The sequence below is a fragment of the Oncorhynchus keta genome, chromosome 10, assembly GCF_023373465.1.
Source record: "Oncorhynchus keta strain PuntledgeMale-10-30-2019 chromosome 10, Oket_V2, whole genome shotgun sequence".
NCBI classification, from domain to species: domain Eukaryota; kingdom Metazoa; phylum Chordata; class Actinopteri; order Salmoniformes; family Salmonidae; genus Oncorhynchus; species Oncorhynchus keta.
In genome coordinates this window covers 27,673,440-27,947,576 of record NC_068430.1, presented here as the reverse complement: position 1 = coordinate 27,947,576, position 274,137 = coordinate 27,673,440, and the positions used below count along the sequence as shown (strand labels likewise).

The 274,137-nt window shown below is 42.8% G+C and overlaps 3 protein-coding genes, 1 long non-coding RNA gene and 1 pseudogene across 14 annotated transcripts; 2 read left to right on the top strand and 3 right to left on the bottom strand.

Moving 5' to 3' along the window:
- Positions 1–1,555: 1,555 nt before the first annotated feature.
- LOC118388461 (uncharacterized) lies at positions 1,556–11,134 on the top strand. The gene is made up of 3 exons (XR_004826566.2): positions 1,556–1,710; positions 6,121–6,378; positions 7,091–11,134. It is a non-coding gene; the product is annotated as an uncharacterized LOC118388461 (long non-coding RNA).
- Positions 11,135–22,888: 11,754 nt separating this feature from the next.
- Positions 22,889–34,566, bottom strand: LOC118388460 (complement decay-accelerating factor). Of its 8 annotated transcripts, XR_008144455.1 has the most exons (15): positions 34,357–34,563; positions 33,999–34,190; positions 33,789–33,891; positions 33,603–33,673; positions 32,044–32,229; positions 30,558–30,635; positions 30,387–30,437; positions 30,256–30,303; positions 28,619–28,664; positions 27,848–27,929; positions 26,508–27,657; positions 24,897–25,602; positions 24,101–24,187; positions 23,573–23,820; positions 22,889–23,477 (listed from the first exon to the last, which is right to left on the bottom strand). XR_008144455.1 is itself a non-coding variant. In XM_052526777.1 (9 exons), exons 1-9 carry the CDS (start codon positions 34,418–34,420, stop codon positions 29,965–29,967), a joined length of 819 nt encoding a protein of 272 aa, XP_052382737.1. In that variant the 5' UTR covers positions 34,421–34,566; the 3' UTR covers positions 28,743–29,964. The 8 variants fall into 8 exon arrangements, 1 of the variants encoding a protein (XP_052382737.1); XR_008144453.1 differs by having other exon boundaries at positions 24,101–25,602; XR_008144452.1 differs by having other exon boundaries at positions 23,573–24,187.
- Positions 34,567–48,118: 13,552 nt separating this feature from the next.
- LOC118388459 (membrane-associated guanylate kinase, WW and PDZ domain-containing protein 3-like) lies at positions 48,119–208,178 on the bottom strand. Of its 3 annotated transcripts, XM_052526773.1 has the most exons (22): positions 207,164–208,178; positions 100,757–100,873; positions 86,038–86,157; positions 78,668–78,874; positions 75,917–76,085; positions 74,399–74,478; positions 66,319–66,376; positions 64,744–64,850; positions 62,832–63,023; positions 57,343–57,960; positions 55,321–55,352; positions 54,573–54,735; positions 54,211–54,317; positions 53,901–54,093; positions 53,578–53,763; positions 53,146–53,331; positions 52,903–52,999; positions 52,594–52,702; positions 52,185–52,322; positions 51,890–52,028; positions 51,435–51,527; positions 51,130–51,279 (listed from the first exon to the last, which is right to left on the bottom strand). In XM_052526773.1, the coding sequence occupies exons 1-21, from the start codon at positions 207,468–207,470 to the stop codon at positions 51,475–51,477; spliced, it is 3,378 nt and encodes a 1,125-aa protein (XP_052382733.1). In that variant the 5' UTR covers positions 207,471–208,178; the 3' UTR covers positions 51,130–51,279; positions 51,435–51,474. The 3 variants fall into 3 exon arrangements, with proteins under 3 accessions (XP_052382732.1, XP_035633455.1, XP_052382733.1); XM_052526772.1 differs by lacking the exon at positions 51,435–51,527 and having other exon boundaries at positions 48,119–51,279; XM_035777562.2 differs by lacking the exon at positions 51,435–51,527 and having other exon boundaries at positions 48,119–51,279; positions 54,223–54,317.
- Positions 208,179–208,920: 742 nt separating this feature from the next.
- Positions 208,921–238,207, bottom strand: LOC118388457 (leucine-rich repeats and immunoglobulin-like domains protein 2; annotated as a pseudogene). Its single transcript, XR_004826557.2, has 18 exons — positions 237,558–238,207; positions 235,880–235,954; positions 234,006–234,138; positions 233,620–233,763; positions 231,664–231,807; positions 227,894–228,037; positions 227,517–227,635; positions 221,847–221,850; positions 221,686–221,706; positions 216,910–216,989; positions 216,743–216,815; positions 216,473–216,541; positions 216,170–216,333; positions 215,742–216,047; positions 215,285–215,566; positions 214,590–215,148; positions 213,645–213,785; positions 208,921–213,473 (listed from the first exon to the last, which is right to left on the bottom strand). The product of XR_004826557.2 is annotated as a leucine-rich repeats and immunoglobulin-like domains protein 2 (transcript).
- Positions 238,208–244,836: 6,629 nt separating this feature from the next.
- LOC118388154 (protein-arginine deiminase type-2-like) lies at positions 244,837–257,545 on the top strand. The gene is made up of 16 exons (XM_052526771.1): positions 244,837–245,070; positions 246,483–246,651; positions 247,322–247,391; positions 247,561–247,622; positions 248,025–248,142; positions 248,493–248,645; positions 248,801–248,991; positions 249,099–249,202; positions 249,407–249,518; positions 249,758–249,865; positions 249,972–250,123; positions 250,582–250,729; positions 250,981–251,074; positions 256,010–256,089; positions 256,199–256,327; positions 256,557–257,545. Exons 1-16 carry the CDS (start codon positions 244,976–244,978, stop codon positions 256,788–256,790), a joined length of 2,019 nt encoding a protein of 672 aa, XP_052382731.1. The 5' UTR covers positions 244,837–244,975; the 3' UTR covers positions 256,791–257,545.
- The last annotated feature ends 16,592 nt before the right edge of the window (positions 257,546–274,137 follow it).

Here is a 274,137-nt window from a genome sequence, read left to right as displayed (position 1 = left end):
GCATGGTCCTAGGGCTCAGGTCCTCCGAGAGAGAGAAAGAGAGAATTAGAGAGAGCACACTTAAATTCACACAGGACACCGAATAGGACAGGAGAAGTACTCCAGATATAACAAACTGACCCTAGCCCCCCGACACATAAACTACTGCAGCATAAATACTGGAGGCTGAGACAGGAGGGGTCAGGAGACACTGTGGCCCCATCTATTGTGCTTTACTGTTCTGTACTGTGCTGTTCTCTACTGTGCTCTACTGTACTGTAATGTATTGTACTGTACAAACCTTCTCATTCCACAAATGTGCATTTAAATATGAATGCATAAATTAGTTTAGATGTAATAAAAATGCACATACAAAACCTCTTCTATCAGGAACATTATAGTTGATAAGGAGCGTATAAGGTCTTACTGTTCAAATCAAACTACGCAGCAGTAATGGCAACTGGTAATAGGCCTGTAATTCGCTGTATCATATTGCCCTCTGCTGTATTGAAGAAGGCATTACAATAACAGTTTAGGTCCACTGAGGGATTTCGATTAGACTGAACTGGGGTGAACCAATATATGGCCCGTCAGCGAGCAAAAGCGACGAGGGAGGATTGCCCAGCTCAAATCGAGAATCACCAGGCCATCATTTAAAAAAAAACGTGAGAAACAATTGTTGAGAAACATGAAAAAGGGATTTTCCGTAAAATAATTTCAAAGTCGTTTTCCTTGGGAAGGCAGGTAATGCGTTTTTATTATGAGCAGTGAGGGAGGATCACCCTACTCAAATCGAGAATCACCAGGCCATGTCAACAAAACTGCATCATGAATCATTGAGTAACATAGAACATGCATTTTCCATCAAATGTATGTTAACATTTTCAAAGTAATTTTCCTTGGGGATACTGAATCCAAACGCATTACTCCACGTGCTTCCGACATCGCTGTCGGCTTTCAATATGGCACTTGGCGCACCCCCAGGGGGCAGCCCAGTTTCAAAACTAATGCAATCAGTTTTAAAACGTCTCAAACCCCTCTCTGGGTGAAGCTGCGAGGTAAATCGAACTCCCTCACTGGCACGTCAACTTTCCTTCCGGCTGCTTGCATACCAAAGTATAACTTTCTCCAATAAGCAATTTTTCCATACAGATGATTTGTATACTAACACAATTAGACATTGTGTAATATCCCCCCAAATAAAAAAGTAATTATGTAAGACACTATACCCTATAGCCTCCTACTTACTATAAGCGACTAAAATCCTATAGGCCTATTTTACTATCAAACATTATGGAGGGTATTTTGCAAACATGCACAAGGCAATGGTATATCCATGTGAAGATGTTTATTTTTAAGCCTGAAGGGATTATGTAAACCCCCTGCAGGCCTACTTGCATTGGTTCCAATCGATGCGTTAACGTCGAGTGGTTTGCGGTAAACTGGGTCCCATCGCCATGTGATGTCTCCCAATGTTTGTAAACATGCGTCTACCACATGTGATTCCAACGTAGGCAAAATAATACCAGAATCTGGCCAACGAGCGAACAGAGGCGTGTAATGGGCGGGGTTCGCTTTGGAAAAGTCGATGGGGATACTGTAACAATGTGAGCAGTGCTTCAAAATAGAAAATAATGACAACACATTCATAGAAACAGGTGACAACCCAGTTTTTGAAAACATAATCTATCTGAATGGGTCCCCAAGGGAGGAGAGAAAACATACTTTGAGGTAAGCTATTTCAGGCTGTCCAAGTAGGCAAAGCCATATTTTTATTCTAGGAAATACAGAAATGCATAACCTATTTCAGTAGCTTAATGCAAACTATGTAGCCTAGTAACGACTGTCAAATTACTAAAATGTAAATGTTATCTCAAACAATTTCTTAAAGTGTATAGGGTATAGCATATAATAAATGCATTATGAATATGATGGTCCTCTCAAAATGTTCTTAATCTTCAAATCAATCTGAAAATGGCAATTTAGTAAGCGATACATAGTGGGGGTAGACATTAATCAAATAAAATTACTATTCTCAATTAGTTATGATCGATAGGTAACTAAGTAAATTTGACTGCGTCAGAGGGAGCGAGTGCTATTGCGACAAACGCAATGGAATCCGGTGGGAATTGAATTCAAACCACATATCCTGGAAACCGCTTAGAAACATACCTTGGGGCGATTAAACCTTTACTGAATATAGGATATTTGTTTTGGATAAAGGAATGTCAGGTAGGCTAAAATGTTGGCGACGAGATGGCGTGTGAAACCGGGATTGGGAATAGGATGCTGCGCAAGAGATGGATGTGTGTAAACAATCGTGTCGTAGGAGCGAGGAGGATGTTACGCACTTCATAATGGCAGGTCAATGATGTCCTCGTGGCCATAAACATTATTATCAAACACAACACATCTCAATAATAAAAATAAGAGATATAGAAAAATAACATATTGTTATAACAAACAATCTATTGATCAATTAATTAAGATGGTGCTTTTATCATCAGTAAATTCGTGTTTGTAAAGGACTACCGGTGCTACTAGCGTTGTTAAATATTAATGTTATGCCTGTATGTGAATGAAGGCCATAATGCCACTTATTTTGTTGGGATTGAATGACAGTGCGCACTTGATCAGCATCTGCTAAATGACAAACATGTTAAATGCAAATATAGATGTAAAGAAACCAAAACACCCTGTTCCAATAAGGATGGGGGCGCTGTTCAGCAATATTCCCATGACGGTGTTGCCTTTTCTCCATTCATGGCATCATATTATCATCTCTAGGTAGTTACTTTTCATATTAAAGAGATTTTAGCACCATATTACAATCATTTACAGACATAATAAACAGCTGAGGGGGCCTAAATGAGCTCCGTTTTATAAATGTGAAAAAGAATAGATGCTAAACCCCTAGATTTCTCCCCTTCTGTATTGGAGGCATGACGGGGCATCCAAACAGGTTCAGTCCTTTAGCAGGCTTGGCTCGTTTCTACTGGGAGCAGAATAAAACTTACACATGCCAGAAAAAGCCCACATCACAATAGGAGCTTGACACACCTGTTGTGATGCCACTATTGTTGACAGTCAAGCCACAAGCTTCCCAGTCCTGGCCAATGACCCAAACGGTTGATGTCTAGCACCATCCCACTGCTTCCCCCTGGGGGGGGAAGTCATGAAACTACACAGGTGAAAATGTCTCGGAGTCACAGTACAGGACCATCGCTGACGACACCTGGCAAGTAGATCTGCCCAGTCAACAACAATGTATGCTTTATTCTACCTCAGGCTAGAAATCTTGTATGTGAAAAATAATGGTGTTTTAAAAGAACTTCCCCAGTTATATTCTGAATAGAAATATGCATTCAGCATCTGTGCATTGAAAGCTTGCAAGATGTCGTAGACTCTGGACTCAATGTTTCTTCAGATTTGGATATAAAAACCAACACAAAATAGTTGTTTCATAACAAATGATGCAAATATTTACCATATCCTCCCTCTACTGACCAGTTTATGAACTGACCCACTTTCAGAGACAGCAGTTTTTCTATTATTCTGTGAGGCTGCTGTTCCAGCCAAACAAAAAAGCAGACACACATGCATATCTTTTATCTTATGTTTGTAATGTAGTAAGTATTTCAGCTTTTATTTTCATTGTTTTTTATTTGTTTTTATTCCTGTAAAGCACGTTGCGTTTCATTCCGTGTCTGAAATGTGCTGTATAAATAAAGCTTTATTTTGACATCTTAACATCAATGCTTTTGTTGAGGACTATGAAAGAAAGACATGTACAACTAAATTGAGTTTAGAAATAGCAAATGCTATTTTTGTCTGCCAATACTCAGTATCTCTCAATCTGTAGCAATGGCAAGAAAACATCCAAACTAAATGTTGTTGTTCACTGCAGGAACTGAATCACCTGTAAATTCAATTTAGAGAAAACAGCAACCATGGCACGTGTCTTTACAACGGATCCCTTCTACATGGAGATGAGAGTTTGGGAGGTGGAATACTGCTAAGAGATGAAAGTGTTAAAATGATACCCCACTGCCTGCTGGATGATGATGTATAAATAGACAAGTGGGAAGAAGCGGTGTTCGTTCACAGGCATCATTATCAGCTCTGCACTTAAAGTGCTGCTGAGGGGAAAGACCTATTGTGCCCATATTATTCAAATGTGCATCGCTTTGTTATTTTCCCTGTTAAAAATACTATTCTTTCCAATATGTCAGTGAGCTGCACAACTCCATTCCAGTAATTCCCTGCATATACAGTAGTAAGTACTTTCATGTTAAGCCTCGTGAGTTTATAGACGACAAAGTATTTGTACGAAACAGACAGACCTCATAGGCAAAAAACTGCAGATAATTTGTCTTCCACTCTGTGATGCACACAAACCACCTCTTTGATCATGTGACGTGCAGCTTACATTTCACTTCAGACAGAGCAAGAGGTGGAACAGAGTGTACAGGGTGTTAGCCAACTCTTCCGTCAATAGCCTTGCTGCTAACCCCACCCTCCTGCCAGCAAAACACAATGTCACGCGTATCAGGAGCCTGAGCAGGTTGCCCACTATCTCATCTCTCACAGAATTTCTCAATTCGTTGCTTTTCCTTACAGAGTCCCTGGGGTATCACTGCACCTCAGCAACGTAGACAACAAAGCTTTGCTACACCTTCTCTCCTTCATTGCAGAGTGGCTGATGTCTAGAGAGGGTAGCTATTTCTGTAATTTACCATATAAATCAATGTGCCCCCTCCCTCTTACATTATACAACATACAAGACATGGGAATATATTCATCATATTTTTTCATAGGATTAACTTTTGAATGTACATGTTTGAATGTTATTATAGTCTCTGTCATCTCATTGCATGGCAGATAAATTAGGACCTCTAATCTATAAGAGGATAATCTGTCTATGCTTTTTGTCACCTGCCCCCCTCCATCCAGCCCTCCATGTTACGTCTGGAACCCATGCAAATGCTCTAGCCTTGAATGACCTGTACCAGTGCCTTTCCCCTTCTCAACAACAGCCACTCCTGCCTCATCATAGACAATGGGATGTCCTAAAATGAGTAAAGCATGCCTTAAAGTATAAATGGCTCTACAAACATTGTACGTACCCTATATCAAATTGTATTGGTCGTGAACACATTTTCAGATACAATCGCAGGTGCAGTGAAATGCTTATGTTTCTAGCTCCAACAGTGCAATAGTTAAAACTATAGATTTTGCAATAACAACTGGCACCCTGTTGACTGCCTAAAAAGGGCCACAAAATGGCCTCACAAAACCAAAACAGGCCTTTGTTTTGGTTTAAAAGGGTACGATGTGCCTTTAAAAGCAGTAGACAGTCAGGTGACTTGGTAAGCAGAAGCAAACTCAGCTCTGAAACAGAAAACAGAGCAACTGCGAACAGTAGAGAGGGGGTGCGCGAAGGACCCAGTTCACGATGACAATGTTAAAGCTGTGAGGAAAGAGAAGAGCAAAAACAGGGAGAGGGAAGAGAGAGGAGGAGTTCGCGGTGGCTCTTAAACTAGATGACGACGTAGTGGTGAGTCTGCCAGCCTGAGTAGTTCAAATAGCTGTATTTGTTTTTAGGTATACAGTGGGAATGCTTGGAGAAAGAACAACTGCATCACCCCATTGGAGAGACTGTGCTTCTGTTTGTGAGTGAGGCTAACTGTCAGACTAAACTCGTATTGTTGACGTGAGAAAATAAAAGAACCGTAGCTGTCAGTGTAGTGAGAATATGGCCAGAGGGGTGAGAGACAGGGAATTGTGACAGGGAGACAGAGGAGGAGATTTTGGAATTAGTTGCTACGTCAGTTTTTCCACATCCGCAGGGCAACAGCATGTTGAGGCCAGGGTCATTTTATTTTCGATCAGGCAGAACTTTAAAGCCTTGGTTTACCTTGAGGGTTTACCTTTGCCGTGCATTTTGTTATGTTTGTAATTATTAACTGTGCTCTACAGTATTGTCATTTGAGATTCTGTATTCATCCAAGGAAGAGTGTGGATAAGCTGCAGGATGCTGATTGTGTGGCGCACATTACCCAGGTTGCAGCCAGATTTTCAGATGTACTTCTTTGGAATGAATATCCTTGCAGTGAGAGATATGTTTTCTTCTCATTCCAGATAATTTCTCCTCTGAACGACTCACAGCTGCAGTGAAAATCTCGATGGGTCAAAAAAGTGCATGCATGTCAGGTGGACAGAGGGAGGCTCAGGGGAGGATACATGTACAAGGCACATGTTGATTTTCAGGAAATCCGCAGGAGACCATGAAGAGATGGGTAGAGGACTTCTTTTTTTTTACCCTGGCCTGGGTTCGTCCACGGTGCCATCCAGTTGCACCCGCCCACCCTACCCACTTTTCCTGCAGTGAGCTCTGGGGTGAGTGGCGTACTTCTCCTGCCAGGAAATTAGTTGCTGTGTGGCTCTTGAAGGCCCATGCCTTGATGCAGTGATCTCTACTTCTCTCCTCCTCAGTGTGCCAGCAGAGGGACAAGCTGGATCTGTGTCTTTTTCTTCCCTCATCTCTCTCACTTTCTCCCTGCCTCTCTTGCTCTCTCCAATCCCATGTCAGTCAGTCAGGGGAGGGATCCGAGTTGTGCTTCCTGGAAGAGCTTCTCTTAAAGCGGCACAACAGAGTCCTGTATATCATGGTTCCATATGAGAGGAGTCGTTAAACTTGCTCGCTTGGTGACTCAACATAAGCAGCAGTCGTAATCGGATGGGATACTTTCTCATGCAGCAACTGGACCACAGGCTAAGTGGATGCATTTCCCCCCTATTAGTCTATGAGGAGGACCCCGTGTCCTCTTATTGGATGACAACAAGGAAGTGGAAGATGGCCACTAATTGGCTTTAGAGGCATTGTTTTTTTTGTTTTTATGGTAGAGATCTTTTAAAATGTAGCGTGATTGAGGAAGACAGTTACTATTTTAACCCAGATATTGTGTTCCTAGTTCTGAGTACAGTTAGATACTTTTATCCTCTTTCTCTCTCCAATTCTGCATAACCAACACAGTAACTCATTCCTTGAAACACACACTCACTTAAACAGTGAAGATGACACTCATCTCTCTTATGTTGTCTCTGGCAGAGCTGAGACCCCATGGTGGCCAGAAAGATGGGATGCATCCCAGAATGCTATTAAGCAGAGAGATGGGCCTGCAGTTCTCTACTTGACAACATGCATCTGTACAAGGTAATCAAATGTTCTCTCATACAACTTGGAGCTGAAATCAAATTCAACCTTACCAACAGACTTAGTGAAACTCTACACATGATTCCAAGCCATGAACCTCTGTGATTTAGTTAACTCCATAAGTCCTTACAGTTTGATTGGCTAAATAGTCTCTTGAGTTTCTCGTCATCATATCTGGGAGATTCTATGCCAGCGTAGCCGGAAATTATTTTTGGTATCACAAATTGTTCTGGCAATTTTAACATAGAAACTTAATTGGGAGGAAGGACATTTGATATGCTTTTTACATTTGTATCACACAACATTTTTCTTCATCATGATGAAAGGGGCCATTTTAGGCCATTTTTGACCTATACATGCCTCCTGTAACAGCCTATGATCTGTACATGATACAGAACAATTATAATTTATTTAAAAATATATATATATTACTATCTCCAAAGTACAATTTTTGGTTGTGTTTATTTTAAGACATATTGTTTGGAACAAGTACATAAAGATTTCAGAGTGGGCTCGCTGCAAATTCTGAAGGTATGATCAATTTTATGTGCACTACAAACACAGTGAATGGGGAAATGGATTCAAAGGGAACTCCCTCTGCTGGTGATTTGCTGAATGTGCAATCCTAAAAGAAGGCTGTTGGTCATTAACCAATCATGTCAATTTCATCATTAAAAGTAACAGAGAGCCCACCGTTGAAATTGTACGCGTTGTTATGAATTTGACGTATTGTATTTTTTTTACAAACAATGTGTCCTAAAAGAAGCTAACTCAAAAGGGTCATTTTGAGATATTAATATTAATATGTTTAAATTTGACTAAATTCATTTGAAAATGTTTATTTCAGAATTTAGACATACTCAATATTTGAGACAACCCTATAAGGAGTATAATGACACCAATATGTTATTTTTTTACCAGGTAAATTGACTGAGAACACATTTTCATTTACAGCAACAACCTGGAGAATAGTTACAGGGGAGAGGAATGAACCAATTGTAAACTGGGGATAATTAGGTGACCGTGATGGTATGAGGGTCAGATTAGGAATTTAGCCAGGACACCAGGGTTAATTTATCGCAACACCCCTACAATAAGTGCCATGGGATCTTTAGTGACCACAGAGAGTCAGGACACCCATTTAACGTCCCTTCTGAAAGACGGCTCCCTACACAGGGCAATGTCCTTAATCACTGCCCTGGGGCATTGGGATATTTTTTTTTACCAGAGGATAGGGTGCCCCCTACTGGCCCTCCAACACCACTTCCAGCAGCATCTGGTCTCCCATCCAGGACCAATGCTGCTTAGCTTCAGAAGCAAGCCAGCAGTGGGATGGAGGGTGGTATGCTGCTGGCGGTGTCTGTATCATGTATGGTTCACAGAACATAGGGTGTTACAGGAGGCATTTATACGTCTAAAATTGGCCTAAATGGCTCTTTGACAAGATCAAATCAAATTGTATTTGTCACATGCTCTGAATACATCTTACTGTGAAATGATTACTTCCAAGCCCTTAACCAACAACGCAGTTCAAAAAATAGAGTTAAGATAAAGAAAATTATATATTTACAGCTCAATCGTGATCTTAAATTGGTCATGCTATAATAATGGACCTTTTTTTAAATTTCCACCTAAAATGACACCCAAATCTAACTGCCTCTAGCTCAGGGCCTGAAGCAAGGAAATGCATATTCTTCATACCATTTGAAAGGAAATACTTTGAAGTTTGTGGAAATGTGAAATTATTGTAGGAGAATACAGAGATAGCAGGGGTTCAAACTGTAGAACCCAGTTCCTACATTTCAATATAAAAATGTATTTTATCAAACAACACTATGCTACATTTTATCTCTGGAACCCTCAAGATGACAAATCAGAGCACGATTACTGAAGTACATTATTTACCTTCAGAGGTGAATGTATCAATCTAGTTGCCGTGATAAAAGTGTTTTGTTGTTGTGCACTCAAACAATAGCATGGTATTTTTTCCCTGTAGCTACTATAAATTGGACAGTGCAGTTAGATTAACAATAATTTAAGCTTGCTGCCCATATAAGACATGTCTATGTCCTGGAAAGTTTGCTGTTACCTATGTCATATTCTAGTCACATCAGGGCATGTTAGCGACAGCCCTCCCAGCATAGGGACATAGGGACACTGATCCCGTAGATCCTCAAGAGGTTTTAATGGGGTGGTGGTGTTGTACCTAACCAGCTGTGGAGGCAGGATGATGGACAACTGCTCAATTGGTGACATTGGGCATCTTCCTCCTTGTAAGGTATCAATGATGATGGTACATGTGCACCTTGGCTTTGGTACCCATCCTGCAAAGATGTCTTAAATCAAAATCTGTTGATACCGTGCATTCGGAAAGTATTCAGGTCTTTATGGTAGAGTGGCCAGATGGAAGCAACTCCTCAGTAGAATGCTCAGCCTACTTGGAGTGTGTGGGCTGTCATGTGCCTTTTTAGAGACTGTCAGACCATGAGAAACAATGTTCTCTGGTCTGATGAAACCAAGATTGAACTCTTTGGCCTGAATGCCAAGCGTCATGTCTGGAGAAAACCTGGCACCATCCCTACGGTGAAGCATGGTGGTGGTGGCAGCATCATGCTGTGGGGATGTTTTTCAATGGCAGGGACTGGGAGACTAAGCAGGATCGACAGAAAGATGACCGGAGCAACGTACAGAGAGATCCTTGATGAAAACCTGCTCCAGAGCACTCAGGACCTCAGACTGGGGTGAAGGTTCACCTTCCAACTGGACAACGACCCTAAGCACACAGCCAAGACAATGCAGGAGTGGCTCCGGGGCGAGTCTCTGAATTTCCTTGAGTGGCTCAGCCAGAGTCCGTACTTGAATCCGATCTAACATCTCTGGAGAGACCTGAAAATAGCTGTGCAGCGATGCTCCCCATCCAACTTGACAGAGCTTGAGCTGATCTGCAGAGAAGAATGGGAGAAACTCCCCAAATAAGAGAGGCTGTAATCGCTGTCGAAGGTGCTTCAACAAATTACTGAGTAAAGGGTGTAAATGTGATATCTGTTTATCTGTAATACATTTGAAAACATTTCTAAAAACCTGTTTTTGCTTTGTCATTATGGGGTATTGTGTGTAGATTGATAATGGAAAAATAATAATTTAATCCATTTTAGAATAAGGCTGTAACATAACAAAATGTGGAAAAAGTCAACGGGTCTGAATACTTTCCGAATGCACTTTACATGATAGTACGAGTAATAATTTTGACAAATCCAAAAGAAGAGATGAGAAATGCAAAGATATGTCATTCGTATTTCTGCATGATGCCAAAAGTGATACATTGATGACCTGATGATGGTTGAATAACCGAAACGTTTGTCTATGCACTTTTTAGCCTTATGATTGACATCATGCTATGATAAATTGCACTTGCCTTTTAAGCCTATTTTCATGCAAATGTGGCTGATACTGTTCAATAAGGACTGAAAGCAATGCACAGACAGCACCCACTGTTTATTCAACAGTTGATAATAACCATTTTTATTCTGAAACTTCTAAAGGGCTGGATGACTTGGGAGGCCAATGCAGACTCATACACAGCCCTGTTTATAACTTCCCCTGGAAACTGGTTTCAGACAGTGTTTTAGAGTATCAATAACTTATCTAGCACCATTTGAAATCAGTGTTCTTGGTGTAAGAAAGACACAATTTAAAGCAGGATGGATGAAGGCATACAGTAGACCTACATCCGTCCGTCTCGTAATTTCTCACACATTTGGCATGGCGGATATTGTTAACGTAATTTGCTGACTGGAACACATCACAATAAAAACATTGCCTTCCGTGTCCAATGATGTAAATGTCATATGTATCACTAGAATATGTTCTGGGAATTGTAGCGCCCCCCGCGACAGCAATCTCATGATCACACCTTGCCGCCCTCCTTCATGACCCCTCTTGCCAAGGTTGACCATTTTCTTTTGGTGTTTAGAGTCTCCTCTATTTCTAGCACCATTTGAAATCGGTTACAATGTCGGGGGAATATCATCTGAACAGAAGATGAAAAACACCCTTGGATTCACCCACACATTTAGGAGTTGTCCTTGACCAACTCACATTCTTTTTGCTCAAAAGTTCAAGTAGACTTTACCAAAGGGGAGCCAAAGGGCCGCAGTTGTGAAATGTTCATTGACTTCAGCTTGCAAAGCTTTTTAATTTGAATAGTTTTTCATGTTGCACATTATGAGACATAATGAAGGACATGTTGATGCAGGTGAGTGGTTTTCAGGCGAGTTCGGCTGTTACCATAGACTTCCAGTCATTAGCATTGACTTTAACTTAAAAATGGAAGAAGATAAAGGGCTTCCATGCCAATATCCCAAAGGATCCCTTTAAGCTGTTTATCAGGTTTTGACCACAGGTTTATACAAAGGGAGGTAGAAAGTTTATTGTGTATTTGAAACATGAAAGCAAACCATCTATGACAGGCATGCACCCCTTTTTTGAAGGCCCTCAGATCAACCCCCCCCCCCCGCATCAGCAGTTTTTCTCTTAAGTCCTGCACTGATTGTCACTCAATAAGCCCGTGTCAGCTAAACATTTTTAAATTGGTAAATTAGTCTAGCGGCCAGCTTTCTAAACCTGTAGTAGGCCTAATCATGGTTGAATTACTGACCGGGGTCCCCCATTGATTTTGTTAGTCACTCTCACTCAGATCTCATATTAAAAACTGCAAACATTTATCTCCACCCAATGACAAACATTTGTAGAATTGCAGGAAATTAGCTGTAAAACTGCTAATTTTCCTCTGCCCAATGGCAAAATGAGTAGAATTTCATGAAATGTGTTATGAAATTGCAAACTCTTCTCTCAGCCCTATGGCAAAATGTGTATAATTTCAGCATGTCACTGCAGCCCCTTATGATCAGTTCAGATTTTTGTGTGGCCCCCACCACCATCAAAGTTGCCCAACCCTGATCTATGGTGTTCCAGTTTGCGTTCGCACAGGAATTTTCTGGAAAGTTGCACACATGGATATAAGCCTTGCTGAACCAGAAGTGTATTCATTACGTAGTGTATTCATTACGTAGATTCTGTTGCAAAATGTTTCACAACAGAAACTGTTTATTCCAAACGTAAAATGTTTTGCACCGAAAACAAGAGTTTCTATTGGTCAAATTCAGGTAGTTCCATCCCTGTTTCGCTACATTTGGTGTTTGATTCTTTAACGGTTTTTGTTGCAACACTTACGCTGAATCCCAAACCATCCCCTCATTCACATTACCAATAAGCATTCCGTTATGTTGCGCCGGATGTCATGCATTTCAATGGGGACGTCCAGAAAGGAGTGGAAACGCAAAACCCCTTGCAGTTGAGGCTTCCATTGCAAGACGAAATCCACCTATTTTGAAAATGTTGAAACTACTCAGTCTTCAGCACAGCCAGAGTCCTATGGAATCAAATTCACACCACATGTATTGAATTCAAAATTAAATCAATCCTGAACATGAAAAATAAAGTTTAGAATGTAATCATTATACTTTCAAGGACGGGTGAAATAATGGATGTTGAAATCAAAAACCAAACAATTTGAAGCAACATTTATATAATTGTAAACAAAAAGACATCAAAACCCCAAAACTTGCAAGCAAATAATTTTAAAGCGAGGGCAAAACTCCCATCAGCCACTCTTTGGGCTACAATACCTATTTTACACGGAGCCCCGCCGACCCATCATTACTGGCCTACCTACGTAATTCGCCCAAGGTTTTTTTTCAACTGGCTCCTCTGTCGAGATGTACCCTGAAGGCCCATCTGCTAGCCTGCTAGTCACGGCCCACTAGCTGTCTAGAGTATATCGGACTTTTAGCTGAAGGGGCGCATCGGACAAATTCTTTGGCCACTATACCTATTTTGCCAATTGGCCTGGACCCTTTTACCACACGGAGCCCTGCTGATCCATCAAGACTGGTCTGCCGACGTAACAGCACGAGGGGGCTACAACAGACTTCTTCCATCGCAAGTACCTCTAAGGCCCTTCTAATAGCTTGCTATCCCCGGCCCGCTAGCTGTCTGAATCGCCGTGTCCCCTGCCCGCCGAGCTACTCACTGGACCCCTATAATCACTCTGCTACGCATGCCTCTCCCTAATGTCAATATACCTTGTCCATTGCGGTTTTGGTTAGTAATTATTGCCTTATTTCACTGTAGAGCCTCTAGCCCTGCTCAATATGTTAATAGTTAACCCTTTAGTTCCACCTCCCATGCGGTGACCTCATCTGGTTTAAATGATGTTTCTAGAGACAATTTCTCCCTCATCGTCACTTAATGCACAGGTTTACCTCCACTGTATTCACATCCTACCATACCCTTTGTCTGTACATTATACCTCGAATCTATTCTACCTTCTTATAGCCTTTAGCCGTACCCTTATTGAAAGATTAGTGGAATCTGTGTGGGTAGGATGACTGACATTGAAGGTGAACAGGTGGTCACGTGTCAGGTGACAGAGGAATGGATGAGACTGAGGCAGGAATTCCTATAACCATAAAGTGGTATATTTACTGAGTAGTCTGTGCTGCATCACAAGGGAAACAAATAACATGTATCCGATCAAATTCCTCATCCCAAAGGTCATATCATAACAATCATTCATGATTAACATAATTAGGGAAGTCAACAATCCAGTTCATTAAGAAGTCAATAGTAATCATCCGTGAGTCATTTAGGCTCGTAACTATTTATCATAAATCATGAAAGAATACAAACAGTGAATGGTTATTCAATCTATAATCCCCATTAATTTGGTATCAAAGTCGATCAGTTAGCAAATAATGACGTTTCTCATTTCACCCTTTCAATTGTCTTAATGTGTACATATAATTAATTTCATTACATATTAACCATATCGATTGCATAATTGGCCTATGAGGATCCGTAGGGCCATGATCATTGGCAATTCACATTACACAATATGTTTGAAGCGTGCGCTCCAAGCTGCACTCCGCGATACTAACTATAAGCAATAACTGATGGCCCACTCCCCCCATCGCCACAGATAGTTCAGATGAAAGGTAACAGAGTCGGTGGACTTACATGGATTCATGGACGCACAGAACTTCTGTATTAGACGGAGTTAAGGAACAGAAAGCAGCGAGATCAGGCGATGGCAATTTCCTCCTTTTATGGAGTTGAGATCTGTCGGACATTTCCACCTGACCCAATTAAAGCGCCCCTGGCCCAGCTGAGTAAGTGGCAATGAATTAAAGGATTATTCCACCAACTCCATGGGCCTTTTCTACACTTATCCTACTCCTCCTCTGTTCCTCTGGTGATGGAGAGTTAATCCAGGCCCTGCAGTGCCTAGCTCCACTCCCATTCCCCAGGCACTCTCATTTGTTGACTTATGTAACCGTAAAAGCCTTGGTTTCATGCATGTTAACATTAGAAGCCTCCTCCCTAAGTTTGTTTTATTCACTGCTTTAGCACACTCTGCCAACCCAGATGTCCTAGCCGTGTCTGAAAACCCTGACATTTCCATCCCTAACTATAACATTTTCCGACAAGATAGAACTGCCAAAGAGGGCAGAGTTAGCCTGCAGAGTTCTGTCTTACTATCCAGATTTGTGCCCAAACTATTTGAGCTTCTACTTTTAAAAATCTACCTTTCCAGAAACAAGTCTCACCTTTGCCGCTTGCTACAGACCACCTTCTGCCCCCAGCTGTACCATATGTGTATTGATTGCCCCCCATCTATCTTCAGAGCTCCTACTGTTAGGTGACCTAAACTGGGACATGCTTAACACCCCAGCCATCCTACAATCTAAACTTGATGCCCTCAATCTTACACAAATTATCAATGAACCTACCAGGCACAACCCCAGATCTGTAAACATGGGGACCCTCATAGATATCATCCTAACCAACCTGCCCTCCAAATACACCTCTGCTGTCTTCAACCAGGATCTCAACGATCACTGCCTCATTGCCTTCGTCCGTAATGGGTCTGCGGTCAAACCCCCACCCCTCATCCCTGTCAAACGCTCCTTAAAACACTTCAGCGAGTAGGCCTTTCTAATTGACATGGCCCGGGTATCCTGGAAGGATATTGACCTCATTCCGTCTGTAGAGGATGCCTGGTTATTCTTTAAAAGTGCTTTCCTCACCATCTTAAATAAGCATGCCCAATTCAAAAAATGTAGAACCTGTAACAGATATAGCCCTTCGTTCACTCCAGACCTGACTGCCCTTGACCAGCACAAAAACATCCTGTGGCATACTGCATTAGTATCAAATAGCCCCCGCGATATGCAACTTTATTTAGGAACCAATAAATACACAGGCAGTTAGGAAAGCAAAGGCTAGCTTTGTCAAACTGAGATTTGCATCGAAAAAGTTCTGGGACACTGTAAAGTCCATGGAGAATAAGAGCACCTCCTGTAACGATCTGAGTGTAATGGGTGAGGAGTCAAGCGCAGGAAGCAGAGAGTTCAGGTGAGTGCTATTTTAATGCACCGACAAACGGCGAACATAAGCCACCCTCACGAACACACAGGGCGTAATGAACACACAAATGCCCCCAAAGAGGGGGACTTAAACGGTCTAGGGAAAACCCACAAAATGGGAAAAACACAAAACCCATAGACGTGCACAAAAGTACACTAAAACATGGTCACAATAATTAATCCCGCACAAGGAACTCTGCGGGCCGGCTGACTAATAAAGCCTACTACCTAATTCAATACAGGTGCACTCAATCAACACATAAGGAGGGGGAGGAAATAATCAGTAGCAGCTAGTAGGCCGGCGACGACGAACGCCGAGCGCCACCCGAACGGGAAGGGGAGTGTCCTTCGGTCGGAGTCGTGACACCTCCTCCCAGCTGCCCACTGTACTGAGGCTAGGAAACACTGTTACCACTGATAAATCTGATTGAGAATTTCAATAAACATTTTTCTACGGCTGGCCATGCTTTCCACCTGGCGACCCCTACCCCGGTCAACAGCCCTGCAACCCACACAGCAACTTGCCCAAGCCTCCCCATTTCTCCTTTACCCAAATCCAGATAGCTGATGTTCTGAAAGAGCTGCAAAATCTGGACCCCTACAAATCAGCCGGGCTAGACAATCTGGACCCTCTCTTTCTACAATTATCTACCAAAATTGTTGCAACCCCTATTACTAGCCTGTTCAACCTCTCTTTCGTATCATCTGAGATCCCCAAAGATTGGAAAGCTGCCGCGGTCATCCCCCTCTTCAAAGGGGGACACACTCTACACCCAAACTGCCACTGACCTATATCTATAAAGCCCTGCCTTTCTAAGGTCTTCGAAAGCCAAGTTAACAAACAGATCACCGACCATTTTGAATCCCACCATACCTTCTCCGCTATGCAATCTGGCTTCCAAGCTGGCCATAGGTGCACCTCAGCCACGCTCAAGGTCCTAAACGATATCATAACCACCATCGATAAGAGACAATACTGTGCAGCTGTATTCATCGACCTGGCCAAGGCTTTTGACTCTGTCAATCTTCAAATTCTTATTGGCAGACTCATCAGCCTTGGTTTCACAAATGACTGCCTCGCCTGGTTCACCAACTACTTCTCAGACAACTTTATGCAAGTCACCAGCGGCGACCACTGGGTGATGACCAATCATATCAAGTGGTTTCCATGATGAATTTGACGCTATGCGACCCAAAGCTGGAGACTTGGCTGATAAAAATACTAGGATGGAAGCAAATGTAAGTGATTATAACGTCATAACAAATCATGCGAAAAAATACAGTACAGAACAGTTGAGAGGAATATGTTAGTTTATGTAGAGATTTATGCATATTATTTTGTCATAAAATGTATTTGCGAAAATCGCGAATTAGCAAGCTAGCTGACTAGCTAACATTGGCCAGTTAGCTGGCTGGCTTTATGGGTGTTTTGTAATTTTTTCTGTAATTAATTGTAATTCTGGTTGTTTGATGTTTTAGGGACTCTTGAAACATCCAGCAAACCAGGCTGTCATCTTGTGAAACAGTGGATGTAAAGAATCTAGCTAGCTAAAGCATTTACTGCAAATTGAATGTACAATTTTGTAAGTGTGTCTTGCTGATATTTGCCATGCAATGCAGATAGATAAAGTAAAGTAACTAGCTAACTATTTTCTTGCTTATTGTGCAGTGGAGGATAAAAATACCTGTATGCCTATAGATGTGTAGCTAGCTATCTAGCTGATCTGTATATGGACCCTAAAACGTTTGGAATACATATTAATTCAGAATCTGGCTTTGAAACTCAGCTATCTTCATAGCCACTTGTATCAACAGTCTGAATGACATTAATGACGCCTATGGATTGAGTAGAATATAATCTAACTTTGTGCCAAGGATACAAGTCGTATATACATGTAGTTATTACCATGCATGAGATCCCCACATTGTAGCCTGTAAATGTAATATATTCACTGTTGATGTACTCTACCTTGGCAAATAACGGTGCAGTTCAGGTATAAATGTATTTGATGTTATTTTTTCAGTCATATCCAATACCAGGAGTATCAAATTCCAGTCTTTGAATGATGCTGTGTCTGCATGTATGTATTACAAATTTACACTTCAACAGTGTTTACCAATCTTGGTCCTGGGACAGCAATGGTTACAATTTGTAACTATGCAATAGACTAGAAACATGATTTAACTAGTTAAAGGCTGATTTGTAATTCATATATACAGAAATATCATTTAAAAAACAGTACACTACACTTCCTATGCGTCATGTAAGTACTTTAAACTGGCTCATCTCAATATCTTCATTGATCTGATAAACACAGGATAGGTGTAGTATTTCATCAAATGAGAGACTTAATTTCAACCAGTAGAGAATGTGAAACACTTTATTGAAAGAAGTTCATTGTCCAAGTGTTATTAATACATGCATTATAAATATTATCATTGTAAAATTATATTGTAAATACAAGTTCAATCTGTACTTCAATGCACATCTGGTCTGTATTATAAAAACAGAGGAAGAAAGGTGGCGAGGGAGGTGAAAAGACAGAAAGGGAAAGAGGTCAAACAGAGGAGCAGGGAAAACAGCATATGATTAATGAATCACATTGCTACCCTAATATTCTCTCAGTTCATCACAATTACATAATAGTGTCTCTAGTGGTGTCTCCTAACCAGCCATGGGCTCCCAGTCAGCCCGAAGGTTATCTTAAGAGCGGGTGAGATGGCGATGACTGGACTTGGGGTTGACATACTCTCTGACATCAAAACATGCCTGCAGACGAGAGACAGATGGGGAGAGAGAGAGCATATTTAAGCCTTGTGTTTTCTTTTTATTCTAACACTGTCAGTCATCATAATCATTAGGATGTGAAATGCAAAACTGACCTTGGATCATTAACTCTGGGACTACTGCATCTTTCTGTATTTCAATGTAAAGTATCTGTTTAATAACACTTCCTGTTGACCTGACCAAGTGACCTCACCTCTGATCATGCTGTGCACTATGTAGCAAGTTCAGATGCGGGAGGGGTTCACCGACACCGGATTATATAACCTAGAGGATTTAGGGAGAAGGGGAGAGAGGGATGAAGTGAAGGAGAGAGACTGTTATTGAGAAAATAAGGTAGTTAAAGTGCCTGCCTTCAACAGGAATCTGTGTGTGTGGCCTCACCTGGTGTCCACACTAAGTGGCCAAAGAGTATTTTATGCTGAAAAACATGCATACACACGAGGACAAACAATATAGCGTAGTTATAGAAATAATGAAGTGTCTTACTATTCTCTATGGTTGGCCCTCTTGCCTATACTTTGAAAGTGGAAGGAGCCACTTTAATGTGTGTAGGTGTGGGGTATAAGGTGCCTAATTGTTCAAAATGTTTTTATTATGGGTGACTTTGTTTTTGAACAGACATCACACCCTTACCTAAACAGCACCCTCACCCGAGAAGTAGAAATCAAAGGGAGAGAAACTGGGAATTTAATAACTGCAGTTTACATAGCTAAGTAAAAGGAAGAATACTCTTATTTAAAAGTGGATGGCTCTCAAAAGAGCCTTAGGTTGTGCATAGTGTAGTCTATGGTGTTGCAAGGGTACAGCACCCTCTTCAAAGAAGGAGGCCGGTGAAGATCTCTCGCACACAGATTGCCTCTTTTGCTGCATTGTTGGACCCCATCATTAAAACATCCTGCAGAGCAGCAGGCTTCTCCTCTGGCACAAGGTGGTTTGGGGCTGCTTTGCTGCCTAAGGGCCTGGACAGCTTGGTATCATCGACTGAATTCCCACGTTTATCAAGATATTTTGCAGGAGAATGCTAGGCTATCAGTCTGCCAATTGAAGCTCAACAGTAGTTGGGTGATGCAACAGGAAAACATCCCAAAACACAGAAGTAAATCAACAACAGAATAGCTTCAACAGAAAAATATACACCTTCTAGAGTGGCCCAGACAGAGTCCTGACCTCAACCCAATTGGAATGCTGTGGCATGACCTCAAGAGAGCAGTTCACACCAGACATCCCAAGAATATTGCTGAACTGAAACAGATTTGTAAAGAGGAATGGTCCAAAATTCCTCCTGACCGTTGTGCAGGTCTGATCCGCAACTACAGAAAATGTTTGGTAAAGGTTATTGCTGCCAAAGGAGGGTCAACCAGTTATTAAATCCAAGGGTTCACATACTTTTTCCACCCTGCACTGTGAATGTTTACACGGTGTGTTCAATAAAGACATGAAAACATATAATTGTTTGTGTGTTATTAGTTTAAGCAGGCTGTGTTTGTCTATTGTTGTGACCTAGATGGAGATCAGATCAAATTCTTGCCACTGTATGTTAGCAGCACATTTGAGTTAGCCTGCACTGTAGCTAGTTAGCTAGTAATGCATCATGTTTTTTACATTTTCAAAATGTATTTACTTACTTGAATAGGTTCTCCCAACCATGTGGACGATTGGAAACAGGGAAGCAAAGCTAGCTAATTTGTCCTGGTACCTAAACATTGGGCTATTATTTTACCTGAAATGCTCAAGGTCCTCTACTCCGACAATCAAACACCTCTTAAGGATCGAACCCCTTTTTTCAATTTTCGCCTAAAATGACATACCCAAATCTAACTGCCTGTAGCTCAGGACCTGAAGGAAGGATATGCATATTATTGATAGTGCCCCACCTCGACAACATCCGGTGAAATTGCAGAGCGCGAAATTCAAAATACAAAAATCGTAATATTAAACATTCATGAAAATACAAGTGTCTTCTTACATTGTTTAAAAGCTTAACTCCTTTTTAATCCAGCCGCTTTGTCAGATGTCAAAAAGGCTTTACAGCAAAAGCATACCATGCGATTATCTGAGGACAGCGCCCCGCATACACCAGCATTAAAAATATTGTCCAAATCAGCAGATGCGTCACAAAAATCAGAAATAGAGATAAAATAAATCACTTATCTTTGAAGATCTTCCTCTGTTTGCAATCCCAATGGTCCCAGCTACACAACAAATGGTTGTTTGTTCGATAAAGTTCTTTTATATCCCAAAAAAGTCAGTTTAGTTGGCGCCTTTGATTCAGTAATCTCACCCGTTCCACTCGTTCAACATGCAGACAAAGCAATCCCAAAGGTTACAGGTAAACTTTGTCCAAACAAGTCAAACAACGTTTCTAATCAATCCTCAGGTACCCTAATATGTAAATAAACGATACAATTTCAGATGGAATGTAGTATGTTCAATACCGGAGATAAATAACGAAGTGTTCGCCCTCTTCCAAGCGCGCCACAAGACTACAGACAAATTTTTCAAAAAACCAGCCTGAAACCCTTTAAAGACTGTTGACATCTAGTGGAAGCCATAGGAACTGCAATCTGGGAGGAATTCCTTTGAATATTCCATAGACAAGCATTTGAATGGCCTGTGACCTCAAAAAAAATTCAGGGTGGATTCTCCACAGGTTTTCAACTGCCATATCAGTTATGTTATACTCATACATTATTTTAACAGTTTTGGAAACTTGGGAGTGTTGTCTATCCAATGCTACCAATTGGTCCTTCTGTAGCTCAGTTGGTAGAGCATGGCGCTTGTAACGCCAGGGTAGTGGGTTCGATTCTCGGGACCACCCATACGTAGAATGTATGCACACATGACTGTAAGTCGCTTTGGATAAAAGTGTCTGCTAAATGACATATATTATATTATTAATTATATGCATATCCTTTGGGCACGTCAGTCATCCGAACTCTCGAATACTGCCCCCTGGCCTTAAGAAGTTATGTGACTTAGTGGTCCTTCTGTAGCTCAGTTGGTAGAGCATGGCGCTTGTAACGCCAGGGTAGTGGGTTCGATCCCCGGGACCACCCATACGTAGAATGTATGCACACATGACTGTAAGTCGCTTTGGATAAAAGCGTCTGCTAAATGGCATATATAGATCTATATATATAGACTTAGGACCCTAGGCGCAATTTAGATTTTGGCCACTAGATGGCAGCAGTGTATGTGCAAAGTTTTAGACTGATGCAATGATCCATTGCAGTACTGTTCAAAATGTTATCAAGTCTGCCCAAATGTGCCTAATTGGTTTATTGATATATTTTCAAATTCATAACTGTTCACTCTCCTCAAACAATAGCATGTATTCTTTCACTTTAATAGATACTGTAAATTGGACAGTGCAGTTAGATTAACAAGACGTTTTTCTTTCTGTTCATATCATGTATGTCTATGTCCTGGGAAATGTTCTTGCTAATCACATTAGCATACTTTAGCTCAACCATCACGCAGCCGACACACCGATCCTGTAGAGGTTTTAATCCACAGATTAACCAAATTCATTTTTCATCATCTCTCCTTCCTTCAGGCTTCTTTTTCTCCTTTGGACTTTATATGGAGGTTGGCAACAAACTTTACAGCATTACTACAACTGACCAGATTGTGGAACTAAATTCATCTTTCAATCACCCATGTGGGTATATGCTCCTAAAAACCAATGAGGAGATAGGAGAGGCCGGAATTGCAGCGCATTGAGCGCCACAAATAGAACCAATTTCTATTTTAGCGCCTAGCGATGCAGACGCTCACGAGCAGTAGGGGTGCAATGAATGAATAACATATACAGTATGTGTAAATGTATTTTGCAACACTCGCGCACGCGACGTTAGCGGTGTGGTCAGCATGTAAAGCCGAAACCACACGAGAGATGTCACCAGGGTCAGAATTTGCATGCGAGAGTAAAGAGTGTCAATTCCCATATACTGCATAGCGTATGCCAACTTAATTCTCATGAAAGTCCATAATAAACAGTTGTATTTATGTTCGCTATGTACCAAATGTGACCGATCACCTTGATTTGGTCTTATGTTTAAAAAAAAAGTGCAATTGTTTTTTACATTTCATTGGATAAAAGCAGAGACACAGAGCTACAACATTCTATATCATACACTATATTTTGAGGAACAATGGGAAAGTAATTCTGCTTTGAAAGTTGATAAACTTGTAACCTCACTTTTGAGAAAATGGCCTTTGAATGTTTTGGTACCTACTGGAGAGCTCTCCTTTGTCTACATCCATTCAGCATTGTTTACACCCTCTTAAGCCAGCCCCACCCATCTCTTTAAGCATTCACGTGTGAGGTTATGAGCTAAACAGTGAGTAGTGTAGTAAAGACTAAAAGTGGTAAAAGTAGTAGCCTACAATAAGGAAAAATTCCAGGTAAACAAAGGGTCCAGATAAAAAAAATATTTTATAAATATTAGATGACGCTTACCCAGACACACTTGTCTAACTTGATGGGTCATGTGAAAGAAATGCTATAACCCCCAGCCACATCTTGCTAAGTGGATGGGTCTCTACAGGAGGTGTAAACGATACAGCCAAATGGTTACTTGCATAGTAGCAACATCAGATATATATATATAGTGTCAATATATATAAAATAATATACAGAACAATATCAATGACGATATCAGTGATAGATGAGGTAGTTATATGCATACCATCAGGGGTCAAGTGGCTGAGCAGCAGGATAAAAAAAAAATAGTAGCAGCAACGTATGTTAGGAGAGTCATATGAATAGAGGCACTGCAGATAGTGCTGATGACAGATCCATCCGAACCACACATGGAACAAGGGAATCTATATTCGGAGAGCCTGTTTCTGTCCTGCCCTTGACTTTGGTGCAGGGCATGTGATGACCCCTGTCACAGTGCCGTTTCACAACATCACTCTGGTCTTTCTGAAGCGCTGCTTGATGAGGCTGAAGCCAGGTGTGGCCTGTGATCAGGAAGTGAAGGTCCAGACTGTGGTGGAGCCTCTGGAAAATACAAAAATAATGTGAGGTCAATAAAAGTAGTGCCAATCATGTTGGAGGTCAATTAAATAATCAAAACGTATTTATGCTTTACATACCAAGTGATGTCATCGATTCTTTGTAGAGATGCCACATCGCTGCTATTGTCACATGGGATGGCAGCAGCTTTCCACCGAAGTGTTTGTGTCCTGGTAATATTATTGCATTATCCTCTGTGTAGTTGTTGATTAAGTTCACAACTTGCTGCAAGTCCTCATGCTTGCTTGGGCCAGCTCTCTTTTCGATGGGAGGCATTAGACCATTCTCCATGTATGACTGGTGGAGAGTCGGGTGTGTTCTACTGATGCTGAAAGACAAATTCCAGATACAAATATTTGAGCATTATTATACGATAGCCGTAATCACCGTCAGACACACCTGGCTAACTTGATGGGTCATGTACGCCCCCTGCTGGAGAAGACCGATTTTGGGTTGTTTTACCTCTCGCTTCTTCTGTTCCTTGATCGGTTACACTGCAAAATGACTGCAGTAAAAAAATATTTGCAGCATACTGCACTCTGACTGTAATCTTTTTTCATAAGGGTGGGATCGGTTGCTTGTCTCCCGAGTGGATCTATTTTACTTACCCTTTGGAAACATCACTCGGTATGCAGAGCAGTAGTTTGCAGATTTATCACTAACCCGTACTAATACCACAAGGCGGCAGCCTTTCACTGTGAAGACAGGCAACACAGCCCATCACCATCATACACTAAGTATGGTAATAGAAAATGTCTAATCAGTCTGTCTAATTGACAGACATTGATTAATCTAAAATGGCAAGAATATAATTTGATTAATTTGTTAAATCCAAATATTTATTATGTGTATTAACCTTAACTGCTATGCATTAGCCTACATGTTGTCCTCCCTCCATCCAGCCAACCAGATGACAAAGGGGGTTATCTACTTCAAAACACTGTTCTACCGCTCCATCAGTTTTGAGGTCATTGTTTGTACCAACACAACCCCAGCTGCCTGTGAAGTGCATATACCCCATATTTGAAATGCAATGTTTTTATAACACAGATAATTTGACTCTGTACGCTGGTGCGATCTTGCATATAGGGCTGTGTTCTTGTACATCTGTGCACACAGTGTTAGACCCGAGCTGTACTGTATGTAACAAAATAATGTACCCAGTAAAGAGATGGCAAAATGTGCCTTCATAAGCACAGCTGTTAGTGTCTAAAAATACTGATTAAGTTTGTTAGAGCACTCTTAAAATGATGATTGTTAAGGAATTGTGAAGAGATGGTTAAGACAGTGCTTAAATTAATCAATCATGGATGAAGGCCATCAAATAAAAAAATGTCCATCAAGAGAACCTAAATTTAACAGGTAACTGTTAAACTGCCAACTGCAAACAATCCCATTCAATACCTTCATTTCTGGCCACGGGTAAAGTCATAGGAAGCACCCACGTACATATTTTCCATCAATCTCAATTTCTTCCTCTTTCCTTGCCATGATTGAATTTATTTTTCTTTGTGATGTGGACTGGTTTCTCTCCAGTTGCTTTGTAGATGGCAAAATGCATGTCTCTCTGTCTGACTTCAGCTTCGCTAGAGAGGACAGCAGAACTCTGAAAATTATTCTGGATGCCTTCCGCTTTCAAACATGGACATATCAAAAGTGAGATTATAAAATCATTTATGAAAAAAGTCACACATTCCTAACATCATATACTGTATCTGTGGTGGCCTATCAGTAAAGACCCATGGCCATAGTTATCACTGCTACTTGTTGCCTTATTGTTGTGTTGCAGATTTATATTAACTGTACCTTGAGAGCAGCTTTTGCATCTAGCCCTATAACTGCTGTCAACAAAGACTACACATATAACCCGTCTATATCCAGGTGAGGGGGAAGGTACAGTATGGAGGTATTTTTTTAGCATACTGTAGCCTACATGTGTACATTTATTTATTTTGATCATCTATGAAATACGTGTAACCAGAACAGAAATAAATATTTGCATCATTTAGGAATTTTCACCAAGTACAGTCCCCTGTTGTGAAGCGTTACTTATTGACGTTTTGCCTCAATGTCTCCATTGCATCAGATACCAGAAGCCTCATGCTGGGACCTGCAATCATAAGAGCTACATTTCAAGGCTCTGAGACCATAGACAGACGCACAATGGAGCAGTGTAAGTACAGTGCACCGAGGGGCTTTTCTGGCCATGTGTTCAAAGTCAGGTTTATATAATGGCTTGGTTCTTCCCAGTAAGCATGGTTGTGAACGTATCTATTGAGTTTCTCCATTTGCCAGTGATTTGTCTATTTTATTAGACTGGTTTAACATGCTTTAGTCTTTCATAAACACCTGTCATAACGGACATATTAATTGACTCATCATGCATTCCTTCATTGCAATGGTTTATAACCGCAACATGTTTGTCATTTCTGCAAGAATACGTGAAAGTGGTGTTTAATAAATCGAAGGCAGCAGTCTGGCATGGTTGATCTCATCTCTCATGGCTATTGTTGTGGCCACACCATTACTGTGCAGCTTGCTTCTTTTGAGCAACAGAAAGAGCCTTCTAAACAGCACAGAAGTAAAAAAATATTATTTTAACAAGTCCCTGCACCCAACACTTTCGGAATGTATTTATCTTGAGAAAACAAACCTAATCATTATTAGAAAATGTACATACTATTTTAATATTTACACAAATGTGTCTCAAAAGGAGAAAAGGCAGTTTATCATAGAATTACTTGAGATTTAGATATTTTAAAAGTAATATTTGTTTCAATCCACCAATAACCACTAATTCACGGTGTTAAATAACACTTTGAGAACAATATTGTTTTGTGAACAAAGGGTTAATTTTGGCGTAGTAGTGGTAGCAACAAAGTCGACTACAAAATCCACAATGTGACGCGCTATGGGCTAGCTAGCAAACGTAGCTACACACAATAAAACTAAAGACAATATCAGCATGTAACGTAGCTAGTTAACTGTAAAATGGCCTAAAAACTAGACTCTCACCACGTTCAACCTGCAGATCGATGTGCCTCAAAGAATGGAGTATAACATTCGCAACGGCAGATGAGATGGGGAACGCTGACCAAGCTACACCAAGGAGCCGCGCGGTGCATTCTGGGCAATTCTGCGATAAGACGCGCTCTCCTTGAAGGAGTGAATGGGAGTCTATTGGGCTCTAGCTAAAAAAACTACATTAGCACGAATTTCTATAAGATCTTTGGCAACAGCACCATGCAATGCACCCTGGACTAGAGACAAATATGAACAATATGCTAGACCATTAGTCAAATTAAACATTTCTCGAGGTAGAAATATCGCAAAAATATGATCCATCACTCATTCGAACGAAGACATCCTCCCGAGTTGTGACGTCGACCAGTATTACATGTATGATAGACATTTTCGCGATCTAAGAGTTGTATTCCTATTAACTTCCAGTGTAATGAGAGGGACTTTATCACAGTGCTACGTAATACCGGCCACATGTCTGCCTGCTTGAACACCAAAACCTCGGATACACATGAAAAGATCCAGGGAATCGATAGAACTCAGATGCACCAAAAAAAATATAACATTCAAAATGGGCGAACCTTTCATTTAAATCACACATTTGGGGCCTGTAAATGAATATGAGCTGGTTTCCCAGACCCACATTGAGCCTACTTGAAAATAAATACAGTAACGTTAGATTTAACAGGAATGTCCGCGTTACCAGACCCAGATTATTTTCCTTTGAGCCGCAATCATTCCGCACACATTTTGGAATGGTCAAAGATGATCAGCCTTTGAGCCTCAATCATACATTTTGTTTAGTGCATTAATCTTATTACAGGGCCTTCTGCCCACTCAACACAGCTGACTAGCAATTTGTAGACATATGGTATTTGACAAGGCAAAAAGCTTTTTATTACACATGTTCCAGTTTTCAATATAAATACATTAAACATTGGGTTAAAACATTTACATTGACTTTCAAAAAATATTTACATCATAAAAAAAGTACAATTATAACTTCCATTCAGTAATGTCACATATGTAAAGGGCACTGTAAATTAAGTGGCTTTGTTCAACCAGGGAATGGTCTGAGACAATTACTGGGCACTTCTTTTCAAGGACACAGATGCCAGACTAGCAGATAGGAGCAGTCCTAGCCCTAAAAAGAAATTAGATATTTTAGACAAAGCATTGAGTCAATAGAGCAGTTAACTATAGTTTCACTATTTAGATTACTCACATTCAAAGACAACCACAAACTGTATAGTCATATGAGTAAGACTTTGATTAAAAGATGGGACATTTTTTTCTTAATGGGTTTAAGAGAATCACGTATGAATTGTAGATACCTTGGGTAGGCATTCAACTTAGTCATTTTGAAATTGTAATAACTCCTCTTTTCTTCTTGAGTCTTCTCCTGTCTGGTAGGAGCTATGCAACATTTTCAAATAATGAAATTGTGTCAGGATTATCATGTTTACAAATAACAGTGCAGTAAGGAAATACAGTAGATTGGCATACATAATCACAGTATTTTAGTGCTTAGTTTGGTAGCTGTGTTCCAGTGTGGTAGTCAGCTGGTCAGTTTAGCACGGTGTATGGTAGGTCTAGCTTCCTAGCCACCTCCCTTTTGAACAACATACTCCATTCTATTTTTCAATTCCAATATCTCTGTCCGAGAGTGCATTAGGAAAGGATTTCCCAACTTCCTTGATTTTTCAACACCCAGCACGAAAGACAAAGCTTTAGCGGAATGGACAAAAACAGGCAAAGGCAACTATGGCATGTACAGTAGCAAGTTGAAGTATCCAGCAAAAAGTTTGATCATGCAAATCACAGGTATCATAGGGAATACATGAATATGAAACGCCAGACTGAATGTTAGTTCATGGGTTATGTAATTCCGTAAACAGCATTGTTTAGTTCAATTAATTGGCCAGCTGTATGGCTAGTTTATCCAAATAATTCATTTGTGGATTGAATGAACAGTGTAAAGTCCATTAGCAGAAGTTGTGGTTAATGCATATATAGTTAGGAGGAAAATAATATCTGTGATTCAGTTGTAGGTGAAATTGTGCACTATTTTCTAGTAAGAGAAATTGTGAAATGTAGGTTCTCACCCTTTCCTCTTCTGAAAACAATAATACACGAACAGCACAAGTGTAACTGCAAAAGATAAGGAATCAATCATGAGTCCCCTGTATAATCTTCAAATGGTCAAGAGAAAGTGTAATACAAATCTGATTTTTTTTTTTAAATGTTACCTTTATTTAACCAGGCAATTCAGTTAAGAACAAATTCTTATTTTCAATGACGGCCTAGGAACAGTGGGTTAACTGCCTGTTCAGGGGCAGAACGACAGAACGACGGGGGTTTGAACTTGCAACCTTCCGGTCACTAGTCCAACGCTCTAACCACTAGGCTACCCTGCCGCCCCGCCCCTGGTAACATTGGAAAGTCAGCAGTTTGACTAGGCCTACTAGTGTAACAGATCAAATCATGTGAAGGAAACTCTTGATGGGTCACAGAAGGGAATGTTTACCCCAGTACAGTATACAGCAAAGAATCCAGTTTAGTTAGAACACATCCTTACTACATCGGGCACGTGAGTGCATCCGCATGTTGATTTTGTCCATCCACACAGGACGCCAGGTTGAAATATCAAAACAATATCTGAACTATATTAATTTTGGGACAGGTCGAAACACATGAAACATTCATGGACAGTTAGCTAGCTAACTTGCTTTTGCTAGCTAATTTGTCCTGGGATATAAACATTGGGTTGTTATTTTACCTGAAATGTACAAGCTACTTTTTTTTTGCTGGATCTTTGTAGAATTGAGTCACATTGTGTGTTCTCTACTCCGAAAATTAATCCACAGATGTAAAAGGGGAAACCTTGTTTGTTTCTAGTGTTAGATTCTGGGTGAAACTTGGAACATTGTTATATGCAGAAGCACATTATATAAAGGACTGAAAGGGACTGGTTTTACATCAGAAGTTAATGGTTATCTGTAGGAGACAGATGGCTTTGGAATGTGTTGGGTGGACGGGAGGAAGTCACATGATTGTGATAGGGAAAGCGGATTGACATCTGTGGATTAGGTGAAGGAGGGGTTCAGGTCAGGTCAGATCCCCTGAAGTGAGAAATTATGGTTTATTACCCTCTTCCTGTCAAACCATTAGATGTAAGGATCGGAGAGAAGGAGGAGTACCTAAAATGAAGTATATATACAATTTGGTGGTAGAAACATGTTTGTCTGAATCCAGCTTTATCGACCCTTTGGGAAGAATTAAACTTGGTTAAGCTTCTCTAGTGTCAGGGAGTAATTTACTCTGAAAATTAGAACCTAATACTAGTAATATGTCCTTGTTCAGTCTTCTTCTGTGTATTTTATATTGTGGTTGGCAACCAACTTTAAGGCGCATTACCACAACAGACTGGAGTGTGGACCTCATTCCTCTTTCAGTCACCCCCGTGCGTATATGCTCCTAAAAACCAATGAAGAAATGGGAGTGGCGGGACTTGCAAGAACCAAGTTCTATTTTAGTGCCTGGCTACACAGATGCTTGTTCACACATGCAAGTAGTTTGGATGAAATTATAGAAGTTATTCAATGTCTAAATGTATTTATCAATGCTCGCACATGCAACCTGGGCGGTGTGGTCAGCATGTTAAACTCAAAAGCATATTGGACAAATTTTTACCAGACATCTCACTCTAATTTGTGATGGTTTCAAATGATATATTTCTTACCTATGACTATGACTATGCCGATCACACTTCCCACGGCTGCTGCATTCCCTGAAAGAGAGTCAGTATTGTTTGGCCAAATGGGAGCTGGAAAAATCTATCTAACGACAAAATAATCACTTGAATAATCTTACTTGTAGCTGCGTTGATGTCATGTTCACCAATACCATGATCTCTCCCTGAAACTGCAAATACAAAATTATTCTAGACCATGGTCTAGACTCTAGAGAAGTCTAACATGGATGATTCAATTGATCATCAAGCCCTTGATTACACTGGGCTAGATTTACTTGGATTTGCTCTACCTTGTATTGTGGGTGCAACAGTCGATGTTGTCATTGATGCTGATATGGTTGTTGGTTTCAAAGGAAGGTCATTGACATCTATGAAATAGAAATGCACAATGGTTATTTATTGCACATTCATGCATACACCACTGTTACATGTTACACAGCGGGATTTAAAGAAGAACGATCAATGACAATGTTCCTTATCATAGTCTGATGGTGCAACCCACTGGGCACGCAGTGGAATCAACGTTGTTTCAAAGTCATTTTTCAACCTATTGTGACATGGAATCTCTTGAAAACACGTTTACCAAAAGGAGTCACTGTTCAAGCAGCAATCGTTGAACTGTGGCTTCACATTTTACTTCAATATACCTCTTTAGTTAAGTTAGTGGCATGACATTGAATCAATGAGGTTGATTCAAACATACCATTTTACTATCAACATTGAAAGGCCAAATAAAATATGTCTAATCAAATATTAAATTAATAATAATTTCAAACACCCAATATTGACTATAGACCCTTTTCCAGTACACGACACACTGACGTCATGCACAGATGCTCGCGACACTTGGCGGCAGTAAGAAAGCCATTGCCATCTGCACCCATTCAACAGCCTAAATGTAGGTTTTTATTACTTCTAAACCCCAGCTGTTGGGGTTCTGATCCGCTTACAATTACGTCTTGATTCTCGTTTGAACAGTCTAATATTATTTTTTGGTTGTGATCTTTGCAAAATAATTATTTTGGATGCAGCAGTTGTTAGCTGGAATGGTAACGCTCATTGACATTGGCTAGCTTTTGCTACAGCCTAAGAGTCATTTTACTGGTTGAAGTGTTTTTTTAAGTATAATGCAATTGATTTGCAATGATGACAAACATATTAAGCAGGACATTCATATGAGCCTTAAAATCCAATTATAATCCAAAAGTAGTGTGAAATGCACTCATAAGCAACATGTAAAGAGGCTTTTTTTGCTGCCGTTCTATAAGAACTGCATCTTCTGCCGCCAACTTCCATGCATTGCCCTCGTGCAGCAATGTTTGCAAACATAGAAAGGGGTCTATAGGACAGAAAAGAGTTTACATTTCTACGTGGAATTTTCTATGAAAATTTCAACAAACATTGTTCTGATGATTATGTTGAAATTGGATTGATTTAATTTTTTTACATTTTTTTATTTTACCTTTATTTAACCAGGCAAGTCAGTTAAGAACATATTCTTATTTTCAATGACGATTGATGTAACAACCTGTTAGTTAAGTAATTAATTAATTATTTAAGTTGACGTTTTAGATCAATTGCAATGCTTACAACACTGGTTGGAATAACAAACAGTACTGGTTGATTACTTTTTGCAAATCCAAATGCGTTTTCCATGTCACTCACAATAGGGTGACAAATTACATTGAAACAACGTTGATTCAACCAGTGGATGCCTGCAGTGTCTAGATGTAGGGTGTTGGCAGATCATTTATCAAACATAAATGGAATCCATACCTTTGCATTCAGGAAGGAATGAGTTGTATTCACCATCTTCTTCACACTCAATGGATTTGTTTCCAATGAGGGTGTAACCTTCATCACAGGAATACTGTATGACATCCCCATACTCTGGAAACTGTTTGTCAGGCTTCTCTGAGATCATGCCATTCATTATATCAATAGGTTCTTCACAAGTTACCACTGAGGGAGACATACATGGGTGCATTATATTTGTTAGTGCTGAGCGACCAACCAAATTATAATTTTTGGGCTATTAAACTACAAATTGACCGAAGTCTTTTTTGTGAGCCAGATTCGCCGTTTCTCTAGACCGAAACCAAATCATTCACAATAGAAATCAAGTCGAGGGGCAAATCGCAATTGCATGCATACTCCTTGCGTCCCATCTCCTCGCCTTCTCAACCCCCCCTTTTTTTTAATTCAATATTTTTGAGAAGGAGAGGACACGAGGACTATGCAATTGAGATTCTCCCAAGAACTATGTAGGATGCTGGGCTAAAGGAAATAGTTTATTAACACTACATTCATGTGAATTGCAGGGCCCTAATTTTCTGCCCGATTCCATTGAATTTCCCCCAAAATGCTATTCTGTTTTTCCAGGTTTGTTTTCCCGTTTCTTCAGGTTTTCCACAAAAAAACTAATGAAATCACACTTTAATAGAAAAAAATATTCTGAACAAAATGCAAAAATTTAAGATTTAACTGAGTTATAGTTCATATGAGGAAATCAGTCAATTGAAATAAATTCCTTAGGCCCTAATTGATGGATTTCACATGAATGGGAATACAGATATGCATCTGTTGGTCACAGAAAAAAAAGAAGCCTCAATGGGGCTCAGGATCTCATCACGGTATTTTTGTGCATCCAATTGCTAATCAATAAATGCAATTGTGTTCGTTGTCCGTAGTTTATGGCTGACCATACCATATTTTACTTTTCACATTTAAATCAAAAAATTCAATTGCACGCTCGCTTAACTTCTGTGGCATTGTGTTGTGACAACACTGGACATTCTAGAGTGGCATTTTATTGTCAGAAGGTGCACCTGTGTAATGATCATGTGGGTTAATCAGCTTCTTGATATGACATATCTGTCTGGTGGATGATCTTTGCAAAAAAGAAATGCTCACTAACAGGGATGTAAACCAATTTGTGGGCAAAATTTAAGAGAAATACGCTTGTATGTAACATTTCTGAGATCTTTTATTTCAGCTCATGAAACGTGAGACATGCGTTTATATTTTTGTAGTGTAATTTGGATTTTTTAAGTCCGCAAACAGTGCTTCAACCAATACAGGAGACCACTTTTGAGGTCTGGGATTATTATTATTATTATTAAGTTGTTAAATTGTAAATTGTACTTGTTACCCAATAGGTAGTTACAGTCAATCTTTTGGTAATTGAACGTTCACCATTTGTCTCTAAAATAATAATAGAAAGCAAACCACTCTAAAAAGCACTACTCGTTCAGCAGTAATTGGTGTTCTTCATTCAAACAAGTTCAATGCCTAAGATGTCCATGGTGTGTCAATGGGAAATATGTAAGATTTACCTTCACATCTTGATCTTCCACTCCAACCTGTGGCATAACACTGCCTGTAACTTGATCCCTGAATTTGATAGCTAGAGGTGGAGAGAGCTTGTGTGAGAGGGGGAGAGGGGTGGTCTTGCATTGAATCCTTGTGCAAAATAATTCCCCCATACTATGATGATACATCAGATATTGAAGCATACTCACCCTTTATCACAAATTGCTCTTGCTGATGCACCAAAAAGCGTCCCTTCCTTATCAAACTCGTATGTCAAATGTGGCATCTCCTTGGGTGCACCGCAGTCCTTCTCTGAAATTAATAATCAGCGAGGTAATGGAAGCATTAAAACAGTCAACCAACAGTAAACACTCAACAATCGCACTTGACACAAGAGGGGCTAGTATTTTGCCGCCTACTTTTGCAGATTAATTCCAGGGTGCTCCACTCTCCACTCGTGCAGGTGATGCTTTCAGATCCTTGCGCTTTCATGTAGCCGTTGGTACATTGAAACAATACTTCCGAGCCCTCCGGAAAATCGTTCTTTAAGAGCGCATCATTCGTTAGAACGACATTTTGATTTCTCTCCACTTGTGGTTTGGGACATTCAGCTGCGAGGATATGATACAGTAAAATAGGTCAACTCCACACACAGACAGAATTACGTTAGCCAGTTCAAGTTAGCAACGTATGTAGCTAGCTAAGCAAAACATGTTCAGGTAAAACTTATATCAACCTTATCTAGGAAAGGGTTACCATGGCTAGAAACACACTCACAATTTCCACTTGTTATAAAGATAAGGTATATCAAGCACTTGGTCCATGAATTTGAATAAAACATTTTAAAGTCGAATTTATGTGAAGACAAGTCAGTGTATCGACCTAACAATTCCTCTCTATTCTTGTTGAGTATCTATCTATAGCTGACTAATCAGTCCCAGACCATCGACGACTTAAACAGTCTGTTGATGATCATTTCACTTTATAACAACTGTGCTGGTCTTGACGTAACACCACGCGCAGCGTGCCCCTCCCGGGCCAGTGACGTACGGTGGTGAGTTAATCTTTGTTACTCATTTCTTTGGACACGCCACACCTCTAGATTTCAATGCCAAAGTCTAGCCCAGTTGCTGACTAATTCACTACGCAAACACCACATCTGAATAATTCATTGGAGACAGAAAAAAAGAAGTGAAACGCACTCTGAAACCATCAAGACCCATTCTCACCCCATTGGCCCTTGGTATAAAGTCTCATAATAATAATAATAATAATAATACATTGAAAGTAATAACCTAATAATACATTATAGCAATACATAATTATAATAAATAACTTGTCATTAAATATAATATCCCGACGTGGAAATGTGGGTAATATTTGATTGATATGTTGATCAATGACATTTCGACCAACCTATTCACCCATTTTAAATTCCCAATGTGTTATCACTATATGCTTTCGGCCATCTAAAAGCAAAACAAAATTCCAATGAAAAAAACGATCAGATTTTTGGTTTAGTTGTCATCTAAATGTGTTATCACAACAAAGTTCAAATGGGAATACAATGTCAGATATGTTATATTTATTTTTACTGTGCTTCATCTAATAGCACATACTGTAGTGCAAGTGATCAGTGCTGTTTGAGATTCTGTGCCAATTATTATAACAATTGTGAAGATCTCCACAGACCTGCCACCTTGCATGCTATCCAACCTGGTCTCAGCGCAAAAAAATATTATATTTTGTTAAGTACATGCTAAGTAGGTATAAAAGTAGTAAGTAGTAGCAAATCTGCTAAATTGCTAAAGTTGTCCATGATGAGATACGAACACGCAACCTTACGGGTTGCTAGACGTTTGAGTGTTCAAATCTCACCACGGACAACTTTAGAATTTTAACTAATTAGCAACTTTGCAACTACTTAGTGAGTTAGCTAACCCTTCCCCTAACCCTAACCTTAACCCTAACCTAATGTCGAATATCATACTAAAGTAGTCGAACATAGCATATCATACTGTATTAAACAGTGGTGGCCATTGCTGTTTAACATGTGGGAGGATGATTTTTTATTAGCATGATTTTTTTCTATTACATTATATTGGATGACTGTCTTTCATATTCCATTCACCCAGCTCAATGTAACATTGATAGATTTAGGCTACTACATGATACTTGAATTTTGCCTATACCCATCATGAGGTTGCTACAACCTAGCCTATGTATGATATTTTACAACGTAGGTGCACAGCTTGAGAGAAATTTGAATAATCAAGGTGACAGACATTGACACATTCAATACCGCCTTGCATATTCTTGCCTGCATGTAGCTGATCTAGGGTGTAGTCATTCGTCCAACAGTTGCAAACTAGAGTTTCTATTGGACAAATTCAGGCATGTTTATCCCCGTTTCATTCCGTTTAAGAAACGGTTTTCAACAGAATCGGCGGAATGAATACACTCATGATCACAAACAAAAACAGTTCACATTCATAACAGCCACATACAAACAGCATGATCCCTTTCATCATTAGATCATTTCTTCTCGCATCAATGCACTCTTCTCCTCTCACCTTTTCACTTTGCTTGTGGACTCCAGTGCAAAACACATCAGCTGTCTATGACCAGGCAAAAAAAAAATCCAAGCCAAACCATTATATCACAACCGCCAAACGCCACACACAGCCAACATCGTTGTCACCATATTAGCTAAAGTCTAGTCAACATAGCTACTAGAACTAAAGCATTAGTAAACCCGCTACAATCATGCAGTACAGTGTACAGTTAGCAAGCAGTTTAGCAGTTACACTGGCGAGACTCGGTGGCAATAAATTAATAAAACCAAAAGTATCATGGCGCCGGGGGGGATTGCTGCTGTCTTATTTGGTTAAAATATAAAATATCCACAGCACCCATCTTCCCATGGCTACAGGAACAAGTATACAAACTTCCATTCTGAGTGACAACAATTCATTTAAAATAATTCATCAAATAACAGTGATGTTATATTTTCCATTTCATGCATTGGAATAGTTGAGCTTTTTCATCCCAACAGTTTGAGAAATATAAGTGGATCCTCTCCTAAACTGGTGGAGATGTCTCCAAAACATCACCATTGCCATGGTAAGTAAATAGTCTTTAGAAGAAGACTCCATGATGGGGAACTCTGTGTGTTTAAAAACAGAAACAGATTTATTACGTAAGAGCCACTTAAGGGTGTTGCCTGTATTACTCTAAAAGAAAAAAGAGGGGGAATTCTATAGCTGAATCATTTAGTTTTTTCTGTGTCCATGTTTAATTTCCTTTCCATCCACTTAGTCTCACTGTTCTGCCACTGTACATTCTCCACTCTGAATTCAGAAAACTGAAAGAGAAGTAGTTGGCTAACACAAAACTGCTGCATTAAGTTCATATTTATCCATCTCTAACTAGATGACAATGGCGAGAACTTATACAGGTCAGGCACGTTCTGCATATTGATATTGTGGTCGAAAGGAATGTAAAAATGTAAATGACACCTTGTAGTTATGTAGGCAAAGTTGTTTGAATACATCAAAACATGTGGGAGGCTTGTTGATGAGAAACCGGTCTACACGGGTGACTCTTATGAGACATACTAGCCTCAGAATACAAACACATACACTGAGGTCTTGTAAAATCATTAAACAGGAATAGTGTCCATACTATCTTAACCACCGTCAATTATTTTGGCTATGAGTCACTCTCTGAGGTTGTGGCTTCCATTGTCATGGAAACATTCCATCATTTACAGTAACATGAGGATCGGCCCTCCCTACCTCAAAGACTCTTGGGTAAATTTAAGGGTGTTAACTCCAAATTCATTAAAACCTCAGTAGCTTGGTGACAACTGTCCTCTGTCCTACATTTAGATTCATTTTATAAACCTATCTCAAAAATAGTTGATAAACTACATGCTGTGTATCATGTGAGGTATTTGTGATGGCTCGAAAACAGCTGAATCTGAGCGATGTGTATACAGTATGTTGATAGCTCTCACATGAGGGAAGCTCTGGAATGAAAAGAGTTCACTATTTTAAGTGAAGTTAGTCACTCCCTTAGAATTTAACATGATAAACTTTCCCCAAAGGCATGCTGCCACATGATAAATTTAAAGTTGAAATATGATGGAACTGCTACAAAATTTCTGCAGTTAACAATATGTTTTAGCATATGAAATATTTCACCACATGCTAACATGTTATTGGACAGAACTTGTTCATCGTACCAGTCTCTCTACTGTCTCATAAAGTCTCTTCCCTTCCCAGATACTTTAACCTAGCTGACAGTCCCTTGTTCACCCTTTCATGACCCATATATCCCAATCTATTTATAAGGCTTCCTCATTGTGTTAATGTCAGTTTTTAAATAGTCACATTCTGTGCCCATATAGAGCGCTGACACACTGCTCCACCACTGTTATCTGGCCCTGGATGTGAGGACAGGCCTGTTGCTACTCATTGATACTGTGATGGTGAAATTATTAACTCCCATCCGCCCAAAACTGTTTGAGTAATCTAGGCAAAGCTGGATTACCCACACTCAGGCATGCTGAGGATTACAACTGTTAGTAACTGCAATGCCATTATGAGGAAGTTCAATTTTGGAACCATCAGTTATGTTTCAACTCTCTTGCTGACATTGTTGCTTATTGACCTCCTATTTACATAAATGGACTGGAATAGGATATGACCGTGAGTAGCACAGCGTTTGAATGCAATTCAATAGTTCACTTGTTAAGATGCAGTGACATCTGGTGGAAGGAAATGAAAGTGATACATGTGAAACACTAGGTTACCTGTGTCAGTACTTTAAAATAAATGATCACTTATGACAAAGTTGTTCCTAATATGCATGTCAGTAATACATTAGTTCAATAGCTGTTTGGAATAAAAATGTATATTGAATATTCCCTTCAAGATTAATTCTAAGCTGTCTCTCAACAATTATTTTTGAAATGTTTTTTAGGTCTTGTAATAAATCAATAAAAATTATGTGGTTGTACTTTTTTCTGGTAGCTTCCGTAATCAACCCACTTATCTATAGAAAATGACACATGTGTTTGGTACATAACAAAAAAGGCTTATGCTTTCAGGCATATTTTAGGATGTGTAACGAGTCAGCGAGTATGTCGTCAATGTATACTATCCTTCCACTGTGACATTAAGTTCCCTCTGCTAGAGAACTGATAACCAAACGACTTTGCATTGAAGTCACTCCCCGTTTCCACAATGTGCAAACTCAGCTCTCTCATCACAAGACTGAAGTTGAACTAATTAATTATTGAGATGATCTGCCTCTGAGTTCATCTGTTGTGAGACTGTGCACTTGGGCAGAGCCTTATTTTTCTCATTCCCGGAGGCAGTGGATCTTAATTGTCTAAACATTGAGACAGTGCAGACAGAAATATATAAACTCAGCAAAAAAAGAAACGTCCCTTTGTCAGGACCCTGTCTTTCAAAGATCATTTGTAAAAATCCAAATAAATTCACAGATCTTCATTGTAAAGGGTTTAAACACTGTTTGCCATGCTTGTTCAATGAACCATAAACAATTAATGAACATGCACCTGTGGAACGGTGATTAAGACACTAACAGCTTACAGACGGTAGACAATTTAGGTCACAGTTATGATAACTTAGGACACTAAGAGGCCTTTCTTCTGACTCTGAAAAACACCAAGAGAAAGATGCCCAGAGTGCCTGTTCATCTGCATTAACATGCCTTAGGCATGCTGCAAGGAGGCATGACGACTGCAGATGTGGCTAGGGCAATACATTGCAATGTCCGTACTGTGAGACGCCCAAGACAGGGCTACAGGAAGACAGGATGGACAGCTCATTATCCTCGCAGTGGCAGACCATGTGTAACATCACCTGCATAGGATCGGTACATCCCAACATCACTCCTGCGGGACAGGTACAGGATGGCAACAACAACTGCCCGAGTTACACCAGGAAGGCACAATCCCTCCATCAGCGATCAGACTGTCCGCAATAGGCTGAGAGAGGCTGGACTGAGGGCTTGTAGGCCTCCTGTAAGGCAGGTCCTCACCAGACATCACTGGCAACAACGTTGCCTATGAGCACAAACCCACCGTCGCTGGACCACACAGGACTGGCAAAAAGTGATTTTCACTGACGAGACGCGGTTTTGTCTCACCAGGGGTGATGGTCGGATTCACGTTTATCGTCGAAGGAATGAGTGATACACCGAGGCCTGTACTCTAGAGCGGGATCGATTTGGAGGTGGAGGGTCCGTCATGGTCTGGGGTGGTGTGTCACAACATCATCAGACTGAGCTTGTTGTCATTGCAGGCAATCGCAATGCTGTGCGTTACAGGGAAGACATCCTCCTCCCTCATGTGGTACCCAGCCGGGATCCGGGCTATTGCCCCCAGAAATGTCCGGGAACTTGCAGGTGCCTTGGTGGAAGAGTGGGGTAACATCTCACAGCAAGAACGTGATCTTCCTGTCTGGGTTGGTGCCCCCCCTTGGGTTGTGCCGTGATGGAGATCTTTGTGGGCTATACTCAGCCCTGTCTCAGGATGGTAAGCTGGTGGTTGAAGATATCCCTCTAGTGGTGTGGGGGCTGTGCTTTGGCAAAGTGGGTGGGGGAATATCCTGCCTTTTTGGCCCTGTCCGGGGGTATCGTCGGATGGGGCCACAGTGTCTCCCGACCCCTCCTATCTCAGCCTCCAGTATTTATACTGCAGTAGTTTATGTGTCGGGGGGCTAGGGTCAGTCTGTTATATCTGGAGTATTTCACCTGTCTTATCCAGTGTCCTGTGTGAATTTAATTATGCTCTCTCTAATTCTCTCTTTCTTTCTTTCTTTCTTTTTTCTTTCTTTCTCTCTCGGAGGACCTGAGCCCTAGGACCATGCCTCAGGACTACCTGGCCTGATGACTCCTTGCTGTCCCCAGTCCACCTGGCTGTGCTGCTACTCGAGGGAGATTATCATTGGTCTTGTATGTCTTCCATTTCCTAAGAATTGCTCCCACAGTTGATTTCTTAAAACCAAGCTGCTTACCTATTGCAGATTGCATCTTCCCAGCATGGTGCAGGTCTACAATTTTGTTTCTGGTGTCCTTTGACAGCTCTTTGGTCTTGGCCATAGTGGAGTTTGGAGTGTGACTGTTTGAGGTTGTGGACAGGTGTCTTTTATACTGATAACAAGTTCAAACAGGTGCCATTAATACAGGTAACGAGTGGAGGACAGAGGAGCCTCTTAGAGGTCTGTGAGAGCCAGAAATCTTGCTTGTTTGTAGGTGACCAAATACTTATTTTCCACCATAATTTGCAAATAAATTCATAAAAAATCCTACAATGTGATTTTCTGGATTTTTTTTCTCATTTTGTCTGTCATAGTTGAAGTGTACCAATGAAAATTACAGGCCTCTCTCATCTTTTTAAGTGGGAGAACTTGCACTATTGGTGGCTGACTAAATACTTTTTTGCCCCACTGTTAGGAAGTCAGTCAATTTTAATGAATTGATTAGGCCATTATCTAGGGATTCCACATGACTGGGCAGGAGTGCAGCCAATCAGAATGAGTTTTTCCTCACAAAAGGGCTTTATTAGAGACAGAAATACTCCTCAGTTTCATCAGCTTTCTGGGTGGCTGGCCTCAGATGATCCCGCAGGTGAAGAAGCCTGATGTGGAGGTCGTGGGCTGGTGTGGTTACACGTTGTCTGCAGTTGTGAGGCCAGTTGGACGAACTGCCAAATTCTCTAAAATGACTTATGGTAGAGAAATGAACATTAAATTCTCTGGCAACAGCTCTGGTGGACATTCCTGCAGTCAGCATGCCAATTGCACGCTTTGTGTTGTGTGACAAAACTGCACATTTTGGACTTTTATTGTCCCCAGCACAAGGTGTAATGATCATTCTGTTTAATCAGCTTTTTGATATGCCACACCTGTCAGGTTGGATTTTCTTGTCAAAGTTGAAATGTTCACTAACAGGGATGTAAACAAATTTGTGAACAATATTTGAGGAAAATAAGCTTTATGTGCATATGGACATTTTCTGAGATCTTTTATTTCAGCTCATGAAACATGGGACCAACACTTTACATTTATATTTCTGTTCAGTTTAAATCAGCCCAAAAAATATCCTGGACCCACTGTCAAAAAATCATTCCGGCATCTCTGGCCAGTAGCCTATAGAGCATTTTCTATAATTGCGGGTTTGATTATATATAGTCCTGCGGTTGCGGATGGGTTATTAGCAATTGCGGTGAGTGCGGATGAACAAACAGCTGACCGCAAATATGGGTAGTGCAGTTTTTAGGGAATAGTGTGGCTTTTGGGACATATCTATAAAGTAGGTCATCATGGAGGATAGTCCTCTCATCATACCCTTCACACAGACTATCAGTCATCCTTCATTCCAGCCATAATCAGACTGTTAATTAGAAAGGTAGTATGGAGAGGGGGGGAGGAGAGAGAATAAAAGGAGGAGAGAGGAGAAGGAGAGCGAGGGAAAGAGTGGTTCAGTACCAGCCCAGCGTCCCCTGGTGTGGGAGTTTTAGAGAGACCGGGGGTGGATACAGTTTGTGGTACTTTTGGGAACCTGTTTGTGGTTGTTTTGAGTAGTATTGGGTATCTGTTTGAGGTGGTTTTGAGTACTTTTAGGTTGTTTTGGGTATCTGTTTGTGGTTGTTTTGAGTTGTTTGGGGTGATTAGTATGAACAGATACACAATCACCAGACACCATTTCCATAGACTTACAGTACACGTCATGATTGTAGAGCCAATAAGCAAAGAGCTTTGGAATATTTACTATGGATGGACCAGTCCATATACAATACATGTTTTCAGTAAAACTTTATTTTTTTCAGTGCATGAACAGAACACCATGTCAAACTCATTTCCTTTTAATCTACTTTAAATAAAAAAATAATGGAGCTTTCTATATATCTCTATTTTCTTCCCGAAAGAGCACTCAGTGAGTTTTTATAAAGGTGCTGTACAATATACAAACATTTACAACTACTGTACCCACATAATGTAGAGACCACAAGGATATGTTTTTTCTAATGAAGCAATGAAAGGCCACATTATGATACAGAGACTAGATATGAGACTGGTTATAAATTAATTTGCGGGGCCATACAACGGTGCAGAATACGTAAGTACTGTAATACGTTCATTATTTATTTCCAGTCTGTAACATGTAATTGCTTGCTACTAGCAGCTTCTAGAACCACTGGAGGTTGAGTGTGCTCATTCATGCGATCAACAATCTATTGCGCAGAAAATGCCACTGGATGGCTCTTAATGAATACAGTATGTCCACTCAGAGGCCTAGACCATTCTATCATCACACACTGGACCAAATTCAGAGCAATGTTGATATCGGGTCAAATCTGGCTTTAAATTGTAACTTCATCACCAGTCAACATTTGCTACTTTATTGCATTCCCTGAGCTCAGTTATAAACATGTCTTGATCCTAACTTAATTTCAACTTTTGACACATCTTATGTCCACTCCATTGTCCGTCAAGGTATGACCCCATACAAAAACAATACACACAATCAGTTTTCGATATATAACATTTCTGTCTGAATGTAGCCTTACTTAGCCTACTCTGGTGTTTAACACAATCACATACCAAAACTCATTGCAGAAAAACTACATTTTGAAATTATGATATTGGCCATCAACAGTAAAACTACTTCAAGGGACATGGTTCCATAGTCGCAGGAAGTAAATAAATCACAATGAAAAAAAAGAGGAAAAAAAAAGAATGTGTGCACTCAGGCTTTATTACTCCTGTATGAGTGGAGAAAAATACTCCTCAGCTGAGCGGGGACAAAAAGACCCCCCCCAAACAGCTTCCCGCTGCCATGCATGGTTCTGGTAATTTTATCAATAAGCAATCATTTTGGCATTTAATAACAGAGAAGTTGCTTATCAAAATCATTGCTAATAGTACTGTAATGCATTGGCAATAATGTTAGGCATCACAAATGGTTATTTTCAAAGGAATCAAGCTTATCAAAAAAAATATATATATTGTAATGCTACAAGTAGTTTATGTATAATATTACAACATTCACATATTTTTCCACAATATAACATTTAGAGCAATGGCAACTTCTGAAACATATGGCAGTCTGCATGTAGTACTGCACTGTATAAACAGTGCATTCGGAAAGTATTCAGACCCCTTTACCTTTTCCACATTTTGTTACGTTACAGCCTTATTCTGAAATACATAATTATTTTTTCCCCTCATCAATCTGCACATAATACCCCATAATGACAAAGCAAAAACAGGTTTATAGAAATTGTAGCAAATGTATAAAATCTAAAATACAGAAGAATTACATCTACATAAGTATTCATACCCTTTGCTCAGTACTTGGTTGAAGCACCTTTGGCAGCGATTACAGCCTTGAGTCTTCTTAGGTAGGACCCTACAAGCTTGGCACACCTGTATTTTGGGAGCTCCTCCCATTCTTCATTGCAGATCCTCTCAAGCTCTGTCAGGTTGGATGAGGAGAGTCACTGCACAGCTATTTTCAGGTCCCTCAAGAGATGTTCGATCGGGTTCATGTCCGGGCTCTGGCTGGGCTATTCAAGGACATTCAGAGACTTCTCCCGAAGCCACTCCTGCATTGTCTTGGCTATCTGCTTCGGGTCGTTGTCGTGTTGGAAGGTGAACCTTCGCCTCAGTCTGAGGTCCTGAGCTCTCTGGAACTGGTTTTCATCAAGATTCTCTCTGTACTTTGCTCTGTTCATCTTTCCCTCGATCCTGATTAGTTTCCCAGACCCTGCCACTGAACAACATCCCCACAGCATGATGCTGTCACCACCATGCTTCACCGTAGGGATGGTGCCAGGTTTACACCAGATGTGAAGCTTGGCATTCAGGCCAAAGATATCAATCTTGGTTTCATCAGGCGAGAGTATCTTGTTTCTCATGGTCTGAGAGTCTTTAGGTGCCTGAGGAGTGCCTTCCATCTGGCCACTCTACCATAAAGGCCTGATTGGTAGAGTACTGCAAAGATGGTTGTCCTTCTGGAAGGTTCTCCCATCTCCGCAGAAGAACTCTGGAGCTCTGTCAGAGTGACAGTCGGATTCTTGGTCACCTCCCTGACCAAGGCCCTTCTCCCCAGATTGCTCAGTTTGGCCAGAGTGGCCAGCTCTAGGAAGAGTTTTGTTGGTTCCAAAATTCTTCCATTTAAGAATGATGGAGGACACTGTGTTCTTGGGGTCCTTCAATGCTGCAGAAATGTTTTGGTACTCTTCCCCAGATCTGTGCCTTGACACAATGCTATCTGGGAGCTCTTGAGGACAATTCCTTCGACCTCATGGCTTGGTTTTTGCTCTGACATGCACTGTCAACTGTGGGACCTTATATAGACAGGTGTGTGCCTTTCCAAATCCAGTCCAATCAATTGTATTCACCACAGCTCGACTCCAATCAAGTTGTAGAAACATCTCAAGGATGATCAATGGAAACAGGATGCACCTGAGCTCAATTTCGAGGCTCACAGCAAAGGGTCTGAATACCCATGTAAATAAGGTATTTCTGTTTATTTTTTATGAATATGCAAAAATAAAAACTGTTTTTGCTTTGTCATTATGGGGTATTGTGTGTAGATTGATGAGAAAAATAAATAATTTAATACATTTTAGAATAAGGCTGTAATGTAACAAAATGTGGAAAAAGTCAAGAGGTTTAAATATCTTCCGAATGCACTGTATGTCATGAACGATGAAGACCCATGGCAGTTGCTACCACTAAAATGCATTAGAATGATGGCTCAAGATGATTCTGGGAACCTTTGAACTCTTATCAAAACATGGAATGGCTCAGTATGACTACATACAGTATACATACAATATATATACAGTAATACATATATATATATATATATATACACACTACCGTTCAAAAGTTTGGGGTCACTTAGAAATGTCCTTGTTTTTGAAAGAAAAACTAATTTTTTGACCATTAAAATAACATCAAATAGATCAGAAATACAGTGTAGACATTGTTAATGTTGTAAATGACTATTGCAGCTGAAAATGGCTGGTTTTCTTTATGGAATATCTACATAGGTGTACAGAGGCCCATTATCAGCAACCATCACTCCTGTGTTCCAATGGCATGTTGCGTTAGCTAATCCAAGTTTATCATTTTAAAAGGCTAATTGATCATTAGAAAAACATTTAGCAATTATGTTAGCACAGCTGATTGTTTTAATTAAAGAAGCAATAAAACTGGCCTTCTTTAGACTAGTTGAGTATCTGGAGCATCAGCATTTGTGTGTTCGATTACAGGCTCAAAATGGCCAGAAATAGCCTTCATTTCTGAGAAATGAAGGCTATTCTATGCGAGAAATTGCTAAGAAACTGAAGATCTCGTACAACGCTGGGTACTACTCAAATCAAATCAAAGTTTATTTGTCACGTACGCCGAATACAACAGGTAGACTTTACAGTGAAATTCTTACTTACAGGCTCTAACCAATAGTGCAAAAAAGGTATTAGGTGAACAATATGTAAGTAAAGAAATAAAAACAACAGTAAAAATGACAGTGAAAAACAGTAGGGAGGCTATAAACAGTAGTGAGGCTATAAAAGTATCAAGGCTACATACAGACACCGGTTAGTCAGGCTGATTGAGGTAGTATGTACATGTAGATATGGTTAAAGTGACTATGCATATATGATGAACAGAGAGTAGCAGTAGCGTAAAGAGAGGTTGGCGGGTGGTGGGACACAATGCAGATAGCCCGGTTAGCCAATGGTTGGTTTGGCCAATTGAGGTAGTATGTACACATATTCATGAATGTATAGTGGCTGTGCATATATGATAAACAGAGAGTAGCAGCAGCGTAAAAGAGGGGTTGGGGCGGGGGCACACAATGCAAATAGTCCGGGTAGCCATTGGTTACCTGCTCAGGAGTCTTATGACTTGGGGGTAAAACTGTTGAGAAGCCTTTTTGTCCTAGACTTGGTACTCCAGTACCGCTTGCCATGCGGTAGTGGAGAGAACAGTCTATGACTGGGGTCGCTGGGGACTTTGACAACTTTTAGGGCCTTCCTCTGACATCGCCTGGTGTAGAGGTCCTGGATGGCAGGCAGCTTAGCCCCAGTGATGTACTGAGCCGTACGCACTACCCTCTGTAGTGCCTTGCGGTCGGAGGCTGAGCAATTGCCGTACGAGGCAGTGATGCAACCAGTCAGGATGCTCTCGATGTTGCAGCTGTAGAACCTTTTGAGAATCTCAGGACCCATGCCAAATCTTTTTAGTTTCCTGAGGGGGAATAGGCTTTGTCGTGCCAGCTTCACGACTGTCTTGGTGTGTTTGTACCATTCTAGTTTGTTGGTGATGTGGACACCAAGGAACTTGAAGCTCTCAACCTGCTCCACTCAGTTGATGAGAATGGGGGCGTACTCGGTCCTCCTTTTCCTGTAGTCCATAATCATCTCCTGAGTCTTGGGTACGTTGAGGGAGAGGTTGTTATTATGGCACCACCCGGCCAGGTCACTGACCTCCTCCCTAGAGGCTGTCTCGTCGTTGTCGGTGATCAGGCGGTTGTCGTTGTCGGTGTCCCTTCATAGAACAGCGCAAACTGGCCCTAACCAGAATAGAAAGGAGTGGGAGGCCCCAGTGCACAACTGAGCAAGAAGACAAGTACATTAGAGTGTCTAGTTTGAGAAACCAATGCCTCACAAGTCCTCAACTGGCAGCTTCATTAAATAGTACCCGCAAAACACCAGTTTCAATGTCAACAGTGAAGAGGTGACTCCGGGATGCTGGCCTTCTAGGCAGAGTTGCAAAGAAAAAGCCATATCTCAGACTGGGCAAATAAAATTAAAATAAAAGATTAAGAGGGGCAAAAGAACACAGACACTGGACAGAGGAACTCTCGAGTTTCAGAAGCAAGTTCTTTGTCTCTGGCCATTATGAGCCTGTAATCGAACCCACAAATTCTGATGCTCCAGATACTCAACTAGTCTGAAGAAGGCCAGTTTTATTGCTTCTTTAGTCAGAACAACAGTTTTCAGCTGTGCTAACATAATTGCAAAATGGTTTTCTAATGATCAATTAGCCTTTTAAAATGATGAACTTGGATTAGCTAACACAACGGGCCATTGGAACACTGGAGTGATGGTTGCTGATAATGGGTCTCTGTATGCCTATGTAGATATTCCTTAAAAAATCTGCCGTTTCCAGGTACAAAAGTAATTTACAACATTAACCATGTCTACACTGTATTTCTGATCAATTTGATGTTATTTTATTGGACAAAAACATTCTAAGTGACCTCAAACTTTTGAACGGTAGTGTATATATATATATATATATATATATATATATATATAGTACCAGTCAAAAGTTGACACACCTAGTAATTCAAGGGTTTGTCTTTATTTTGTACTGTTTTCTACATTGTAGAATATTAGTGAAGACATCAAAACTATTAAATTACACATATGATAAACAAATGAAAATATATTTTATATTCTTCAAAGTAGCCACCCTTTGCCTTGATGACAGCTTTGCACACTCTTTGCATTCTCTCAACCAGCTTCACCTGGAATGCTTTTCCAACAGTCTTGAAGGAGTTCCAACATCTTCTGAGCAATAGTTGGTTGCTTTTCCTTCACTCTGCGGTCCAAATCATCCCAAACCATCTCAATTGGGTTGAGGTCAGGTGATTGTGGAGGCCAGGTCATCTGATGCAGCACTCCATCACTCTCCTTCTTGGTCAAATAGCCCTTACACAGGCCGGAGGTGTGTTTGGTCATTGTTCTCTTGAAAAACAAATCATAGTCCCACTAAGTGCATACCAGATGGGATGGTGCATTGCTTCAGAATGCTGTCATAGCCGTGCTGGTTAAGTGTACCTTGAATTCTAAATCATTCACAGACAGTGTCACCAGCAAAGCACCCCCACACCATCACACCTCCTCCTCCTCCATGCTTCATGGTGGGAACCACACATGCGCAGATCATCTGTTCAACTACTCTGCGTCTCACAAAGACACGTGGTTGGAACCAAAAATCTCTAATTTGGACTCATCAGACCAAAATAAAGATTTCCACCGGTCTAATGTCCATTACTTGTGTTTCTTTGCCCAAGCAAGTCTTTTCTTCTTATTGGTGTCCTTTAGTAGTGGTTTCTTTTCAGAAATTCAACCATGAAGGCCTGATTCACGCAGTCTCCTCTGAACAGCTGATGTTGAGATGTGTCTGTTACTTGAACTCTGTGAAGCATTTATTTGGGCTGCAATCTGAGGTGCAGTCAACTCCAATGAACTTATCCTCTGCAGCAGAGGTAACTCTGGGTCTTGCTTTCCTGTGGCTGTCCTCACGAGAGCCAGTTTCATCATAGCACTTAATGATTTTTGTGACTGCACTTTAAGAAACTTTCAAAGTTCTTGAAATGTTCCAGATTGACTGATCTTCATGTCTTCAAGCAATGATGGACTGTCGTTTCTCTTTGCTTATTTGAGCTGTTCTTGCCATAATATAGACTAGGTCTTTTCCCAAATAGTGCTATCTTCTGTATACTACCCCTACCGTGTCACAACAAAACTGATAGGCTCAAACGCATTAAGAAAGAAAGAAATTCCACAAATTATATTTTTTTAAGGCACACCTGTTAATTGAAATGCATTCCAGGTGACTACCTCATGAAGCTGGTTGAGAGAATGTCAAGAGTGTGCAAAGCTGTTATCAAGGCAAAGGGTGGCTACTTTGAAGAATCTCAAATATAAAATATATTTTCAATTAACACTTTTTTGGTTACTACATGATTCCATATGTGTTATTTCATAGTTTTGATATCTTAACTATTATTCTACAATGTATAAAATAGCAAAAATAGAGAAATACCCTTGAATGAGTAAGTGTGTCCAAACTTTTGACTGGTACTGTATATCTATATTAATCTATAATTTCAATAAATTACACATAGGTTATCATACACATGGTAAACAATATCTCAAACCACAAGTTTCTGGTCTTTTGTAATGATATATTTTGTATTCACGAATCATATCTATTGTCTTAGAACAGTCTAGAATCCTTCGTAAAGCTAATGCTTTCTGAATAAAGTCTGAAATCTCTACATGGTTATAAGGTCAGAACTTCGGCATCAGTATTTTCACATCAGGTGAAAGGATCATACTCAGTGGAGTGGTAAAGGCGTGCAATAAAATAAACGCATGGACTGCATGCAGTTGAGCAAATCCCTTGGGAAAAGAGTGCCATGTGAAAAGGCCAATCCCAAGGTGCTTGCTGTAGATACCCAACATGAAAATAAAACCTTTACTGACAGCTTAACTTTGTGTGTGTTAAAGACCTTTCTGCTTGGTCGCATATGGGATAATAATTGCATTATAATGGGTGAAGTATGGTTAGTTTTCATTGCACAAGAATAGGCCCTAAACATTCCAAACATGCGTATGGCCCAGATCAGAGATGTCTGAAGCAGCACACGAGGCAGGAAGAGAGTCCTCTTCACGGACACAGATGGACATGACACATGGCCGATAAGGTTGCCTGCCATTCCTCGTCCATCCCTCTCGTTGGAGAAAGAAACAGACCAACAATATACAGCATGTTGTGGTACAGCTCAAGTCTGTGTATTATGTGTCCACACAGTGTTGTCCATACTGTATCAGTAAGGGGGATTACGCAGCACCACAGCCTGGGAGAGGATTCTGGCTGAGCTGGGGACTTTCCAGGGGCCCGGGCTAATCTGACCCTTTTGGTTCAGAGTATCCTGCTGAATGGCATTTGGAGAGGCCTGTGTCTTTTATACTATTTTCCTCTGTTGTAGAGGCCTCATAATATTTTCTAGTCTTTCCCTCTTTTAAGGAAGCCCCTATGTATTTTTTGCTTGTCTGCTCTTTGCGTTTTTCCTTTTCTCCATCTTGAGGTTTACTCTTCTCTAGAGTAACTTTTAGAATATCTCTCCATGCCCCTGTCTCCATAGGGGTTGGCATGTGATGTCCTGCCTCTGTCCCCACTTTCTTTTCAATACTGACCTGGCCATGGGCAGCCTTGGTCTTTCCCGTTATCCCTTCTCTCTCCTGTGTGCTTTTCCTGCCCTTTGAATCTCCCCTTTTGCTGTTTTTGTTTTCATCAAAGGGCTCCTTGCTGGAAAGCTCCTTTGATGTGCTCTGCTGTACCTGCAGCTGGCTCGAGGCTTCCTTTCTTTTTCGAGAAGACTTCTTGGGGCTGGGTGACCAACTTCCTTTCTGGCAGTGGGACTTCCTGTTTTTGCTTGGCTCTGCTGCCTGTCCCTTCCTTTCAGACTTTTTGGGACTCTGTGAGTGCTCTTTGGCTTTAGGGAATGTTTCACCTGTTTTCTTTGGGCTGCTGGGCTCCTTGGAGTCTTTAGACCTGGTATGACCTGGTTTGACCTTATAGAGGTTGATCTGCTCAGGGGTGATGGGAGAGAGCCTGTCAGCCTGCCTGTCTGCCCACTCTCCATTCCACTCCACTGTGCCAGTGCCCCTGCTGCACTGGGGGTGGAGCGTTCGGTGGGACAGGGAGTTCCAGTCAGGGGTCTCACTGGTGAAAGAGGAGGAACCTGAGGTGAAGGTGCAGGTGGAGAATGGAGAAGCGAGAGGGGATGTCTCTGAGACAAGCGCCTCTCTAGGAAAGCTTGTGGATGAAGTGACAGTTGGATCCAATTTACCTAGAAGTAAAATAAGTGATTACACAGATGTAAAATATTTATAGAGTGGCTCACAGATCCTTATGAAAATAACAAGTAACGTACAAGAGCAAAATTCAGATGAACTAGTTTAGACAGATGAAAGGAGGAATCAAGAAAGAAATTATAGGAATTACCAAGGTAAAAGAGGACAGGCCAGTAAAAACAGTGAAGTGGTTAGTGGTGGTGATCGTTTGAGTAATAGCACACAGTAGAGGGGACGCAATCACCTGCAACAGGGGGAGGAGAGGAAGTGCCAAGAGTAAGCAGTTGTATATAGACAGCAGAGGACTCCATTCATGAAACATCCCCGACACAGTTAGGCACTCAGTTTGGGTGACATTTCACATTAAGGGTACAGTACTTTAATTAACATAAATGAATGAAATAGCCAACAGAGATAGCTAAATCATTAATTAATGTGTTTACAAGACATTGCTGCGTCAGTTCATGTTAATTAGCGCACCCTTGTTAAATGCTAGTAACATGTTATAACTCGCAACAACAAACAGGGATATTCAAACACCCTGCATCTCATACCACAAAAGAGGTAAATATTATCTTCTAGATCTAGACTTCTGTGTGTACTTACTGTTGTCTTGTACCAGACCCTGCCCTGGCCTTAACAGGAGCAGCACTTTGCTGCCTCCAGCCTGGATCAGCTCAATGGCGCGGGTATGGGTGATCCCCTGGGTCGGTTCTCCATTGATCTCCACTACCTGATCCCCCACCTGCTCATACAGGCACAATCTAGATGATCAACTCCTCAATGGCAACAAAATATGTAATTAGTCTTTTATAAGACATGACAGAATCTTGATATCATGAATAGTCTAGTAACAGTCATTTGTGTGGATGTTTCCTAAGGCACCGGGGGTCAGACTTACATGGATCCTGCTGTCCAGCAGGGCAGGCCCCTCCTCAGCCAGTCTCAGGATGTACAGGCCCATGTTGTACTCTGTCCCTCCCCTCAGACTGAAGCCAAAACCCCGGGACCCCCGGTCCAGCTCCACCGTGATATAGCCCTGCGTGGCGCATGCGTACACACACACATATGTACACACACACACATATGCAAACACACACACTCACATGCACGTAAGCACATGCACTCACACACACGCACGTATATGAACACACACACAAGCACACACACAAGCACGTACACACACGTTATAACTTAAGTTATAACTTAATGCAGTTTTTAAGAGTTAAGAGTCATATATTATTTGATTGATGTAAAATCTCTAAAACACCAGATAAAAACAATGACAGTAATAATGGTCTGAGCCTTGCCTGTCTGGGGCCTGTAACACACATTGTTCCCTGTTCGCTCAGAGGCAGAGTTTTGTAGTCGGCCCAGGTGACTCCCTCCCTCTTCTCCTCCTCCAGATCTAGGTTATAACTAGAACAGACAACAGCATTCAGTAACACTATGTTATATCTTCAATAATGTACAGCAGTGTCTCCGCTGGGGGCACAGAGAACAAAGACATTTGAATCATTAAGATGTTGTGTCAGACATAAGTCTCTGGGTTGTTCTGCTAAATGCTGAAGCAGGGGTTTAATCCGTGTCTTGGTGTAGTAGTGAGATCAGGACCTTACCGCTCGTCATGCATAGCTGACCTCTGACCCATAGCTCTGTGATGAGGGGCGGGGCTCTGCTTGGCTGAGCTGGCACCAGAGGGAGGGCCCTTGTATTCTGGAACAGACAAATACAAGTCACAACATTATGATAACACAAACACAAAACAACCATCCCACACAGAGATCATTGGTATATGACTGGGAATACTAGGGAAACCAACATAGTCCCATCCCATGGATGACACTTCTGGTGAAGCTTACCGTCCTCGGGAACCACAGTAAGGGTGACAGCATTGCCAGCATCCTTGATGAGCTGAACGATGTCATTGTGAGACAGCCCCACGATGGACCGCCCGTTGACCGCTGAGATGCGGTCGCCTATATTCAACAGGCCACAGCGGTCAGTGGGGCTGCCTTCGATGATGCGTCCGATCTTATGAGGGATCACTGCAAACAGAGAGATATCTAATAATAACACACCCATCCCACCTGATGGATTCAGTCAGAAATATACAATAGGTATTTAAGGGACTATATTACTCAATAGTAAAGAAGTAATAATCTTTTCACAAGAAGAACCTTCAAACTCTGTTCCCGGATAATTTGGGTGATGATGCTATAGAGGAGAGTGGTGTGTGTGTGGTTGTGTCTGAGATAAGCAGTGCTAATGTTGGACATCGGGTCCATTCTCACCCCCTAGCGGGGGCTTGCTCTTGGAGGTGAGGATGACGAAGCCGAAGCCCTCGCTGTCCTTGCGGTGGAGGGTGATGTCGAAGGACTCGTGGTCCAGCACACTGGGCATCTGGATACGAGGGAGTCTGGGGGAGCCGTTCACCAACACTGGAGCCATGTGGAGCCCTGCCTCCTCCTCAGTCATATCTGATTGAAAAATGCACGGAGAGTATAGACTGAAATGCAGTATCAAATACATAGATGGCGTGTGTGTACTGTATGCAAGTGTGTGTGTGTGTTAGAGATCAAGGTGTAGAGGTTCCAGGCAGTCAGTGAGTGCTCACCTCTGTAGATGACTTTCCGACGCACGGTCAGCATGACCTGACCATTGCGGGCAGCGTTAGTCATCAGGTCCAGAACCTGCTTGTGGGAACGGCCCTTGACCATGATTCCATCGATGCCTATGAGCTCATCACCAGCCCTCAGGCGTCCATCCTTCTCAGCTGCACCAAGGTGCACGATGGCACCAATATACACCTGTCAGAGAGTTACACTTTGAGTCAGAAACACTGTCCATAGAAGACACAGTAGGCAATAGGCTTTCCTAGGTGTTGAAAATTAACAAAGATAATCTAACAGGGAGGAAGTTCATACTTCGGTACTCACTGGCTGCTCTGGACCTTCTCCTCCCAGAACACGGAAGCCAAAGCCAGTCTCCTGGTCCCTCTTGATGAACACATCCAGGTCTTTGGTGTGAGGCTCTGTGGACAGGGGTTACTGTGGTTAGATAGGGTATCATAGAGGTGAGCACCACTCAATCATCTGGTCAGCAGGGTGAACTCACAGGCTTATCTTGCAGCTCACATTGATACTGTATTCACAAATGTAGGATGACCCTTAACAGATGGTCACAAATGGAACACTGGCATCCATTACAGAGCTATGGATGGAAAAACTGAGCATAGGAGTACTAGGCCTGCTCAGTCTGTATGTGTTGCTATAGTATGTGCACTCACGCTTGCTCTCCAGCAGGGCCTTGGACTTGAGGTACATCTCTGTGGCGTCTCGTTTGGGGGAGTTGTTGTGCAGGGTTGAAGTGTTGGAGTGGAAAGGGAGGGCCTGGGGGGCAGAGTCTGTGACACAGTCCAGAGTCTCTGTGCTAGATGTAATTTCCTGCCTCTGATGGGGCCACAGGGCCACAGACAGCGCAATTAGAGCACATTAAAGACCACACAGTCTATGTACATCTCATTACCCAGACACATAGCACAGGATGTAATGGTGATTGAATACTAAAGGAACGAAAGGTCATTCCACCGCAGGCTCCCGCATTGCTTTCACATTACCACCTCAAGCTCAATAGTAAACCAAAGGCCGATGGAATTTTGAATGTAATTTACCATTCACAGGCTAAAAAAGAGTTCCCTATGGCGCTGACAGGTCTATTCTGTTGAAAAGGCCAGCTTCATCTAAAGCTGTCATACTAATATACAATATTATCTAAATAGGCTATGTGCTTCATTACCATTGAAATCCCCAGACAAAAAAAGGAATGCTGAATAGAAGTAATTAAGACCATTTTCAAAACAAACATAATCAATATTCAAATGTATAGTTATCATTTAATGTGATGCATTGGGGCTTGCTGGTTATTAACTGCTTTCCACTCAAGGACAAAATACTTTAATAAGAAAATGGGGGATAAGCGTCTGGGCACACAATAGTAAAACACAGAGTATTATAAAAGTGTTTTCTTTTACTCACAGGTTTCAGGCTCTTCACAGGAGATGTCTGACCTGTGAAAAACACAAGGGGAAGGTTTCCAAAAAAAAGTACTAATGAGACATCAACCAGTAGATGGCACTGTCTACCTAACGGAGAACGAGAGCAGTGAAGGAATAACAGTTTCAATAGTCTAGACTCAGGAGGTTTAAAACAGTGTTGTAGCCTAATCCATCAAGAAGTATGACATCACTGTGTTATTAAAGATAAATAGGAGATATGTACATTTGAGAGAGGGGACCTACATGAGAGAGGACTAGCATAGTGAGCGAGACAGAGAGAGACAGAGAGAGTCATGCATAAAATCCAATGAACAATAATGTTAACTGTACAGTACACACACACATGTTCCATCTCTCACGCTCAGATTGTTCCCACTGTTAATATAGCTCCAGCATTAAATTGATTCACGAGCAGGCACCTCTCTGGAAGCCTAAAGGGGATGCCGGTTCAGTCTGAAAAGTGTGATAGGGTTTATGGACCCTGATGTAACCAGGAGAGCTAGCTCAATTCTTTTGTTCCGATGTGAAGAATCTAACCCAAGGACTGTCATCAAGAACATATAAGATGATAAGATGAATTCAGTATCTTCACTCGCTCTTTCAATTCAATTCAAAGGGCTTTATTGGCATGGGAAACATATTTTTACATTGCCAAAGCAAGTGAAATAGATAATAAACAAAAGTCAAATAAATAATACAAATTAACAGTAAACTTTACACACAAAAGTTCCAAAAGAATAAAGACATTTCAAATGTCTTATGTCTATATAGAGTGTTGTAATGATGTGAAAATAGTTAAAAGTACAAAAGGGAAAATAAGTAAACATAAATATAGGTTGCATTTACAATGGTGTTTGTTCTTCAATGGTTGCCCTTTTCTTGTGGCAACAAGTCACACATGTTGCTGCTGTGATTGCACACTGTGGTATTTGACCCAATAGATATGTGAGTTTATTAAAAGTATGTGTCTCTAATATGGTCATACATTGGCAGGAGTTTAGGATGTGCAGCTCAGTTTCCACCTTGTTTTGTGGGCAAGCCTGTCTTCTCTTGAGAGCCAGGTCTGCCTTTGGAGGCCTTTCTCAATAGCAAGGCTATGCTAACTGAGTCTGTACATAGTCAAAGATTTCCTTAATTTTTGGTCAGTCACTGTGGTCAGGTATTGCTAGTTAGCAATTGCGCTAACTCTAGTTAGCAACTTCCTTCAAACTGCACGCAGAGACATAAATGTATCCACAAGTTCATCTGACTATGGGGAAGCAGAAAAAATACTTTATTGTCAAAATCCCGAAGTGTCCATTTAAAGGGCCATGGATATAGAAGCATGCAGAAATTCTCCGTGCCTCCGATGATGATCAAAGCAAATCCGAGCTCATCGACTTGTGTACCATTTCCCCAGGGCGACTGGAGATGGATGTGTGAGACGTTTGAAGGGTGCTTTCCCCTCCCTCTCTCCCCAGGAGCAGAGCAGACAGAGACCCGTGCTTATGCAACTTCCCTTCCCAGGCCTGCAACAGACTGCAGTATGATTGCCTGACAGAGAGCCTTAGTAGAAGCTGTGAAGCAGCCTGAAGAGATACAGTATATATCCTGTACAGGGATATGTGGTAGAGATCTGTGCATACAGAGGTGTTTATGGGAATATGTGAAAGGTATATTTGACAGGAGAGTTGGGTTGCATATGGTGACTCTACAATTGTCATTACTACGTGATAGTTTATGCCAAAAAAGCAACAGTCCCTCATGTGTTCACCTATTGCAGACATAGTGACATCACCAAGATACCATGCCATAGTGTGTGTACATGAGTGGTAGTTGATCTGATCTCTCACCTCCTAGTATCAGCACATTGACCTGACTCACCAAGGACACTGAAGGTCACATTGAGAAATCACTGTATCACACTAATGCTGCGGCAACAGTGATGTCGCAGCAGTAGGAACAGGCATAGTGTTGGTGTTATGTAACCACAAGGCAGTGTTAATAAGACACTGTGACTCACCTCCTCTGAGCACCAGCACATTGACCTCGCTCCCCACCTGTAGGTCTTTGAGGATGTCCACCACCTGGGCGTGGCTCAGAGTCTGAACATTCTGACGGTTGATCTCCTTGATCACGTCCCCTTTAAGCAGACCGCGGCACCACTGGGCGTCTAGGATCATCTTCACCTTCTGGCCAAGGGGACAGTCTGCGATGGCAAAGCCAAACCCTCCCGGGCCCTTCACCAGGGGCACGCTCACCAGCTCGGGCTGCAGCAGGCCTGTTCCCCCCTGCTCAGAGAGCCTCCCGTTGGGCAGCGCGGCCACCATGGGCCGTCCGCTGGCGTCGGTGGTGACATAGTGGAGCTCCTGGGAGGAGCCGTGCAGCACGTCGCCCTTCACCAGCAGGGGCTGGCCATTGATGAGGGGCACGGCAGTCACCACCTCGCCCCCCTGCAGGGACGGAGGAGGTGGGGGAGGGGGGTTCTCGGTGTCCTCAGCCACGTCTGGGGGCAGCGGGTAGCCGCGGCACAGCACCATATCAACATACTGACTTACTGGGATGGACTGGAACATCTGCACCACCTCAGGGTGGGTCTTCCCCAGCACACATTTCCCGTTGATCTCCACGATCACATCGCCTGGCGGGGAAAACCACAGAGGGAGAGAAAGGAGAGGAGAGAAAGGAAGAAGAGAGAAGGGTTGGAGAGAGAAGAAACAAGCCAAAGCAAACAGTGAGAATATACAGACATATCCATGGGCAATGTAATGATTGTTATGGCAATATAATAGCTTGATAGCTGGATGAGTGTCCTGTTTGTAACGGACTGAATTGACCATTCGCTAAGTCCAGCCCAGAATTGTGGGCAACCAATCGCAGAGCTCCAATGGATATCAACTGTCGCCGAGTCCGAAACCTCCCACAGGCTCACGTTTAAATTGCATGATAGCCAGTGAGGGCTACAGCAAAAACTGAGTTTTATTCAAACTATAAATGTCTAAATGGCTAAATAATTTAACAGTGCACCAGGAGTACTTGCTATTGTGATTCCTGAAATGCAGAGCCTGTTGGAGTATTTTTCTAATCCAAAATTATACCTTTGTTACATTGTTTGTTAGCTCAGCAGTTTAGCTAGCTTTCAGTCTCCTTAAATAAAATAGTCCTTTAGCAGACCCTCTTATCCAGAGTGATTTACAGGAGCAATTAGGGTTAAGTTCTTTGCTCAAGGGTATATCAACCAATGTTTCTCGGAGTCGAACCAGGGACCTTTCGGTTACTGGCCCAACGCGCTTAACTACTAGAATACCTGCCGCCCATTGACCAACAAACGTTGCCAACACTAGCTAGCTAGCCACATAATATAGCTTGTATTCTCAAAATGTATGTTAGCTAGCTAAGTTAGCAATGATGTGAATACTCCCATCTGCTGTCAACATCAGGATACAATTTGAGAGTACTACAGTCAACTCCATCAGTGATTATAGCTTTGACTGCAAGCTGAGAGTGAATTCAGAGCCATTTGGTGGTAGCTACACTAGCTACAAACATACTTTTACCAGGTTTCTGTGTAGCAATTGTAATGACAGTCCACCACAACATACCCAAGAGTTTCCTGATTAGCAAGTGGAAGTCTGTGTTTCATTTCCTTGTGTATTAGAAACACAGTTTGAGATCATTGTGATAGTTGCCACCCCATCTTTTCTTCACGTTCATTCATCCTCCCATCTCTCCCAATCAGGGGTTTGGCTCAATTCAGAATTGAATTGAGAATGCCTCAAATTTCTATTAAATTATTGAATTTGAATTGAAGTAGTTAATAGGATACAGAAATCACATTTTAATTTGAATGAAAGGAAATGTAATATATAAACATATGATATATAGAATTCAGTGAAACTCAAATGCCTCTTCTATTCTATATTAGGTGTAGTCTATACAAATATGAAATCAAATTGTATTAGTCACATACATATATCGCGGGTTAGCGAAATGCTTATGTCCCTATCTCCAACATTACAGTAATGCCTAACAATACCTAACAATACACACAAATACCAAAAATCTAAAGAAAGGAATCAAGAAATATAGAAATATTAGAACGAGCAATGTCAGAGTCTGTGATATAAATATATATGTATATGATGGTGTGTATAGACATAATGGACAGTATATAACTAGAAAATGTGTGTTCAGCATTAGTTATAGAGGATGAGCCTTGACAAGAATACAGTGAAGAGGTGAAGAGGCTGGTATTTGGGTGGCTGAGGTCCTTGATGGTCTTCTTGGCCTTCCTGTGACACCGGGTGCTGTAGATGTCCTGGAGAGCAGGCAGTGTGCTCCCGGTGATGCATTGGGCTGACCACACCACCCTCTGGGCCCTGTGTTTTCCATACCAGACGGTGATACAGCCCGACAGGAAGCTCTCAATAGTATATCTGTAGAAGTTTGTGAGGGTCTCAAGGGCCAAGACAAATTTCTTCAGCCTCCTGAGGTTGAAGAGGCGCTATTGCTATTGTGCCTTCTTCACCACACTCTCTGTGTGGATGGACCATTTCAGGTTGTCAGTGATGTGCACGCAGAGGAACTTGAAGCTTTTCAGCCTTTTCACTGCGGCCTGTTGGATGTGGATCAAGCCATGCTCCCTCTGCTATATCCTGAAGGCCACGATCAGCTCCTTCATTATGTTGACGTTGAGGGAGAGGTTATTTTCCTGGCACCACTCCACCAGGGCCCTCACCTCCTCCCTTGTACATTAAGCATATTGTACTGTAAAGATCTTGTACATAAAACATCAAACATGTTGTTATATCAAATATTGTTTACATTTTTTTATTAAATTAATGATCAAGGGAAACAACCTGTATGCTATTATATCTCATTTATCACTTACATTTTGTTTGAAATGGGGGAAGTACTACATTTAACCCTCAAGTTGACCCTGAGGCCTTCAAAACGAAGCCAAACAAATTAAATGATTGATGGGACTGGAGCAGAAGGTGGATTTCTGAGGAGGAATGAAGGTGGAAAAAGAGTAAGACGAGGTTGAAGAGAATGATTAAAGCAGAGGTTGAAGTTAAGTTTGAGGAAGATGGCGATAAAAATGGAGATGGGCTGTCGAAAGAAGATTGGTGTCAAGTGCAAACAAAGTGAGCCGAGCACCAGACCGAGTTCTGGAGGTGAATTGGAAGTGAATGAGGGCTAGCTAAGTGAGGTGGAAGGCGTGCTGAAGAGCTCGGAACCTGAGCCTGGCATTGATGGACGTGATAAAGAAGAATATGGTCCAGTAGGAGTGACATTTTTGGAGAAAGTGGATTCTTGCCTTTTGGCAGATCCGTTTGTGGTTTCAGGGTGGGTGGGAAAGGAGTTGGCTGCAGTTGAATCAGTCAAAGTAACCTGTAGTGGACTTCTGATATTTGTTTGTGCTCCATGTCACACCACTTGGATTGAGATCTGTTTCTTGTTTTGTGCTTAGGAATATGGCACCATTGAAAAGAGTGATTGAAGTTGAAAATTACATTTACATTTAAGTCATTTAGCAGACGCTCTTATCCAGAGCGACTTACAAATTGGTGCATTCACCTTATGACATCCAGTAGAATAGTCACTTTACAATAGTGCATCTAAATCTTAAAGGGGGGTGAGAAGGATTACTTATCCTATCCTAGGTATTCCTGGTGTTTGTGACGCCCCCGCCATTTGGTGCGACGCAGCAAGTAGTGAGCGTGGTGAAGCAGACTCACTGTCAGTCCTTCTGAATTTTTACCTTTTAGTCTGAGTTTTTACCTGACAAAGTCATGTTTGGATATATCAGTTATCCTATTAGAGATTTTGTACTGAATCCACTTTGCTGTTTCAGTTGCAATGTTTATGGTCATGTTGCAGCAGTGTATAGGAGGGAGATTCCAAGATGTGGGAAGTGTGCAGGAGGGCATGGGACAGAGGACTGTGTAGTTTCGATGGATACAATTATGTGTGTCAACTGTAGGTGTGCCCATGTTGCTAGGAATTGGAGGTGTCCGGTACAAGAGCGGCAGTTTGAGGTGGCCAGAGTAAGAATAGTGCAGAAGGTGTCGTATGCTGAGGCAGTGAAGAAAGTAGAGATGGATGGATGAAGGGTGAGGGGATCTGGAGAGGATCCCTGTGAGTAGTAGATCTGTGCTAGCATAGAGGGATAGGCCAATGACTGATATATGCTTCAGTAAGGTTGGATTCTTAGCATTCATAGCAATGGTTATCAACTGAGAACGTAAATCACAGTTGTGGTGGCAGCTGCAAAGTAGTATTTGGGTACACAAGATTTAACTTCAGAAGAGTTACAGGGTGTGTTGAGTGGTGATGTCCCGTCCTCTTAGGTCGCTGGCAGGAGCAGATAGGGTCAAAGTAGTGGAATGGGGTAGTGGGTTTTTAATTATTATTTAGTGGTATATATTTTGGTATCACAAATGTAACGTGATTGACTAAACACTACCGCACAATAGGTTGCGGCATGCACAAACAAAATGTACGAATGCCATGGTACCAAAGAAGAAGAAGAACTGATTGGTGGAAATGAAAATGGCTATTCTAAGCACTAAGGTTAAGATAGTATATTAACATTGTTTCCAGAGAAAAGTGATATATTCTTTGGTATCTGGAAGTGTGACCTGTCAGATTCAATGAAATTCTCATATTTTATGACTGAGTGGAATTTATTTGAATTGCACTGAATTACATTCTACTTCCTGCCACTCAAACTAAAATTCTACATCATGTGGAGTGTGGTCAATTCAAATTTTAACTCATGAGTTGAATGGGAGTCAATTCCATAATTATGAATTGATCGCAACCTTGCTCCCCATCCCTTTCATATTCTGTCCTCCTTACCTTCTTCCTCCCTGCCTATTCCCTCTCTCCTCTGCTCCCTCTCTCCATTGTTCTAACAGACTTCAAGTTGTGGTGCTTCTAGCCAGGCAAATCATTATTGCATGTAGGTGAGAGCTGTATCCTTTTACATCTCACCCTGACAGCTGGCTCAGAGAACAGCAACTGCCAGCCCCTCTCAGCTCACACAAGAAAAGCTGCTGAGGATGCAGAGCCCCAGACAGCATCAAAGCTAAAGGAAGATCAGAGTGTGCAACAAAGATACTGGGCTACACACAAAATGCACCATAACCTGTCTCTCTGACATAGCCGCGGAAAGTCGTTAGGGGTTGTGGGGGGAATGTTTGCACAGTGCACTACTTTTGGGAAAAAATGTCAATTAAAAAGATGTATTAATAATAAAAACAAATATATATTTCAGGGGGTGCTACAGCACCCTCAGCAGCAATATTTCCAGCATCAATGCTCTCTGCCTAAAATGATCACCTTGAACAGAATTTCTGCTCTCCCTTTCACTGTATCTCTTGGGGAAGTGTTAGTGTAAGTACAGCCCCTCTATAGGGACCAACCAGGTTTTTATTAAGTAGCTGCCTTTTGAGCTGGTAAAAGTGTGTGGCTCCGCACAGGGCAGTGCAGCAGTGTACTTCTCACCGGAGGAAATCTTGTTGTCATGGGCAGCAGGGCTGTCGCTGAGGACGTTCTTCACCTGCAGGAACTCGTCATGGCGGTCGCCTCCTATGATGGTAAAGCCAAAGCCCTGGGAGCTTTTCCTCAGAGCAGTGTGGAACATCTCCCCCTGCAGCTGGGACGGGTCTGGGGTGAAGCCTGACGCACCCCCCTCACCTGCAACGTAAGTATGTCACAGTGGGAAAGTTAGAGGAAGTTGCATAACTAAATAAGGCGTTAAAACATCAACATAGTAACAAAGTAACAACCTTAAGACCAATGTAGTCGCAATAGTCACATTTGCTTTGACTAAAACACTGCCCTGTATGATAACTAAAACAGTAACAGACAAAAGATTATAGCGTTAGTAGCTACATTATTTGTCTGATGTTCATTGTGGGATTCATTAACATGCTGTGGATTCAAACAGTGACATAACACCTCTGGAATTGTTCAGTAGGCATGAGGTCCTTTCTCATTTTCTCCCTATAGAGCCAGTGAGTCAGAAAAATAAGTTTGGAACAACATGAGGTCATTGGCAGCATACATACGACAGTGGACACACAGTCCAGTAAATAACAGGCTGTCAGAGGTATACTGCATTAAATGGGCCAGCTGAGCGTTTCCCTCGCTGGCTTTACTGTCCTATCAGCACTTTATAATAGAAGCATACCATCTTTTCTCTCTGCTTGACTGTCTCTACCTCTGTCCAGGCTAAGGTGGATTTGAGACACATTCCAGTCCTATATGATGTAGCAAAGCAGCCCTGTGCTGACTGTATGGTACTGTATGGCCCATAGAGACATTGAGTGAAATAAAATACAGTGTGGATGGACTCTAGCTGTTGTGTTCAATGGATCAAGAGAATCTAATTTACATATTCACAGTCAAATTGCTTCTCGGGAAGGGTGTTTAGAGTGTTTATCCGACTGGATAAAAAAATATATAATTACGTCCGCCCCACTTCTAAAACCAAAGTTGCACCCCTGGGTCAATCCAAGATGAGGTATGATGAAATGGTCTCCACTCAGCTCCCTTGGATGGTAGACACTGCAGATGAGCCTCTGTGTTGCATTAGATGCTCTGGGAATCTGTGGGCTTGGAGTATTGTAACGGGGGAACTCTAGCCTGAGGTGCAACTGCTGTTGTTTTGGGTACATCATAGCAACCGTCTGACAATAGTCTGGTGCAATCACAGGGTAGATTACTATCTCAGTCCCTCCCCACCTGGCTAGCAAGTAAGCTAGTTGAGAGATGGCCCTAAAGATGTGCTGTTCCAACAGCTGTCACGATTTCTAAGAGCCGCTCCCCTTCCCTCCCTCCTCTCAACCAACCCATATGTGTAAGCCTCGGCAGCAAAACATGACTGTCAATCTGTACTCCCCGCACTGTAATGTATTATACATCCACTGCAATGAAAGCATATTTAATTCATATGGTTTATTATGGCAGAAGAGTGGCTTGTCAGGGTGGAGCAGTGGTTAAGGGCGCTGTACTGCAGCGCCAGCTGTGCCACCAGAGACTCTGGGTTCGCGCCCAGGCTCTGTCGTAACCGCGATGGGGAGGTCCATGGGGCGACGCACAATTTGCCTAGCGTCGTCCGCGTTAGGGAGGGTTTGGCCGGCAGGGAAATCCTTGTCTCATCGCGCACCAGCGACTCCTGTGGCGGGTCGGGTGCAGTGTGTTAACCAAGGTTGCCAGGTGCACAGTGTTTCCTCTGACACATTGGTGTGGCTGGCTTCCGCTCTAACCACTAGGCTACCCTGCTGACCCATTAATGAGGTGTAGGAGGTTGAGGTCAACACACAATCATGGCATTGTTGAGTGTGTTTTCAATCTGTCTGTATAACAGCCTTCTGAAAGGAGGTAAAGAAAAAGTTAGGTGAGCAGTGTCTACCTGGAGGTGGTGGTGCCCCCTGCTGGATAGAGACAGTAGTCTCCTGGCTCAGCTTCCTTTTAGCCTCCAGGACTGGGTTCTCAAACTGGGTTCTCTGGTTGATGTGACTGAAACAGAAACAATCCATTGAATGATTTACATTTTTGACACCAATTTACTTACACAGACACATACAAGTTACCATGAACCATCTGTGTGTAATTCTGTGAACCATCTTTGTGTGATTAATTCTGAATGAATTATTCTGAATGGTTAAAGCATGTCTTATAGAAGGGACTATACGTTCATTCTCAATCAATTAACAATAGGGATTATCTTTAGTGAGATAATAACTGTCCCTCTAACATAACAAAGCTACATTGTTTTACACATAGTTAATTTTGAACTGGAACACTGGCAGCAATAAGTCCCCATCCATTTGTCTTTGACTCTCCTTGTAAAAACAAACATTTTGAGTTCTTCTCTCTCCCCCACGGCCTCTACTAAGGAGGGACTTTTCTACAATACCAGTAATAAAAGAAAGAGTTTCCTTTTCATCAAAACAGACTCCTTTACCTCTCCTAGCACCTCCTCCCCCTGCCTCCTTGATAACTCTCACAACCCTCCTCCTCTCCCTACTGCTGCTATAATGGCTTGGTTTCAGAGATGTCCTGCTGGAGCAGCCAGTACTCACACACACACACACACACACACACACACACACACACACACACACACACACACACACACACACACACACACACACACACACACACACACACACACACACACACACACACACACACACACACACACACACACTGCTGTGTTTTCACCTGGGTAAATGTCATGTTACCAACAGAGCTTTAGTTTAGCACCCACTGAAAAACCAATACAAGCCTTGATCATGGAATAGTATTGTTCTCAAAATGTCTAGTAACACTTTGTATCACTGCTGTCTATATACACTGAGTGTACAAAACATTAAGAACACCTTCCTAATATCGAGTTGCACCACCCCCTTTTGCTCTCCGAACAGCCTCAATTCGTCTGGGCATGGACTCTACGAGGTGTCGAAAGCATTCCACAGGGATGCTGACCCGTGTTGACTCCAATGCTTCCCATAGTTGTATCAAGTTGGCTGGATGTTCTTTGGATGGTGGACCTTTCTTGATACAAACAGGAAACTGTTGAGCATGAAAAACCCAGCAGCGTTGTAGTTTCGTGACACAAACCAGTATGCCTTGCATCTACTACCATACCCCATTCAAAGGCACTTAAATATTTTTTCTTGCCCATTCACCTTCTGAATGGCACACACGCAATCCATGTATCAGATGTCTCAAGGCTTAAAGTCTCCTTCCCTTCATCTACACCGATTAAAGTGGATTTAACAAGTGACATCAATAAGGGACCATAGCGTTCAGCTGGATTCACATGCTCAGTCTATGTCATGGAAAGAGCACGTGTTCTTAATTTTTTGTACACTTAGTGTGTAGTGTACCTATGGTTCGTTTTTGATCTATGGTATTGCTGGGGAATACGGGTTTGTGGTATAGTATCTCTCAGATGTACAGGCAGGCTGAACAGACTTACTCTACATAATATGTTCCATACTGTGGGTCCTCTATCTCCTCCCAGCCATACGGGAGCTCTGTGGATACAGGAAGAGACGCATTGTGTTCAAGTACTATCACACAAAACATGCAAATGTACAGCACTGGATAACAGGATAACAGGGCATAGTGATGAGAAGAGCCCAGCAGACACCAGACACAATGATTTGGTTAACATTTTGCAGTTTTTGCAGACAGGCAGCCTGGCTCTTCACGCAAGAGAGAGCTTTGGAGCTGCTTTTCAGAGGCAGCACACTAACTAGCATTCTGCCTGCCTTTAAAAATCCATTAGAAACAGCGGACCAGAGCCCTGTGTATCCCCCATATCCCCCACTCTCTCCCTGCACTTAGCCCATGTCACAGCCACACACCTTGGGAATGGACCGGCAAACGAGTGGGCACTCCTGGTACTCCTGGCACCCCTGGCATTCAAGTTAATCAGTCAAGCTGATTAACTCATTGTTGAATAAAAACTCAACATATACAGTGCCTTCAGAAAGTATTCATACCCCTTGACTTATTCCACATTTTGTTGCTTTACATCCTGAATTCAAAATCGATCAAATATTTTTTTTTCTCACCCATCTACACACAATACCCCACAATGACAAAGTGAAAGCATGGTTTTAGAAATATTTGCACATTTATTGATAATGAAATACAGAAATATCATATTTACATAAGTATTCACACTATTGAGTCAATACTTTGTAGAAGCACCACTGGCAGCGATTACAGCTGTGAGTCTTAATGCATAAATCTCTTAAGAGCTTTCCACACCTGGATTGTGCAACATTTGCCCATTATTCTTTTAAAAATTCTTCAAGCTCTGTCAAATTGGTTGTTCATCATTGCTAGACAACCATTTTTTTCAGGTATTGGCATAGATTCTCAAATAGATTTGAGTCAAAACTTTAACTCGGCCACTGAGGAACATTCACTGTCTTCTTGGTAAGCAACCCAAGTGTAGATTTGGCTTTGTGTTTTAGGTTATTGTCCTGCTGAACAGTTAATTAATCTTTCACTGTCTGGTGGAAAGCAGACTGAACCAGGTATTCTCTAAGATTTTGCCTGTACTTAGCTCCATTCCGTTTCTTTTTTTGTCCTGAAAAACTCCCCACTCCTTAACGATTACAAGCATACCCATAACATGATGCATCCACCACTATGCTTGAAAATGTGGAGAGTGGTATTCAGTAATGTGTTGTATTGGATTTGCCCAACACATAACATTTTGTATTCAGGACAAAAAGTGAATTGAACTGAGTTAGGAAGGACGCCTGTATCTTTGTAGTGATTGGGTGTATTGATACACCATCCAAAGTGTAATTAATAACTTCACCATGCTCAAAGGGATATTCAATGTCTGCTTCTTTTTATTCATACCCATCTACCAATATGTGCCCTTCTTTGCGAGGCATTGAATGTACTCCTGTGCTTCTACACCTGCATTGCTTGCTGTTTGGGTTTTTAGGCTGGGTTTCTGTATAGCACTTTGAGATATCAGCTGATGTACAAAGGGCTATATAAATACATTTGATTTGATTGGAAAACCTCCCTGGTCTTTGTGGTTGAATCTGTGTTTGAAGTTCACTGCCGGACTGAGGGACCTTACAGATAATTGTCTGTGTGGGGTACAGAGATGAGGTAGTCATTCAAAAATCATGTTAACCACTATTATTGCACACAGAATGAGTCCATGCAACTTATTATGTGACTTGTTAAGAAAATGTTTACTCCTAAACCTATTTAGGCTTGCCATAACAAAGGGGTGGAATATTTATTGACTCAATACATTTCAGCTTTTCATTTATGAATTAATTTGTTAACATTTCTAAAAACATAATTCCACTTCCACAGTATGGGTTATTGTGACACAAAATATAAATGTAATCAATTTATATCTACCACAACATAATGTGGAAAAAGTCAAGGGGTGTGAATACTTTCTGAAGGCACTGTACATGTAGGCAGCCCACATGATCCTGAGCTGGGGGCATTTATTAAGGAAAGTATCATCATGTCAGAAGATGTTATACAATCCTGTCTGTATGGGAACGTAAAACTCATAGGCGTCTATCTCCTGTTTCTGTAGTGAGGCAGCTTGATGTATAAGTACACCCCCTGGACAGGAAGCATGCCCTACCCCCAATCTATCTCCTTAATGCCGAGTGCCAGGTCTTTGGTATGACTCAGCCAGGTATCAAACTCCCACCCTTCCAATCTCGGGGGCTGATGAGCATAGCCATGTTTAAAGCTCCATGTGTGTTCTGCAAGAACTTGATGTATGTATGGTCCATTTATACCCTACAGAGACAGAAGTTGCAGAGCGTAGCGCGGTGTCGCAATGTTATTTTTTGTCACAAAAGGGGTGGCTTCTTGTAGTGCGCTCCGACATTCAATGTGCTCCCGTGCCACATGCTAATTGTAAAGCCTTGTTCACATTACCCATAAGCACTCCGTTACGGTGTGCCAGATGTCATGAATTTCAATGGTGACATCCACAACGGAGTGAAAACGCAAGCGTTAAATGCTCCGTTGTGAGACGGACACCACATACTTTTGACTTTTTTCAAACTTTGAGGTCGACTTCAGTCCAGCCAGTCTGTTGAAGAACAGGAAGTTTCCAAAACAGTGAAGTAGATGAGAATATGTGGTTTTCGGTGAAGGCTTTATGTGATAGTTAGCTACTTTTACCCATTCATGTAAGTGAGTAGTATACAGTATATTTTAATAGTAATGTTAAATCATACACAATGTCTTTTAGGTGGAGGTTGCCAGCTACGATGGTATCTTAAACCTAGCCTAGCTTTTAGGTCTCTAGCTATCTGCTCTACACTGCAAGCTAGCTTTACCCGCAATAAAGTTAGAGAATGAAGTTGAGGTTACTCAACAAAACATTTTATATATGCCTATATATACAATATATGTATCCTGTCTTGAATGAAAATGTCATATTTTGCAATTTCCCCAAATATATGAGATCTCTGGCGAGAGACAGGCTCTCCAGCTTGCGTTACAAACATTGGACTGGTCCATTCAGGACCAGTGCAAGACTGTGAAGATGACGTACAGCGTAATGAAATATGACGTGAACAAGGCATAACGCGCCATATCATTCCTAAGAAGCTCGCTTGGTAATGAAGCGTGCTTGGTTCCTTGATCTGATCTATAGGCTCTACATCAAAATAGACTATTTTGCATTCATATGTAAATATGATTTCAGCAACTGTTCAAACAATAAACCAAACAACATTGTAGCTTTACTAGAATCCCCCCAAAGGGATTTTGTTTTGAAAAAAATAACAATTTATTCCAGGCTATTGGTGAAAACAACAGCGAAAGATGTGCGACCAAAACATGATGAGGTTCTATTTTTAGCTGAATGGAGTGAATACAGTCAAGCAGCATATCAAACTGGGATAACATTGTAGGTTAGGTTAACTCATATTTATCAGGGCATATTATTTCATTATAAATCTGATTATTTCACATGGAGAAGTGGGAAGCTGAAAGGCTAGCTAGCTTTTAGCTAAACAATAAACCAAACAACATTGTAGCCTTATTAGAAGAAAGAAAAACATGAGCTGGCGCACACCCAGAACATAGTTAGTGTGGGGGTGCTGACTAATGGCGAATAAACTATAAACGATCAAAATAAAGAAAGTAGCACTCTCCATGTATAATCTGCCAGCAATCTAATGGGTATTTACCAATGACTGTGCCTTCCTCAGGGTAATGTCATAAACACTTGAACCAGGTTCTGTAGACATTAATGCAATTAGTGTAACCAATGACAGTGGTGAGGGGTGTGTCATAATGATTATGTTAATAAAAATGAATTAGTGAAACTGTTAACAAAATAGTATATGGCATATTAAATATATTATGCTATTGTTATCATATAAAACATAATGGAATATTGTACATCATAGGCTACCCATCACTAGTACCCTGGAGCGGCAGGGTAGCCTAGTGGTTAGAGCTTTGGACTAGTAACCTGATAAGGTACAAATCTGTCGTTCTGCCCGTGAACAGGCAGTTAACCCACTGTTCCTAGGCCGTCATTGAAAATAAGAATTTGTTCTTAACTGACTTGCCTGGTTAAATAAAGGTTTAAAAATATATATATGTACAGTGGGGCAAAAAAGTATTTAGTCAGCCACCAATTGTGCAAGTTCTCCCACTGAAAAAGATGAGAGAGGACTGTAACTTTCATCATAGGTACACTTCAACTATGACAGACAAAATGAGAAAAAAAATCCAGAAAATCACATTGTAGGATTTTTAATGAATTTATTTGCAAATTATGGTGGAAAATAAGTATTTGGTCACCTACAAACAAGCAAGATTTCTGGCTCTCACAGACCTGTAACTTCTTCTTTAAGAGGCTCCTCTGTCCTCCACTCGTTACCTGTATTAATGGCACCTGTTTGAACTTGGTATCAGTATAAAAGACACCTGTCCACAACCTCAAACAGTCACACTCCAAACTCCACTATGGCCAAGACCAAAGAGCTGTCAAAGGGCACCAGAAACAAAATTGTGGACCTGCACCAGGCTGGGAAGACTGAATCTGCAATAGGTAAGCAGCTTGGTTTGAAGAAATCAACTGTGGGAGCATTTATTAGGAAATGGAAGACATACAAGACCACTGATAATCTTCCTCGATCTGGGGCTCCACGCAAGATCTCACCCTGTGGGGTCAAGATGATCACAAGCAAAAATCCCAGAACCACACGGGGGGACCTAGTGAATGACCTGCAGAGAGCTGGGACCAAAGTAACAAAGCCTACCATCAGTAACACACTACGCCGCCAGGGACTCAAATCCTGCAGTGCCAGACGTGTCCCCCTGCTTAAGCCAGTACATGTCCAGGCCCGTCTGAAGTTTGCTAGAGAGCATTTGGATGATCCAGAAGAATATTGGGAGAATGTCATATGGTCAGATGAAACCAAAATATAACTTTTTGGTAAAAACTCAACTCGTCGTGTTTGGAGGACAAAGAATGCTGAGCTGCATCCAAAGAACACCATACCTACTGTGAAGCATGGGGGTGGAAACATCATGCTTTGGGGCTGTTTTTCTGCAAAGGTACCAGGACGACTGATCCGTGTAAAGGACAGAATGAATGGGGCCATGTATCGTGAGATTTTGAGTGAAAACCTCCTTCCATCAGCAAGGGCATTGAAGATGAAACGTGGCTGTGTCTTTCAGCATGACAATGATCCCAAACACACCGCCCTGGCCTAGCCAGTCTCCAGATCTCAACCCCATAGAAAATCTTTGAAGGGAGTTGAAAGTCCGTGTTGCCCAGCAACAGCCCCAAAACATCACTGCTCTAGAGGAGATCTGCATGGAGGAATGGGCCAAAATACCAGCAACAGTGTGTGAAAACCTTGTGAAGACTTACAGAAAACGTTTGACCTCTGTCATTGCCAACAAAGGGTATATAACAAAGTATTGAGATAAACTTTTGTTATTGACCAAATACTTATTTTCCACCATAATTGGCAAATAAATTCATTAAGAATCCTACAATGTGATTTTCTGGATTTTTTTTCTCATTTTGTCTGTCATAGTTGAAGTGTACCTATGATGAAAATGACAGGCCTACCTCATTTTTTTAAGTAGGAGAACTTGCACAATTGGTGGCTGACTAAATACTTTTTTGCCCCACTGTATATTAACGTCAACATACATTATTGTTTCATTCAATTTCACAATTTCGTATTTCATTTTTGTTACATGTAATATTGGTTCAACCTTAATATATAATGAACATCCTCAACAGGGGGAATATATTAGGTGTACGCTAACAAGCTGTAAAAATAATTTGTACAATTTATGACTTGTTCATAAAGGAAAATGTGTTCATAAGAAGGGCCTGAGATCAAAGTCAATATTCAGACCATTAGGGGTCAATGTTTTTAGATAGGATATCCAGTAAGCCTTTCTTTGTAGTAGTGGGATCTCAATGTTACCTCCTCTCCTTGGTAGAGCAACATGCTCAATGCCTGTGTATTTTAGAGAGGAGATGGGATGGTTTGCTTCAACAAAGTGAGCTGCTACTGGATAGTCAATGTTCTAATAAATCAAATCAAATTTGATTTGTCACATACACATGGTTAGCAGATGTTAATGCGAGTGTAGCGAAATGCTTGTGCTTCTAGTTCCGACAATGCAGTAATAACCAACGAGTAATCTAACCTAACAATTCCACAACTACTACCTTATACACACAAAGGGATAAAGAATATGTACATAAAGATATATGAATGAGTGATGGTACAGAACGGCATAGGCAAGATGCAGTAGATGGTATTGACTACAGTATATACATATGAGATGAGTAATGTAAGATATGTAAACATATAAAAGTGGCATAGTTTAAAGTGGCTAGTGAAACATGTGTTACATAAAGATGGCAAGATGCAGTAGACGGTATAGAGTACAGTATATACATATGAGATGAGTAATGTAGGGTATGTAAACATTATATTAAGTGGCATTGTTTAAAGTGGCTAGTGATACATTTTTTACATCAATTTCCATTATTAAAGTGGCTGGAGTTGAGTCAGTATGTTGGCAGCAGCCACTCAATGTTAGTGGTGGTTGTTTAACAGTCTGATGGCCTTGAGATAGAAGCTGTTTTTCAATCTCTCGGTGCCAGCTTTGATGCACCTGTACTGACCTCGCCTTCTGGTTGAAAGCAGGGTGAACAGGCAGTGGCTCGGGTGGTTGTTGTCCTTGATGATCTTTATGGCCTTCCTGTGACATCGGGTGGTGTAGGTGTCCTGGAGGGCAGGTAGTTTGCCCCCGGTGATGCGTTGTGCAGACCTCACTACCCTCTGGAGATCCTTACGGTGGTGGGCGGAGCAGTTGCCGTACCAGGCGGTGATACAGCCCGACAGGATGCTCTCGATTGTGCATCTGTAAAAGTTTGTGAGTGCTTTTGGTGACAAGCCAAATTTCTTCAGCCTCCTGAGGTTGAAGAGGCGCTGCTGCGCCTTCTTCACAACGCTGTCTGTGTGGATGGACCAATTCAGTTTGTCCGTGATGTGTACGCAGAGGAACTTAAAACTTACTACCCTCTCGCCTACTGTCCAGGCAATGTGGATGGGGGGATGCTCCCTCTGCTGTTTCCGGAAGTCCACAATCATCTCCTTTGTTTTGTTGACGTTGAGTGTGTATGACCTGATTGAGCTGCGGTGTTAATAGAATCCCCTCAAAAGTTATTTTGTTTCGAAGTGATAGCGTTATTCTAGGATATTTTGAAACATAAGAACAGATAGCCATGTGCATTAAAATTATGTTTAGCCCATAGACATTAAAAGCGCTGATGTCATCCAAGTGTTTCCATAAAAACAAAAATTCATGACACATGAAGCCGAAAGAACTTGAATTTGAAGCACGCCATATTGTTGAATGGGGCTGAATGGCAACAAAATATTGTTAACGTGGCCGTAACTAGCAAAGGATCATAGTCGATGTTGTCGTTTTCCTCCTGCCTGAGGGAGTCAACCTTAATGTCTATGGCATGAGCCTCATTGTAGCCTGCCGGACTGTGATTTGTCTGTGTCAGCACGTGGTCCTATGTGACGACAAATGTAGTCGTCAGAATGGATCACTATTTCATTAAATATCATGATTTGTAGAAAACTTTAAAATAATTCATTGTGGGGATCGAACTTGATCATAATAAACCAAATTTAGAGCCCAAAACAGCCTTTTGGGCTGTTAGCGATCGTCATTTACATAGGCTTTATAGGTCAGACCAGGGCTTTTGGCAGCGCTAAGTCGCTAATCAGTAACCGACCAGCAGAGCTTGTGACTTCATGCTCCAGACTGGACACTGGGGGCCTGGTTTAGCCAACTTTCTTGCAAAGGAAGACAACAAGACAACAGGAGAGACTCTTCTTTAGCTTTCACCACAAATGAGAAGACAAGAAAACCTCTGTTGCCCCATTGTGAATGTTGCTTGGGAGTCTGGACCGGCAAGGTATCATGTTACCAAAAGATTTATGCACATGAAGCTTGTAGAGGCCCAGAAGCCTTACCTCCATCCTCACACTTCTCTGGGGGCTTGGCCTTCTTGGCCAGGCGGGGGTCCAGCCAGGTGGTGGTTTTGCTGTTGTGACTGTTAAGGACAGATAAGAGAAACATTCAAAAACCTGAGCCAGCTACTGACACTGGTATTTTCATGAGAGTAAAGGTAGACAGTCATGTACCCACCTACTCTATATTCTGTTATACTTTCTTTGAAAGCTACACAAGTCAATAACTGATTGACACATTTATACATCCTGCTATGCATTCAAATGAAGGAAAACTGAAAGAGTATTCATTATGATTTTGTGGCTGGAAGTAGATGCCGGCGACGTTCAGGCCCTACCTTACCAAGGCCCGATTGCTTCTGCCAAATTCAAGGCCCGGCCCTGTCCGAAACCCGAAATCAGAAATAACTTCCATCTTTAGTAAATTCATTAGCTGTTCTTCTCAGCCTATCACTTGGCGCTCTGAGTATCCATAGCAACAGCTCTACTTGGGCTGCTCATTGAATGTTTTAAAACTTTTATTTAACTAGGTAAGTCAGTTAAGAACAAATTCTTATTTTCAATGACGGCCTAGGAACAGTGGGTTAACAGATTTGTACTTTGTCAGCTAGGGGATTTGAACTTGCAACCTTTCGGTTACTAGTCCAACGCTCTAACCACTAGGCCCTAATGACAAGACATGAGAGAGCTGTTAACTCTCCAAAACTCAAGGAACATTATTATTTTCTGTGAAATAATCTCTCCTGTCTTATATTTGACGAGGTTGAAGCACTTCTGACACCATGTTATGATCTTAGTCAGATATGACTGTACTGCTCAGCAGAGCATGACCAAACGGCTCAGCTTCAAAATGTTAGTGTTCAATTTAGGGATACCCGAGCCCTACCCGTAGCGAGTTATGGATGAAAAAAACTGCCTTACCCGGCCCTAACAAGTCGGGCTCGGGTCGGGTAACAGAGATCTACCTGGAAGCCAAATTTGTTTACAAAGAACTCAAGGGCTTCTGAGAGAGCTTTATTTACTAAATTGTATTGATTTGTCAGGAAGTTGTCTTGAAGAGAAACCATCAAATTCATTTGCTTTGTCCTTAACCACTTTTGGAAGAATAGTAGGCTAGGGCTGTAAGTCAATATAAGTAGATTTTAAAGAGTCCCACACCAGTCCAGGCATTGGCTTGTTTGCCTAACTAACCTAAATCCTCTGTCTGTTCGGCATGGCTTATGTAACACCTGTGCTATATGCTTCACTAATCTAATCAACAATGTCATGATACTTTGCATGATGCTGATCAGATATAGTCATCCATGCATAACCTGTAATGTACATAACATTCCACATTCAGTCTAGAGCAGAAATGCATGTTCTGCATTTGAAACATATTAAGCTCATATTAATGAGCTTTGAACTCAGGAGTTATCTATGCGAGTACAGTGTCGTAGCACTGTGTAACCAACCAGGACTAAAATGCTGTCTCTTTGTCCTGTTCCTGATTAGATATACAGGAGCTGGTGCAGTACTCACTCTATGAAGTAGACCATGCCCGTCTCAGTGTAGGCCATCTCCCAGTTGAGAGGCAGGGGTTCCAGGCTGTCATCGCCGGGCAGAGAGCTCCACATACGGAAGTCCATGGCACTGCTGGACTGGGTGTAGCTGGGCACCGCCTTCCTCCACGATGCCCCTTCTTTGTGCTCTGTCGAGAGAGAGAGAGAGAGAGAGAGAGAGAGAGAGAGAGAGAGAGAGAGAGAGAGAGAGAGAGAGAGAGAGAGAGAGAGAGAGAGAGAGAGAGGGTTAGCCTGCATGGACACCTCCAGCCTCCCTGCATGCAGTGGAAGGGGGGAGGGTTTGATGTTGCTACAGGATTTGCATGCAAGAGATGGTGTGTTCTGTTCACCAATACTATTTTTTTCATTTGCATGTGCATGTACGTGTGAGCGTATTTATGCATATGTGGTACCCTCCCCCTGGATTTAAATTATACAAGTAGCTGAGATGGATTCATTGTAAAAAAAAAAAAGGCAATTTGAAGCAATTTTGGCACAATAATACTGTCCCACTGCTATTTATGGTAATTTCTATGTTAAATTTGATTTATTTATTAATTTAATGAGAACTGCAATAAAAGAACACCAATCAACTTTGCACCCAACTGGTCCTTGCAAACTTCGGGCCATAAAAAGCTGCTAATGGAGGGACTGTTTGTGTAATGCTAACCTCTGCACAAGCTTATTCTAGTTTATTCCCCAGAACTGATGCAGCCGATAAGCGTGTCAAATTTGTGCATGTGATTCTGTATTTCAGTAAATACTACACTACCGCATCCATGACTTGCTGATATTTACAACATATCCCCTATCTACTTGAAGAATGGGGAGGAACTGGCAAACTTCTCCAAATGAGTCTGACTCCCCATGCTAATCTGACACACACACACACACACACACACACACACACACACACACACACACACACACACACACACACACACACACACACACACACACACACACACACACACACACACACACACACACACACACACACACACACACACACACACACACACACACTGGATGCTTTGACTTGCCTCATGTAAACATGCACAATGGGCAGCCTTGGGGCAGCTCCTTGTGGAGAGTTCAGAGGGCTGAGAGCCTGACAGCTCACACCATACTGACTGCACTAGACCAGGGCTCTCCAACCCTGTTCCTGGAGAGCTACCCTCCTGTAGGTTTTCAATCCAACCCTAGTTGTAACTCACCTGATTCAGCTTCCTAACCAGTAAATTATTAGAATCAGGTGCACTAGATTAGGGTTGGAGCGAAACCCTATAGGACGGTAGCTCTTCAGGAACAGGGTTTGAGAGCCCTGCACTAGACACATACAGGAAGTCAGCCAGTGGTCAGGGTTTGTCTTTCACAGAGAGACCAGGGAAGTTTGGGCATTACGCTTAATTTTTCCATGAACCTTCTGATCCGTTCATAACTGTTTCCACCTATGGTTGGTTTACAATGAAAAGTTCCTAACACCCCCACATTGCTGCAGTACAGCAGACGTGATTTATTTGACTTAGAAAGACTTGTTCCTGTCCATCTTGCATGCCTGATAATAAAACAGCAGCAGGCATACTGTATCCCATTTCTCTTAGAGTCAGGCTATCCTCGGGCACATACTTTAATTTCTTATTTAAAAAAACGTTGTTATTGTTTTTATTTTTTAAACTGCATTATTGGTTAGGGCTTGTAAGTAAGCATTTCACTGTACCTGTTGTATTCGGCACATGTGACAAATAAAATTTGATTTGATTTTGACTGCTCCTTTGAGAGAGAGGTCCTGATTGATAACACACACAGAGTCTCTGGTCTCTGGGTAAGAAGTCTGCTGCCTTCAAGGTAACCTGCACTCCAGTAGAAAGTGTTACTGATACTGAATGTGCTTGAGGCATAACCTTGAGATGGAGACTGCGGGAAGTGGCTGGCTATACAGACAGAGCATGACAGATAGCACAGACTGGGAGTAATGGGGAAGATGATCAGAGCTCCATAGGTCAATATATATAGAGCAGAAATGTATAGAGCAGAAATATATTATAGAGAAAAAAAATGATATTGTCCATAGCAGATGTTGGAACAGGTTCAGGCAAAAGAACGAAAAACTGGAAAATAACAAAATAATTCTCAGAACGGAAACAGATCTGTAGTGTTCCGGAACAGAATCGTTATTTTAAAATCTTGAGAATCGTTTAATACTGTTATTTTTTGTTCCAAAAATATTCAGAATATCTAGTATATATTTCTGCAATTCAGTGTCGTTCTGATGGTAATAATAGCCTAAACACATTCCAATTCATGTCAGGTAATAATGTTCAGCGCTTCATGCCAAGCCCCCTACATGTCCATCCCTCTTTCTCACTCTCTTCCCATCTCGCGCCTGCACTTGTATGACCAATCAAACATGTAAACAACTAGCTTACCCATTCCGTAGCAAGTTTCTCTATCTACTGTAAATGTAAAAAATATTATTTTTTTGTAGGTTCAGAACTCTATGCTGGTCGGAAACACAGGAATGGAACAAAGAAAATAGGGGTTCTGTTCGTAGCGGAACAATTGGAAAATCATTTGTGTTCCACCCCTGGTCCATAGTCATCATAATGTAGAGCTAAAAGTAGAACATGAGAGACAGATACTGGGAGAAATATGTGAGGTACAACAGAGAACTATCCCGAGGAAAGAGAGAAAGGGCAGGAGAGGGGTTTTGAGTATGAGATGTACTGACCTGGGAGGCCGTTGGCCAGAGGTGGCCTCTCGTCATCGTCTTCTTCCTCAGGGACCACGCTGTCCTTCCTGTCCATCTTGCTGACTGACGTGGTGCGTTTTCGCTGGACCTCGTTGTCATAGTCCTCATCAAACAGCACCTGATCCACCAGGTCAGGCTGTACCAGGGTGGGCTCCGCTGGGGGCTTTGGGGTCCCATAGTAGTTACCTAGAGAGAGAGAGACAGAACGAGAGAGAGATATATGAGTGTCTGACACGTTCCCTATTCTTAACCATACCTGTAGCTGGCATGGTAAGATGGTAAGATATTGCCATTTATTGCCATTTATTGTGCATTTAGGCTATCTGAAAAATAACTGGTTAAGTAAGGGGACCACAATCTTGAAATCACGGTACTGTAGCTTTCATGAGGCTTACACAAGTGTATGTTGGCAATTCCACCATTTTCAAACACATTTTCATTATCTCCAGCACAATACCAGTGAAAATGTACATCTACATTTTACATCTACATTTGTGAAAATTGAGCTTTTCTACATTTTACATTTTTTTAACTGCCTAAAAATATTCTGTGAAGATAACAGAGCATCATTTGCTAATTTAGGTCACAGATGGATCAATCTCTGACTAGCTGCTGAACACTCTGGGTATCTAAATTTATGCAGAGAAACTAATTATTCAACATTCATTAAGATAGTTGAACACCGCCATTCTTTTAGCTTTCATGAGGCTTACACAAGTGTATGAGATCCTTAAGAGCCTTTAAGAATACCACTGTTTGGATAGTTACCACTTTGATACATTATATAAATAATACTATTATTATTATTATTATTATTATATTAAAATATATCATGTGCAAAAATATTCAAAGAACATTTTCATTTGCAGCATACGAACTTAAAGGGCAATTCCACCACTTTTCAACCTAATTTTCATTATCTGTAGCACAATACATATTTCTACATATGTAGAAACACAGTACCAGTACCAGTCAAAACTTTAGACACACCTACTCATTCAAGGGTTTGTCTTTAATTTTGCTATTTTCTACATTGTAGAATAATAGTGAAGACATCAAAACTATGAAATAACACATATGGAATAATGTAGTAACCAACTAAAGTGTTAAACAAATCTAAATATATGTTATATTTGAAATTCTTCAAAGTAGCCATCCTTTGCCTTGATGACAGCTTAGCACACTCTTGGCATTTTCTCAACCAGCTTCATGAGATAGTCACCTGGAATCCATTTAAATTAACAGGTGTGCCTTGCTAAAAGTTCATTTGTGGAATTTCTTTCCTTCTTATTGTGTTTGAGCCAATCAGCTGTGTTGTGACAAGGTAGGGTTGATATACAGAAAATAGCCCTATTTGGTAAAATACCAAGTCTATGTTATGGCAAGAATAAGCAAAGAGAAATGACAGTCCATCATTATTTTAAGAAATGAAGGTCAGTAAATATAGAACATTTCAAGAACTTTGAAAGTTTGTTCAAGTGCAGTCGCAAAAACCATCAAGCGCTATGATGAAACTGGCTCTCATGTGGACCGCCACAGGAAAGGAAGAACCAGAGTTACCTCTGCTGCAGAGGATAGGTCCATTAGAGTTACCAGCCTCAGACATTGCAGCCCAAATAAATGCTTCACAGAGTTCAAGTAACAGACACATCTCAACATCAACTGTTCAGAGGAGACTGTGTAAAATCAGGCCTTCATGGTGAATTGCTGTGAAGAAACCACTACTAAAGGACACCAATAAGAAGAAGAGACTTGTTTGGGCAAAGAAACATTAGCAATGGACATTAGATCTATGTAAATTTGTCCTTTGTTCTAGAGTCCAAATTGGAGATTTTTGGTTCCAAACGCTGTGCCTTTGTGAGACGCAGAGTAGATGAACGGATGATCTCCACATGTGTGTTTCCCACTGTGATTTATTTGGAATTCATGGCACACTTAACCAGCATGGCTACCACAGCATTCTGCAGCGATATGCCATCCTATCTGGTTTGCGCTTAGTGGGACTATCATTTGCTTTTCAAGAGGACAATGACGCAACACACCTCCAGGCTGTGTGAGGGCTATTTGACCAAGAAGGAGAGCGATGGAGTGGTGCATCAGATGACCTGGCCTCCACAATCACCCGACCTCAACCCAATTGAGATGGTTTGGGATGAGTTTGGACCACAGAGGGAAGGAAAAGCAGCCAACAAGTGCTCCGCATATGTGGGAACTCCTTCAAGACTGTTGGAAAAGCATTCCTCATTTAGCTGGTTGAGAGAATGCCAAGAGTGTGCAAAGCTGTCATAAAGGCATCAACTATGAAATAACACATATGGAATCCTGGAGTAAAAGTGTTAAACAAATTAAAATATATTTTAGATTTTAGATTCTTCAAAGTAGCTACTTTGAAGTATCTAAAATCTAAAATATAATTTAATTTGTTTAACACTTTTACTCCATGATTCCATATGTGTTATTTCATAGTTGATGCTTTCACTATTATATTAAAATGTAGAAAATAGTCAAAATAAAGAAAAACCCTTGAATGAGTAGGTGTGTCCAAACTTTTGACTGGTACTGTATGTGAAAAAGGCACTTTTCCACGTTTTGTAGAAAAGTATATAAAGTAAAACATTTCTTCCTCAAAAATGAAAAAATGTGTGATTTTCAAACACTGAGATTCACAGTGACATGGATCAAGAAAATACCCGCCTTCTGCCTTGAAACTCATTGCAGGTTTTGAAAATCACAGTTTTTCTTACTTTTAATCCTACCCTGTGATGTCACAGAGAAGCACTTTATTCTTATCTTTTTAACCACAGATCATAGAAACACGCTGTTTTGTCGACATTGGTATGGTGCTGGAGATAATGAATGAGGTTGAAAAGTGGCGGAGTTGTCCTTTAATATGATGAACAGGAATACCATTTACTCTCACGGGTGGCCAGAAAATAACTATATGTAAACTACGCCCCTGAAAATAAGTCACGCCTCCTGAAAATAACCTAATTACATAAAAAATTACCCAGCTGCTGGGTCAAACCAGCATGAAAGTGAATGGGCGCATTTGAGTGGTAAGGGTAAAACTAGACCAAAGTCTGGGTAATCCCAAATTTGGGTAATCCCAACAACCCAACTGGCTGGGTCAAAATAACCCAGTGTGTGTTCTGTCCAATATTTACCCAGCGTTGGGTTACCAAATAACCACATTTTTAACCCAGCATTTTTTGGGTGTAGTGTTGACATTTCATCTAAATGTTGTAGCTATATAAAAATATTAAATAGACAATTTATTTGGGAAATATCCCATCTTTGCTCTTTTCTTCATTAGAATCCTGATGATTTCAAGTTGTATTGGATTTGTTTTGATCTGTGAAGGCATTAAATACATGTTGTTTAGTGTATTTAGAAATGTTTTGTATGTTTAGTTTACTCTGTGAGAAGCAAGTTCTTTTAATGTTATATGTGATTTGGTTCATGAAGATACAACATTTCAATGTTGTTTATACACAATGTTGCCAAAAACCTGATTTAATATCCATATTCATAATGCAGCATTTTTTTTAGCAATCAGTAGAATGTTCACCACAAGTTTCTCAGAATTGCTCACCAGAAGTTTGCAAGTCTCCGCAAATTTGCCGCAACAGTTTGCCACAAAACTAATTTGCATGTGAAAATATGATCTTGCTGTAAATTTGCGTCAAATTGGGCCAAAGATTTGCCACAAATGTTTGTCAGAAGCCTGTCTCCCCACTCCCCACTAGGGATTTTTTCAGCAACCAATTGCACTGATCATTGAATATAGCAATGAACTATCTATGAGAGTTTTTTCTCCTGATGAAGAAAAACCTTGTGACACTGCCTATAAATATTTTGTGAAGATAATGGAGCGTAATCTGCTCATTTAGCTCATGGGATGATCAATCTCTGACTAGCTGTTGAACACTGTGTATAAAAATGAATGCACAAATGTAATTATTCAACTTTCATTAAGATCTTTTTTAGATCTTTTTTATGTGCACACTGATTTGAGAAGCCGACAATATTTTATGTGTATTTGTTTGCTAAACATGTGAATATGTTTATGGGAGTAATATGGAATTATATTTAGGCAATATTATATTTTAAGGTAAAATACTTACATTGCTTTACAAAAAGTAACAATTACACAGAGCCTATTCAGTAGAAACATAATTCATAAGCAGCTTAATTAAAGAACCGGGAAAAGATGCCACTGGGAAATAGGGTAAATAATTACCCTCTGTAAAATTGATCTCCTTTTCATTTGTACTGTGCTTATTTTCATCTTATAAACATTTGTATCTATCTCTCCACCTATTAAAATGTAAACATTGCAGGTACGTCTATTATAGAAGATATGCACAAACTCAAAACACAGATGTATTATCTCTCTATAAGGTAACAAAGTGGGGAAACAGGACAAAGATTTTAAAAAAGCAAGTGCAGCAAATACAACACAATCCTTCCATTTCAATGACCAAACAATACTTGTTCAGCTGTGTCTTTGAAAAGCCCCATCTCTGTCAGTCAAGGGCCCCTAACACAGAGAATGATAGTAGCTACAGTATGGTAAAGTGGATCAAAGCATCTCCCTCCAATTGTCATGTGTCGCGCTACGGGCTCACCACTCACCACTGTTCTCCAAATGACACTCATCCGCATTTTTCAGAGATGGTTTCATTAACACCGGTGGAACAGAGATAGCAGGGAGAGATTGGGGGCCGCTCGCTAATGCCTGCCTGTCCCTGCCATTCATCAGTCAGATGCTGTAGCACGTTGATGAATTACTTACAAAAACATATCTCTGGGTAAATGTGTGTCATAAATGTGAAGGAGTGTGAAAGCGCCCAGTCAGGGGAGATTTCTGCTATAATTTGTTATTTTAAACTACGGGGAGGCCTCAAACTGACAAGCATAGGGGTGGCTTGTTTGACATCACTTAAACATGGGAAATGCCAAGAGGTTGATGAGTCACCTTACTGTATAATTTCATGTGTACACTCATACTGTATGCACTCACAGTTCTCATAGGAATCAGAATCATGAACACAGTGGGATTCCCTGGCCCAAGAACATTTGACAAGAATTTGAATTAGACAGACTCTCCCATTTCCTGGTAACAGTTATGTCAGCAGCCCCAAACCATGTGCTTTGTTAATTTCTGGGCAGCTGTCCCTGTGCTGTGCTGCCTGACCCGACCTGAACCACACGGAAGAGCAGCGCCAGAGTGAGGGCTGAGCCCAGACGGACTCCCTCTCAGAGCCTGGCACAGATGGCTGTGTCTGCTTGGCATGAAACCTGGGACCCTGTGGGCCACCCTGGCACAAACTGCATCCCAGCAGCACCGCCTGGGAGAAGGAAGAGGCCTCAGCTCACTGGGCGGGGCAGGTCTGGCATTGCACTGGGTGAGTCTGTGTGACAAAGCCCCTCCTTAACTATGGGGGATATACAGTGCCTTGCAAAAGTATTCATCCCCCTTGGCGTTTTCTATTTTGTGGCATTACAATCTGTAATTTAAATAGATTTTTATGGATTTCATGTAATGGACACAAGTGAAATTCAAAAAATCTATTGTTTCAAAAAATTATAAAAATATAAAACGTAAAAGTGGTGTGTGCATATGTATTCACGCCCTTTGCTATGAAGCCCCTAAATAAGATCTGGTGCAACCAATCACCTTCAGAAGTCACATGATTAGTTAAAGAAAGTCCACCTGTGTGCAATCTAAGTGTCACATGATCTGTCACATGATCTCAGTATATATACACCACTTCTGAAAGGCTACAGAGTCTGCAACACCACTAGGCAAGGGGCACCACCAAGCAAGCAGCACCATGAAGATCAAGGAGCTCGCCAAACAGGTCAGGGACAAAGTTGTGGAGAAGTACAGATCAGGGTTGGGTTAAAAAAAATATCAGAAACATTGAACATCCCACAGAGCACCATTGAATCCATTATTAAAACATGGAAAGAATATGGCACCACAACAAACCTGCCAAGAGAGGGTCGCCCACCAAAACTCACAGACCAGGCAAGGAGGGCATTAATCAGAGAGGCAGCAAAGAGACCAAAGATAACCCAGAAGGAGCTGCAAACCTCCACAGTGGAGATTGGAGTATCTGTCGATAGGACCATTTTAAGCCACATAACTGCAGGAAGCTGGGCATTACGGAAAAGTGGCCAGAAAAAAAGCCATTGCTTAAAGAACTGCCAAAGGGGGCGGAGTTAGTTCTGTCATACTATCCAGGTCTGTGCCCAAAAATATTCAGCTTCTACATTTTAAAAATCCACCTTCTCACCCCAGCTGTGCCCTGGACACCATATGTGGAAGGATTGCCCCCCCATCTATTGTCAGAGCTCATACTGTTAGGTGACCTAAATTGGGACATGCTTAAGAAGTAAAACTGTAAAACTGATTCAACTGTGAGTGATTATATACAATAGCAGGAAAACCCATAAACAGACATTCTTGTGTCAACACTGAAAATAAAATATATATGTATTTTACTATGTATGAACTGTCATCTGCTGCTATAACAACATTTGCTATGTTTACATACAGGAGTTCACACAACATTTACATTTACATTTAAGTCATTTAGCAGACGCTCTTATCCAGAGCGACTTACAAATTGGTGCATTCACCTTATGACATCCAGTAGAACAGTCACTTTACAATAGTGCATCTAAATCTTAAAGGGGGGGGTGAGAAGGATTACTTATCCTATCCTAGGTATTCCTTAAAGAGGTGGGGTTTCAGGTGTCTCCGGAAGGTGGTGATTGACTCCGCTGTCCGCTGTCCAGTTCAGTGTGTCATCACCAAGGCACAAACTAAACAGATTTTCCTTTATAAAGATGGCACCTCTTTTGTCGGAGAGGATACCGCAAGGATGGGAGGCCATATAAAGACATCTGGTATCTGCCAGTAGTTTTTGGAAGCATGCGACCTCATAGGTAGAGAGGGCCATAAATACATGAATAAACCATAGATAGCTTCTCCTCTGCCTCTGCACTAGTGGAGTCAGCTGGCCAGACACAGTCCAGCAGGTTAAAACATCTACAGAGGATCTACTGAGGTTGGAGATCAGGTGGAGCAGCCTATCAGCACATTGCCGCTCTATAGATTAAAGGAGTTCTTCATGGAAAGAGCAGCTCAAGGGCTCTTGAGTATCCTCGCCTCCTTGTGATCGAAGGTTTCAGTTCAAACAAGCCTCTTAATAATGTTTGCCTGATAAATCCTTTTAGCCTTGGCCAATGCAATTCACTCTTGGCAGCTGTAATTAATTCAACAACGGACTATTAAGTTTATTAATCAATTATTGAACGCTTCTTTAGTGAATCCTCACCATCGTAGGTTCCACACTCCAGAAGAAGGCCACTCCCCTCCAGGATACGGAAGTCTCCCACGCTGATGAAGTTGTAGTCCACACCCGGTACCTCCCTTTCTCTGGGCAGCCGTGTGGTGCCTGTTAATCACACAAACAAATACAAACATGAGCATATGAGAATGCAATAACAATTGAATATAGAATGAGCCCATGAACACTGATGCAAAGGGTAGGAAACATATGGAGGGAGGGCCTATTTCGTGCTCACTGGTATCACAGATAGATCAAAGAAAAGGACATGGGGATTGTGTGATATTAGCATTAGGGGGTTCACAGCATTCTCTCATTAACAGGATGTCTGTATCTGTCTTCTTATGCCAGCTTTAGTCCCTGAAAATGCCCCCCATAAGGCAATTACTGAGGGCACCGCTACATGCCAAGCCTCTATCTCACCTGCAGCATCATTTAGATGGCACACCAATATTGCTGCTACTGTAACTATTCCATTGTCAACTTGTTGAGGGAAACATGAAGATGAACTGTGCTTTGCTTTGAGGGTGCTGAGTATCTACTTGGGAGCAGAGAGTATTTGAGCACACTTTTAACTTTATACCCCCAACACAGTCAATATAGTAATTCCATATGAATTGAATCACTTTCTCCTCCACCCATTTTAATTTGAATGAAATATTCCATACATGTTTGCTAATGGTAGAAGTGATGATATAGTTACTATTTGGACCTGAATGTCAAAACATTCAGGAGATGGAGGTGTTCAAAGTTTACCCATTTTGCTTACTCCTCCCTACCATCAGATATCCATGTCTTCATCACTGAAAAAACTGTTGAGTTTTACAAAGTTTACAATACAGGGTTGTCAATCTATTAAATGATTAATAATATATATATATATATATATACACACTGCTCAAAAAAATTCAGAGAACACTAAAATATCACATCCTAGATCTGAATGAATGAAATATTCATATTAAATATTTTTTCTTTACATAGTTGAATGTGCTGACAACAAAATCACACAAAAATTATCAATGGAAATCAAATGTATCAACCATGGAGGTCTGGATTTGAAGTCACACTCAAAATTAAAGTGGAAAACCACACTACAGGCTGATCCAACTTTGATGTAATGTCCTTAAAACAAGTCAAAATGAGGCTCAGTAGTGTGTGTGGCCTCCACGTGCCTGTATGACCTCCCTACAATGCCTGGGCATGCTCCTGATGAGGTGACGGATGGTCTCCTGAGGGATCTCCTCCCAGACCTGGACTAAAGCATCCGCCAACTCCTGGACAGTCTGTGGTGCAACGTGGCGTTGGTGGATGGAGCAAGACATGATGTCCCAGATGTGCTCAATTGGATTCAGGTCTGGGGAAGGGGCGGGCCAGTCCACAGCATCAATGCCTTCCTCTTGCAGGAACTGCTGACACACTCCAGCCACATGAGGTCTAGCATTGTCTTTCATTAGGAGGAACCCAGGGCCAACCGCACCAGCATATGGTCTCACAAGGGGTCTGAGGATCTCATCTCGGTACCTAATGGCAGTCAGGCTTCCTCTGGCGAGCACATGGAGGGCTGTGTGGCCCCCCAAAGAAATGCCACCACACACCATGACTGACCCACCGCCAAACCGGTCATGCTGGAGGATGTTGCAGGCAGCAGAACGTTCTCCACGGCGTCTCCAGACTCTGTCACATGTGCTCAGTGTGAACCTGCCTTCGACCAGCACAAAAACATCCTGTGGCGGACTGCAATAGCATCGAATAGTCCCCGCGATATGCAACTGTTCAGGGAAGTCAGGAACCAATACACGCAGTCAGTCAGGAAAGCTAAGGCCAGCTTCTTCAGGCAGAAATGTGCATCCTGTAGCTCCAACTCCAAAAAGTTCTGGGACACTCTGAAGTCCATGGAGAACAAGAGCACCTCTTCCCAGCTGCCCACTGCACTGAGGCTAGGTATCACGGTCACCACCGATAAATCCATGATTATAGAAAACTTCAACAAGCATTTCTCAACGGCTGGCCATGCCTTCCGCCTGGCTACTCCAACCTCGGCCAACAGCCCCCCGCAGCTACTCGCCCAAGCCTCTCCAGGTTCTCCTTTACCCAAATCCAGATAGCAGATGTTCTGAAAGGGCTGCAAAACCTGGACCCGTACAAATCAGCTGGGCTTGACAATCTGGACCCTCTATTTCTGAAACTATCCGCCATTGTCGCAACCCCTATTACCAGCCTGTTCAAACTCTCTTTCATATCGTCTGAGATCCCCAAGGATTGGAAAGCTGCCGCAGTCATCCCCCTCTTCAAAGGGGGAGACACCCTGGACCCAAACTGTTACAGACCTATATCCATCCTGCCCTGCCTATCTAAGGTCTTCGAAAGCCAAGTCAACAAACAGGTCACTGACCATCTCGAATCCCACCGTACCTTCTCCGCTGTGCAATCTGGTTTCCGAGCCGGTCACAGGTGCACCTCAGCCACGCTCAAGGTACTAAACGATATCATAACCGCCATCGATAAAAGACAGTACTGTGCAGCCATCTTCATCGACCTTGCCAAGGCTTTCAACTCTGTCAATCACCATATTCTTATCGGCAGACTCAGTAGCCTCGGTTTTTCTGATGACTGCCGTGCCTGGTTCACCAACTACTTTGCAGACAGAGTTCAGTGTGTCAAATCGGAGGGCATGCTGTCCGGTCCTCTGGCAGTCTATGGGGGTGCCACAGGGTTCAATTCTCAGGCCGACTCTTTTCTTTGTATATATCAATGATGTTGCTCTTGCTGCGGGTGATTCCCTGATCCACCTCTACGCAGACGACACCATTCTATATACTTCCGGCCCGTCCTTGGACACTGTGCTATCTAACCTCCAAACGAGCTTCAATGCCATACAACACTCCTTCCGTGGCCTCCAACTGCTCTTAAACGCTAGTAAAACCAAATGCATGCTTTTCAACCGTTCGCTGCCTGCACCCACACGCCTGACTAGCATCACCACCCTGGATGGTTCCGACCTTGAATATGTGGACATCTATAAGTACTTAGGTGTCTGGCTAGACTGTAAACTCTCCTTCCAGACTCATATCAAACATCTCCAATCGAAAATCAAATCTAGAGTCGGCTTTCTATTCCGCAACAAAGCCTCCTTCACTCACGCCGCCAAACTTACCCTAGTAAAACTGACTATCCTACCGATCCTCGACTTCGGCGATGTCATCGACAAAATCGCTTCCAACACTCTACTCAGCAAACTGGATGCAGTTTATCACAGTGCCTTCCGTTTTGTCACTAAAGCACCTTATACCACCCACCACTGCGACCTGTATGCTCTAGTCGGCTGGCCCTCGCTACATATTCGTCACCAGACCCACTGGCTCCAGGTCATCTACATGTCCATGCTAGGTAAAGCTCCGCCTTATCTCAGTTCACTGGTCACGATGGCAACACCCATCCGTAGCACGCGCTCCAGCAGGTGTATCTCACTGATCATCCCTAAAGCCAACACCTCATTTGGCCGCCTTTCGTTCCAGTTCTCTGCTGCCTGTGACTGGAACGAATTGCAAAAATCGCTGAAGTTGGAGACTTTTATCTCCCTCACCAATTTCAAACATCTGCTATCTGAGCAGCTAACCGATCGCTGCAGCTGTACATAGTCTATGGTAAATAGCCCACCCATTTTTACCTACCTCATCCCCATACTGTTTTTATTTATTTACTTTTCTGCTCTTTTGCACATCAATATCTCTACCTGTACACGACCATCTGATCATTTATCACTCCAGTGTTAATCTGCAAAATTGTAATTATTCGCCTACCTCCTCATGCCTTTTGCACATTATGTATATAGACTATTTTTTTCTACTGTGTTATTGACTTGTTAATTGTTTACTCCATGTGTAACTCTGTGTTGTCTGTTCACACTGCTGTGCTTTATCTTGGCCAGGTCGCAGTTGCAAATGAGAACTTGTTCTCAACTAGCCTACCTGGTTAAATAAAGGTGAAATAAAAAAATTAAATTGTAAAAACATCTGTGAAGAGCACAGGGCGCCAGTGGTGAATTTGCCAATCTTGGTGTTCTCTGGCAAATGCCAATCGTCCTGCATGGTGTTGGGCTGTAGTAAGCACAACCCCCACCTGTGGACGTCGGGCCCTCATACCACCCTCATGGAGTCTGTTTCTGACCGTTTGAGCAGACATATGCACATTTGTGGCCCGCTGGGGGTCATTTTGCAGGGCTCTGGCAGTGCTCCTCCTGCTCCTCCTTGTACTAAGGTGGAAGTAGCGGTCCAGCTGCTGGGTTGTTGCCCTCCTACGGCCTCCTCCATGTCTCCTGATGTACTGGCCTGTCTCCTGTTAGCGCCTCCATGCTCTGGACACTACGCTGACAGACACAGCAAACCTTCTTGCCACAGCTCGCATTAATGTGCCATCCTCGATGAGCTGCACTTCCTGAGCCACTTGTGTGGGTTGTAGACTCTGTCTACCACTAGAGTGAAAGCACCGCCAGCATTCAAAAGTGACCAAAACATCAGCCAGGAAGCATAGGAACTGAGAAGTGGTCTGTGGTCACCACCTGCAGAACCACTCCTTTATTGGGGGTGTCTTGCTTATTGTTGTCTATTTCATTTGCACAACAGCATGTGAAATTTATTGTCAATCAGTGTTGCTTCCTAAGTGGACAGTTTGATTTCACAGAAGTGTAATTGACTTGGAGTTACATTGTGTTGTTTAAGTGTTCCCTTTATTTTTTTGAGCAGTGTATATACACAGTACCAGTCAAAAATTTGGACACCCCTACTCATTCACAGGTTTTTCTTTATCTTTACTATTTTCTACCTTGTATAATAATAGTGAACACATCAAAACTATGAAATAACACATATGGAATCATCTAATAACCAAAAACGTTTTAAACAAACCAAAATAGATTTTAGATTCTTCAAAGTAGCCATCCTTTGTCTTGATGACAGCTTTGCGCACTCTTGGCAATCTCCCAACCAGCCAAATGAGCAATGCTTTTCCAACAGTCTTGAAGGAGTTCCCACATATGCTGAGCACTTGTTGGCTGCTTTTCCTTCACTCTGCGGTCCAACTCATCCTAAACCATCTCAATTGGGTTGAGGTCAGGTGATTGTGGAGGCCAGGTCATCTGATGCAGCACTCCATCACTCTCCTTCTTGGTCAAATAGCTCTTACACAGCCTGGAGGTGTCCTTTTGTCCTGTTGAAAAACAAATGACAGACCCACTAAGTGCAAACACAATGGGATGGCGTATCGCTGCAGAATGTTGTGTTAGCCATGCTGGTTAAGTGTGCCTTGAATTCTAAATAAATCACTGACAGTGTCACCAGCAAAGCCCCCCACACCATCACATGTCCTCCACCATGCTTCATGGTGGGAAGCACACATGCGGAGATCATCCATTCACCTACTCTGCGTCTCACAAAGGCATGAAGTTGGGACCAAAAATCTCAAATTTGGACTCATCAGACCAAAGGACAGGTTTCCACTGGTTTAATGTCCATTGCTCGTGTTTCTTTGCCCAAACAAGTCTCTTCTTCTTATTGGTGTTCTTTAGTAGTGGTTTCTTTGCAGCAATTCAACCATGAAGGCCTGATTCACGCAGTCTCCTCTGAACAGTTGATATTGAGATGTGTCTGTTACTTGAACTCTGTAAAGCATTTATTTGGGCTGCAATCTGAGGTGCAGTTAACTCTAATCGTCTACAGCAGAGGTAACTCTGGTTCTTCCTTTCCTGTGGCGGTCTTCACAAGAGCCAGTTTCATCATAGCGCTTGATGGTTTTTGCGACTACACTTGAAGAAACTTTCAAAGTTTTTGAAATGTTCTGTGTTGACTGACGTTCATGTCTTAAAGTAATGATGAACTGTCGTTTCTCTTTGCTTATGGCTCCCAAGCTTGGGGCTCCCGAGTGATGTAGTGATCTAAGGCACTGCATCTCAGTGCAAGAGGCGTCACTACAGACCCTGGTTCAATTCCAGGCTGTATCACAACCGGCCGTGATTGGGAGTCACATAGGTTGGCCGGGGTCGGCCGTCATTGTAAATAAGAATTTGTTCATAACTGACTCGCCTAGTTAAATGAAGGTTACATTTTCTTTTTTAAAATAAACATTTAGCTGTTCTTGCCGTAATAAGGACTTGGTCTTTTACCAAATAGGGCTATCTTCTGTATACCACCCATACCTTGTCACAACACAACTGATTGGCTCAAACGCATTAATTTGTGAAATGTCTTTCCTTCTTAACTTTTAACAATGCACACCTGTTCATTGAAATCTATTCCATGTGACAACCTCATGAAGCTGGTTGAGAGTATGCCAAGAGTGTGCAAAGCTGTCATCAAGGCAAAGGGTGGTTAAGAATCTCAAATATTACATATTGTAACACTTTTGTTTTACACTTTTTTGGTTACTACATGATTCCATATGTGTTATTTCATAGTTTGATGTCTTCACTTCACTATTATTCTACAATGTAGAAAATAGGAAAAAATAAATAAAGACCCTGGAATGAGTGGGTGTGTCCAAACTTTTGACTGGTACTGTATATACACTACCGTTCATAAGTTTGGGGTCACTTAGAAATGTCCTTCTTTTTGAAAGAAAAGCACATTTTTTGTCCATTAAAATAACATAAAATTGATCAAAAATACAGTGTAGACATTGTTGTAAATGTTGTAAATGACTATTGTAGCTGGAAACGGCAGATTATTTATGTAATATCTACATAGGCGTACAAAGGCCCATTATCAGCAACCATCACTCCGGTGTTCCATTGGCACGTTGTGATAGCTAATTCAAGTTGATCATTTTAAAAGGCTAGAAAACTCTTTTGCAATTTTGTTAGCACAGTTCTGATTGAAGAAGCAATAAAACTAGACTAGTTATGTAATCTGGAGCATCAGCATTTGTGGGTTCGTTTTCAGGCTCAAAAAGGCCAGAAACAAATAACTTTCTTCTGACACTCATCAGTCTGTTGAAGGCTATTCCATGTGTGAAATATATATGTCACTTTTTACGTCAATTATCAAAAAAATGCATAAACTCCAATTTTTTTTATGTTCATATACTATATTTTGTATCTTAGACCCTATTTTAATACTCTAAGGTGTTTGTGTTGTGCCCGCCATCTGTGGAGACACAGCATACAAACTGGGTGTCATAATTTGGCTAATATATTTACTAAAATGTGAATTATATTGAAATGTCTACTTTTAAATGGTACAACAAAGATGGTTGGAGATCCACACAACAGAGAATGCTAACTTATCCATTGTTCTAAATTAAACTGTCCATCTTCCATAGGAAGAAATCACATAAATATAGATCATAGAATAATATAATAGAATAAGACAATGGTGTACCAGCTATTGCAGTGGTCTGAAGGGATAGGTTCATTCTATGAATTATATTTCTATGATTGAAATGACACCCACCCTGTATTCATGAGTATGCTGTGTCTCAACTGATGATGGGCAGGGTATGCAGATTGGGTCATGGGTCAGGTTATAGGTTAGGTAAGGTTTAAATTATGAAGTCAATCTCAATGTGATTTGGATTTTAAAGGATTAGCGCCTAGACTGGTGCAAAAAATATTTTTGACCAATCACACATGAAGCAATTCCACAACAGCGCCTCTTCAACCACAGGCGACTGAAGAAATTCAGCATGGGCCCTCAGATCCTCAAAAATGTCTACAGCTGCACTATCGAGAGCATCTTGACTGGCTGCATCACCGCCTGGTATGGCAACTGCACCGCCCTCAACTGCAAGGTTGTACAGAGGGTGGTGCAGATGGTCCAACACATCACTGGGACATAGCTCCCTGCTCTCCAGTACATCTACACCAGGCGGTGTTTGAGGAAGGCCCGGAAGACCAGCAAGGACTCCAGTCACCTGAGCCACGGACTGTTCACTCTGTTACCATCTGGCAAGCGGTATCCGAGGAATGGGTCTCAGACCAACGGTAGAACACAATCAAATGTACGTTGTGGAGAACGTGGACAGAATCATGAAATCCAGACATTAGAATGGAATTTCAGCAATGTTAACAAAATTAGAATTTATTAGAAAGTGCATTAATTTGGCCAAGATTATTATAAGACATGAACAAACTGCATCAGTGATCCATATTTTCCTTCAATTTCTGAAGAGGCAAAGGCATAGGAATGCCCCTGTTTGTGTGTGAGTGCTTGTCTGCCTTTTTGTGTACTCGTTAGTGACGTTGCTAATGTAATGACAACAGACTTCTAGTAGAGGGAAAGGTCCCCCAAAACCTTATCAATTAAATGCTAACTACAAAGTAGCTATGCCTACCTGGCAGAATGATATCATGATTATTTTCATCAGTACAGTGGCCATTTGTTTTGCAAACACTGCAATCACATGAGCGTTACAGAATCATCGCTAACCAAACAACAGTCTCTGGCTAGTGTGAAGTTGAATTAAAACCTGTTATGGATCATGCGCATTTTCGCAGCAAATGTTAAAAAAAAAAGTTGCATTACAAAAGTTGCATTACAAAAGTATTTCGAAGTGTTTTGTGAAAGTTTATCATCGACTTTTTTAATTTTAAAAAATGACGTTGCGTTATCAAACTCAGTTTTTTCCTTGATGACACAGTCTTCATAGATCGATATCTAGGCTATATATGGACCGATTTAATCGAAAAAAAAGTATTTTGGGGGTGCATGCTATCAGATAATAGCTTCTCATGCTTTCGCCGAAAAGCATTTTACAAATCTGACTTGGTGGATAGATTCACGAGTGTAGCTTTAATTCATTACCTTGAATGTGTGTTTTAATGAAAGTTTGAGTTTTATCAAAAACTATAGGTGGCGCTCTGAAATTTCCGCTGATTGATGTTCCTGCAGTGGAACTATATTCTGCGTCATCCTTAAGAAGTTTTAAGGGCCACTACACCTAGACCTCAAAAGTGGTCTCCTGATGTGGTTTAAGCATTGTTGAGCACTTAGAACATCCAAATGGTCTGTTTTTCTATTTAAAAAGTGTGATTTTCAGACCGAAAACCATGAACAACAAAACACAGAAAACCGAATTTGGGAAAGAAATAAACGGAATCAGGCAAAAAAGCATAACTGATTTTATATGGCCCTACAACATGCTCCGAGACAGCTTCTACAACCAGGACATCACTGCTGAACACCTAACCCTATCTGTCTCCCTGCACATTAGTGACTACTTGCACCTAAGATACTATTTGCACTCTCTACACATCCAACCCTTACACACAAGCACACACACCAGAACCACCCACAAACAAACAAACAAACAAACACACACACACCACAACCACCCATAAACACACAAACACAAATACACACATACACACAGCAGAGGAGCCATTGTAATGGCCAGAGTGGAATAAATGGAATGGTATCAAACATATAGAAACCATGTTTGACTCTGATCCATTTATTCAATTACAATGAGCAGGACCTCCTATAGCTCCTCCCACCAGCCTCCACTGAAACACACACACACACACACACACACACACACACACACACACACACACACACACACACACACACACATATATATATATATATATATATATATATATATATATATCTACAGTCAACAATGCTGCTCTGTTATACCTACAGTATCAGATTTCTATTATGTTAGCAAGTGATAGCTGGTGATAGTGATTCACAAGCTCAACCTATTTGAAATATCGGCAACACCTGGCATCGTTTGCCGGCCAGATTCAAAAACTTGAAAACCCCATTAGAAGAAAGAAAAGCTTGAAAAACCATTTAGATTTTTTCCTAAAGTTTAGGGGGACCATAATTTATGATGGTTTTTATTTTAGTTAGTTTTGCAGTCAAATAAAATAGTTTCTGTATAGTTTTAGTTTTCTAAAACTGTTTTGTTAATTATTTTATATCAGTTTATCAGTAAATCAGTAAATAAATTTTCATGATTAGTTTTCGTTTTCATTTATTATAATAATCTTGATTCACATGGTCACGTTCATCTGAAACAAGCACTTCTCCCTCAGCAGTGTAACTCTTGGCAATGTGTGTGTGTGTGTGTGTGTGTGCTCCTGTGTGTGTGTTTTGTACAGTATGTGTGTGTGAGAGATATAATGAGAATGCATGAACATGTGTCTACCTTGGTCCCAAATTGGCACTCCATCAAGTCGTTCATAATCTCTCCCTTTCATATACTGCGGTCCTACTTTTTTAAGACCTGGCTAGCATCGATGCCACAGACACAGACAAAGAAAGAGTCACGCCTCAGCAGGGACATCAGAGGCGGTTTCACTCAGAAAAAGAGGACCAGAAATATAACATGGCATTTTTTTGCATTATTTCATCTTGGCACTTGAAAAATCCACTGGGATTCGTGTGTCAAATACAGAGGGGGAAAACTATTGCAAAAATGAGGAGCCTCAGTGCTTTTGTGGCCATAGCATTTACTTTGAAGAAGAGAAAATGGGTTAAAGATACATTTTTTATAAGTGTGCAGGAATTTAAAACAGCTTATTCAAGAACTGTCCCACTGGGCACACACTGGTTGACTGAACGTTGTTTCCACGTCATTTCAATTAAATTACATTGAACCAACGTGGAATAGATGTTGAATTGGCGTCTGTATCCAGTAGGGTATTACGTGAAAACACAAATTCAGGAAAATCATGTCATTCAAGGCCATGGCATGTCTCTTATAAAGATCTCAGAATAAAACATAATTTTGCATGGCACTGAACTATATTCATGCCAAAAACTAAACTCAATGGTATTATGTCACCAAGAGCACAACCAGCAGAGCCAGTTGCGGGGTGCAGTACTGCACTCCCCTCTCACCAAGTCTACATAAGCCAGCAGAAAAAGAGAGTGCAGTTGAAAGAGGGGCTCAGGAGGCTGTGTCTCCTCAGGGAAGGGAAGTCGTACTGGGACTGAGTGCGACCAAGGGCCCTTTTCCCTCTCGGAGACTGCCTCCCATCTTTGTCCCCTTATGAGCTCTTAAGAGCTTCCTGCTGCGCCTTTGTTATATTGGAGGATGTGGAGGCAGTCTGAGGCAGTCTGAGGCAGTCTGAGGTCCAATGAAGGAGACTCAGGGATTACCATGGCATGCGGTAAGGTCCTGTGAGCACTCTTTCTCTCTTTCTTTCTCCCACTCTCCCTCTATCTCTCGCTCCCCTCCTGATTGTCCCATCTTTCATTGCCCTCACAGAGCCCATAATACTGCTGTGCCATGGTCACGCCAAGGGGAGTGGGTAATGTTTGGGTTTTATAACAGAGCATCATCTTTATTATCATCCCAAAGTGATCGAAAGCTAGCTCTCAAAAGCACAAGGACAGAGTAGCCTTCCAGGACTGTATACTACACAGATGCAAAGGACAGATAGATAGATATTTCTGACCAACAGCACTTAGAGCTGTGGAACTAGGTCATTGGCACAGTGACATGGGAGCACACCACATTTACTACCATCCCATAAACCAACACAAAATGTATGATGGTTTGTGTGGTAGCAGTGTATTCGTGATGCTGGAAGTATAGACATGAATGAAATGCATGTTTGATTGAGGCTTGTTGATCTCGGACTTCTATTAATCTCAGCATATTGAATTAAAAAAGATTCAGAGTAAAAGAGAGAAAGAGAGAGGGGTAGAGAGGGAGTGAAAGAAAGAGATATGGAAGGCAAGAATGTCAGAAACAGAGAGACAGAAAAGGGTTAAAACACAGAGAGTGATAGAGAGTCATTCAGTCTTTCTGTCTCAGTCACTCTAGTCACTCACTCATTAATTAAGACAGTAATTCACAGAGGGAATTATGGATTCACAGTCATGCGGTGAGGCCAGAGTAGCTGATGGATGGTGGATTGCAGCTCTTAACTGTAGGACTGGGAGAAATATAAAAAAGATACTGTAAACATGTGAAGGAAGACGAGTAGATCCCTGAAATAGACATTTAATTTTGCAATTAACGATTGTCGTCATCCGCTAATGTAGCCATGAGATGAGTTCTAAGGAGCTACTGTATGTCCATCCCCTGAGAGATCTGGCAGGTTAGCCTCTGGAGAAAACACACCAACAGAGACACAGTGAATTCTATTACAGCACAACATAAAACATTCAGCACTGATAGAATGATGCACTTACTAACTCAACCTTTAAAGTGAGAAAGAACAGTTTTCACTCTGCCAGCTAAAGTAAGAAAGACGAAGTAAGTATTCAAACTAGGAGCACAGACTGGAGAAACTGTCAGGCACAAACAGGTGTACAGTGCCTTGCAAAAGTATTAATTCCCCTTGGCGCTTTTTCCTATTTTGTTGCATTACAACCTGTAATTTAAATGGATTTTTATTTGGATAACATGTAATGGACATACACAAAATAGTCCAAATTTGGTGAAGTGAAATGAAAAAATGTTACTTATTTGAAATAAGAAAAGGACCAGGAACTTTGAACATCCCACAGAGCACCATTAAATTCATTATTAAGAATATGGCACCACAACAAACCTGCCAAGAGAGGGCTGCCCACCAAATATCACGGACCAGGCAAGGAGGGCATTAATCAGAGACGCAACAAAGAGACCAAAGATAACCCTGAAGGAGCTGAAAACCTCCACAGCGGAGATTGGAATATCTGTCCATAGGACCACTTTAAGCTGTACACTCCACAGAGCTGGGCTTTATGGAAGAATGGCCAGAAAAAAGCATTGCATAAAGAAAAAAATAATGGCATGAGAGACTCTCCAAGCATATGGAAGAAGGTACTCTGGTCAGATAAGACATAGCCTTTTGGCCATCAAAGAAACCGCTATGTCTGGCATAAGTCCAACACCTCTCATCACCCCATGAACACCATCCCCACAGTGAAGTATTGTGGTGGCAGCATCGTGCTGTGGGGATGTTTTTCATCGGCAAGGACTGGGACTGGTCAGAATTGAAGGAATGATGTATGTTGCTAAATATAGGGAAATTCTTGAGGGAAACCTGTTTCAATCTTCCAGAGATTTGAGACTGGGACGGAGGTTCACCTTTCAGCAAGACAATGACCCTATGCATACTGCTAAAGCAACACTTGAGTGATTTAAGGGGAAACATTTAAATGTCTTGAAATGGCCTTGTCAAAGCTGAGACCTCAATCCAATTGAGAATCTGTGGTATGACTTAAAGATTGCTGTACACCAGTGGAACCCTTCCAACTTGAAGGAGCTGGAGCAGTTTTGCCTTGAAGAATGGAGAAAAATCCCAGTGGCTACATGTTCCAAGCTTATAGAGACATATCCCAAGAGACGTTCAGCTGTAATTGCTGCAAAAGGTGGCTCTACAAAGTATTGACTTTGGAGGGGGGTGAATAGTTATGCACGCTCAAGTTTTCTGTTTAAAAAAAAAATCTTATTTCTTGTTTGTTTCACAATAAAACATATTTTGCATCTTCAAAGTGGTAGGCATGTTGTGTAAATCAAATGATACAAATCCCACAAAAATCTATTTTAATTCCAGGTTGTAAGGCAACAAAATAAGAAAAATGCCAAGGGGGGTGAATACTTTTGCAAGCCACTGTACTTACATTGACTGTCCAAGAGAATGCAGAAATCTTCAACTCACATACTGTATGACCGAAAGTGGTTGAGAGAAGGGATTGATTGATAGTGGGAAAAATATTCCTCCTTTGCAAAAATGTAAATATACATGAGAGGTAAGTGGCTTACTTCTCATAAAAAATGTCCCACTTCTGCCTACAATTCCCCACTCTACAAGACAGTGTATCTTCCAGCCCTGTGGGGGAGAGTAGGGAGCCTATCGCTGTGTTTGTGACAGTGCCATGCAGAACTGTCTGTCATAGCCGGAGGAACAGTGGGATTGTGTGTGACTAAAACCTGAAGTATGCTCAAACATGTTGCTGTTCTTATTAGAGATGGTCCTTCTTTGGGAAAAATTAAATGGTAAATATTATGCTCGAAATGTTGTCACATAATGTATGTTAATAATGACATAATTACTACATCATTTGGAGATAAGGTCTCTGTTCTCCATGAATGTTCATCCTGTCTTCTATCAGAACCGCATTCCTTTCCTACTCTTAGCACACCATTGAGGAGAGGATAGCACCTCTATATCTATTCTTAACTGAAGGCTCTAACGGTCATTCAGACTAAAGTTAATGCAAATTGAAAGTAATTCTCATTGAAAGTAATTCAGATTGAAGGTAATTCAGATTGAAAGTAATTAGGATTGAACGTAATTTGCAGATTGATTGTTTCAATAACACACATCTTGCACCACTCAGAGTAAAATCTTTCGTATAAAAGACCACCATCACAGTCGCAATTTGGAGCAACGTCTGGGTTTATGAGGATTTCTTAGTTTTTGCTGTCATGGTGAGCTTTAGGTGTGTGTGTGAGACCTGGCTCGGTGAAGTGTGTTGTGTGAGGTGTGGTGTGAGGGGTGGTGTTAGGCGTCCGTGTGAGGGGTGGTGTTAGGCGTCCGTGTGAGGGGTGGTGTTAAGGGTGGTGTTAGGGGCCGTGTGAGGGTTGGTGTTAGGGGTGGTGTTAGGGGGTGTTGTGAGGGGTGCCTCTTAAATGTCACCCTATCCCCTCGAGTGCATTACATTTGACCATGGTCTGTATAGGGTTCTGGTCAAAAGTAGTGCACTAGGAGATAGGGTACCATTTCACATGCAGCCTAGGAGCAGAGGTTGAGGAGACTTACAGGGGATGGTGCGCAGGTAGAGGTTATCTCGGATGACCTGCTGCAGCTTGTGATCCAACGAGCCCTTCTGGAACTGCAGGCTTAGGTAGTGGCGCAGGTCTGTGTTCAAAACCTTCCCTGAGCAGACAGAGACACACAGTGTTATTACAGGGCCAGTGTACTAGAGTTACAGTGTCTAGAGGTTAGAGGTCAAACAAGAGGTTATAGGTCAAACAATATGCCTTCCCTTTCCATCCGTCACTCCTGTGAAGACACCTCATCTACACAATAAAACTGACAACAAAAAGGTTTTATATAATATGCATACAATGATAGACACTCACCGCAACAATGACAACCAAGCATAGGCCAAAAGCTTATATTCCAAAGGAACTGTGAAGTCTCAATGCAAAAATTTGAGTAAGAGGTTTTAACGGAAAACTCTCAGGAGCATCTCCTAACCACCCCCCAATGACTTTGTAAAAACAGAGGAAATTCACAAAGTTTGAGAGGAGACAGGAACTTGAGAGTCATCCTGTGAAAGCAGGTGAAAGTTTGCTGAGAGTCGGAAAAGATGAAGAGGAGAAAGAAAAGAAAGAGTGGAGAGAGAAGGAAGAGACCAGATCTTCAGGGTCTTGGATGTGAGCCTAGTCCCCTGGCTGACAGTGGGGGGAAAAGTGGCTTTGAAATGGCTCGACTGGCGCTGAGCTTCAGTAATCATCATGTTCCCTCTCTCTCCTCTCTACTCTCTGCCGGGCGGACAAAACTCTGCTTAACACAACTCTGTACGCATGGCTATGAATACTAATACATCCTTTCAGAAAGGAACAGCCCCCTACAGTAGATATAGCTGGTGATACAATGGGGATGCAGTATAGGGTGTAATATACTGAACAAAAATAAAACATGTATTTTTACATGCGCCGAATACAACAAGTAGATCTTACAGTGAAATGCTTACTTACAGTGGCTTGCAAAAGTATTCACCTTGTCATGACGCTAGTCCTTTCAGTGATTTGGCTAGCAGAGATGTGAACAAACCCCCCCACCCCCCACCCACCCCTCTCCTGTTAGGAGGGGAGGAGGGGGGCAGTTTTACGACCTTACAACCACATCGTAAATACCACAGAGACTCTCCCTGACCATGCAATTGAGAGAGAGTTTCACAGACAAAGGGATTTCCCCGTCCAATTCTGCTAAGTCCCAGAATTTGAGAATTTAACAATACTCCTATTTTTGAGAATGTGTAAACTGTCGGTGGAGAAGCCAACTACGACCCGGTCCGTTTTGTTTGTGACCTTATGAAAGACAATACAGCCCCATTATCCTAACTCTGTTCATACAGATCCCTCAGTTATGAGGTTTGCATCTAATTATTGTATAAAATGAACGAGTAAAGATGAAACTATTTGCGAAATGATGTAATGTGATGTTAACTTTTAAAATAAGAAAATTGTCTTCCCTGTACAGTTGAACTAAGTCAGTAGCCACACCCAAGCGAATAGGCATTGGTTGGAAATTATGAACCAACCCATTTTCTACATTTATATAAGAGCCCCCGTGACCCAATTCACGTTGAACTAAGCAAACCCCAGCGTGAGTTGCGGTGGCGAAAAGTTGAATATCCACTCTCCATAACAAAAAGTCAAACAAGTTCTGAATACCGTGAGGATTTGTCCTCACGTTTAAAAGGGCTAATTCTAATGTCAACCATACAGGCCAGGAAACGTGGAAGCTTGCTCTCCACGTGAAATGGTATGAACTCTGAACTAATGATCACTCAAGAAGAAGTGAGTCCTAGATGATAGCCTTACAGACTGCAGCTGGAAAGGTAGCAAATCTAGTACGAGAACACTGACCGACGTGGACCAATCTCCAGAGTGAGATGAACCTCTCAGACCATGTGAACTTCTCACACAACAACCCAGAAGATTCCACAAAGGACAGGGCAACATCAACAGGGCAAACCAGAGCATCACATCACCAGCTTCACGTAAATACAATGCATTGCTTTTCCGAATGAGCGATCATTAGTGGCATATGTATTTATGTGAGAATAGCTTCCCAGGTCCGATAAAGACCAATGTTCCTTAGTCTTCCTTCCAAAACCCCCTTCTCTTCTCTCTGAATCTATAGTGTTATAACCTAACTGTTTTTGTTTAGTCCACTAGGGATGGTATAATGTTATTATGTATTGTATATTCTGTAATTGTTTAATTAGCTAGTAAATAAATAACTGAGCCAATTGGTGTATGGATGATATATAGGAAAGGCTAGGTTCGTGCAGATAACCAATCATTTACGACATTCAGATGAGACTGAGGAAGGTAATAATAATAATTAATTAATAGAAGACTAATTGATCAGATATTAAAGAATCTGAAGAGTTATATTCAGAAAATTCTAACTTTGTAATATGAACATTTTCCGTGGTGCCCTGACTTCCTAGTTAATTACATTTACATGATTAGTTTAATAATGTAATAATAAATACATAGAATTGATTTGATAAAATAACAGTCTTCACCTTTAATGATACTAAAGACACGACAACCCCCCTTGGCATTTTTCCTATTTTGTTGCCATACAACCTCATCATTTGACTTACATAACATGCCTTCCAATTTGAGATGCAAAATATGTTTTATTGTGAAACAAACAAGAGAAAAAAGACTTGAGCATGCATAACTATTTAAACCCCTCCAAAGTGAATACTTTGTAGAGACACCTTTTGCAGCAATTATGTCTCCATAAGCTTGGCACATCTAACCACTGGGATTTTTGCCCATTTTCCAAGGCAAAACTTCTCCAGCTCCTTCAAGTTGGATGGGTTCCGCTGGTGTACAGTAATTTTTAAGTCATTCCGCAGATTCCCAATTGGATTGAGGTCTGGGCTTTGACTAGGCCATTCCAAGACATTTAAATGTTTCTTAAACCACTCAAGTGTTGCTTTAGCAGTATGCTTAGGGTCATTGTCCTGCTGGAAGGTGAACCCCCGTCCCAGTCTCAAATCTCTGGAAGACTGAAACAGGTTTCCCTCAAGAATTTCCCTGTATTTAGCGCCATCATGCCTTCAATTCTGACCAGTTTCCCAGTCCTTGCCGATGAAAAACATCCCCACAGCATGATGCTGCCATGGGTGTTCTCGGGGCGATGAGAGTTGTTGGGTTTACGCCAGACATAACATTTTCCTTGATGGCCAAAAAGCTCATTTTAGTCTCACCTGACCAGTACCTTGTTCCATATGTTTGGAGAGTCTCCCATATGCCTTTTGGCGAAGCACCAATGTTTTTTCTTATTTTTTTCTTTAAGCAATGGCTTTTTTTCTGGCCACTCTTCGTAAAGCCCAGCTCTGTGGAGTGTACAGCTTAAAGTTGTCCTATGGACAGATATTCCAATCTCCGCTGTGGAGGTTTTCAGCTCCTTCTGGGTTATCTTTGGTCTCTTTGTTGCCTCTGATTAATGCCTTCCTTGCCTGGTCCGTGTATTTTGGTGGGCGGCCCTCTCTTAGCAGGTTCGTTGTGGTGCCATATTCTTTCCATTTTTTAATCATGGATTTAATGGTGCTCTGTGGGATGTTCAATGTTTCTGATATTTTTTTTATAATCCAACCCTGATCTGTACTTCTCCACAACTTCTGCTTGGTCTTCATGGTGCCGCTTGTTTGGTGGTGCCCCTTGCTTAGTGGTGTTGCAGACTCTGGGGCCTTTCAGAACAGGTGTACTGTGATGAGAGTATATATACTGAGATCATGTGAGAGATCATGGGACACTTAGATTGCACACAGGTGGAATTTATTTAACTAATTATGCGACTTCTGGACGTAATTGGTTGCACCAGATCTTATTTAGGGGTTTCATAGCAAAGGGGGTGAACACATATGCACGCACCACTTTTCCCTTTATTTATTTTTTTAAGTTTTGGAAATAAGTAATTTTTTAAATTTCACTTCACCAATTTAGACAATTTTGTATATGTCCATTACATGAAATCCAAATAGAAATCCATTTAAATTACAGGTTGTAATGCAACAAAATACAAAAATGCCAAGGGGGATGAATATTTTTGCACGGCACTGTACAAGCCCTTAAACAACAATGCAGTTAAGACAAACAAGTGTTATGAAAGTATTTACTAAATAAACCAAAGTAAAAAAATAAAAATAATACAAAAAATTGAATTAACAAATAATTAAAGAGCAACAATAAAATAACAGTAACAAGGCTATATACAGGGGGTACCGGTATAGAGTCAATGTGTGGGGGCACAGGTTAGTCGAGGTAATTGAGGTAATATTTACATGTAATATTGTTTAAGTGTCTATGCATTGCTAATAAACAGAGAGCAGCAGCAGCGTAAAAATGGGGCGGGAGTCAATACAAATAGCCCGGGTAGCCATTTGATTAGCTGTTCAGAAGATGTATGGCTTAGGGGTAGAAGCAGTTTTCGAAGCCTCTTGGCACTACGGTTGCAGTGCGGTAACAGGGAGAACAGTCTTTAACTAGGGTGGCTGGAGTCTTTGGCAATTTTTAGGGCCTTCCTCTGACTCTGCCTGGTATAGAGGTCCTGGATGGCAGGCAGCTTGGCCCCAGTGATGTACTGGGCCGTATGCACTACCCTCTGTAGTGCCTTGCGGTTGGAGGCCGTGTAGTTGCCATACCAGGCAGTGATGCAACCAGTCTGGATACTCTCGATGGTGCAGCTGTAGAACCTTTTGAGGATCTGAGGACCATGCCAAATCTTTTCAGTCTCCTGAGGGGGAATAGGCATTGCCGTACCCTATTCACGACTGTATTGGTGTGTTTGGGCCATGATAGTTTGTTGGTGATGTGGACACCAAGGAACTTGATGCTCTCAACCTGATCCACTACAGCCCCGTCGATGAGAATGGGGGCGGGGTTGGTCCTCCTTTTCCTGTTGTCCACAATCATCTCCACGTTGATGGAGAGGTTGTTGTCCTGGCACCACACAGCCAGGTCTCTGACCTCCTCCCTATAGGCTGTCTCATCGTTGTTGGTGATCAGGCCTACCAGTGTTGTGTCATCGGCAAACTTGATGATGGTGTTGGAGTTGTGCCTGGCCAAATAGTCAAGAGTGAACAAGGACATAATGACTACCGACCCGATGCACTCACGTCTGTAGGCATGAAGTGCTTTGAAAGGCTGGTCATGGCTCACATCAACACCATTATCCCAGAAACCTTAGACCCACTCCAATTTGCATACAGGGACTATGCTGGTTTGCTTGAAACATTTAGTTATTATAGACTCGGTCAGGTAGAGGTTGAAAATGTCAGTGAAGACACTTGCCAGTTGGTCAGCGCATGCTCGGAGTACACATCCTGGTAATCCATCTGGCCCTGTGTCCTTGTGAATGTTGACCTGTTTATATGTTTATATTCTGAATGTGTTACAATGCTATTTTATTGAAAGGCTCCTGGTGCTGGCACGCAAGCACACATGCACTCACATGTACACACACACATGCACGCACACACAACCATGTCACCAACCCCGTGGCTGTACAGTGCCGTCTTTGTGTCAGAAGGTGTTGTTGAGGTTGTCACATCAGAGATGAGTCTCATTCCTCCTCTTTACAGATAACATTGTATCAGCTTTCCTCTCTTCAGGTGGAGACTCAATGGCCTCCACTGTACCCAGTCAGCCCTGTATGCTGTATGCTGTATGTATTTCTAGAGACTGCAGTCAGCCAGAGAGAGAGAGAACTTCACCTCACATCCCCCCCCGTGCCTCTCTGTACTGCCACAGTACCTATCCATTTCCTCCATCTATCTACAGTGACTCTTTCCATTACCGTACACGCTATTGGAAGCAACAAGGGGAACCAGAATCCTTTCCAAGTATTTCAATCATGGCATGATTCATAAAGATAGATTCCTTTGATTAAGAGCTTTTCAGTCAGTCTCTATTTTTGTACCTATTTATTACACTACCTTTTCATCCTCAAATTCGTTAGAGATGAATGAGTCACTCACAAGTGGAAGGTCACCCACAGGAATTATTCAATATCTCTTTGGAGTTTTCTTTAGCATCAGCAAACAAGTAATCCTCTGTAGAGCCTGTAGCATCTCAGGGCAGATACCAGCAGAGAGGCGGAGCAGACAGAGCCGAGTCAGGCGCCCCTGGTGAGGTGCTTGACTCAGAGCCTCCACACTTACACTAACACTTTGCTACTGAGGGAAGAACATGCTCGCAAGCACACACACAGAACACACACACGGCAGCATCTGACTGGCATCATGCAGAGAAGAGCAGGGCTGAGGAATGTAGAGCTGGCACTGGGTAAAGGAGAGACAGATATCACAGTCACCTAATTGGTCTGTTTCCAAAAGACACAGCTATGCAGCTTATGGTGACTTGTTGTTATGTTCCACAACTCTTGTATGTGCATGTGGAATTCTTCAGGGAGGTCATTTATTCTGATATCTGAATGCCACAAAATGAAGATTCCCCTAAACCAACAGGTTTAGTACCAGACCGCAACATACCAAGGCATCTTCTCTATTTGGCCGAAAGTCTTTTCCTAGATAAGTCCCAAATTTGTGTAATACAGAGGACATGCACATCCATTCCCTTCCTCCATATGGCTGAGTTGTTTGCTGGCCCCAAGGCGTTTACTAGCATAGCAGTGGGTGTATGCTCTATGATTGTATGCTCTATGAGTGTATGCTCTATGGGTGTATGCTCTATGAGTGTATGCTCTATGGGTGTATGCTCTATGGGTGTATGCTCTATGGGTGTATGCTCTATGAGTGTATGCTCTATGATTGTATGCTCTATGAGTGTATGCTCTATGGGTGTATGCTCTATGAGTGTATGCTCTATGAGTGTATGCTCTATGGGTGTATGCTCTATGAGTGTATGCTCTATGAGTGTATGCTCTATGAGTGTATGCTCTATGGGTGTATGCTCTATGAGTGTATGCTCTATGAGTGTATGCTCTATGAGTGTATGCTCTATGAGTGTATGCTCTATGAGTGTATGCTCTATGAGTGTATGCTCTATGAGTGTATGCTCTATGGGTGTATGCTCTATGAGTGTATGCTCTATGGGTGTATGCTCTAGCTCTATGCCACAACACAGTGAGGCCCAATCACAACACTAAATAATGTGATTAATGGCAGGCTAATGGTGTCCTGTTCATCATGGCTTCATATTCCTCTCTCTCTCTGTAGGTGCAATGCGGGTCATGCTGCAACTCAGACAGTAAACGGTGTCTGGATTGAGCCTGTGTAGGAGTAGGAAAGGCTATCGTCTCACTTCAGCCCTGTAAATTAATTCTCTACACTTATATAACCAGCACTTTGTGTAGGCTTCAGCAGCGGCAACTGTCTAATTGAGTATAAGGCCCTAGAATAGAGCCTCAACCTATAGCAGTATTTGTAGAGCTTGCTGAAGCAGGCTCACATGGTCACAGCTGCACCCATATTAAAGTTAACCAACCATAAGCTACCTCCATACCTCCCCTGCAGAGCCAAAGAGCAACAGAGAGGAGGGATGACCTTCATCCTCTCAGGTTCATGATTAGCAGCAGTCAGCAGAACAGTGACTGTAATGAGGATCCCAGCATCTGTGAGGGGGCGAGAGGGAGGAGAGGGTTACCCTCAGGACACTGACTCATGGTGTCGCTCTTTCTCACTCTTTATCACATTTCCCCCCTCTAACTTCTGTTCTAGTTTGCTCTCCTTCTTCCTCTCAGTCATTCTGCATCTCTTCATTGTCCATCTCTCTGTCTCCCTGCTGTAGGCGGTCCCTTCTTGTTATATGATTTGTGGGTCCGTGGAGTCTGATACAGCTGGAGAGTAAAACACACACACACACCTACCCCATCTCAGTGAGGAGCCTCATTTAGCATCTAGCTCAGATCAACAGAGGAATCAGTATGACTACACTCACATGTGAATGGAGCACATTTATCCACCCAATCCACTACAGTGTAATATACTGGCCCATTTCTCTCTCACACACACACCCAGACAAACATGCACGTACGTACGCACATACTCATATTACCGCAGCACTCTGCTGGAGAGAGACAGATGTGAATTTCATAGTTCTATCCAAAAACAAGTGTGACTCAAGTAGACTGTGTTGTTCAATATGGTTCAGAAAAGGCCTTCGTCCTAATCCCAGGCCTGTTGTCAACTCATGTCTCCGTAAAAGTGAAGTCATGTTTCTGTGAAGCAAGAACACGGCCAGATGTACTCCATAATTGAAAAGGAAAAAAAAGAGAAAAGAAATGAGGGAAAGCAAACCGGCATAGAGAACACGGCGAGGAACATGGGAGAGAGAAGCACAGTGATGCACAAACCCTGCCACTTTCCCTGACTTCAGGTGACACATCGTCAGACAGAGTGGCAGAGTCGCTTCCCCTCCAAGCATACCCCTTTCCAACCACAACACATACCACAACAGAGAGAACATAACGTAACACTCACATCAGGAAGTAATCAATCTAGCAGGCGGCCGCAGGAAGAGAATATGATTGAATCAGAAAGCATTTACAGGGCTGTTTATTTGTTGCTATTATACTGAGTGTCTAAATCAAAACACGAAAAGGCCTTAATTTGCAATCACTTCAACTGCATCTCATTAGCTTTGGCATATATTGACTAAAACAGCAAAAGATAATAATGAGAATAATGTGGTTGAGTCAATCAATCAGTATCATCTCCTGCTGGCTGGCTGGCTGGGTTCAGCATTAGTCCTGTCATCCGCTAGTGAATGATGAGGGAAATGTGGGATTATATCACAGTCATCATCCTCAATGGCATCAGATATGAGCCTGACTACAACGGGCTTATTAACCGCGTGCCATTGTGACGGGGGAACTAAAGGCCAATCAGAGAAGATGGATCCTGGTCTGAGGCATGACTGACTGACTGAAGAAACTCCAATTATCATCGTAGCCGTTGCTGTTACGATCATATCTGCTCCAGTCACTGTTTTGTGGCAGGCAGCCCTTGAGTGATGCACAGGCCCCCTTTCGTCCATGAACTCTCCACTCACTCACTCACATTGTGAGAACACATCCCTTCCAAGGCTACTGATCTATGTCAAGGTTTCGACTGAAGGAGCTCATTTCTAAATTAATTTATATGCGTGCTTCTCGACATTTAGATGAGACTGAAACAAGAGTAAAGGATCTGTGCAGCAAAATAAGTGTCTGCTGCCACTCTGTCTGTTTGACCACAGGCCACTGCTCCTCTGTCGTTTGTCAGCGTCTTGTTGCGGGAGAAGGGCATTGTTTGTGAGCCTCTTGAAGTGATAGGTTATCGTCCCCCAATGCTGTGCATTTCATTGTTGAGTGAGCAAAAAGCATCTCGAGGGCTAGCGGCCATCTTCAGGAGAGTGAGGGATTGTTGTGAGAGCTCGACCCCACTGCCCCACCTCTCAGTCTCCTCACAACATAATGTTGTGTTGCTTGGTGCAGAGATCCTTTGTTTGGCTGTAGCGCTAAATTGAGATGAAGTTCAATCTGAATGAGACCATGAAGAGTCAGATGAGACCATTCCTAAAATGTCTACTCTTTGGCTGTGGACACTCCTAATGTTCATCTCATCTTAATGCCTATCCAAATCCTATTATCCAAGATTGATCAAAAATCTGTTTTGAAACGATACTGGTAAATGGTAAACGATACTGGTAAATGAAACAAGTAAATGGTTTAGGACTATACAAGACTTGACTATATACCTTCACATTCATTAGGTGTTAAACCTGGCCTCTCCTGCTGTTACTGTAGGAGAGGTAGGAGAAAGGATGGTGTTGTGTGCCAGGTTAATAAGACAGCAGATAAATAGCACAGGGATGTTTGCAGCAGCCTAGCTCTCACCTGCCCATCCCCATCATAAGGCCTTATTGGGGGAACTAAGCTGGTTAGCTAAACCCATAGGGAAACATTTGGACTGGAAACAGAGAATGCACATCTCTAATTGGCTGGGTGCTGGGCCATCCACTACTGCTGCAGACATCTTAGACACCACGGCAGGAGCGGGATAACGAGCTCTGTGAACCACAGTCAGGCCTAGAAAAGCACTTGGACATGTAAATAGAGTCAAAATATAACTGTATAGGAGCTGTACTTGATTCACTAACCATAGCACAGCAAATTAGTGCAGAAGGATGTGGTGGTTGCAGAGATATGATTGCAACATGGCTGCTCTGCTGGTTGTGTGGCTTGCGGGCAGGCAGAGGAAGGCCGTGGTACACAGCTGGGGATAGCCCTTTAAGAGAGAAATGCTCCACTAAGCCACTTCTCTCCAACACCACCTAGCTGAGAGATGTACCATAGACCTGCAGAGAGAGTCCCTAGGCAGACCCCTAATCCTGTGGCGCTGTAAAGTGTAAGGTGGTTATCATGGCCACACTCAGAGGCACTCAACTGATACTCAACACATGACAGAAAAGGGATTTCATGTTTCCAATGAGGAGCTGAGGAAAATCAATCATGTGCTCCGACGGCCGGGGACGAGGGCCTGCCTGCCACCCAGCTCACTGCCGAGGGGGCTCTGCCAAGTGTGCTGACACTTACAAGCCTGGAAGTGGATGGGAAAGCACTGAAGGCTTGTCTCTACAGTATATGTCTGTTTCTTAGTGGAGCTCTTGGCCCTACTGGACCCTGTCAATTGTAATAGACAAAACGCAGAGATAGAAAAGGTGCTGACTGTCTCCTGGGGTCATCTCTGTATGACTCATATGAAAACCTGGCTCAAAGGTTCAACTGGAAGGCCAGGTTTTTGCCATGACCTTTGTAAAGGTGGTGAGTAAAGAGTGGTGAGTAAAGAGAGGTGAGTATAGAGTGGTGAGTAAAGAGTGGTGAGCAAAGAGCGGCGAGTAAAGAGGGGTGAGTAAAGAGTGGTGAGTAAAGAGGGGTGAGTAAAGAGTGGTGAGTAAAGAGTGGCGAGTAAAGAGTGGTGAGTAAAGAGTCGCGAGTAGAGAGGTGAGTAAAAGAGTGGCGAGTAAAGAGTGGTGAGTAAAGAGAGGTGAGTAAAGAGTGGCGAGTAAAGAGTGGTGAGTAAAGAGTCGCGAGTAGAGAGGTGAGTAAAAGAGTGGCGAGTAAAGAGTGGTGAGTAAAGAGAGGTGAGTAAAGAGAGGTGAGTAAAGAGAGGTGAGTAAAGAGAGGTGAGTAAAGAGAGGTGGGTAAAGAGAGGTGAGTAAAGAGAGGATGTGTTGTATGATAAATGGGAGAGAATACTTAGAGGAAGAGAGATGTACCCAGAGACACCAGAGATGGAAACTTCCCTCCCGAGGACTACAAATGTTTCCACATGGTCCACTGCACACACAGATACGCACACACACATGCATGCATACACTCTCAAATACACACACACCAGGTTTCGGCAAATGAGGTTTCAGGGTTGGTTCCACCACAAGCTCCACTTTGACCACCAGAAGGATGCCCACAGCTTATAGGGAAGCCTTGCGCTTAGAGTGTTGGGCCAGTAACCGAAAGGTTGCTAGTTTGAATCCCTGAGCCGATAAGGTGAAAAGTCTGCCAATGTGCCCCTGAGCAAGGCACTTAACGCTAATGTCTCAAGGGTCGCCGTTGATTTTGGCAGACCCTGGCCGTGACCCCACTATATGAGGGTGTCTCAGGGATAGATGAGATATGCAAAAAAACACATTTCCAATTCACATGTGTATTAATACATACTTGTATATGTGTGAAATAGGACAAATATAAGTCCCCAACAAATTATTACAAACAAACATACACACAGTCTGCAGCTGTGATCTGCCATGTAGAAATAATATGTTTTCAAAACCTATGAAAACCTGATCTGCTGTAAACATTAAGAAGAATTAAATTTCTGTCTCCCATTTTCACGTGGCCAAATTCATAGGGCCTGCTAATTCTCTGAGTGAAAATCGATGATGGATGCATAGTCGATAGAGACATATTCAGGTGCGGGCCATTGAAGGGAGATGGAACAAGCTCTTTCTGCAGACACATTATGCAACAGATATCTCCTCTGGTATTCTTAGAGCAGTTGACTTGAAAATGCATTTCAGTAGGAATGTCTGCTGAGCAAGTGCATGATGTAACGTGATGAATCCCTGGAGACATGAGGGATGAGATGGAAAGTTGGACATTTATGAAAATGCACGCTTCTCTCTCAGGCTCTTCTGCATGCGCTGATGCAGAGGACATGCCTCTCTCTCCTCACTCCCCTCACTACAAGGGCCTCCAACCTTCTACTACCATACACAGACAGGGGGATGAAACAAGGAGTGTTGGCAGCCATTATCCTAATACTCATGAGGGGGGATGACACTACGAGTGCTGCTGAGGAGTAATTGCTCCGCCATAGTAATTATCAGGCATAAACACAACTGGCTGCTTGGCCCTTCAGAAGAACCACCAGCTGTAATTATTTCAATTGATTTCCTTCTATGAAACTACTGAACAGGACTTTAGGTTTTCACTAATGTAATGAAAGGATTTTATACAGCCTCTGCAGGATTTAATACAGCCTCTGCAGCCGTATGCTCTGCCATGGCACAGATGAGCTGGCTTCAGATCAGAGAGAGAGAGAAGAGGAGAAGGAGCAGGAGAAAGGAGGGTGAGAGAGTATGAGAGAGAGAGAAAGAAAGAGAGCGAGTATGAGAGAAAGAAAGAGAGAGAAAGAGAAAGGGAGAGGGAGGGAGAGAAAGAACGAGAGACAGAGAGAAAGGGAGAGGGAGGGAGAGAAAGAACGAGAGACAGAGAGAGAGGGGGGGGAAGAGAGAGGGAGAGAGAAAAAGAAAGAGAGAGGGAGGGAGGGAGAGAAAGAAAGAGAGAGAAGGGGGGAGAGCAGGGGAATGATGATGAGGAGGGACAGTGTTTATCTTGATCATCTCAAGGTTAAGTTAAGTATCCTATCTGTAAAGCTTCATTGGGCATGTCCTCCCTTTATGGGCCATAACACCCATAAACCCCCCACATCCCATAGCACCCCGCCCCCACCCCCCCCACCTCACAGTGCTAATCAGACTGCAACAGGACAGCCTATCATATCCATAGATGAATACTAATAAGTACAGAACATAGCAGTCAGTCAGTGTGCAGAACCTAAAATACATGCAGCATACATCAGAGACCACAGCAATCTAATGGTCAATCAATATATAAGACAATATGTGACGAAAAGTATTTGATCAACTGACAGCTTTTTTCTATTACAGCTTCAAATCAGTTTGACATCACTATAGACAACACTGCCACTCACTCTTAGCTTGGTCTTCCCCTGGTGTGCAAAGGGATCATACATACAATACATCACACCCAATGAACATAATCAATTAAAACCTGTTATTAGCCTGCTAGGAACAGTTATTTAAGAATCAAGTATGACTGAACTTTCCTCCAGACCATGCAGCTCCACAACATAATCCTTTGCAGCTCCACAACAATTCACACAGGATTAGCACCCAAGGGAGCCTGGCTGTGAAGAGTGAAGAGGGACGGGTGCAGAGAAAGGCAGTTGAGAAGGAATGTGGACGAGAGGTAGTGGTGGGTGGGGAAGTGGTCTGAGGGACCCTATGGGGGATGAGAGAGGGAAGTAAGGCCCTAATCAACACATAGCGGGCTATGGAATAGGAGAAGAGACAAGAAGAGATGTGTAATGTTTACAAAATGTACAGCTGTATGTGTAGATAACATATTCACATTGTGATGTCACAAGTCCCGCCGAAGGTGGTTCCTCTTCCTGTTCGGGCGGCGGTCGTCTTCGCCGGTCTACTAGCTGCCCACCGATCCCCTTTTCTGTTTCAGTTAGTTTTGTCTGATTTGTTACACCTGTTTCTTGTTTGGGTTTTGATTTGGGCTATTTAAACCAGGTATGCCCGCCTGCTTATGTGCGGTCTTGTTTTTCTGTTCATGTGGTGTATATTCTCGTGGACTATTTTCTCAGGACTGTTTGGTCCTGCTTTTGGGCTGGTTTAAGTGATGCGCCTTAGTGTTTGGCGTTACCGTTACTTGTTGTTCTGGATTAAAAGATCACGATTTAACTACTTCTGCTCTCTGCGCCTGACTCCTCCACCCACTACTCCTAGAAGCTGTGACAGGTGACTTGCAGGCATGAATAAATGATTCAAATATTTGGCAGATGTTATTGCGGGTGTAGTGAAATGCTTATGTTCCTAGCTCCAACAGTGCAGTAATACATAACAATACACACAAATCTCCAAAAGAAAAAGAAAGGAACTAAGAAATATAGAAATATTTGAACGAGCAATGAGTCCGGAATATAAATATATATGCAGTGCATTCAGACAGTATTCAGACCTCTTTATCCACATTTGGTTACGTTACAGCCTTATTCTAAAATTGATTAAATCGTTTTTTCCCCTCTAGTCTCCCAGTCCCTTCCGCTGAAAAACATCCCCACAGCATGATGCTGCTGCCACCATGCTTCATTGTAGGGATGGTGCCAGGTTTCCTTCTCCCCAGATTGCTGTTTGGCCTGGCGGCCAGCTTTAGGAAGAGTCTTGGTGGTTCCAAACTTGTTCCATTTAAGAATGATGGAGGCCATTGTGTTCTTGGGGACCTTCAATGATGCAGAAATGTTTTGGTACCCTTCAACAGATCGGTTCTTCAACACAATTCGGTCTTTCTGAGCTTTACGGACAATTCCTTCGACCTCATGGCTTGGCTTTTGTTCCGGCATGCACTGTCAACTGTGGGACCTTATATAGACAGATGTGTGCCTTTCCAAATCATGCCCAATTAATTGAATTTACCACAGGTGGACTTCAATCGATTTGTAGACATCAAAAACATGATCAATGGAAACAGGATGCACCCGAGCTCAATTTCGAGTCTCATAGCAAAGGGTATGAATACTTATGTAAATAAGGTATTTCAGTTTTGTAAAACCTGTTTGCACTGTGTCATTATGGGGTATTGTGTCTAGATTGATGAGGAAAACAATGACTTTAACATAACAAAATGTGGAAAAGGTAAAAGGGTCTGAATACTTTCCGAATGCACCGTATATGTGTATGATGCTGTGTATAGACATTATGGACAGTATATAAATAGAAAAGGTGTGTATAGAAGTAGTTATATAGGATGAACCATGACTAGAATACAGTATATACATATAATGTGGGTAAAAAGAATGTGTAAACATTATTAAAGTGACCACTGTTCAATGACTATGTACATAGGGCAGGAGTCTCTAAGGTACAGGGTTGAGTACCGGGTGGTAGCCGGCTAGTAACAGTGACTAAAGTTCAGGGCAGGGTACTGGGCAGAGGCCGGCTAGTGGTGACTATTTAACAGTCTGATGGCCTGGAGATTGAATCCGTTTTTCAGTCTCTCGGTCCCAGCTTTGATGTATCTGTACTTGCTCCGCCTTCTAGATGGTTGAGGGGTGAACAGGTCATGGCTCGGGTGGCTGAGGTCCTTCCAGTTCCTTTGTTTTGTTGACGTTGAGGGAAAGGTTATTTTCTTGGCACCACTCCATCAGGGCCCTCACCTCAACTTTGTAGGCTCTCTCGTCATTGCTAGCAATCAGGTCTACCACTGTTGTGTCATCTGATGATAGAGTTGGAGACGTGCGTGGCCATTACATTATAGTGGGCCTAGGGCAGTGGAGGCTGCTGAGGGGAGGGCAGCTTATAGTAATGGCTGGAACGGAGTGAATGGAATGGCATCAAACACATGGAAACCATTTGTTTGATGTATTTAATACCATTCCACATATTCCGCTCCAGTTATTACCATGAGCCCGTCCTACCCAATTAGGGTGCCAACAACCTCTTATGTCAGGTAAGCTGGAAGTGATGATCCTTAACTAGCTTCTCAAAGCACTTAATGATGACAGAAGTGAGTGCAACGGGGCAATAGTCATTTAGTTCAATTACTTTCACATTCTTGGGTACACAAACAATGGCAAGTGGGGACAACAGACTGGGAAAGGGAGAGATTGAATATGTCCGTAAAACACTCAAGCCAGCTGGTCTGCACATGCTCTGAGGATACACAAATTCTCTGATGCTCATGCTCTGATTCACGCATGAGTCATTCTGTATATCTGGACTACAGATATGAACATGGGTAGTGTTGCCTACAGTATGCGATGGCAGTAGAGTTTTTCTACATAGAGAATTAGAAAGTGTGATAACTGATTACTCTATTTACAGTATGCAAGCATTCCTTAATTACAGTCAATTATATCTGTCGCTTGCGGTTCAGCTCTAGAAGGCATATAACTCAACTTCCTATTTAAAGCAACCAAGCAGAGGTGTGATACTGCCAATGGGGGTGTGCTGGGTTGGCTGCGCCGGGTTCTGGAGCCTTTGATTAAAGCCCGTCATCCCTAGCCTAATGTCCTGCCTGCCTTCCCCTGAATTATTCACTGGCTTTGTGGAGTGGGCTGGGGTGTGTGTACTGCATGCTACAAGCCTGCTAAGTGTGTTAGCCAAAAAACATCATGCAATAAAGCTCAGCCATGCATAATGGAGGGGATCTCAGGACCACCACCCGCCATGGGAATCCAGAATTAGAGATGAGGGATCAGGAGAGCTCAACGGCAATGTCACCAAAATATTGGTCTCCTATGTCGCCCTCGTTCTCCGTCCATCCATCTCTCCCTTCCCCCCTAAAACACAGTTTAAAATGCTCCATCATTGGACAGTGATTCGTCAAAGTCAGCATAGTTTTTCTTCTTTGCCTTCCTCACAACCACTATCTGAAAGTGCACAAGGCCAAAGCACTTCTGTGGGGGTCAGAGGTGAAGGGTGTGTGTTTGTGTTTCTTCACCATATAGCATGAGGAGGCTACAGTAATGAGCACTACTCTCATCTCAGGGGGGCAGCATCCTCAGCTGTTCCTCACATAAAGGAAATGAGCCTTCTGACACACAGACAAAAAAATCTCCTCACAGCGTAACCTAACAGTGGCTCCCTCTCCCACAATCACTAATTCACACTCTCTGTGTCTCAGACATCACTGGTATTAATGTACTCTAGCTGAGGAACGCTCAACACCATTCCCTTATATCGAGGTGGAGTTGAATATTGATAATTGGTTGTACGATTTTCTATTAACAACAGTGAGTCACCATCAGTCATAAAAATGTGTACAAATTTATATTCTGAAAACGCTTACGTGTACCTATGTTTGTCCTGTACAACTGTGGCCCTTCTGCGGGGTGCTGAAATTCAAATTCAAATTTTGATAAAAACTTGTATTGAATAGAACCACTGACTTTTTACTTAAGTCCGAGATCTTTATGTAAAGGACGAGATGCTCATGTCTCTGCCCTAACAAAATAGGAGTCGTTGTCCCAAGGTCGGAAAGGCAGGCGACAAGCTTAGGTCCAAAATAAGCCCATAGAAAACCATTGGGTTATTTTTGACATATTTTGGCGAGAGTGAAACCTCTCGCTTCTCCTCTTCCTCTCTGTTTGTGTTGCTCAAAGTTATTATAAAAAGTATGAATTTCCGCACCACGCACGTGGAAGGACCGCAGTTGTACAGGACAAACAAACAGTGCCTTGCAAAAGTATTCAGACCCCTTTATTATGTGACAAAGTGGGATTAGCATTTATTTAATTGTCACTTTTTATCAACAGTCTACTGAAAATACTCTGTCAAAGTGGAAGAAAAGTGGAAGAAAAAATCATTTTAAAAATGAATACAAATTTGACAATGAAAACATTATCATGGCATAAGTATTCAGCCCCTTTGTTTAGGCAAACCTAAATCACATGATAAGTTACATGGACTCACTCTGTGGGAAAATATAGGAGTTTATAGGATCTTTAAATGACTAACCCTTTCTCTGTTTTTTATAAATACAATATTTGTAAGGTTCCTCAGTCAGTTATTGAATTTCAAGCACAGATTCAACTACAAACACCAGGGAGCTTTCCAAAAGCCTCATAAAGAAGGGGAGTGATTGGTAACAATATCAAATCCGACATTGAATATATCCTTAAGCATGGTCAAGTCAATAATTATGCTGTGGATTATGTATTAAACCACCCAGACACATTAAAGATAGTCATCCTTCTGAACCGAGCTGCAGCATAGTAAGGAAACTGATAAGGGATGTTACCATGAGGCCATTGGTGATTTTAAAACAGTTACAGAGTTCAATGGCTGTGATGGGAGAAAACTGAAAATGGATGAAGAACATTGTTGTGACTCCACAATAATGACCTAAATGACAGAGTGAATAAAAATAATAAAAATATTACAAAACATGCATCTTGTATGCAACAAGGCACTAAAGTAATATTGCAAAAATAAACACAGTAAAGGAATACACTATTTGGCCTAAATGCAAAGCCTTATTTTGGGGTCAAATCCAACACTACGCTTCACCGAGTAACTGCCTCCTTATTTTCAAGCACGGTGGTGGCTGCATCATGGTATGGGTAAGCTTGACATCGGAAAATACTGGGGAGTTTTTCGGGATAAAAAAAATGGGATGGAGCTAAGCACAGGCAAAATCTTAGAGGAAAACCTACCTCAGTCTGCTTTACACCAGACACTGGGAGAGGAATTCACCTTTCAGCAGGACAATAGCCTACAACAAAAGGCCAAATCTACACTGGAGTTGCTTACCAAGAAGACAGTGAATGTTCCTGAGTTGCCTTGAAAATCTATGGAAAGACTTGACAGAGCTTGAATAACTCTGAAAATAATAATGGGCCAATATTACACAACCCAGGTGTGTAAAGGTCTTAGAGACGTACCCAAGGTGTTTCGAACATGTATGGACTCAGGGACATTAATACTTATGCAATGACTATATATTAGTTATTTCATTTCTATATTTAACAAATCTTTTTTTTCAATCTTCCACTTTGACATTACAGAGCATTTTGTATACTGACACATGTTTTTCAATTAAATCTATTTTAATCCCACTTTGTAATACTTTTGCAAGGCAATGTAGGTACAGGTAAGCGTTTTCAGGATGACCATTTTTATGAGTTTCAACTGATGGTGGTGACTCAATGTTGTTGCTAGCAAATCGCGTGACCAGTTATCAATACTCAACTCCACCTCGATATAAGAGAACGGAGATGAGCGTTCCTCAACTAGCATTATTGTAGGTTAGAGGACTACTAAACATAGACACATTTAAGGGCATTGGACAGGAACATGGGATTGGTAGGAGAACATTACATCTCCCAATCAATGTGCGGCTAGTGGAACAGCTCCATCAGCATTTCATTTAGTCTGGCAGCTGCCAGAGAGATGGCAGTGTTGTTGTGAATGCAGGGCCTGGGGTGTCTATGTAGGAGCTGACCACCCAGACTGGGGAATATGTTTTATATGCTGTGCCAGGGAGAGCTGTTAGTGAAATGACCAACAAAATCAAGGCCACTGTTGAGGACCCTGAATACATCCCTAGTAAGTCACAAAGAACTGTGAAATGCTGGTATGTGTATGACAGTATCCAGACAAGGACTGGAATAGAAGTATGCACAGGTACACTATGTAAATATTGAATAAACTAATGTAAAGCCTAGCAGAATGTTACTGAGCATGCATAAGCCCTTTTTATTCCTTCTCAGATCTTCTTTTACATTACCATTTATGAACAAACACATATAAAAACATGTTACAAATAATTCTAATTTAGAGATTATAGAACAACTCACAATGACAAAATCCATAATAATAATAATAATAATACCTGGGAATTATTTAGTGCTTTTCAAGGACAAAACAAAACGTTAGACTAAACAAAAACAGGAATAAAGAGAGGCAAGGTGGTGAAGGGTTTTGTAGGTCAGAAGGAGAATCTTGTAATCAATGTGTTGGGAGACAGGGACCCAGTGGAGTCCACAGAGGACAGGGGTGATGTGCTGCCAGGACAGTGTTGGCGAGGAGTTGGGTTTTTAACCATTTGGAGCTTATGGAGAGCGCTTGAGTTGATGCCGGAGAGTAGTGAGTTGCAGTAGTCAAGACAGGAGGAGATGAATGCATGTTTGAGGGTTTCAGCGGCAGGGCGGGAGAGGGGGGATCTGACTTTGGCAATGTTGCAGAGCTGGAAGAATGAGGATTTGACAGTCTGTCTTATGTGGTGGTTAAAGGAGAGGGTGTAGACCAGGATGATGCCACGTATGTGTGTATAACTGCAAACTACAACTACAGATGTGTTAGAGTCATCATGGCTAAAACTCTGTCGGGCTTGGAAGCTTCTTAACTTACTGAATTATGTTCCCCTGCAACCCAGACATCTTCCAGTACTTAGTCTGACAATGCCCTGCTAAGGAGAGTAGCTGTTGGCATAATATAGTACATTAGCCTTTCACTATACTGTAACTGGTTGGATGCAGAAACTACTTCCCTGGGAATATCCCATCCTCTACACTCAACTGCATTCAAATGTCTCATCTATTCATTTAAAGAGAGCTAACTAAAGAGGGTCCCAGGCTTTTAATGGCTGCCTCACTAATAATTTCAGCATAATAACATCATTTATCTGGTCCCAGATAAAAACCTACAGCAATTATTCAACACAAAGGAAGTAAAGCTTGAAATAAATATCCCAAACCCCTCCTGTGTATTTGTCAGAAGTATAAATAAAAGGGAAAATTGGCAGCCGACGCATGTTCCCCAGCAGGGTTTGAGACAAAACAACGCTGTCGGAACAAGAGGAAGGCGAGTACACATTGAGCAACAGTTTATGATAAAAAGAAAAGTAAGAAATCAACTGTCAACATGCGTGTTGAGAAGAAAACAAGCGGAGGATCAATGGTAGATGAACGGGCATCCGCGTTAGGCCTGCTGTGGTGATACTGGCAGACAGATGGGGTGCTAAGAACGTCTGCTGCTAACGCTTGTGGACACCACTGTGACGCCAGTCTGGAGCCGAGGGGCATCCCAGTCACACAGCAACATGGCGGAGTGTGTGAGCGTTTGTGTGTACATTATGTGTGTGTGTGGATATGTGTGTGTATGTGTGTGTGCATGGGGGAGTCATGGCCTGTCACATCCTGTCTGAACAAAGACCCAGCACCCTGAGGAAAACAGCCCCGGGGAAACATGGATTAGCAAACATTTATCCACCCTGCTGCCCTATCACCAAGCTGATTGGAATAAAACCTGGAACAGAGCATTTCATTGGTACTCATTGGTTATCTGTTATTTTTCCACATTTAAAGAAGTTGACATTCAGACTGGCGTCATTTCAGAAGTGAATTCAAATGAAAGGGTATTGGGTAGAAGATTTTTTGAAATTATAAGATAATTTCACCATCTCCGTTTCTGGCTGGGGGACAGGTGCAGCGGTCAAACCAATTGGCCTGTGATAATTAAGGTACGATACACTCTTGACCCTCCAGCCTGGAGAAAAACAAAGGCCCAGTGAGGTTGTCATCCTGGCATTGTTTACTGTGCTCATTAAAAGGCTCTGTCTGGTCAACAAGACAATGATTGGTAGAACAGACAGGCAGGGTGAGTAAGCGAGAGAGATAGAGAGAGAGACATGAGAAAGGGAGAGAGTAACATTAAGAAATGCTATAGGTGGAAGGAATGCAGTTTGGAAACCTACCAAAAACAATTAGGCAACAACAAATTCAATCCCTTTTAGACAATTTCCTGGGTAAAACGTTCCACTGTAATAGTGAAGGTGTAAACTTGGCAGTAGAAAATCTTAACAGTATATTTGACCTCTCAGCTTCCCTATCAAATCTAAAAATCTCAAATAGAAAACCGAAGAAAATTAACAATAATGACAAATGGTTTGATGAGGAATGCAAAAATCTAAGAAAGAAATTGAGAAACCTGTCCAACCAAAAACATAGAGACCCGGAAAACCTGAGTCTACGCCTTCACTATGGTGAATCACTAAAACAATACAGAAACACACTACGGAAAAAGAAGGAACAGCATGTCAGAAATCAGCTCAATGCAATTGAAGAATCCATAGACTCTAACCACTTCTGGGAAAATTGGAAAACACTAAACAAACAACAACACGAAGAATTATCTATCCAAAATGGAGATGTCTGGGTAAACCACTTCTCCAATCTTTTTGGTTCTATAACAAAGAACAAAGACCAAAAACATATACATGATCAACTACAGATCTTAGAATCAACTATTAAAGACTACCAGAACCCACTGGATTCTCCAATTACATTGAATGAGTTACAGGACAAAATAAAAACCCTCCAACCCAAAAAGGCCTGTGGTGTCGATGGTATCCTCAATGAAATGATCAAATATACAGACAACAAATTCCAACTGGCTATACTAAAACTCTTTAACATCATACTTAGCTCTGGCATCTTCCCCAATATTTGGAACCAAGGACTGATCACCCCAATCCACAAAAGTGGAGACAAATTTGACCCCAATAACTACCGTGGAATATGTGTCAACAGTAACCTTGGGAAAATCCTCTGCATTATTATTAACAGCAGACTCGTACATTTCCTCAATGAAAACAATGTACTGAGCAAATGTCAAATTGGCTTTTACCAAATTACCGTACAACAGACCATGTATTCACCCTGCACACCTTAATTGACAACCAAACAAACCAAAACAAAGGCAAAGTCTTCTCATGCTTTGTTGATTTCAAAAAGCCTTCGACTCAATTTGGCATGAGGGTCTGCTATACAAACTGATGGAAAGTGGTGTTGGGGGTAAAACATATGACATTATAAAATCCATGTACACAAACAACAAGTGTGCGGTTAAAATTGGCAAAAAACACACACATTTCTTCACACAGGGTCGTGGGGTTAGACAGGGATGCAGCTTAAGCCCCACCCTCTTCAACATATATATCAACGAACTGGCGCGGGCACTAGAAAAGTCTGCAGCACCCGGCCTCCCCCTGCTAGAATCCGAAGTCAAATGTCTGCTGTTTGCTGATGATCTGGTGCTTCTGTCACCAACCAAGGAGGGCCTACAGCAGCACCTAGATCTTATGCACAGATTCTGTCAGACCTGGGCCCTGACAGTAAATCTCAGTAAGACCAAAATAATGGTGTTCCAAAAAGGTCGAGTCACCAGGACCACAAATACAAATTCCATCTCGACACTGTTGCCCTAGAGCACAAAAAACTATACATACCTTGGCCTAAACATCAGCGCCACAGGTAACTTCCACAAAGGTGTGAACGATCTGAGAGACAAGGCAAGAAGGGCATTCTATGCCATCAAAAGAAACATAAATTTCAACATACCAATTAGGATTTGGCTAAAAATACTTGAATCAGTCATAGAGCCCATTGCCCTTTATGGTTGTGAGGTCTGGGGTCCGCTCACCAACCAAGACTTCACAAAATGGGACAAACACCAAATTGAGACTCTGCACGCAGAATTCTGCAAAAATATCCTCCGTGTACAACGTAAAACACCAAATAATGCATGCAGAGCAGAATTAGGCCGATACCCACTAATTATCAAAATCCAGAAAAGAGCCATTAAATTCTACAACCACCTAAAAGGAAGCGATTCACAAACCTTCCATAACAAAGCCATCACAAACAGAGAGATGAACCTGGAGAAGAGTCCCCTAAGCAAACTGGTCCTGGGGCTCTGTTCACAAACACAAACACACCCTACAGAGCCCCAGGACAACAGCACAATTAGACCCAACCAAATCATGAGAAAACAAAAAGATAATTACTTAACACATTGGAAAGAATTAACAAAAAAACAGAGCAAACTAGAATGCTATTTGGCCCTACACAGAGAGTACCCAGCGGCAGAATACCTGACCACTGTGACTGACCCAAAATTAAGGAAAGCTTTGACTATGTACAGACTCAGTGAGCATAGCCTTGCTATTGAGAAAGGCCGCCGTAGGCAGACATGGCTCTCAAGAGAAGACAGGCTATGTGCTCACTGCCCACAAAATGAGGTGGAAACTGAGCTGCACTTCCTAACCTCCTGCCCAATGTATGACCATATTAGAGAGACATATTTCCCCAGATCACACAGATCCACAAAGAATTCGAAAACATATCCAATTTTGAAAAACTCCCATACCTACTGGGTGAAATTCCACAGTGTGCCATCACAGCAGCAAGATTTGTGACCTGTTGCCACGAGAAAAGGGCAACCAGTGAAGAACAAACACCATTGTAAATACAACCCATATTTATGCTTATTTATTTTATCTTGTGTACTTTAATTATTTGTACATTGTGTATATATATATATATATATATATATATATATATATATATATATATATATATATATATATATATATATATATATATATATATATATATATATATATATATATATATAATATGACATTTGTAATGTCTTTACTGTTTTGAAACTGTTGTATGTGTAATGTTTACTGTTAATTTTTGTTGTTTTTCACTTTATATATTCACTTTGTATGTTGTCTACCTCACTTGCTTTGGCAATGTTAACACATGTTTCCCATGCCAATAAAGCCCTTGAATTGAATTGAATTGAATTGATAATGCATATCAATACATGTGATACTTCCCATGTACACTGTAAAAGAGGTAACAATCCTTTGCATGAACAACTTACATATTTACAAATATGAATGGTTAATTACGGAAAGTAAGATCTGCAAGATTTGTAATATATTTTTAATAGCTATACATAATGCAAATTGAGGATTGAAATGCTTTTGGCGGTTGATCTGCCTCTGTTCTGTGGGTGGCACTGTGTGCTCTTATAGAAGGATGGGTCCCAGCATTTTGGGGATTCAGGGGGGGCGGGGGTGGTCTGCCAGTCACTGGGATGACAACCCAACTTGGGATGGGGAGGGGTTTTAGCTGGTGGAATAGGGGGGAACAATTGGAGGTTTACTTAGTAGCAATGCAAATATCATGGTATATGGACACTCAATCACTATGGTCCTTTTAATGGTGAGTTTATAAATATATATTGTGATAAATATATTTTAAACTTGTATTTCAATATGGTAAACAAGCTATAATTGTATGGGACACTTTAAATGTGCCTTTAGAGGCCATGCAATTCAGTACTCATCTCTAAAACAATAGCAATTTAAGTCAAAAGAAGGTGTAACAGAACATATAGATAGCAATAAAAACTGTACCATAGAGGCTCCGAATACGTTAGAGGAAAAACAAAAAGAAATGGAGGAACTTATTCAAGAAAGATCCAGTGTAATATATTATTATAATAAAGACAACTGGATGGAATATGGGGAAAAATGCACCAAATTATTTTTTAAATCTTCAACATAGAAATGCTACCAAAAATAATTTACTATAACTTGTCACAAATGATGGAGTTACCCATGATTCACCAAACAATATTTTGAAAGAGTAAGTAAAGTACTTTACGCACATAATTTAGTTTTCAGTCTCCTCCATCTCCACTAACCAAAGCTAATTGTATGGATTTCTGATATTGCTACTACGCAAGTAACCATTTAGGCCATACCGTTTACACCTTCTGTAGAGACCTATCCACTTAGCAAAATATTGATATATAAAATTAATATTGATATCTGTGGTCGTAACATGATTTTGTGTCATACCACACAGACTCACTATACACATATGCTTTGTTTGTAAATCATGTCTGAGTGTTGGAGTGTGCCCCTGGCTATCCGTAAAAATAAATAACTATAAATATTCTATATATATACAGTATATACACACTGCTCAAAAAAATAAAGGGAACACTTAAACAACACAATGTAACTCCAAGTCAATCACACTTCTGTGAAATCAAACTGTCCACTTAGGAAGCAACACTGATTGACAATAAATTGCACATGCTGTTGTGCAAATGGAATAGACAACAGGTGGAAATTATAGGCAATTAGCAAGACACCGCCAATAAAGGAGTGGTTCTGCAGGTGGTGACCACAGACCACTTCTCAGTTCCTATGCTTCCTGGCTGATGTTTTGGTCACTTTTGAATGCTGGCGGTGCTTTCACTCTAGTGGTAGCATGAGACGGAGTCTACAACCCACACAAGTGGCTCAGGTAGTGCAGCTCATCCAGGATGGCACATCAATGCCAGCTGTGGCAAGAAGGTTTGCTGTGTCTGTCAGCGTAGTGTCCAGAGCATGGAGGCGCTAACAGGAGACAGGCCAGTACATCAGGAGACGTGGAGGAGGCCGTAGGAGGGCAACAACCCAGCAGCAGGACCGCTACCTCCGCCTTTGTGCAAGGAGGAGCAGGAGGAGCACGGCCAGAGCCCTGCAAAATGACCTCCAGCAGGCCACAAATGTGCATGTGTCTGCTCAAACGTTCAGAAACAGACTCCATGAGGGTGGTATGAGGGCCCGACGTCCACAGGTGGGGGTTGTGCTTACAGCCCAACACTGTGCAGGACGTTTGGCATTTGCCAGAGAACACCAAGATTGGCAAATTCGCCACTGGCGCCCTGTGCTCTTCACAGATGAAAGCAGGTTCACACAGAGCACATGTGACAGATGTGACAGAGTCTGGAGACGCCATGGAGAACGTTCTGCTGCCTGCAACATCCTCCAGCATGACTGGCCGCTAGCCTGACTGCCATTAGGTACCGAGATGAGATCCTCAGACCCCTTGTGAGACCATATGCTGGTGCGGTTGGCCCTGGGTTCCTCCTAATGCAAGACAATGCTAGACCTCATGTGGCTAGAGTGTGTCAGCAGTTCCTGCAAGAGGAAGGCATTGATGCTATGGACTGGCCCGCTCGTTCCCTAGACCTGAATCCAATTGAGCACATCTGGGACATCATGTCTCGCTCCATCCACCAACGCCACGTTGCACCACAGACTGTCCAGGAGTTGGCGGATGCTGTAGTCCCGGTCTGGGAGGAGATACCTCAGGAGACCATCCGCCACCTCCTCAGGAGTATGCCCAGGCGTTGTAGGGAGGTCATACAGGCACGTGGAGGCCACACACACTACTGAGCCTCATTTTGACTTGTTTTTAAGGACATTATATCAAAGTTGGATCAGCCTGTAGTGTGGTTTTCCACTTTAATTTTGAGTGTGACTCAAAATTTGATAATTGATAATTTTTTGGTAATTTTGTTGTCAGCACATTCAAAACTATGTAAAGAAAAAAGTATTTAATAAGAATATTTCATTCATTCAGATCTAGGATGTGTTATGTTAGTGTTCCCTTTATTTTTTTGAGCAGTGTATATACACACAGTACTGTTCAAAGGTTTTAGGCAGGTGTCACCTGAGTAGTTTGCCCCGGTGATGCGTTGTACAGACCGCACCCCCCTCTGGAGAGCCCTGCAGTTGTGGGCGGTGCAGTTGCCATACCAGGTGTTGATACAGCCCAACAGGATGCTCTCAATTGTGCACCTGTAAAAGTTAGTGAGGGTTTTCGGTGACAAGAAACATTTTTTCAAGCCTCCTGAGGTTGGAGAGGCACTTTTGCGCCTATTTCACCACATTGTCTGTGTGTGTGTGGATCATTTCAGTTTGTCGGTGATATGTACAGTACACCGAGGAACTTAAAACTTTTCACCTTCTCCACTGCTGTCCCTTCGATGTTGATAGGGGGGTGCTCCCTTTGCTGTTTCCTGAAGTCCACGATCATCTCTTTTGTTTTGCTGACGTTGAGTGAGAGGTTATTTTCCTGACACCACATTCCGAGGGCCCTCACCTCCTCCCTGTAGGCTGTCACATCGTTGTTGGTAATCAAGCCTAACACTATAGTGTCGTCTGCAAACTTGATGATTGAGTTGGAGGCAGGCATGGCCACGCAGTCGTGGGTGAACAGGGAGAACACGGGCTGAGAACGCACCCTTGTGGGGATCAGTTTTGAGGATCAGCAGAGTGGAGATGTTGTTTCCTATCTTCAGCACCTGGGGGCGATCTGTCAGGAAGTCCAGGACCCAGTTGCACAGGGCGGGGTCGAGACCCGTGGTCTCAAGCTTAATGATGAGTTTGAAGGGTACTATGATGTTGAATGCTGAGCTGTAGTCAACGAACAGCATTCTACATTCTACATTCTGCATACTCTTCTTGTCCAGATGGGATAGGGCATCAGTAAGGGATCATATCGTTCACCTGGATTCACCTGGTTAGTCTATGTCATGGAAATAGCATGTGTTCCTAATGTTTTGCACACAGTGAATGTATGTATCTTCTCTGGATTAGTATTCCTTACAGTTCCAAGACAGCATCCATCATCCCTACTCTGAGACAAACAATGAGATCAAACCCACTGTTCTCCATCATCATCTGTGACAGCAGAATACATCTCTCTGGCTCTCTAGCTCTGAACCATGGAGTCAGTCTTTGGCAGAAAACTACATTCTGGGAGCGCCCTCACACCTGTACTGCACTAACGCAAAATGAGCACCACCTTACACAAGGATGCTAGCCCATGTTGAACCCAATGTTTCCTCCAGTTGTGTCAAGTTGGCTGGATGTCCTTTGGGTGGTGGACCCAAATGAGCATCACCTCCACTGATTAATCAGTTTCATGTAGATTAGTGTAATTTACTACAATAAATACTTCCCCCACCTATAGGAAATAAATCCTATGTTAGGAAGATATAAGATTGTCATTTCTCTGTGGTTACCTTCCCGCCTGGGGGTTTACACATCATTGCACCACTCCAAATGTTTGGACAGCAGTATCAGTGTGGGGCTAAGAGGGGAGCGGGTGAAGGTGTGACTTTTGACGCCCCCACAGGACCACCCACTCCAGACTCACGTGGCTCCGGCATAGCTCACAGGAGATGCCACTGAGAGGCAAGAGAGAGCAGCAGGGCATTCACACACAGGCACACACACAGACTCCTCTGGCATCTGCCAAAACGCCTGGCGTTTTAGGGAGTGAAGCTGTAGAGAGGGAATGCCAGCACTCATCAGCTGCTGTCAGACACGTATCAGGCTCCACCCCCTTCCCGCCTCTTCTGTCACCCACCGCCTTCCGCCAATAACACCCCTATGGTGTGTCTGCTAGAGGTCGACGATTATGATTGTTCAACGCAGATACCGATACCGATTATTGGATAAAAATCTATTTAGCCTCAAATAAATAATGAAACATGTTCAATTTGGTTTAGATAATGCAAAAACAAAGTGTTGGAGAAGTGGCAGTGCAATATATGCCATGTAAAAAAGCTAACGTTTGAGTTCCTTGCTCAGAACATGAGAACTATGAAAGTTGGTGGTTCCTTTTAACATGAGTCTTCAATATTCCAAGGTAAGAGGTTTTAGGTTGTAGTTAATATAGTATTTATTGGACTATTTCTCTCTATACCATTTGTATTTAATATACCTTTGACTATTGGATGTTCTTATAGGCACTATAGTATTGCCAGTGTAACAGTATAGTATCCGTCCCTCTCCTTGCCCCTACAACAGCCACACCCCGAAGCAGCGTTACCCATCGCTCCACAAAAGCCGCAGCCCTTGCAGAGCAAGGGGATTAACTACTCCAAGTCTCAGAGCGAGTGACTTTTGAAACGCTATTAGCACACACCCAGCTAACTAGCTAGCCATTTCACATCGGTTACACCAGCCATTAGGCTGATAGGCTTGAAGTCATAAACAGCGCAATGCTTGAAGCATTTTATCTAATGGGTGGCATCCCTAAGTCTAAATATTCTTGTTACATTGCACAAATTTCAATGTTGTGTCATAATTACATAAAATTCTGGCAAATAAGTTCGCAATGAGCCAGGCTGCCCAAAATGTTGCATGTACCCTGACTCTGCGTGCAATGAACGCAAGAGAAATTACAATTTCACCTGGTTAATATTGCCTGCTAACCTGGATTTCTTTTAGCTAAATATGCAGGTTTAAAAATATATACTTCTGTGTATTGATTTTAAGAAAGGCATTGGTGTTTATGGTTAGATACAGTCGTCCAACGATTGTGCTTTTTTCGCAAATGTGCTTTTGTTAAATCATCCCCCAGCGTTGCATCAATTACATGCAACGCAACACGCTAGATAAACGAGTAATATCATCAACCATGTGTAGTTATAACTAGTGATTATGATTGATTGTTTTTTCTAAGATAAGTTTAATGCTAGCTAGCAACTTACCTTGGCTTCTACTGCATTCGCAGGCTCCTCGTGGAATGCAATGAGAGGCAAGTGGTTAGAGCGTTGGACTAGTTAACTGTAAGGTTGCAAGATTGTATCCCCTGAACTGACAAGGTGAAAATCTGTCATTCTACCCCTGAAAAAGGCAGTTAACCCAACGTTCCTAGGCCATCATTGAAAATAAGAATGTTCTTAACTGACTTGCCTAGTTAAATAAAATTATTATTTTTTTATAAATAAAATCGGCAAAATCGGTGCCCAAAAATACAGATTTATAACAATCGGAAAAACTTGAAATCGGCCCTAATTAATCAGCCATTCCGATTAATCGGTCGACCTCTAGTGTCTGCTACTGCACCTCTCATGGTAACGCATGCAGATGGGGACAGATGTGTTGTTTCACAGGGACTGGTGGAGCTTCACCAAGCAATATACTGCTGGAGCATCTGGACTTGATATGACACCCTAAGAAGCATCACAGTAATTATCACAACATCCACCATGTCTAAACACCATGCAGCTAACCCAAACACAGAGGACTGTACTGCAGCAGTGCACTGCACTTAACCACAGCTGTTTACGTGCACCCTGTCTACTCCTCCTCCCCCTTCCTCCTCCTCCTACTCTCCCCCTCCCTGTCACGTCCTCCCTTTCTCCTCCTTCCTCTCTCCTCCCCCCTGTCTCCCCCTCACGTTGATCCCAGCCAGAAAAACATGGAAAATGTTTGATATTTTTCCTCTCCGGCCAAACAGAACCTGCCGTACCACCAACACCACCATCCCTCCATCTCTATAGCCCTTTACTTCCCTCCATTACACTAATAAGGCTAATCACCCCTCAGGCTTGTGCAGCCCTGGGCTGGGAGAACATGTCAGAAAGGGAAGATCAATGGACCACATCAAAGGCTGGAGCTGCTCACAAACCGCCCCTTGCAAGGCTCTGAAGATAAGGCTGCTCTCTTCATTTTTCATGAGCTTATCCGGAAGCGCTGTTCTATTCCTTGCCTGTGGATGGAGTAGAGCCTGCCCGTTTTATTGAGCAGTGGGCTGCAGCCCAGTCGTACAGCATGTGAGTATACACGCACATGAACACAAGTAAAATTTGCTTGGTTGCTACACACCCACATGCAGACGCATTCAGTGCACACAGACACACACGCACATACACACAAACACTCAGGAAGTAAAATAAGCAAAGGCTGAATAATATTATGACAGGGGAAACTAAATAATGTAAGGTGAGGGTCTGTTTCTCAGAGTGCATGTGAATTCTGCCCTAGAACATTGGGTGCCAGTATACTCATTTATACTTGTCTGATCTTCGGAACACTGAATAGATGTTATACTCTGAGTCGGTATTCATGTCATAAAATAAGGAATTCCCCTTTACCACGCCCACAAATTGGGGAAAACAAACATTCTTTCCCATTTAACCCCATTGTAAAGGGGCCAACATCGTAGTCGATTTTTTGTTATACAGAAAAAACAAAACATGTCGAAAAGCTACTGTGTTGTTCAAAAATCCGGACCTACGGTTCGCAATTGTCCCATGTAGGGAAATACAGCCTGCGAGAAGAACCCTGTGGCTTCAGGGTACTCGATGTGGAGAGTGAGAAATTGTGGGGACAGGTAAGACATTTTACTCATTTAGTATAGTCCGTTTGTAACTTCACTCACTACTTGTAGCTTTATAGTCAGTTTGTTTGTGTTGTTGGTCTTGGCTGGCTTAATATTTCTGGTTGGTAGCTAGCTAGCACTCACGTGGCTAACGATACTGCCGTCATGAAAAGGGAGATGAGGGAAGCTCTACAATATTACGTTTTTCTAAGCAGTGAGAACGCTCAGGAGCACGCAATGTTGAAAATTAATCTTTTGACATGTTGTACTTTTAAAAAATGTAGTTGTGTAATTGACTGAAACAACCATACAACAAAATAATTACATTTGAAATTGTCAAAATTTTGCTGTGAGACAATTGGGTGACCAAGGTAACCAACAGGTTGCTTTCCCCACAGGCGGCAGGGCCGCAACATTGTATTTAATACCGACTGGAACTATGATACATTCTGAGAAGTGACCCCTTTTCACATATGACACCTTTGGTCAAATTTGGCCAATGTGGAAGATCTACATCTTGTATTAGCTGAGAAAGGTCAAGCTGCGGACCTCAACAACGTAAAGAAGCATCTCATTAGAAGGAGCCATGGAGCTACTGTAGGGTGTGTTTCACCACCAGACTGCCAAACATGTCTCTTCTGCCTTAAGACTCAGTCTAAATATATCACCATGCTGTGAATGGAACATACCACCACCACTGGTAGGAGGGGGACACTTTAACTAATGGAATACCCAGAGGAATGAGTGGCGTTTGATATCCACATCACACCTTATTCACAAGCAGGTGGTTTTCTGATGATAGAGGAAACAAATATTTACTTTAACCAGCAAATTACATTTTGTGACATTTTTCATATGTCTGTGGGAAATGCCATGAACTGCATGCCGTCATTGAAAATAAGACTTTGTTCTTAACTGACTTAAATAAAGGTAAAAATAAAACTGCCCAAGTTCCATAACTATAAAATGTACACTCTCTCGCTCTGATGCTTTCATACAAAACAACCCTCTATCTGTCTGATCTCTATCATCTTTTTATATGAATATAGAGCCTGTCAAACAGAGCTTCCTTACCAACTCCCTTGTGGATCCTCCAAACCCGTGTGTTGAAATGTAAATGAATCCGGACCATCGCTCTGGACAGAGGCCTGACTGATTTACTGAGCACACATCATACACAGGCCAAAAACACCCAGATTTTACTTTCACCAGCACACACACATTGTTCACTCTAAAAGCTGTCTCACCAAGCCATTCATGAATTGTGATTTTTGTAGTTGTCAAAAAACACATTTCCTGTTGTGAGGATGAAATCCAAGCTCATTTTATGTGATGTAAGTTGAATGTGAATCCATTAATTCACGCACTGGATGCATGCACCAGTCTATTTTAATTCCAGGTCGTAAGGCAACAAAATAAGAAAAATGCCAAGGGTGGTGAATACTTTTGCAAACCACTGTAAGCCATACACACACACACACACACACACACATACACACATGCACTCAAATACACATGCACGCATACAGACACACGACTCAAACTACAGTGTGGTGTGGTGACCAATTTATGTCAGCCTACACAGCACATTTGCGGGTGTTACAATCTCGGTGTTGAGGTAAAAAGTTATCTGAGGGTTGTTACTCAACTGTGTTGAGTTCATTTCTGTTAAGGGCAATCTCCCTCCGTTTATTTCATCCGTTATTGAGATTGATGTTCCAGTTTACTTAGCTTATGTAGTCTAAATTAAAAACAATCTCAAACTTGTCAATAATTTTAACTATAGTTGAGGGTGATATAAAGTTCCAATTGGTGGAACATCTTAACTCTGGCTGGATTCCAAAAGGAATTATTTAACACTTTGCAAACCAGCATAATCAATCAAATTCAATAACATTTATTTATGAAGCCCCTTTTACATCAGATGTCACAAACTGCTCATACAGAATCCAGACTAAAACCCCAAAGAGCAAGCAATGCAGATGTAGAAGCATGGTGGCTAGGAAAAACTCCTCAGAAAGGTGGGAACAAACTTTTTAAGGATCGGCGTCCCAACAAAGGGACAATTGTAAATCATGTAGCGAGTTCAAGATCGCAGATTTTAGAGAAACAACAAATGTTGGTACACATAAGTGTCTTATATTGGCTGAAAGCTTAAATTATTGTTAATATAACTGCACTGTCCAATTTACAGTAGCTATTACAGCTCCGAACAACAAAACACTTTTTTCACCACGATAGGTTTGATAAATTCACCTCTGAATGTGTCCTTACATTCTGAAATCTTGCTCTGATTTATCAGCCAAAGGGTCCCAGAGATAACATGAAGTGTCATTTTGTTAGACAAAATTATTTTTCGTATCCTACTAAAAAGGTCCATATAGCATGCACTATCGATTTTGTATTTCCACTTGTTCAACTTGCAAAGAAAGGAATCTGGGAAAATCTCACCCTAAAAGTTGTTTCAAAGAGTCAAATCACATGTGTATGTATTCCTCAGAGATCCTAGAAGGTAATAAGACTTCACTATATCATTAGGGGTGTAGTATATCCTATAGGACACCATATTTGGTCAGAGAGCGACGCCCTCATTGCACGCCGATGACACGGGCGGTGATCACTTGAATGACTGTATCTTTGTCAAATAAGCACCAATCTGGGTGAAAGCTAGCTAGCTAGCCAATGAGCTGGGTTTTACGGGAGTATCCAGAAACCATGTATAAGTCGTAAAATGTAGCTACTAACCTTGTACGACAGCATGCCTTTTCAATTTGGACAAAAATTATAAGGATATTAAGTTGCGAAATTATGAAAACTGGTTGTTTGCAAATGTTGAACCTATAATATGGCTACTAATACTTGGAGTCCAAAATGTTTCCTTTCAAATGGTACCAAGAATATGCATATCCTTGCTTCAGGGCCTGAGCTACAGGCAGTTAGATTTGGGTATTTCATTTAGGCAAAAAAAAGGGGTATCCCTAAGAAGTTTAAGGAACCAGGCTCTGAGGGGTGGCCAGTCCTCTTCATAATGGGACTTGCAATTGTGGCCTGTAAACCAGGAGTTTCAGACCACTGTTTTAGGGCAAAACTAAGCTGTCAAAAGTATGAAATTGTCCAAAAAAAGTAATGTATCGTAATAAATAATTACATTTGTATGATAACATATTTACCTAGGCACTCACTTGGTGAAGGCTACAGGACTGAAAGCCATCGAATGCAACAATTATGTCTCTGTCACTTGCAAACGCCGTCATGGGTGATACTGTTACCTATAAAATTCACTCGAAAAGCAATTTAAGTTGTGATTTTTAACACCCATTGTGTTAGGAACCCAACACTCTTGGGGTGTTAGTTTAACACTATTTGAGATGATCACATATCATTTCTATATTGTATATATAACATTGTGGGTGTTACAATCCGATCACAAATTTGCTGTGTAGAGTGGATTACTCTTTCCATCTGTCAGAGGAGAGAATCCAGCAGGATAACTAGATCCTTGTAGTACCAGAGAGAGCTCTCCTGGGACAGTTTCACACTGGGCTGCCATAGGCACATTCTTCTCAGCCAAACACTCATCTGTGTACTACCTACTCTCCTCAGCACCAATCAACTTTTTTTTTGGTTCTAACTTATTTTACCCCCTTTTCTCCCCAATTGGTAGTTACAGTCTTGTCCCATCGCTGCAACTCCCGTATGGACTCGGGAAGGTTTATGAGCCATGCATCCTCTGAAACACAACCCGCCAAGCCACACTGCTTCTTGACACATTGCTCACTTAACCTGAACCAATGTGTCAGAGGAAACACCATACAGCTGGTGACCGAAGTCAGCGTGCATGTGCCTGGCCCAATACAAGGAGTTGCTGGAGCGCGATGAGACAAGGACATCATGGCCTGCCAAACCCTCCCCTAACCCGGACAACGCTGGGCCAATTATGCGCCGCCTCATGGGTCTCCAGGTCAAGGCCGGATGCGACGCAGCCTGGGATTGAACCTAGGTCTGTAGTGACGCCTTAAACCACTGCGTCACTCGGGAGGCCCAGCACCAACCAACTTACAAATGACTCCCGAGTGCACTTTGAAAACCTGCTAAAAATTCTGCAACATTCCATGATAAATGTTATCCTGTATAGCATCTCCTTCAATAAATAACAAATGAAATTGGTACTTAAATGCTCAGGTTATTTCTCTAAATCAAAAGATCTATTTCTAAGTGTTAATCGGAGCAGAGTCAGGTTGAGAGCCATGTTGGTGTGTATGTTATAGAATGTGACTGTTTACATACACCTGAAACCTGGAACTGGCCTTAGCAGAGTGAAGGGGTGTGAGTGAGCATGTTCACATGCACAAGTCTGTGTGTATGAGACTGAAATATGCACCTCGTTCCTCTCCATGATTGCAGCCCCTACCACTTCGCTCTCCTCTACTCTCTCATTTCCCTCTTCTCTACCTCTCTACTTGTCAATGCCGCGCTCTCTCTCTACCTCATTTTATCTCTCTTTCTCTACCTCATTTTATCTCTCTTTCTCTACCTCTGTTTTTCTCTCTCTCTCACTTCCTCACTCTATGAACTGTGACACTACTCATCCAGAAGCTCTATCCCTCACTGCCAGCCCCATGTCGGCTGCCTCCCGCTTGCCATTTCTTAACTGTGGACTTCATTACCTGTTCATTACCTGTCATTTACCCAAATGTCTACCATGCTGAGGGAATAACAGGTGTAAAATGACAGGCAATTATTGATCATTGTGAATGTGAATGTCAGCATCACAGCGGCAAAATAAAAAATAAAAAAGCTTCCATAACTTAAACATGGTGTTCTTATGCATTTACTGTGCATAGCACTGGGGGGAGGGGGAAATACAAGGTGAAGGTCAGCAAACATCTGCTTTGGCGGCAATTTCCTTCGAATACTCCTCCTTCCAACACTCTGATAATGTTATCCAATGACCGTAGGCTGAGCATAAATAGACATGGATTGTACTGTTGTTGTGACAGATGAGCAGTGTTGGTCAGATCTCCAGTGCAGAGAGCCTCGGGTGATAGTGACAATGTCGTAGCTCTCACCCCTGTGCCCACTCTGTTGTAGTGGTCCAGTGGCGGGTTAGACCCGGCTGTCTTCGGGGTGACTAGTGCATTTCTATGGTCTGATTCATCATTTCTGATGGATATGTTCAATTTCAAAATTCAAAGCTATTGCTTTTTGCCACGTCTATGTATTCCAAATTGCATCAACAAGAAATGTGTATGTATACATTGGTTTATGTGTGTTTGGTGTTTGTGTGAATGTGTGTGTGTACTGTACGATAAGTGTGTCAACCATACTGCTTAGATTGTCTTTCTCCACCCCTCTATCCATGCCCATGGCAGTCACAGGCCCCTTCTCTACCTGTCCCTGGGGACAGTACCTCCAACAGAACCATGTCCCTGCCATGCTGTCTGCTGTTACAGTCACAGAGCCATATGACAGCTCTGCCTGCCACCTCACCACCTCACCAACTCCTGGTGACTTTGATCGACTCCATCTCTTTGTGTCGATGCCTCACCCCTCCAGGTTGTCTACCAGGACTAATCCTGGCCATCTGGAGACTTAAGTAGATGGATTCACAAGCCTTTGGCTCAGGCTATAGACACAAAATCACGTCAGTATTGTCACAGGAGCCACTGAGATTCCAGTTTTGCTAAGCTCCTCAGAGTACTTTTTATTGAGATGTTAGCTGGAAACCTGGATCCCTTTCAGGCAAAGTAAGGGTGCATTGAGAGAACAAGCTTTGTTTCAGATCTGAATCAGTTTGCTTCATTTGAGGAAAAGCGTGAACAGCGTAGGCTAGTGCTGCACAAACAAAGGATGTGCCAGTTACCAAAGGATGTGCCAGTTGTCTGTTAACTTATGAAACATAAATGAATGACGACTGTAGTTGTTGCACCCCCCCGATGTTTCCACTCAAAGAGAATTCTGAGTAGTTAAAAACTTTAAGTAGGTCAGGTTTGTGAGGAGAATATGAGTCTGAGTTGAACTTGAAGCCATGTTGTGAGCAGCAGAGGCATATTGATTGTCAACTTCCTTCTATGTCACTTCACATTGAATCGCCAGTGGTAAGCATGGAAAGGTCAGACAGTATGTGTGTGAATGATTTAACAAACTTGAGGGGCAGCAAGAGCCAGACAAGATGAGAGCTACCTTTCTTCAAGAACACAGGTTCAGAGTTCTCAAAGCAGAAAAGGCCCTTCAGGCTTAGTCTGTGCACTCCCAGAGAAACCCTGGGGACATAGATGTTATTGGTTGAGGTGCAGGGAAGCCCCTACACAGCCTTAAAGTGTTATTTCCCTTATTAACCTGGTTAATTCCATCATGACAGATTGCCGCAATGAAAATGGTATCTAACATTTATAAGGGAGTAGCGAGCCCTACCAACCTCTGCTGCCTATAAGCGGCTGTACTGTGCTTTGGTAGAACTGCATTCCGACTGGGCAAACATTGATTGAATCAAAGTTGTTTCCACGCCATTTCCATGAAATCACATTGAATCAATGTGGAGTAGATGTTGAATTGACGTCTGTGCCCAGTGGGTTGGCTGTGGTTGATGGAGGAGGTCTTTTAATAAGTCCACCTGACTACATTTGACCTTTGACCATCAAGACCACAGTAGGGCATCCACAGTGACATCATGTACTGCCTTGAGGTGCTCCGTGCTGGATATCCAATCAGCGCTGTTCATCTGTTACAACCAGAGACATGGATTAATACATGGTGGCTCTGGTTCCAACCACGGTCCATGTCTATTCATGGCATATTAATGATGTCTGATCAGTTACATCATAGGCTTCTTCTGAGAGACAGAGGGGTGAGTAAAGGGGAGAGGGGGAGGGTTGATGATTAGGTTCCTGAAGAGAACACCCCGGCTTGTTCCCTCACGCTCACTGCTTTTCGTTCAAAGTGCAGCTCAAGGCCTCCACTCCCCGTCTGTCCGCAGCACAGAGCAGAGCAGGATGTTAAAGCTCTTAAAACACTGACGTTTGCTACTCGCTCCACTGATGAGAAAGATTTCCTGCACTGTCCCTGGAAGGAGAGGGGGAGGAAAAAGGAGCGAGGAAGATGTGGATAGAGCTCGCGTGAGGCCTTTGAGGGAGAGATGCAGAGGCAGATAATTGCGTGTGTGAGAGAGAGGGAGAGTGAGCGAGAGTGAGGGAGAGAGGCCCAGAGTGACAGAGTGAGCGAGCAAGAGACAGAAAGAGAGAGAGGCAAAGCGAGAACCGTGCTGATCCGACCCCAGCTCCACTGCAACAGATAGATCTCTATTTTAAAACGACGCTGCAGGACGTCTAGTTAGGAAGCAGGCAGCAGCAACATCTCAGTGGCCCTGCTGAATATTCATACTGACTGATTAATTCCGTAGGAGTTGTCTGTCTGACATGTTCCAACGGCTATCCAACCCTATCCTGTGAATAGGCTGAGCAGCTGTATGGATCTGTTGCTGGGCTTAAGGGAGAGAAGTGATCATGCTAAACCAATTTCCACATTCATAACAACAAAAAGGGTATTTTCATATAATACATATTTTTTAAATGTAACCTTTACTTAACTATACAAGTCATGTAAGGACAAAGTCTTATTTACAATCACGGCCTACCCCGGCCGAACCCGGCCGACGCTGGGCCAATTGTGCGCTGCTGTATGGCACTCCCAATCACAATACAGCCTGTATCCGAATTTCTTGCACTGAGATGCAGTGCCTTAGACCACTGCGCCACTCGGGAGCTCTACTTAAAAGCCAGATCAGTGATTATTGCAAAACAAGCAGGTTAAACTATTGTGATACAATAGTACAATTATTAGTGGGTCAGATGGTTGTGGAAGGCTTATATTTAGCCTAAGTATATTTTCACAATCTCTGAATTCATTAGATTATTGCTGATTGTTTGAAATAGAGTGCATTTTACCTTTAATTGAACAACAAAGCTTATTGAGAGAAAACATATTAAATCATTGAGATACTGTACATTCATGGGTTGCACTGCTGTCACTCTGTAGACGTAGTTCTCATTGTTATCAACGTTCTACAGATGCCGCAGCATATTGATGTCCAACTGATGGTTGATGCTCAGTCTTTCTGAACGGGAGCTAATAACTGTTTTGTCAAAATTACACTAGTGGCCTGGAAATACGATGACATTTCTAAAGTAGACAAATAATTTGTAGAAAACAACATTGGCATAAATATGATGTCATCAAGTTTACTTTAGACAGATGACAATGTTGCCAAGAGCTAGCAAAGTTTGTCAGAAATAGCTAGCAATGCTAATGTTTGCTAGCTAAAACGTCAGTGCTCTTAGCTAGCTAACTAAAGTTATACTGCATCTAAAGTCAATCTGGTGACATCACAATGATGACAAAAGCTTGTCCTGCTAATTATTTGCCTAATTTTGAAATGTCAGTTTTTCCAAGCCACAGTAACGCACTTCAGATGAAATCTTCATCAGCACCTATTGAGACTGCATTGAGTAGAATGCTCTGCTGGGCATCAGTCCTAAAACGAACGTTCAAAACAACATTTTGATGAATTGTGCATCCATGAATATTATGAATCGCCCATAAGTAAAAAAAAAAAAAATAATAATAATAATAAAAAATATTTTTAGGCCATATCGCCCAGGCCTAGCAGAGATCCAAGAACTTTATCTCTATGTTGCTGCATTTGTTTGTCTGTGTTTGCATGTTCCCGTGCTTCTCGGATTGATTCCAAATAAGCTTGTGTTTGAACACAGTGTGAGCATCTTGGAGCGGAGTCTGATGCAGTTACCCTATGAGCCAGGGGCCGTCATTCCATACCAGTGTCATGTGGCACATTAACATCCTGCTGGTACTAGCAGCCTGCCAGGCAGACCCTCAAAGTGGAACCTTGGAATGCCAGCCAGTTGACTGATGTGCTGTTGTTTCAGCCATGCTATCTCTGGCACTCCTCACACACTGCTCTATTGTCACTCTGCTCGGCTCCTACAGATAGCAATCTCACCTCACAAACCAGAGAGAGATAGGGTATGCTAAGCAGTGGGGCTTTATATAAGCCTCCCGGGGTGGAGGGAAGGGGGGGCATTTTTCCATCCAAAAAAGTAAACTATTGTTATGCTTTGTCACATGGGATCAGCAGAGAAACAGAGTGATACTGAAGGAGTAGAAGAGGGAGGAGAGAGAGCAAGAGAGCGAGAAAGGAGAGATGTCACTAAGGACACAGAGTGAGTGACAAAACCTTATTGAATTTGTTTGTCTTGCTCAACGGTTGAGATGAATCTCATTTCTTGTGGCTGACAGCTAGAGACAAGCACATCAAAGAAGGGCCTCACACAGACAAATGTATTTTCCTTTAATAATGAATACAAGGAAGGTTGCCCTAAGGAAACCAAACAGTGATAACATGTCTCTCCCAGGGAACAGGGCAAACGGAGGCTCTACACAAAGATACCCCATTATCCTGGAAGCATGCACTAAAAATAGGCCTCCCACTGACAAACCATTAGTGGAGTAGGATGAGGAAGTGGAATGGAGGACAGGGAAATCAACCAGGGATCTTCAAAGAAATTCATGGTGCACAATGCACATCACTACCAGGAAATTCTAATGTTGCATAGGCAAAATCGAATGGTGATAGGTTGATCCAACTGGTCATACACCTTATCATAATTCTTTGTCTGATGTAGACTGTAAGGATGTAACGATTCACCGATACGCATCGGTCCCCAATTCAAATGTTTAAGATGCGAGTGCATCGCCGTGGACCCCAAACCGATCCAAATGCAGTAGCAGTGCATGGGTAAAATCAATGGGGAAGTCAAGCCAGGAGTATTATATATATTTTTATATCTTATGTTGAGATAATTGCGTTGTTTGCTCTATAACCCGTTAGAAATGCATGTATACGTCATCTTGATAGCCTATATAAGGCCGATAAGCCACTTGCCGCAAATTGGCAGAATACATTCAACCACACATTTGTGTATCATCACAGTTAAAACCGGAGAGCAACATCTGTCCTGTTAAATTCCACAAAGAAAATATTGCATGTAAAAAACAGTTACATGATCTTCACAGCATGATCAAATGCAAGTCAAAGTTAGTCAAATTCCCCATGGTTTGCTCAATTGTAATAATGTCATAACTAAAAAATTTCTGAAAAAGCAAGATTAAAATAGTCTATTGGGCAGCACAACTGTAACGCACTTCAACTTTGATATGTTGTAGGCTAACTATCGGGAGAAGACACCGGAATACTGTTGTTAACAAGTGGGTAACACCCAAGATGTGCATTAAAACAGCACACTCTAACTATTGATTCAGGACCACGGAAAGTTACCGGAGATCGTGACCTAACGCTATCAGCACCGCCAGCTGGACAGCGCCTCTCATGCGGAGGCAGCATTTCAATGAGCACATTCACACTAACTCTTCACAATAATATATGCAACAATAAACATGTTGATAATATATACCCACAGCCCAAAAGATATTACCATTTTGCGGCGAAGATGGAAGCAAACATGAAATAAACAGAACAAAAAAATTTTATAACATGGTACGCACATTGTAAACATTTCGGTGTTGATCATCTTACGACGAAGATGAGAACACAAACCACTGCATTTTTATTTTCGTCACTATGGAGAGTTGTATCCCGTTGAGTCATGCAACAGCACCTCTTCAACCTCAGGAGGCTGAAGAAATTCAACTTGGTCCCTAAAATAAAGTGGAGACAGTACAGGTACATCAGTACAGTTGCATCAAAGCGGGGACTGAGAGACTGAACATCTGCTTCTAGTTCCAGGCCATCAAATGGTTAAATAGTCACCACTAGCCAGCCTCCGCCCAGTACCCTGCCCTGAAATTTAGTCACTGTTACTAGCTTGCAAATAACCGGGACTCAACCCTGCACCTTAGAGACTGCTGCCCTATGTACTGTGGCGTACAGCAGGTCAGCCACTGGGGGAGACTCGTCGAGGCCTGGTGACAGATGGTGTATACATCACGAGGCGATGGCTCCATCTGCTGGATGTGCCAGATCTCGACGGGTTCTCCAGCCAGGACTAATTGGGGCTGATTGGGTGTTGGTGAGTAATCAAGGGCTGATTGCTCACCAGCTGTGCAAGGCCCATAAAGCTGCCAGAAGGGCAGCACACAAGGGAGAGTGGGGGAAGAAAGGATTCCCTTATAGTTGAGGACGGTTACAGAGGTAAGAGGAGTCAGTGCAGTTTTGAACCCCACATGATACAGCACGACCCGGAGCCCAGAAGACGGTATCCTGGAGAGGGTCTCATGGGGGAGACCTATCTTTTTCGATGTATTATTTAAATAAACACCTTTGAAACCGAGCTAATCCTACTCTGTCCGTGTCTGATCTGTATAAACGTCTTGACCAAACCCCCTGGTCTGCCACAAGTGGTGGAGAATGCGGGCACTCTAACGTGGTCAGATCAGGGTTGACGTTTACACAGCCTCAGCACGGAGGAGTTGATAGCTCAGTTCATCCGGGCCCAAGAAGCACAACAGGAATGAACGGTGGAGGAACAAGAACTACAAAACGTCCGTCTCGTTGAGGAAATCAGGAAGCTGCAAGGAGGAGCGTCTCCTGAATCACATCCCAACCAGTTTTTAATCAAGCTAACGGAAGATGATTACATCGAAACATACCTCTGTACGTTTGAACAGACAGCGCTACGGGAAGGATGGCCAAGGCCGAAGTGGGCAAGTCTGCTGGCCCCGTTCCTCTCTGCGAATGCCCAAAAGGCATATTGGGATCTGAATGACGAACAGGCGGCTAACTACGACGGACTTAAATGGGAGATACTCAGCCGCTACGGGTACAGCCTGGCCCATCGGGCTCAACAGTTCCACGACTGGAGGTTCGTACCCACGCATCCCCCCCGAGCCCAGATGAGTGACCTACTGAGCATCACCAGGGAGTGGCTCCTAACGGACGTATCCACCCTCTCCATCCTATACAAAGTGGTCCTGGATCGCTTCCTACGGGCACTACTCCACGATATGAAGAGGGCAGCAAGTCTATGCGTGCCCCAGACCTTGGAGCGCCTCCTAGAAGCAATGGAGAACACTGAACACTCAGGCCCTGCTGAGTGGGAGCCGTGCCGAGTCAGCGACCCGTGCGAGGAATCGGAAGGACAACTCCACTGCTGTGGACCCTGAACCGACATTCGACAGGGCCAAAGGACAGCAAACCCCTGGAGAGATGGCTGGTGTAGGGCCAACCTGCCACCGATGATCCCAGGTAGATGGAGACCAAAGGAGGTGTTTTGAGTGTGGAGCCCAACATTGCCTGGAATTGCCCGGCTCGAGGGGAGTTGATGCCATCAGCAAGCCCCGGCGGCGAGGTGGGTCACGCAGGGAACTACGTCACCTCCTGTTGGCACACCACGAATCAACTGCACCCATGGTCCCTGTGAAGGTTGACGGACACGACACGGAAGCTCTATTGGACTCCAGAAGTATGGTTACCCTCGTAACCACGAGCCTACTGAACCAGGAGATCAAACGTGGTAGGGAAATGTCAGTTTCCTGTGTTCACAGTGACACAAATCGGTATCCAACTGTATAGGCCAACATCGTGACGCCACAACGGAGCTGCCAGATCATGGTGGGTTCAGTACCAGAGTTGCCGGTACCTCTCCTAGTGGGACGAGATTGTCCGCTGCTCGCGGCCCTGTGGGGGCAAGAGCTGAGGAAGAAGGTACGAGCCGGCCAAAGACGACAGCGAGGACGACCCATTGCCTGTGCGGCCTGGAAGCAAACGGTGAACCAAACTGTTTCTATGGGTCCGGAATTGGAGGGGGTGCCGGAACCCAACCCCCATGGTGAACCATGGGAGGAAGAGCCCAGCTTCCCCCTCCTCGATTTCGAGGGGCCAGTCAAGACACCCGCGGGGGGCCAACTGAGGGGACAATTCGGGACGGCCCAGTGGGAGGATCCTAACTTGAATGCCGCCGCAGCCCAAGTGATAGCGGTGGATGGACAGCTACTTCCGGGGGTGAGTGACTGGCAATACCCCCATTTCCAGATCAAGAATAACCTTTTGTATCAGGTGTCGCGCCAACAGGGGGAACTTTGAGAGGTGTTGCTGTTGCCCCGACGGTACGTGGGAACCGTTCTTCAGCTGGCGCACACCCACCTGTTGGGGGCGCACCCGGGAATGGAGAAGACCCGGGAACGGATCGCTGCCCGGCTCCACTGGCCCGGGATGAGGAGGGCCGTGGAAGACTACTGTTGCAGCTGCCCGGAGTGTCAAATGACTGCCCCAAAGGCACACTTCCGAAACCCAAGGGTCCCCCTACCAATCATCGGGTGCCCTTTGAACGCATCGCCATGGACATAGTGGGACCCCTGATAAAAAAAAGCATGAAGACACAGGTACATCCTGGTAATAGTAGACTATGCCACCCGGTATCCCAAGGCAATTCCCCTACGGGCAGCGGTATCCAAGGGAATCACCCGGGAGCTGTTCCACCTTTTAGCTGGGTTGGCATCCCGAACGAGATCCTGACAGACCAAGGAACTGAGTTTATGTCCTGCCTAATGAAAGATTTGTGTGCCCTCCTGCAGATCAAGCAGATCCGGACCTCCGTATTTCACCCGCAGACGGATGGGCTCGTCGAGCGTTTCAATAAAATGCTCAAGCAAATGCTGTGGAAGGTCTTCGAGCAGGGCGAGAAGAACTGCCCCACCTAATTTTCTCAATACGAGAAGTACCCCAGTCCTCCACAGGGTTTTCCCCTTTCAAACTCGTCTATGGGAGGAGGCCACGCGGCCTATCAGACCTCGCCAAGGAGGTGTGGGAATCCCAACTGACCCCATTACGCAGCGTGGTAGAGCACGTGGAGACGACGAGGGAGCGGATGACAGCCATATGGCCAGTCGTGAGGGAACATATGAAGAAGGCCCAAAGCGTCCCAGCCCAGATCTACAATCGGGGATACCAGCCCCGAGAATTCCAGGTGGGAGACAGGGTGTTGGTCTTAATACCCACGGCCAAAAATAAGTTCCTGGCAACATGGCACGGGCCCTACGAGGTGATCGAGAAGCTGGGACCTGTCAATTTCTGCATACGGCAACCGGGAAGACGGAAACCTTAACAGATTTACCAAGTGAACCTATTGAAGAAGTGGCACGAGAGGACAGCCTTGGCCGTGTTATGGTCAGGACCCAGGACGCCAACGGTACCAGTGGTGGTCCCGAGCAATGAGGACCTGGACCCGGCCCAGAAGGAAGAGCTCAGGGAGCTTGTCGATCAGAACACGGTGGTGTTCTCTGAGAAGCCGGGCATCACGACCGTTATTGAACACCACATCCGTACCCGGCCCAGGGCAACGGTACGAAAGAAGCCATATCGGATTTGAGGCCCGAAGGAAGGCCGTGAAACAGGAAGTGGAGGCTATGCTGAGGATGGGGGTCATTGAAGAGTCTCTCAGTTCATGGTGCAGCCCCATAATGTTGGTGCCCAAACCAGACTGTGCCTCCGCTTCTGTAAACATTTCCAGGGTGTGAACGACATATGCTTATTCGACCCCTAACCCATGCCGAGGGTGGACAAGTTCATCGACCGATTAGGAAAGGCCCGGTACATCAGCACCCTTGACCTGTCCAAAGGATATTGGCAGGTACTGTTGGCAGCCTCCTCCCGAGAGAAGACTGCGTTCTCGATCACCTGATGGTTTGTATCAGTACCGGGAGCTCCCATTCAGTCTCCATGGAGCCCCGCCCACCTTCCAGCGACTGATTGAACAGAGTGCTTCGACTCCGCCAACAGTACGCAGCGGCATATTTGGATGATATCATCATCCACAGCCAAGGTTGGGAAGAGCACCTGACGCGCCTCCAGGAGGTGCTGGAAGCGCTCCGAGAAGCCGGGTTGACCGTGAACCCCAAAAATGCAAACTAGGTTTCGAGGAGGTGGAGTACCTGGGGGTATTTGATCGGACGGGGGAACGACAAACCCCAGGAGAGGAAGGTTCATGCGGTACGTGACTGGCCCGTTTGACGCACCAAGACACAGGTCAAGTCCTTCCTGGGACTGGCCGGATACTTTAGCTGGTTTATCCCCAACTTTGCGGCTATAGCTTACCCCCTCACCGATCTAACCAGGGCCCGCCTCCCGAAAACAGTGAGATGGACGGACGAGACAGAAGCGGCGTTCAGCCGTCTGAAGGAAACATTGTGCTCTAATCCAATTCTCGTAACGCCCGGTTTCCAGGTGCCGATGGTGGTCCAAATGGATGCATGTGATACGGGACTAGGGGCTGTTCTGTCCCAGATACACAATGGGGAGGAGTACCCCCTCATGTACATCAGACAAAAGCTGATACCTAGAGAACAGAAGTACTCTATTGTTGAGAAAGAGTGTCTAGCGGTGAAGTGGGCGCTAGACACTCTCAAGTCTTACCTATCCTGGTCACGGATCATGCTCCCCTGGTCTGGATGGCCAGGGGAAAGGACCCAAATGATAGGGTCACCAGGTGGTTCTTGTCCCTTCAACGCTTCTCTTTTTCTGTTGTGCACAGGTCAGGGGCGAAGCATGGAAACGAGGATGCCCTATCGAGAAGGGAGACATATGTCGCACTGATAACAGTCCCCTCCCCGACAGAGCTAAGGGGGTGTGGCAAACAGCAGGTCAGCCACCAGGGAGAGACTCGTCGAGGCCTGGTGACAGACGGTGTATACATCACGAGGCGATGGCTCCATCTGCTGGACGTGCCAGATCTTGACGGATTCTGCAGCCAGGACTAATTGGGGCTGATTGGGAGTTGGTGAGTAATCAAGGGCTGATTGCTCACCAGCTGTGCAAGGCCCAGAAAGCTGACAGAAGGGCAGCACACAAGGGAGAGTGGGGGAAGAAAGGATTCCCGTATAGTTAGGGACAGTTACAGAGGTAAGAGGAGTGAGTGCAGTTTTGATCCCGACAGGATACAGCAAGACCCGAAGCCCAGGAGACGGTATCCTGGAGAGGGTCTCATGGGGGAGACCTATCCTTTTCTTTTTGATGTATTAGTTAAATTAACACCCTTGAAACCAAGCTAATCCTACTGTCCGTGTCTGATCTGTGTAAACGTCTTGACCAAACCCCCTGGTCTGCCACAGTACATACATAGTCATTGAACACTGGTTACTTTAATAATGTTTACATACTTTTTTACCCACTGTATACTGTATTCTAGTCAAGGCTCATCCTACATAACTACTGCTGTACACACCTTTTCTATTCAAATATTTTTTATTTGAGTGTATTGTTTTGTATTGTTACATATTACTGCATTGTCGGAGCTAGGAACATAAGCATTTAGCTACACCCGCGGTAACATCGTCAAAATATATGTACTTGCTCAATACAATTTTATTTGACCCCTGTATCATATCAGAGCCCATGTATCTAGATAAGTATTGAATAGTCTTGAAAGGAAAATACGCACATACTTCTTTCTACTTGCACTCTACAATACATACCAATGTAGACGTTACAGTAACGTGATTGCAGTAGAAAGAGGCGGTCTACATTATCTATACAAAACGTCTGCATAGATGGAGGCTGTCCGCTTCATCTGAGCAAAAAGCCTGTGCACCTCTGGCTATTGTGTCCATACAGACCCTAGAGGCGCTGTGGACATTGCAATATCATAGGTGGTGAGGTATGAACGCTCCAGGCAGCATGAGAATGTTACATCTGTGTCTGCAAGCAAGCAGCAGTGTACTTTCTAGTTTAGAATTTTTTCTAAAGGCCTTAAGCCAAACCTAACCGAACAACACCTGTTGCGCCACCCAAGCTACAGTACCTCTGAGGCCACATCAGAGGATCACCAAAGATCTGTGGTACATTTTCATTCTGCTACTCTCCTCCTGTGGTGGTAAAAATCACAGCTGCATGCATTGTTGTTAAGTAGCTAATTATGGTGGACTGTCTGTTCTGAAAGGCCTTTTTCCATTTGGGCTTTTCTCCAGGACCAGCTCATATTGCACTAATAATAATGACAACTGTGAAATATTCTTCAGCCAAAACTGAAACACTGCTTAATCTCTGCCAAACATGTCATTTGTCTGTTGCTTCATGGAACAACAAACCCACTGAGTCACAATAACTCCATGCATGGGCCCAGATATTAACCACCCTTTATTGCAAACAATTCAAGCTGTGGTCTAAAGCAGAGGCCCTCAGGCTGCTGGTCTCATGGGAGGTGAACACACTCTGAGAGGTTTGTTTTTATGAAGCTTACGCAGGCTCTTACAGAGAAGCTCTTTGTCCCATGGTCAAATACTGTAAAACCTTATACTACTATTACACCGGGTAGACTTCTCTCACAAGTAGAGGCTTACAGTTTTCAGAATAAGAAGTGTGTGTGTGTGTGTGTGTGTGTGTGTGTGTGTGTGTGTGTGTGTGTGTGTGTGTGGGCAGTTGAAAACAAAGACACTGTGTAAACATTGATATGGTGGGTTGTTTCCCCTAAATTCAGTAAATACCTATGAAACAGGACATGGGGAAGTTGGCTCTGAGGAACACTTTGTCAAAAGGCTGGAAAAACACTTGAAAAAACTACAGATGACACGGTTTGCTAAATGCCAACCATTGGCTCAAACAGTGTTTATTTGGGTTTAATAATGTTTGAAGACAAGTGGCAGAAGCTCGGAAATATTTAGGGCTAACAACTGGCTGCCTCAATAAGCACAGTTAGTTTGCTGCTCCATGGCAGGGAAAGCAGATTGTTGATTTATGTAGAGTCCTCAACAACAAGCAGCAGCAGAAACCCTGCGGACCTTGGGTCTGCCAAGGAAAGCATGAATTTAATTCATTCCCATCTCACAAGGTGTGCATATGCTGGGAGTACTGTAATGAAACCCTAATGCCATCAGCAAATTGGTCTGACATGCTGCCGGTGTGCTCATATGGCCCTTAGGGAGGGAGCCAGCCAGGCAACCAAGCAGAGTTAAGGTATGATGCATGCTCAGAGATATGGTCTAACAGAGAAGTCCCATGCTGGGTAATTAAGCGCTTATAGCTGGTGTGTGGCTCTGGAAACACTGAAGCAGACAGGACTTTGGCCTTCACACCTGACTAGGGTAAAGGGCCGACGAAGGGCTCCACTTCCTTTCCTTCCCAAAGGTCCATCAAATATTTCATTTCATCCTCCCTTGAAATTCAATACGTGTCACGGTTTTCTTGTGTCGAAGGAGAGGCAGACCAAAACGCAGCGTGGTTATTATTCATGGTTCTTTAATAAAGAAACTTTACATGAATAGACTAACAAAACCAAGAAATGTGAAAAACCAAAACAGCCCTATCTGGAGCAAACACAGAGACAGGAACAATCACCCACAAAACCCAACACCAAACAGGCGACCTAAATATGGTTCCCAATCAGAGACAATGACTAACACCTGCCTCTGATTGAGAACCATAATGAGGCCAAACACAGAAACAGACAAACTAGACACACAACATAGAATGCCCACTCAGATCACACCATGACCAAACAAAACATAGAAACATACAAAGCAAACTATGGTCAGGGTGTGACAATACGTGTCAATGAGTGAAGGTGTGCTCTCTGACCAGTCCTTCAATAACGGTGCCTTTTGTTTTTTTATCATGATTTTTTAAAAACCAAATGTTTTATACATTTTGTAATTTTCTTTGTTGGGGGGGTTACATGTACAGGTACAATATATAATATATACAGTACATTTTGTGGGCTGCCATGCAAAAAGAAAACAAAATAAGTAAAAAGTATTGAATCATTTTAATTTGGAAATATGTTGCCATTCCTTAATTAAAGCAATTTTCAGATAGGAAATCATAGAGTGGATGTAATAAACTTATGTAAGTCTTTACAATGGCCTGCTGATGGCAATTGCCAGATTACTCTGCTGCCCATGCTGAATCCCAACCAAGAGAAAGACTGCTGACGCCAATACTCCAGTCACTTCTGTGTTCTCTCCAGGAAAGGCAATACAATAAGAATATGGCAAAACAAATGCAAAACAAATGCAATACAGTTAAAGCTTCCTTTAAATGACTTGCATGATATTACATAACACTCCAAATGATGTTTTGCTATTTCATATTCAGCAAATTAATACTTAAATACTAGCATAAAAGAAGAGAACATTAGCATTTATGGATATTTATGCAATGCTTCATATGGAGCACAGATTACTAACTTCTGTCTAACTGTTGGAGAAAAACAGAACACTGGGTGATTTGTCTTACCTTTCTCCCCTAGGCTGTTCTATGCCAATTACCACTGGCAGCATTCAATTCTGCACTGGGTTCATTTGATCCATCTCATATTCATGAGTGTTGGCCAAGTGTTTCAATATTGTCGCTATGACTGCATTCATCACAGCCCCCGTGCCTACCTCCACAGTGATTAACGTAGCACCACAACAGTTTACCCACAAAAAGATTCAAGTTCAGAATCTGGCAATAACAGGCTAATTGGTGTGATGGAGAGAGACGAGATAACAGAATAAAAGAAAAGAAGGAGAAGCGGGGAACTGGCAGAGAGCTGGGAGAGATATTTGCCCAAGGTCATGAAGTCTCTTTCTCTGTTCCTCTCGGTCTCTCTCCCTCTTTCTCAAACAGAAAAGTATTACCCCAGAGAGATGAAACACTGAGCCTCTATCATCGGCTTTGTTTCACATTTGCATTTTGAGTAGCCTGGGTTTCCATGGGGATGTCGTCGGGGTTGTGAATGGGGATAGGAGGATGAGAAGTGGGTTAATAAAAGGAGTAGGGGGGTCTTTGATCTGACACCTGAGGCTGTCCGCCTTCATCTCTGATGAGGTTAGATGAGTCACGTTTTCGACTGACGACAGGCGGATTGAAGGTTAATGAAGCGTCTCAGTGTTGGTGTGCCTGGCATGCTGACAGTAGAGGTGTCACACAGGTTTAGGTCCACAATCATAATAATCATACTGATCCTGTGAGGTGGCACTTGTCTCTTAGCATCTTCCCTCTCCCTTCCCCTCACTGTAAAAAAATATAGTTGTTTCAACAAAACATTATTAAATTAATGGTTCCACAGCATTTTCAGTTAAGTGTTACCTGAAAAAGAAATAGGAGTATTTATGTTTTTAATGAAGTCCTTTTGTGGGGGAAAAAATAATTCTGATTGGCTGGGCCTGGCTCTCCAGTGGGTGGGCCTATGCCCTCCAAGGCCCACCCATGGCTGCACCTGCCCACTCACGTGAAAGGCCGACATGCGGACACCCTGACGAAACTCTGGCGAACGTACAATCACTGGAACACAAACTGGACGAGCTCCGGTCGAGACCATCCTATCAAAGGGACCTGAAAAACGTATCTCCTACGTTTCATGGAGTCGTGGCTGAACAAGGAAGTTAACATATATACACTACCGTTCAGGTAGGTTTGGGGCCACTTAGACATTTCCTTGTTTTTGAAAGAAAAGCTATTATTTTCTATCAAAATAACATCAAATTTATCAGAAATATAGTGTAGACACTGTTAATGTTGTACATGACTATGGTAGCTTGACACAGCTGATTTTTAATGGAATATCTACATAGGCATACAGAGGACAATGGCACGTTGTGTGGAGTAAAGGTGATCTAGAGTTCTTTCGCCTCTAGTTGCACCCATGACATGCTGGTAGAAATAAGGTACAACGGATTCAGGAGCGCTGCCTCTGTATAACATTTTCATGTTTGCTTATGGCCCTATACAGCTCGTTGAGTGCAGTCTAAGTGCCAGCATCGGTAGTAAATAGACAGCTACAAATAATATAGATGAAATTCTTTAAGGAATACCTAGGATAGGATAAAGTAATCCTTCTCACCCCCCCCCCCCTTAAAAGATTTAGATGCACTATTGTAAAGTGGCTGTTCCACTGGATGTCATAAGGTGAATGCACCAATTTGTAAGTCGCTCTGGATAAGAGCGTCTGCTAAATGACTTAAATGTAAATGTAAATGTAATGAAAATTATCTTGGTAAATAGTATGTTCTTCAGCTTATCATGAGGTATTCTAACTCAGGCTAGCAGAACCTCGAGACTTCCTTAATATTAGAGATTGCGCACCAGCTATTGTTAACAAAGCGACACACCTCCTCCCTTGAGCATAACTGATGCTGCTATTCTGTCTTGCCGATGTATAGAAAAATCACCTAGATGTACACTACCGTTCAAAAGCTTGGGGACACTTAGAAATGTCCTTGCTTCTGAAAAGCATCCGCACAGCATGATGCTGCCACCACCATGCTTCACCGTAGGAATGGTGCCAGGTTTCCTCCAGACTGGATGCTTGACATTCAGGCCAAAGAGTTCAATCTTGGTTTCATCAGACCAGAGAATCTTGTTAGATGGTTGTCCTTCTGGAAGATTCTCCCATCAGGAACTTTGGAGCTCCGTCAGAGTGACCATCAGGTTCTAGGGCACATCCCTGACCAAGGCCCTTCTCCCCCGATTGCTCAGTTTGACCACGTGACCAGCTCTAGGAAGAGTCTTGAAGGTTCCAAACTTCTTCAATTTAAGAATGATGGAGGCCACTGTGTTTTAGGGACCTTCAATGCTGCAGAAATGTTTTGGTACCCTTCCCCCAGTGCCTCGACACAATCCTGTCGTGGAGCTTTACAGACATTTCCTTCGACATCATGGCTTAGTTTTTGCTCTGACATGCACTATCAACTGTGGGACCTTATATACACAGGTGTGCTTTGAAAGGCTGGTTATGGCTAAAATCAACAACATTATCCCAGACACCATGGACCCCCTCAAATTCACATACCGCCCCAACAGGTCCACAGGTGACGCAAGCTCTATTGCACTTCACACTGCGTTTTCCCAACTCCACTAGAGGAACACCTATGTGTGAATATTGTTCATTGACTACAGGTCAGCATTCAACACCATAGTGCCCTCCAAGCTCATCACTAGGCTAGTGCGTACAGCCCAGTACAACACTGGGGCCGAGCTCCCTGCCAGCCAGGCCCTCTATACCTAAAAATTGACAAAGACTCCCACCACCCAAGTCATAGACCGTTCTCTGCTACTGCACGGCAAGCATTACCGATGCACCAAGTTTGGAACCAACAGGACATTGAACAGCTTCAACCCCTAAGCCATAAGTCTGCTAAATAGTTAGTCCAGTACCTATTTGGTTAATTATTTAACTGTCTGCATTGACCCTTTTTGCACAAACTGTTTTGTCTCATCACATAAGCTGCTGCTACTGGTTATTATGTGTCACTTTATTCATAGTTATATGTACATACAGTATCTAACTCATTTACCTCGTACCACTGCACATCGACTCGCCTGTGTATGTAACCAAGTTATCATTACACATTGTGTATTTATTACTACTTTTACAATTACGCGTTTTACTTTTCTAGTATTTCTCCATTTTCTGGGAATGGCCCATAAGTAAGCATTTCACTGTTAGTCTGGACCTGTTGTTGAAGCATGTGACAAATAAAATTGTATTTTATTTCATTTCATTTAAAGAAGCAGGAGTGAGAGGCATTAGATCAGGAGCCAAAGCCATCTCACTGAGGAAGTGGTGTTGACACATACCTTAATAGCCTCAGCACTGCTTTGTGAGACCTGCTGGCTGGGTAGATGATGAGAGATGATTAATGTTTTTTTTTATGACACTGCAATAACATAAGGTGTCAGTGTTCTGCAAGGGAGCTTTAGTGAAATAGGATGGGAATTAAGCACTGTATCTTACGATGATTGGGGGAGACAGATCTCGAAGGTGGCATTTGAACAGTATGCTCTCTGGAAAACACATTCATTAATATTTGAAATGAGAACCAAGGACATGGGTTGGAGGGGATGATCCAACACATTAAGTGTAACTACTATGTGACAGTGTCACGCCCTGACCTTAGAGAGACATTTTATTTCTCTATTTGGTTAGGTCAGGTTGTGATTTGGGTGGGCATTCTGTTTTTTAGTTCTTTGTTTTTGGCCGAGTGTGGTTCCCAATCAGAGGCAGCTGTCTATCGTTGTCTCTGATTGGGAATCATACTTAGGCAGCCTTTTTCCCACCTAATGTTGTGGGTAATTATTTATTTTCTGTGTGTGTTTGTGTGCGCCACGGTTGCGTCATGTTCGGTTTCTGTTTACCTGTATTTTTGTGAAGGTTTCACGTTTTTAAAGATGTGAATTACATGCACGCTGCACCTTGGCTCATCTATGACAAGGAGTTTGAAGACAGTGAACGTGACAGACAGGAAATTAAGATGGTTGGTGATCTTAGATCTCAGACCCCTAATACAGCACTAATAAAACTAGTATTACCTATCACTGTCTGAAATCCTACAAAATGGGTTTGGCCTTCAGAAACATTATCATAAAATCTTTATCTAATGTAAGAGAAATACATTTTCTTTTCCACCACACAAAGAAATAATGAAATCCCTATGAAAAGTTCCAGCCAAAACATTTTACAGTAAATGGACCTCTATGGGCTTTTAAGAATACTTTAAAAACACATCTGTGAAGCTCGAAGAGTAACCGTTGGATGGCCTTCTCTTGTCTCAACTCATTTCCAAGAATCTGCATTGTTTATCAGCCACACTCTGGTCTCTCACAGAACAAAGTTGTTCCCAATGGCAAAGCTTGCAGCTTGCATGAATGAAGGGCAATGACTTTAGTTATTTTGCAATACACTTCAATGTTGGGTTCAAATACAGTACAGTACAGACAATGAAAACTGACCAACTCACTCCCCAGTATGCATTACATTTCCCTAGACATTGTGTCCTCCAGGCCAATAGGATCCTTTGGATGACTTTCCCCTGAACAGCTACAGATGTTGAATCTTAATATGACCCATTTTGTCACAGGAAGAGAATAATCCTGCAGCAGGAGGATTTTAATAAATATTTTAAATGTATAAATTGCCGCCAGGGGGCAGCTGGAAGCGGTGTTTGTAGGCTATACAATGCAATACCGTACCTAAGGGGCCATGGTTTGGGGAAGGCTCTACAAAGCAACAGACTTTATACCATCAAGTACTTTATTCTCACGGCTAGATAGAGCATTGTAAACTGTCGAGTGCAGTGGTCTGAGCAGCATGCTTTGGCTCCTAGCATCACGAGTTCAAGCCCAGTGCTGGGCAATCATTTTGAAACTAATGTTGGTGTAGCATACTGAATGTTATTATTTTATTCATTTCCTATTTATGTTATCCAAAAGTGTCTGGTATGGTCAATTCTTATCAAGATCGGGGGTAAAATAACCCTGGACTGTCCATATTTGAAATGTGTAACTACATCAAATCAATCAGGGGATTTAGTTATTTGTGCCAGAAGAGTGTGGGCCGGAATCAAACCCACGCCAACACGGTAGGCCTATATATGCATGCTGAAGGTAGCAGCCTTAACTGCTAGACCACCCCAGACCTTAGGATACAAGTGTCTAGTGTATGTCATAGCCTAGTGGAGACTAATATGTACATTATCTTGTGTTATTAAGCTATATAAAATGATGATTGTGGATGTGCATGCCTGCATTTCAGATACATTTTTGCACATATGAATGTTGCAGTAATACGACCTAGGCCTAGCGTTTGAACGAGCGAGAGAGAACATAATTTTGATAGCAAGCCCTGATCCCAATGACTCGACTGCCCCCGCACGGAGAAATGCTCATTTTCAGCCACTCACGAGGCTCATTTGAATTTTCTGATGCAAAAGAGTGATCAACATCTATATCACAACAGGGACTAAGTGAGTCCCTCCGTCTCCCGGTATCCAGCCATCGTGCTTTGGCTGTGTGTAATGAGATTATGGCCAGCTCCTGGCAAATCTACTCTGGAACAGATGAGACCAATTAGTCTGTTGTCTGCCCCCAAAGAGAGACTGAGGCTGCCACTCTAAAGTGATTACTTGAGTGCAGTCTACTACACACCCTATAACAAAAGTCTTCAAATAAAGAGTGCCTGTTTGTGTCAAATTGATGGGAAAGCTTCTTATCATGGCCAAGGTTAAAGAATAAAAAAAATATATAAAGAAATCTGCAAGTAATATATCAGAGGACAACAATGTATTCTCTGACAAAGGGCCCAACCTCTGTGAATCTTTGACACCTCCAGTCTATTTCTCTCTCTTTCGATCCAGTGACAGTGATCTTGTCAGTGGACAAGCACACCCATGGCTGTCTCCCTGAGGCCAGTGCTACAGTAGGCAAGAGGTATAGCACAGGACCAGGTCCGTCAGTCTATGAGCTAATTAGCCTCTGCACTTTTGTCTTCTTCACTTTAACCTTTGCAGGCACCAGCAATCAATTCTGTAATTGTAAAAGTTTTAGGGCCCCGATCCCAGGTAAGTGCTTCTTTCGAAAGTCTCTTAAAATGTCTGTGTTCCAAAGCCCCTTGGTCTACCCCCTCTCTGAGAGGGGTTGTTAAAGATTTGGGGTGTTGAGACAGACACACAGAGATGGGCTTTGGGATATAATAAAAACTCAATGTGAACCATAAAACCAAATCATTTGGAGTCCATGAGTGTTCTAACTACACCCTCTAACCCCATTACAGAATCATGATCCATATCTCCAGTTGTGATAAACATTTGTATTGCTCTGGCAGGCCTCTGGAAGACACATGAAACATAAAGGGGCTGTTGCTCTTCAAATAACTAGACGTTCAGTGTACTGGGTATCATGGTGAGAATCAATAGTAGAGTGAACAAGTGTAGAGTTTGTAGGGGATTACTTATTCCCCTAATTGATCAATCAATCTATTCAATCCCCAGGAGAGCTGCGGTCCACGGCTTCACAGTCGTTCTGCAGCAAACTCCAGCAGGGGCGGGTAACAAGCAGAGCTTGTGTTTCAAATCCCCATGCCTCCAAGAAGATATGCTTCCCTGGTGTGTACAGTTGAAGTCGGAAGTTTGCATACACTTTGGTTGGAGTCATTAAAACTAGATTTTCAACCACTCCACAAGTTTCTTGTTAACAAACTATAGTTTTGGCAAGTCGGTTAGGACATCTACTTTGTGCATGACACAAGTAATTTTTCCAACAATAGTTTAATGACAGATGATTTCACTTATATTTCACTGTATCACAATTCCAGGGGGTTAGAAGTTTACATACACTAAGTTGACTGTGCCTTTAAACAGCTTGGAAAATTCCAGAAAATTATGTCATGGCTTTAGAAGCTTCTGATAGGCTAATTGACATAATTTGAGTCAATTGGAGGTGTACCTGTGGATGTATTTCAAAGCGTACCTTCAAACTCAGTGCCTCTTTGCTTGACATCATGGGAAAATCCAAATAAATCAGCAAAGACCTCAGAAAAAAAATTGTAGACCTTCACAAGTCTGGTTCATCCTTGGAAGCAATTTCCAAACGCCTGAATGTACCACGTTCACCTGTACAAACTATAGTATGCAAGCAAAAACACCATGGGACCAAGCAACCGTCATACCGCTCAGGAAGGAGACACATCCTGTCTCCTAGAGATGAACGTACTTTGGTGGAAAAAGTGCAAATCAATCCCAGAACAGCAAAGGACCTTGTGAAGATGGTGGAGGAAACAGGTGCAAAATATCTATATCCACAGGAAAGCAAGTACTATATCGACATAACCTGAAAGGCCACTCAGCAAGGAAGAAGCCACTGCTCCAAAACAGCCATAAAAAATCCAGACTATGGTTTGCAACTGCACATGGGGACAAAGATGGTACTTTTTGGAGAAATGTCCTCTGGTCTGATGAAACAAAAATAGAACTGTTTGGCCATAACGACCATCGTTATTTTTGGAGGAAAAAGGGGGATGTTTGCAAGCTGAAGAACACCATCTCAACCATGAAGCACGGGGGTGGCAGCATCATGTTGTGGGGGTGCTTTGCTGCACCATGAGGAAGGAACATTCTGTGGATATATCGAAGCAACATCTCAAGACGTCAAAAAGTTCAAGCTTGGTCGCAAATGGGTCTTCCAAATGGACAATGACCCCAAGCATACTTCCAAAGTTGTGGCAAAATGGCTTAAGGACAACAAAGTCAAGGTATTGGAGTGGCCATCAAAGCCCTGAATTCAACCCATTAGAAAATTTGTGGGCAGAACTGAAAAAGCGTGTGCGAGCAAAGAGGCCTAAAAACTTGACTTAGTTACACCAGCTGTCAGGAGGAATGGGCCAAAATTCACCCAACTTATTGTGGGAAGGTTGTGGAAGGCTACCAGAAACATTTGACCCAAGTTAAACAATTTAAAGGCAATGCTACCAAATACTAATTGAGTGTATGTAAACTTCTGATCCACTGGGAATGTGATGGAACAAATAAAACCTGAAATAAATCATTCTTTCTACAATTATTCTGACATTTCACATTCTTAGGGATAGGCGTCCCACTAGTGGGAAACCAGCCGACAACATCCGCTGAAATTGGAGGCGCGCAATTCAAATAAATAATCGTAATAAACATTCCTGAACATACAAGGGTCTAATCATTTAAGAGCTTAAATTCTTGTTACTCTTAACTGTTGTTCGATTTCAAAAAGGCTTTACGGTGAAAGCATACCATGCGATTGTCTGAGGACGGCGCCCCACGTCAACATATTTTTCCACCAGCACAGGCTTCATAAAATCACAAATTGCAATTAAATAAATCACTTACTTTGGAAGAACTTCCGCTGTTTGCAATCCGAAGGGTCCCAGCTACAACATGAATGGTCGCTTTGTTAGATAAAATCTTTTTTTATATGCCAAAAAGTCAGTTTAGTTGGCACCATCGATTTCAGTAAACCGCTCGTTCAACATGCAGACAGAGTCCAAAAACCTACCTCTAAACTTCATCCAAACAAGCCAAACCCAAGTTTCTATTTTATCCTCTGTTTTATATGGAAAGTAGTATGTTCAAATATGAAAGGAAAATTAATAAGCACGCCCTCTCCCTCACGCGTCGAAAGACAAATTGTTCAGATAGTCTCCTAACCAAAACTCCAAATACTTTTTTGTTTTTCAAAAAACAAGCCTGAAACCTTGAATAAAGGCTTAACATCTATTGGAAGCCATAGGAATTGCAATCTGGCAGACAGATTTATATAGAAACAATAGGTATCCATCCATAATAAGAGCCTGGGACCTCAAAAAAACAAAAATCCGTTTGGATTGTCTTCAGATTTTGGCCTGCCATATCAATTCTGTTATAGTCTCAGACATTATTGTAACAGTTTTGGAAACTTTAAATTGTTTTCTATCCAATGGTCCCAATTATATGCATATCCAGGCTTCTGGGCCTGAGTAAGAGGCAGTTTACTTTGGGCACGTCAGTCAGGCGGGAATTCAGGAAACTAGACCCTATCCCTACCACGAAATCCCTAGTTTGAAACTGTTTACTGGGCCAGCCCCCTAGCAATTCGAGTTCCAGCCAATTAGCTTTACCCCTCGCAATTTGAGTTACAGCTAGCAAGATGTACACACAGACAAAGAACAATGATGTGGTGCACATATCTGCACATACTGTATGTGACGTAGTATGCAATTTCCAGGGATCACTATAGGCTCTTGAGCACTACTTTCAGAACTACTTGCTAAAAAGTATACCAAACAGAATCTCTTTAAAGGAATAAAACACTTTAAAGTCCACAAATGCACCTTTAGCTTCACAAAAAGGACATTACCAGATAATACCAACATTATTGGTTTCCTTACAGTATGTTTGGTAGCCAGATAGTGTTTGTTTTTACCACCACTGATCAATAATTCTTAATGGTCTCATTAATCCTCATTAGGGACAAGTTGACTTCATTTAGACTACCATCCATTTATAAAGAGGGATAACTTACTATTAGGATAAATTGGCTTCCAGGTCCCCCCATGGACTGAAATGAACCAACACCATGTTGTCATCGATAGAGAAGTAAACAGATTGATTTTGCGTTCAAGCACTTCAGGAGAGAAAGCCCTCATGAGAGTGCAACACAAATCACGTTATTCTCTACACACTCAAAGACTGCTACCGAGCCAAGCTCACTATGCAAATGGACAACATCACTTACACTCTCTACAATGGCTGCTTTCAGCAGTAGCAGTGTGTGTGTGTGTGTGCAGACAGCATAGGCTACACAGAGATTCCAAAATACATAAGAGATGCATCTCTTTTTACTATCATAAAACCCATACAAACCAATTTGGTACAAAGTCGTGCAACAATCACAGCCATGCCCCAGATCTATTCAGGGAGGTATATGGGAACACAGATTTGAGTGGAGCAATGTAACAGCATGGGAAAAGGGACCAGAGAAAAGCAGACAACTTCAAAGTAGGAGTGTGAGCCGGTAGCTCAAAGAGAACTGATCTTACGCGATGTGAAATCTACAGTAGGATCTCAACATTCAGAAGCAGCTCGATATAAGCTCTAACATAAGGTTACATATCATATTTCTCTATAAAACTTTTCAGAGATTTATATGGAAACTATTTCAGCTGACATTGGTTGGAAAAAAGGTGTTTGTGGAATGAGCGTGTACGTTTGTGCCATTTGGCCTACATTTACTATGTTTGAGTGCTGATGCATCTGTCCATCATATGGTGTTACAACACCCATGACAATTCCCCTTAAACTGTGGCCTACATGACAGAGCCATCATCTCTACTATTGCCCATGACCTAGCCCTTCCCTGGAGTCCATGTGAACGTCTGCATCAGAATGGCTGTCCCATTACCCCTGTCCTCCCACAGGTATGGATACAGGAGTGTACATGTCCTGGCCCATGACACACCTCCAATCTGGAAAGACAGGCTTATAACAGAAACTAGACACATTTAGAGCCTCCCTCCCACTAAAGCAACACAGACGGGCAAGCATAGCCAGTTCTCCTCAGCCCTTTGAATCTGTCCAGCTCTTCAGTAAATAATGGCCTATTTATCTAGCCATCGCTTTATCCTCTAGCTCTCTGGACCCTGCCATCAGCCGGCCCTCCCCCTCCCAACGCACACAAATGCACAAAATGTACACGTAAAACACAATGTTCCATTCAATTCCATCAGTGTGCTCACAACAGAAGAGGGAAGAAGGAGTTCTCTTTTTTACAGGCAACACTTGAATGATCAACCTTATGACTCAAGGGTTTGTGGTTAAGACACAGACATACCTTGGCACATTCCCCCAGGGCCTAAACAGGAGGAGGAAATAAATGTGTGTGGCACAGGGAAGAAAACAGACTGGAGAAAGAGAGTGAGAGAAAGGAGGAAAGGAGAGAAAGGGAGAAGGAAAAATGGAGATAGGGGGCACTTGGCCCGGAATTGCTTCACTGCCTCTGCGGCCTGCCACCTCGCATCACGGAGCAGGGGTTGACAGACGAATGCAGGAGTGGCCCAATAATAGAAACCGTTTGGCCAGGAATAAACCCCTGGATTGGAAAGGAGCATATACACATCTAGGAAGAGCACTGTGGATGGGAGAAACAGGACAGTCCTTCACATTCCTAAGAGCCCATACACTATACAATGGCACAAGGTTTACATGATCTCTCCTCCTCCTTCCTCTCATCTCCCCTCACTGTCGTGCCACAATGGGTCCATGGATGCTCACAGAGCAGCGCTAACACCATGTGACCTGTTCTCATATGCTCGCTATTCCCTTTCTTTACGCTATCCCTCTGCCATCATTCACCTCTGAAATGTCGCCAGAAGATAGTAGTCTTGACCAAATTCTATGTGCCATTGTCTCAAAGTTAATATGTGGCTAGCTGGCCACTTGCACACACAACGTTCTGCCATGAGGAAGAGAATCTGAAAGAGAGTGTGGTGTGTGTTGGGTTTTTCAGGCTGAGCTGATGTACACTACCGTTTAAAAGTTTGGGATCACTTTTTGAAAGAAAATACCATTTTTTCTTTGCAGAGTTGCAAAAAAAAGACATATCTCAGACTGGCCAATAAAAATAAAAGATTAAGATAGGCAAAAGAACACAGACACTGAACAGAAGAACTCTGCCAAGAAGGCCAGCATCCCGGAGTCACCTCTTCACTGTTGACGTTGAGACTAGTGTTTTGCGGATACTATTTAATGAAGCTGCCAGTTTAGGACTTGTGAGGCATCTGTTCTCAAACTAGACTAATGTACCTGTCCTCTTGCTCAGTTGTGCACCAGGGCCTCCCACTCTTCTTTCTATTCTGGTTAGAGCCAGTTTGCGCTGTTCTGTGAAGGGAGTAGTACACAGCATTGTACCAGATCTTTAGTTTGTTTTGCAATTTCTTGCATTGAATAGCCTTCATTTCTCAGAACAAGAATAGGCTGATGAGTTTCAGAAGAAAGTTATTTGTTTCTGGCCATTTTGAGCCTGTAATCAAACCCACAAATGCTGATGCTCAAGTACTCAACTAGTCTGAAGAAGGCCAGTTTTAGTGCTTCTTTAATCAGGACAACAGTTTTCAGCTGTGCTAACATAATTGCAGAAGAGTTCTTATGATCAATTCACCTTTTAAAATTATTAACTTGGATTAGCTAACACAACTTGCCATTGGTTGCTGATAATGAGCATCTGTTCGCTTATGTAGATATTCCCTTAAATCAGCCGTTTCCAGCTACAATAGTCATTTACAACATTAACAATGTCTACACTGGGCCTCCCGGGTGGCGCGGTGGTCTAAGGCACTGCATCGCAGTGGAGGCCCATGGGGCTGCACACAATTGGCCCAGCGTCATCCGGGTTAGGGAGGGTTTGGCCAGCAGGGATATCCTTGTCTCATCGCACACTAGTGACTCCTGTGTCGGGCCGGGCACAGCGCACGCTGACCACGTCACCAGGTGTACGGTGTTTCCTCCGACACATTGGTGCGGCTTCCGGGTTGGATGTGCATTGTGTCAAGAAGCAGTGCGGCTAGGTTGAGTTGTTTTTCGGAGGACGCATGGCTCTCGACCTTCGCATCTCCTGAGTCTGTACGGGAGTTGCATTGATGAGACAAGACTGTAACGACTACCAATTGGATTGATGAGACAAGACTGTAACGACTACCAATTGGATACCACCAAATTGGGGAGAAAAAAAGGGTCAAATAAAAAAATACACTATTTCTGATCAATTTGATGGCATTTTAAATGGACAAAACATTAGCTGTTCTTTCAAAAAGAAGGACATTTCTAAGTGACCCCAAACTTTTGAACGGTAGTGTACATTCAACTCAGGTAGAGTACAATAAGGCTACTGGGATGTCTCCATTGTCTCAATAAAACTCTAATAGTCAGAGTAGAATGAGTGATACGAGAAAAAAAATCAAATCCAGCTTTATCACTCCTCCAATGCCTTTTCAGTTCAGACAAAGACATCCATGACACACTGAAATTCAGTCCAGGAATATGACAAAAACATAAGCATTACAGAAAAGAATAGACCTCTCTACTCATAACAAGCACCGACAGTATGTTTTGGGGAACATTTTATGTTCATAATTGTCAGTAGAGTGCCACATTACAACTGGGAGAATATTATGGGAAAGCAGCTGTGGATGGATTTGGTATAGACAGGGCATAAGAGTTCAGATGAGGCTAGAATGTTTTCTATCAGGCTGGGTGGATGTGAATACCAATGGGTTTAATCATAAGCTTAGGAAACAGGATCATCAACTCAAGCGGTGCACTGTGCATGCCCATCGCCTGCTGCCTAGCAGGGAGGGGGTGTTTAAACTCAGGTGACAAACACACTGAGCAAAACACTTGTTCTGTTTCATACCTGTCTGGTGTTCAACCACGCTCTGGAATGCAATCATAACTATTAGGGCTGGGAATTGCCATGGACCTCACATTATCACGATACGCAAGGTGCCGATACGATATGCATTCCGAATCTATGCACAGCGATTCAATACTGTTATTTTATTAGAATTCGATGCTCATCATACGTCTGCTGCAGTGGGATAAGAGAGAGCCATGAGAAAATGATTTCTGATCAGTCATGGAAATCAAAGTGCTGAAAACAAATGGTCTCCCTATCTAAAAAGAAGATGGAGAACAAGTTATGGCAAAATATCTGAGTTTTGGTGCAGGTACAGTCAACTAGCCCAAAAATAATATAGCGATATTGTCAAAACGATACATTGTCAAAAATAATAACTATAGATTTTCCCCCCATCGCTAATAACAATGCCTTGTAGAAAATTACAACACCCCTGTCCCGCTAATTCAAGAAAGTGTTCTCATGTGTTCTCATTCTCATGTGATCTCATCTTTCAGAAGTACATTTTGAGATCTAAATGGTGATATGGAAAGCAGGCAAGGTAACCAGTACAGATATCCAACTGATGTGAATGTACTGGAATCAGCTGTCTACATCTGCATTGACAAATAACCATGAGCTACGCTATAAAAAATAAAGTGGTGATCCTAACTGACCTAAGACGGGGAATTTTTACTTGGATTAAATGTCAGGAATTGTGAAAAACTGAGTTTAAATTTATTTGGCTAAGGTGTATGTAAACTTCAACTAACACACACACACACACACACACACACACACACACACACACACACACACACACACACACACACACACACACACACACACACACACACACACACACACACACACACACACACACACAAGTTTTAGAACACCTACTCATTCAAGGGCAGGCAAAGGACAGGTCAAGGTCAGGCAGAGGTCAGTAATCCAGGGCAGTGGCAAAAGGTACAGAATGGCAGTCAGGGTAGGCAGAATGATCAAAACCGGAAAAACTATAAAACAGGAGCTTAAGGAAACAGGAGTAAGAAAAACACACTGGTAAGCTTGACAAGATGACCTGGAAACAGACAAGCAGAGAACACAGGTATAAATGCACAGGGGATAATGGGGAAGATAGACGACACCTGGAGGGGGGCGGAAACAATCACAAAGACAGGTGAAACAGATTAGGGTGTGACACCTTCATGTCTTAAAGTAATGATGGACTGTCATTTATCTTTGCTTATTTGAGCTGTTCTTATCATAATATGGACTTGGGCTTTTACCAAATAGGGCTATATTCTGTATACCCCCCTACCTTGTTACAAAGAAACTGATTGGCTCAAATGCATTAAGAAGGAAAGAAATTCCACAAATTAACTTTTAAGAAGGCACACCTGTTAATTGAAATGGATTCCAGGTGACTACGTCATGAGAGGTTGGGAGAATGCCAAGAGTGTGCAAAGCTGTTATCAAGGCAAAGGTTGGCTAATTGAAGAATCTCAAATATAAAATATATTATATATGTAGTAACCAAATATATATATATATATATGGTTCCTACATGATTCCATATGTGTTGTTTCATATTTTGGTGTCTTCACTATTATTCTACAATGTAAAAAAATAGTAAAAATAAAGAAAAACCCTTGAATGAGTTTGTGTTTGAAAACTTTTGACCAGTAATGTAAATTATTATTATTAATATATTTTTTTAACAAGAAGTATCGATATAATATCGTCCAAAATAATGTATCGATTTTTTTGACCCGTCGCTAGTGGCTTTACTCTGATGTCTAGGAGTTAAGTAGCCATATCAGTTAGGAAAAGCCAAAGCTGCATTCCCATATTCCGTCATCTATCTAACCTCTGCAGTGCCACACATCCCAGCAGCAGCCTGTGTAATCTACTAATTTCTCATGCAGGTCACACTGCAGCGCCCAGTCAGCCTGCCTGCCTATCTGGCTCAGCCCCCGCTCAACTCTCAGGTAGCTAGAGCATGCATGGCTAAGAGTAGGATAGCTTTTCGTCTCTCTGGAACAGTAAGTGCTGTCTGTGTGGGCAGGGGAGGAGGTGACATAGCCGACTCCACTGTGAAGTGTGAGTGAGATAAAACCCTACTCTAATACTTTATCAATCAGACACAGAGTAAGCCCAGAGCTGTTAACACTGGAGAGGCAGGCATTACAGGCAGATAGATCCACATGGTGCTCAGAGAGACACATAAATAGTCATGGTGCTCAGAGCAAAAGACTGACTGCCCAGTCAGTGGGATACTCGCTCTCCATAACTCCACTCCGTTACATACATTTGAAGTTGGAAGTTTACATACACCTTAGCCAAATACATTTAAACTCAGTTTTACAATTCCTGACATTTAATCCTAGTAAAAGAATCCCTGTTTTAGGTCAGTTAGGATCACCACATTGTTTTAAGAAGTTTTAGATATGACAGTAATTCTGCCCATAGATTATGCATGTACAGTTGAACTATGAAGATTACATACACTTAGGTTGGAGTCATTAAAACTCATTTTTCAACCACTCTGCCAATTTCTTGTTAACAAACTATAGTTTTGGCAAGTTGGTTAGGACATCTACTTTATGCATGACACAAGTCATTTTTCCAACAATAGTTTACAGACAGATTATTTCACTTATAATTCACTGTATCACAATTCCAGTGGGTCAGAAGTTTACATACACTAAGTTGACTGTGCCTTTAAACAGCTTGAAAAATTCCAAAAAATGATGTCATGGCTTTCGAAGCTTCTGATAGGCTAATTGACATCATTTGAGTCAATTGGAGGTGTGCCTGTGGATGTATTTCAAGGCCTACCTTCAAACTCAGTGCCTCTTTGCTTGACATCATGGGAAAATCAAAAGAAATTAGCCAAGACCTCAGAAAGAAAATTGTAGACCACAAGTCTGGTTCATCCTTGGGAGAAATTTCCAAATGCCTGAAGGTAGCACATTCATCGTAACAAACAATAGTACGCAAGTATAAACACCATGGGACCATGCAGCAGTCATACAGCTCAGGAAGGAGACACATTCTGTCTCCTAGAGATGAACGCACTTTGGTGCGAGAAGTGCAAATCAATCTCAAAACAACAGCAAAGGACCTTGTAAAGATGCTGAAGGAAACAGGTACAAAATTATCTATATCCACGGTAAAACGAGTCCTATATTGACATAACCTAAAAGGCCGCTCAGCAAGGAAGAAGCCACTGCTCCATAACTGCCGTAAAAAAGCCAGACTACGGTTTTCAACTGAGCATGGGGACAAAGATTGCACTTTTTGCAGAAATGTCCTCTGGTCTGATGAAACAAAAATAGAACTGTTTGGCCATAATGACCATCGTTATGTTTGGAGAAAAAAAGGATGCTTGCAAGCCGAAGAACACCATCCCAACTGTGAAGCACAGGGATGACAGTATCATATTGTGTGGGTGCTTTGCTGCAGGAAGGACTGGTGCACTTCACAAAATAGATGTCATCATGAGGAAGGAACATTCTGTGGATATATTGAAGCAACATCTCAAGACATCAGTCAGGAAGATAAAGCTTGGTCAAATGGACAATGACCCCAAGCATATTTCCAAAGTTGTGGAAAAATGGCTTAAGGGCAACAAAGTCAAGGTATTGGAATGGCCATCACAAAGCCCTGACCTCAATACCATAGAAAATATGTGGGCAGAACTGAAAAAGCATGTGCGAGCAAGGAGACCTACAAACCTGACTTAGTTGCACCAGCTGTCAGGAGGAATGGGCCAACATTCACCCAACTTATTGTGGGAAGATTGTGGAAGGCTACCAGAAACATTTGACCCAAGTTAAACAATGTAAAGGCAATGCTACCAAATACTAATTGAGTATGTACACTTCTGACCCACTGTAAATGTGATGAAATAAATAAAAGCTCAAATCACTCTACTATTCTGACATTTCACATTCTTAAAATAAAGTGGTGATCCTAACTGACCCAATACGGGACATTTTTAATAGGATTAAATGTCAGAAAAACTGAGTTTAAATGTATTTGGCTAAGGTGTATGTAAACATCTGACTTGAACTGTATGAACTACACATTGACACATCCAGCCCAAAGCGGGAGGTTGATAAAAATATTACTAGTTGCCAAAGTTCCAGAGCATGTCTTTGTGTTACCAGTTAGCAGTCTCATTTTGATCACTGCGACCTTGGTTACATCTTACATCTGATCTGTGGCAAATAGATTTCCAAGGAATGATTTCCAACTCAAAGTGAAATAATTAAGCTGACATTCCCTCCCCAATGCAATTAACAATGAATGCAGTACAATCTGTGACCTGTTTGATTCCATGGGTATGTTTCTTATTACTTGTCCATGATGCATAGCAGTTTCTAATGCAGCGAGGCAGCAGCACGTCACACTCAGGGATATGTTTAGTTCAGTGCAATCTGCCCATGAGACATATCTGGTTCAATGATCTGGTGGTGTATGCTCGGCATGCTTGTGTACAAATTAGCCTGCTGTCAGATATGTGAGCTGCTCTGAATTGCATTAGCATGTGTATTCATTAACTTGTCAATTCGAGTGTGTGTGGGAGAAAATTGTGTGTGCCTATATTTAGTTGTTTGTTAAATAATGTATTCTTATGATTTGCTTGTAATGTGTACTGTAGATCTTTATTTTCTATTTTATGTAACCCTTATTTTACCATGTAAATTGAATGATAAAACATTGTAATTTACAGCAGCGGCCTGGGGAATAGTTACGGGGGGGGATGATCGACATCTAGCGGTTCCCTACACACCACTCAACAAGTGGGCATGGTAAAGTTAACAGCTTCAGAGGGAAGGGATGTACTTTTATGGGTGAACATTATACTTCAAGTAACAATTTTAGGGAGGATAATGTTCAACCACCTGGGTCCTTACTAATCTAATATGGAAGCTAAAGTTCAGGCAGTATGAGCACTGTTTGGAAATATTGCAAAAATGTTTGTTAATCTTGTTTTCTACAGAGACCGTCGGTACTGTAAGGGGCCAAAATGCAGCAGAATCTGACTGTTAAGTCCAGGCTCAGACTCCATATGTGTTCCACTTTGCTTTTCAATTTCCACATGAGAACCATGGATATTGTAAACCAGTAATTATAAGCTCATTAGTGATTAGCATAATATATTGTTGCTTGGTAGGGTGTGCATGTCCAATTCATTTTCAGTTATTTTGAATATCATGTGAAAATGTGTTGACCGTGCACTGACAATGAACTTGTTACTTGTCCAATGCGGATTATTTTTGCCTATTTGCTTGATCATAAAATAAAAACTATTACATTGAATACAGGGTTAACTGAATGACAACAGAGACAGAATACGATCTGGAATTTTATTGAATAGTTTGGGGTAGGCCTTGTCTCCAAGCCAGATGCCAGATGCCAGATGCCGCCCCCATGCTGATCATGGATCATTATAACCACTACAATGTAAATACCTGATATACTGATGAGTGAGATAGGAAGCGATGTGAATTATGTGTTTACTAGATTAATAAAAGTGAGTCATTCAGACCAGCCTTCTTGATTGAACTTTCGTAAACTACATTTTAATTTTTTTAAATGACCTCATTAGTAACTGAACGCTGTAAGAGATACAGGAAGTGGAAGGTACTACTCTACTACGTCTGGCTCAGTCTGCCTTTAATGTCTGTGTCTAGTCATTGGCCCGCCCTCTAACTGTCCTGAGACCCTCTGTCCAGCCCCAGAGCCTCAGTAGTTACAGCTAAACACCTGTCACATCTGCTCTCTGACGTTTGTCATTGGCGGCGGGGGGGCTTTTGATAGGTCACGTCCTGTCAAGTTAACATCAGCGCAGGAGCACACGCAGGAAAGAACCAACCCTCGGTTCCCTGGCCGACAGTGAGGAAGAGGAATCACCAGTCTGGAGAGTTAAGCACAGGAGATTAGAGCTGGATTTAAGGACTGGGCCTGATTACTGCTGGGGGTTTAGGAAGTGTGTTGTGAAAATAAACACCCTGCTTGTTGTGCAGCTTAAAGGACATAAGGATATTTAAGGGTATAATCGTGTAAGCTCTCAATAGCCTGATACCACCCCAGAGTGGCTAGTAAGTTACTGCCGTAATGCTAGGAGGAGATTTGCAGGCCATCGTTTCAGTGTACCGCTTTCATTGGAAGCGATTGCTCTGCCAATGCTTCACACGTGGGGAAAGCTAAATGGTTGTGTGTGTGGTGTTAAATATCCTAACTCTCCAGAGAAGAGCATCAGAATGTTTGCAGCAAAGAATCCAGAGCTCAAAGCCAAGTAAGAAGGGAAAAAGCAGCAGGAGAAATGGGCCAACCACATTATTGTCCAAGAACAGGGTGTGTGTAAACCACTGAAGAGCAGAGAAACATTACTAATTTTCCAGTGTGAGGACAGATATTGTTCTGTTTCTAGTCTGTTCTGCTGCTCTATGGCTGCAGCCATTGTTTGCAGGCGTAATTGGAAGTGTATAAACTGTAAGCGCTTTGATATGTTTGTAGGGAATGCATACTCTCATAGCGTCCTTGGTAACATATCTAACCAGCCTCTCTTGTGCTGGTACCATGTGGCTGCCATACAGCTTCGACCTGTGCAACCTACAGTGGAATCTATACATGTGCATGATATGAGACAAGCTCAGTAGCAGGGGAGAATATATTTTATGGCAGGGAATTGCAAGGGACTTCATGATACAATATTATCACAATACTTAGGTGCCAATACGATAATTATTGCGATTCTCACTATTCTGCGATTTCATGTTCCAAACATATTGGACACTAAACACTGTGTGTACAAAACATTATGAACCCCTGCTTTTTCCATGACATAGGTTTAAGCTTTGAACCTTTATTACCTGTTAAATCCACTTCAATCCGTATAGATGAACGGGAGGACACAGGTTAAAGAAGGATTTTTAAGCCTTGAGACAATTGAGACATCGATTGCCATTCAGAGTGAATGGGCAAGACAAACTATTTTAGTGCCTCTGAACGGGGTATGATAGGTGTTAGGCGCACCGGTTTGTGTCTGCAACACTGTATGGTTTTTCACCCTCAACACTTTCCCGTGTGTACAAAGAATGGTCCACCACCCAAAGGACATCCAGCTAATTTGACACAACTGTGGGAAGCACTGGGGTCAACATGCGCCAGTGTCCCTATGGAACGCTTCGACACCTTGTAGAGGCCATGCCCCGACGAATTGAGACTGTTCTGAGGGCAAAACGGGGGGTCTGAATGGCAATATGACCTTCATGGTCTGAATGGCAATATGTCCTTCACATGGTCTGAATGGCAATATGTCCTTCACATGGTCTGAATGGCAATATGTCCTTCACATGGTCTGAATGGCAATATGTCCGTCACATGGTCTGAATGGCAATATGTCCGTCACATGGTCTGAATGGCAATATGTCCGTCACATGGTCTGAATGGCAATATGTCCTTCACATGGTCTGAATGGCAATATGTCCGTCACATGGTCTGAATGGCAATATGTCCGTCACATGGTCTGAATGGCAATATGTCCGTCACATGGTCTGAATGGCAATATGTCCGTCACATGGTCTGAATGTCAATATGTCCGTCACATGGTCTGAATGGTAATATGTCCGTCACATGGTCTGAATGGCAATATGTCCGTCACATGGTCTGAATGGCAATATGTCCGTCACATGGTCTGAATGGCAATATGTCCGTCACATGGTCTGAATGGCAATATGTCCGTCACATGGTCTGAATGGCAATATGTCCGTCACATGGTCTGAATGGCAATATGTCCGTCACATGGTCTGAATGGCAATATGTCCTTCACATGGTCTGAATGGCAATATGTCCGTCACATGGTCTGAATGGCAATATGTCCGTCACATGGTCTGAATGGCAATATGACCTTCACATGGTCTGAATGGCAATATGTCCTTCACATGGTCTGAATGGCAATATGTCCGTCACATGGTCTGAATGGCAATATGTCCGTCACATGGTCTGAATGGCAATATGTCCGTCACATGGTCTGAATGGCAATATGTCCTTCAAGTCAGAGATTTTGCTGATGGTATTTTGTCACTCACATAAGAGAGACAGATCATGACCAAACATACCAACAAATACCATCAGCAAAACGTAAATAATATTTATAGGGCGCTATATCTATGATGGGTTTATTTGCTGGTTAACAGTGATCAAGAGTAATAACTGAATTGGCATCCATCTCTACCAGCTATTAGTAGTTTATGTGCAGCCTTCGATCCATGCAATGAGCAAGTCCTCCGCTTTCTCTCTGTTTGCCGTACTGGTGTGTGTCACTTGTGTGTTTGCCGTTTCACTGGCTGTGCTTGTTTCTGGGGGAAAACCCACTGTAGCTCATAGAAAACACTAAGTAAATCCCCGTCAAGAATAGAGAGACGGAAACCCTGCTAGCCTGTAAATGGAGGTCGCTAACAAACATTTTCAACACTGCAGGAGCTGTTTATTTTGCTCTATTACAATGTGGACCGTCCAGACTTCCAATGTAACAATTGTTTGCTTGCAGAGAACTACGGGGTGAAGTGGATACTCTTCGCAAACAAGTAGCTAATGTACACAAGCTACTGGGGACTCAAAGTTCGCCTAAATTTCCCTTTCTCTTCTACTCCAGTTGCTGGACACCGCTCTGGCCTGGTGGGAGTGTCATCGCCGTGTCGTGCTCTGCAGGGTTCCCTCCCCGAAGGAGTCTCCCCCTATCCCTGGAGAATGGAGTTAGTAGGATGACCCTGGGATGTTCCTATTCTTGACCCTACCAACCAGTCATGGAGGCACGTCACTCGCAGTGGAAGTCAAAAGCAGTGGCCTTTGGCAAAAGCAGACCTCTCAGGTGCTGGGAAGCCTGGACCGGATACAGATTTCAAACAGCTTCGCCGCACTGGATCCAGACGTTCAGGCGCCTTCGTCCTCTGTTCTGTTTCCCTGTCTGGTGGCTTCTACGTGAATGAGGCTTTGTTGGCTATGGGAGGTTCGAACCGGGTGCCAAGAGTTGCGGACGTGTGAGAATCCGCCTCTCACAAGTCCTCAACGGGTCTCCCGAATCATGAGAGCCTGCCACACACACACACACACACACACACACACAGTATATGATACATTTATTAAACATAAGAATGAGTGAGTTTGTCATAACGTGACTCATGGGAGCCTCTTATAGGACCAGGACACAAAATAATATAATAATCAATAATTTCTCTTCATTTAACCGTCTTACATATAAAACCTTATTTCTTCATTGAAAATTGTGAAAAACTCACTACAGGTTAATGAGAAGGGTGTGCTTGAAAGGATAAACATAACTCTGCAATGTTTGCTTGTATTGGAGAGTCTCAGTCTTAAATCATTTTCCACACACAGTCTGTGCCTGTATTTAGTTTTTATGCTAGTGAGGACCGAGAATCCACTCTCACATAGGTACGTGGGTGCAAAGGGAATCAGTATCTTAACAGCGCGATTTGCCAAGACAGGATACTCTGAGTGCAGACCAATCCAGAAATCTGGCAGTGGCTTCTGATTCAATTTAATTCACAGAACTGCTTGCTGCAATTTTGATGAGGCTCTCTTGTTCAGATATCGGTAAGTGGAGTGGAGGCAGGGCATGAAAGGGATAACAAATCCAGTTGTTTGTGTCATCAGTTTCGGGAAAGTACCTTCATAATTGTGCACCCAACTCACTCAGGTGTTTTGCTATATCACATTTGACATTATCTGCAAGCTTGTTCATTTGCTCACAAAAAAATCATATAATTACGGAAAGGCCTGTGCGTTGTCCTTGTTAATGCAGACAGACAAGAGCTCCTACTTCTTAATCATAGGCTCAAATTTGTCCCGCACATTGAATATAGTTGCGGAGAGTCCCTGTAATCCTAGATTCAGATCATTCAGGTTAAGGGGAAAAACATCACCCAGATAGGCAAGTCGTGTGAGAAACTTATCATCATGCAAACGGTCAGACAAGTGAAAATTATGGTCAGTAAAGAAAACTTTAAGCTTGTCTCTCAGTTAAAACAAATGCGTCAATACTTTTCCACTTGACAACAGCGCATTTCTGTATGTTGTAAAAGTGTTACATGCTCGCTGCCCATATCATTGCATAGTGCAGAAAATACAGAAGAATTCAGGGGCCTTTTCACTGTAGTGTCCAAAACATCTTTCTAGCTGACAGGCATCCCTTGGCAGCAAGAGCCTCTCAGTGGATGCTGCAGTGTACCAAAGTTGCGTCGGGAGAAACTGCTTGCACGAGCGTTAACACTCCACTATGTCTCCCTGTCATGGTTTTTGCGCCATCAGTACAGATACAGTTGAAGTTGGAAGTTTACATACACCTTAGCCAAATACATTTAAACTCAGTTTTTCACAATTCCTGACATTTAATCCTAGTAAAAACGCCCTGTTTTAGGTCAGTTAGGACCACCACTTTATTTTAAGAATGTGAAATGTCAGAGTAATAGTAGAGTGATTTAATTCAGCTTTTATTTATTTCATCACATTCCCAGTGGGTCAGAAGTTTACATACACTCAATTAGTATTTGGTAGCATTGCCTTTAAATTGAATAACTTGGGTCAAACGTTTTGGGTAGCCTTCCACAAGATTCCCACAATAAGTTGGGTGAATTTTGGCCCATTCCTCCTGACAGAGCTGGTGTAACAGAGTCAGGTTTGTAGGCCTCCTTGCTCGCACACGCTTTTTCAGTTCTGCCCACAAATTTTCTATAGAAATAAGGTCAGGGCTTTGTGATGGCCACTCCAATACCTTGACTTTGTTGTCCTTAAGCCATTTTGCCACAACTTTGGAAGTATGCTTGGGGTCAATGTCCATTTGGAAGACCCATTTGCGACCAAGCTTTAACTTCCTGACTGATGTCTTGAGATGTTGCTTCAATATATCCACATAACGTTCCTGCCTCATGATGCCATCCATTTTGAGAGCGCATCAGTCCCTCCTGCAGCAAACCCACAACATGATGCTGCCACCCCTGTGCTTCACGTTTGGGATTCTGTTCTTCGCCTCCACTCCTCCAAACATAACCATGTTCATTATGGCCAAACAGTTCTATTTTTGTTTCATCAGACCAGAGGACATTTCTCCAAAAAGTACGATCTTTGTCCCCATATGCAGTTGCAAACATGTAGTCTGTCTTTTTTTAAGGCTGTTTTGGAGCCGTGGCTTCTTCCTTGCTGAGCGGCCTTTCAGGTTATGTCGATATAGGACTCGTTTTACTGTGGATATAGATACTTTTGTACCCGATTCCTCCAGCATCTTCACAACGTCCTTTGCTGTTGTTCTGGGATTGATTTGCACATTTTGTGCCAAAGTACGTTCATCTCTAGGAGTCAGAACGCGTCTTCTTGAGCGGTATGATGGCTGCGTGGTCCTATGGTGTTTATACTTGTGTACTATTGTTTGTACAGATGAAGGTGGTACCTTCAGGCATTTGGAAATTGCCAACATGAGCAGCAGCTACGTTTGGCTACATACTGACCGTTGGTGGAATTCCCACGAGAGAGTAACGGTTGATGTAATTGGAAGTTGATTCTTTGACAAGGCTACCTGTATTTAACATTGTTGTTATTTCACTGAACACTACATCCTTTAATTAGATTTCTGGCAGTGAAACGAGGCTACCCAGGCGAGAAACTCACCCAATTATATAGCCCCGTTGGAAAATATAAATGGACTGTTTGAAAATGTGAGGGAAAAATATACACTGGTCAAAAAAATAAAGGGAACACTAAAATAACACATCCTAGATCTGAATGAATGAAATATTCTTATTAAATACTTATTTTTTTTCATAGTTGAATGTGCTGACAACAAAATCACACAAAAATGATGAATGGAAATCAAACTTATCAACCCATGGAGGTCTGGATTTGGAGTCACACTCAAAATTAAAGTGCAAAACCACACTACAGGCTGATCCAACTTTGATGTAATGTCCTTAAAACAAGTCAAAATGAGGCTCAGTAGTGTGTGTGGCCTCCACGTGCCTGTATGACCTCCCTACAACCCCTGGGCATGCTCCTGATGAGGTGGCGGATGGTCTCCTGAGGGATCTCCTCCCAGACCTGGACTAAAGCATCCACCAACCAATGGAGCAAGACATGATGTCCCAGATGTGCTCAATTGGATTCAGGTCTGGGGAACGGGCGGGCCAGTACATAGCATCAATGCCTTCCTCTTGCAGGAACTGCTGACACACTCTAGCCACATGAGGTCTAGCATTGTCTTGCATTAGGAGGAACCCAGGGCCAACCGCACCAGCATATGGTCTCACAAGGGGTCTGAGGATCTCATCTCGGTACCTAATGGCAGTCAGGCTACCTCTGGCGAGCACATGAAGGGCTGTGCGGCCCCCCAAAGAAATGCCACCCCACACCATGACTGACCCACCTCCAAACCAGTCATGCTGGAGGATGTTGCAGGCAGCAGAACGTTCTCCATGGCGTCTCCAGACTGTCATGTCTGTCACATGTGCTCAGTGTGAACCTGCTTTCATCTGTGAAGAGCAGAGGGTGGCGAATTTGCCAATCTTGGTGTTCTCTGGCAAATGCCAAACGTCCTGCACGGTGTTGGGCTGTAAGCACAACCCCCACCTATGGACGTCGGGCCCTCATACCACCCTCATGGAGTCTGTTTCTGACCGTTTGAGCAGACACATGCACATTTGTGGCTTGCTGGAGGTCATTTTGCAGGGCTCTGGCAGTGCTCCTCCTTGCACAAAGGCGGAAGTAGCGGTCCTGCTGCTGGGTTGTTGCCCTCCTACGGCCTCCTCCACGTCTCCTGATGTACTGGCCTGTCTCCTGGTAGCGCCTCCACACTACGCTGACAGACACAGCAAATCTTCTTGCCACAGCTCGCATTGATGTGCCATCCTGAATGAGCTGCACTACCTGAGCCACTTGTGTGGGTTGTAGACTCCGTCTCGTGCTACCACTAGAGTGAAAGCACCGCCAGCATTCAAAAGTGACCAGAACATCAGCCAGGAAGCATAGGAACTGAGAAGTGGTCTGTGGTCACCACCTGCAGAACCATGCCTTTATTGGGGGTGTCTTGCTAATTGCCTATAATTTCCACCTGTTGTCTATTCCATTTGCACAACAGCATGTGAAATGTATTGTCAATCAGTGTTGCTTCCTAAGTGGACAGTTTGATTTCACAGAAGTGTGATTGACTTGGAGTTACATTGTGTTGTTTAAGTGTTCCCTTTATTTTTTTGAGCAGTGTATTTATTTTTAAAAGCTAATCACATTTTTTATTGGGCTTGCCCCAGATGCCATTGCGCGTACCTCCCAGTTTGGGAATGAAAGAGTCCGTCCAAATAATCTTAGCTCCTGGACCCTGTCTGTACATTTAAAGGCTGCATTGAGACAATGAGTTATCGGTTTCACCTCTCCTTGTTCTTATCTCCACCCACCTCCAGGTGTCACCCTTCTTCCCAATTATCCCCTGTGTATTTCTACCCGTGTTCTGTCTGTCTGTTGCCAGTTCGTCTTTTTCGTTCAAGCTAACCAGTGTTTTTCCTGTCAGCTCCTATCATTTCCCAGCCTCTCTTTCCTTGTCCTCCTGATTTTTGACCGTTGCATGTCCTGACCCTGTACCCGCCTGCCTGATCTCTCTGCCTGACACTGAGCCTGCCTGCCATCCTGAACCTTGGCTCCACCTCTGGATTACTGAACTCTGCCTGTCTCTGACCCGGAGTCTGCCTGCCATCCTGTACCTTTGCCTCACCCTGGATCTTTGACCCCTGCCTGCCTTGACCTGTCTTTGCCTGCCCTTTGCTACAATAAACTTTGTTACTTCGACAGTCTGCATCTGAGTCTTACGTTGATTCCTGATAGTACGAACATGGCCCTTACTGACCCAACAGACTTGGACCAGCTCTGCTACACCATCTCCTCCCAAGGCGCCACCATTGGTGGCATGAGGAGTTGCTTCACGGTATAATGGAGGGGTTCCAGGCCACAGCCGAATGTCACGACCAAGCATTGGACATTTTGCGGGACCAAGTCCGTGGGTTGCCTATTAGGCAGCCAACCACAATGGTAAGCTCCCAGCCCCTCTGTAACCCGGCTGGCAGTAGTGCCGTCACCCTGGTTTCCCGGGGAGATTCCAAAACCTGCCGGGTCTTTCTCTCCCAACGCTCCCTCGTTTTCGAGCTGCAGCCTTCTTTGTTCCCCTCGTAGCGCTCGAAGATGGCGTATATTATTACGCTGATGTCCTGGAGGGTACTCGCCTGGGCCACAGCAGTGTGGGAGCAACAATCAACCGTGAGTGAGTACACTGGTGTGTCTGAGAGATAATTGTTCTTCTCCCCTTACTCACCACCCTGCTGTAGGGCGACCAGTCCAAGTCTTTCCAGGTACTCATTGACTCGGGGGCTGATATGACTCTCATGGATGTTACCCTGGTGTCCGAGCTGGGTATCTCCACTCAACCCCTCTCCTTTCCCATGGGTGTTAGAGTGCTGGACGGGCGCTCTATATGCCGGGTCACGTACCTGACTACCCCCGTCAGCCTACGGGTGTCGGGGAACCACAGAGAGGCTATCCAATTCCTGCTGGTTGAGTCTCCACAGGCGCCCGTGCTATTGGGATTCTCTTGACGCCAGCGACACAATCCCTCCTTTGACTGGGCTACTGGAGCCATCATGGGCTGGAGCCCATCCTGCCACACTCATTGCCTGACTGTCTTTGCCTGCCCCTGTTGCTACAATAAACTTTGTTACTTCGACAGTCTGTATCTGGGTCTTCCCTTGATTCCTGATAATCAGTGACCCAAGCACTGCTCAGATAGAGACACTATGGTAGGGATTGAGTTGTCATAGTACTGCTGCAAATGTACTTAGTCCCAGGGGAGTTGGCATAATGTAAGTAACCTAATGTATGTCCTTTTAACTCCCCTGAATGCCTCTGTCAATCCTACAGCTATTGTATGCAGTAATCATGCACCTATGAACCCGAGTTATACTGTTAGCACTGAGGGAGTTTTCTCTGGTAGGAAGTCCAGTAGGAACATCAGCTCAAACATAAATATCACTGTCATGTTTACCTCTAAGCCTCCCAGTAAAGCAATAAAAACAATCAAGTATCCCAGAAAAGTGTTAACAATAGCCCACATTAACATATGTAGCCTAAGAACCTAGATTCATGAAATCGATAACTTGCTAGTAACAGAACATTCACATACGATCTCAGAAAATCACTTAGATAATACCTTTAATGATACAGTGGTAGCAATACATGGTTTCAATATCTTCAGAAGAGACAGGAATGTCAATGGTGGAGCTTAGAGAGGATCATGTCAAATGCCGTTGAAGTAAAATGGCTACAGGTTCACATGCATCACCTAAAGCCCATTCTTGGGAGATGCTATAGACCACAGAGTGCTAACAGTCAGTATCTGGATAGTATGTGTGAAATGCTTGATAATGTATGTGATATCAACAGAGGTATATTTTTTGGGGTGATCTAAATATTGACTGGTTTTCATCAAGCTGCCCTCTTAAGAAAAAAGGTTAAAACTGTAACCAGTGCCTGCAACCTGGTTCAGATTATCAGTTAACCTACCAGTGTATTTACAAACTGCACAGGAATGAAATAATCCTCATGTATGGATCACATCTTTACTAATGCTGCAGAAAACTGTTCTAAAGCACTATCCAAATCCATCAAATGTAGTGATCATAATATAGTAGCCATATCTAGGAAAACCAAAGTTCCAAAGGCTGGGCCTAATATAGTGTATAAGAGGTCAAACAAGAAGTTTTGTAGTGATTTCTATGTTGAAGATCTAAATAATATTTGCTTGTCTGTGGTGTGTAATGAGGAGCAACCAGACGCTGCACTTGAGATTTATGAAGTTGCTTTTTCCAGTTCCTAATAAGCATGCACCCTGAAAGAAAATCTCAACTGAAATCCCTGTGAATTGATGAGGAATTAAAAAATTGTATGGATGAGGGATGAGGCAAAAGGAATGAGTCTGGCCAATTGGCAAACAAGTCAGCAAATAAGTCTGGCCAATTGGCAAACATACTGTAAATTGAGAAATCATGTGACTAAACTTAACAAAAATAAAAAATAAACTGTACTGTGAAAGAAAGATAAATTATATAAAAAATATATAGTAAAAAGCTTTGGAGCACCTTAAATTTAAATTTGGTCAAAAAGGGGAAGTTTGTTACATCATTCATTGAATCAGATGGCTCATTCATCACAAAACCCACTGATTTTGCCAACTACTTTAACCTGTTACTCCTACCCCCTACTTTTCCGAACGTTCTGTTAAAAATCGCGCAACATTTCAACGCCCTACTGCTCATGCCAGGAATATAGTATATGCATATGATTAGTATGTGTGGATAGAAAACACTCAGACGTTTATAAAACTGGTTAAATCACGGCTGTGACTATAACAGAACGTGCGTTTCATCGAAAAGCGCAGGAAAATCTGATCACTGAAAATGGAAATATATATCCATCCGCCACTTCAACCCATTGATAAAGGCGAACCACAATAAATGGGGCTGAGGTTGCAATACCTACAGCTTCCACACGATGTCAACAGTCTTGTCATTTGCCTAGGCTTTGTTTCTTGGTCAAACGAAGAAGAGACAAGCCATTTGTTCAGGTCTCCGACCGGATATTTTGGTTGAGATTTACCCGGACATTATTTCCAGACAGACAGCTAAAGAATATACTTCGCCTCGTGATCAATTTGATCGCTTATTAACGTTTACTAATATCTAAAGTTGCATTTCAAAAGTATTTTGAAGTGTTTTGTGAAAGTTTATCGTCAACTTTTTTAATTTTAAAAAATGACGTTACAAGACGCTATTTTTTTCGTTTATCACACATTCTTCATAGATCGATATCTAGGCTATATATGGACCGATTTAATCGAAAAAAAAGACCCAATAGTGATTATGGGACATCTAGGAGTGCCAACAAAGAAGATGGTCAAAGGTAATGAATGTTTTATATTTTATTTGTGCGGTTTGTGTAGCGACGACTATGCTAATTATTTTGTTTACGTCCCCTGCAGGTCTTTTGGGGTGTTACATGCTATCAGATAATAGCTTCTCATGCTTTCGCCAAAAAGAATTTTAAAAATCTGACTTGTTGCCTGGATTCACAACGAGTGTAGCTTTAATTCAATACCCTGCATGTGTATTTTAATGAACGTTTGAGTTTTAACTAGTACTATTAGCATTTAGCGTAACGCATTTGAAATTCCAGATGTCTAGATGGGACGCCTGCGTGTCAGGTAGGAGCAAGAGGTTAATGATTTTTTCATTTGCACGAAAATGTAGGCATGACATGCCAACAACAAATTCTGAACCTACACATCCATGCATAACTAACAAAATGATGAAAGACAAGCATTGTAATTTTGAATTCCATAAAGTGAGCGTGGAAGGGGTGAAAAAAGTATTGTTGTCTATCAACAATGTCAAACCATCTGGGTCTGACAACTTGGGTGGAAAATTACTGAGGATGATAGCAGACGATATTGCAATCTCTTCCGTCTAAGCCAACAGGAAAGTGTGTGCCCTCAGGCCTGGAGGGAAGCAAAAGTTAACCCAAACAGCCGACCAATCAGCCTGTTACCAACCCTTAGTAAACTTTTGGGAAAAAATGGTGTTTGACTAGGTACAATGCTATTTCACAGTAAACAGATTTTCAGCACGCTTATAGAGAAGGGCATTCAACATGGTGTGGGTGTTGAACAAGTTGAGAAGACTACAATCTAAGGTAACACCAAGTCATTTAAACTGTCATGGTCAAAACATACAAAGATGAAATAGTTGTAAAGATGGGGGAGGTTTGTCCGTAATAAAGAGATGCTCGTCACGTCTGCTCCCGCTCTTCCCCCTTGGCGCTCGAGGGCGCCAGGCTGCCCTGCATCACGCACTCCTGCCATCATCAATTATGCACACCTGCCTTCCCTCGTCACGCGCATCAGCGATATTGGATTCACCTGGACTCACTCATCACCTGTTTATTACCTCCCCTATATTTGTCAGTTCCTCTGCTCTGTTACCTGCTGATGCATTAATTGTTTTTTGTCTGTATTACTCGTTTGCTGACGCTGTTCCTGTCTCGTTCCATGTCCGTTCCTTATTAAATGTTTGACTCCCCGTACCTGCTTCGTCTCTCCAGCGTCATTCCATGTGACAGCTCTGATTTTTTGACACCACACAAAGCAAGTCCTGCACGCTCTAGTTTACCTTATCTTGTCCAGTCATATGGTAAAGTGCTGCAAAGAAAGACCTCGTTCAACTGCAGCTGGACCAGAACAGAGTGGCACGTCTTGCTCTTCAATGCAACCAGAGGGCTACTATTAATACTATGCATGTAAGTCTCTTTTGGCTAAAGAGTTGAAGAAAGACTGACTGCATCACATCTTGTTTTTATAGGAAACGTGTTGGAAATTCCAAATTGTTTGCACAGTCAACACACACACACACACAGCACTGACTCATACCCTTACTCCAACAGACATGCCACCAGGGGTCTTTTCACAGTCCCCAGGTCCAGAAAAAATGTAAGGAAACGTCCAGTATTATACAGATCCATGAGTGCATGGAACACCCATTCATCTCATATGAACAGCAAACCTGGTTCAAAAAACAAATACAGCAACATCTCGCGGCACAACGCCTCTCCCCCATGTGGCCTAATTGTTGTGTGTATGTACTAATATGTATGTGTAACTGATAGATGCGCACACACACGCACATTACATGTTAATGTTTTCAAATGCATGAAAATTGTAACTTATTTAGTCTATAATGTGTTTCTCGTTATGTGTCGGATCCCATAAGACTAGCTGTCGCCATTGGCGTCGGCTAATGGGGGATCCTAATAAATCAAATCAAATGACCTGCCACTGACTCTGAGCAAAGTCTGTATGTCTATGTATTCTGATGACTGAACACTGTACACGTCAGCTACTACCGCAAGTGAAATCACTGGAACACTTCCACTAAATCATGTAATTAATAATGTGGAAATTGAGCAAGTTGAGGAGACTAAACTGCTTGGAGTAACCCTGGATTGTAAACTGTCATGGTCAAAACATATTGATACAAGAGTAGCTAAGGTGGGGAAAGTCCATAATAAAGCATTGCTCTGCTTTCTTACAGCACTATCAACAAGGCAGGTCCTACAGGCCCTAGTTCTGTTTCACCTGGACTACTGTCTACTCGTGTGGTCAGGTGCCACAAAGAGGGACTTTGGAAAATTACAGCACGGCTGGCCCTTAAATATACACAGAGAGATATAACATTAATAATATGCATGTCAATCTTTCCTGGCTCAAAGTATAGGAGAGATTAACTTCATCAAATCAAATGTATTTGTCACATGTGACGAAAACAACAGGTGCAGACCTTATCGTGAAATGCTTACTTACAAGCACTTAACCAACAATGTAGTTTAGAAAATATTTACTAAATAAACTCAAGTAAAAAAAATAAAAGAGCAACAATAAAACAACAATAAAGAGGCTATATACAGGGGGTACCGGTACCGAGTCAGTGTGGAGGCTATATACAGGGGGTACCGGTACCGAGTCAGTGTGGAGGCTATATACAGGGGGTACCGGTACCGAGTCAGTGTGGAGGCTATATACAGGGGGTACCGGTACCGAGTCAGTGTGGAGGCTATATACAGGGGGTACCGGTACCGAGTCAGTGTGGAGGCTATATACAGGGGGTACCAGTACCGAGTCAGTGTGGAGGCTATATACAGGGGGTACCGGTACCGAGTCAGTGTGGAGGCTATATACAGGGGGTACCGGTACCGAGTCAGTGTGGAGGCTATATACAGGGGGTACCGGTACCGAGTCAGTGTGGAGGCTATATACAGGGGGTACCGGTACCGAGTCAGTGTGGAGGCTATATACAGGGGGTACCGGTACCGAGTCAGTGTGGAGGCTATATACAGGGGGTACCGGTACCGAGTCAGTGTGGAGGCTATATACAGGGGGTACCAGTACCGAGTCAGTGTGGAGGCTATATACAGGGGGTACCGGTACCGAGTCAGTGTGCGGGGGTACAGGTGAGTCGAGGTAATTGAGGTAATATGTACATGTAAAGTGATTATGCATAGATAATAAACAGAGAGTAGCAGCAGTGGAAAAATGGGGGTCAATGTGAATAGTCTGGGTAGCCATTTGATTAGCTGTTCAGCAGTCTTATGACTTAGGGGTAGAAGCTGTCAATAAGCCTTTTGGACATAGACTTGGCGCTCCGGTACCGCTTGGGAGGCGCACAGTACTACATAGAGCCATGACTACATGGAACTCTATTTCACATCAGATAACTGATGCAAGCAGTAGAATCAGATGTAAAAAACAGATACAAATACACCTTATGGAACAGAGGAGACTGTGAAGACACACACACACACACACACACACACACACACACACACACACACACACACACACACACACACACACACACACACACACACACACACACACACACACACACACACACACACGATAACATACTTACTATGCACATACGTGGACATGGATTTTGTGTTGTAGATATGTCGTAGTAGAGTAGTGGCTTGAGGGCACAAACTTAATGTTGTGAAATTTAATGTCATGTTTTTAATTGTATATAACTAACTGCCTTAATTTTGCTGGACCCCTTGGCAGCAGCTAATGGGGATACATAAATACAATGCAATAACCGAAAGGTCGCTGGTTAAAACCCCAGAGTCGACAAGGTGAAAACGGCAGAGGCACTTAACCCGAATTGCTCCTGTGAATCGCTCTGGATAGGAATGTCTGCTAAATGACTCAAATGGAAAAGTATTCAACCATGAATACCACTATAACGACAAGATATATACATTAGTACTATGCTGTTTCTGCTTCAGGTCCAGACGGTTTTCATCAAACACCATTCTCCCTGTCAGCAACATAAAAGCATGATGTGGAATCAGACTATTTGCATGCCACAGAGGTGTGATGGCAGGGCCAGTGACAGTGTGCAAATGCTGCTCTCCTAAAGTCCCATAATCCCTGGGCCTATCCAGGCCTATCACTGCGGCTGTCACACATAGCCAGGGTCCTATCACGGCCCATAGTTATTTTATTCATCACTACCCCCATGCCATCATGCCTCTCACTCCTGCCTTCCAGCAGCATGGGAATGAGGTCACTACCACAGTGAGATTGTTCCTCTCTACCTAAGCAACAAGGATTTACATCTAGGCATTCTAGGCATACAATGCAACACCATTGATTGATTCTCACTTCCATTTACAAGTGCAGGAGAAAGCAATAAAGCTCACTTCATGACTCACATCGGTGGGATGATTCAGGTCGACATGTCCAACCAATAAGACTGTATTCACAATGGACTGATATTGAAGGAATAATGACGGCTGCATCATATAAGTAGCCTTGTAACTATAATAAGCAGTTATTTCAGGTTTATTCATTGTTCAAATTTTATGCAAACAGCACAGTAAAATGCACTTCCATTATCCTCTCATAACCAGTACTGCAGGCATTGTTTGAGTGGCATCATTCATTTCCAACATAACGTGAACATCCTCCTCAAGTAGACAGTAAATCACATGCAGCTGTGCCGTGTCAAGCCTGGGTGTATGGTGTGTGATATGGATGTTGTCTTGACAGACCGCCATCTGCAGAACATCCCCTTCACATGATGGGAGCCAAGCAGCAGAAACAGCAGTCATGCAGTTCAGCCAGGGAGAAAAGAGGACAGTAACAATGCGCATGCCCCGCCCACCTGATGTTCTGTCTTTTTCAGCCATCTACTTGCTCTGTTTCAGAGGTGCATAATCAACTTGTCAATTAAATCTCGCCAGATTGATTGCTTTCATTTTACTCCTGCGACTCTTTCATACTCTTGCTTGTGCCTGTCGTTTTTTCCCGTTATCGTTACAACCGGAGAAAATGTTTAGAATGACCTGTCAAACACACCCCGGTAATGGCTGAAATGGTATCAATGGGATAATTTGGCTTTCTGTTGAATTTATACGAATGGTGAGTTAAATTGTTGGGGATTTAGCGCACTAACATCACAAGAAAGAGAATAAATAACTTTATTTTGATCAGTGGGGAACCGTGAGGGCCTTCGAGGCCTTAAGGATTTTTTATATTTTTTATTATACATTATTTTCTAGTTAATCTTTACACATTTTTTTGTGATCTTGTGATTTCATCTCTTCAGTTTGTGTTGGAAAGAGAAGAGTTATGACTGAAGATAATTTTTCTTTGTTGGTCTCTGGGTAGAAAAATCCTTCAGAATCTGGGCAGAAGAATTTGGGAATGACAGTGAAATTAACCAATCATATATTGACTTGCAATGTGTAGGGCCGTATAAAAGAAAAAATTATGTGTCTAGGCGTTTTTTTTAAGCGCGTGAACAAGCGTGCTCATGGTGTCATAGCTCGTCAAATTAGAAAGCAAGTCTATATAGCTATGCTGGTAAAATAAGCAGATCAATTGCGTGGGTCGTTTGTAGAGAAGGAATTAGAGGACTTGTTATGATCTTCTAATGATGCTAAGTAGACTAAAAGATGTAGTTTAACATGTATTGGGCTGTAAGCTATCAGTCAAAAAGGCTACATATTTGACAACAATTTCAGCCTACCTGTGTGGATTTAGATTATAGGGATATAGACTAGGCAGGCTACGGCTAGAACACTCGAGGATACTGTTTATGTAAAAGAACAAGACTTTGTTGTTTATAAATGACTGGTTTATTAGCTACAACTTCCTCATGAGCAAAGCAACTGTTTAGCACAGGTACGGTGGCTCCCGTAGAACAAGGTGAGTCAAAAGGAACTCACAACAATAACTCCCAGGGGCTACATAGTGTAATGACCTGACTAGATCATAAATTAACAATTGTCCAGACAGAGGCTTGAGTTTGCGAATTGACGGTTTATTAAACCAACTTTACACAGGCTACTGTTTGGGCCGTAGCACACGCCAAATAGATGACAGATAACCCACAAGCCAATCGTGACCTTCTCTTGTGAAGCCCAGACGTAAGAGAGAGAGAACAAAGGCTGAATCTGGTCTTAACTTCCAATGCTCCACCCCCCTGCCCAACCCCCCTCCACGCCACTCCGCCAACCACCAGGATGCCCGGCATCAGAACATTCCAGGCATTCCCGTGATTGGCAGATAGCAGGTTGATTGACATGTCGGACCCCGCGAACACCGGGTACTGGTCAGTACAACACAACCACCTCCTAGCCTAACACATAACACACAGGTGTCTGTGCGGGTCGCTACAATAGTAAACATAACTGTTTATCATGGATTTTCATGACAATTACATTGGCATATGTATACAATTGAGGCTCGCTACTTTCGTCTCTCTTGTAATTTCGGTTAAAGCCTAGACGGGTCACTACTGAGAGCAAATAATCAGTGGCGCAATAAATAGTTTTTGAATGCTAACGCTAGTAATGTCTGCTAGCTGGTGTTGCAGTAGTGTGGCAATGACGAAGGCGGCTGCAGCAGCTCTTATCAAGAGTAACTTTTAAACTTTACAAATTATCATCAGCTGGTCAATCACATTGTATTTTGTTGCAGCTCGGTTGATGTTAACTATCTCTTTGAAAATAATGCCTGTGAAACAGTATTGCATTTAAACTTTATTTCACCGGTTAGTGTGATGAACGTGATAAAATTCATTTGCAATGGGTAGCTGGTTTATTAATTTCATTTTGGAAATGAAATGGCTGTGCTTTTGTATTGTTGTGATTTCATGGGGCCTATTGGAGTGAATTGGTTGCTTATTGTTTAACATTATTTGATGCCGTGTGAGACTACTGACGCCTGTCTATCAGCCATGTCTATCTGTTTGACCAAAACTGTCTCTTTGCTAGGTAAAGCACGCCATATCTCAGCTCACGAGTTACCATAGCAGCACCCACCCGTAGCATGTGCTCCAGCAGGTATATTTCACTGGTCACCCCCAAAGCCAATTCCTGCTTTGGCCGCCTTTCCATCCAGTTCTCTGCTGCCAATGACTTGAACGATTTGCAAACTGAAGCTGGAAACGCATATCTCCCTCACTAACTTTAAGCATCAGCTGTCAGAGCAGCTTACAGATAGGTCATTGCACCTGTACATAGCCCATCTGTAAATAGCCCACCCAACTACCTCATCCTCATATTGTTATTTTCTTTTTGTTGCTCCTTTTCACCCCAGTATCTCTACTTGCACATTCATCTTCTGGAAATCTATCACTCCAGTGTTTAATTGCTCATTTGTAATTATTTCGCCACCATGGCCTATTTATTGTCTTACCTCCCTAATCTTATTTCATTTGCACACACTGTATATAGACTTTTCTATTGTGTTATTGACTGTACGTTTCTTTATTCCAGTGTAACTGTGTTTGTGTCGCACTGCTTTGCTTTATCTTGGCCAGGTCGCAGTTGTAAATGAGAACTTGTTCTCAACTGGCCTACCTGGTTAAACATTTTTTTTTTTATAAAAAAATTATGCCAGCTGATTCATGATTTCGACTGGCTGAGAAAAGCTGTCTGTCTCGTTCCAACACCTTCATTACTATGGGACTGCTGGAGATCAATTTTCAATATTGAAACAATGTTGCAAATCTCTGAGAGACAGACAGCAAGGTTTATACAAATTTTCACTGTTGAAAACCATATTCTAGTCTAAAAGAAATGGGAGATCATGTCTAGATGCTTTTAATAGTGGAGATAAAGTTTATAAATGGTCTGGCTGGGCTGATGAGACAGTGGATTGCACAGTCAGATGGAACAGAGTAAATAGGCATTTTAACGTAATAGCTTTAGCTGGTGGTAACTTGTGGAATAGACACTAGCTGGAATGCGGTTTTAATCAATCAGCATCCAGGATTAGACCCACCCGTTGTATAATGTGCTATAATAGTTCAGTCATTATCTGATGGATTATAGAAAATCAAGAAGGTTGGTGAACCTTCGTCCATTGTCCAACTGTTGCATTTCAATGACCGTTGCTAGAGGACAGCCAGGCTAATGAACGGCGCAGAGGCGGCAGGTAGCCTAGTGGTTAGAGTGTTGGGCCAGTAACTGAAAGGTTGCTAGATCGCATCCAAGAGCTGAGGGGGTAAAAATCTTGTTCTGCCCCTGAACAAGGCAGTTAACCCACTGTTCCTACGGCCGTCATTATAAATAGGAATTTGTTCTTAACTGACTTGCCTAGTTAAAATTCAAATAAATAAATAAACCATGTCAAAACAAAAAATCATTATCTGTAATGAGCCTGTGGAGACCATAATGCTGCACAACGCAACTACTGTGCACAAACCCCTGGTGAGAGAGGCATGCACAAACACACATCCACTGGGCCTGTCAAACAGGTCAGATCTAAATCCCCTCTTTTCTCAGCTCAGAACACACTGCCAGGGGCAGCGTCACTTATGAATATTCATATAGTCATTCTCTCAAGAAGATCACAACCTGACACGGCGTGAGATGTTTTATGGCAAAGAGAGGAGGGCTGGTGTGTCAAAGTTAACACATTTATGGGTTGCTTACTGCATATCACTATGCATTACACAATTAAAAAAAATGCTATAAAACCAAGCTCGTCTCATCTCTTCAACCTCTAGTCAGTACCCCTATACGAACCTGTTAATAGACAGATCACAGCCAGAGTTGGCTCCACTTTGGTGCTATTGCATGTAGCTGAACTGCTCAACATAGGTTACAAGCATATGGGGCAGATTAACATCCAATCAAATGTTATTGTTCACATACAAATGTTTAGCAGATGTTATTACAAGTGTAGTGAAATGCTTGTGCTTCTAGTTCCGACAGTGTAGCAATATCTAATAACTAATCTAACTAACAATTTCACAACAAAGACCTAATACGCACACATCTAATTAAAGGAATGGAATAAGAATATATACATATACAGTAAATATATGGATGAGCAACGTCAGAGTGGCATAGGCAAGATGCAATAAATGGTATAAATTACAGTATACACATACAAGATGACCAATGCAAGATATGGAAACATGATTAAAGTGCCATTTTTATAGTGGCTAGTGATCCATTTATTAAAGTGGCCAATGATTTTAAGTCTATGTAGGCAGCAGCCCCGCTGTGTTAGTGATGGCTGTTTAACAGTCTGATGGCCTTGAGATTGAAAAATAGCTTCTGTGTCTCAGTCCCAGCTTTGATGTACCTGTACTGACCTGGTTAAATAAAAGGTAATACTAAATATTTGTGGACCTAGACTATGATTGTACTACTCCTATCTGGAACCTGTTAAATTCCATTACGCATTACTCTAAAATAGGGACAATCATGATTTTGCTTTGCCCTGCCTATGGGTTGCTCAGTCTAAAGCAGTGGTACTCATTGCGTGGCCCTCAGGCTGAGCCATTAATTTGTGGTTCGTGGTGATTTTCCATCATAATACATGACAATGACACAATTTAAATTCAATGTGTTTAATGCAGGTGTGAATCACTTCATTGAATATATATATTGTTCCTTGGATGGCAGAATAGCACAGCTGTTGAACAGAAAGGCCGAAATAGAAAGCAACTGCTCAGCTACCGACACATTTTTATTTTTTTAACTAGGCAGGTCAGTTAATAACAAATTCTTATTTACAACGACGTCCTACCCTGACCAAACGACACTGGGCCAATTGTGCGCCGCCCTATGGGACTCCCAATCACAGCCTGATGCGATGCAGCCTGGATTCATACCAGGTACTGCAGTGACACCTCTTGCACTGAGATGCAGTGTCTTAGACCACTGTACCACTCAGGAGCACATATCAGTTTGCTACTAGCTAATTTTGCAATCTGGTCGACATGGTTCGAGTTATTGTAAAAAATAAAATCTATTGACAATGAAATTGAGGGGGAAGAGCTGGAGAACAACGTGACAGCTATGAACGAACAACTACGGGAGCACCAGGAATATCAGGAAGATGGCAGCGGGGAAATGTAGTCGGCTAACGTAGCTAAGAGAAGGATACGGTCGATTCAAGAAGGACACAGAAAGTTCCAAGAGAAATTAACAGACAACTATTTTTTTTGTACTGCATGATGGGACTAGCTCACTTTGTCTTATTTGCCAGGAGGCAGTCAATTGTTTTAATTAAACAAGCAAATTTAGAGCAGTCACACCATTCCCACTTTGAAGAATAAATATCCGCCACAAAGCAACCTCAGAAACAACAAAATAGTGCAACTCAAAAGGACAACAAATGATGGACAGATCTAGCATGGTTGAAGAGAAAACAACAGAGGCAACATATGAGATTGCTTGGATACTGGAGAGAAACATGAAGGCATTCGCAGATGCGGAGATTGTGAAATCAAAAAACAATATTTGACAAACAAGGAAGCTATTTTAAAGCAAATTAACCTCTACGGGATCGGTGTCTCCCCATGGGAAGGTTGAGCTAACGTGCGCTAATGTGATTAGCATGACGTTTTAAGTAATAAGAATATTTCCCAGGAATTAGACATATCTGATATGGGCAAAAAGCTTAAATTCTTGTTAATCTAACTGCACTGTCCAATTTACAGTAGCTATTAGTTGGTGAAAGAATACCATGCTATTTTTTGAGGAGAGTGCACAGTTATGAACTTGAAAATGTATTAATAAACCAATTAGGCACATTTGGCCAGTCTTTTTGAACAGAAACACAATGTATAATTGGATCAGTCTAAAGCCTTGCACATACACTGCTGCCTACTAATGGCCAAAATCTAAATTGCACCTAAGCTGGAAATATACATTATGGCATTTCTCTTGCATTTCAAAGATGGAACAAAAAATAAATAAAAAATATGCATTCTTTTTCGTTGTATTATCTTTTACCAGATCCAATGTGTTCTTTTCTCCTATATTAAATTCACATTTCCACAAACTTCTAAGGTGTTTCCTTTCCAATAATATCAAGAATATGCATATCCCTGCTTCAGGTCCTGAGCTACAGGCAGTTAGATTTCGACATGTCAATTTTAGGCAAAACATTTTTAAAAAGGGTCCGATCCTTAAGAGGTCTTAAGGGACTGCAACTCTCAGACTCGACCAAAACAAGACATCGGTGAGGACATCGGTAAGCAACTGATTACTGACATATCCGTGGTGTTAGTATTTTAGTATTGCGCTTGATGATGTAAAACTACACTGCCCAATTATATGTTTGGGTCCGCTTCCCTCAAATTGTTGCTGATAACAATATTGACTGGTCAAATCTGGCATCTGTGTGCACTGACAGCGCCCCAAACATGCAAGGGAAGGGACTCATAGGCCTGATGAGAAAGAGAGATTATTCCCACATTTGCTATGTTTAATTATATCATTCATCAAGAAGCACTTGTGGCTAAACTCAAAGACTGTGACTTACAGAAAGTGATGCAGCAAGTCGTGCGCGTGGTCAACATTATTATTGCGAGGGCACTGAATCACCGGCAATTCCGACAGTTGCTGGAAGAATACCAGACAGAATACTGTGACTTGATATTTCACAATGAGGTGAGATGGCTGTCTCGTGGCAGAATTTTGAAAATATTTCTCTCCTTCCTCAGATTCATGAATTTGTTGCAAGCAAAGACATCGAGGAGCCAGAGCTGGATGATCCACAGTGGATATTAAAGCTTTTAACTGACATCACCTGCCACCTGAACACGGTGAATCTCCAGCTCCAAGGGGCAAATAAAACTCTGAGCAAAATGCTGCGTGTGGTCACATTTTGCATTTCAAAATAAAATCACCACACTGTTCATACCTGACAGATAGTTTGTTCATTTGTGCATGTGTGTGTGTGTGTTGGAAGAGTTTAAGTTGGAGTCAAAATTCAAGGAGTTTTTTAAATGTTTATTTTATCCCCTTTTCTCTCCAATCTCATGGTATTAGTTTGTGAAAGAATATCAGTGTAGTTACTATCTTGTCTCATCGCTAAAACTCCTGTGCGGGCTCGGGAGAGACGAAGGTCGAAAGCCATGCGTCCTCCGAAACAACCCAACCAAGCCGCACTTTCAGATGGTTCTTAACACAGCAGGCATCCAACCCGGAAGCCAGCCGCACCAATGTGTCAGAGGAAACACCGTACACCTGGCGACCTAGCGCGCAATGCGCCCAGCCCGCCACAGGAGTCGCTGGTGCGCGATGAGACAAGGATATCCCTACCGGCCAAACCCTCCCTAACCCGAGCGGCGCTAGGCCAATTGTGCGTCGCCCCACGGACCTCCAGGTCTCTGGTGGCACAGCCCTAGACCACTGCGCCACCCGGGAGGCCGAGTACAGGGAGTTTTTAAACTTCATTGAGAACCTTTCATGTGCCAGTGTCATCTCTGACACAAGTCATCACAGCCCTCTGTCCTGACCGTGCTGGAATAGAGAGTGAGATAGTGGAGCTGCAGGCAAATTACACAGGTGAACTAAGATCAGGTTTTACACATTTCTGGAGCCTTGTGTCAGACAGAGCATCCACTTCTGAAGCAGTGTGTGCAAAAGGAGACATTTTTTGTCAGCACTTATTCATGTGAAGCAACATTTTTAACAATGAACATTGTAAAACAAAAACAGAGAAACAGACTGACCAATGCACACCTGGATTGCCTGACAAGGATAGCAACAGAAGACTATACATTTAGAATGAATTCAGTCAAGGAGCAGAAGGGACACTTTCACTCATCAAACTACTAAGGTAACCCTTAATATGAGTTTTATACATTTGATGTAGCCTATTTGTGATGTGCTGTACATCAAATCAATTGCATGTACTCTATTGCACTCAAATGATAATTGATAATATTGGAAAAAAATGTACAACAAATTAAACATCTGTGCGGCCCTCTGAATGATTGTCTCAACCCAAAGTGGCCCCCTTACAAAAACATTGTGAGTAACACCGGTCTAAAGTATACTGTGAAAAGCCCAAAATACAGAGAATGAATCGAGCTGGAGTATCCAACACTGTCCTTTGAAGAGAGGCATGAGGACAGCAGAATGTTGTTGATTATGGGAGTAAGAGAAAAGCCCAGTGCTCCTGGATGTGAGGCTCTGGGAGCCCATGTCATCCTATAAAGGACTCTTCAGTCAGTCTGAGGCTCTGCCGCTGCCTTGGCCCTGTATGGTCTCATTGGCATTCATCAACACGCGGCCAGTAATAGAGAAAACACATCGCTCTGGACGACAACCTACCGTTCATCTGCCATTTGTTCGCTCTTCGTTCGCCTGCTGACGGTAGGTGTCTGATGCCTGGCATTTTCTCTGGTTTCTACATGTAGAATCAGTTTGCAAATTATGTCCGGCACTCTATTGAGAGGTGCTAAGTAATCATTGTGCTAACGCTAGTTGCAATGCAACTCTCCCCAATGTGTGTACTGCCTGCCTGGATACACACACACATTAACACTGCCCTGGCACTAACCCTGAGAGAGCCATCTCCCTCCCTGGCCCACTCCTATCATCAACATCATCATCGCCACACTGAGCTGTATCACTGGCAGGTTTCCCATCACAAGCTTCACACACACACACACACACAATAAATCTCTTCATGGCTGATGTTTATAACGGCCTATCAATTGGCCAAAGTCAAAAAACTAAGCTGGTGGCTATGTTCCTTTAAAAGAGCACAATAATGTCCAGGCCATTACCTTGGAGCGATTTAAAGGTGGCCTGAGTTCATCTTCCAGTGGATGAACACCAATGGGGAGGGGACATAATAATAAATGCTGCTGGATTAAAAGTGACACTCTGGTCTGGGTAGTTAGTCAGTAGTGGCTATAGTGACATCTCACATCTCTGGCCCATGCTTAAGGGGAGAATCAATTACAGTTGTTCCTAAAGCGGCTGGAGCTCATTGTTGAATAAAGAAAATGTCCTTCATGATGGGAGTGTTTGGGTCAGTGACTGTAGAGAAACAGTCAGAGAGGTGCCCAAACATTTTTATCCATAGAATGGTCCTTTGGAAGAATGATAGTTGACATCGCAATTTGTATCTAAAATTATAATTGAGAAATAATTAATCAAACTTGGCATATGACATTTTTGGACATACCCGGGCCTCCTATAAGACTCCACAATAGTTCATCTGTAGGTGCTACAAAGCTAAAATGTGTGTCATATTTAGATTTACCGTTTGCCTGTAATATGAGTGGTACTTTTATTTCAATATTATAATTGTTTACATCAATTTATGAATATTGAAAAAATGTCATGTTTGATTTGGCAAATGTTTCTATGTATTAGTAGAACATAATATACTTTATGGATATATCAAAGTTACAGAGTGCGATCTCTGCTAGTTTTAAAGTTTTGCACCATTTAATACAGAGAAATTGGCATAGTAGGCAATGTAACCAATCACAGCGCTCCTTTAACTTCTATCATTTCACAACCTGCAAATCACCAGTAGCGGGAAACCATTTTGAATCCATTTTCACATTCAGTCTGTTGGTAATGCTTACAAATTGGATCAGAACTCAACAAGGTGCAGAGATCCCACTCTGGAACTGGAACTTTGATATTATTTCAGGAGTATATTATGTTCAACAATATATTGAAAAACTAGCCAAATCAAAAATGATGATCTTTCAATATTCATGTTAATATTTTTCAACAAATGTCAAATATACTGTATGTGAACAATCCTTCCTCCAATGGACCATTCTATGGATAATATTTTGTGAAGATCCCCCAAATAATGGTATTCTTTAGTCCTGTTTCGTGAGGAATCACTCAAAACCAGTGACGCAGACCCATCACTCAACCCAACCCGATAAGGACCAACCCTGGTGACTACACTTTATTATGTTATGTTTATTCTAAAATACAGGATGAATGATGGTGATATTTCAGTAAATTATTCCATTAGAACCAGATGCACTGCTGCAGGACAAAGCAGTGTGGTTATACATCACAGTCCGTGACATGTAGAATCAATCAAAATGGAAAATACAGCAGCTATTAGCTATGTCATCTATGCTGACTGAGAAAGACAGAGAGAAAGAGAAGCAGAGAGCGGACCTTCCAAAAAAAATTGAGATTGAGGGAGAGAGTGAGCCATCGCATAGAGAGAGTCAGAGGGCAAACAGACACAGGACTCTTGGTCTGAAATCAGACAAAATGTACTCACACTATCAAACATTGTTAGTTCATGTGACAATGTGAACCGGAACAATACAAAGAGAAGGTGCTCTCACTGGGAGGGATTTAATTGCATAGGGTGATCATGCAATTTCCCATAATGTCTTCATCTAATAGAGCAGGGATTTGTGAGATTATGTTGTTGGTATATCCTATTCATCTGTGCCCCCCCCCCACTCCATCCTCTCTCTCATTGCTCATTAAAACAGTGACATTGTGACCTATGAATGTCATCACTGTTACATGTGATTCCCCAGGCACTGGAGGACTGTGATATCCCAGCAGCCCCAGCACCTTACTATATATCCTTGCACATGTCTGCTGACAGGATGCTTGACAGGCCAATTATGCCATCAGCCAATCCATAACCAATTAAATCTTACATCAAATAAAGATGAACAAATTATGCCTCTATGGAGGCTGCATTGTGCCTGTAATATTGTAAAATCTTCCTTCGTTCTATTTCAGTGATTAAGAATACAACCAGTTCCATATAGGAGCAGCTCCAGTAAATCTACACACACTGTGGATCAAGCCATCAGTCACCGTCAAATCTTCACACAGAAGCTATAACTGTAAGCCAATCCCTCTCAGGAGCTCCAGCCATCATCCAATCCTAACGTAGAAGCTTCAGCCGTCACCCAATCCTAACGTAGAAGCTCCAGCCATCATCCAATCCTAACGTAGAAGCTCCAGCCATCATCCAATCCTAACGTAGAAGCTTCAGCCGTCACCCTATCCTCACAGACTATAAGCCTCCTTTTCCCCATGTTTTCTATTCCAAGGCGATGCTGGAGAGTGAGAGCAACACCAATTTGATTATGGTGGGACTAATTAGACAGCACTAGGGACCGCAATGTACTGTAATACCACCAGTACGCACCACACACAGGGGAGAGTCTACAGAGTAGCTGCCTCTCCTAAATGAATTATTGAGCACTAGGAGTAGGGTTGGAATAGACTTCACGCTTGTTTGTTTTTGTTGTACCGTTTTACTCTTCCCCGCCACGACATACACAGACCATTGCATGCGAGACTGGGTTGTGTTGTAAACTGAGATGTTTAGATTATGTCTGATGAGAGGGGAGTGTTCTGGGAAGGACGGGGATGTAGGCTAGCTGTGTGAGGTAAGCCAATAGTGAGTGCCTAGCCTCAGCCTAAGGCTCTGGTCGCAGATGGTAAAAGAAGTAAAAACAGGAAGTGAGCAGGATGTTTAAAGAAAGGTATTTTGTGTGAATGGGTGTCCTTGGTGATTGAAGTAGACTACAGAAGACTGTCATGCTTCTGGGGAAGAACATTGCCCACACATTCAGTGATCATTACTTCACCTTCCCCTCGTTCAGATAGAAATCACAACTTTTCCTGAACAACTGGTTGCTGGTGTGCAGTTTATTCTCCAAGAATAAAGCAAATAGGGGGGCAAGTGTGTGTGTGTGTGTGTGTGTGTGTGTGTGTGTGTGTGTGTGTGTGTGTGTGTGTGTGTGTGTGTGTGTGTGTGTGTGTGTGTGTGTGTGTGTGTGTGTGTGTGTGTGTGTGTGTGTGTGTGTGTGTGTGTGAGAGAGTGACTGTGTGCGAGAGAAATAAAGAAAGATAAATAAAGAGATAGTAATTCATGAGGAAAGTTTGATCAGATTGGGACACTTCAGGCATGGAGAAACACTTGCACAACTTATTGTCATGCTCTAGCATTGCGACAGCAGCAGCAACCTTCTTAGTTCCTGATGTCCCTCTGTGGCACGGATGTTGGTGATTACAGTGTTAGTGGCCTGCTGGTAGTAGTCTCTGAATAACGATGTGACAAAGTGCTTCAAACATGCTATTTGTAGAAGATTAGATCCACATACTGGGACCCATTGTAATCATCATCAGCGCCTGCTGCTAGGAACACAGCTAGGGTTGCAGAGCTACGGGTAATTTACCAAAAGTTCTTATGTAATTTTGGTCATTAAAACAGGTAATCTATGGCAATCTAAGGTAACTTTGGCAATTTATACTAGAATAACTTAAAACATTTATTCATATATAATTTAATGTATTTAAACAACTATGGTATTCACAAAGTTGATGGTGTATATTTAGGATAATGTTTTACAGCTTTGTCATTATTTTGTGTTTTAAAATGTTATTTAATGATTTTATATTTTAAATGTGATAAGGCCACACAGAGCACCAGATATTATAGACACCTGTGATAATCTGAAGTACCCAAGAAGGCCACTAATGTCATTTTAGAAAAGTCCAAAAATACCTTGAAAGTTACCAAAATGCTGGTAGTTTACTGGTAAACTTCAAAAGTTTCCAGTAATATACACTCCCTTTGCAACCCTAATCACAAGACAAGCTCTATCAGATGTGTGATGCTTGATGAAGATGCATATAACTGTACTGGGCCTGCAGGACCTCAATATGCTTTTCACATCACGTTGACTGATGTACATATCTAGCCCACTAAGCTCTCTACCTCTATGTTGTCAGAGTTCTCATTGCAAGTGAGATCAATAGGATCTCAGCAGCGGTGGCATAGTTTGGGAGTGGCTAGCTCAGCTCAACACGCTCTCTCCAGCTGGGTCGTTCTACAAATAGAGTGCCTTCGATATTCTAGATAGAAATTGTGAACCAATATTTGCATTTTAAAAGCCTCTATTATTAAATGAAGTGCCCTTTAATATTGACTACATGGAGAATTCAATAAAGCTGATCTTTTAAATGAATAAAGGCTTGCTAAAGTGCCACACTTCAGTGTAACTTCTAGGAAGATTTCAACCCACTTAATGAATTAATCTCAAAGTTTCACAATCATTGCAAAACCCTAGTTATTTTGTTGCTTTGACAGTCATTTCTGAAGATCATTATTTATTTCATGTGATTAGTGATTCATTAACATCTGTCCCTCATTTTAAGGTCAACCCTGTTACGTGAACTGAACTCTTGTTTTAAAATGGTGAAACTATATTGATTTTTTATTATTATTTTGCGCCATTTTCTCAACAGGTCGAGCAAAACACATTTAACCCTGTTACCCATAGATCGAGAGGTAGTATTTTTTTTCTGAAGCTTGCATTCAATTGCCACTCCCTGTCACAAGGGGATTTAGGGATGATTTAAGATGAAATCGCCAACTCTGTTGTTACGGTCAACACTTACTGTAAGTACATGTATATACAGTAAAAGTCAAAAGTTTGGACAAACCTACTCATTCAAGGGTTTTTCTTGATTTTTACAATTTTTTACATTGTAGAATAATAGTGAAGAAATCAAAACTATAAAATAAACAAAGTGTTAAACCTTGAACGCTTTGCACACTATTGGCATTCTCTCAACAAGCTTCATGAGGTAGTCACCTGGAATGCATTTCAATTAACAGGTGTGCCTTGTTAAAAGTTCATTTGTGGAATTTCTTTCCTTCTTAATGCGTTGGAGCCGATCAACTAAACGGTGCCCCTGCACATTACTTTAAGACATGAAGGTCAGTCAATACGGAACAGTTCAAGAACTTTGAAAGTTTCTTCAAGTGCAGTTGCAAAAACCACCAAGCGCTATGGTGAAACTGAATCTCATGAGGACTGCCACAGGAAAGGAAAACCCAGAGTTACCTCTACTTCAGACGATACGTTCATTAGAGTTACCAGCCTCGGAAATTGCAGCCCAAATAAATGCTTCACAGAGTTCAAGTAACAGACACATCTCAACATCAACTTTTCAGAGGAGACTGCGTGAATCAGGCATTCATTGTCAAATTGCTGCAAAGAAACCACTTCGAAAGGACACCAATAATAAGAAGAGACTTGCTTGGGCCAAGAAACTTGAGCAATGGACATTAGACCGCTGGAAATCTGTCCTTTGGTCTGATGAGTCCAAATTTGAGATTTTTGGATCTAACCACTGTGGCTTTGTGAGACGCAGAGTAGGTGAACAGATGACCTCCCCATTTGTGGTTCCCACCGTGAAGCATGGAGGTGGTGTGATGGTGCTTTGTTGGTGACACTGTCAGTGTTTTATTTAGAATTCAAGGCACACTTAACCAGCATGCCTACCACAGCATTCTGCAGTGATACACCATCCCACCTGGTTTGCGCTTAGTTGGACTATCATTTGTTTTTCAACAGGATAATGACCAAACACACCTCCAGGCTGTGTACGGGCTATTTGACCAAAAAGGAGAGCGATGGAGTGTTGCATCAGATATCCTGGCCTCCACAATCACCCGACCTCAAGCCAATTGGGATGAGTTGGACCGCAGAGTGAAGGAAAAGAGGCTCAGAATATGTGGGAACTCTTTCAAGATTGTTGGAAAAGCATTCCAGGTGAAGCTGGTTGAGAGAATGCCAAGAGTGTGCAAAGTTGTAATCAAAGCAAAGGGTGGCTACTTTGAAAAATCTAAAATATATTTTGATTTGTTTCACACTTTTTTGGTTACTACATGATTCCATATGTGTTATTCCATAGTTTTGATGTCTTCACTATTATTATACAAAGTAGAAAATAGTACAAATAAAGAAAGACCCTTGAATTACTAGGTGTGTTCAAACTTTTGACTGGCACTGTATTTATTTTTTAATTCTTGAGATGAGATTTTTTTTTTTTTTGTGAAGTTGAACATGTGCTCTTTATGACAGAATGCTAAGGCACCAAGTTGCTGGAACGACTCAGCTAAAGCAGAAGCCAGATGTGTGCCTGACCAGAGGGCCTCTCAGCTTGTGTTCCTCTCCATTTTTCTAGGCAAACGACCAACACGAATCTCATTCCAATGACAGGTCCTGCTTTATCAAGACTCTAGAGCCACTTTCCAGATAGATATGGAGTTATCCATTAACGTGATTAACCCACGCCCAAACTCTCCATCGGATACCATTATACAGGATCCACTCACATTGCTGTAATCAGCAGGTAATGTGAAATATGGTGGTGTGTGTGAGAGACAGGGCTGTGAGAGCCAGGCTGCTCCACTGCCTTCAGTCCACTCATTAGAGGGACCCACTGTAGACAAATACAGCATGCATACCATTACAGAGATGTGGTTGGTCACATCTGAGACCCCTAAAAAATACACTATTGCATTAAGTCAATAGCCAGGGCCATGGTGTCTCATTTGGGTACATAAAGGCTTTGAAATTGAATGAATGTGTTCATCAGGGCATGACACCTATAGGTGTGATTAGGGACTGAAAGACTATAAAATAGTTATTTTATAGGAGTAAATTGTATATTTTCTGCTGTGATTATATGTAGGTGATATGCAGCAACACTGAACAGAGGAGGTAATGCAGTGTAGTACACTCACCATCTCTCAACATTTCCATCATGAATTCTAATCCCTAGGTGGAACCTGCAGAAACATACATTTATTAAAGCAAAAGTTTCATGATACATGCATATTTCTGTAGCTTTTAATAAAAGCATTCCCCAGTTTAATCACATTCTCTTTTGAATAAAATGCACACGTGCCACAGGTTCTTGCCTTTGGCTCTATGTGCCACCATCATCAAATTTGCAGATGACAACAGTGGTAGGCCTGATCACCAACAACGATGAGACAGCATATAGGGAGGTGGTCAGAGACCTGGTAGTGTGGTGCCAGGACAACAACCTCTCCCTCAGTGTGACTAAGGAGATGATTGTGAACAAAACCTATTCCCCCTCAGGAGATTGAAAAAATTTGGCATGAGTCCTCAGATCCTCAAAATGTTATACAGCTGCACCATCGAGAGCATGCTGACTGGTTGCATCTCTGCCTGGTACAGCAACTGCTTGGCCTCCGACCGCAAGGCACTACAGAGGGTAGTGCATACGGCCCAGTACATCACTGGGGCCAAGCTTCCTGCCATCCAGAACCTCTATACCAGGCGGTGTCAGAGGAAGGCCCTAGAAATTGTCAGAGATTCCAGCCACCAAATTCATAGACTGTTCGCTCTACTACCGCACGGCAAGCGGTACTGGAGCGCCAAGTCTAGGTCCAAGAGGCTTCTAAACAGCTTCTCCCCCAAGCCATAAGACTATTGAACATCTAATCAAATGGCTATCCAGACTATTTGCATTGCCCTCCCCCCTTTTTAACACTGCTGCTACTCTGTTATTATCTATGCATAGTCACTTTAATAACGCTACCTACATGTATATATTACCTCAACTAACTGGTGCCCCTGCACATCGACTCTGTACCGGTACCCCCTGCATATAGCCTCGCTATTGTGAATTTTACTGTTGCTCTTGAATTATTTGTTACTTTATTTTCTTATTTTTCTTTAGGTATTTTTCTTAAAACTGCATTGTTGGTTAAGGGCTTGTACGTAAGCATTTCACTCTAAGGTCTACACCTGTTGTATTCGGCGCATGTAACAAATACAATTTGATTTGATCCACCAACGCTTTCCAGCACAGCTATGCCTTAAGATTTAAAACTTATCAAACAGCCTAATTCCCACAAAGTGATTAATACTGCAGTTATACTACACTCCCAACTCCTCCTCCTAGCTCTTCCTTTCAGCTGTCAGCAGATAAAGGAAGTCCACCAGCTCCATGGTCCAGGGGAAAGAGAGCAGAGGACCTGGCAACAGCAGCAGTAGAACATCTGGTGGACCAAGCTCTGTCAGCTTCATCCCCTCACACTCTGCTCTCCCCTCTCCCGCCAGCCATTAGCACTATATCACAGCTTATCTTCCTGGCCCATCGCCACTACGTACCGCACCGCCCCCATCAGCATGGAGACAGAAACACCTGCTGCCTCAATTATGCAAAAGGTGTGAATTAAACATGAGCTTACCGCACAGGAAACACTGTGTGCACACACGTGTGTTCATCCACGTGCGCAAAGACACACACACACAAACGATTACAGCATAGAATCAAATACTGATCATACAAAAAGCTGTTCGTTACAGGCGTTTCTATGTGAGATTTGACCATTGTAGCAGCAAACATTGCTAAGGAGGAGTCTCTGCAAGACAGTATAAGCCCTCACTGTCACCCGTCATATAGACATTCACGGAATAATAAAGTTAGCTCAGGCCGTTGTTGCTGCTGGTGATGATGATGAAAGTAGAAGGTGATGAGGAATATTGCCATCACTACCAACTTAAGAACAAAAACAGCATAGTGTGGGAGTTGAACCTCGAGCCAAAGGCTGAGCTGATTCCTTCTCTCTACCATGCCCTTTATTTATCAACCTTGATAAGTGGGGCATAGTGTGTGGTGTGAGGAGCTCTGGGGGCATGCATTGGAGGACCCACACAAACTCTCACTCTCCCACACACAGCTGATGTTCAGTGCTACTGGCCTGGAGGCCAAAGAATCAGACGCTGCTGATGCAACCTTTTGCACAGTCTCAGTTGTTGTTTAAGTATTTCAATTCAAATACACAGCACCCCTTCCCCTATACCAGATAAACAGCCAGCCAACCATCCAGCCTGGCTGACATCGGAAGCCCGTAGAGTTCATACAGACTGCAGAAACCTGGGATTTATTAGGCCCATAAGAAAGGAATGGATTAAACCGGCATATAGCCTTTAAAGCTGGAATCCATAGCTGCTATATCCATTTTTGGACTTCCCAATTAATGATATACCCTACCCCATCGAAGTGGTACACTACGAAGCAAGCTAGATCTACTCCGGCTTTAATAAAGTTAGCCAGCTTCAGTTAGCTTCACATTCCATGTCAGGCTTCATCCGTACTACGACGGTGGATACCACTTGTTGGCCTGCCGCAGACTCTTGGAGGCTTGTAACTGCGAGTGCATGTCGCACATGGCTAGTTGAACACCTAACTCTTCAGAGACAATGCTGAAACATCAGTTTGAGTAAATGATAGAGGTAGTTATGTATAGTGGTAAGGATATAATTTATGATAAACAGAGTAGCAGCCACGTAAATGATGGTACCAGTAATCCATGGGCGAATCAGTGCCACATTTTCATTTGTGCCAAAATCAAATAAGTTATCTTGCAAATTCAGCAGGCTATGGTGTGAAATAGGCTTTTATAAGTGTAGTCTTTATTTTATTACTTATCATTAATGCAGTCTTTGGTGTGCTTATCAATGCACAATCACATCTTTCCAACTCCTATTGCTTCGTCTGTGGAACAGCTTGATATGTTCTAGCCATAGACATACACTATTTATGCAAAAGTATGTGGCCACCCCTTCAAATTAGTGGATATTTCAGCCACACCCATAGCTGACGGGTGTTTAAACATCAAGCACACAGCCATGCAATCAAAGACAAACATTGGTAGTAGAATGGCCTGACTAAAGAGGCCAGTGACTTTCAACGTGGCACATCATAGGATGTCACCTTTCCAACAAGTCAGTTTGTCAAATTTCTGCCCAGCTAGAGCTGCAAGTGCTGCAATTGTGAAGTGGAAACGTCTAGGAGCAACAACGGCTAAGCCGCGAAATGGTAGTCAACACAAGCTCACATAATGGTGTTGTGCCAACTGTAAAGTGCCAACTGTAAAGTGCCAACTGTAAAGCTTGGTGGAAGAGGAATAATGGTCTGGGGCTGTGTTTCATGGTTCAGACTATGGGCTTTGGGATGAATAGGAAAGCCGACTGCGAGCCAGGCCTAATCACCCAACACCAGTGCCAGACTTCAGAAATGCTCATGGCTGAATGTAAGTAAGTCCCGGCAGCAATGCTCCAACATTAGTGGAAAGCCTTCCTAGAAGAGTGGAGGCTGTTATAGCAGGAAAGTGGGACCAATTTCATATGAATGCCCATGATTTTGGAATGAGACGTTCTGTGAGCAGGTGGCAACATACTTTTGGTCATGTATAATCCATAGAAGGGTTTTGGAACCTCGAACCCTGGCAATTTGACTGTTAAATCTACAATATGTAACTTTTTGGGTGACCTGACCAAATTCACATAGGAAATGTGAGTTATAGATCTGTCACTCTCATTGAAAGCAAGTCTAAGAAGTGGTAGTTCTGAAGGATTCGTTGCCATAGAAATTTACCTGGCTAAAAGGTGAGCCACTTTTGTGGTACAGGTTGTCTCGAGTTGAACCCAGAGTTGACCAAAGTTACCTAGCTAAGTCCTCTCAAACCTGATTCATAGTATAGGGCTCTGAACCCAAAATAAAAGCATGTTTACATCAATGACTGTAAGCAAATATAAACAAACCTGTATAGTCTCAAAACACAGTTAAAACTATAATGTTGATATCATGGATTTTCAGTCCTTGCATCCATAGCTCTGTCTATGAATTTGACAGTGGTTACATTTACTGTTGTTTTATTTCTTTACCTACCTATTGTTCACCTAATACCTTTGTTGCACTATTGGTTAGAGCCTGTAAGTAAGCATTTCACTGTAAGGTCTACACCTGTTGTATTCAGCGCACGTGACAAATACACTTTGATTTGATTATCCAGGCACGTCCCTCAGCTTTTTACCAACACACAGGCCGGGTGGCCACTTTGTTATTGCTTCAATAAAAGGAGTCTTGCTACATGTAGGGGTCCATGTCTGTACAGTGGGGTTAAATTACTTGCCATGCCACTCACATCACAACCAGCAATGTGAGAGGCATTGGCATTTATCAATATCATAAAGCAGACTTGACCAACGCTCAAAGCCAAATGGCATATGTGACGAGCCCCAGTAAGGGATGGACACTGCCTCCTCTGTATGACAGTGTAATCACTCCAAGAAATATGTAGGAATAATAAAAGGGCAAGACATTTCACATTGAATTATAGCTAGAACAACCGGTATAATTACTGGACACCGCAAGTATGCCATTTTGTTATCCGAGACAAAAAAATAAAGTGATATAATAAATGGTAAATACCACCATAAAATATATACTTACTTATAAAAAATTATTACACACAATTATTCAACTGGTAATGTTAGTTGGTTGACTACTCTGGCATAGAGCATATGTAGGCGAATGTAGTGAAGCCACTTTTGTATATCAAATACTTTAAGTAAAAAATAGGACGCACCTGGTTTGACGGTCTTCAAACGAATGGGCTCCCGAAAGTGGCGAATGACAGCATGCGTGTCGCGGTTTGTAAGTCCACTGACGGGTGTTCCGTTGATCTCCAACAAAACGTCACCGAAATAGGGCATTGTACCGACGTGGCACAACATCACATCCAACTTCATCTGGCCCAGGTAAGGGAACTCTCCGTGTTCAGCACCCCCCAGCACCTCCACCACATTGCCGAATTCTCCGAGGCTTCCCCATGACACAGCACACTCCTGCACCTTGCTGGACCAATGTTTCTTCTTTTTCAGCGTTCTGGACATACTGTATCCTTTTGATGTGGTTCGTCACTGATCTGAAAGGGTATCTTTGGATTTGCTTTGTTTCACAAGCACTAATGCAGGAGAAAATATGGGCGAACAGAGATTTCTGATATTGAGTTATTCACTGGATCTGGTCGGAGTTTAATTTCTCTGTTATAATTGAGAATTCACTTTTTCCCGGGTAATGTGTAAATACGTTCTATTGTCCAAGAAACCACAGTAATGCTGGAGTAGCATGACTTCCAATAAAATTCACTATTCGGGCTACATGAGCTGGCTATTCCACTGAAAATACGTCCGTAATATTGCAAAACTCCCAATGGTCTTTGTGCGTAAAACAGTAAATACGACAGCAATACAGTGCCTGCATAAATGCATCAATGTGTTTCAGCCTCCCCATCACCTTATCATAGGTTGGTTCTTCTTATTCTCCTAAACCTTTGGATGGAAGTTGTCAAAACAAGGTATCCACTCACCTCACCATAGACTGCGTGAGAGACAAATCTTCTCGGAGATTTGGGACTTCGGTAGCCGTATATTTAGTGCGTCAACGAGAGTGCCTTTATACCTGTGACAGAAAACTGCTGGTGTCGTTATCACAGCATTCACTTAATGGTAATTTATTCTCGTTCTAGGTCGTAGTTCGCATCCCATACATTTTGATGATGACAAGCGCGACTGCATCCCTGGCCACAGGTTAAACACACCTGGCACAGTGGCAGCGCCAAGCAAAATGCGCGAATCCCGGAACGCCCATTTATGCAGATGTCATTGCGCTCCGCTCAAATCAACAACCTTTTACACGGGCTCCATCCCTCGGTGTATAGTAGCAGAATGAACACTAAAAATTATTGCATACACATTATAGTGGGTCACTTTAGCAGTCTTGTATAATAGTAGGCTAGATAACGCAACGGTAAAGTGGTGTATAACTGTATAAATGTTTTGCCAACACATAAGATGGCATATGTCAGCAAAACAATCAGACAAACTGCACAAATACATCAGTGTTATAAACGAATAACTTAGTTTGTATAAACTCCGTATAACCCCTTTATACATCCTTAAGTTTTAGCAAAAAATATAAATACATTTTGCATTCATGCTCTCAATACAGACCAGGCCTACACTTATTGCATGGCAGAATTATTTGGGTGGAGGTTGAATCCTGTAATGGATAATAGGGAACTAAATACGGGCTACACAGTTGCTGTTAAAATTCATACAATTTTGGACACAAATTGCTTATAATCCTACTGTGTATTATTCCCTGCCTCCACAGTGCCACCCTCTGACTATTATATATCACTTCAACCCAGCAGAAGTGGAAAGGTAAAGCACATTCATTCAATAAAAAATATTGTTATAAAGTAAATAGTTTAATCAGACCATATTGCCATTACTCTCTTCCCTGTGATACATATATTTATTTGCTAAACTGACAGGGACAGTCTGATTCAACAACAATGGGCCTACATCAACCTCAATAAATTGCTGGCATCATATGATAGTTAACTCACTTTGTAGTGGCAGAGAAGTCAAGAAATGTCAAAAAAAATCCAGACACACACAGATATTTATTAACTTAGTCTCTGCAGTGCAGCCTATACGGTGTGTCACGTTCCAAAGTGCTTGCTTCTGCATAGCAGCATTTATCTGGATGAAACATACCAAACACACATCTCACGATTGTTAGTGAGATGATGCCACCCTGGACATCGTCTTTAATAATTAGTTGACTGGTGAGCAGCACTGTCATGATGATGCCTTTGGTGAGGTCTAGGAATTGACTCACTTACACCCAGTTCTGTTCTACCCACCCTGAAAAGCACAACGACTCAATGATTAGTCAAACTCTGATGCTACTCTACATACTCTGTTAAACAGCAGCAATATATGCACCTAATAGTGTTGGTGTGGGACTTAAGACCAAGATCCGTGAAAATATGATTACCTTAAGGTTGGCATGGACTCATTGCAGATGGCTTGACTATTGACCTTTTTTTCTTACTTCTTCAAAGCCTATTTCCACATAGTACATTTTAAACCACATATGGCCAGAATGATCACATTTGTGATTGGTTTAATGACATATCAAGAAACAAAAATGTTTGTTTTTTTACAGAATATACAACTATACAAAAACTTTGATAAAGAAAACAAGCAGCATTTTAAATATTGCCAGAGCATTACTGATGAACTTTGGTATAAAGAGAAGAAAAAAAACAAGACAGTCAGCAATACAAGGCAAAGATAAAGATGGGTTGGTAGAAAAAAAAAGAAAGTTTGCTTTAAACACAAATGCATGTCATGTGGACATAGTTGAGCTCCCATTAGAAAAAAAAACAGTCAGTATACAAATCCATATATACACACACTGAACAAAAATAACCACAACATGTAAAGTGTTATGTTTCATGGGCTGAAATAGAAGATCCCAGAAATTTCCCAAATGCACAAAAAGCATATTTCTCTCATTCTGTGCACAAATTTGTTTACATCCCGGTTAGTGAGCATTTATTATTTGCCAAGATAATCCATCTACTTGACAGGTGTGGCAGGTCAAGAAGCTGATTAAATAGCATGCTTACACAGGTGCACCTTGTGCTGGGGACAATAAAAGGCCACTAAAATGTTCAGTTGTGTCACAACACAATGCCACAGATATCTTAATTTGAGGGAGCGTGCAATTGGCATGTTGACTACAGGAATGTCCAACAGAGCAGTTGCCAGATAATTTCTAAAGCATAAGATGTCACTTTAGAGAATTTAGCAGTACTTTCAACCGGACACACAACCGCAGACCATGTGTAACCATGCCAGCCCAGGACCTCCACATCTGGCTGATTGGCTGGGCCTGGCTCCAGTGGGTGGGCTTATGCTCTCACAGGCCCACCCATAGCTGCACCCCTGCCCAGTCATGTGAAATTCTTCAATTAGTTAACTTATTTAAATTGACTGATTTCCTTCTATGAACTGTTGCCTAGTAAAATCATTGAAATTGTTGCATGTTGCTTTTATATTTTTGTTCAATATAAAATCCAACATTCAGTAGAGCAAACACACTATGGACTCAGATTAGAGAACTGTTTCTACCGGATACATGGAGTGCGCAAAAAAAGAATACAAATAAAATAAAAAGTGATTAAACTATCGGCAACAATTACTACCTTGAATTGAAATGCTTTAATTATCCAGCAGAAAATGTAATCTGTGTATTAGCTCTATTCATGCCAATATTGAATCCAGTGGCATGGGGTTGGAATGATTTATTTTGGTATACAAGGGATGACCTGGTTTATAGAACTTCAAAACCATGGACTTTTGAAAAGCCACAACAAAAATCAATTGTGTACAAGAATCATGTGCAAATTTGTTAAGTCACGTACCACAGAGACAAATAACAGTTTGAGACCAACTGCAACATTGACAAAAGGAGTCCTTTTTGATCAAACTCAAAAATATGAAAATGTACCAGATGCATTATCAAGCAATGTCACACATTCCGTCTTATCAAAAAGTTACACAATGCATTCATGCTAAAATCGTAACTAAGAAACAATCCTACATGGAAATGTATAACTGTCAATATGGTAGAGGCAGGAATAAAAGCATAGTAGTTGACATACACGTAAAAGGGAAAGTGTACACGAGAGAGAAGAAATGCAATCAGGTTTGGCTGAATCAGAAGTGCAATAATTGTGAGATTTAAAAAAATGTGAAAAAGAATGACTAAAGGACAGATTCAACCAAACCTGTCAGGGCAATCTTCATGTAGTATCTTTGTTTGTAAAGCCTTCACACATCTACATCTTATTCTGAATTATCTATGTTCCATTGCCAAAATGATTATTTTATGTGAGCAAAGGAAACAGGTGTGATTTAAATGAAAGACAACCCTTAAACATCTTGGTTTTAGCTCGATTAAATTTGTACCAACATTTTGGGCCAAATCCTGACTTGAGATCTACATGCTTTCCACAATGTTGAGGAAATCTACCATCTCAAGTTAGGAATCAACCTGGAGTGACTACAAAAATTCTGACATACACACAAAAAACAAATCTAACTTACTGCAGGTTAGGACAAAAATAATTCCAACTACCTTCTTAGAATTAAGTAGTTGTGAATAGACAAACGTTTAAACCCATACAATACATTCTTCACAGTACCAAGGTTAAATCTGGCCAGTATTGATGAAATTGGGGGTAAAGGCATACACACTGCATAATAAAACACACCACGTATGAGGTAAGTGCCTGTAAAATAAGCTTTTGAGAGGAAATGATCAGTGCATATAAGTGATTAGAAACCATAGGGTTACCCGATGGAGGGTTACTGAGAATGCCTGTTGAAAACCATCTGAAAGATGGCCATTAAAGAGGCCACCTGAACCATGATTATCAAAATAATGTGCAATACCCAATATTTTCTGTGCTTCGATAGTGTGTTTTCATACAAAAAAAACATGAGTAACTATCGGTACGACTGCCTCTTTGACCCAAGGCAAAACAATCTTAGCTTAAGAGACATAGATAATAGGTGAAAATTATATCTCACACACATCTAGTGTCATTGTCTCTGGGTTTGCATAATAGTAGACGATTACAGTCAATACGGATGGCTAGAGGGGGGATTCATTCAGTGATCCTATAGGTATGTACCACTCACTGCTGAACAAGAAACAACTGGGGTCTCTTAGACCCCTCTAGTCCTGGACGAGAGGAAGCTATGTCCTGGACTTGTAACTTAAATCACTAAGGCTGCTCCAACAAGACTGTACCAAAAATGTGGCATCTGCAAGCAGAAAGCACAATAACTGGGGCATCCATCAACACTGCTGCCATTCCACCTTCCAGACAGTACGTCATGAGAGAACGTTCAAATGCGTGACATCTTAAAACTCAAAAAGGCAGCATCCAACATGGCTCTTTGACACAAACATTCATAGCTTCCTCTAGAATGAGAGGGAGGAAGGGGGGGTGGAGGGAATCAGGGGGCGTCATTCACCTGTTCAGTTCTCAAGCCCTAGATATGGTCCATTTTCAAAATCATTAGAAGCAAAGTCTCTGCGTGACTGAAATAATCTAAATATACAAGAAAGTATTTTTGGCAGAGTGGTTTGGCAGAGCTTTGTGGGGGCTTGGATGTGCTCCTGAGACGTAGTCATATAAGAGGCACTTCTGTGGTACTGTGTGCTCTGAGGAAGAGAGAGCTCCACCTCCACACTCCTCCCCTCCCCTCCCTCAGCAACTGAAAATGCATAGGGAGTTGTGTGCACAGTCACTGGGTGCTGTGACAGACCTAGTCGTGGCACTGTAGACAAGTCCTCCCCTTTGCCTCAAAACGACCTGGGGGGCATCTGCAGAGACTAAACAGACATCAAATAAAAACAAATTAATTGTATTTGTCTCATGTGCCAAATACAACAGGCCTTACAGTGAAATGCTTACATTACTCAACAGAAAGGATATGCATCCATAAAGAGGAGCTCATAGACTTGAACATGTCGGTGTCTGAAAGTCTGCGAGCTCACGGTTTAGAATTCATGGGTCAGTTCGTTGTCAGTTCACAGTATGTCTGAGGTCACTGTTAGATATCAGGTTTGTGAGATCACTTTCCAAACATATCTCTGTGAGCTCACTGTTGACATGCATGCCACTAAGGTCTTTCAGACAGTCTGTAGCTGATCTCTCACCGGTGCTATAGTGTTGTTCCGGGGGCCAGAGGGCTTTGCTCAGCCTCTTCTTGAGGAAGACTGAGGAGTTGTGGCTGGTGAGGAAGACTGAGGAGTCCTGGTTGTTGATGAGGCTCTCCAGGGCTGTGTCCTCATGCTGGCCTCTCTGCTCCCCATAGGGCTCCTTGGGAAGGTGGGCCATGATGCCAGAGAGACCCTTGTCCAGGGGGTCATCCTTGGCCAGGTAGGCGTAGTACTCCCGGGTCCGAGAGTACATGTTAGCGTTGTCGTAGCAGTCCGAGCAATGACCAGCAGCCCTGCACCACCTGTTGAGGACAATCTATTTCATCAAACTCTTGCTCTATAACAAACCCAACTATCTGATGGAGACATAGACCTTTCAGCAAAGCCTTTCAACAAACTGATGAAAAAGCCATTTAAGAGGATACATACAAGAGATGAATAAGTTGTTTGTTGGTTCTCATAACTAAACCGACCTGTCGACACCACAGCCAGTCCCTCACGGGGCTGCCCAGGATGGAAGATGCTTTGTCCCATGAACAGAGTGCCCACACGGCAGTGCAGCATCCCGTTGGCCTCGGTGTCCACCTCGCTGCCTGTGTCACTGTAGCACACACCTGGACAACACACAAACAGGATGGTGACTCACTCCACCTTCTTTTCACTGGTCAGGTGCAATGGTTGACCCGCCATTTAAAATTCAGAATAAGTTCAAGTTAGTTGGGAACAGATCTATGAACTGATATATAAATACAATAATTGACATCAATCCATTCGTTTCAATATAAACTATTACATAAAATACTTGCTATAAAGAAGAATGCTCAATATATGGGTCATTGAACAGTCAGCCTTGTGCAGACTCTGCCATGAGGAAACAGAATCAATACATAATCTTTTTTGTCAATCGGTGGTTCGCTTTTGGAGTCAGGTCCAGGAATGGTTGTAACGTCATAATGTCAGAGTTCAGATGGACCTGCAAACTGTATTGTTAGGGGATCTGAAAAACCACGATCAGTCAATGGGAAATATCGTTATACTCTTGGGTAAAGTACTGATTTTTAGGGCAATATTGGTAGAAAGAGGAAATTAGGAATACATGCATACTTAACTACATGAAGTAATGTCCGTTAGTTTACTCCAATCAGGGTAGGGATGGTAGGGTTGGGCGAAAAAAAAAAGTATATATATTTTTTATCACCACAAAAATAAAAGGGGGATTAGAAATGATGCAAACAATTAAATTGATAACCCAAAATCCATCTGCAATATTAAGCTGATCTACCCCCTAAAAAAAATATCAGAATAACAATTGGACTGAGTACAAAAACAGATAATTACATTGTAATGTCCACAGATGAAAGGGCCACAGATGAAGGAGATGGATGGTGAATCTGGGAAGTAAGTATAGTTAAAGTTACCATCAGTTCCCTTGTGGACGTAGCCTGTTCCCTTGTGGACGTAGCCTGTTCCCTTGTGGACGTAGCCTGTTCCCTTGTGGACGTAGCCTGTTCCCTTGTGGACGTAGCCTGTTCCCTTGTAGCCTGTTCCCCTGAGTTGGTGATGCTGTAGTCCTCACTCTTCCTTCGCATGTGGTAGATGACGATGGCCCAGACCAGCGAGGTGCCCACCACGCAGCAGACCACCACGATCACCACGATGCCCACCGTGTTCCAGCTATCCTGGTCGTAGCCGCCCGCAGTTTCGCAGTTGGGAGACACGCTGAGGTAGATGTGGCCGCGCTCCGTGCCCAGCGTATTGGACATGATGCACGTGTACTTCCCTGTGTCCGACGACCCAGTGTCCACGATGATGAGGAGCTGGTTGGTGTCGGCAAAGAAGTGTCGCTCGGTGAGGACCAGGGGCGCATCATCCTTGGTCCAGTTGAGGCGGGGTGCTGGGCTTCCGCCTGCGATGCACTGCAGTCTCCCCACGAGCTTACCGTCCTGTCCTCCGGGGGACGCATGAAGGACGGAGTTTCTGGGAGGAGAGAGATTTACATTTAACATACAGTAGTTCACATTCAACGATCATTTATCAAATTATAAACAGATGTGATTCATAAAGAAACACTAAGGTCAGTAAACAATGCGGGGCAGGTAAGAATGAAGCTCACCTAGCACAGTGAGTGTAGCGTTGGCAGACATGCTCCCTGCAGCGTTCTGGGCTGTGCAGCTGTACACTCCCATATCCTCTGTCTTTACATTGGCAATGAAGAAGATGTCATCGTCTGGCATGACGTGCATCCTTCTCTCCCGGGCAGCAGGGAAGTCTGTGCCCCTGTCTTTCTGCCAGGCGATCTGGGGTGATGGGTGACCCTCAGCAGCACACTCCAGCCTGGCCATGGTGCCCGTGTGGATGGTCAGGTCCATCGGAGTCTTCAGAAAGGACGGCAGCTCTGAGGGAGATTGGAAATTAAAATAAAGAAGTTAAGAAATGGTTGAAGACAGCTTTCAATAGATGTCTATCAAAACAACCATGCAAGCTCGAACTTTAACAGTTAAATGCCAAGGAACAAGTCAGATATTAGTCAGTAAAAACTCTTCAGGAGAGAAAACCAAAAGTCTCTTCACCATTGACTGTGAGCTTGGCCCTGTTAGAGTAGTTCGAGCCAAAGTGGTTTGAGACAACACACTTGTAGCATCCCTCGTCTGTGAAGTTGAGGAGATACAGCACGGTGGTGTAGAACAGTTTTCCCTCCTGGTAGCGGGCGCAATTCTGCACCTCTGCATCGTACAGCACCTCCCCGTCCTTCCTCCAGGCCGTGGCCATGGGGGAGTCACTGCTGCTGGATGCCAGGCAGCTCAGAGTCACATTGGTCCCACGCAGGGCGGTGACGGTCTCAGGGTGGTCAGTGATCCGGGGCTTTGGGAAGTCATCTGTGGGAAATAGTGGACAGAGGGGGCCATGATATTAAATAAATAAGTTATGGGATAATTGTTCCAGTACGTGAGATCTGGTCCAGACTAGATAAAGCAGGGTAGGTAGCTAGGTGACTGACCACAGACCAGCTCCTCCAGGCTGACAGACAGGACATTACGGCCCAGCAGGCTGGCAGGGTGAGCACACATAGCGGAGACAGACTGCAGGAAGCGGTTGTCAGTCAACCATGGGCTCAGCCACTGCAGTTGGCAGTCACACAGCAGGCTGCTAGTGTTCAGAAAACTGAGGACAGGACACAGTCATAATATCGCATTATTCCATCCTTCTTGAATTTGTGAATGTATTCTATACAGAAGATATTGTAAAAAATGCCACAAGGACTCCCAAGACACCACCTCAGAAATTAGTACTTCTTACTCACAACACTTTTAAGTTCATGTGAGACAACGAATCAAGGTGGATGGACATGATCCCATTCTTGCTCAGGTCTCTGTTGGTGAAAATAAATATGAATGAAGTGCTGCGTTAGCACCATGACACAATCAAAGTAGCATCTTATGATACAAGCACAATAAAACAGATGCACTGGGGTAATCAGAAACATCTATCTCGGTCTTGAAGTGTTAGCTGCTGAATCGTCTTAATGGAGACCAACCATCCCTCAGAGTGGCTTGGCTATGGAGGTACTTACAAGTGCTCTAGTTCCTCCAGACTCTCAAAGGCTTCCTTTGTGATAGATTTAATATTGTTCTGCTGTAGAATCATGGGGAATAAACAGATTAAATATGCCAACAAATATTCTGCCAATATCAGTATCCATAGCAACAAAAGTAATATATTATGCAGAACACCCTTACAATGTGTTCAGCTTCTTCATTCCAACAAACACACCAATGGAATCCTCAATGGCCCAAGAGATCTCATTATTCCGTATGTCTCTGAAACGCAAAAAGAAATGTAAGATTTTTTTTCCCCCCAGAATAAGAAGCACAAAGATCACCCTGATCTGCATTGCTTGGTGACAACAATACAAGACAGATAGAAGTTATTTTCTGCTCCATGTGTCCAAACCAATTTGATTCATTTGGCAAATGTGAAGTGGCATACTTTCCAGAGTGTCATAGCTCAGTGCTATCAGGGATACACGCTGCACCGGCAGAATAGAACAGCACACTCCGATATGGGAGTGTGACGAGGGGGGGCAGTCTGTGCATATTCGTAAACAACAGCTGGTGCACAAAATCTAAGGAAGTCTCTAGATTTTGCTCGCCTGAAGTAGAGTATATTGTGATAAATTGCAGGCCACACTACTTACCTGGAGTTCTCAGCTATACTTTTCGTGGCTGTTCATTTACCACCACAGACAGATGCTGGCACTAAGACCGCACTCAGTCAGCTGTATAAGGAAATAAGCAAACAGGAAATGACTCACCCAGAGGAGGCGCTCCTAGTGGCAGGAGACTCCTGTTAGGCCGCCCCATCCCGGATCCGGGATTGTGACTACAGCCTCAAGCTCATTACCATAACGCAACATTAGCGATTTCTGAAAATTGCCAAATAAATGAAATAAATATGCCTGTCCTCAAGCTTATCCTTTTCTTAACAATCCTGTCGTCTCAGATTTTCAAAATATGCTTTAGAACCAGAGAAAATCAATAATTTGTGTAAGAGTGGTGATAGCTAGCGTAGCATTTAGCGTTAGCATTTAGCACGCAACATTCACAAAAACCAGCAAAGGGATCAAATAAAATAATTTACCTTTGAAGAACTTCAGATGTTTCAATGAGGAGACTCTCAGTTACATAGCAGATGTCCAGTTTTTCCTGAAAGATGCTTGTGTAGGACACAACGTTCCGTTTTGTTACTATGCATTTGGCTACCGAAACTAACCGAAAATTCAGTCACCTAAACGTCGAACTTTTTTCCGAATTAACTCCATAATATCGACTGAAACATGGAAAACGTTGTTTGAATCAATCCTCAAGGTGTTTGGTCATATATCTCTTCATTGAAATGCCAGTCCTAGACACGTGCATTCTTCTCTGATTCGGATGGAAAAATACTGGGACCTGACTTTTGCGCACCAATTTCCACGCAGACACCATGCGGGACACTTGGTAATTGTAGGCTCTTATGGCCAATCTTCCAATGATATGCCTACAAATACGTCACAATGCTGCAGACACCTGGGGGAAACGATAGGAAGTGTCCGTTGATTCCTGTGCCATTCACAGCCATATAAGGAGATCATTGAAAACGTGCCTTCAAAAATCCTGTTGATTTCCTGGTCACTCAAACATCTTGGTTTTGCCTGTAGATATTGTTCTATGGCACTCACAGTGAAAATCTTTACAGTTCTGGAAACGTCAGAGTGTCTTCTTTCCAAAACTATCAATTCCAAGCATAGTCGAGCATCTTTTCGTGACAAAATATCGCGCTAAAAACGGGCACGTCTTTTTATCCAAAAATGAAATACTGCCCCTAGAGTTCTAACAGGTTTTAATGCAGGGAAACTTAAATCAGTTCTCCCAAATCTCTATATGTAACCAGAGGGGGAAAATAAATCTAGATCACCTTTACTCCACACACAGAGACGCGTACAAAGCTCTCCCTCGCCCTCCATTTGGTAAATCCGACCACAAATCTATCCTCCTGATTCCTGCTTACAAGCAAAAATTAAAGCAGGAAGCACCAGTGACTCGGTCTATAAAAAAAATGTCAGATGAAGCAGATGCTAAACTACAGGACTGCTTTGCTATCAGACTGGAACATGTTCCGGGATTCTTCAGATGACATTGAGGAATACACCACATCAGTCACTGGCTTTATCAATAAGTGCATTGAGGACGTTGTCCCCACAGTGACTGTACGTTCATACCCCAACCAGAAGCCATGGATTACAGGCAACATTCGCACTGAGCTAAAGGGTAGAGCTGCCGCTTTCAAGGTGCGGGACGCTAGCCCGGGAGCTTATAAGAAATCCCGCCATGCCCTGCGACCAACCATCAAACAGGCAAAGCATCAATACAGGACTAAGACTGAATCATACTACACCGGCTCCGACGCTCGTCGGATGTGGCAGGGCTTGCAAACTATTACAGACTACAAAGGGAAGCACAGCCGCAAGCTGCCCAGTGACCCAAGCCTACGAGATGAGCTAAATCACTTCTATGCTCGCTTCGAGGCCAGCAACACTGAGGCATGCATGAGAGCATCAGCTGTTCCGGGCAACTGTGTGATCACACTCACGTCAGCTACAGAGAGCAAGATCTTTAAACAGGTCAACATACACAAGGCTGCAGGGCCAGACGGATTACCAGGACGTGTGCTCCGGGCATGTGCTGACCAACTGGCAGGTGTCTTCACTGACATTTTCAACATGTCCCTGATTGAGTCTAATACCAACATGCTTCAAGCAGACCACCATAGTCCCTGTGCCCAAGAACAGAAAGGCAACCTGCCTAAATGACTACAGACCCGTAGCACTCACGTCCGTAGCCATGAAGTGCTTTGAAAGGCTGGTAATGGCTCACATCAACACCATTATCCCAGAAACCATAGACCCACTCCAATTTGCATACCGCCCAAACAGATCCACAGATGATGCAATCTCAATTGCACTCCACACTGCCCTTTCCCACCTGGACAAAAGGAACACCTATGTGAGAATGCTGTTCATTGACTACAGCTCAGCGTTCAACACCATAGTACCCTCAAAGCTCATCACCAAGCTAAGGATCCTGGGACTAAACACCTCCCTCTGCAACTGGATCCTGGACTTCCTGACAGGCCACCCCCAGGTGGTGAGGGTAGGTAGCAACACATCTGCCATGCTGATCCTCAACACTGGAGCTCACCAGGGGTGCGTGCTCAGTCCCCTCCTGTACTCCCTATTCACCCACTGCTGCATGGCCAGGCACGACACCAACACATTCATTACGTTTGCTGACGACACAACAGTGGTAGGCATGATCATCGACGAGACAGCCTATAGGGAGGAGGTCAGAGACCTGGCCGGGTGGTGCCAGAATAACAACCTATCCCTCAACGTAACCAAGACTCAGGAGATGATTGTGGCCTACAGAAAAAGGAGCACAGAGGACGTCCCCATTCTCATCGACGGGGCTGTAGTGGAGCAGGTTGAGAGCTTCAAATTCCTTGGTATCAACATTAACAACAAACTAGATTGGTCCAAACACACCAAGACAGTCGTGAAGAGGGCACGACAAAGCCTATTCCCCCGTCAGGAAACTAAAAAGATTTGGCATGGGTCCTGAGATCCTCAAAAGATTCTACAGCTGCGACATCGAGAGCATCCTGACCAGTTGCATCACTGCCTGGTACGGCAATTGCTTGGCTTCCGACCGCAAGGCACTTCAGAGGGTAGTGCGTACGGCCCAGTACATCACTGGGGCTAAGCTGCCTGCCATCCAGGACCTCTACACCAGGCAGTGTCAGAGGAATGCCCTAAAAATTGTGAGACCCCAGCCACCCCAGTCATATACTGTTCTCTCTACTACTGCATGGCAAGCGGTACCGGAGTGCCAAGTCTAGGACAAAAAGGCTTCAACAGTTTTTACCCCAAAGCCATAAGACTCCTGAACAGGTAACCAAATGGTTACCCGGACTATTTGCATTGTGTGCCCCCCCAACCCCTCTTTTAAGCTGCTGCTACTCTCTTTATCTTATATGCATAGTCACTATGCATTCATGTACATACTACATAAATTGGCCCAACTAACCAGTGCTCCCGCACATTGGCTTACCACCCGCCAACCCCTCTTTTTATGCTTCTGCTACTCTCTGTTCATCATATATGCAGTCACTTTAACGATACCTACATGTACATACTACCTCAATAAGCCTGACTAACCGGTGTCTGTATATAGCCTTGCTACTCTTTTTTCAAATGTCTTTTTACTGTTGTTTTATTTCTTTACTTACACACACACACACACACAAAATTGGTTAGAGCCTGTAAGTAAGCATTTCACTGTAAGGTTGTATTCGGCGTGCTTGACAAATAAAGTTTGATTTGATTTGCTTCTGCAGTTCTGATGAGGGGATTAATTGGCTGTGTTTAGCATTGAACGGTTCATGGGTCCTTCTAAACCCACAGAGGGCTTGTGTTCACAGGACGGGTCATGGGCGCTTTTGTTTCTCTTTGCTCATGCCTGGGTGGATCTTAAAGGGCCTTCTCTCTAATTCCCCCTGCTACGGAAAGCCCAGGGATGTGTGCTGACCCAGAGCCCTGACCTCTCTCTTTATGCAGCTCAATGCCTTCTTGGAACTCAGCATGTCAATGAATGTGTTAGTGCCCCCTCCTCCACTTCCCAGAGGGATTTTGGATAAAAAGGTAGTATTTGGTTAATTGAGCCTTTCTGGTAGTCTTCATGCCTCAGAGGTCTTAAAAGCTAAATTATGTGAATGAGGGTTTCTATACTACATGTTCTCGTCGTCATGTCTTTACATAAATGTTCTACTTACTATACTGCAGTTTAGTGGTCTACCATACAACAATGTAATAGAGTACCAGTACACTAGGGTACCACTAATTCAACAAAGCGAAGACACGACCAATCTGATATATTAAAAAACAAAAAAGGTTTTAATAGAGTGGTGTGAGGTCCTTACAGTGAGCGAAGATTGGCCAGACTTCCAAGATAGCGTAGCAGTAAGTCGTCCTGTCGTGTCGTGTCCCCTGTATATATCGTTTCTTTTTTTACATCTTTTTCTTCGCATATCTCTTTAAAAACTTTTTGCTAAACCTAAGCTTCCAAATACTCTCCTGCAACCCGCCTCACCCAATGTAGCTATTTTTCCTAAAGTATTTATATTTACTTCGGAACCGGAAGCCCTCAACTGAAGCTCAACTGAAGCTAGCCAGCTAACCACCAGCCATGCTAGCGGTCTTCAGCTAACCAGTCATCAGCTAACCTTCAGCCCGGAAAGCTCTCGCCAGTTCAAACAACGCAACTCTAACCAGAGCATAACGGACCTATTTATTTTTCATCCCCGGATTCCTACCGCAAACGGAACATTTTTCAGCTGGATCTTCACAACTAGCTATCTAGCTATCTACGAACTGTTAGCTTGCTAGCACAGGCCTGCTAACCTGCTAACCGCTAACCCTAACCCTAACACCCATATTTACTTTCTCTCTCTTTTTGATTTTTAATTTGTTTATACATTCCGGAAACCTGCCTCACCCAATGTGATACGGAATCGCTATTATTTTTTATTTTTTAGAACACACTCAAGAACCTCCAGAAGCTAACCAGCTAACTAGCTACAAGCTATTTAGTCATTGTTAGTTTTTTTAACCTGGATAACACTCGCCAGTCCAGCCCCCCTGCCTCATCCACAGCTGCCCCCGTGCTTCTACACCTGCATTGCTTGCTGTTTGGGGTTTTAGGCTGGGTTTCTGTACAGCACTTTGAGATATCAGCTGATGTATGAAGGGCTATATAGATAAAATTTGATTGATTGATTGACTCTGATCACTTGGCTACATAGCTGATGCACGCTGGACTGTCCATTAATCACGGTACTCCATTCTGCTTGTTTGTTTTATCTGTTGGCCCCGTTGCCTAGTCAACGCCATTTTACCTGCTGTTGTCGTGCAAGCTGATTAGCTGTTGCTGTCTAACCTACTGTTTTAGCTAGCTTTCACAATTCAACACCTGTGATTACTGTATGCCTCGCTGTATGTCTCTCTCAAATGTCAATATGCCTTGTATATTGTTGTTCAGGTTAGTTATCATTGTTTTAGTTCACAATGGAGCCCCTAGTTCCACTCTTCATACCCCTGATACCTTCTTTGTCCCACCTCCCACACATGCAGTGACCTCACCCATTACAACCAGCATGTCCAGAGATACAACCTCTCTCATCATCACCCGGGGCCTGGGCTTACCTCCGCTGTACCCGCACCCCACCATACCCCTGTCTGCGCATTATGCCCTGAATATATTCTACCATGCCCAGAAACCTGCTCCTCTTATTCTCTGTCCCCAACGCTCAAGGCGACCAGTTTTGATAGCCTTTAGCCGCACCCTCATACTACTCCTTCTCTGTTCCGCGGGTGATGTGGAGGTAAACCCAGGCCCTGCATGTCCCCAGGCACCCTCATTTGTTGACTTCTGTGATCGAAAAAGCCTTGGTTTCATGCATGTCAACATCAGAAGCCTACTCCCTAAGTTTGTTTTACTCACTGCTTTAGCACACTCTGCTAACCCTGATGTCCTTGCTGTGTCTGAATCCTGGCTCAGGAAGGCCACCAAAAATTCAGAGATTTCCATACCCAACTATAACATCTTCCGTCAAGATAGAACTGCCAAAGGGGGAGGAGTTGCAGTCTACTGCAGAGATAGCCTGCAAAGTAATGTCATACTTTCCAGGTCCATACCCAAACAGTTCGAACTACTAATTTTGAAAATTACTCTCTCCAGAAATAAGTCTCTCACTGTTGCCGCCTGCTACCGACCCCCCTCAGCTCCCAGCTGTGGCCTGGACACAGCCCCCCATCTAGCTTCAGAGTTTGTTCTGTTAGGTGACCTAAACTGGGATATGCTTAACACCCCGGCAGTCCTATAATCTAAGCTAAATGCCCTCAATCTCACACAAATCATCAAGGAACCCACCGGGTACAACCCTAACTCTGTAAACAAGGGCACCCTCATAGACGTCATCCTGACCAACTGGCCCTCAAAATACACCTCCGCTGTCTTCAACCAGGATCTCAGCGATCACTGCCTCATTGCCTGTATCCTCTACGGAGCCGCAGTCAAACGACCACCCCTCATCACTGTCAAACGCTCCCTAAAACACTTCTGTGAGCAGGCCTTCCTAATCGACCTGGCCCGGGTATCCTGGAAGGACATTGACCTCATCCCGTCAGTTCAGGATGCCTGGTCATTCTTTGAAAGTAACTTCCTCACCATTTTAGATAAGCATGCTCCATTCAAAACATGCAGAACGAAGAACAGATACAGCCCTTGGTTCACTCCAGAACTGACTGCCCTCGACCAGCACAAAAACATCCTGTGGCGGACTGCAATAGCATCGAATAGTCCCCGTGATATGCAACTGTTCAGGGAAGTCAGGAACCAATACACGCAGTCAGTCAGGAAAGCTAAGGCCAGCTTCTTCAGGCAGAAGTTTGCATCCTGTAGCTCCAACTCCAAAAAGTTCTGGGACACTGTGAAGTCCATGGAGAACAAGAGCACCTCCTCCCAGCTGCCCACTGCACTGAGGCTAGGTAACACGGTCACCACCGATAAATCCATGATTATCGAAAACTTCAATAAGCATTTCTCAACGGCTGGCCATGCCTTCCGCCTGGCTGCTCCAACCTCGGCCAACAGCTCCGCCCCGCAGCTCCTCGCCCAAGCCTCTCCAGGTTCTCCTTTACCCAAATCCAGATAGCAGATGTTCTGAAAGAGCTCCAAAACCTGGACCCGTACAAATCAGCTGGGCTTGACAATCTGGACCCTCTATTTCTGAAACTATCCGCCGCCATTGTCGCAACCCCTATTACCAGCCTGTTCAACCTCTCTTTCATATCGTCCGAGATCCCCAAGGATTGGAAAGCTGCCACAGTCATCCCCCTCTTCAAAGGGGGAGACACCCTGGACCCAAACTGTTACAGACCTATATCCATCCTGCCCTGACTATCTAAGCCTTAGATAAAAAAATTATACCATACTCTGCTATAAATAACCAAAATATCATGTCTTTCCTTTGTTTTGGTGTAAAGAAGCACAAGAACATTAGGAAAATATTGAAATTTAATGAACTATCCTTTTACAAAACATTTCATGAAACACCTCATATTTCCTTAGACAAATGTGCAATTTACTTTTATCATTCACAAATATGCATTGCAACTGATCCCACTGATTGTACAAAGGCACAAAACTTTAATTGGTACTGAAAAATATAGTAATGCACTTTAAGATTAAATGAGACTTTTAAAGAAAGGAATTTTTAAACCACTTACACATACGCATATAAAATCTAAATGTAATCCCTGCGTACACCTTACAAACTAAGGAGAGTGATTTTAAATGTGTAATGAAGAAAGTGTTCGCCTGTCCTGTAAATCTGTAAACTTCATACATGAAACATACATACACATACAATACATACTGAAAATTTATGGAGTTGTATGAACAGTAGAATTCCATCACACAACTTTTGTTTTGAAGCTGCTGACTAACATTTTTTAAATCACCACAGTAAGGATTCATCTTCACAGAGCTGTATTCTTTCAATGCAAACAGTATCTAAGGCAGCATTTTAAAGGTGTTAGTCTAGTTTTTCGCTGTGATGAGTCTCGTAGTGGCGTCGAATATTATATTCCTTCAATACCGAAACTTGTTGCAAACACACCAAGCACAAAGGTTTTCCGTGCATCTCTGTAAATAAATAGGACGTGGTCCATTTTTCTTTGAAAATTCTACACTCCTTATCTACTTTTCTCCGTTTGGATAACGACATTTTGGCTAATGAGGGTGTAGCGGAGAGGTAGAGACCAAGGTATTAACAACGTCGTAACAAGCAGCAGATGGCGCATTGATACCGTCTGCTGTTTTCAGTCTGTCTCAGTGATGCGGCTTGTCTTCTACTCTGATGGAAAGAGTGCGCCCCTTAGCGGATAATCCATGAATTGCAGCGAATTAAAAATATTAATTCCATGTCTTTTATGCAATTTTTCCACTTTCAAATTATCCTGCGGGCCTGATCGAACCTCCTTGGGGGCCGGTTCCGGCCCGCGGCCCGTATGTTTGACACCCCTGATCTAAGGTCTTCGAAAGCCAAATCAACAAACAGGTCACTGACCATCTTGAATCCCACCGTACCTTCTCCGCTGTGCAATCTGGTTTCCGAGCCGGTCACGGGTGCACCTCAGCCACACTCAAGGTACTAAACGATATAAAACCGCCATCGATAAAAGACAGTACTGTGCAGCCGTCTTCATCGACCTTGCCAAGGCCTTTGACTCTGTCAATCACCATATTCTTATCGGCAGACTCAACAGCCTCGGTTTTTCGGATGACTGCCTTGCCTGGTTCACCAATTACTTTGCAGACAGAGTTCAGTGTGTCAAAATCGGAGGGCATGCTGTCCGGTCCTCTGGCAGTCTCTATGGGGGTGCCACAGGGTTCAATTCTCAGGCCGACTCTTTTCTCTGTATATATCAATGATGTTGCTCTTGCTGCGGGCGATTCCCTGATCCACCTCTACGCAGACGACACCATTCTATATACTTTCGGCCTGTCATTGGACACTGTGCTATCTAACCTCCAAACGAGCTTCAATGCCATACAACACTCCTTCCGTGGCCTCCAACTGCTCTTAAACGCTAGTAAAACCAAATGCATGCTTTTCAACCGATCGCTGCCTGCACACGCATGCCTGACTAGCGTCACCACCCTGGATGGTTCCGACCTTGAATATGTGGGCATCTATAAGTACCTAGGTGTCTGGCTAGACTGCAAACTCTCCTTCCAGACTCATATCAAACATCTCCAATCGAAAATCAAATCAAGAGTCGGCTTTCTATTCCGCAACAAAGCCTCCTTCACTCACGCCGCCAAGCTTAACCTAGTAAAACTGACTATCCTACCGATCCTTGACTTCGGCGATGTCATCTACAAAATGGCTTCCAACACTCTACTCAGCAAACTGGATGCAGTCTATCACAGTGCCATCCGTTTTGTCACTAAAGCACCTTATACCACCCACCACTGCGACTTGTATGCTCTAGTCGGCTGGCCCTCGCTACATATTCGTCGCCAGACCCACTGGCTCCAGGTCATCTACAAGTCCATGCTAGGTAAATCTCCGCCTTATCTCAGTTCACTGGTCACGATGGCAACACCCATCTGTAGCACGCGCTCCAGCAGGTGTATCTCATTGATCATCCCTAAAGCCAACACCTCATTTGGCCGCCTTTCGTTCCAGTACTCTGCTGCATGTGACTGGAACGAATTGCAAAAATTGCTGAAGTTGGAGACTTTTATCCCTCACCAACTTCAAACATCAGCTATCTGAGCAGCTAACCGATCGCTGCAGCTGTACATAGTCTATTGGTAAATAGCCCACCCATTTTCACCTACCTCATCCCCATACTGTTTTATTTATTTACTTTTCTGCTCTTTTGCACACCAATATCTCTACCTGTACATGACCATCTGATCATTTATCACTCCTGTGTTAATCTGCAGAATTGTAATTATTCGCCTACCTCATGCCTTTTGCACACATTGTATATAGACTCCCCCTTTTTTCTACTGTGTTATTGACTTGTTAATTGTTTACTCCATGTGTAACTCTGTGTTGTCTGTTCACACTGCTATGCTTTATCTTGGCCAGGTTGCAGTTGCAAATGAGAACTTGTTCTCAACTAGCCTACCTGGTTAAATAAAGGTGAAAAAAAAAAAAATAATAATAATAATTGCTCAAAACTCCCTCTCCCAGGTGGCTGATGGCATTCTCTCCTAGGTTCAGGTTCTCCAGAAGGCCCAGTCCAATGAACGCGGTCTCCTCCAACCGGGTGAGGTGGTTGAAGGACAGATCGCTAAGGAGGACATCCCCAAGAGACAAGCTTGGACAATGGCCTTCGGCAATCATACTGTACTAAAACATATTGGCCCCTTAAGAATGAGCTGAAATCCATGTGTTAACATAAACATAAATGATCTGCAATACACCCTCCCCAAGTCCCAAATAGATACTGGTCTTTCAGCTTCATAAAGGGGTAACAAACAATAAACCCTAACGCACTCCCGTCTCCAACAGTGGGAGAAAAGTGGGGTTTGGGTTAGAAAGAACTCATAGCTCCTCCAGCTTTTGGCAGAACTCCCAGGCATCTGGTCGGATGATGCCGATGGTGTTCTGGTTGACCCGCAGAACATGCAGCATGTGTAAGCCATACAGCCAGCCTTTGTTGACCTCCGTCAAATTGTTGTGCTCCAGCTCTCTTAGAAAACATACAATTATTTTGTGCCCAATAGAAATTAATGGTAAATAATGTAGTGTAATTTGAGTCACTTTTACATTAATGTGGATACTACCATGATTAAGGATAGTCCTGAATGAAATCGGGAATAATGTGTGAGAAAGTTACAGATCACAAATATCATACCCCCAAGACATGCTAACCGCTCACCTTTACAATAACATGCAAAGTTTGTATTTTTTAGGGGGTGGGGTGCATCTAACTTTCTCACTCATTATTTACGATTCATTCAGGACTATCCGTAATCATTGTAGCATCCACATTCATTTGGAAATGTTTAGAAACAGAATATATTCTTATTAACAAAATGTAACACATTATTTACCATTCATTTCTACTGGACACAAAAGAATCTGAAACACAACCAAAACAAACAGCAAATGCATCCAACAAGTTTGTAGTGTCACAAGATTTATGTAATCATTACGTTCTAGGAATATGGGACCAAATACGAAACTTCAAACACTTGTGGTCCCTTAAATGGGAGGACCATGTATAAAAAGTGCTGTAATTTCTAAACTGTTCACCGGATATGGATGAAAATACCCTAAAAGTAAACCTGAGTCTGCACTTTAACTTCAGTCATTGTATCAAAGTGCTGGAGTCAAAACAAATGTGTCAGTGTCCGAATACTTTGAGCTCACGAGGGTTGGACGATGTCTGGAATGCACATCATCCCATCCAAACATTTTTGATATACGAGTGTGTCGTCAATTTTTATTTTATAGGGTGCATCGTTGTGTTGCCTAGCAACGCAGTAACCAATCTGTAATGCAACTTGTGTCAAGCATAAACCTCTGCTCATTAGACTACATTGTGGAAATCATCATACCAATAGTGTATTTTCTTGTGTGCAAATAATTAAATAAATATAAACCAATCAATACGGTGATATGTGGTACCGATCACTTTGAATGGTGATTTGGAACCAAACGTTGTAGGCCTACAGTTTGATACGAGATCCCTTTCATTGGTGATTTCGGACTATTTCAACTGAGATGGTGAAAAAGTGTACTCTATAGCAGACGTTGCTGGAAAGTCTTCTTGGGAGAGCTAAGCAAACAGTCACTCAGTGAGCAACAGCAGGCTAGCACAGGAGGAGATGATGACACACTGGCATGGTGGAGGGGGAAAAAGGGTTGACTTCCACTCTTGGACAACGTCGCCCTAAAATACCTCTGCATCTGTGCAAAAAAGCGTTCCGTCTTAACGTGTTTTCAGTGGGCCTATAGCATGTAATATTGTTACTCCACAATCTATTAAAGCCAGAAAAAGGGAACAGGCTTGTGTTCCTTGCCAGAAACATTTAGAAAGGTTAATATATAATGAAAAGAAAAAGTCTGGAAGGTTCTTCATTGCACTTTTTATTTGTTTAATTTCCAAAGACTGTATCCACAGACGCCTCTTATTTTAAATAAATGTAGCCAGGGTAGAATAACTGTTGTATACCTATCACTTTTTTGCACTGTAATTTGTGGTTAATTTAGAACTTATTTTGTTTACTTAATTTATTGTCATTTGTAGCCCATCCAAATGTGGGTTATTCTTTTTATAAGCGGCATTTGTTTATTGTTCCTGCTTATCGAAAGCACTGCTGTGGGAGCTTATGTAATGAGCGCCACAGGTGATCAGCTCACTGGTCACCATAGCAACACCCACCTGTAGCACCCGCTCCAGCAGGTATATTTCACTGGTCATCCCCAGAGCCAACACTTTCTTTGGCCGCCTTTCCTTCCAGTTCTCTGCTGCCAATGACTGGAACAAATTGCAAAAATCACTGAAGCCTTATATCTCCCTCTCTAACTTTAAGCATCAGCTGTCAGAGCAGCTTACCGATCACTGTACCTGTACTCAGCCAATCTGTAAATAGCACACCCAACTACCTCATCCCCATATTGTTACTTATCCTCTTGCACCCCAGTATCTCCACTTGCACATCATCATCTGCACAGTTATCACTCCAGTATTAATGCTAAATTGTAATGATTTTACCTCCATGGCCAATTTATTGCCTTACGTCCTTACATTTGCACACACTTTACATATATTTTTCTATTGTGCTATTGACTGTACGTTTGTTTATGTGTAACTCTGTGTTGATGTTTTTGTCGCACTGCTGTACTTAATCTTGGCCAGGTCGCAGTTGGACTTGTCGCAACTGGCCTACCTGGTTAAATAAAGGTGAAATTTAAAAAATGCCCATTGCGCAATTCAAGGATATGAATAAACACCTCAGTGCTTGAGGTGTCACTACAGACACCCTGGTTCAATTCCAGGCTGTATCACAACCGGCTGTGATTGAGAGTCCCATAGGGTGTTTTTTTTTTATTATTCCAAAATAATATAAATATCTGTTTAGAAGTTTAACTTGTACAAGTTACATTTACTTCACATTTTATTGAAATACATGTTTTATTTTGTGTAGGCCTATATTATTGGCTGTTTGGTTTGCAAGGATTTTCTGGCGGCACACAATTTATTTTTCCTACAGCTTTGGTCAGGTGGAGGCCAGAAACGTATAAAGTTTGTTTAAACTTCCCATTCGATTATTCTAACTTGCAATTGTTGGTTCTCTCCCTCATTATTACCATATTATGTTTATATTTAGGCTCATCACAAACATTTCTGAGATAGAACTCTTTTACTGGGCTCCTAGATTAAATTTGAAAGTAGATCATGAAATATATGCTTAGAACATCAAGTAATATTCAAATAAAATAGGGATTGGGAGAAAAAAAGGGAAATTAAGCTCATACAACAAGCCAGACAAAGCCGTGTCTGCGGTAAAAGGCCCATGATCATCCGACATTGGCAAGGTGAGCGAGATAAATGTTCTGACATTTTGCACACTCTCCACCCCATCTACAATATACATACATTGTAGGCCTACTCTTGCATTATGTTAAATAGTAGGCTAAGTCTACCTACATATTTATTGAAAAGGGCTATGACAAATAGGAATAGGTAGGTCATTTGGCTGCGAGCTGCACTGTTGTGCTCTGCCCGACTACGGTGGTACCAGTCATGTTCAAATATGTTTTAAAAAAGTTAGAATATATAAAAACTATCGTCCGTCACATCATGTTGTCGTCGACAATGTCTGTCAAACATAGTCGAATTCCAATTGTATCGTAATATCACCCAACCCTTAGAGCTCACTATCTCATCGGTGTCGTTTCTAATTCGAGCAAATGAAGCATAGTGGGCAGAACAAGCAAGGAGGTGGGCATAACCAAGTACAATCTAGCGAGAAAGTATTGGCGTTTGTAACACTCCTAAACAATGCAAATGTTTTTTACTTTGGCAAAGGGTCAAGTCTACTAAACATAGTGCACTCTGTTCGTAACATTGGAGTTTAGGGAAATAAAACTGCATTGGGCGCAAACGTTTCAAAATAAGAAAATTTGCAGAATGTCGGCCAAGTATTATCGAGCTCCATATTCATATTCACTGGACTTCCTCTTATCACCATATTTGATGAACAGATGCTTCAGATTTATACATCCTTTGAAACATCTGGCTCCTCCTATCTCTGCAAATACTGTACTGATCTTTCTTATAAAAGACGAAAAGGCAGAAGAACTGACAGCTCCTCAATGTTGTTGAGCCCAAAGAAAGCACCGTCCATCAGCTTTGTGATGCCATTCCGCTGCATCTTCAGTGATTTCAGTAAGTCCATCCCTTTGAAGGTCAGGCTGTCCACCACCTTGATCTTGTTACGCTTTAATTCCCTAGGAAAAAAAATCAGAATCAGGCAGTTTAGAATAAGTTGTTTCAACTACTATAAAACAGTACTAGATACGGAATCTGTGAAATCTAAAAATGCACAATCACGAGTGCAAATTGTTTACAGAAAATACATTTAACTAAACATAGTCCCTCATACAAAAGTATCGAACACATTCAAAAGCTTAACATATGTAGACTAAATCATGTAAGAAACCTTCCATCTAGCGAGGGTCTGGTAATTAGGGTTGCACACTGCTCATCACTGCTATGGAAATACACTGCTCAAAAAACTAAAGGGAACACTAAAATAACACATCCTAGATCTGAATGAATGAAATATTCTTATTAAATAGTTTTTTCTTTACATAGTTGAATGTGCTGAAACAAGATCACACAAAAAATATCAAATGGAAATCAAATTTATCAACCCATGGAGGTCTGGATTTGGAGTCACACTCAAAATTAAAGTGGAAAACCACACTACAGGCTGATCCAACTTTGATATAATGTCCTTAAAACAAGTCAAAATGAGGCTCAGTAGTGTGTGTGGCCTCCACGTGCCTGTATGACCTCCCTACAATGCCTGGGCATGCTCCTGATGAGGTTGCGGATGGTCTCCTGAGGGATCTCCTCCCAGACCTGGACTAAAGCATCTGCCAACTCCTGGGCAGTCTGTGGTGCAACGTGGCGTTGGAGGATGGAGCGAGACATGATGTCCCAGATGTGCTCAATTGGATTCAGGTCTGGGGAAAGGGCGGGCCAGTCCATAGCATCAATGCCTTCCTCTTGCAGGAACTGCTGACACACTCTAGCCACATGAGGTCTAGCATTGTCTTGCATTAGGAGGAACCCAGGGCCAACCGCACCAGCATATGGTCTCACAAGGGGTCTGAGGATCTCATCTCGGTACCTAATGGCAGTCAGGCTAGCGGCCAGTCATGCTGGAGGATGTTGCAGGCAGCAGAACGTTCTCCACGGCGTCTCCAGACTCTGGCATGTCTGTCACGTGTGCTAAGTGTGAATCTGCTTTCATCTGTGAAGAGCACAGGGGGCCAGTGGCGAATTTGCCAATCTTGGTGTTCTCTGGCAAATGCCAAACGTCCTGCACGGTGTTGGGCTGTAAGCACAACCCCCACCTGTGGACGTCGGGCCCTCATGCCACTCTCATGGAGTCTGTTTCTGACCGTTTAAGCAGACACATGCACATTTGTGGCCTGCTGGAGGTCATTTTGCAGGGCTCTGGCAGTGCTCCTCCTGCTCCTCCTTGCACAAAGGCAGAGGTAGCGGTCCTGCTGCTGGGTTGTTGCCCTCCTACGGCCTCCTCCACATCTCCTGATGTACTGGCCTGTCTCCTGGTAGCGCCTCCATGCTCTGGACACTACGCTGACAGACACAGCAAACCTTCTTGCCACAGCTCGCATTGATGTGTCATCCTGGATGAGCTGCACTACTTGAGCCACTTGTGTGGGTTGTAGACTCCGTCTCAGGCTACCACTAGAGTGAAAGCACCGCCAGCATTCAAAAGTGACCAAAACATCAGCCAGGAAGCATAGGAACTGAGAAGTGGTCTGTGGTCACTACCTGCAGAACCACTCCTTTATTGGCGGTGTCTTGCTAATTGCCTATAATTTCCAACTGTTGTCTATTCCATTTGCACAACAACATGTGAAATGTATTGTCAATCAGTGTTGCTTCCTAAGTGGACAGTTTGATTTCACAGAAGTGTGATTGACTTGGAGTTACATTGTGTTGTTTAAGTGTTCCCTTTATTTTTTTGAGCAGTGTAGTTTGACTGAAGCAGAACATTGACTTACAGGAACTGCAGCTGGGGAAGCCTGAACACTTTGTATGGTTGCAGTGTTATTCTGTTCCTGTTTAGCTTCAGAACCAGCAGGGAGCTGGATATGTTGTCAAAGCAGCCAGGTTCAAGGACACTGATCTTGTTATTGCTTAAATTCCTGGGAGATAGAGATGCAGAAACATTCAATCAGGAAGGGCGCTCAGTTTACTTTTACATTACACCTGCATGTATACATTCCAAACATTTTAATGTCTTTATTCTGGATGAAAAAGTCACATTAATAAGACAATAACAAGTAAAGTATAACACACCCTTTTGGTTGTAGCTGAAACAACCATCTCCTCCCTCCTTAGAAGTTGTCTACTATAGTTGTGAGTCCTGCCTGTGGCATTGTTTTCCAAGTATTTCAGCTGCATGGTTGGGAAGGCTCCAGCCTTGATCTCTGAGATGGAGTTAGATGACAGATCAAGTCTCGAAGGAGATGTATGGATGCAGCTGATGCATCCACAGCTCCGAGATCCTGTTGTGGACCCTGTGCACAATGAGCAGTAATGTACATAATAATCAACATTGATCTACATAAATACACCATCAATGTGTATTTATGCCCAAACCATGGCATAAAGAATGCCGGGTAAGACAGAAGTCCCCCAGCCGGTGATTCCTTTCTTCAGAAACTTCCCTATTGCATAGTGATGGGAAGTTCAGCTCTTTTTACTGACTTATCAACTCATTCAGTCAAAATAACAAACCTTTCAACTAATTTCATTCATTTGAGTCTGTCATGCCCATAGCATGCGAACAATGAACTGACAGCTCAAAGGTCGTGTCATGATTCTACAAGCCTCTCGTTCACCATAGGGGACTTATTGCAGCTGTCATTCGTGATAGACGCGTAAAACATGTGCTTTAAAACAACGTACATTTGTTGATAGGCATGCAAACAAATAAGATTATTCCTTGATACATTAGAAACGAGGTTGAGACCAGTTGTGATTGCAACTGGACTAGGTTGTGAATGACTCTTGCCGGAATGCATTGCTTGACTGAGATGAGGGTGATAAGAACAATGCCGTTGGCGAACTGCAGCCCTCCAAATAATTCCTTCCAAGTATGTTGAGCAGAGGCTGTGTATGTTTTGGTTTTACAAAGCTGTGTCCAAAACCTTCAATTAATTGCATTCATTCTTGCACCATGCGATTAATTGTCAGTTCTAAACATGCATTTTTCTTCTCTATGCTCATGATCTATACTGAACAAAAATATAAATGCAACATGCAATCATTTCACAGTTCATATAAGGAAATCAGTCAACTTAAATGAATGTATTAGGCCCTAATCTACAGATTTCACATGACTGGGCAGGGGCGCAGCCATTGGTGGGCCTGGCTCACCAATCAGAACGAGCTTCTCCCCACAAAGGCGCTTTATTACAGACAGAAATGCTCCTCAGTTTCATCAGCTGCCCGGTCTCAGACCATCCCGTAGGTGAAGAAGCTGAATGTGGAGGTCCTAGGCTGGCGTGGTAACACGTGGCCTGCGGTTGTGAGGCCGGTTGGACGTAGTGCCAGATTCTCTAAAACAACGTTGGAGGTGGCTTATGGTAAAGTATTTAACATTCAATTATCTGGCAACAGCTCTAGTAGAGATTCCTGCAGTTAGCATGCCAATTGCACACTCCCTCAAAATTTGAGACATCTGTGGCATTGTGTTGTTTGACAAAACTGCACATTTTGTCCCCTGCACAAGGTGTACCTGTGTAATGATCATGCTATCTAATCAGCTTCTTGATATGCCACACCTGTCAGGTGGGTGGATTATCTTGGCAAAGGAGAAATGCTCACCGACAGGGATGTAAACAAATGTGTGCACCAAATATTGGAGAAATAAGCTTTTGTGCGTATGAAATAGAAGACCCCAGAAATGTTTCAGTTCATGAAAAATGGGACCAACAACTTACATGTTTTGTTTATATTTTTGTTCAGTATATCTTCCTTCGAGCATATGGCAGACAGTTGGTGGTCGAAACAAGTCTCTGGAGCCGCTGAGACGGAGAAGTGTGTATTAATCCTGCTGTAGGACTCATTGTGGCCAGCACTTGCAGGTCAAACAAACTACTTCAATGAAGGAGTTGCTCAAAAAAACAAATCATGACTCAGTAAAAAGAGTCGTTTCTGAACTGCACATTACTACTATGGCAAGCATACTACGACAGGACACCTAGGAATCACATCACACAACTTACAGAGTAGGAGAAAATGGTTTTGACTTACAATGAGAGTGTTGTGATGTTTGGGGTAACTTCTCCAAGGTATGGAACAGTTGTCAGATCATTATGATTCATAGTGCTGAAAAATATTCCATTAGTTATTACAGAGAATTCCATGGACACCTTTCAGTGGACCTTGCAGCTGCTTTGGCATCTTTCCAAGAAAAACTCAAATGATCTTCGTAGGCTAGGTTGTAGCAACCTCATGATGAGTGTAGTGAAATTGAGTGTAATGAAGTAGTCTAATTCTATTGGTGTTACATTGAGCTGGGAAAATGGAATATGAATGACAGGCACTTACCGCCACTGATCTGGATGAATCATTCAATACCGCCTATGCACACACTTGCCTGCATCTAGTTGATCTAGGGTGTAATTATTAGTCCAAACAGTTATAGTTTCTATTGGACAAATTCAGGTATGTTTATCCCCGTTTCATTCTGTTTGCTTCCGTTTAAGAAACATTTTAAGAGAATGTGCGTAATTAATACCTGAATACCCTGATCACATAAACACAGTTCACTTCCATAGCAGCCACATACAAACAGCATGATCACTTTGCTAGTTGTATAATTCATTCGACATCTATGTGCTCTCCTCCTCTCACCATTTCCTTTCACTTGTGGACTTCAGTGCACAACACAGCTGTCTGTGACCAGGTCGAAAAAAACCTTTCCAAGCCAAAACGTTATACCTTAACGGCTAAACACAGTCTACATCATCATATTAGCTAACGTCATAACCAACATAACTACTAGAACGAATGTGTTAGTAAACCCGCTACAATCATGCAGTACAGTTTACAGCAGCAAGCAGTTTAATACCTGCGGGCCTGGTGCCAATACATTTATAAAACAAAAAGTTTACCTTGACTTGGAAGAGTTCCAGTGCTGGATAGCTTTGGCCAGCAAGCTAACATAGAAAGCTAACACCCCTCTAAAGCTAACACCCCTCTCTGTTTGGGTAGGCTAAACGAGCTAGCTGCTTTCGCTAACTAAGTAAGTGAAAGTTAATTAAATACAAAATATAGCTAGTGCTCTCTCCCTCTTGCTTCTTCATTTTTTTTAAATAAATACATTTGTTCCAAACTGTTCAACTATTGTCTCTCTGAGTCAACTTACTCACCACATTTTATGCAGTGCAGTGCAGTGCTAGCTAACTTTAGCTTATGCTTTCAGTACTAGACTCAAAATCTGATCATTTGAGAGGACATGTCAGTTCATGCTACAAGAGCTCTGATAGGTTCGAGCCGGACGTCATCATAGTTACTGTATAAGCCTTTGGGTGAGAGTATGAACCATGAGTCTCACGTTTTGTATTGAAGTCAATGTACCCAGAGGACGGAAACTAGCGGTCCTCCGCATACACCATGGTGCTATCCCAGAGATTGCGGTTGAGGCTACTGTAGCGCGTCATTGCAAAACAGTGTGTTTTAAATCAATTATATGGTGACATTCATATTGTAACGTTTTCTGTTTCAGTTTTAATTTGTCTGAAATTCACTTAGGATGGTCCTCCCCCTACTCCTCCGAGGAGCCTCCACTGATCCACATATATATCTAGCTAAAGAACTTGACATATAACGTTAGACCTCGCTAGCAAACTAACAAGGCCAGGTAGCTTGAGGAGCCACTGCAGCTTGTAAACATTACCGATAAGATAGCTAATATTGGGCTACTTACAGACGAGTTATCCCATGAGGTGGATCCAGGGGGGGCGCTGACAACCTTTTCCTATTGCAATCCAGGATTTGGATTTCGTCTGACCCCCTTGGACAAGAGCATGGAGCAGGGCAGGAATCCAGTGCCCAGCAGGCACTCAAACTCAACAACAAGAGAGCCGGGGGGTTGGGCCAGCCTTCCGCCATTTCAAAAGTCTAACTATCAATACGTGGCTAGTTAGCTTCTGACAATTATAAAATGTCTAACCTACAACACCAACCGATTCATATAACTTCATATTAATAAAATAAACCCCCTCTTTCACATGAGTCGCATAACATTACAAAAAATGTATTCCAACTTGCCCATGGCAGCCCAGAACTGATTTTTCCTCCTTTCCCTTAGAATTTCCATCAACTTCCAATCTCATCACACATCCCAAGATAAGTGGCTAGCAGCTAGCGTTCTTAAAGTAAACCTGCATGTCGATGTTTCAACGGACCAAGTTCATTTGACTTCATATCAAACAGATGTGGATCGTACAAAGTGTTCTGACGAAACATATGAATTATCTAGCTACCAAAGTATGATTATTCCGAAATATGTTTCGAAGGAACAACAATAGCGATAACATATGGTGAATCCTGCCTCTTTAGAGCATGTTTACAGCTGTCCTATTGGTCAGAATGCATGCTTCTTAATTATTTTATATTAACTGATTCGATTTTCAATAATAAATAGCTAGATACTGGTTGAGAGAAGGTCAAAAGCTCTCCTTTTATAAACATTTTAAAATGAGCTCATGTCATGCATACATTTATTTTTGATGTTTTACAAAAGTAGAAGTTGTAGACCAGTCTGGGCTGGGCTATATTATTATCCCGATAATAAATCCAACTCAATCGGCCTGGCCCCGGGCCACATTCAGTTGCAAAACGTTCTCGAACGTTGCAGATAGCAAACCATGAATAGAGCATTAGTGATTCCTTATTTGCAATATGGTTTTAGATAATTTAGTATTATTCTGTATGTACATTCGATACACCAAATGTAGTGTATGTTACCTTTTGTATGGTATGTATTTCACATTTTAGTCATTTGGCAGATGCTTTTATCCAGAGCGAGTGTATACATTTGTCAATTTCTTATATTTTAGGATTTGCAATTCGTTCAATATGTTACGAATTGCAATACGGACAATATGTTAAGAATTTGTTGTGGCTAACGTTAGCTAGCTCTAGGGGTTAGGGTTAGCTAAAATGCTAAGTAGTTGCAAAGTTGCTAATTAGCATGAGGTTTGAACATGCTACGTTTGGGTTACTAGACAGGTATTATAGACCCTACCTACATACCTTTCATGTTTGCCTTAATAAGTAACCATACCAAACTAATTTGAGAGTCCTGGATTTACGTTTGCTATGTTATGTTTAGTCTATGAAACCAGTCTGTTATTCTACATGTCAAAGAGGGATGTTTGTGTATGGGACATCACGCTGTTTTGCTTAGCAAGTTACACTTTCTCCCGATTCGGCCCATACCTGGCATGAACTCGGGACATCTTAATCTTGGACAAACAGCTTCCTGTTTGAAGCTTGCTCTGCCCCCTTCTATGTCAAGTGATGTGATTTTTATCGTGTGTTTTCTCTGCGAAAGTTTAGAAACAATAGTTTAAATTGTCTTTTGTCAGACTGAGAAATAAACATGCAAGGATTAAACTGTCCCAATTTATATTATGTCCCACTCTTTTCGAATTCACTGTTTTGGTTTCCTTACCCTGTAAGCAGTCTATGGACTAGGTATGACAGCAATCCATGCTTTGGTTTTGTTTACCTAGCCATTGTTTCAAATGCTACCATTTTCTCACTCGTGGCACAAATCCAATGCAAGCCAATGGTACCTATATTATCATTTCCACGCTTCATGTCCAAATCAGCTATGATGAATGAGAAAGTTTCAGACACACAAATATTATACCCCCAAGACATGCTAATCTCTCACCATTACAATAACAGGGGAAACTATGATATTTATGCCTCTGTGACTTTCTCACTCATCATTATTCACGATTCTTTCAGTATTGGCTGTAATCATAGTTGCATCCACATTCATGTAGAAATGAATGTAGAAGTGATCATAGTGATTCCAGAATATAATGAAAACAGGTTAATATGCCCCACCAACATTAGACAAACTGTAATATCTTATGTTTCACGGAGTAGTGGCTGAATGACGACATGGATAACATACATACAGCTGGCGGGGTTTTCAGTCCATCGGCAAGATAGAACAGCTGCCTCCAGTGAGACAAGGCGGTCTGTGTCTATTTGTAAACAACAGCTGGTGCACGAAATCTAATATTAAGGACATTTTGAGGTTTTGCTCGCTTAAGGTAGAGTATCTCATGATAAGCTGAAGACCACACTATTTACGAAGAGAGTTTTCATCAATATGTTTTATAGCTGTCTATTTACCACCACAAACTGATGCTAGCACTAAGACCGCACTCAACGAGATGTATAGGGCCATAAGCAAACAGGAAAATGCTAATTCAGAGGTGGCGCTCCTAGTGGCCGGGGACATTAATGCAGGGACATTTAAATCAGTTTTACCTCATTTCTAACAGCATATTAAAAGGTGCAACCAGAGGAAAAAAAACTATAGACCACCTTTACTCTACACACAGACGCGTACAAAGCTCTGCCTCACTCTCCATTTGGCAAATCTGACCATAACTTTATCCTCCTGATTCCTGCTTAAGCAGGGAGTACCAGTGACTCTGTCAATGAGGAAGTGGTCAGAGGACACAGATGCTAAGCTACAGGACTGTTTTGCTAGCACAGACTAGAATATGTTCCGGGATTCTTCTGATGGAGTTGAGGAATACACCACATCAGTCACTGGCTACATCAATAAGTGCATCGATGACATCGTTCCCACAGTGACCGTATGTACCCCAACCAGAAGTCATGGATTACAGGTAACATCCGCACTGAGCTAAAGGGTAGAGCTGCCGCTTTCAAGGAGCGGGACTCTAACCCGCTGTGCCCTCTAACAAACCATCAAACAGGCAAAGCGTCAATACAGGACTACGGTTGAATCGTACTACACCAGCTCCGAATCTTATCGGATGTGGCTGGGCTTGCAAACTATTAGGGACTTACAAAGGGAAGCACAGCCACAATCTGCCCAGTGACACAAGCCTACCAGACAAGCTAAATAACTTCTATGCTCGCTTTGAGGCAAGCAACACTGAATCGTGCATGAGAGCATCAGCTGTTCCGGATGACTGTGTGATCACGCTGTCGGTAGCCGATGTGAGTAAGACCTTTAAACAGGTCAACATTCACAAGGCAGATGGGCCAGATGGATTACCAGGAGGTGTGTTCTCCGAGCATGCGCTGACCAACTGGCATTTTCAACCTGTCCCTGACCGAGTCTGTAATACCAACATGTTTCAAGCAGACCACCATTGTCCCTTTGCCCAGGAACACTAAGGTAACCTGCCTAAATGACTACTGACCAGTAGCACTCACATCTGTAGCCATGAAATGCTTTGAAAGGCTGGTCATGGCTCACATCAATATCATTATCCCAGAAACGCTAGACCCACTCCAATTTGAATACCGCCCCGACAGATCCACAGATGATGCAATTTATTTTGCACTCCACACTGCACTTTCCCACCTGGACAAAAGGAACACCGACTAGAGAATGCTGTTCATTGACTACAGCTCAGCGTTCAACACCATAGTGCCCTCAAAGCTCATCACTAAGCTAAGGACCCTGGGACTAAACACCTCCGTCTGCAACTGGATCCTGGACTTTCTGACGGGCCGCTCCCAGGTGGTAAGGGTATGTAACAACACATCTGCCATCATGACAAAGCAAAAACTGTTTCAACATTTTTGCTAATTTATTAAACATAAAAAATTGAAATATCAAATTTACATAAGTATTCAGACCCTTTACTCAGTACTTTGTTGAAACACCTTTGGCAGCGATTACAGCCTCTAGTCTTCTTGGGCATGACGCAACAAGCTTGGCACAACTGTATTTGGGGAGTTTCTCCAATTCTTCTCTGCAGATCCTCTCAAGCTCTGTGAGGTTGGATGGGGAGCATTGCTGCACAGCTATTTTCAGGTCTCTCAAGAGATGTTAGATCGAGTTCAAGTCCAGTCTCTGGCTAGGCCTCTCAAGGACATTCAGAGACATCTCCCGTCTGGATTACTGCAACTCGCTGTTGGCTGGGCTCCCTGCCTGTGCCATTAAACCCCTACAACTCATCCAGAACGCCGCAGCCCGTCTGGTGTTCAACCTTCCCAAGTTCTCTCACGTCACCCCGCTCCTCCGCTCTCTCCACTGGCTTCCAGTTGAAGCTCGCATCCGCTACAAGACCATGGTGCTTGCCTACGGAGCTGTGAGGGGAACGGCACCTCAGTACCTCCAGGCTCTGATCAGGCCCTACACCCAAACAAGGGCGCTGCGTTCATCCACCTCTGGCTTGCTCGCCTCCCTACCACTGAGGAAGTACAGTTCCCGCTCAGCCCAGTCAAAACTGTTCGCTGCTCTGGCTCCCCAATGGTGGAACACACTCCCTCACGACGCCAGGACAGCGGAGTCAATCACCACCTTCCGGAGACACCTGAAACCCCACCTCTTTAAGGAATACCTAGGATAGGATAAAGTAATCCTTCTCACCCCCCCCCTTAAAAGATTTAGATGCACTATTGTAAAGTGGCTGTTCCACTGGATGTCATAAGGTGAATGCACCAATTTGTAAGTCGCTCTGGATAAGAGCGTCTGCTAAATGACTTAAATGTAAATGTAAATGTCCCAAAGCCACTCCTGCTTTGTCTTGGCTGTGTGCTTAGGGTTGTTGTCCTGTTGGAAGGTGAAGCTTCGCCCCAGTCGGAGGTCCTGAGCACTCTGGAGCAGGTTTTCATCAAGGATCTCTGTAATTTGCTCCATTCATCTTTGTCTTCATTCTGACTAGTCTCTGAGTCCCTGCCGCTGAAAAACATTCCCACAGCATGGTGCTGCCACCACCATGCTTCACCGTAGGGATGGTGACAGGTTTCCTCCAGACGTGATGCTTGGCATTCAGGCAAAATAGTTCAATCTTGGTTTCATCAGACCAGAGAATTTTGTTTCTCATGGTCTGAGTCTTTAGGTGCCTTTTGGCAAACTCCAAGCTTGCTTTCATGTGCCTTTTACTGAGGAGTGGCTTCCGTCTGGCCACTCAACCAAAGGCCTAATTGGTGGAGTGCTGCAGAGATGGTTGTCCTTCTGGAAGGTTCTCCCATCTCCACAGAGGGACTCTGGAGCTCTGTCAGTGACCATCGGGTTCTTGGTCACCTCCCTGACCAATGCCCTTCTCCCATGATTGCGCACTTTGGCTGGGAAGCCAGCTCTAGGATGAGTCTTGGTGGTTCCAAACTTCTTCAATTTAAGAATGGTGGAGGTCACTGTGTTCTTGGGGACCTTCCATGCTGCAGACATTTTTTGTTACCATTTTCCAGATCTGTGCCTGAACACAATCCTGACTTAGCGTTCTTGAGGACAATTCCTTCGACCTCATGGCTTGTTTTTTGCTCTGACATGCACTGTCAACTGTGTGACTTTATATAGACAGGTGTGTGCCTCTCCAATGTCCAATCAATTGAATTCACCACAGGTGGACTACAGTCAAATTGTAGAAACAGCTTAAGGATGATGAATGGAAACAGGATGCACCTAAGCTCAATTTTGAGTCTCATAGCAATTGGTCTCAATACTTATGCAAATAAGCTATTTCTGTTTTTAGTTTTTAATAAATTTGCAAACATTTCTAAAAACCAGTTTTCGCTGTGTCATATCTCATTCCATCATTCTGCTCCTCTACAATGTACTGTATCACCATAGATGTTTCACAGGAACAAGTTTCTATGACCAGGCACCCTAATCTCCTTCAGCACCTTAATAAGAGAAAAGCAACCGACATACCAGTACCGTATCAACAGACATTTAATCTTCACATTGAGAAACTTTGAGGGCTCTTTATGTTGTTGGCACAGTGTTGAAAGTGAACCTAAACATGTGAGTGTATCTATGCTAGTCAACTGGACCAATAGATGTCTTCAGGTGGTAGTAGGCTGTTGTTATAGACTACACCATAGCCAACACAGTAGCGTGAAAATACTATATTTTTACAAAGAAAAATACATTTTTATGGCAATACATTGTTTCACCTGTTATGTACTGCTAGATAAACTATTTGGGGATTATCTCTCAGTAGCCAACCCAGCTAGTACATTTGGTTTCTTGTAAATTGTGAGAACATACGTTTTTGTTCATAAGATTCCTGACGGTTAAAACTGAATGTTTTTTAAGTGTTCAAAGAATGGAAATTAACATTTTGCATGTTCTAAGAACATACATTTTTAAGTTGAAGGGAGGTTCTGAGAAAGTTTTTCTATGGTTCCCTAAAAGTTTTCCTGTATGGTTTTATTAACATTCTGAGAACGAAAATTATAGGTTATTTGAAGGTAAATAAATAAAGTTACGAGAACATGTTTCAATAAGGCTGCTAACTTAATTTGTGTTAACTGTTTTGAACTACAAGCACAGATGGAAATCCATAGCTTCAGGATGGAGCTAGCATGCTATGTTTTTTTAATTATTCAAACAAAGCTGTTAATTTTTGTCTATTCAAAGAAAACAAGCACTCATTAATACCAGCTGTAGCTAATTAGTGGGCGTGGCCAAAACACCTGAACACACTTAAAAAGAGAGGGAAAAAATAGTTTTGTTGATGCTGAGAACTGATTGTGTAATGTTTTCTGGGGTTTTTTCATGGAAAGTTTTCTTAATGTTCTGAGAACATGACTTTAAATATAACCATGAGGAAACCTGTAGAAAACATTATGCTGAAGTACTGAAATTCCCACAGAACGTTGTTTCTTAACATTATCGGCCAAATTTGACAACATTACTTTAAAAAGAACCATGAGATAACCGGTAGGACATGTTATGGGAAGGTTGACCATGGCCATAGGACAACCACGCCTCGCTATGCTCTAAGAATTATATGGTTCTCATGATGTTATAGGCTAGCTGGGTAATTTGTCCCCGGTTTGGAGGAACACAATACTGAATAACCCTATTGCTTTATTTCATTTGTTAAGGCGGATACAATGTTGCACCTCTGTCATGTCATGTTGAGGACAGGGGCTGGCTGAATACATACAGTTACAGTAACTGCGCGAGACCATTTGTAACCAATCATCGGATGACGCGAGACATTCACCTGCGTTATAATCAGCTGGTCACTAGAGCCAGCCCAGCAGCATGTATTTACTTCCTGCCAATACTGTATATCAGGGTGAAGGAATTGCGGTACAAGTCTATTTTATCATAGCTAACAGCAAACAAATACTTTTGCCGCTGCCGCAGGGAAAGTCATGATCATCCACCCTCGGACACTGAGAATTGAGTATGGAAAAACGACCAAAGTCATGTGCGTGGTTGGCACGGAACTTACTGTAAACATAAACAGGTAACGTTAGGCTAGTTCTCCAAGACATCAAGTATGGGTCGTCATTTATTGATTAATTTATTAGAAATATAATTAAATATTTACTAATGTCATGCATTGGTAAGGACGGTTGATTAACATTAATCTCAGTTATTGTTTGTAAAATCGTATCCCTCGTGTTATTATTCAGTTATTATTGAAATGAAAATGGAACATTAGACAATTGATCTAATGTAAAGGGGTGTGGTGCTGTTAACATTAAAAATATAGCCTAGTAATTTAAATCACATGTCAAGTATTCAAGTAGTATTTTTCTCTCACACATATTAATAATTGAATATATTAATGTAATTGCTTTATAATCTTCTTCCACTTGTAGGTCCTGCGGTGATAATATATTTTTAAATTATTGATTACATCCACTGGCTATTTTGTTGTCATTTTACTACTTGGATATTCCAACTGCAAAAGGAGTTGGAGGATCATGCCCCGATATTGGGCTGAAAGGACTGTTTGTGGTTGGCATTTGTATTCAGCGGAGGAGTCAGACCTCTTGTTCTTAGCGGAGGGAGTCTGCAACAGTCACTTCTTTCTGCTAGTCAACAGACTCTCGTTTGTTGTCCTTACAAGCTGTCAATTTATATGACTCCAGTGCAACAGAATTCGATGGATTATAATCAGTTCCTATGATTTCCAAGTTAATATGGTAGATGATTTCCAAGTTAGATAGAAAAGAGTGGTAAACCCAACACAAATCGCCAACCTGAAGAATTAAACATATTGTGGTACTATCATGACTACGGCTGCAGTTAGTTTATCAGACTCTCCACATGGTATGATTACACAGCAGATACAGATGGTTTCACAACATCGGTGTGTGTAACAACTTAATACTTATTGTTAAGAAACACTTCTCTTTGTGCTATTGTTTAGAGAAACCGAGGCTCTGTTCAGGCAAATACTATCCCTCCTCCAAAAACCTAATGTTCCTTTGGTGTGGACCACCTCCAGGGCTTAGCCTGGACTCCAGGTGTTAGGTTTTACAGCTAAGCTTAATGTTTATAAACAAGTGTCATACTGAGTATAACAACTTGGGATGTTGGTTGATACTTTGACATATAAGTACAATCCTTTTTGCCAGTATTCTTGTGTAGGTTGATAGTCCAGTATTTCTCCCTCTTTGGTACGTTACTCATTGTAGAGGCATGTTGAAGACATCATACCTCTCTGATTACTTTAGCAATGTAACTTTAGAACTAGCACTGCCACCTGTTGCTTCTGGAAATAGGGGATAATGAACGGCACTCACGGATGGTGCTCTACTGCAGTATAGGTATGTCCTCTTGTGTTTACTCTGTTATTGCTATAGATTTGTATCAGAAAAGTATCAGGGTGTGATGTGTAACTGTCACATGTATTTATTGTTCCCCAAGGAGTGCCCCTCCTACCTCCAAGTACTTCTCTGTGCAATGTAGTCCCAGAGTGCAGTACAGGATCACCCCACCCCCACTGGAGAGTGGGACCCTCCCCACCTCTCTCAATGGTAATACAATGCTTCTTATCACCATGGACACTGCCAGCGAAGTGGGAAATGATAGCAAGGTAAATAAAGTAGGCCACTCCCACAGCCATGATAGCTACACTCTTAGAAAAAAAAGTGCTATCTAGAACCTAAAAGGGGCCTTTGGTTGTCCCCAAAGGGGAACCCTTTGAATAACCATTTTTGGCTCCATGTAGAACCCTATTGGGTTCCATTTAGAACCCTTTCCCAGAGGGTTCGGCATGGAACCCAAAATAGTTCTACCTGGGGACCCTGGAACACTTTTTTCTAAGAGTGAACCCTGAGACTTCAGTATGTTAAATCTTATTAATATAATCCTGAGTTGAATATTTCCTATCGGGACTGAACACCCTTCAGTGAATTATGTTAATAAGAAAAACAAATCAAGTATTTGCTGCTCCTATGCCTCTTAAGAGTGGCATGCAAACCACACTGAAATAATGCAAATGTGGCACTCAACCTGATACCAGAGAGATGTCAAACAGTGGAAAGTGATGTGGTTAATCACAGTGCCAGTTCTATTGATAAGGAATTGAAGGAGACTTAGTTCAGTTCCAGAATGGGCCAGTTGTTTAGATTCTCCTCTGAAATTATGTACTGTACATATCTGGACATGAATATATCATAGAAGACCCCATCAAAACACAACCACTGCTTAGTCACCAGTGTTCTAGATGTTTAACTTTGTAAATGTTGTCCTTTGTTGTGCAGCTATCAGTCATGTATTATGGAGAGAAGACGGAGGTGTTAGGGAAAGCTGTCGTTCACCTCACCGCTGTTGGTATGTTGTGTTATGCTTAGGACAGGAGAGCACACCCATATAAACTAACACCCTCCCCCACCTTCAAAGCATACCTTTGTGAATGTCATTTGTACATTTTGATATTTCACTTGAGACCCCAAAGCAGCTCATGAGCTTCAGTGACATCCAGGGCCTCTCTGTCTTGTAGAGATTTCTCTGGATGTAGATGCTGATCGAGATGGCCAGGTGGAGAGGAACAACCCCAACAAGGTGGGTTATGTCTGCTGGGTCCGTCCAGGCAGGTCTCTTTCAGCTCAGAGGTCACTATCTTTGTTTCTTAACACAGCAGGGTACATAAGGAGACGTTCTAACATGAATAGGCATTTCAGAAGACTAGTGTCCATGCTGTTTTCCAAAACACAAAGGAAGATTGCCAAGGCACTTCTAGCTAATTCTGTTAGCTAACACAGGGCACAGCCTTCCACTGATATTAATAGGTATATCAAAATACTGTTCATACTATATTCCTGGAAGTGGGAAATTCTTTTGAACGTTGTGCTTTTCCACTCAGCTGTAAGTCTAATCTTACCTCATGCTAACACATTGGGAAAAGCTAATTCGGCAGGGCAGTGTTAGTTCTTGTCGCTGAATAACGAGTGTTCATCTCTGCAGGGATCGTGGATGTGGGGGCCTAATGGCCATGGTGCCATCCTACTGGTCAACTGTGACTCAGAACACACCTATGGGAAGAGGCGGGACAGTGAGCGTGCTGAGGTCAGCAGGGTCTCAGGTATATAACAACAGCCAAGTCATCCTGGCCCACTGAGCTGACCAGCTGACAGTGCTGCAGGCATTGCAATAAATCAACATTTTAAAGGCTGCAGGTCTGTGTTTTGTGTATAATCAGCAGAGAGGAGCAGTAGGGATGTGTGTATTTGTGTTAGCTAAACACAAAATGCCTGAGCTAGGGGTGTGTCTGGTGTGGTTTGATGGTTCCTTCACGACCACCATCCTTCTAGGATAAGTAGTTGTATTACACACTGTCATACCTATGTTGTTATTGAGATGAGGTCACATTGATTACGACATTGATGGGTTGACACTTGATGTACAATAATGTCAGTATTTGTGAAATGTCAGATCTGAAAGACATGTCCCCAATGGTGCTGCGAACCAGTGGCCCTGCCAAGCTCCCAGAGGGCTACAAGCTGACCATGCACATCTCCCAGGGGGATGCAGAGAGTGTCAGGGTCTTCAGAACCAGGTCCACAGCAGGCATGCACCAAACACTGAGTGAGTCAAGGACATTTTGTCCAGTCAGATCTTTTATGTGTTCTTGTGGCTGTCCATGCATGTATAATGTGTATACAATAGGATTTTAATGCTGCGTATGCATATAAATGGAGATACATTTGATCCTCATTATAAAACATGATTTACTGCTGCAGAAAACCTGTTCTACAAGAGCTTTGTGAAGGACTACCCACTGGTGCTGGGCAGTGAGGATTTGTCCAAGGAGGTCCCGTACCTCGGGGGAAACGCTGAGATGAATTTCTACGTTGAGGGCCTGAGATTCCCTGACAAAGACTTTGAGGGCCTCATCAGCATCAGCCTCAGCCTGCTGGAGCCCAGCTCTCAGGTACATTGTAACTATTTCACTGTTCCTAGTTTAAAACTTCAAAGGGTATATACTGTACCTCTGTCGTGGAATCTATCATTCATGTTTTTGTTCCGTTATTTTGCCAGGGCTTCCCTGAGACGCCCATCTTTACAGACAGGGTGGTGTTCCGTGTGGCTCCCTGGATCATGACACCAAACACACTCAACCCTCTGGAGGTCTTCGTCTGCAGGTGAGCTATGATGAAGAAGAAAATTATGATGATCAAATCACATTTTATTTGTCACATACACATGGTTAGCAGATGTTAATGCGAGTGTAGCGAAATGCTTGTGCTTCTTGTTCCGACAGTCCTGGCATTGATCTTGATGGAAATAATGATCGCGCTGTCTGTAAACTTATTCCGACAACTGTTTCTGTGCATTTGGTTACCCAGCACATCTGATAACTACCAGTTCCTAAAGGGAATGAGGAGGCTGGTGGAGAACAGTGGGTATAAGCTGAAGGTTTGTCATGAGTACATGAACAGAGGAGACCGCTGGATGCAGGTAAGCAGTGAGATTCAGCTTCTAGCCTATCATGCACTTTTGTGCATTTGAACTTTTTTCAATTCCAACCTTTTTTAAACACCATTTATTTCACATCCTTTTACATCAATGTAAATCATTGTCAGTCTTGTCTCTCGGTTTCAGCTAAAAGAAATCAGAACATAGACCAGTGTCTTTGTTTCTAACTGCATGAAAAATATAGAAATATAATAGACATGTAAAGAAGGTTTCTCTCTCAGGATGAGATAGAGTTTGGCTACATTGACTCTCCTCACCAACGTTTCCCTGTTGTGCTGGACTCCCCCCGAGACGGAGAACTACAGGATTTCCCTTATGATGTGCTACTGGTAAGAAAAGGCATTCACCACACCTGCTGTTAAAATGTTCTTATTTCTATACTGTGAGGGATGTGGTGGAACTCTTTCTCAACCTCTCTCTGCCTGGTGCCCTCAGGGCCCAGACTTTGGCTATGTGACGAGGACAGCATATGATGAGGAAGTGAGCAGCCTGGACTCGTTTGGTAACCTGGAAGTTAGCCCTCCAGTTATTGTGAATGGAAAAATCTACCCTCTGGGCAGGATCATAATTGGAGTGGCTTTCCCCACGTGAGTGTACCTTAGCCAGGGGTTAGTTGCTTCAACGGAAGAGAATCTGGTTCTTAGATCCCAATATTTGCCGTTATTCTAAAGTTTATTTATTAATTAAATAACCTTGATGCTACTTCCTTCTATAAATCTCTTGCTAATGATTAATTCATATTTGGAACAAAGAGATGGCCTCCCAAGTGGCAGAGCGGTCTAAGGCACTGCATCTCAGTGCTAGAGGTGTCACTACAGACACCCTGGTTCGAATCCAGGCTGTATTGTAACCGGCAGTGATTGGGAGTCCCATAGGGTGGTGCACAATTGGACCAGTGTCGTCCGGGTTTGGCAGGTGTAGGCCGTCATTGTAAATAAGATTTTGTTCTTAACTGACTTGCCTAGTTAAATAAAGGATCATTTAAAAAAAATGTTAAATAAAAAATGGCTGTGAGCAGTGGTGATAAGGCTGTTTAACTTTTCAGGGCAACCAAGGGCCGCAACATGACCAAAGTAGTGCAAGACTTCCTTTGGGCACAGAAAGTCCAGGAGCCCATTGCACTGTTCTCTGATTGGCTTCTGGTTGGGCATGTGGATGAATTCATGACTTTTGTCCCAGCTCCTGACAAAAAGGTAAAACAATATTGTCAAGGAAAGTATAGTTGCCCGCTCCATTAGAACATGTGAGTAAATACACTGTGTTCTTTGATATAGAGTAGAAATGACGGCGAGCAAAGAATTGTTAATGCTGTCCATTTGCACAAAGTATTTAGACATGACGCAGGCTGTGGCTGCCATGTGGTTTATGTGATAATGTAAAGCTGTCAGGAAGTCAAATGAAGCGCACAGCCAATGTTGTCTTTGTCCTCTGTTTCTCTGTGTAGGGATTCCGGCTGCTGCTCGCCAGCCCCGACGCAGGCTACAAACTATTCAGAGGCTTACAGAACGACGGGCATGGACAAGCCAAAATGTTTGACGGTAGGCCTTCAGTTAGGCGACTAATTTCACTGTCTCAGTGTGTATCACTGGATTTTTTTTCAGGATTTTTTTCTGTCATAGTTGAAGTGTACATATGATGAAAATTACAGGCCTCTTTCATATTTTTAAGTGGGAGAACTTGCACAATTGGTGGCTGACTAAATACTTTTTCCCCCCTCTGTATATACATTTGGAAGCTACGCTCACAGGAATATGAATCATTTGCACATGAACGACCGCTCATTCAGAAAAGAAATGCAATACAGTTGAAGTCGGAAGTTTACATACACCTTAGCCAAATACATTTAAACTCAGTTTTTCACAATTCCGGACATTTAATCCTCGTTAAAAGTCAGCTAGAATTCAGTTAGGATCCCCACTTTATTTTAAGAATGTGAAATGTCAGAATAATAGTAGAGAATTATTTATTTCAGCTTTTATTTATTTCATCACATTCCCAGTGGGTCAGAAGTTTACATACACTCAATTAGTATTTGTTAGCATTGCCCTTAAATTGCCTTTGAATTTTGGTTAGATTTCCACAAGCTTCCCACAACAAGTTGGGTGAATTTCCCATTCCTGGTGTAACTGAGCTGGTGTAACTGAGTCAGGTTTGTAGGTCTCCTCACTCGCACACCTTTTTTCAGTTCTGCCAACAAATGTTCTATGGGATTGAGGTCAGGGCTTTGTGATGGCCACCCCAATACCTTGACTTTGTCCTTAAGCCATTTTGCCACAACTTTGGAAGTATGCTTGGGGTCATTGTCCATTTGGAAGACCCAATTGCAACCAAGCTTTAATTTCCTGACTGATGTCTTGATGTTTCAATATATCCACATAATTTTCCAGCCTCATGATGCCATCTATTTTGTGAAGTGCACCAGTCCCTCCTGCAGCAAAGCACCGCCAACATGATGCTGCTTACCGCTGCGCTTCACGGTTGGGATGGTGTTCTTTGACTTGCAAGCCTCCCCCTTTTTCCTCCAAACATAATGATGGTCATTATGGCCAAACAGTTCTACTTTTGTTTCATCAGACCAAAGGATATTTCTACAAAAAGTATGATCTTTGTCCCCATGTGCAGTTGCAAACCATAGTCTGGCTTTTTTATGGGGGTTTTGGAGCGGTGGCCTTTCAGGTTATGTCGATATATGACTCGTTTTACTGTGGATATAGATATTTTTGTACCTGTTTCCTCCAGCATCTTCACAAGGTCCTTTGCTGTTGTTCTGGGATTGATTTGCACTTTTCACACCAAAGTGCGTTCATCTCTAGTAGACAGAACGTGTCTCCTTCCTGAGCGGTATGACTGTTGCGTGGTCCCATGGTGTTTATACTTGCGTACTATTGTTTGTACAGATGAACGTGGTACCTTCAGTCATTTGGAAAATGCTCCCAAGGATGAACCAGACTTGTGGAGGTCTACATTTTTTTTTTCTGAGGTCTTGGCTGTTTTCTTTTGATTTTCCCATGATGTCAAGCAAAGCGACACTGAGTTGGGAGGTAGGCCTTGAAATACATCCACAGGTACACCTCCAATTGACTCCAAATATGTCAATTAGCCTATCAGAAGCTTCTAAATCCATGACATAATTTTCTTGAATTTTCCAAACTGTTTAAAGGCACAGTCAACTTAGTGATTCGTAAACTTCTGACCCACTGGAATTGTGAAACAGTGAAATAATCTGTCTCTAAACAATTGTTAGAAAAATTACTTGTCATGCACAAAGTAGATGTCCTACCCGAATTGCCAAAACTATAGTTTGTTAACCTGTTACGTCTGGGGCGGAGGTTCCGCCAGTGGAACATTTCGACAACATCCTGTGAAATTGCAGATGCCGAAATTAATTTTTTTTTTTTTTTAATATTTAACTTTCATAGAATCACAAGTTCAATACACCAAATTAAAGCTTATCTTCTTGTTATTCCAACCACCGTGTCAGATTTCAGAAATTCTTTACGGCAAAAGCAAATCATGTGATTATCTGAGGACAGCACCCCATCAAACAAACACATGACAATCATATTTCAACCCGCCAGGCGCGACACAAAACTCAGAAATAACTATATAATTCATGCCTTACCTTTGAAGATCTTCTTCTGTTGGCACTTCAATATGTCCCATAAACATCACAAATGGTGCTTTTGCTCGATTAATTGCATTGTTATATCTCCAAAATGTCCATTTATTTGACGTGTTTGATTCAGAAAAACACCGGTTCCAACTCGCCCAACATGACTACAAAATATCTAATAAGTTACCTGCAAACTGTGTCCAAACAATTCAAACAACTTTCCTAATCCAACTTTAGGTATTTTAAAATGTAAATAATCGATAAAATTTAAGATGGGATAAACTACGTATAAAATTAAAGTGGAGCGAGCTTCAGGTCACACGCCCCAAGTAAAACAGTCCACTTGGCTATACACCCAGAAAGGAAATGGCTATTTCTTCATTTCTCAAAGGAAAAACATCAACACATTTCTAGAGACTGTTGACATCTAGTGGAAGCCATATGAACTGCAACCAGATGCCTCAGAAATCTAGATTCACATTGAAAACAAATTGAAAACACTGTCACCTCAAAATAAGATTTCCTGGATGGTTTGTCCTCGGGGTTTCGCCTACCAAATAAGTTATGTTATACTCACAGACATCATTTTATCAGTTTTAGAAACTTCAGTGTTTTCTATCGAAATCTACCAATTATATGCATATCCTAGCTTCTGGGCCTGAGTAGCAGGCAGTTTACTTTGGGCACGCTTTTCATCCGGACGTGATAATACCGCCCCCAAGCCTGAAGAGGTTTAACAAGAAATTTGGAGTGGTTGAAAAACGAGTTTTAATGACTCCAACCTAAGTTCATGTAAACCTCCGACTTCAACTGTATATATTTATGCGTAGATGTCTTTCTCTGTTGTCTCTGTTGAAACCACTTGATCTGTCTATGGGAAGTGGTTTGATTGAAGTCTCCGGTTGTTCACCAGGGGTCACAATGTCCTTCTTAGTTGTAGGCTTCTTCTGTTCTGGAGTATTCATTAGAGTAGATACTACAGGTGTACCACACGGTGTTCAGAGGGATCTGTCTTCCCTCATCTTTGGTCAAACGTTCTAGACTACTTTACATGCACAGCTGCAGACGGTGCATGTTTTGGCCTGGTTTACAAAGTTTCTCACCATTTTAGCGTGTGGACCGCGGCCTCACGTTCTCTGGTCTCAATGGTTGATTATTCAGGGTACAGCTAGGACCACTTAACACGCCGCCAGTACCCCGGCATGTTTTGGTCTAATGTAAATTTCGTTAGCAAATCCTTTTCAGCACTCTGGTCTTAGGGGCTTTCCAACACGCCGACACAATGTCTGTGCTCACATGGGCATGGTTACTGACTGGGCCCAGGTTTATATGAAAAGCCATTATCTCGTTTCGAAGGCTAAAATCACATTTATATAATTTCAAAAATCGTTTCATATTTAATCATATAATTTTTACATTTAGATGAAAATCTGATATATACAGTGTGCAAGCTCTTAAAGTTACAATGTTTCCGTTATAAAGTCTTTCTGATCATTTTAATCACATCACAAAATGGACATTAATTTTCCATATTCCATCTCACATCATTCCCAACATTCTTTATTAGAAATATTGTTTCATTATCCACTTTTGGATGTTGGAGTTTTGGTGGAAAAGTCTCAATGTGTAACAAATTATTTTCACCATTCATACTATAGGGCAAGAGAGAGAAAGTGTACGGCCTGCTGTTAAGTCATAAAACCGGCCCAACTCCCACCTCAGGTGGGAGAGAGTGGGGTCTGGCAATGGGGGAGAGAGAGTGGGATCTGCCAGCTATGTGCAGAGCTGATCTGGCACCTTTGATCCTCACCAAGGAGAGAGCGTCATGAAGTCTGGGTACTGCAACTCGCATTGACTTCAATACAAGACCATGGTGCTCGCCTACGGAGCTGTGAGGGGAACGGCACCTCAGTACCTCCAGGCTCTGATCAGGCCCTACACCCAAACAAGGGCACTGCGTTCATCCAAAACCTTCCGGAGACACCTGCTCATGTTCCTCATCCCCCCCCAACCCTTCCATATTTGACTTACACTTAAATGTAAATGTAAATGTAATTCTGAGAACTTCCTCCAACCTATCAGAGCTCTTGCAGCATGAACTGACATGTTGTCCACTGACTCAAAGGATCATAGAATCAATCTAGTACTGAATGCATAAGCTACAGCTAGCGAGCACTGCAGTGCATAAAATGTGGTGAGTCGTTGACTCGGTTATGATATGAAGGTTTGGCTTGGAAAGGTTTTTTCGCCTGATCACAGATAGCTGATGTGTTGTGCACTGAAGTCTACAAGTGAAGGGAAATTGTGAGAGGAGGAGCGCACGTAGATGCGAGAAGTAATTATACAAAGATCAAAGGGATCATGCTGTTTGTATGTGGCTGCTAGGAAAGTGAACTGTGTTTGTGTGTGATCATTCAGCTGATTCTGCAAAATGTTACTTAATTGATATGAAACGGGGACAAACATACTTCAATTTGTCTAATATCGCTTGCATCTGTTAGACTAATGATTACACCCTAGATTAGCTAGATACAGGCAAGAGTGTGGAACATGATATTGAATGTGTCAATGTTCGTTACTTTGATTACACAAATTTCTCTTGACCTGTGCACCTACTTTCATAGGCTAGGTTGAAGCATCCTCGATGGGTATAGAGAATTTTTGTATCATGTAGTAGCATAAACCTATCGATGTAACATTTGGCTGGGTGACTGGAATATGAATGACAGTCATCCAATATGCTGTAATAGAAGCCACCCCCTAAAAAAAATAATTGTCCTCCCTCATCTTAAACGTCACCGACCACCCCTGAACTGTGTGGGTTAATAATCAACACCGACTTCCTTCCCGATCCTAACAGGTCTTGGAGCAGAAGAAGAGATTACGGTAGATGAGATTTTGAGTGATGACAAACTTGGGGCAGAAAACAACTATGTCCAGGTGAGGGAAACTAAACACCAGATGAACAAGTTACTCAGAGAGGCTAGCAGAGCATTGCAGTGCTTGGTGAAATAACCATGTAGACGTTGTGACTGCTGTCGTCCCACAGAGCTGTATAGACTGGAACAGGGATGTCCTTAAGAGGGAGCTGGGTTTAGACGACGATGATATCATTGATCTGCCCATCCTTTTCCATGTGATGGAGGAGAACAGGGCAGTGGCCTATTACCCAGACATGGTGAGCAGACGCAAATTCTACACTAGAACACCTCCAAACCAAAAGTACTTCCTATTTTATTTGTTATACATTTTACATTACATAATGGCAAAACTCAAAAATGCTGCCAAATCATTTTAGACATTTTGTGATGATTTTCTACATGTGATTAGGAAGTATGCTCAAATCATCTACTACCCAAGTAGCGCAAGAAGCAAATCCTAATTGAGGCATATGTCTCTACCTCCAGGTGAACATGATTGTGTTGGGGAAGAACCTGGGCATCCCTAAACCATTTGGGCCCAAGGTGGATGGCCGCTGTGCCCTGGAGGCAGAGATGACCTCCCTCATGGAGGGCCTGGGACTCCGCTGCACATACATTGATGACTTTGCCTCCTACCACAAACTGCTGGGAGAGGTTCACTGTGGCTCTAACGTTCGCAGGGAACCCTTCTCCTTCAAGTGGTGGAACCTGGAGATGTGAGGGATTTGGGGCAAGGAATGGTTGTAGTTAGAAAGAGGGAATAAGGCTTGACGTAAACAGCAGCAACATTCGCCAGCAGCAGTCATCTTCAAACAACAACAGTAGTCCTTCGTACTGTATTACCCCTTTGTCTTTATTAAACATGTATTTGCCTTTTTTTTACAAAAGGGTGAAAAACTATATTTATAAACAAGACTTTCGGACTTTAACAAGGGCTTAAGGAGATTATCAACGAGAACAGAAATGCAATCATCTGAATTAAGCACATTGTAGGCTGAATCTGTTTGGATTGTCTGCGTGCTCAATCCAAGTGTTGTATTTACAGGTACTAAAACCAGTATAGATTAACAGGACCACAGATAAATGTGTAATTTGGAGCCTTGAAGACTTGTGAGAATTTTAATACATTTATTTTAAGCTTTGAGATGAAAATATATTTTGAATTTCAGTGCCTGGAATGCACACTATGACTCCAAAGGCTCTCTTAACCTGATGTAACTTCCAATCACATTTCAATTAATAGTATTTTGTTGAATCATAATCTTTAGAATGGTGTTTGATAATAATACATGATTAAATAAATGTCAGACTAACTGTATTTTGATGTAGTGTTCCTTACTTACACAGAGATCCTTCAGATTCAACATAGATTTCAAAATAATTGCAAAAGAAGGTTTATACACAACTGACAAAGTGCAACTAAATTCCATATTGGTTCTTGTTCATTTAATTGAAATAAAAAGTAATGGAAACTATGCCTTCATATCAGGTCTTTTCATTATATAAATCTGAGATGAGGGAAAATGTCTCTAATCAGGAAATGTAAAACATTACAACAAGATACAAAGGTTCCATTCATTGAGAGCAGATGTCTACAAATGAATACATATATCTGTTTAGTTTTACATTCAAACCAGTTGGTGATAGATTCCAGTAGGCGATATCCACCATGGGATAGATTCCATATATGAAGGGGGATACCCTCCTACAAAGCAGCTTACTTAACAATCATTTAAAAGGCAACTTGTCGTGTAATTATTTTTTTAAACCAAGTCAGATTTTCAAATGATCAGCAATTAATTGAAAATGTAGTGCCGGTTTCCACATTACACTTGTATCGCCATATTTCTCTATCGAAACTGATTTAAAGAAATAATGACTGTGCTTTTCTAGAGAAGTTGGACTCTATGGACTCTAATCTATTTCCAGCACAGTACTGTACAGTTGACATGGTTTTGCGAGCAGATTTACACCATTCACCATTAAATCAAACTAGAGGTTTTAAAAAATAAACTGAAGACAGTAGTCACTGGACAATAGCTTGGCTTTGGAGGCTGTGTGCTTTGGTTAGGTCACCTTGGAGGAATATCTGACTGTGTGGTACTATCTACAGTATGGGACAGTGATGAAGACTGATGAGTAATTTAGTTTGGACACTAGACCTTATCAGTAATTCAATACTTAATGTTTTTGTCCCTCAGCTTATATAATATTTGGACTGTTAAATTAATACTATATATATCCATTGATTCTTGAAGAATTTAACTTATAAATGCCTCATGAACTTAGTTGTCGTACCCCCTCCAAACCCAAAACATATTTTGGTTTTACTCATTTGCTTGTTAACAAGGTAACTGTAAACAAACACTATATAGCCTCAACATGGTTAAAAGTATAATTTTGCTATCATGGATGTGTCACGCCCTGACCTGAGTATTCTTTGTTTTCTTTATATATTTTGGTTAGGTCAGGGTGTGACATGGATGATGTATGTGTTTTTGTACTGTCTAGGGGTTTTGTAGGTTTATGGGGTTGTTTACCATCTAGGTGTTCATGTATGTCTATGGTTGCCTAGATTGGTTCTCAATTAGAGGCAGCTGTTTATCGTTGTCTCTGATTGGGAACCATATTTAGGCAGCCATCTTCTTTGGGTATTTCGTGGGTCATTGTCTATGTGATGTTGCATGTTTGCACGCAGTGTTTATAGAGGTCACGGTCGTTTTGATATTCTTCTTTGTTTGTTTAGTGTACTTCGTGTTATTTTCGTCTTACATTAAAAGAATGGATTCATATCCATCCGTGGTAAAAGGCAGCAGCGATCGCAGGACTCATTGACTTGGGAGGAAATTCTGGATGGCGGAGGACCCTGGGCACAACCAGAGGAATATCACCACCCCAAGGCAGAGCTGGAGGTAGCGAAAGCAGAGAGGCGCCGGTATGAGGAAGCAGCGCGGCTGGAAGCCCGAGAGGCAGCCCAAAAATGTCTTGGGGGAGGGCACTTGGAGCAGTCGGCGAAGTTGAGGGGTGAGTCTGAGATTGTCGAGGAGTTATTGGACAGATTGGAGGAGAGTGAACGGAGGGGAGATTATGAGACATTCGAGGAGTTGTTGACAAAATTGGAGGAGAATGAAGAGAGAGAGAGCTGTTAGTTTGGTGTAGTATGCACGGCATTCGCCCTGAGGAGCGTGTTAGCAGTCCGATGCCACCTGTGTCAGTTACTCATGCTCAGCCTGAAACTTGTGTTAAAGTTCCGGAAGATTTGATGCCGGCTATACACACACAAGGTCTCCAGTACACCTTCACAACCCGGTGTGTCTTGCTTCTCCCACTCATCCTGAGGTGCATGTTCTCAGCCCAGTACCACCAGTGCCGGCACCACGCACCAGGCCTATAGTGCGCCTCGACAGTCCAATACGCCCTGTTCCTCTTCCGTGCACTCGCCCTGAGGTGCGTGTTCTCGGCGCAGTACCACCAGTGCCGGCACCACGTTCCAGGTCTATAGTGTGCCTCGGCAGTCCAGTACGCCCTGTTCCTCCTCCCCGCACTCGCCCTGAGGTGTGTGTCCCCAGCCCGGTACAACCAGAGTCGGCACCACGCACCAGACCTATAGTGCGCCTCGGCAGTCCAGTACGCCCTGTTCCTCCTCCCCGCACTCGCCCTGAGGTGCGTGTCTCCACCCCGGTACCAGCAGTGCCGGGAACCACGCACCAGGCCACCAGTGCGCCTCCAGGGTCCAGTACGCCCTGTTCCTGCTCCTCACACTCGCCCTGAGGTGCGTGTCCCCAGCCTGATACCACCAGTGCCGGCACCACACACCTGGCCTATAGTGCACCTTGGCAGTCCAGTACGCCCTGTTCCTCCTCCCCGCACTCGCCCTGAGGTGCGTGTCCTCGGCCCAATACCACCAGTGCCGGCACCACGCACCAGACCTACAGTGCGCCTCGCCAGTCCAGAGCGTCCGGCAACAGTACCCAGTCCAGAGCGTCCGGCAACAGTACCCAGTCCAGAGCGTCCGGCAACAGTACCCAGTCCAGAGCGTCCTGCTACAGTACCCAGTCCAGAGCGTCCTGCTACAGTACCCAGTCCAGAGCGTCCGGCTACAGTACCCAGTCCAGAGCGTCCGGCAACAGTACCCAGTCCAGAGCGTCCGGCAACAGTCTACCAACCAGAACATCCTACGACGGGCCGCAGTCCGGAACCTACCAACGACGGGTCGCAGTCCGGAACCCACCACGACGGATCGCAGTCCGGATCCGCCAGAGTCTCCCTCGCGTCCGGATCCGCCAGAGTCTCCCTCGCGTCCGGATCCGCCAGAGTCTCCCTCGCGTCCGGATCCGCCAGAGTCTCCCTCGCGTCCGGATCCGCCAGAGTCTCCCTCGCGTCCGGATCCGCCAGAGTCTCCCTCACGTCCGGATCCGCCAGAGTCTCCCTCGCGTCCGGATCCGCCAGAGTCTCCCTCGCGTCCGGATCCGCCAGAGTCTCCCTCGCGTCCGGATCCGCCAGAGTCTCCCTCGCGTCCGGATCCGCCAGAGTCTCCCTCGCGTCCGGATCCGCCAGAGTCTCCCTCGCGTCCGGATCCGCCAGAGTCTCCCTCCAGTCAGCCACCCAGGAGCCGCCAGAGCCGCCTGTCACGCCGGCGACGCTGGAATCTCCCTCCTGTCCAGAGCTGCCAGAGCCACTACTCAGTCCAGAGGCGCCTTTCCGTCCAGTGGCGCCCTCTACGATGATCTTCTCTCTGGGGGCCCGTTGCGAGAGTAGACTGAGGTAGAGCGGTGTCCACGTCCCGCACCCGAGCCACCACCGTGAAAAAGGCCCACCCGGACCCTCCCCTTTTGATTAGGTTTTTGCGGCCGGAGTCCGCACCTTTGTGGGGCGGTACTGTCACGCCCTGACCTGAGTATTCTTTGTTTTCTTTATATATTTTGGTTAGGTCAGGGTGTGACATGGGTGATGTATGTGTTTTGTACTGTCTAGGGGTTTTGTAGGTTTATGGGTTTGTTTACCATCTAGGTGTTCATGTATGTCTATAGTTGCCTAGATTGATTCTCAATTAGAGGCAGCTGTTTATCATTGTCTCTGATTGGGAACCATATTTAGGCAGCCATCTTCTTTGGGTATTTCGTGGGTTATTGTCTGTGATGTTGCATGTTTGCACTGTGTTTATAGCGGTCATGTTCATTTTGATAGTCTTGTTTGTTTAGTGTACTTTGTTATTTTTGTCTTAAATTAAAAGAATGGATTCACATCACGCTGCGCTTTGGTCTCCTCACTACGATGTTCGTGACAGGATGGTCTGTCTAGGAATTTTAGAGTGGTTACTTTTCGCCAACTCCATCACTCAGCTGATTATCGATACAGTGGCGGGGTAAAGACTTTGTTATTGTTTGAACTGCAGATTACCCCTTTAAATGGCCTGAAATACGTTGACTATAATTATGGGGTCAGTAAAATATTGTCCATTCAACATAAACTGTGAACTGCAATTGTACAGTTTGTCAGGGGAAATGAATCATGGAATCAAAACCAGCAGCAGCATGATGATAAAAGTACCTTCTATCAAAAACATGTAACATTTACTAAAAGTTTTTAGTCAACATCCCCCATTACACTCTTAATTGAACATTAATAAAACACAAGGCTTGGTGTGACATCAAAGGATCCGGGACACCAAGAATAACAAATGTACAGCATCATGGTGGGATGTGAGGTTGATGGGAGCAATAATGTCAGTTCTTCCAACAATGACAACACCCTCTTATCGTCCTCATGCATTTCTCTTTAGCCTAACAGAAAACTTCCCCTAATGCATGATCAACGGATCTCCTGCAACACCAATCTGTCTAATGCTTAAGATCCTCCCCTCACTCCACCTTCAAACCTGTCACGAGTCCGACCGAGGGTGTTTCCCCTTCCCGGGCGGTTGGCGCTCGGCGGTCGTCGTCACCGGCCTATTAGCTGCCACTGATTGTTTTTCCTCTCCCTCCTTGTATGTTTAGTGGTAGCACCTGTTCATGATTAAATCAGCTAATTAGTTTGTCTTTATTAGACAGCCGGCCCGCCTGGTTGTTGTGCGGGATTATTGCAGTGTAACCTTCGGCTCTGTTGTTAGAAGTACGTGTTAGTGCCTGGTCGTTACGTTTTCTGTTGTACATTCTCATTCCCTGTGTTTGGGGCCGTTACTATTGTGAGCACCCTGGGATGCGTCGGCGCTATTAAAGACGCACAGCTTTGCACTCACTGTCTCCTGCGTTTGACTCCACACACCTACGACACCTGAAGTGTTACAGAATCCCGCACCCGAATCAAATCGAATGGAGTCAGCAGGAGCAGCAGCCAACCCTCTCCCATCGATGGAGGAACGGGTTCTCCACCACACCACCATTCTCCATCGGATCGGATCCGCGATGGATCAAGTGATGGAGAGAATGGACCGATGGGAGAGGAGTGGTCTCCTCTCTCCACCTTCGGCACCCCGACTCCGGTCTCCCCATCACTCGACTCCAGCACCCTTCGTCTGACGCTACCGAGGGCTTATGATGGAGCGGCGGCGGGTTGCCAGGGGTTTCTGCTTCAGCTGGAGCTATACCTGGCCACCGTTAGACCCCCTCCCTCAGGAGCGGAGAGGGTGAGTGTCCTCATCTCCTGCCTCACGGGTCGTGCTCTGGAGTGGGCGAACGCAGTCTGGAATGGCCCAGACTCAGCGGGAGCACTACCCAGAGTTTTCCTGCCGCTTCCGTGCCGTATTTGATCACCCTATAGACGGCCGAGCGGTGGGAGAACGACTTTTTCATCTCAGGCAGGAGAGGAGGAGCGCCCAGGATTACGCGCTGGAGTTCCGGACCTTGGCAGCCGGATCTGGGTGGAACGACAGGGCCCTTATGGACCACTACAGGTGTGGTCTCCGAGAGGACGTCCGCCGGGAGTTAGCGTGTCGGGACACCACTCTGTCACTGGATCAGCTGATTGACATGTCCATTCGACTGGACATCTGCTGGCTGCCCGCGGGCGTTCAGAGAGGGTCCTGTGCGTTCCACCACCCGGCCCCTCCGCTCCCATTCCGATGGAGTTGGGAGGGGCTGCGCCGAGGGGTACCGGAGGAGGAGGCCTTCCCTGCACCAACTGTGGTCGGAGAGGACACACGTCTGATCGGTGCTGGGGGGTCCGTCTGGGAGTAGAGATGGCAGGCGGAACGCTTCTCGGTCACCCCAGGTGAGTCAGCATCAGACTCACCCAGAATCCCTTGTTGGCCATATGTTTGTCTTAATCTCTTTCCTTCACTTTTTCCCTCTTCCCAGCATAGGGCGCTAGTCGATTCAGGCGCAGTTGGGAACTTTATGGATCGCGGACTCGCCCTTAAGTTAGGGGTTCCGCTGGTGCCGATAGATTCTCCTTTCCCGTGCACTCCCTAGATAGCCGGCCATTAGGGTCAGGGATGGTCGGGGAGACCACGGTCCCACTGGACATGGTGACGCAGGGGAATCATAGGGAGCGTATCAGTTTTTTTATTATTGATTCGCCTGCGTTTCCAGTGGTGCTGGGGACTCCCTGGCTGGCCCGGCACAATCCTAAAATTTCGTGGAGACAAGGGGTTCTCCAGGGGTGGTCAGAGGAGTGTTCTGGAAGGTGTTTGGGAGTTTCCATCGGTGCCACGTCGGTGGAGAGTCCAGACCAGGGTTCCACGGTGTGCATTCCCCCGAGTATGCCGATTTGGCAATCGCTTTCAGTAAAGTGAAAGCGACTAAATTACCACCTTATCGACCGGGAAGGGATTGTACGATAGATCTCCAGGTAGACGCTGCGCTTCCCAAGAGTCATGTGTACCCGCTGTCCCAGGAGGAGACGTTGGCAATGGAGACATATGTCACGGAGTCGCTGGGACAGGGGTACATTCGGCCCTCCATTTCACCCGTCTCCTCGAGTTTCTTTTTGTGAGGAAAAAGGAGGGAGGTTTGCGTCCGTGTATCGATTATAGAGGTCTAAACGCCATCACAGTGGGGTATAGTTACCCTCTACCTCTCATCGCTACGGCGGTGGAATCGTTCCACGGAGCGCAGTTCTTCACAAAACTGGATCTCAGGAGCGCGTATAGTCTGGTGCGTATTCGGAAGGGAGACGAGTGGAAAACCGCATTTAGTACTACATCCGGCCACTATGAGTACCTCGTCATGCCGTATGGGTTAAAGAATGCTCCAGCCGTTTTCCAATCCTTTGTAGACGAGATTCTCAGGGACCTGTGCGGTCAGGGGGTGGTTGTTTATATCGATGACATTCTGATCTACTCGGCCACTCACACCGCGCATGTGTCTCTGGTGCGCAAAGTGCTTGGAAGACTGCTGGAGCATGACCTATACGTCAAGGCTGAGAAATGCGTGTTCTCTAAACGAGCCGTCTCTTTTCTGGGATATCGCATTTCCACCTCGGGGTGGTGATGGAGGGTGAACGCATTAGGGCCGTGCGTAATTGGCCGACTCCAACCACGGTAAAGGAGGTGCAGCGGTTTTTGGGTTTTGCCAACTACTACCGGAGGTTTATCCGGGGTTTTGGCCAGATAGCGGCTCCCATTACCTCACTGCTGGGGGGGGGCCCGGTGCGATTGCAGTGGTCAGCACAGGCGGACAGGGCATTCAACAAGTTGAAGGCGCTGTTCACTGAGGCGCCCGTGTTGGCGCATCCGGATCCCTCTCTAGCATTCATAGTGGAGGTGGACGCGTCCGAGGCTGGGGTGGGTGCCGTGCTATCACAGCGCTCGGGTACGCCACCAAAACTCCGCCCCTGCGCTTTCTTCTCAAGGAAGCTCAGCCCAGCGGAGCGTAACTATGATGTGGGGGACCGGGAGTTGCTAGCGGTGGTTAGAGCTCTGAAGGTGTGGAGACACTGGCTTGAGGGGGCTAAGCACCCTTTTCTCATCTGGACCGACCACCAGAATCTGGAGTATATTCGGGCTGCAAGGAGACTTAACCCACGTCAGGCAAGGTGGGCCATATTCTTCACCCGGTTCCGGTTTACTTTGTCTTATAGACCGGGCTCCCAGAACGTGAGGGCTGACGCACTGTCCCGCCTTTACGACACCGAGGATGGGTCCACCGAACCTACTCCCATCCTTCCCGCCTCTAAGCTGGTAGCCCCAGTGGTATGGGAGGTGGACTCGGACATCGAGCGGGCGTTACGGGCTGAACCCGCGCCTCCTCAGTGTCCAGCGGGGCGAAGGTACGTGCCGCTTGATGTTCGGGACAAGCTGATTCGGTGGGCTCACGTCCTACCCTCCTCGGGTCACCCTGGGGTGACGAGGACAGTGGGGAGCCTTCAGGGGAGGTATTGGTGGCCTACGTTGGTTAAGGACGTTAAGGGTTATGTCTCCTCTTGCTCAGTGTGCGCTCAGAGTAAGGCTCCTAGGCACCTTCCTAGAGGGAAGCTACAACCCCTCCCCGTTCCACAGCGGCCATGGTCACATCTGTCCATAGATTTCCTGACCGATCTTCCGCCGTCTCAGGGGAACACCGCGGTTCTAGTGATTGTGGATCGGTTTTCTAAGTCCTGCCGTCTCCTCCCGTTGCCCGGTATCCCTACAGCCCTGCAGACTGCGGAGGCATTATTTACCCATGTCTTTCGGCACTACGGGGTGCCGGAGGACATCGTTTCTGATCGGGGCCCCCAATTCACGTCTCGGGTATGGAGAGCGTTCATGGAACGTTGGGGGTCTCTGTCAGCCTGACCTCCGGTTATCACCCGAGAGTAATGGGCAGGTGGAGAGATTGAACCAGGAGGTGGGTAGGTTTCTGCGGTCGTATTGCCAGGATCGGCCAGGGGAGTGGGCACGATACATTCCCTGGGCTGAAATGGCTCAGAACTCACTACGCCACTCCTCTACTAACGTGTCCCCTTTTCAGTGTGTGTTGGGATACCAGCCGGTCCTGGCACCATGGCATCCGAGCCAGACCGAGGCTCCTGCGGTGGAGGAATGGGTACAGCGCTCCAAGGAGACCTGGAGGGCCGTCCAGGAGTCTCTACGACAAGCGAGTGGACGGCAGAAGAGGAGTGCTGACCGCCACCGCAGTGAGGCCCCCGTGTTTGTACCGGGGGACAGGGTCTGGCTCTCGACCCGAAACCTACCTCTCCGCTTGCCCTGCCGGAAGCTGGGTGCGCAGTGTGTAGGGCCCTTTAAAGTCCTGAGGAGAATAAACGAGGTGTGTTATCGATTACAACTCCCTTCCTATTATCGAATTAACCCCTCGTTTCATGTGTCTCTCCTCAGGCCGGTGGTAGCTGGTCCCCTGCAGGACAGTGAGGTACCGGAGGTCCCTCCCCCTCTGGACATCGAGGGGACCCCGGCGTACACGATCCGGGCCATTCTGGACTCAAGACGCCGGGTGAGGGGCCTGCAGTACCTCGTGGACTGGGAGGGGTACGGTCCGGAGGAGAGGTGCTGGGTACCGGTGAGGGACATCTTGGATCCATCCATGTTGAGGGATTTCCATCGCCTCCATCCGGATCGCCCTGCGCCTCGTCCTCCGGGGCGACCTCGAGGCCGGTGTCGGCGCGCTGCGGGAGCCGCGCGTCAGGAGGGGTGTACTGTCACGAGTCCGACCGAGGGTGTTTCCCCTTCCCGGGCGGTTGGCGCTCGGCGGTCGTCGTCACCGGCCTATTAGCTGCCACTGATTGTTTTTCCTCTCCCTCCTTGTATGTTTAGTGGTAGCACCTGTTCATGATTAAATCAGCTAATTAGTTTGTCTTTATTAGACAGCCGGCCCGCCTGGTTGTTGTGCGGGATTATTGCAGTGTAACCTTCGGCTCTGTTGTTAGAAGTACGTGTTAGTGCCTGGTCGTTACGTTTTCTGTTGTACATTCTCATTCCCTGTGTTTGGGGCCGTTACTATTGTGAGCACCCTGGGATGCGTCGGCGCTATTAAAGACGCACAGCTTTGCACTCACTGTCTCCTGCGTTTGACTCCACACACCTACGACACCTGAAGTGTTACAAAACCAAAACAAAAACAATGCCATAGAGAGGACAAGGGAGAGTATACTATGAGTTACCACATGAACAGATTTAGGCTTCACAGAGCTCACGGAGCAGAAATATATGCAGGCTACGCCAGACAACAGCCAGAAGCGATACTGTGTGAGTGACACTCCTTTTGGGAATGGGTGCTGTCCACTCCTCTCCTTCACCTCTCTAGGCATGCCAGTAGTCAGTCACATAGAGTTGGGATGAGGGAAGGCTGTAAGTGCATGTCCATGGACCTGGCTGTTCAGACTGGACTGTTGTGGAACACACGTGCGCTTGCTTCATCTCCTGCAGGGGGTGCCTCTTATGGGAATGCTGTGGGAGGAGGAGGGACTGGGGTCAGACACCATCTTTACTACTACAGGTCACACACAAACATCCAAATACAGATAGGGGTAACACATGGTCAGTAAGCTACATGTACTGAGTTGAACAACTACAGGTATCTGCTAATGGACATCCATGTACTGATCAGTGGGGAGAGGCTGGACACAGACACAGAAAGAGAATAACAAGGTTAACAAATACCACAATTACTGAACAACAAGAGGAAAAGTTTAGGGCATTTATACATTTATAAGCAGATTTATGTATGTAATAAGACTTAAGATTTCCTGGGGTAACAGTGTAAGAAATAATACATACAAAATGAAATACTGCATTGTTTCCTAAGAAAGCAAAGTAAGGCGACAATCTCTGTCGGCGCAACGTCAACTGACCAACATTACGACCAGGAATACGACTTTCCCGAAGTGGATCCTCTGTTTGGGCCACCACCCAGGACAATGGATTGGATCCCAGTAGGTGACCTAAAGCAATGGTGCCGCAGAAGGGCCAGACAGAGAGGTCTTCTGGTCAGGCTCCGTAGACGGGCACATCGCTCACCGCTCCCGAGTATACTACTCGCCAATGTCCAGTCTCTTGACAACAAGGTAGATGAAATTCAAGCCTTCCAGAGAGAAGGCTCCTGAAATAACTTCATTGGACTCAATGTAAACTGGAAACCACATATCCCGAGGCTGCATGTATTGCAGCTGGGGATTTTAACAAAGCTAATCTGAAATCAAAGCTCCCTAAATTTTATGAGCATATCGAAAGCGCGACTCAGGCTGGCAGCATTCTGGATCATTGCTACTCTAACTTCCGCGACGAATACAAAGCCCTCCTTCGGCAAATCTGACCATGACTCCATTTTGTTGCTCCCAGCCTATAGACAGAAACTAAAATAGGAAACGCCCGTGCCCAGGTCTGTTCAACGCTGGTCCGACCAACCTGAATTCCACGCTTCAAGATTGCTTCGATCACGTGGACTGGGAGATGTTCCGGATAGCCTCAGACAACAACATTGATGTATACGCTGATTCGGTGAGCAAATCTATTAGCAAGTGCATCAGTGATGTTGTACCCAAGGTGACTATTAAAACCTTCCCCAAGCACAAACCGTGGATTGATAGCAGCATTCGTGCAAAACTTAAAGTGCGAACCACTGCTTTTAATCATGGCAAGGTGACCGGAAACATGACCGAATACAAACAGTGTTGCTATTCCCTCTGCAAGGCAATCAAACAAGCTAAGCCTCAGTATAGAGACAAAGTAAAGTCTCAATTCAATGGCTCAAACATGAGACGTATGTGGCAGGGTCTACAGTCAATCACGGATTACAAAAAGAAAACCAGCCCCGTCGCGGACACCTACGTCTTGCTCCCAGACAAACTAAACAACTTCTTTGCTCGCTTTGAGGACAGTACAGTGCCGCTGACACGGCCCGCTACCAAAATCTGGGGGCTCTCCTTCACCGCAACCAACATGAGTGAAACAGTTAAACGTGTTAACCCTCGCAAGGCTGCTTGCCCAGACGGCATCTCTAGCCATGTCCTCAGAGCATGCGCAGACCAGCTGGCTGGTGTGTTTACAAACATTCAATCAATCCCTATCCCAGTCTGCTGTTCTCACATGCTTCAAGAGGGCCACCATTATTCCTGTTCCCAAGAAAGCTAAGGTAACTGAGCTAAATGACTATCGCCCCGTAGCATTCACTTCCGTCATCAGGAAGTGCTTTGAGAGACGAGTCAAAGATCATATCACCTCCACCCTACCTGACACCCTAGACCCACTCCAATTTGCTTACCACTCCAATAGGTCCACGGACGACGCAAATCACATTGCACACTGCCCTAACCCATCTGGACAAGAGGAATACCTATGTAAGATTGCTGTTCATCGATTACAGCTCAGCATTTAACACTATTGTACCCTCCAAACTCGTCATTGAGCTCGATTAAGGTCTCGACCTCACCCTGTGCAACTGGGTCCTGGACTTTCCGACGGGCCACCCCCAGGTGGTGAGGGTAGGAAACATCATGTCCACCCCACTGATACTCAAAACTGGGGCCCCACAAGGGTGTGTTCTCAGCCCTCTCCTGTACTCTCTGGTCACCCATGACTGCGTGGCCATGCATGCCTACTTCAATCATTAAGTTTGCAGACGACACTACAGTTATAGGCTTGATTACCAACAACGATGAGACGGCCTACGGGGAGGAGGTGAGGGCCCTCGGAGTGTGGTGTCAGGAAAATAACCTCACACTCAACATCAACAAAACAAAGGAGATGATCGTGGACTTCAGGAAACAGCAGAAGGAGCACCCCCCTATCCATATCGACGGGACAGTAGTGGAGAAGGTGATTGATTGAAGTAGGCGAGATCAAGGACAACAACCACCCAAGCCACTGTCTGTTCACCCCGCTATCATCCAGAAGGCGAGGTCAGTACAGGTCATCAAAGCTGGGACCGACTGAAAAACAGCTTCTATCTCAAGGCCATCAGACTGTTAAACATCCATCACTATTATTGAGTGGCTGCTGCCAACATACTGACTAAAATCTCTAGCCACTTTAATCATAAAAAATGGGATGCAATAAATGTGTCACTAGTCACTTTAAATAATGCCACTTTATATAATGTTTACATACCCTACATTACTCATCTAATACGTATATACTGTACTCTGTACCATCTACTGCATCTTGCCCATGCCGCACTGCCATCGCTCATCCATATATTTATATGTACATATTCTTATTAATTCATTTACACTTGTGTGTATAAGGTAGTTGTGAAATTGTTAGATTACTTGTTAGATATTACTGCACGGCCGGAACTAGAAACACAAGCATTTTGCTACACTCGCATTAACATCAGCTAACCATGTGTATGTGACCAATAAAATTTGATTTGATACAAATGGTTATACAGTACCTGTGCAGTTGGGGCTGTTTTGAGCCCCAGAATATTTGCAAAATAAATTAATATATATATGTATTTTTTTCTGGGCTTGCCTCTTATGCATGTTATTTTGGCATTAATACGGGTCACATACCAGATTGCAAACAATGTAAAAAAATAAATATCATTCAGTTAATAAAGCTGCGTACACACATGACCTATTTTTTGTTTTCTTGAGTAAGTCAGCTCCAAAATGTATATGCAGGTGTTTCAGCCTAGCTCAGTGCTTTCTGTGGTGGTGGGGCGAGCCAGTAGAAAATAGGAGCATTGCGTTGTGATTGGCTCAGTGTTATGTCACTCATAGGGACAGTACATCAAGTTTAAGTCCTTAGTAAGGATAGACATCCAAAATGTCAGCGCTTTGGGTCCTGCCATAGTGTTATAGAAGGCTCAAGGTCATTGGCCACAGATAAAATGACGTCAAATAACGTTATATACTGTAGCTTTGATTGGACTGATCATGTCAACATCTTACTTTCAAAGTCTTAGTTAGCAGTCATTATCGTGAATCAAGTCGACAATCTACTGGCAAATAATTTTTAATCCTTGTCATATGAAGAGAAATAATGAAGAGAAATTATAAAACGTATCGGTGCTCATCGGCCATTGGACATAAAATTGGAAATTGCAAATTCAGCAATGAGTCGTTTGGAAGGAATCAGTGGCCAACTGCAAACATTGCAAGGCAACCACTAACGGTAGCCTGTGATTCAATGGAGTGGCTGTGTGTTTATTATTCCGAATTCCCACCATAAATCCAGAGAATGCCAAAATTTGATTACAATCAAATTTGCCATTCATGGACCACCGCAATGTCTGCATAAATTATGTAATATGCAAGGGAGATATGTATACCGTAGCTAAGAAAGTAATACTAAGCACATGTTGTATAATAAGCTGTTAGTAGCCCATGTGCCTCACCCTAATAATTTGGTCTATTTTCACCAAAGCAGTATTGTAAGGTGTTTTTCGTGGCCGGTGTGTGCTTGTTTTGTACAGCTTTGACAGTGTTACTGAAAGTAGTGGTGGTGCTTGGCTTGCACGTGAACATTCAGCATATGTAACAGTATAACTTTAGACCGTCCCCTCGCCCATACCCGGGCGCGAACCAGGGACCCTCTGCACACATCAACAACAGTCACCCACGAAGCATCGTTACCCATCGCTCCACAAAAGCCGCGGCCCTTGCAGCGCAAGGGAACCACTACTTCAAGATCTCAGAGCAAGTGACGTCACTGACTGAAACGCTATTTAGCGCGCACCACCGCTAACTAGCTAGCCGTTACACATACACAACATTATATAATAGAATTGTGTTATTTGACGTGTCAAATTAAAAGCTTAAAAGCACGCATCAAATAGTGTTATATGACGTGTATCTTTTTTGACACACAAAGACCCAAACAGTGTTCATTGTGCCCCACCCTAATAATTTTGTATATTTTCACCTCTTAATTCCACCTAGTGTTCTAACTTGGTTGTTCAAATGTAGCCTATAACCTGTTTTAGAGAAATGTAATCATTGAAAATTGTAAGAGCTTTCATTGTTTTTTTATATGCCCCCTTTATTTATCCTACGTTTCTGACTTGTTGTACAGGGAGCAGAGGTGGGACCAAGTCATTGTTTTACAAGTCACAGTTTTACAAGTCACAAGTAAGTCTCGAGTCTTAGCACTCAAGCCCCAAGTCAAGACTGTCAAGTATCAAGTCAAGTCTCAAGTCCTAAACTTTGAGTTTTGAGTACTAAACAAGTCATAATGTGCTCTTCACTAAATGTAATACCATTTCATATTTTTAACAAGAGTAATAATCTATTACATTTACGCAAATCATGAATGCTTTTAAAAATATCTATATCATTATTACTTTCCACATAAACATTATATTTCCATGGAAATACATGGGTAGTTGTAACGGTTTTCTTGTGCTGAAGGTGAGGAGGACCAAAATGCAGCATGGTTACTATTCATGGTTCTTTAATAAATTAACTACACATGGACAAACTAACAAAACAAGAAACGTGAAAACCCAAAACAGCCCTATCTGTTGCAAACACAGAGACAGGAACAATCACCCACAAAAACCCAACACCAAACAGGCTACCTAAATATGGTTCCCCATCAGAGACAATGACTAACACCTGCCTCTGAGTGAGAACCATATCATAGAAATAGACAAACTAGACATGTAACATAGAATGCTCACTCAGATCACACCCTGACCAAACAAAACATAGAAACATACAAAGCAAACTATGGTCAGGGTGTGACAGTAGTCATGAGAAAGACACCCCCCAATAGTGATCGACTATCGAGGATCGCTATGGGGCGCAATAGGCTTGTACACAATCGCCCAACCTTAACACACACACTCTCTCTGTGTGGTTACAGTAGGCTAACGTATGTCAATGGTTTTAGGAACAGCAGTAACATCAGGCAGGATTTAGGCTACCAACTGCCTGGCCAGGTGTAGCTCAATCTTGGGTGCAATGATCACGTTCCCCCACTGACTGACTGTGTGGAGGCTCATTGATTTAACGTTACGATAGCCACATGTTTCGACAGTAAAGTAATAAAATACACTGCTCAAAAAAATAAAGGGAACACTAAAATAACACATCCTAGATCTGAATGAATGAAATATTCTTATTAAATACTTTTTTCTTTACATAGTTGAATGTGCTGACAACAAAATCACACAAAAATTATCAATGGAAATCAAATTTATCAACTCATGGAGATCTGGATTTGGAGTCACACTCAAAATTAAAGTGGAAAACCCCACTACAGGCTGATCCAACTTTGATGTAATGTCCTTAAAACAAGTCAAAATGAGGCTCAGTAGTGTGTGTAGCCTCCACGTGCCTGTATGACCTCCCTACAACGCCTGGGCATGCTCCTGATAAGGTGGCAGATGGTCTCCTGAGGGATCTCCTCCCAGACCTGGACTAAAGCATCCGGCAACTCCTGGACAGTCTGTGGTGCAACGTGGCGTTGGTGGATGGAGCGAGACATGATGTCCCAGATGTGCTCAATTGGATTCAGGTCTGGGGAACAGACGGGCCAGTCCATAGCATCAATGCCTTCCTCTTGCAGGAACTGCTGACACACTCCAGCCACATGAGGTCGAGCATTGTCTTGCATTAGGAGGAACCCAGGACCAACCACACCAGCATATGGTCTGACAAGGGGTCTGAGGATCTCATCTCGGTACCTAATGGCAGTCAGGCTACCTCTGGCGAGCACATGGAGGGCTGTGCGGCCCCCCAAAGAAATGCCACCCCACACCATGACTGACCCACCGCCAAACCGGTCATGCTGGAGGATGTTGCAGGCAGCAGAATGTTCTCCACGGTGTCTCCAGACTGTCACGTCTGTCACATGTGCTCAGTGTGAACCTGCTTTCATCTGTGAAGAGCACAGGGCGTCAGTGGCGAATTTGCCAATCTTGGTGTTCTCTGGCAAATGCCAAACGTCCTGCACGGTGTTTGGCTGTAAGCACAACCCCCACCTGTGGACGTCGGGCCCTCATACCACCCTCGTGGAGTCTGTTTCTGACCGTTTGAGAAGACACATGCACATTTGTGGCCTGCTGGAGGTCATTTTGCAGGGCTCTGGCAGTGCTCCTCCTGCTCCCCCTTTCAGAAAGGCAGAGGTAGCGGTCCTGCTGCTGGGTTGTTGCCCTCCTACGGCCTCCTCCACGTCTCCTGATGTACTGGCCTGTCTTCTGGTAACGCCTCCATGTTATGAACACTACGCTGACAGACACAGCCAACC

What these genes read in the sequence shown, in the direction of transcription:
- LOC118388460 (XM_052526777.1), bottom strand. Translation starts at nt 34,420, where the DNA reads ATGTTTTATTCAAATTCATGGACCAAGTGCTTGATATACCTTATCTTT. An exon ending in CCTGGAATTAATCTGCAAAA is followed by an intron (nt 33,892 to 33,998) that starts GTAGGCGGCAAA and finishes TATTAATTTCAG; the next exon opens with AGAAGGACTGCGGTGCACCC. An exon ending in TGTTGCACCCACAATACAAG is followed by an intron (nt 30,438 to 30,557) that starts GTAGAGCAAATC and finishes TTGTATTTGCAG; the next exon opens with TTTCAGGGAGAGATCATGGT.
- LOC118388459 (XM_052526772.1), bottom strand. Translation starts at nt 207,470, where the DNA reads ATGTCCAGAACGCTGAAAAAGAAGAAACATTGGTCCAGCAAGGTGCAG. An exon ending in CTACCTGCGCACCATCCCCT is followed by an intron (nt 86,158 to 100,756) that starts GTAAGTCTCCTC and finishes TGTGATTAACAG; the next exon opens with GCACCACACGGCTGCCCAGA. An exon ending in TATGGAACATATTATGTAGA is followed by an intron (nt 64,851 to 66,318) that starts GTAAGTCTGTTC and finishes TTTCTGTTTCAG; the next exon opens with TCACATCAACCAGAGAACCC.
- LOC118388154 (XM_052526771.1), top strand. Translation starts at nt 244,976, where the DNA reads ATGATCATCCACCCTCGGACACTGAGAATTGAGTATGGAAAAACGACC. An exon ending in AAGTGGGAAATGATAGCAAG is followed by an intron (nt 246,652 to 247,321) that starts GTAAATAAAGTA and finishes TTTGTTGTGCAG; the next exon opens with CTATCAGTCATGTATTATGG. An exon ending in CAGAAAACAACTATGTCCAG is followed by an intron (nt 256,090 to 256,198) that starts GTGAGGGAAACT and finishes GTCGTCCCACAG; the next exon opens with AGCTGTATAGACTGGAACAG.